This window comes from Budorcas taxicolor, chromosome 2, assembly GCF_023091745.1.
Source record: "Budorcas taxicolor isolate Tak-1 chromosome 2, Takin1.1, whole genome shotgun sequence".
In the NCBI taxonomy this organism is placed as follows: Eukaryota; Metazoa; Chordata; class Mammalia; order Artiodactyla; family Bovidae; genus Budorcas; species Budorcas taxicolor.
The window spans coordinates 39,605,541-39,893,898 of record NC_068911.1 but is presented as its reverse complement, the minus strand read 5'-3'; the positions used below and the strand labels follow the sequence as shown (position 1 = coordinate 39,893,898).

The window sequence follows — 288,358 nt, the reverse complement described above, 5'->3', positions numbered from 1 at the left end:
CCAAATATATCATGTAGAGAATTCATACAACGGTTATGATTATTTTCTTAATGACTATTGTTTAAAACAAGAGTCAGCAAACTATGGTCTTGGGCAGGCTGCCTATTTTTGTAAATGAAGTTTTGCTGGAACACAGCCCATTCAATTACACATCGTCTAAGAAATAGTTTGTGACAGAGACTGTATGGCCGGCAAAGCCAAAGAAACTTACTAGCTTTCAGAAAGTTTTCTGATCCTTGGTTTAAAATGGTACAAATCACCTCTGGTGTTCTCTCTGGCAGAGGTTCTGACTGTTACCTGTCTGGGTGCTCCATGTGCTATCCTGGAGTACAGCAGAAGTGTGTACACCTCCCTCGGTGTTTTCAGGGGGAGCTGGTTCAGTCTCTGGCCTCTTGGGTGCCCTGTGCTTTTGAGTCCGTGGGACCTGGCTGCCAGGGCAAGTTTTCCTCTCAGTGGGGCCTTGCGGGGTTTTGCTCTTAGAAGCAGTTGGTTTGGTCCTTTTTGGTTTGCTTCTTATCTGGGTGCCGTTGGAGGCCTTTTGTGTCTTCTTTTCCTTTGACACTTCCTTGGGGCCATTCTTTTTCACCCTTTGGAAAAAGCTGGCACAGAGTTCCTGAAAGTCATCATCTGACTCATCCATCATCTGACGGGTTTGAAGGTTTTCAGGCTCGTCTTCGGAGAAGTGAGGGTCGATATGCGGGCCTGTGCACAGGTGAGAAAGTGAACCCGAGTGTGAGCCTAGCCAGGCCTCATTCACACTGGAAGCTTCATTATGGTTCGTCGCTGCTTCTCACTGTAATACCTGGAGAGTTTGCACAGTTGAGCAGGATGTATTGTTCCCTCTCTCCATAATGATTTCAAATGTCTTTCTTGGACTTCCCGGTGGTCCAGTAGATAAGAATCCACCTGCCAACGCAGGGGACATGGGTTTGATTTCCAGTCTGGGAAGATCCCACGTGCCGCAGAGCAACTCGGCCCATGGGCCACAGCTACTGAGCCCACGTGCGGCAACTACTGAAGCCTGTGAGCCTAGAGCCTGGGTTCTGGAATAACAGAAGCCACCACAATGAGATGCCCATGCACCGCAATGAAGAGTAGCTCTGGCTCACGGCAACTAGAGAAAGTCCAAGAATGGTGAGGACCCAGCACAACCAAGAAAGATAAATAAATAAATTTTAAAAAATGTCTTTCTTCAAACTGAACCTTTGTTCAGCACACTGAAAGCTTACCTTTATTAAAGTTCACATCTGAAAGGGTCTGTTGTCCAGTAGACACCTCCCAGAGAGAATACACATGGCCCTGGTGCTCAGGTGATTCTCCAGGATCTCCATGGTGATAAAGCACATTTGGTCCATTTAAGTTTTCACCTGAGAAAAACCAAAAGCATTTAAGTGTAATTAGATAGATATTGTCATTTTATGCCATTTCTCCCAGGAAGGTACAAGAGCATGTGGAGTATGGGAAAAGTCTTTAGGGTAACAAATACTCAAATACTGTCAAATACTGTCAAATACTCAGCTATAGCCTGGTTAACACAAACTAATCATCCTACAGGCTACCACAAAGCAACAGGGGAGAGGGACCTAAAGACGTGTCAAAGCGTGTTCTTCCATGGGCAGAAAAATGTGTGCATCTTGGAAGAGTAACCAGAGTCTAGGGAATGAATCCCATGAAGAGCGGTCACCACAGAATCAAGATGGTCCCTGAATCCAGAAAAACTATCTCTGGTCCAAGGCCTTCAGCTCTCAGAGGCTCTATCAGCAAGCAATATAATAACAGACAGAAGGAGGGAATGTGCACTTGAACGCTCAGGAAGAAACCAAAGACAGGAATACAGCAGGCTCATCCTTCATTGACAGAACCAATGTTTCCAAATCAGAAAAAGGTCACTTTTCTCTATTCTCACCCCAGCAACTCTCCTAACTCACGTGACCAGAACGCTGTCCATGTGCAAAGGCTGGGCCTTACCGGCATGATTATTTATATTGGCACAGTTTAGTGGAGTTTTGAAAATCAAAACTGAATAACCCAATGGTAGAGTGTTCATTTCAGATACCATAAGGCAGTTTCCACGGTCCAGGTAATCCACTAATCATCTAGTTTTCCAGAGTGGGGCAGACACACACACCTAAAATCTACTTTGCATGGCTAGCTCATTTTCATCTTCCATCTCCTTAGAGAAGCTTGTTTTCTCAGTCTTTATCTAATTGAACCCTCTCCACTCCCATTTATTTTCTATCATCACACACCGTTTTCACAGTGGCGTTTATCATGTTATAATCACATGTAATAGATTTATTGAATGCTTACTGTGCAGGCAGCCGTCCCAAGTGCTTTACAAGTCTAACTAGTTTAATATTTACAACTCTACTAGGTAGGACCTATTGACACCCCTTCTTTACAGCAAGGAACCAAGCACAAGAAGGAGAAACTGGCTCAAGTTCTCACAGCCTTTCAAGAGGCAGGCTGGGATCAAACCCAGGCAGTGTGGTTCCAGGGCATTAGCTCTTATATTTTTATTCAGTAGCTTGTTTTGTGTCCCCTACTAAGCTCAAAACTTCAGGAGGGCACGCACTCATTTTGTATTCTCTTTGGCTGACAAGGTGCCTGACTGAAGTGCTCGACAGTAATCTGTTGAGTTTGGTACGATCGGGAGCACCAGAGAAAGTTGTGGGAGCAAAGGCTGCACAGAGAAGCAGAGATGCGTGTCTGAGCGCCTGGAACATCAAGCCAAGCAAACTGTTGGACGTGGTAGCTGGAGCAAACTCCAGCCTCCACACCGCCCTGAGTCGCGACATCTCTGCCGGTATTAGTCTAAAACAGTGTATCTGCCATAGGCGCTCTATCGGTATTTGCTAAAGAGTAACAGATCCGAACGAGACGGCAAGTTTCCAGAGGGCCGGGGACTCTGCCTACCCAGCTTGGTACCTACCGCGGCCGTGCTCACTGCAGACGCGGAAAGAATGAATGGGCAGGTGCGGGGCGGACCCCCCGCCTCCCCCAATCCGGTGACACACGGGTTGCCATCTGGGGAGGGGCTGCCAAGGACTTTGGCGGCTACAAAGGCAGATGGCGAATTCCGATCGCCAGTCGGACGCCCGGGCCGTGACCCATGGGTATCCGGATCCCCCCACCCATCTTCCGTTCAGACAGCCCTGGCCCCCTCTACCTAAGCCCGGCTCCTGCCTCTAACCGCGGTTGGCAGCGGGCGAGGAAGGCTCTTTTCTCTCAGGAGACCGAGAAAGGCCTGAGGCGGCCGGACCTCCTCCTCCCCGGTGCAGACTCTCGGCCTCAAAGCCCGACTCCTCCTACCTCTGGCGCGGCCGCAGCACCTTCTCAACGGCGACCCAAGCCCCTGCGCATGCGCGGCGGATAATTGCGGCTGCGCGGGCGCAGGGGGATCCTTGAGACTCGCGTCCCATCCTCCTTTGCGGCCGGCGCGCGCGACTGAGAGCGTTCCTGAAGCGCGCGGGGCAGGACCTGGCGGAGCGCGGCGCCAGAGGACCGCGCGGCTGAGGTTATGTAGGCGGCTCCCGGAGAAGTCTACTAAGTGCTGAGGAAGAGTCGAGGTGAGTTTCGGGCTCCGCCGCAGTTTGAAGTTGAAGTTTGGGTGCACCACGGTTCACACAGGAAATGTATGCCGGTTCATTGGCGGCCCCTGAGCGCATCTGCGTCAGGAGCCGACAGGTAAACGGGGGCGCCAGAGCGGGAGCGGGAGCCGAGCGACCGAGCGCGGGCTTCCTCCCGGAGACGCTTGCGAGCAGGTTGAGGCCTGAGGGGCGGGTTTCCTCGTGCGGGCGGGGAAGGTGAAGCGATGCCCACCCTCTCCAGGCTCCCAGGTGCACGTTGTTAGGATTTGAGGGGCTCACGAAGCCGGAGAGGTTCGCCGCGGACTGAAGTCTGAGAGACCTTATAAGTCGTATTAAGGGTTCGAACTTCAACCTGGGGTCCTTGGGAGCCGACATAGATACTGTTTTTAAAGGAGTTTCTAGTTGCAGTGTGAACCTTGGTCTGGAGAGGCAAGCCTGAAGGCTCATCAGAAGGCTGCGGTGATGCAGGCAAGAAATGAGGGCGTCCTGGATTTAGGAGTTGAAGCTGGGGAAAAGGAGAAATATTGAGGCGTTTGAATTGCCGTGACCAAATTAGTTGTTAATACTTGTGGGTTTCTGGAAAAGAATTTCTAAGTTTCTGGGAACGTGGTTTCAGTTACTGAAGTGACGAATACAGGAGGAGTAGTTTTTGGGAAACTGATACAGTTAGGATTTTTTTTTAAAGTTATAATTTACATAGCATAAAATTCACTCTCACAGTGTTGGTTATTAGTATATTCACAAGGTTGTGGAACCGTCACTTCAGTTCAGTTGCTCAGTCGTGTCCGACTCTTTGTGACCCCATGGACTGCAGCCCTCCAGGCTTCCCTGCCTATCACCAACTCCCAGAGCGTACTCAAACTCATGTCTGTCCAGTCGGTGATGCCATCCAACCGTCTCATGCACTGACATCCCCTTCTCCTCCTGCCTTCAATCTTTCCCAGCATCAGGGTCTTTTCCAGTGAGTCAGTCCTTCACATCAGGTGGCCAAAGGATTGGAGTTTCAGCTTCAGCATCAGTCCTTCCAATGAATATTCAGGACTGATCTCCTTTAGGATGGACTGGTTGGATCTCCTTGCAGTCCAGGGGACTCTCAAGAGTCTTCGCCAACACCACAGTTCAAAAGCATCAATCAATTCTTTGGTGCTCAGCTTTCTTTATAGTCCAACTCTCACATCCATGCATGACTACTGGAAAAACCATATTTTTGACTAGACGGACCTTTGTCGGCAAAGTAATGTCTCCGCTTTTTAATATGCTGTCTAGTTTGCTCATAGCTTTTCTTCAAAGGAGTAAGCCCGTCTTTTAATTTCATGGCTGCAGGCACCATCTGCAGTGATTTTGGAGTCCAAGAAAATAAAGTCTCTCACTGTTTCCGTTGTTTCCCCATCTGTTTGCCATGAAGTGAATGGACCAGATGCCGTGATCTTAGTTTTCTAAATGTTGAGTTTTAAGCCAGCTTTTTCACTCTCCTATTTCACTTTCATCAAGAGGCTCTTTAGTTAGTTGTTCTTCCCTTTCTGCCATAAGGGTGGCCTCATCTGCATATCTGAGGTTATTGATATTTCTCCCAGCAATCTTGATTCCAGCTTGTGCTTCATCTTGCCTGATATTTCACATGATGTATTCTGCATATAAGTTAAATAAGCAGAGTGACAATATACAGCCTTGACGTACTCCCTTCCCCATTTGGAACTAGTCTATTTTTCCATGTCCAGTTCTAACTGTTGATTCTTGACCTGCATACAAATTTTTCAGGAGGCAGGAACCGTCATTACAGTCTAATTCTAGAACATTTTATAACCCCAAATAGAAAGCTGTGTACCCATGAGCCTCATTCCCCTTTATTCTTTCCCTTGGCAACCACCAATCTACTTTCCTTTTCTGCATTTGCCTGTTGTGTATATGTTATGTAAATTGTATCGTATAAGCCTTCTGACTGGGTTTTAAGGAATGTAGTGTTTTTAAGGGTCATCCATGTAGCATGAATCAGTTCATTTCTTTTGAACGCCGGATAGTATTTCCTTGTATGGATATACCACATTGTATTTATCCATTTATCAGTTGTTTCTACATTTTGGCTACTATAACTAATAACTATAGGTTTTGTTTTTTTTTTTTGGTGGTTTAATCCATTTTCATTTACTTTACCGTTTAACTTAAACTAGAATATTTAACTTTTCATACAATCTTAACTTTAAAGATGGTCACTTGCTATTTTACATGCAAAAAATCCAGACTCATCCGGAGCGTACCCATTCTTCACTCTGCACCCAGCACGCAAGCGGGGCTGGGAGGATGGAGGCCAGTGGCCTGCAGTGACCTCAGGTGGCCAAACACCGCCCCCCAACCCCATAGCCTGCTCCAGGCACGGTAACTTTACTCAGCTTTTAGCTTTTTGTTTCATTTTACAACTTTTCCAACACAAATTCTTCTAAAATTTATCTCTGACAGTTGAATACCACTTTAGGACTGTTCTTGTAACTGAGTGAAGTGCAAAGAACTGTTTCACTCCACTCAGAACTTGAGGAGCGGAGACTCCATGTTTTCCTTGTCCGCCTCGGGGCTCAGCAGGATCAGAGGGGAAGCCAAGTCTGTGAGCTGTCCCACCTTGTCCAGGGGCTTGGCCACGGCCTTCCTGTTTGCCTCTGGGGTGTTTGTCAGGAGGTCGACTAGGGGCCCAGTTTCAGACCGCGGGGCCACGGCTGCCTCGGGGCTCCTGTAGAAGTCAGTGAGCGGGCGGCCGTCCAGGGCTGTGGCCACAGCCTCCCCGGTGAGGCTGAGTTGATCCAGTTTGAGGTCCACGAGGAGAGCTTCACTGAGGGCTGTGGCTTCAGGGGGCTGCTCCTCGTCCAGGGACTTCTGTGGTGATACTTTGTGAAAAAGTAGAGTCACTCTTTTCTGGAGAAAAGTCCAGTGCCTGTGGCACAGCAGATGGTGAGCAGCTGCCGTCGAGGGACAAGTCGGGGCGCCTGGACGCAGGCTGGCTGTCACCCTCCCTGGCGGGTGCAGTTCTCACTGTGGATTTTTTCTGGGGCTCAGAAGAGAGTTGCCGAGCAGATGCAGGCAGGGGAGAAGCCAGAAGCCTGGCCAGAGTCGGGGTTGCCAGAGGCTGGAGAGCCGGCGGCCAGCAGGCGTGGGCAGGGCCGACAGGCACCTCGTGCTCATAGGGGTCCTCACGCTGCTGACAAGGCTCTGCGTGGCTTGAGGACCACCTCATGGGAGTGCTATGGGCCACCCTCCCCACCAACGTGCAGTACTGCGGCCACTGTGCCCGACAGGACTTTGGCGTCGTACCAGCTGGGGGCTCACCAGTAGAAAACCTGGGAATTTTAAATTGATTCATAGGGGTAGCCACAGCCTTTGTCTTGGGAGTTTAGGCAGGAATCGCGCCTTCTTGTACTCCCGGTCTTATCCCTTTGAGAAGACTGTGACAAACCACAGTGAGAGCTCAGCCCAGAGCCTCCCTGTTCCGGGGTCTGGGGCTGGGGGAGAGATGCTCTGGGGGCCCCCCTGGGCTGCTCCGCTGTCCACTCCGCAGCCCCTGGCCTCTGGCTTTGCCTGCAGGCCGTGCCCCTGGGGCTCGCCTTCAGGGGCGGCTGTGGCAGGGTGAGCCCCATTCTGCCCGTCTGGCTGGAGCTTGACCGGGCACTGTCCGCAGAGATGCCTGGACGTTCACTTGGTTTAGCTCTGCCAGTCTCAGGAGAAGCACACGCAGCAGAGCTCAGGCCCGAGACAGACCCTGACAAGGACCTTCCTGCCAGGCCGCCAGCACACCCACGTGGTTTTAGCATGGTTTTCTTTGGCCCAGACTTGTTTGGAACAGGGAGCAACCGCTTGCCTGGGACCAAGTGGCTTCCACTGGCTGGCACGCTGGCGACATCCCGGGTGGTGCTGAGCTTGTCCAGGGGCATGCTGCTGTGGGTGTCCTTTTCATTTTGGATTTTCATCCTGGGAGGACTAGCTGGTTTCTGTCTCGCAGGCTTCTCCACGGCCGAGTGAAGGCTCTTTCCTCGAAAGGACAAGGTTCGGGGCGGCAGTAACTTGCTGACGACCTTCTGAGCCCCGGCCTGGTTCGGAGGCTGAGCAGCACTGGGCTCTGCTGGCAGAGAAGGGCACGAGGCGGGTGGCGGCCCCAACGTCTCAGGGCAGCTGGTCTGGGCAGGAGCGGCTGGCGGGGCTGCGCTGGAGGCGGGCTGAGTGCCCCGGAGCGGGGATGCCCTCCAGAGGTCATCCGACAGGCAGTATGTCTCCCGCTTAAGTGACTTGGGGCTTTTCTTCACTTCATTTTCTCTATCAAAGAGGTTTATTTTGAATTTAGACTCCTGTATGAATCCTTCCACTTCCTGGCTCCCAGGGTCTTTAGACTGGGCAGCCTGGGCCGCCTTGGTTCTGCCGTTGCTTTGTATCTGGAAGGCCAGTAAGTGAGCTTCTTTATAAACTTCCACAAACTTTTCCCCTGTGAGCGGACTCCAGGTGGAGTGTCTTTCAGAAGCTGGCAAAGGAGGTTCTTCGGGAAGCTGATTATTTAAATCTAAGCTGGCAGCAATACATCTTTCTTTATGGCCAGTAGGTCCAAAAAAGACTTCATCATCTTCATTGGCACTTGAAGAAGACAACGAAAGGTCGAAGTCAAACTTTTCATCAGCCAACAGAAGAATGTCTTCCTTCTTGGGAGCCTCCATCTCCGCTTCTTGTGAGGGGCAGGCAGGCTGAAGGCGGCCAGGGCTATCAGAGGTCACAGCAAGGAGCAGGAGACAGAAGCGGGGCGGGTGTCGGAGCCCAGGTTCCCCCAGCCCCCCAGGGAAGCCGCCACCATGCAGGCCGCTGCAGCACCGGCCCAGAGCCCCCGCGACACCCCGCTAATAACTAGTTTTATACTATAATGGCCGTGTGAACATTTCATGTATGTATGTGTGTGTTTTCAGAACTCTTGGGTTTGTACCTAAGAGTGTGATTGCTGGGTCATACTACATTTAGTTCTGAGTGTTGAGTTTCAAATGTGAAATGCAAATAGGGCTTTCAAGAACTTTCTCCATATGAAGGAGTTAGGAGGTGCTATTTGCTGTCTGCTTTTGGAAACCTAAGTTAGTTTGTAATATAGGTTCCAATTGAATTAGTAAAGTAGACATCGCAAATGTGGTAGCAGTGGAGTGTCTCATTTGTACTAGAGGGATTTTGATTTGTAAGAGGTGACTGAGTGACAACAAGGAGAAGCCAGGGCCATTGAAAGAAAAATTTATTAATTTCCAGAGATGAGAGGGCATGTCATGCCACATAGGGAAGGTTTTGGTCAGGAGTCAGAAGCAGGAATGAGAGGAAAGCCTAGGTTGGAGCCTTATTCCCTGAAAAAGGCAAGGCAGAGCAGGGTAGAAGGTTTAGGACTGGCTAGTTTGAATAAACCCCGTGGACTTTGGGCTATGGGCTTCACTGATAGCTCAGTTGGTAAAGAATTTGCCTGCAATGCAGGAGACCCTGGTTTGATTCCTGGGTTGGGAAGATACACTGGAGAAGGGATAGGCTACCCACTCCAGTCTTCTGGCTTGGAGAGTGCCATGGACTGTATTGGTCTATAGAGATGGTCTCTAGTTGCTTAGCACCTGGCCTGGGATGACCAAGGCAGGGACAATATTGACTTCATCTTTGAGAGATAAATGAGTTGATGAATTTGCATATGAGAGACTGCTCCCTAGGAAAGTGATTACTATCATTGGGAATTAGCTAGTCTTGGAAAGGATAGTCTCTCCCTCCCCCAGCAAGATTTTTTTTTTTTTCCTAGCAAGATTTTTAAGATGGCAAAACATCATACTATACTGGGGAAAAAAATGATAAATGCATGGGAACATGGCTGGGATGATGTGAAGAAAGGACAGTTGTGAAGGTGGTACCTATTTTTTCATTTAGGATTTAAATCTCTTGGAAGCCTGGGAAAGAAAACCCCCCTGCCTTTCTCTCTCCTGCCGCCTGTTCAAGTCTGGCCATATTATTCTTTTAAACAAAAGAGTTATTAAAGTGTAGTTTAGAGAGGAGAGTGTTCCTTAAACCTTAGCTTTTCAACTTATTTACCTGTGGAATATTTTAAACTGGAATGCTTGGACACCACCCTTAGACCTGCTAAATTAGTCTTGGATAGGTTTCCCAACCTGTCATTTGAAAGTTTCACAGATGATTCTTATGGTTAGCCAATACCTACTGAGCAAATCCTATTGGCTAAACATAAAAGAGATGCCAAAAACTGAGCGAGGAGGTGATTGGAATTTAGGGTTAGACATGATTCCTCCCTTCAAGAAACAAAGTTCTGGGGCAAATTTTTTTTGACCCAAGATGAACCATGGGAGCCCCCTTGACCTGGACCCAATTGTGACTTAGCTCTAGCAGAAGCTCTGAGGTTCACAGTCTCCCACTGAAATGAGGCAGGAGTCCCCGAGTGTGACTAAGCTGAGGGGCAGTGTTCAAAAACAATGTTACTGGGTCCCTGTTCGTTCAGTGGTAATACTTTGTGATTGTTCCCTGCTAGCATTTGTGGCAGAACTTTACTGCCAGGGTCATGAAAGGACATTTAGTATATTAAAAGGTCAGAATTGCCCTTATGTTTGATAAACTTTACAAGGTATATCAGAAAGAGAGCAAGTGCAGAAGTTTGTGGGAAAATGTAGAGCCAGTGAAAGGAGTGGTATTCCAAGGAGAGGCTGCTTTCTAAGCCCATAGGAGTAGATAATTTTGGGATCCAGGGGAAACAGGCAAAGGTTGAATATGCTATGATTATCACTTTCTTACCCTCCTGGAATATGTTCCTTTTTGGAAACTGTGACATCTTCCACTGAGTTAATATTTTAAACAGTTCTGTGGAAGAAGTGAAAGGCTCTTTTCCCAGGTCTGTGGTTTGGCTGTAAATCCCCAAACCTACATAGCTTCCTCTCATTTGTCTTGGCAGGGGTTAGGGAGAGGGCAGAACAAGGGAAGAGTTGTCTGCATTCTCAGTTCTTTGATCATATAAGCTTTTTAAAATTTTATTTATTTGGGGTGCACTGGGTCTTTGCAGCACACAGGCTCTTCATTGCTGTGCACAGGCTGTCTCTAGTTGTGGTGAGCAGGGGATACTCATTTCAGTGGCTTCTTTTGGAACATGGGCTCTAGGGTACATGGGCTCAGTATGTGGCACACTTGGAACATGTGGGATCCTAGTTCCTGGACCAGGTATTGAACCTGTGTCCCTTGCATTGGCAGGCGAATTCCCAACCCCTGGACCACCAGGAAGTCCCCATATAAGGTTTTATTTACTATTGTATAATCCTGTTTGCTGCACTGCCAAAATTGTTGAAATCCAGAGGGGAAATGATTGCTTTACACCTCAAAGTATACAAAAGTCATTCTAGGTTATACTGCATTTCTGTCTACCACTGCTCTTTTTGTGTGATACATGTTTCTATTAATTTTGCTTGATGAATTTAAGGGGAGATTCCATGCAGATGTACAGGCCTCAGCTGCAAAACAACATTTTCCTTAATAAAGTTGATAATTTTGATGTTAAAATTAAGTCAGATCAACTTCCACATAATATTGTTAAGATAACAGTACTCCCCCAAGTAATTTACAAATCAGTGTAATACTTGACAAAAATCCCAATATTCTTTTTTCAGAAACAGAAAAACGGATCTTGAAGTTCATATGAAATTGCAAGAGGTCCTAAATAGCCAAAACAATCTTAAAAAAGAACAAAGTTGGGGGATGATTTCAAAATTTTCAACAGAGCTATGGTAATCAAAACTTTGCTACTGACATAAGAATAGAAATACAGAGCAGTGAAATAGAACTAAATGCCCAGAAATAAACCTATGCATCATGGACATTTGATTTAGACAAGGATTCCAAAACCATTCAGTGGGAAAGAAGAATCTCTTGAATGGATGGTGTTACGACAACAGAATATACACAAATTAACTCAAAACAGATCAAAGACCTAAATCTATGAGTGAAACCATAAAACTCTTAGAAGAAAACAGATAAATTCTCATGACCTTGGATTTGACAGTTGGTTTTTAGATAGAGCACTAAAAATACAAAAAAGCAACAAAAGAAAAAAAATCCATAAATTGGATTTCATGAAAATTTAAAGCTTTTGTGCATCAAAGAACACTGTCAAGAGATGGGAAAGACAACCCACAGAATGGAAGAAAACATTTTAAAATCACGTATCTGATAAGGGTCTAGTATCCATAATACACAAAGAACTCTTACCACTCCACAACAAAAAGGAACAACGTAATTAGAAAATGGGTACAGAACTTGAATAGACATTTCTCTAAAGAAGATATACAAATTACAAATGGCTAACAGCATATACAAAGATGCTTACATCATTAGTCATTCAGTTCAGTCGCTCAGTTGTGTCCTGACTCTTTGCGACCCCATGAATCGCAGCACGCCAGGCCTCCCTGTTCATCACCAACTCCCTGAGTTCACTCAAACTCATGTCCATCGAGTCGGTGATGCCATCTGGCCATCTCATCCTCTGTCGTCCTCTTCTCCTCCTGCCCCCAATCCCTCCCAGCATCAGAGTCTTTTCCAATGAGTCAGCTCTTTGCATGAGGTGGCCAAAGTACTGGAGTTTCAGCTTTAGCATCAGTCCTTCGAAAGAACACCCAGGACTGATCTCCTTTAGAATGGACTGGTTGGATCTCCTTGCAGTCCAAGGGACTCTCAAGAGTCTTCTCCCACACCACACTTCAAAAGCATCAATTCTTCGGCGCTTCAGCTTTCTTCTCACATCCATACATGACCATTGGAAAAACCATAGCCTTGACTAGACGGACCTTTGTTAGCAAAGTAATGTCTCTGCTTTTGAATATGCTATCTAGGTTGGTCATAACTTTCCTTCCAAGGAGTAAGCGTCTTTTAGTTTCATGGCTGCAATCAGATACCACTTCTCACTCACTAGGACAGCCAAGGGGGGGTTCAGGATTTGGAACACTTGTACACCCGTGCTGAATTCATGTTGATGTATTCAATAAAAAATTAAAAAAAAAAAAAAGTCAAGACCTCCAAAACAGAAAATAAATATTGGTGAGGATGTGGAGAAATTGGAACCCTCATTCCTTCCTAGAGGTCCAAAATGGTACAGGTGCTGTGGAAACCAGTTTGGTGGTTCTTTAACAGGATGATCATAGAATTACCATATGACTCAGTTATTCTATTCTTTGGTCTTTGCTCAGAACTGGAAAAAAAAAAAGGTGTTAAATCGAAAATGTGTACTCCTGCTCACAATAGCCAAAAGGTAGAAACAGCTCAAATGCTCATCAGTGGATGCATGGATGGACAAATATGGAATAAACATGTGATACATATAATAGAATACATGTTACAGTGTATATTTGCTTATTTTTGATGGTTATATTAATAGACCTTTTAATTTTAAAAGTTTGCCCAGTTAATGTAATAAGAATCAACTTTCAGTTCTTAGGAGAAAGCACTAATGATTGAAGGCCAGTTCTTCAATTTAAAACATTTATTGTGATGTGTATTTCTAAGAAAATAAGTAGTTTAAAGAATGTTCATGAATAAAAGTGTATCTACCATCCAGCCTAAGAAATAGAGCATTATCTTCAGTGTTTTAAAATTCTAATTTCCATGCTTCTCTCTTTCTAGCTCATCGGACGCCACCCAGCCTTTCGATAGCTTGAATGTGCCAAATTCTGTCCTGTCGGGGGACCTGCAACCCGCCTGCTTTCCTCACCACCGCTTTGTTCTTCTTCCGCAATTTAAGCGTCACCTCTTGAGAGGTTTACCCGCCAAACAGAACCGCCTCTTCTTTCACTAATGCTAGCCTCTGGTTTCCAATGTAGCAGGTAAAACACGTTGACATTACGCGTGGAACTTCGCCCCCCGGGAGGATAACTCGAAGGACTTTCGAATCAGCTGTGCAAGAGAATGTCAGCATTAATGGGCAAGCATGGCAGGAAGCTTCAGACAGTTGCTTTATGGATTCTGATATCAAAGTCCTTGAAGACCAGTTTGATGAAATCATAGTTGATTTAGCCACAAGACATAAGCAGTATCCCAGAAAGATCCTTGAATATGTCATCAAAATCATAAAGGCACAACAAGAGATTCTGAAGCAGTACCACCCTGTTGTACATCTGTTGGACCTAAAATATGACCCTGATCCAGCCCCTTGGTTGGAAAACTTGAGATGCAGAGGAGAAACAGTAGCTAAGGAAATCAGTGAAGCCATGAAGTCCTTACCTGCATTAATTGAACAAGGAGATGGGTTTTCCCAAGTGTTAAAGATGCAGCCTGTTATCCAGCTCCAGAGAGTCCACCAGGAAGTCTTTTCCAGCTGCTGTAGGAAACCAGATGGTAAAGCCGAGAGCTTTATAGCACAGATAGAAGCCACACCAGCAGAGACTTCTACTAGGACGACTACTGACTTGGTACTGAGAAGAAAGCGAACTAAAGACTGCCCCCAGAGGAAATGGTATCCGTTGCAGCCAAAGAGAATTGATCTTGATACATAAGCCCTTTTTGTTCATTTTAAGAGGTGAAATTAGGCACTGTCAACATTTAGATTACAGCCTAATGCCTGGACAGGACTTTGTTTAAAACAGCAGATAACTAGTGATTCCTTAATACAAGTATAGTAATGCTATGTTGGGGTGTGATGTAATATTTTCATCTGTAGTCCATGAAAAGCATATTGTTTGAATATTGACACAAAGCCTGTCCACAGTCATTAAGAGTACAGAGTTTTATTGTCCTTAAATACCATCAACACTTGGCTGCCTTACAGCTTTTGTGGAATTTCAGAAGTAACATATCCCACTGCATTTCCCAGATATACATCTTTGTTTAAAAAAGAGCTGTAACAGTTTATTTAAGGGCTGAAAGTCATCATTTCTGCACAGTAGCAGATACAGTTGTTTTCTTGGGTACCTCCCCCAAGGCAGTTTGATTTATCAAATTAACATGCAGATGACAAGACTGGCTTTGACTTTGTTACACTAAGTTCCATTAATTTGAATTTGTGGGATTAATTTTAATTTTTTTGGTTTTGTTTTATAAGACGAAGATGATTTGTGTAAGAATTTCTCTTAGAAAAACTTGCCATGTAAAAAAATAATAAAATAAAATTCTGATTTCCATTTGTTGCCTTCATATTTCATCAGGTAGATTGGTAATAAATATGCAGAAAATTCATGAATATGACTTTCCAAAAATTCACATGTCATATTGTCACATGATGTCACATTCATTCAGTCATATATCATTTATCACATCATTAAGTCACATTCTTGTGACTGGGTAACATTTTCATAGATTGAAAGCTCCATGTGATTAATAAAGGAACCTTTAATTTCGAACCTGAACTGGCCCCAAATAAACACTGAATTTACCTGTAGGAAGAAAACATTTATGAGTTACGTCCTAGGCATCTTCTTTGACCTTTTCCAACCATTACGTCATATTCATCTTTTTAAAAAAAATATTTATGTATTTATTTATTTGGCTGCACCAGGTCTTAGTTACAGCATGTTAACTTTTTTGGTTACAACGTGTGGAATCCAGTGCCCTAACCAGGGATTGAACTTGGAACCCCTGCATTGGTAGCATGGAGTCTTAACCACTGGGCCACCAGGGAAGACCCTTATATGACTTCACAGTTTCTCAGTCTACATCTTTCCCCTCAGTTGCTCTGTTTTCCTTATAATGTGTCTGCTGAAGCACATTAGATGGTTGGTTTGTGGAGTTTTCCACAGGTTTGGATTTTGCTTATTAGCATATTTGTAGTATAGTTTGACATGTTGCTCTGTCTTATATAGTTCCTGCAAATTTCCAGCTGGATCCAGAGACTTTATAGTCTTGCCAATAGATTAACTCCTAGTATCATAGCTTATTTATTTATCAGAAGGCTTACAGTGTTGGGTTTTGGTCTCTTTAAATGACAGCAGCCCTCCGTGCTCCGTGCCTAGGCTTCTGCCTCGTGTGACATTGTATAACGCTGATATTTGCTAAGCCAGCTGCACCATAACCACAAGAAGTGGTGATGTTCTGATTATAACTTTGGTTTCCTATATTGTCTGGAATAATTCTGTAAGGACAGCCTTATCTACTAGTATTTGGGTTCTTTGTGCTATAGTTCATATAGGAAAGGCAGGATAAATCTTTGATTATTTTCTTTATCCAGTTTTCAAATTAATGAATTGGTTCTCTGTCATTCTCAGAAGATTACCAGTTAGTTTTCTTTTTAAAATTTTTTTGTTGTTCAGTCACTAAGTTGTGTCTGATTCTTTGCCACCCCATGGACTGTAGCACACCAGGCTTCCCTGTCCTCTGTCTCCTGGAGTTTGCTCAGATTCATGTCCATTGAGTCGGTGATGCTATCTAACCATCTCATCCTCTGTCACCCCCTTCACCTTTTGCTTTTAACCTTTCCCTTTCAACCTTTTCCAACATCAGGGTCTTTTCCAGTGAATCATCTCATCCATCAGGTAGCCAATGTATTGGAGCTTCAGCATCAGTCCTTCCAATAAGTATTCAGGGTTGATTTCCTTTAGGATTGACTGGTTTGATCTTGCAGTCCAAGGGTCCCTGAAGAGTCTTCTCCAGCATCACAATTTGAAAGCATCAATTCTTCAGCACTCAGGCTTCTTTATGGTGCAATTCTCACATATGTACATGACTACTGGAAACACCATAGCTTCTAATATACAGACTTTATACAGAAAGGGATGTCTCTGCTTTTTAATACACGGTTTAGGTTTGCCATAGCTTTCCTTCCAGGGGGCAAGCATGTTTTAATTCCATGGCTCTAGTCACCATCTGCAGTGATTTTTGGAGCCCAAGAAAATAAAATCTGTCACTGCTTCCACTTTTTCTCCTTCTATTTGCTGTGTAATGATGGGACCAGATGCCATGATCTTAGTTTTTTAAATGTTGAGTTTTAAGCCAGCTTTTTCATTCTCCTCTTCCACCCTTATTAATAGGCTCTTTAGTTCCTCTTCATTTTTTTTAGAGTGGTATCATCTGCATATCTGAGGTTGTTATTTCTCTCAGCAATCTTGATTCCAGCTTGTGATTCATCCAACTTGTGATTCATGTTTTTAAAATACCATTATCAGTTTATAGATTAGTTATTTGGTGGACTTCATTCACTTCACTGAAGTAGCTATCCTTATTGAAACTCAAATTATTTCTTCTTTGGCCAGTGAAAGCCTCTCTAACTTGACTCCTGGATCCTTTTGACACAGTCCTCATAGTCATTGATCGCTTCCTGTATCTGTTGTAGAGGAGGGAGATTTTACCCTTATCCTCTTAGGGTTTTTTTTGGCAGGGCCTGTGAATTAAATTGACATGAGACAGATGAACAGGAGGAAAGTCTGCACAATTTATTTAATATAAACTTTATGTGACCCTGGAGCCCTCCTAAGGAGTGACGACCCAAAGAAATTATTAAATTTAGCTTGCTTTTATATTAAGTTGAACAAAGGGAGGTGATTTAGGAAGATGACTACAGTTTATGGGGAGGCTAAAAGAGAGTTATTTTTAAAGAGGCCTGTCTGTGTAGAATTCTGTCTCAACTTCTTGTCCTTGAGAATAAGAATGTTACTTTTCCTTCTGGTATAGGGAGGCCATCTCTCATACGGGAATTTCATCTCCTGCTTTTAAGAAAAAGAAGGAAGGTCAGGGTGTTTTTCTTCTATTTAATGTTTTCAAATGCCTTTAACTCAAAATATCCAGTATGCCAATGTGGCTTCTTTTTGGGTGGCACATTCTGAATTCCTCCACATATATTTAGATGTTTAGACTCATGTTACACATTTCTTGCTTCCAGACTTGGAATCAACTAATTCTCTAAGAAACCTTGGTTTCATTTAGTAGGAAATGGTATTTCAAGACCTCAATCTTGGTGTAAGGAATGCTGTTTGCTACTGGGCTGGGCGTTGTTTCCTGACCTTTTTAGTGATTAGAGAGGAGAAGTATATTTAAGATAAAATACCTTGTGAGTTCTTCATGCTGTTTCTAAGTTCAGGACTACAAGGTTTTTACTTAACAACTTCTGATATATGTATCTCCATGTCAGGAATCCTGATTTTCAAGGACATGGGGTGGATAGGAATAAGACATTTTGGAATTACTCATTAGTTTTATCCCACATTACACGTACAGCATCTATTTATAAAATGCTACCACAACTGGTTATGATTACTGAAAACATTACAGAAATTTTTTGCATGTGCTATTTCCAGTCTCCTCTTGCTTTTTTTTCTTACAAAGTATTCTATCTACATTGTCAGATTATGTAGCCATTATATAATATTATCTTTCTTCTAACCCTCATTTAGTCTTAGATCTACAAGGAACATATTTGACTCATCAGTTCCTTATGTTGATGTGTTCTACTCACTCTTGCTTGTTCTCTAGTATAGTCTTTGTTTAGCACTCAAGAGGACAATATTCCCTAAGTTTTGGCATATTGGGAACAGTTGGTGCTGTGAATACTTGAAGGTCACTTTTGCTAGATAGAAAATACTTAGATCACAGTTTTTTCCTTGAGATCTTAAATCTGTGACTCCATTTTCTTGCATAAAATGTTAACAAATTCTGATGAAAATTATTTGAAATGTGTGCAGGTAATCTCTTTTTGAGTCATGCGCTCATTGTTGTCTCCAGCGTTTACTCTGCTCCGGCCTCAGCTTCCTCCCCAGCGACTGTTGTCTGTGTGTGGTTTTTTCTTTGCCTGCCTTCAACATTTGTCACTTTCTCTTAAATAATTTTTATCTTTCTTCGTTTATTTTTGTTTTTCATTAAAGTCTTCCTTTTTTTAAACCTGTTATTCCTCATGTGAGTGAAAGTCGCTCAGTTGTGTCCAGCTCTTTGCAACACCATGAACTACACAGGCCAGAATACTGGAGTGGGTAGCCTTTCCCTTCTCCAGGGGTTTTTCCCAACCCAGGGATCGAACCCAGGTCTCCCACATTGCAGGCGGGTTCTTTACCAGCTGAGCCACGAGGGTTTCCATTGTGGGAAAACTCTTGGCTGTTCCTCATGAGTTAGTGTTCATTGTGTTTGCTTTCTTGTTCTTCTACTTTAATGTTTATTTCTGAAATGAATTTTTCCTTTTGTTTCTAATTCTTAAATTGTCTCTTCATTTCTGAATTTTTGAAAACCTGAGTTATGATGTTCGTTCATGGCTTGTATAATATTCTTAGTGATTTTAAGGTTATTTTGAAATAGTATATTACAGTTCTGATCCGTTTTTTGGAGTGTGTCCTCCTCCTGACATGCTTTTTTGTTTGCAGGGATGTTATTTTGCTCTTCAATTTCTTTTTCCTTATAGTAATATTATATGGTGTTTCACATCATTATACTTCATTTTTGGGTGTATTCATTTTTCCTGAACTGTTAGAAGGAAGCTTGATTCAGATAGCTTTCCTTTCTTTTCAGAGCTCTCTCTTCTGTTGTGTTCAGGCATTGTTAAAAAGAAAAATAGTGACTTTCTGAGATTTCAGTTTTGTTTCCCTCGCCCACTTTTATCTGGACCCTCTCTTTTTTTTCATCTTTATTGTCTGCTTCCTGCCCTGTTTTTATTCCATTGCCAGTAGTTTCTTCTCAGTGTGGGGCCCTTCTTGGACAGAAGCCCTTGGTGGACCAATTTGGAGAAGTCATAGATGCTAGACCCTTCTAGGCCATTCCACTGGCCCCTTGCACATATACTGCAGATGAGAGTAGGCAAAATCATTCCCAGTTTCAGTGGCTTTTCTCAAAATGGCTCAGTATACTTTTCAGTGAACACTTGTTGATTATTTGGGTTTTTCATCATCTCAGATTTATTGTGACACGCTGTTATTTATCTCTGCCTTCTCTAACATGGGCACTTAACACACGTGGGGTATGGCTATATATCTATCTGTAGTGGACACTGTATTGTGGGTATACAAAATAAATCTACCTGTGTTTTGGGGCCTCAGGTTCTTGCAGATACTTTTTCATCTGTTTTTGTTATAAATGTTTCATAAGCATTTGTTTTTCAAATCTGTGTTATGTAGTGATTTGGGAAGAACCAGAATGTATGAAAGGAATTACCTGGTAGCTCAGAAGGTAAAGAATCTGCCTGCAGTGTGGGAGACCCTGGTTCGATCCCTTGGTTGGGAAGACCGCTGTAGAAGGAAATGGCAGCCCACTCCAATATTCTTGCCTGGCAAAATCCCATGGACAGAAGAGCCTAGCGGGCTACAGTCCATGGGGTTCTAAAGAGTTGGACGTGACTGAGCGACTAACACTCAGAAGGTATGCGACCACTACAGTCATCTTCAGAGCCCAAATATTGATCTTTCAATGAACTGTTGTTTGAAGTTGCATATATAATTCTTAAAGGAATGTTTTGCATCTATGTTCATTGAGTTTGGCTTGTAGGGTTTTTTATGTGCTATTTATTATTAATGTTTATTTAAGGGTTATAATAAGTGCTCCCAGAGAACTTCCATGGATTTGGAGGGCCATTGTCCCATGGCCTGTTCAGCTCCATCTGTATTAAAGTAGTCAAGAGGCCCATCCATGCTGGTCCTGATGTTGAATTTATCCCAAATTATTTGTTGGATTGGCCAGACCCACTTTGCTATAGTCTTGTATCTTTCCAGGCTGATGCCCATCCTTTGCTTTCCTTCTGCAGGAGAACTCCCTCTAATCTGCTAATTCTACTTACTAAATTATGTTCCTCTGAATCCCATTTCTCATTAAAATTGAATTAATTTCATCTCATAATGCCTGGACTGGCAACTCTTTCCCCTGAGGCCCATTTCTGTCTTATGGGCCTTGTTTTTCCACCAGCCATGTTCCTGCCATTGTTTGCAATGGTCTAAACACAGTTAGGATACCCAAACTGCTCTACCAGCTAATCCTACAAAATTTTGGTTTCTTTAAAGGGATAGGTTGTAAAGTCGGTGACATTTGATTGCTATTTTTTCTAACCCTAGGACGGCTCCTCCCCGCTTGTGCTGTCCCCTCATTGTCTCTTGTAAACTGGCCAGCATATGGTTTTTGTTGTTCAGTCGTGTCTGACTCTTTGCAACCCCAAGAACTGCAGCATGCCAGGCTTCCCTGTCCTTCACTGTCTCCCAAAGTTTGCTCATACTCATGTCCACTGAGTTGATGATGCCATCCAACCAGCTCGTCCTCTATTGTCCTCTTCTCCTTCTGCCCTCAATCTTTCCTAGCATCAGGATCTTTTCCAATGAGGGGGCTCTTTGCATCAGGTGGCTAAAGTATTGGAACTTCAGCTTCAGCATCAGTCCTTCTGATGAATATTCAGGGTTGATTTCCTTTAGGATTGATTGGTTTGATCTCCTTGCAGTCCAAGGGACTCTGAAGAATATTCTCCAGCACCACAACTGGAAAGCATCAATTCTTCAGCGCTCAGCCTTCTTTATGGTCCAGCTCTCACATTCATACATGACTACTGGAAAACCCATTAGCTTTGACTTAAATGGACTTCTGTTGGCCAAGTAATATTTCTGCTTTTTAATATGCTGTCTAGGTTTGTCATGGCTTTCCTTCCAGGGAGCAAGTGTCTTTTAATTTCATGGCTGCAGTCACCCCACCGTGATTTTGGATTCCAAGAAAATAAAACCTATCACTGGTTCCATTGTTCCCCATCTATTTGCCATGAAGTGATGGGAATGGATGCCCTGATCTTACTCTTTTGAGTATTGAAGTCTAAGCCAGCTTTTTCACTCTCCACTTTCACTTTCATCAAGAGGCTTTTTAGTTCTTCTTCACTCTCTGTCATAAGGGTGGTGTCATCTGCATATCTGAGGTTATTGGTATTTCTCCCAGCAATCTTGATTCCAGCTTGTGCTTCATCCAGCCTGGCATTTCACACGGTGTACTCTGCATGTAAATTAAATAAGCAGGGTGACAATATACAGCCTTGATGTACTCCTTTCCCAGTTTGGAACCAGTCTGTTATTCTATGTCCAGTTTTAACTGTTGCTTCTTGACCTGCATTCAGATTTCTCAGGAGGCAGGTCAGGTGGTCTGGTATTCCTATCTCTCTAAGAATTTTCCAGTTTGTTGTGATCCACCTAGTCAAAGGCCTTGGCTAGTCAATAAAGCAGAAGTAGATGTTTTTTTGGAACTCTCTTGCTTTTTCGATTATCCATCGATGTTAGCAATTTGATCTCTGGTTCCTCTGCCTTTTCTAAATCCAGCTTGTACATCTGGAAGTTCTCTCTTGGTTCACGTACTGTTTGAAGCCTGGCATGAAGGATTTTGAGCGTGACCTTGCTGGCATGTGAGATGAGTGCAGTTGTGTGGTAGTTTGAGCATTCTTTGGTGTTGCCCTTCTTTGGTATCAAAATGAAAACTGACCTTTTCCATTGCTGTTGCCACTGCTGAGTTTTCCAAATTTGCTGGCATGTTGAGCGCAGCACTTTCACAGTATCATCTTTTAGAATTTGAAGTAGCTTAGCTGGAATCCCATCACCTTTGCTAGCTTTGTTTGTAGTAATGCTTCCTAAGGCTCACTTGACTTCACACTCTAGGATATCTGGCTCTAGGTGAGTGACCAATGCTGTCTTGCTTATCCGGATCATTAAGACCTTTTTTTGTACAATTTTTTGTATTCTTGCCACCTCTTCTTAGTATATTCTGCTTCTGTTAGGTCTTTACTGTTTCTGTCCTTTATTAAGCCCATCTTTGTATGAAATGTTCCCTTGGTGTCTCTAATTTTCTTGAAGAGATCTCTAGTCTTTCCCATTCTGTTGTTTTCCTCTATTATTATTATTTTTTTGTATTGTTTACTTAAGGCTTTCTTCTCTCTCCTTGCTATTCTTTGGAACTCTGCATTCAGATGGGTATATCTTTCCTTTTCTCCTTTGCTTTTTGTTTTTCTTCTTTTCTCAGCTATTTGTAAGGCCTCCTCAGACAACCATTTTGCCTTTCTTTCTCTTGGGGACTGTTTGATCACGGCCTCCTGTACAGTGTCACTAACCTCTGTCCATAGTTCCTTAGGCACTCTGTCAGATCTAACCCCTTGAATCTATTTGTCACTTTACCATATAATCATAAATTTGATTTAGGTCATACCTGAATGACCTAGTGGTTTTTAGTACTTACTTTAAGTCTGAATTTTGCAGTAAGGACTTCATGATCTGAGCCACTGTCAGCTCCAGGTCTTATTTTTGCTGACTGTATAGAGCTTCTCCATCTTTGGCTGCCAAGATTATAATCAGTCTGATTTAGGTACTGACTATCTGGTGTGTAGTGTCATCGTCTGTGGTTTAGCCTCTATCTTTGTCCCTTGCCTTTCACCACACCCTCTACTTTCTTGAGAGCACCTTTGAGCTTGAACTGTCTGTTGCAAATGAAATCAGTTCCTTTGGAGGAAATTAGGAGTCAGTGCTTTCTGGCCTATTTCTACCCCAGGCAAAAATGTCTAAGCTGGGGCTGTAGAGCTGTGGGTAGAACAGTGGTAAGCTGGGAGAGGGAAGGCAGCGGCCTGGGGTCCACTCAGCTCGCCCCTGAGTTAGGGGCCGGGCAGAATACGGGAGTCCCGCCCTCCCTTGATCACACTCAGATGGGGTGTGTGTGTGTGTGTGTGTCCCGCCCTCCCTTGATCACACTCAGATGGGGTGTGTGTGTGTGTGTGTGTCCCGCCCTCCCTTGATCACACTCAGATGGGGGGTGTGTGTGTGTGTGTGTCCTGCCCTCCCTTGATCACACTCAGATGTGTGTGTGTGTTAGTTGCTCAGTCGTGTCTGACTCTTTGCGACCCCATGGACTGTAGACTGCCAGGCTCCTCTGTCCATGGAATTTTCCAGGCAAGGGTACTGGAGTGGGTTGTCATTTCCTTCTCCAGGGGGTCTTCCTGACCCAGGGATCGAACCTGGGTCTCCTACATTGCGAGCAAATGCTGTACCATCTGAGCTACCAGGGAAACAGGCAGCTGGGCTTTTCAGATTGCCTTTGTTCACTTAGTAATGTGCATTTAAGGTTCTTGTATTCCTGTGTCTGTCTCTCAGACTTGGGGACAGTGATTTGCCCTGTGTCTTCCTCTTTATGGATCCAAGAAAAGTTGTTGATTTTCAGTCAGTTCAGCTTTTTACTACTTGTCAGGACAGAGTGGTGACATCCAACCTCCTTACGTGCGGAACTAGAAACCAGAAGTCCTGTTGCTGGTAGATAAGAAAGTAGTTGACCCTTGTCAGTTAATCTTATATTTCCAACCTTGTCACAGTAATTTATTAGTTTGAGGAGGTTTTTTTTAATTGTTGTTAATTCTTTGGTATTTTCTACATAGATAATTCATGTCATGTTATTTTATTTCTTCCTTTTTGATTTGTGTAACTTTTATCTCCTTTTCTTGTTGTATTACCTAGGACTTCCAGTATGATGATGCATGGGAGTGGTGAAAATAGACATTCTTACCTTCTTCCTGATCTTAGTGAGAAAGCATTTAATTTCTCCCATTAAGTATACTGTTAGCTGTATGGTTTTTCATTGTGATAAAATTTATGTAATATAAAATTTACAATTTTAACCATTTTTAAGTGTACAGTTCAGTGACATTAAATGGTTTCACGTTGTTGTACAACCATCACCACTACCCACACAGTATCCATTTTCAGAACTTTCATATCATTCTGTTCTTCTGGGTACCTTGGAGTGAAGTTGCTGGATCATAGTAATTCTGTATAATATTTTTGAAGAATCTCAATACTGTCTTCTGCTCTGGCTGTACCATTTTGCATCCCTATCAGTGGTGCATAAGGATTCCAGTTTCTCCACATCCTTATAAAACTTATAATTTTTAAATATAGTAGCCAGTCTAATGGGAAGATAGTGATAGTTCGTCACAGTTTTGATTTGTAGTTCTCTCATCATTTTCCATGTGTTTATTGATCATTTGCTTATCTTTGGAGAAATGTCTATTCAAGTCCTTTGCCCGTTACAAAAAGTTTTTTTCTTTTCCCATTTAAAAAATTTGGTTGTTTGATTTTTGTTGTTGAGTTGTAGGAGTTCTCTATATATTCTGAATACCAGACTCTAATGGGATAAATGATTTCCAGGTGTTTTCTCCCCTTTTGTGGTTGTCTTTTCACTTTTGTGATAGGTCCTTTGCACAAAAGTTTCTAATTTTAATGAAATCCAATTTAGCTGTATTTTGTTTTGTGGGTGATTTTGGTGTCATATCCAAGAAATCCCTGCCAGTCCCAACGTTGTGCACTTTGTGCGTCTGTCTTTATGCTAGTATCACGCTGTTTTGATTACTGTAGCTTTGGACAAAGTTTTGAAGTCAGGGAGTGTGAGACCTCCAACTTTGTCCTTTTTCAAGGTGGTTTTGAATACTTCGGCGGGTGGGAGGGGGAGTTCCTTTGATATTCCATATAGAAAATGATAAGATAGGTTTTTCTATTTCTGTGAAAAAGAAGTCACTGAGATTTTGATAGGGATTGCATAAAACAGGTAGATCACTTTGGGTAGCGCAGGCCTGGTGTGCTGCGATTCATGGTGTCACAAGGAGTTGGGCACGACTGAGCGACTGAACTGAGCTGAACATCTGATTAAAGCTTCCAGCCCGTGAGGTACGGCGTCTTTCTGTGTCTTCGTGTGTTCTTTTTCAATTCCTTTCAGCAATGATGCTTACTTTTCAGTGTGTTAAGTCTTTCACTTTCTTGGTTAAGTTTATTCCCAAGTATTTTAAATCTTTTGATGCTATTTTAGTGGAATTGTTTTCCTAATTTCCTTTCAGGATTGTTCATTGTTCAGTTCAGTCGCTCAGTCGTGTCCGACTCTTTGCGACCCCATGAATCGCAGCACGCCAGGCCTCCCTGTCCATCACCAACTCCCGGAGTTCACTCAGACTCACGTCCATTGAGTCAGTGATGCCATCCAGCCATCTCATCCTCTATCGTCCCCTTTTCCTGCCCCCAATCCCTCCCAGCATCAGTCTTTTCCAGTGAGTCAACTCTTCACATGAGGTGGCCAAAGTACTTGAGTTTCAGCTTTAGCATCATTCCCTCCAAAGAAATCCCAGGGCTGATCTCCCTCAGAGTGGACTGGTTGGATCTCCTTGCAGTCCAAGGGACTCTCAAGAGTCTTCTCCAACACCACAGTTCAAAAGCATCAATTCTTCAGCACTCAGCTTTCTTCACAGTCCAACTCTCACATCCGTACATGACCACAGGAAAAACCATAGCCTCGATTAGACGGACCTTAGTTGGCAAAGTAATGTCTCTGCTTTTAAATATGCCATCTAGGTTGGTCATTTTAATTTCATGGCTGCAGTCACCACCTGCAGTGATTTTGGAGCCCAAAAAAATGAAGTCTGACACGGTTTCCACTGTTTCCCCATCTATTTCCCATGAAGTGATGGGACCAGATGCCATGATCTTTGTTTTCTGAATGTTGAGCTTTAAGCCAACTTTTTCGCTCTCCACTTTCACTTTCATCAAGGAACTTTTTAGTTCCTCTTCACTTTCTGCCATAAGGGTGGTGTCATCTGCATATCTGAGGTTATTGATATTTCTCCCGGCAATCTTGATTCCAGCTTGTGCTTCTTCCAGCCCAGCGTTTCTCATGATGTACTCTGCATATAAGTTAAATAAGCGGGGTGACAATATACAGCCTTGACATACTCCTTTTCCTATTTGGAACCAGTCTGTTGTTCCATGTCCAGTTCTAACTGTTGCTTCCTGACCTGCATATAGGTTTCTCAAGAGGCAGGTGGTCTGATATTCCCATCTCTTTCAGAATTCTCCACAGTTTGTTGTGATCCACACAGTCAAAGGCTTTGGCATAGTCAATAAAGCAGAAATAGATGTTTTTCTGGAACTCTCTTGCTTTTTCGATGATCCAGCGGATGTTGGCAATTTGATCTCTGGTTCCTCTGCCTTTTCATTGTTAGTGTGTAGAAAACAACTGGACTCTCCTTTTCTTTGTTTACTGATGCTGTACTCTTTTATTATTTCCTTTCTCCTGCTAGCTTTGGTTTAGTTGCTCTTATTTCCTTAAGGTATAAGTTAGACTACTGCTTTGAAACTTTTCTTCTTTTTTAATGGAAACATATATAGCTCTGAAGTTCCCTCTTAGCCCTGCTCTTGCTGCATCCCAAAGTTCTGGTGTGTGTGTTTTCATTGGTCTCAGTGTGCTTTCTAATTTTTCTTGTGATTTCCTTTTTGACCTATTGGTTGTATGAGAGCATGTTGTTTAACTTCCACATATTTGTGGATTTTCCAGTTTTTTTTATCCATTCACCCTTCAGTGGACGCCTAGGTTGCTTCCACGTCCTGACTGCTGTGAACACTGGGGTACCTGTCTTTTTGAATTGTGTTTTGTCAGTGTGTATGCCCAGTAGTAGGATTGCTGGGTCATAGGATAGTTTCAGTTTTTTAAGTAATCTTCCTGCTGTTCTCCATAGTGGCTGTATCAATTTACATTCCCACCAACCACACCCTCTCTGTCATTTACTGTTTGAAGACTTTTTTGATAATGACCTTTTTGACTGGTGTGAGATGATACCTCTTTGTAGTTTTGATTTGCATTTCTTTAATAATGCCTGACTGATGTTGAGCATCTTTTCGTGTGTCGATTGGCCTTTAGTTGATTTTTTGTAGTGATACATTTTTGTGTACATTTTTGTAGTGAGCATATGGGAAAGGAGTACATCCAGGCTGTATATTGTCACCCTGCTCATTTAACTTATATGCAGTGTTCATCATGTGAAATACCAGGCTGGATGAAGCAGAAGCTTCATTTCTGGGAGAAATATCAGTAACCTCAGATAGGCAGATAACACCACCCTTATGGCAGAAAATGAAGAAGAACTAAAGAGCCTCCTTGTCCTTTTTCTGGGATTCCAACTCATGTATATTGGATTGCTTGTCAGTGTCTGATGCCTTTTTTTCCTCTATGGCCTTTATTTGAACAGTTTTCAGTTGCTGTTTTTGAGTTGTATGATCTTTTTCAGTGTTGATCTGATGTTCATCCCAGATTGTGTGTTTTGCATTTCAGATACTATTATCATCTCTAAAAGTTCCATCTAGGCCTTTCTATAGTTTCTGTTTCTCATTTATGGTCACATCCCCTCTGCTTTCCTGAGCATACGGAGCGTGTCCTTGTCTGATAATGCCTTTGTATCTGTCACTTCCAGGTCAGCTGCTGTTGATTGCTTTTTCCTATGGTCATGAGTCATGTTTTCTTCTTTTTCACACGCCTGGTCTCACCGCCCTTCATTGCCTGCTTGTGTTAGTAGAGCGTTACTACCCTCCTTGCCAGCTAGCCTGATGCCAGCCTTTGTCATTGGAGGGGCTGAAGGAGAAAGGGCCTGTGTCCTGGTGCCTTGCGCTTTGCTCATTCCTGTTCTGTGACATCGGCTGAGCCCTAGAGAGCTTCTGTGGCACCTTCTCAGGCAGTGTCCTAGCGACCAACTCAGCAGCACTTGCCTGAGTGCCAGTGATGAGGCTCTTCATATATTTGAAAGGGAACAGGCACTGCCAGGCATGTTCCGCGGGTACCCGAGTTGGTCTCCTGGCAGCTTTCTGGTGAGTTCATCAGCCCTTCCACCCTGGGGCTGTGCAGAACTCTCTGCAGACAGTTTCCAGGCTGATTGTGTTGGCAGCGTCTCAGATGGTTCTCAGCCTGGTGAACTTCACCATCCCGTAAACTGCTGTCTCAGCTCTGAATCCTCTCTGCACCCTAGAGTATTTTATACCTTTTGGTTCATTTTAGTCAGTTCCTATAAATAGTTAATAGCTCTTTATGCTAAACTCTCCTTGTTTAAAATACCTTGTGGTTTCTGTCCCCTGACCAATAGGCCTGCCCATTTCCTTATTGGATACTGGACATTATGTATTTATGTTGTTTTGTCGAATTCCTTCAAATAGTATTTATCTTGGTCTGGCACACAGTTAAGTTCCTTGTCATCAGTTGATCCTTTAGAGAACTGCTCCTGAGCTGTGTTAGGGTGACCCAGAGCTGCCTTTGGTGTACAGATAATTTAGCCTCATTACTAAGGGTGAAGCCCTTCTGGGGATGCCAGGCAGTACTGTGTGAATGAGGGAGCCGTTCCCTGGTGGCTTGTGGGGGCACAGTTTATTCCTGTTTCTGTGTGAGCTCCGGAGGTGGTTCTGTCCGCTCCTTTCCAGGGATTCTTGTTCCAGCCTCCTCAGTTTTTCTCACACAGGTGCAAACTTGTCTTTAGGTGAAGACTTGAGGGGGTGCCCTGTAGAGCCTGGAGCTCTGTTTTCTTTACAGTCCCTGCTCCCCACTATTCTGTTCCACACATTCTAGCCACTTGGGCCTCCCTGACCTCCCCGTGTCTCCTCCACGCACAGGACAGCTGGGTCTGTTTCCCTTCCCTGCACTGTAGCCTGGAACCCACGTCGGCTGTGGCTGGTCACGGAGCCCCGAGCTCCCTGGAGGTCCAGTGGGGAAGACGTGACACCGTCACTGCCATGGGCCTGGGCTCACTCCCTGCTCAAGGAGCTGAGATCCCTCGAGCTGCATGGGTGCCCCGCGCGGGCCCTCCCACCCCGCACCACTGGGCCCGGGGTCTTGGTCTCCCTCCCCTCTCAGATCCTTGTCTCGCGCTCATGCATTGGCTGAAGACACATCACACTGCCTCTTGCCTGGTCTCCTGATTGTTTAGGGGCCCCTCTTACTCTGTCTTGAAAAAGTGAGTAAAGCACACACATGAAACAGCCTGTCAGGAGCTTGATGAAACTTCAGGACAGCTGAGTGTCCTATCGCTCAGCTGACATTATTAACGCTCCCCTTTTCCTTCTTTTTAAACTAGTCACGTGTGAATGGGACCAGCGAGATGGCACAGGCCGTGAGGGAGTGACATGGTGGCAGCTTGGTTTGTTCCTGCAGCAGATTTGCATTTTAGAAGCTTCCTGTGCCGTGTCATTTGTGGGCTGAGGCTCCTGCGAAGATCAGTGTCTCCTCATAGGAGCCCAAGTGAGGAAACAACCGGTTATCAAGGCATTTGCACAGGCTGCCTCTGCGGCCTGCTACGACTTCAGCAGTCTTTGGGCACTGGGGACCCAGACCGACAAGGCCACCCACCTCAGGCCACTCTGGCTTTGGCCGGAATGAGCCGGACTGGACTCATTCCTGGTCTCCTGAGGTCATCGCTGCTCCTGCCTGAGACCCTGTCCCTTGACCCACGACTGTGCTTTTATGCAGGCCCTGGGGGAAAGCGTCTGGAAAGCCAGCCTCACAGGTAAGTGGACGTGTTTTCTATGCTGGTATAGACATGGGGTGAGATCAGTGCCACTGCCCAGAGCCCTGCAGTTCCCGAGGAGGCGGACATCTCTGCCAGGCTGAGGAGCCTGGCCCAGTGCAGAAGCTTCCTTTACTCAGTCGTCTGGGAGGACCACGTTGCGTTCCTCTTGGGTGAGATGCTCACACTTAAATGGGCTGAAGAGGCTGCAGCAGCTACAGCCCTGGTTCTGTCCAGCAGGCCGCTGACTGGCCTTCATCTCGTCCCTCAGCCAGGCCGTGCCCAGGTGCTGCTGCGTCGGCCCCAGGGGACGAGGCCGAGTGTACAGCGGTTGTTGGCGGTGACCGTGGGCAGGAGAGAGTGAGCAGGGAGACAGTGATGGGACGAAGCCTGCTGCTGAGTGGGGTGCCGCAGTGGGTGGCGTCTGGGCCGAGGCTCGAGTCAAGGGAGGGGCGAGCCCTGCGGCCTGAGGGAAGGAGCAGTGCAAGAGGCCCTGACGCAGGAGCCGCGGGACACCTGTGTGGAGACTGTCAGTGTGAAACATTCTAGTGTCTGTAGAGAAGCCCCAGGCTTGTCCCGGGAGAAGCACAGCAGGTACTTGGAGTTTTCAGAAAATAGCATCGCCACCTGCCCCCGAGTCGCCAGAGAGGAAAGAGGCTTGGAGCTGGCCGCCTGCAGGCCCCAAGGCCCCTTCTCTAGGAGCGAGGTGGTGAACCTCAGCTCAGGACAGGTGCTGCCGTTCTCTGAGGGGTGCAGGACAGCCTGTAGAGCACGCCCTGCGCCATCTTCACCTTTAAGACTGGGGTGATGAGAACAAATACTCTAGGTTTCAAACAGGATACAGAGATCTTCAGTCCCAAAGACGTGGTTGGGCAGAGAGGATGGTCTGTTTCCTTCTGATCTTCTCTCATTGGCTTGCATTCTCTTGCTTTTTACCTCAGAGATGTCCACGCACAGCCTGCTAGTCAGACCAGCTTGCCTAGGTACCCACCAGAGCCTCCAGCTCTCTACTTCAGTGATGCATTCCAGGTAACAAACAGACTGCTTCTGGCTATGGAATTGCTCACAGCAGACCGGTCCTGCCGAGGACTCAAGGCACCTGCTCAAAGGACTGGAGCGCCACCCTGGGACCCGCAACACAGAGGGGAGCTTGAAGAGGTGAGTCTGCCTCCTACACCAGCCTCTCTGTTGGGGGCTGGGCAGGGGCAGCTGCCCAGAGGCAGAGAACCCAGCGAAGCCCCAGGTAATCTTGTGGGGTTGGGGAGACTGGGCTCTGGGGGCTTGGGGGCTGTGGAGGCAGTGGGATCTGAGGGCAGAGATCCCTGAGAGGGGGCAGGCCAGAGAGGCACAAGGTGCATGTGGAGCAGAGCTGGGTCTTTGGCAGCTTCATGGTGCCAGGAAGAGTTGAGAGCCTGCCAGGAGGAACAGCCCTAAAAATGCCAGTCTCTCTGCTCAGACTTTGAGTGGCCGGCCCTCTCCGCTGCCCCCTGGAGGGAGACACTGTCCCGGCCTCCCCGGTCTGTCATGTCACACACAGCGCCTGGCTCTGCGTCTAGTCGCTACATACCCTGATTAATGGGACAGAAAGGAAAGAGTGAGAGACCCATGGAAGATTAAGATGCTGGAGTTGGCAGACATAGAGTTTAAGATAACTGATTAACACTGAAGCAGGTAAAATGGAGAGTTTCACAGAGAATTAGAATTCATAAAAGATTGAAAATTCTAAAAGAGAAGAGTACAGTAGCAAATTTAAAATTCAATTAGGTGGATTTAAAAGTAGATGAGAGAGAGCTGAAGAAAGGACCAGTGAACTGGAAGATAAATCAGTAGAAAATCTCTCTGTAGACCCTGCCATGACTGGCCGCTACTACCCACACTGTCCTGGACTCTGAACCCTTCTGGAGACCCGTTGGATGAGGGAGAGCCTGCTGAGGAGGCGTTCTGTGCTTGGGAGAGACTGAGGGGGCTTGGACATTCAGGGGACGCTCTTCACTCCGCCTTGTTGGAAATGGTACCAGCTCACTGGGCGTCTAGTCAGTGGAGCCCTGTGACTCTCGTTAAATCTCTCAGGGCCTCAGGCGTTGGAACCTGAACCTGTTTGTTCATGGGCTCAGTCTAAAGGTATGCCAGTCTTCACAGCACACACCCTGGAAAATGCCTCTGGTGGGATGAGGAGCCAGGGGAGGCTTGTCTGTGACATGCAGAAGGTGCGCACGTTGGCCCCCAGGCCGGTGGGCCATGGAGCCCAGGTGTGGCCTGTGGCAGTGGCACAGTGGGCACTGGCGTAGCTGGGTGAGGGGGCGGGGTCGGGGCTGTGCTGAGCGTGACTCTGAAACTGTTGTGGGTGATAGCAATTCATGCACATGCTGTTCTGAGAAACTTTCCGTCCTGGGTTAATGGTTTCCTTATAATGAACAGAAATAAATTCACGAGGGATGGTGAGCTAAGGTGGGGTCATGGGCCAAGGCCAGCGGCTGAGCTGAGTGAGGAGTGCTGAGCTACACCGTCTGTTGGGCCCCGATTAGAGCAGTGTCCCAGCAGAGACACTGACTGTCTCGGGTAAAAGTCGGAAGCCCCTTCATCCTCAGAGCGCTGTCTTGGAGCCGGTGAGCACCCCTCTTGAGAGGAGAGAAGGGATCAACGTCAGACCTGGCTGAGGGCGGGCACAACAGCCACTGGCTCCTGGGAGCTTCTGATGAGTTCAGGCCGAGCATCCAGAAGCCGCCTGGACGCCCTGCAGTGTCCCCTGTGCTTCAGGACAGGAGGCCTTGCCAGGTTCTCTCGGGGGGGTCTGTGAGGATGGGACGTTCTCTCATGTGGGAGGTGGGGGGCAGGCGAGCACAGGGCCTCTGCCCTTAAGGCATCTTTCGGGGATGAGACAGACGAGGTCCCTGCTCCTGTGCAGCTTATGTTCTATTAATAGTAGAGGCTGGCCTTCAGTGAGTATAAGCAGGTAAGAGCAAACACACTAAAACTAAGAAAACCAGTGATAAGGGTCACAGAAAAGGTGACACTGGGACCATGCTGGTGGCAGGGTCAGGTCGGGGGAGGGCGACCTTCCTGAGGTGGCACCGTGAGCAGAACCTGGGCAGCCCTGGGGGCAGAGTGGGGCCCTGAGCTTGCATCACCCAGCCCCTGGTAGGTGCCTGCTTTCCCCTAAAGGACAGGAGGAACCCATGACAGAGTCTAAGCAGGGGAATAGGGTGATCTGATTCACAAGATGTGGGGGTGCTGTGTGGAGACTGGACTGTGGGGAGTTTCTGGGAGCGAGGAGACCAGTGGGCGGGTTTGCTTGTGTTCGGGGAAGGGCAGGCACAGGCGCTGCACAACCAGAGTGGGTGGAGCTGAGGGAAAGCAGGGACCCAGGTGAGCCTGAGGCGTCTGGTGTCTGGGCAGGCGAGGGCCATCGTGGGAGGGGGCACCCCCATTGTGTGTGTTAGAGGGTCCCAGACTCTGAGAGTACCCCTAGTAACGGTCAGTAAATATTTTAAGGGACCCTCAGGCCAAAGAAGTAACAGTTTCATTTTTAAATAGTTAAGTCCAAACAGTTTAAGTACAGTATTTATATCTTAACAACTTATAATAGGTATTTGGAAAATAATATAAACATAAATTTTTTTCATTGCATTTTTAAGTAACCGTAATTACTTAGGAGTGGAACGTTTGCCTGTCAGGCTCTTCTTGAATTTTGGAATCAAACTGGACATGGTTACCCTTGTTGCCTTTTCCGTATTGACTTACACAGTAATTGCCTTTTCAGTAACTGCCAGAAACCTAGCTTTGCAGACATGAAACCACACAAAGCAATGTCTCAAGATGTCATATTGAAACGCTGGAGTGTTGGGAGATGGTTAGTGTCACCGTTTTCCCCCAAAGTAAAATGCATCCTGCAGGTTCACTGCGGGCGCCTCCGTGCCCTGCTGCTCCGTGCGCTTCTTGCCCCTGGGCCTGTGGACCTTCGTCTCCTGGGCCACATGCTGGTGTGCAGGTCACGCCCCTCCACCCCCAAGTTCTTGGGGGTGCTCACTGGGTGTTTTTTTTTTTGTCTGGATGTCTTAGCATGCAAGGATGAGACCAGGACCCTCTACGTGGGGAGCGTGGAGTCTTAGCCACTACACCACCAGGGAAGTGGTGGTCTAGGATAGGATGAAGTTTTAAGATGTGAGATGATGTTTTTGTTCTATCTATTGATCCTTAAGACAAACTTAAGAGGAAAGCAGTGATGGATTTATCCCCATTTTATTTAGAGTTGAAGATATTGAAGTTCAAAGTGGTTGAAGGTGCAGTGGCTGAGCCTGGACTGGGCCCCACACCCCTGACTCTTGGCTGGGCTCTTCCCGGGCTGAGCTGCCTGCCTCTCTCGTGGGCCTGAGGGCCACTGGTGTGGCAGCGGAGTTGGGCACTTGGTGCAAGTGAGGCCATAGTTGGGACCTTTTTTCTGGCAGGTTGGTGAGGGAGGGCAGCTCCTTGGCACATAAGGGGCAGTGTTTGGTTGATGAGGTGCCTGTGTCCTTGAAAACTGGGGGGTCCAGGTACCCTCTGTGTGAGCCATGGCTGTGCCACCTACTGGTTTATTCCCATGCTCCCCTCAAAGATCTGCACCTGTGTGTCCAGGGAAGAAATCATGGAAGGAAGGCACCTGTTCTGGATGCATTGATGGTCTTGGTTAGTGGTTAGAATCTTGATTTTGATCCTCTTGCAGTCTTGGAGATTTTAAACAGGAGAGTCAGCAATCCAACCTTTGCATAAGGCTACAGGGGGGCTCCTGGCAGCCTGAGGGCAAGGCCATGTGACCTGCACTGTAGATGCCGATTCAAGCTGACTAGCACTCCTGCTGATGGCCAGAGCTGTCCATCAGCATGTTCTCATTACTTCAGGGGGTTCTGGTCTTGGTTTACTTTCTGAGTTGTTTTTAATCCCCTGTGTCCTCCTCCTTCATGACACTTCTGTGATTTTGACCTTGGTCCTTGAAGACCGCTCTTCTCAGGCTACTCCTGCTCCCTGAACCCCAGGCCCCTGTAGGACTGCACACACACACACCTCACACGCCCGCCACAGCAAGGCCCTTCCATTCCAGGGAGGGACCCAGGCTTCCTACTTGCAGAGCTGTTGCTGGAGACCACAGCCTCTCCTTAATGGGGCAGAGCCCCCATTGATGGGGTGATGGGCTGAATATGCCACCCTCCCTCCAATACACCCATGTCCTAATCCCTGGAAACCTCACACAGCAAAAAAGGATCTCATGATACGGAGATGGTCCCAGATTACCTGGGAGGACCCTACACTCACTCAACTACTTCTCTGAGGGGGAAGAATTGACACAGAAGGCAGTGAACTGATGCGGCCACAGCCAAGGACACCAGGAGCCCCCAGAAGCTGAAGAGGGCGGAAGGGCCTCCCAGAACCTCCAGAGGGTGTGCAGCCTGTGACACTTTGATTTTAGCTCAGGGCAGTGATTTGGATCTCTGACCTCTGAAATTATTAGACAGTAAGTTTCTTACAGTTTTAAGCCATCAAGTTTGTAGTGACTTGTTGCAACGGCCACAGGAAGTGAATACAAATGGGAAGGCAAAGGATTCCAAGAAATGACTGGACCCAAGGCCTGACCCTGATCTGCTGCCTGACTGTGTTCTTGTGACCTGCTCCTGTCACCTGCGCCTGGACACACAGGCTCTCCGTTGCTAGCAGTTAAGGTGGGCTCTGCAGCCCCTGCCCCTTCCTGGTGCCCACCGCCCTGAAGCCCCCACAGGGAAAGCTGGAGTTGGGGAGAGGGGTTTCTGGAACAGAGCCGCTGCCATGGGCTCCGTTTACAACAGGCACAGTTGAGCTTTGTGCTGGCACCAAGGTCACCTCAGATCCTGCAGCTGGAGTGTTCCTGGGGCCCTGCCCTCGAGGGCACCTGCTCCCCATCCCTGGGAGAGCAACATGTGCAAAAGCCAGAGAGCCTTTGGCTGTGTTGAATGACTTTTTAAAATCAAGTGCAAATATCATCAGGTGCTTTTTACAGAAGCAAGGACCTGTGCCTCTCAAAATAAACCAATGCCAGTCACCCATCTGCTGAGAAAGGCACACAGGCAGGGGTATTGTTCCGTGTCCTCCCGGTGATGCCCTGGGAAAGGGCACAGCTGCCTGAACCTTTAAAACCCCAGGTGGGATGAACATTCCTGTGCAGAGCTGCAGCAGCTCCCGCTTGTGTTTCTTAACACTTCGTATTATTTAAGCAGCCAAAGGAGAAAATTGGTACTGAAGAATACCAATTCTTGGCAGAATTCTTTGTGAAAGGTTTCAGGTGAGTGTGCCCGGTGCCCCAAAGGCTGGGTGACTTGTGGTCCATAGGTGGAGGACGCCTGACCGTGAGAACCCTAGCCAGTCCCGTGGAGGGGGTGTCTGCCCTTTATGGGCAGAGCTGGCACTACACTGCCAGGGGCTTCCTGGGCTGGCACCCTCGTGGAGCTCATCTGCAGGCTGGTGAGGAATGAGATCTAGGGCCCATTACGGGGTCCTCAGCACCTGGCTCTCGCCCTGGTCTTTTTCTGTCCAGCTGGGCTCAGGGAGGAAAGGGTGCCCATTGTGCCGCCCCAGCCCACACGTGGCTCTCCCTCCTGCTCCAGGATGAGGGGCACCAGGCTGACAGGGCTGCTGCTCGCCCTCGCTGGCTTGCTGCAGCTGGGCCTGTCCTTGAAGATAGCCGCCTTCAACATCCGCACCTTTGGGGAGACCAAGATGTCCAATGCTACGCTCTCCAGCTATATTGTGCGGGTAAGTCCAGATCTGTCCCCAGGGCCCTCAGGGTGGGGAAGCTGGAGGTGGGCCGTCTAACAGGCCCTTGGAATCCTGGGCCAGTGGTCAGTCCTGAGGGTGACTGGCAGTGGTGGTGATGGGGGCATCAAGGTCTCAGCCCACCTGTCGGGGGACAAGCCCTTGTTACTGCTATGGTGTTCCTGGCTGGTGTTAGGGCCCCAGGCCAGGCTGTGACAGGGAGTGTCCGGGGCGAGGGCAGCAGCTCAGCCCTGGGACCCACAGCAGGCAGGCTCGGTCACATCGGTGTCCGCCTGCCTGCCCAGCAACACCGTGGCCTTGTCCCCAGATCCTGCGTCGTTACGACATTGCCCTCATCCAGGAGGTCAGAGACAGCCACCTGGTGGCCGTGGGGAAGCTCCTGGACGATCTCAACCAGTGGGTGAAGTGGAGTCCCAGGAGGCCCGGGGGGAGCCCAGCCACAGGGACACAGGTGTGGGGTAGGTCCCTGGGACTCGCCCCACCACAAACTCCTGACTGGGACGTTTGTCTCCTCAATCCAGGGATGACCCAAACTCCTACCACTACGTGGTCAGTGAGCCGCTGGGCCGCAACAGCTACAAGGAGCGCTACCTCTTTGTGTTCAGGTAACGCTGCAGGCCTCTGCCTCACAGGCACACAGGAGGCTGCAGTGTCACCTAGAGCCCGTGGGCCCCTCCCCTCGGGTTTGGGGGCAGGAACTGGGGCCCCCAGAGCAGGGGTCTGAGCTGGGCTGTGCCCCTCGAGGCCTGAGCCCATGCAGAGGCAGGAGGCCTTGGTGGGAGCTCTGTGCCAGTGGGTCTGCGTGCTGCCTGAGCCCAGGCTGACCACCCTCCGGCCTGGCCTTCTGCAGACCCAACAAGGTGTCCGTGCTGGACACCTACCAGTACGACGACGGCTGCGAGTCCTGCGGGAACGACAGCTTCAGCCGGGAGCCTGCTGTGGTCAAGTTCTCATCCCCCTCCACCAGTGAGTGCGCCCGCCCCGGACGCGCTGGCCTTGCGCTGCACCCCACAGCCCCTTTGGTCTTGCACTGAAGTTGCTTAGGAAGACGTCCACACTCGGGGGGTGTCTCAGTTGTCCTCCACCCCAGCCAACACCCGCTCTGCTGTCTCCACAGAGGTCAAGGAATTTGCCATTGTTCCCCTGCACTCGGCCCCATCAGATGCAGTGGCTGAGATTAATTCTCTCTATGATGTCTATCTGGATGTCCAGCAGAAGTGGGACTTGAATGTGAGCCCCCCCCCCCGCTCCCTGCCTTGGGCTCTGGGGGCCTCCATCATGCATCATGCCCTGGGCCAACCTGTGGCTGTCTCCTGGCAGGACGTCATGTTGATGGGTGATTTCAACGCTGACTGCAGCTACGTGACCTCCTCGCAGTGGTCATCCATCCGCCTGCGCACAAGCTCTACCTTCCAGTGGCTGATTCCTGACAGTGCCGACACCACGGCTACGTCCACAAACTGCGCCTATGACAGGTGAGCGGGGTGCCTCTGTGACTAGCTTCAGAAGTGCTTCCCAAGACCAGACGCTCACCCTCCTGACTTAGGAAAGGCATTTCTTAGTTTTGGGTTGGAGCACATTTAGGGAGAATACGACACTGGCAGATAATGGAGGTTGGTCAGTGGTGTGCAGTTTGGGGCAACATTGAGCTGGGGCCCGACCAACTCCACAGTGGCATTTGAGCGTGGTTGAGGTTGTGTGACATTCAGCAGACCCAGATGAGCTGGGGGGACAGGCCAGGACCCAAGGTGCAAGTGCAGAGTGTGTCACACCCTGGGCTCAAGGGGACTTTCTCTCATGTCTGCTGCTGTAGGATCGTAGTCGCAGGGTCTCTGCTCCAGAGTTCTGTGGTTCCTGGCTCAGCCGCTCCCTTTGACTTCCAAGCTGCATACGGACTGAGCAACGAGATGGTAAGTATCTGTCCTGGACACACTGCTTTTTTTTGTTGACTTGAGAAAACCAATGGCCCCGGGCCAGTCTTGACCCCACCTCAGGCGCACGACTGTAGATGACTAGGTGTCTGGGGTCCCTGCGCTCACTGCCGTCTTCCCACAGGCCCTGGCCATCAGTGACCATTACCCGGTGGAGGTGGCGCTGACATAAGTCCATTCTGGGGTCCACAACCTCTGCCCCACGCCAGGAGCTGAAGATGACAACTGACTCGTCACAGTTAAGAGCGGAGGGTGGAGCTTAAGGAACCCAGTGCCGTCCCTCCCCCTGTGCCCCCAACCACCCTGCAGCAGCTGGAATTTGAGGAGAGGGATGGAAGATAGGCTTTTCCTCACCTGACTCACTTCCATTGTTAAGTGTGGCAGCTGTGTCACCAGAGTGCCCCACATTCTCAGTCTGGAAAGAAAGTCTAAAACTAAGAAATGCCTTTTAATTTAAATAAAGCTCAAAAGGAGGTGTTGTCATTTGCGCACCCAGTCGTTCCCGTGTGTGTCCCTACTCCCTAGTGACTGGCTGCAGGCCGCCTTGCCCCACGGTTGTATCTGTCCCTTCGTCCGCGGCCATCAGTGTCGCTCCAGGGCCTTGACAAGCAGCTGGTTCAGGCGTCCAACCATGGGTCGAGGGTCGTCAACGAGTCCCGCTGTGATCATGGCATTCTCGTAGATCTGAAAGGCAGGGCAGACCTTGTCAGTGGGAGGGGGAGCAAGGCCTGGGTCCAACCCAGGGACCTCAAATGCAAAGAGAAGAAGGGAAGAGAGTTGTTCTATTTAAAACAGGGTTTTAGAGGAAACCTCAAAGCCTCAGCCTGCTCTTCGCCCGCTCCAGCAGCCTCACCTGATCCACCAGCAGCTGGGCCAGGTCAGGCTCACTGTCTCTCAGCTGACTGAGCTTCTTGATCAGAACATGCCTGCAACACAGAAACCACACGTTAGCCAGAGCTGGGGTGCACACCAAGCACAAGGGCTTGTGACCTGGAGTGACTCTTCTGAAATGCTGGGGTTACTAGAACACTGCATCAACAATAACGGTAATAAAGAATAGTTCAGTATCAAAAAACACAAAAACTTCTATAATTGATTATAGATTATACCCAGAAAACCTGGCAAAAGTTTTGCTATTAATATAAAAACTATATATACTCCTGAGGTAAAGAAAGTGGACAATGGTCAAATGGTCAAATCCATACAGCAATTTTATTAGTACCTGATAAGACAGGATAACTGGGCAGCACTCAGGAAGCAAGTTTCTTCCTGTGTGGTTCCTTGAACCAAGAACCAAAATAATCTCCAGACCAATCAAGGATTAAATGTAAAAACTAAAAGCAAAGTATAATACTAGAAAACAGGAAAGGAGTGTTTCATAATCTTCAAAGGGGAAAGCCTTTTCAGACTAAATACAAACAAAGAAGTCAGAAAGAAAAGACTCTTGGCTACATAAAAATTGAAATTTTTTCTGCAGAAAATACAATAGGAAACATCAAAATTATAAGGTATAATTTTCATTTTTTGAATGGCAGAAATGGTGTGTTTGATAAAACTGAAGGCACTGGGGGAAGATACCGAGGACGGCAGTATCTGTGGTGCCCCGTCTGAGATGCTGCGGTTCCCTCCCTCCCAGCGCTGTTCACAGCAGCAACATCTGCAAGGTGAGGACCCCACACTGGAGGTGTCCCACCACGAACTCCATATGGTTGAGAATTCTAAAGACTCAAGGAACATATAAACAAATTTTAGAGCAAATGCGTTAAAGTCTTCTGGCAATAGAAAATGAGCCCTCTGCACAGCTATCTTATAAAACCACATTTGTGCCAGAACTAGTTAAAGCCAGTGGGTGTCCAATCAGTGCCCATCTCTGCTGGACTCAGCGCTGGGAGCCACACACCCATTACGCAGGCCTGTATCGCTTATGCCTACCTGTCAACGGGGGTGGCTGTGGAGAGGCCCTTGACACTTAGCGTGGCCAGCCATTAGCCAATTCAGATCTTCCACTTAGTAATCGTGTGGCTAGTAATTTGGCTCAGAAGCTGGAAAAGGCACCTTCCCCTACTCCCTAATAGTTTTAAGGAAATTAATGCTTAAAAAGGAGGAAAAATATGCTAAGGTGGTAAATTAAAAAATCAGACACATACTATATTAAAAAACAAAGCTCCCATAGTTTAAAGTCCAAAAGAAATACACCAAATAGGGCAGTGACTGTGGTGGTGGGAAACCATGGACTTTTTCTAACATTTTTGGTAACTTAAGTGCTTCATTTAAAAGATTACTGCTGCGTACAAAGTTAGTTTCCAAATAAAAAATGCCTCCATATACAACAGCACCAGTTAGAAAATGAAATTTCAAAATACCAGAAAAAAAGACATCAAATAACTATAAAAAATGTACAAGAATGCTAAAGAAAAAAATACTCTTCTGAGAAGGCAGCACAGATCAGCAGGAGTGGAGATATTAAGCAGTTAACAGTCCTGGCAACAGATGTTTCCATGAACCTGAAGTGTATCCCTGCCCACCCCCCACATGGATCCCAGACAGGCTCCACGAACACGAAAGGCATACAGGGGAAGAAACATGTCTGAAATAGAGATTTCCTAAGACCCCAGAAAGCATCAGACATGCATACATGTGATTATATTAAAATTAATTACATAAAGAATTTCTCTTCAGAAGATACCTTCAGACAAGTGAAAAGTGAAGATATTTGCAGCTGATGAAATATACAAAGGCGGCACTGTTGAGAGAAAGTCAAGCCCAAGGCTCACTCGCAGGACCAGGTTCTGACACTTTGCCCTCTGGAAGCCCTGGGCTTGGTCCAGCCCAGCTTAGGACACAGCCCTTCCGCGCCCCAGGTGGAGGACAGGCGTTCAGAGCAACCTGCTCCCAACAGCCTCTAAACAGAAACTACCCCAGTGTTTGTCAGAACAGTTACTGTGTCGAGCAGACTTGTACCTGGAATGCGATTCAGCTGTCAACACAAACCACAGTCACCCCCCCACCACGGGGTGGGCTCACGGGCTGACTGACCTTCACACGCCGCTCAGAAACGGAGAACTGAGCTCGTGTGTAACGATGCACAAGTACCCGAAGTCAGGACTGCAGCTCCCCCTGGCCGGGGGGGGGGCGGGGGGGGTGCGGAACAATTCTAGTGGGAGGAAAACAGGAGCTTCTGGGCGCAGGCAAGGTCTAGTTTTCTTAAACATGATTGTTTACAAATATTAACCAAACTATTCATTAGCTCATGTACTTCTCTATGTGTTATAAGTGAAAGAACACGGATTCATACAACTCAAAGAATACCCGGTGGGTCAGAAAGGAGCACACATGCTCCCTGGGCATAGCGGGACACAGGCCCCAGCGGCCTCACCTGGGGTTGATCTCCAGTGTGGGCTGCAGCAGCTGTGCGCGCTCCTCCTGGGTCTTGGCCAGCTGGCGCATGCGCAGGAAGTGCCGGGCGGCTCCCATCTCCAGCACTGTGATCATAGCAGGGTGGGTATCCAGCCGGACAGTCACCTGCAGGCACAGCCAGAGGTGAGGGGAGCCCTGGCAGGGTCTTGACAGACATGAGGCTTCCTCAGGTGACAAGCCAGGACAGTCGCGTGCCTTCCTCCCTGTCTCCCCATCACCCCCTAAGGAGAGGAGGCCTGACTGCACGCTGCTTGGGAACTTTCCTTATTTACGCTCCAAAGCTGCCAAATTCTAACCTATCAACTAGCCTCCAAGGTCCATCCTGCCTGGTGTTACCTGTATATCTCTGCTTCACAGGGGCTGCTGCCAAGTCCTACAGCGACCCTGTGTCTCCAGACCTCGCCTCTCTCTCTTAATTCTGTCCTTCCAAGAGACAGTGCTCTCACCGGCCTTGCCCTGTGGCTCCCTCTGGCCTTTATTTCATCAAATACACCTTCTTCCCGGCAGCCCTGCAGGCTACAGGCCTCCTGACTTATACCAGAGACTCCTGGGCCTGCTGGGCTCACAGCCTGCTGACCTAGGGAAGCACCGTGCCTGTTCCTTCATAGGAAACGGACAAGAATTCTGCCTCCCTCACGGGCCACCTTCAGTGAGCCGCTGCTGCAGAGCACGGGCACGACACGTGCACTGTGTCAAGAAGCCTTGCTCCCTGCCCAGTGGCCCAGAGGCCCCCTGCCGCCTCCCACAGGGCCCTGGTCTGCCCTCCACTCTCGGTCATCCGGACTCCTGCCCTGTTTTGCGGCCGCACTGGACACGTCCCTAAGCCAGGGATGCCTGTTCTCTGGTAACTCTCCCGCAGCCTTGTGCTGGGCTGGTGGGTCCCTAGCTCAGTAGAGCCCACCCAGACCCCCACTAAGAGCCCAGGCAGGATGGCATGCTCTCCTAGCCTCAGCCACTACAGCCCCTTTAGGCCTGCACCAGGCAGACCAACTGGGAGCCCTCTTCTCTGCCCACCAGGCTCTCAGCTGCTCACTTTCCACTCCTGGTTCCATCTGCTCTACCAAGCAGAGGCAAAGCCGAGCGTGCTCATCCTGCGTCAGCAGCACCCCTGGGCACTCGTGACTACATGTGAGACAGAGGGCACACGAGTGCAGGGGTGGCAGTGACATGCCTGGTCTCCACCTCACACCATGGCTCCAACCACTGCTGGGAGAGCGCCCGCCAGGCCAGCAGCCCAGAGACGGCAGGCTGGCCAGCTGCGTGGTCATGGAGGGTCACGGCGGCTGGCTGGTGGCCCATTGGAGAGCCTCACCTTCACGTCGGTGACGCGGGACCCCAGCGCGTTTCTCATCCAGGCCATCAGGTCCTCTGTCTCCTTCTCTGACAGGCGGTCTCCTGCTACAGGCAAGCACAGGGTGAGCTCGGGCTGTCTGCGTAACCCTCTGCCCGTGGGCTCCCTCCACTCTGCCAGCCACCGACCGGCACAACCACAGAGCTACCAAAACAGTCTGCATCTGAAAGCAAGCAGATGAGGGACCTCACTGGTGGTCCAGTGGCTAAGACTCCATGCTCCCAATGCAGGCGGCCCGGGCTCAATCTCTGGTCAGGGAACCAGATCCCACATGCTGCAACTACAAGTTCCCTGCATGCTGCCACGAAGACTGAAGGTCCTGAGTGCCACGACTAAGCCCCGGGGCAGCCAAATAAATATTAAAAAATAATAACAGCTGATAGATTCATACCTCAGAAAGGATGCTTTTCGGGTGCCTGAGGCCCATATGCATATATTTTATCAGGGCCTTAAAACTTCTGATTCTCTTAGCTTCATCAGTCTTATGAAGACACATTGAAAAGAAAACCCCCCACACCCACTACTGCAGCAGAAGAGGCCGTGAGGCCAACAGCCAGCTCCCCGGGCCGCTCGGCCTCACGCTCCCCGAGGCCACCAGCCACACCTGAGCCCAGAGGGCAGGGAAGCGAGCTGACCTGGGGCGCCATCCTCAAACTTCTCCTCCTTGTAGTGGTCTACGACAATGTCCGTTTCCACAGAGATCAGCTTCTTCTTGTCAAACTCACGCAGGTGGAGCAAGGTCAGCTCATCAAACTGCTCATAGCAGAAGAGAACCTGTCTGGGCCGAGATGGCGTCATCAGGTGGGCAAGCCTCCACCCGCGACGGAGCAGGGCTCCTGGATAAAGTGAGTGGTTTAAAGACAGCCCTCAGCAAGCAGGAACGCGGAGGATGTTCATAGAGAGACCCTCGTGTCACTTCCTAGAGAGGGGATCAGACGGCGGCCCGGGCCTGCCTCTGCCCGTGGACGGCTCACCGCGTGGCTCTCCTGGTCCCTGGCCCAGCCCAGCCCGTCAGTTCCCAGTGAGCACGCCCCTCCTTCAGGGCTCAGGGCCCCCGCCCTCTGACCTGGCTGGAGGGGAGGGCAGGTGCAGGGGTGGGGCCCGGCTCACCCACCTCCGTGTTCTTCTGCTTCATGGCCTCGTAGTAGGGCGAGTGCTCCGCCAGGTGCCGGTTGGGGGCGCACAGGTAGTAGATGTTGCGGGTACCGGCCTGCATGCGGCTGGCGTAGTCCGGGAGGCTGGTCAGCTGCCCAGCAGGCAGTGCTGACGACTCGTACCGCAGCAGCTTCGCGATGTCCTCCTGCACATGCCAGAGGCCGGGTCATTGGAGTTCCGGGTCCTGGCTCTGGAAGCCGCCAGACCGAGGGGCACAGACCTCAGGGGCCTCCAGTAAGAGGACGGCTCTGGCTGGCCTGGTGACCCACCGTGTCTGCAGCTGAGGCAGCTGCTGCAGGAGCCCGGCCTGGGGTGGCACACTGGGCTGACCCGGGGTCTGGGGGACCTGGGGACTCCAGTGCAGGGCCCTGGCCACCCCCTACCAGCCATTCCAGCTGGCCCAGGGCCTCGCTGAGCGGGCCTTTCTGGGTGAGCCGCGTGCACGGTCGCAGGAGTGGCTGAGCCCTGTCTGTGACAGAGCTACTCTTAGACCCAGCAGCCTCCCTCTGTCCCGAATCACAGACCCTCTCTCGCGGAGCAGGGCACATGGGTGTGAAGTCCATGCTTCCCAGCCCTCCTCACAGCAGTGTGCAAACTGAAGTGGGTGTGTGACTCGGAGAACAGACCCTGGAAGGAGGGGTGTGTCTGTCTCTGCTTGGGTGAGACGTGTATGTGACCGCGGGTGGAGTCATCGATGAGGACGGAGAAGCAGCGACAGGCTAGGGCCTGGTCGTGTCCTGATGATAAACCCTGCTGTGTCTACACTACCGCCTCATCTGACAAACCACGGTGCCCAAAGGGCACAGTCCAGACGAGGGTGACATGCAAGGGGAGCGGACAGGGATAGGGGAGCCCACCCCGCAAGCCAGACTCTAAGTGCGGAGGCTCAGTTCATGCTCTGGTGCTCGTTACAGATCCTAACAAACACGAGACACCAATAAAGGGCTTAGACAAGCCTCTGGCCCCACCTGGGTGCCACTCCCACAGACACAGAGGGCACACGTGGAGCCCAAGCAGGTGGTGCCTGAGCTGTTGGACAACTGGGGTGCTGGGGGGGTGCGCAGGTTGGCAGCCTGGGCACTCAGCCCCTGTCCCACCCTCACTGGCCTGCAGAAGCACCCGAGACCCCAGGCAGTCAGTCACCCTCCTTCTTTTGTATTACAACTTAAAAGTGGCCCCAAAATGTTTATGGAACAATTTTACTGTTTTTAAGTAATTATGTAGTTAACTGACCCCTGGCCCATGTTGAAGGACTTTTGCCCCATCACATGAGCTGCCCTCCCCACCCGTGAACCAGGCACCTGGCCTGTCCCTGCTTCTGTGACCTCAAGTCCCCCGGGCCCTTGTGAGAGGAGACGGTGCACACCTCCACCGCTCTGGCCATAGGCAGGGGCCCTGGCGGAGCTGGGCCTGCCGGGACCACCTGTGGGGTCCAGAGGCCTGACCCCTGGGAGGGCGGCTGGCCATCCTCACGTCCCAGCAGGTGTCTGCTCTTCAGTGGTGTCCTCCATGGTCCGAGGCCACCTAGAGGAAGGCCCGAGACCCAGACCCTACCTTGACCTCCTGCTCAGCTGTGGTCACAATTCCCTCTCTCACAAACAAGCCGTAATCTTCAAAAAACTTGGCATATTTCTCAGCATCTTTTTTACTCTGGTCAATGAAGAATTTTATCAGCCTCTGCTGCAGAACGCCCTGGAGTTTTCTACAGAACAGAAAAGCACTTATTACAAGAAAGCAACTTTCACGGAATACCATCAAACAGAAGGACTTTAGCCACCTAATAATCAGAAGAGTGAAGACATCCCAGCAAGGAAGGGTGACCTGTGGTCAACTCCAGTTAAGGGGACAGGCGCCCTCTAGAGGCAGGAACCCCTAGGGCTTCCCTTGTGGCTCAGCTGGCAAAGATTTATGGACCAGGATTTTCACCATAGCACATAAAACACAATTATGAACAAGCGTGTGTTCAACAGGAAAGAACAAGTTGAAATGAATGATGAAAAACTACACGCCATTAAAAATTACACCCTCAACATGATTCTTAATGACATGAAAAAGTGCCTGAGTTGAAAGAAAAACCAGAAAGATCCTAGTATGGATAAATTACAGAGTACACATATGTACTAAGTATGCAAAAAACTACTTGTTGTACGTTATATTTTTCATAATTATGATCCATGCGTGTATATTTTAATTTTGGTTTATACTGGATAGAGGCTTCCCTGGTGGCTCAGATGGTAAAGAATCTGCCTGCAGTGCAAAGACCTGGGTTTGATCCCTGGGTCGGGAAGATCCCACGGAGAAGGGAACAGCTACCCACTCCAGTATTCTTGCCCAGAGAATCCCACGGACTGAGGAGCCTGGCGGGCTGCAGTCCTTGGGGTTGCAAAGAGTCAGACACGACTGAACACTGACACTTTCACTTTTCATCCTGGACACACTATACGTGCCTACAGTTTTACAAAATTGGTAATTTTTGCATCTGGATATTTACCAGAACATTACATAATGGCATAAAATTTTGAACAACTTTTTAAGTCGGATTAGGGGGTGTTTTTACTTCCTTAATATTCTGCCTCGGGACTTCCTCAGTGGTGCAGTGGCTGGGGACCCACTGTGCAGTGCAGGGACACAGGCTCAGCCCCTGGTCAGGGAGCTGGGCCCCTACATGGCACGGAGCAGCGGAGCCTGAGCCACAACTTGCGCGCCCACGCGCTGCAACAGAAGACCCTGTGCGCCGCGGCCACGACCGAGAGAGCACGTGGTTAATCAGTATTCTGCGCGCCCTTTAAAAAGGTAAAATTACCATCTGCTTTTCAGGGTAGGGAAACAGTAACATTTAACGTTCATTTCAGCTTTTCCTCTTTTTCCTCTCATCCTGAATAACTCAGTCCATCAGCCACAAGGGAGAATGGGACAGGGCAGCGCCTGCGTCTGTCAGGGGAGCCACAGCAGCTTGGATGGGACGAAGAGGTGTCCGTGCAGGGCAAGGGTTGGGGAAGCCTGGCGTGCAGTGTCAGAGCCCAAGGACCCCAAAAGAGGGCACAGGCTGGGGACAGCGGGTGGCATCAGGGCCTGAGCCAGTGAGGGAGCTGCGGAGCTGGGGAGGGCAGGCTTTTTTAAGGGGAGGACCAGAGAGGTAACACTCTGGGGATAATCGGGCAGATTCCACACCGCTGGGAGCAGATGGGAAGGTGGAAGACAAAGCACAATGGGGGCAAAGGAGTCAGCCCGGGCGAGCTCCCGCTAAGCCTGGGGCAGTTCGGGCATCAATGACAGTAGCAGACCACAACTCCTGAGGAAAACAGAAATCCAATCACGCAAATAATTTGTAAAAATATTAAGAAAAGTATAAGAAATGAACCCACAGCTACAAAATACCAGTCCCACATATCACTACTAATTATAGAGGAAAAAAGAGGAATTTCACCTGCGAGGGCTGGCAGACACCCCCTTAGTCAAATGTCAGCGCCAGTGAGGGGACAGCTCCCGTCTCGCCGCCTGACAGGATGCACACGGTGCTCCCTCTGCACCCGAGCACGTGGGGCATCAAGACCCATGCCGGGGCCACCTGGGAGATCCCGGGGACCTCAGACACACACAGGTCTCGAGAGTCAGGGAATGACTGGAACTCAGCCAGCCTCTAGGCCAGAGAAACGCCACAGCTAAAGGTGTGCGTGACCCTGGACAGGACCCTCTCGCTGCAGAGGACACAACGGGTGTGCAGCGTGGGCTGTCTGTGGAGACATGGCAGGTCCACCCTGCCGTGTGTCCTCTAGAAGCGCACCTGAGACACGGGGCCAGTGGGCACGCGGCGGACAGCTGACTCTCCCAGGGCTTAGGGAAAATGGATTCTGTGTCATGCGTCTTGTAAAAAATTTCACTTAAGGCTGACTCTGCTGGTAAAGATGACAACCCAGCCCTGGAAGACTGTAAGCAGTGACCAAATGGCTGGACACGCCCACGCCTGCAGCCTTGGTCCCGCCAGCGTCTGGGTCAGCCCAGCTCCGGCTGTGCACGTGGCTGCCGTCAGAAGACATGGGCTCAAATCCAGGCTCACTCCCTGGTGGCAGTGACCTCCCTGTGACTCGGTTTCCACAACTGTGACATGGAGACCTAGTGGGTCGCACCCCTGAGGAGACAGGGGCTGCACCCAGGAGGGGCTCAGGACGGTCTGGGGGAGAATAAACACTCAGCAGACCGAAGCTGTGGCTGCCGTCAGGATGGGAGATGAGAAGGATGGCCACCCCTGCCCACGTGGATTTCAACAGCAACGTCTCCAGGCGGGTCCCAGGCCCAGCCCTTGCTTCCTTTCCACCATCAGTGACCTCCTGGACTGAGGTCAGACGTCCTGGCTCTGGGCCTGTCCTCCGCCTCGTCCATCCAGGACAGCCTCTGGAGCCTCCCAGCTGCGGCCACCCCGGGGCCGGGGCTCGGCTGAGGGAGGGACACGTCGTAGCCGCGCTTCCGCACGTCGGTCCCCAAACCCGTCACGAAAACCGAAGGGAACCACGAGGCAGAGCACAGGCGACCTGCACGTGCCCCTGCCACAGCTCCGCGGGCACCTGTGCTCCAGGCTGGGCAGCTTCGAGGCAGCACACCTCTGGTGGCAGAGGCAGGCCTGCCCAGGCGGCGCCACGTCTGCTAACTCACCTGATGAGCGCGCTCTCCTGCAGCAGCTCCCGGCTGAGGTTCAGGGGGATGTCCTCGCTGTCCACCACACCTGGACACAGGTGGCCATGCGTGGGTGAGAGCAGCGGATACTCGGGGGCATCCCTGCCCAACCCCTCGTCCCAGAATTCACCCACACTGTGTCCAGGTCATGACCTGGGTCATGGGGTTGGAAGAAAAGCAGGCAAGGCCAGCAAGCCTTTGCCGGGACAGTTTCTACAATTTCAGCATCCACTGAACTCTCTGAAAGCCACCTCCTAGATTTTTTGCTCAAAATCATAAAACTGTCATGGATCAATCAACCGAACCCAGTGTCCGGAGGCGGGGAGCTCAAGAAGAGGCCCCGGGCTATGAGAATGCGGCTCCCCCACTGACCCCCACCCCCCGCCCCCGAGCTCAGCACAGGTGAGCCTTCCCAGGAGGAGCTGTTCCCAGGGCTGCAGGGCCTCAGCCACACACTGTGCACAGATATGAACCTCGGACGAAGCGCAGCCACGTGGGCAGGATATTTGTGGCCTTAGTCTGGATGAGGACCTTGCGGCTGTACAGCGACACGCTGGAGCCCAGCTCCCGGCTCACGTCAAACATGGATGGTTTCTGGAGGCAAAGCAAGGACAGTGTCAGGAGGAGCAGGCCCCGCAGAGGTGGAGCGCCACAGTCAGGGGCCCTTCCTGAGGCTGCCTGGCCCGGGAGATTTGGAGCGTACATGTGGTGCCCAGAGAGGCTGGCCCTGACACCAAGGCTCTGGACCAGGCGGGGCCTCTCTGGACAGCTGCTGCCCCCCCATAAACACGATGACTGGTCTCATCCTCTGAACAGAGCCAAACCTGCTGTGGCCAGGGGTCGGCAAACTAGAGCCCACAGGCCAGATCAACCGTTCACGCAGCTTAGAACAGTTCTTCCTTCCATTTTTTAATGGTAGGAAAAAAGCAAAAAAGAGCACCTTATGACATGTGAAAAGTAAGAGAAATTCAAGTTTCCATGTCTGCAGCTTCTGGAACCCAGCCCCACGTGCCTGTCTCAGTGTGGCCCATGGGCCCTCGCACTGAATCGGCAGTGAAGCGCGTGCCAGAGGGTCACCGTCTGCCGAGCCTACTCCCGACCAGGACTGCAGTCTGCACACAGCCCTGCGGGGACCTGCTTAAGGGGGTGCCCAGGGCTCTGCTTTCCTGACAGGTCCCGGGGACGCGCGTGCACACTCAGCAGAAAGAAACGGGCTCCAGGCTCTCAAAGCCAGAAAGGCTGGGTTCGAGCTGAGGGCTGGGCCAGGGCAGGTGGGGGTGCGCACCGCGTCCGGCACATAGAAGATGCTGCGGATGCTGAGCGGCGCGTCCGTTCTGTAGTGCAGGGTGTAGCGCGGCCTGTCGTGGGCCTGCGCGACGTAGCGGTAGAACTCCTCGTGCTGCCCCTCGCCCACGTCCTTGGGGTCCATCATCCAGATGGCCTGGAAATGGAGGAACAGGGATGTTGTTTCAGACACACCTTCCCAACAACGTGTGGGCGGAGCTTGCGGTGCCCAGTGCTGGACAGACACATGGACACACACACGGCTCTGGAACCAGTGCCCCGTGCCCAGCAGTATCAGGAAGAGCGAGCAGGAGGCAAAACCTGGACGAGGCTGCACATGACCAGCACCAACCGCCGGGGGGTGAGAGGCTCAGGGAAGGCGATTGAGCCGGAAAGGGAGAGAGCGCCAAGGCACTCCCACCAGCTCGAGCCCTGAAAACACAGTAAGACACCAGATGCAGAAGGCCACGTGATGTCTGATTCCATTTCTATGAAACGTCCAGAATAAGCAACCAGGAAGTGGACTGTGGTTACTGGGGGCTCAGGGAAGGGGCTGGTGATGGTGGGGGTCTCTTTCTGGGGTGGGTGGGCAGGGGTGACCTTTTCTAGAACTGACGGGGTAGAACTGACGGTGCTGAGGGCAGAGTGACTGAACACAGCCAGAAGCGCGGGGCATGCGCCGTGAAGGTGACTCCTGGCGCACATGGACCTGCACCCACAGGTCTCACTGCCCTTCCTGCCCAGAACATCCCACGCTGGGGCTCGGACAGCCACTGCAGGCCCATCTGCCTGGCCGACCCGACAGACAGCGGCTCAGCTCCATGGCGGCCGAGCGCGCAGGCAGCTGGCCTCACCTGCAGGGTGTTCATGCGCCTTCCATTCAGGTACAAAGGGAAGCTGACGAAGTTGCTGTACTTTGTCACCACATCTGGAAGACACAGAAACAATGAATACCGGAAGCTTCTAGACACAAAAGCTCCGGGAGGCCTCATCCCTGCCCTCCCCCACGGGGAGCAGAACTTGCTCCAGAACCGGGTCAGGGGGCCTAGGCCACCGTGAGACACCCACACCTCTTGGCAGCCTAATCAGGGTTTCACGGGGTAACGTGACCACTGGAAGGCACTGGGCACGTTCAGTAGCATTAGTGAGACCCAGACAGCGGGGCGTACCCGGCACTGCGCCCACTCTGGTTGTCCAGAGCCTGGACTCAGGCCAGGCAGGTGGCCAGCGACACCACACTGCACTGGGACGAAGATGTGACCCTGAGCCCCCACCAAGCTTGTCCCGGAGGCCCAGGCTCATGCTCACCTCGAACCCGGGCCTCGCTGGCGAACTCTCTGCTGTCAGCCTTGAGGTAGATGATGATTTTCGTCCCAGTTCTAACTCCTGAGGCTTCGGCAACTTCAAACACCCCAGAGCTAAGAGGGAGAGGGGAAGTGAGTCCATCCATCAGCGCTGACAAGGCCCATGTGGCCCCAGGACTCGAATAGACAGGGAGCCAGAGCCTCGCTGCTTCCGAACCCAGCTGCAACCCCTTCCCCCGGGGACAGTGGTGCTGGGGTTGGGGTGCGGGGTCCCTGCTCATGAGCACAACCTCTGGGCCTCAAGTTCCCTGAGATGGCCGGCAAGCGCCACACCCCGGGAGACCTCCTCCTGTGAGACCTCCACGTTCCGGAGCCCCGGCTGGGTGCTGCCTCTGGAGAGCAGGGGCACGTGGGGGCTGGAGTGGAGGGGGCACCCTGTCATCTCACATCCCAGGTGACTTGGCCCCACTTTCATGGAACAAAACAGAAATCTCTGTTCTGATGAGGGACACGGGCTGTGCCCCGGCAGGGCGGGAATGCAGGTTCAGAAATGAAGTCTGGGTGTTTAGGAAACACACAGTTGACCTCAGCCATGGCAGGTGCCAGCCTCTGTGAAAAGTTGAGATGTTCCTGGACATCCACCCATGAGGCAAGCCCAGAATGTGGTGAGCCAGCAGGAGGTAGGGTGGCCAGGGGCCAGACCCTGACACTCCCGAGGAATCAAGGACATGTCCTCAGAAGAGGCACGTGCCCTGGAGCAGCGCAGGACCCAGCAGCAAAAGCAGTCAAGACCCTGAGCGGAGGCTCAGGCCTCCCATAGAAGCCCAAGAAGCTGCTGGGGCTTCCAGACCAGGCCTTGGAGTCCCACTCTGCGTGGCGGGTGACAGTTGCCTTGGTGGCCCCAGGGCCTGGGGGACACTCGATGGGTGACATGGGACCCACTCACTCACTCACCCATCTGAAAGCCACCGGTACCCAAGGCTGCCTGCATCCACCGAGCGAGAATAGACCTCGACTCTGTCGGCCACCATGAAGGCCGAGTAGAAGCCCACACCGAACTGGCCGATGATCTTGCTGCCAGCCTCTGCCTGGTTCTGCAGTGCATCCAGAAAGGCCTGCAGGGTGAGGCTGGTCAGAGGGGCGTGTCAGGCGGGGATGGACTGGCTTTGAACCTGGGGTCAGCCAGTCTCTAGCTGTGGGAAAAGTACCCACTCCAGCCGGTCCATCCAACAAATAACAAACTACCTCTGAGGGCCCCATGATGATGCAGGGAAATCCTGGACAGAGGGACCCCAATGGCACAAACGCGCTGGTGGACAGTCCTCTCAAGCTGGCATCTAGCGCATCTGGGACCAGCCCTGGTCAGAGCTGCCCTTAGGATGCTTGACCTGAGGGGAGTGGCGGTAGCACCCCAGGGAAGGCGGGGGCCTCACCTTCGACCCGGACCTGGCGATGGTTCCCAAGTTGGACACCAGCTCCTCCTGGCTCATCCCGACACCAGTGTCCTAGGAGACAGACAGGCTGAACACCAGGGCGCGTGTGCGGAGCGCCAGGTACAAGCACCCAAGTCGGACCTGCTCACGGCCCGTGACATCACAACAGGGTTGTCAGGAAAGGCGGATTCCAGTCACACCAGCCAGGCCTTGCTGGGGAAACCTCACCAGAGGACAGACTAACTTGGATACAGGGACAAAACCAAGTTCAGGAAGAGCTTCACAGCGCCACACGATTTGTGACAAAGGTTCCAAGACAAACCACTGTGGACGGGAAGAACAAACGGTGCCGAGACAAGCAGCAGCCACGGGCGGAGCAGCGCCCAGCCCGTCTCCCTCACGCAGACACCACGTGATCAGAGGGCTGCGTGTAAGAGCCGAGGCCGTGAAACCGCGAAAAGAGAAGACAAAAAAAAAAAGAGACAAGACAGGAGGAAGCCTTTCTATCCCTGCAGAACAGGCAGTGACTCCTTTAATAGGCCACTAAAAGCATGAAACATAAAAGTGATAAACTGCATTTCATTAAGAACTTACGCTTTTCAAAAGCCACTACCTAAGAAAATTAAAAGGCAAGTCAGGGACTAGGGGAAAATATTTGCAAAGTATATCTGATATAGGACTCGAATCTAGAATATACAAAGAACTTACAATGCAAAAAAATGACAAACCACCTGAGTAAAAATGAGCAAAAATCTGAAAGGCATTTCACAAAGAAGATACATGAATGGCAAACACTTATAACCATTAGGGAAGTGAAGTAAAGTGAAGTAGCTCAGTAGTGTCTGACTCTGTGCGACCCCATGGACTATAGCCTGCCAGGCTCCTCGTCCATGGGATTCTCCAGGTAAGAATACTGGAGTGGGTTGCCATTTCCTTCTCCAAGGGATCTTCTTGACCCAGGGATCGAACCTGGGTCTCCCGCATTGCAGGCAGACGCTTTAACCTCTGAGCCACCAGGGTCCCCAACCATTAGTGAAATGAAAACTAAACCTACACTCAGACACTGCTCACTCACTAAATGGCTGACGTTAAAGACCAACCATGACGAGTGTATCAAGGACGTGCTGCCAGGAGGAACGCAGAATGGGACACCAGCTTCCGGCAATGCTTGGCAGTTTCTTCTAAAGTTAGATAGACACTTTCCTTACAACCCAGCAGTCCTATTCCAAGGTATTTACCCAAAAGAAATGAAAACGTGTGTCCATACAAAGACTGAAATATTCATGGCAGCTCGATCCCTATCATCTCCAGTGCTCGCTGGAGAAGCTGGTGAAGAGACTGGTGAAGCTGTGATGCCTTCATACAGCAGAACACTTCTCAGTAACAGAAAGGAACAAACTACTGATTTGCCTGACTGCGCGAACTCTCAAAACCACCGTGACAAGTGACACTCAAAACTCAAGAGACCACCTCCTGTGCAACTATGTTTGTGTGAAATCGTAGAAAACAGAAACCGCAGCAACAGAAAGCAGGTCAGCGGCTGATGAGGGCTAGGAAGGGTGGGGAATGCTGGGTGATGACCCCAGTGATATGGTGGGCCCACTACTGTGTGTGTTAGTCCAAACTCCCTGAACACGTGAACCTGAGCGACCTGATCATACGTAAGCATACTTTTAAAACAGCAGCAGCGGCCGGCAAGAAAGGCACACACGCACAGAGCAGAGAGGAGCAGACCAAAGATCACAAACCAGCGGTCGTTCTGAGTAGCAGAGCCAGGCCTGCTGGGAAGAGGCCCACAGGGACGGACGCCCCCCAGAGACGCGGGCAGCAGGGCCTAGAGCAGCTACCTCGGGAACATGGCCCTCAGGTCCACCGCCTGATGAACCCCACCTCTGCCTTTCTAACTTTCTGACCCTAAACTGTAATAGCCACCAAAAGTATTGCTGTGTCTACAGTAAGACTGTTAATCCAAACAGCTGTAATGAAAATACAGCACTAGAGAATATACAATAACACGCCGTAAAAGCACGGTCAGAAATGTGAAGCCGAGCACCGCTGACCCCTGAACAGCAGCAGCTGGTTGAGTCTGGGGATGCAACTCCACTCTGCACTGTGGGTACAGAGGACACAGAGCAAGACCCGCAGACGTGGAGGAACTGGGTACTCATAGGACAGACTGTACGTTCTGTGTGGATCTCAGACTGTGAGGAGGGCCTGCCCCCCCAACCCAAGTGCTGTTCAAGGGTCACCTTACATAAAAAATACTACGTGGTTTAAAATCCGTTAAGGGAATTCCCTGGTGGTCCAGTGATTAGGACTCCATGCTCCCAATGCTGAGAGCCTGGGTTCAATCCCTTGTTGGGGAAGTAAGATCCCACAAGCCACGCAGAGTGGTCAAAAAAACTTTTTTAACCTGTTTGGATATGTAGACAAACCCTATTAGACATATACTGAAATGTTAACAGTACTTATCTTTGAACGATGGGGCTCCTCTTCAAAGAGGGAACCCTCTTACACTGTTGATGGGAATATAAATTGGTGCAGCCACTATGAAAAACAGTATGAAGGTTCCTCAAAAAAAAAAAATAGAGTTGCCACATGATCTAGCAATCCCACTCCTGGGCATATCTCCACATACAACTCCAACTCAAGAAGATACCTGCACCCCCATGCTCACAGCAGCACTGTTCCCATAGTCAAGACCTGGAAATAAGCTAAATGTCCATCGACTGATGGATGGAAAAGATGTGGCGTGTGTGCCCCTCCCCCCCACACACACGATGGAGTGTTACTCAGCCATGAAGAAGAATGAAACCATGCCATTTGTAGCAACATGGATGGACTGAGAGATTAGAGAAAGACAATTATCACACAGTATCACTTAGATATGACTCTAAAATAAGACACAAATCTATCTATGAAACAGTAACAGAATCACAGACATAGGGAACAGGGTTGCAGCTGCCACGGGACAGGGCAGGTGCAGAAGGGAAGGACTGGGAGTTTGGGGTGCGCAGATGCAAATGGGAATATATAGGAGGGCCTACTGTATACAGCACAGGGAACTATATTCAGTTCAAGGTGGTCAGCAGGCCACTGGGAGCCTAGAGGCGTGACAGACAGGCAGCCCGTCTCCCAGCCCATCGGGGGAGGCACCTGGATTGTGATGGTGCCTCTGTCCGTGTCAGTCTGCAGGTGAATCTCCATGTCTGGCAGCGCTTGGCCTTCAGACACCAGCTTATGACGCAGCTTTTCCAAGGCATCACTTGCGTTGGAGATGAGCTCACGAATGAACACCTATAGAAATGGAGATGAGACGCTGTGCTGCAGGACCTATCTGTCAGCAGCCTCTGCAGCAGTGTTACCAGCTGGGGGGGAAGCATTTAACCGGATAAAGACTTCCCGCTGTACTCAAAGCCAGTTTCTCCACAGCCGCCCACAGGATGACTGGAGGTGGATCATGTTCCCCTGACCCAGCTTTCTGTCACCTCTGACTCTACTGCCCCTTCCTCAGCATCATCTTGGAGCTAGGAGTCTGTTACTGCCAACTGCAAGGGACTCGTGAGACGACTTCTCAACTCTTGCCCAGGGATGTCAAAATATCCTCAAAACATACTTTCTCTTCTCCATGAAGGGCTCACCAGCTTCACTTAATCTAGTGGGTTGCCACAAACCAGACCTCCCATGTTCAGGAGAAAAGGGGGCCTCAGGCCCCACGACCGACCTGGGTGTGCACAGCCCTTCTCCTCTGATAAAGCTCCACTTACAGTCAGATGCAGCACATGGGAGGGCTGACCTGGCCCCGAGAGAGAAGCAGCTGGGTGTTACGGGCCCACCTGGGGATGGAGTTTAGCAGGACGAGACCTGGAAATACTTCCTGGAAGTCTTTTCATTTTGGAAAGCTGTGCTTTGCTGCTGCTGCTGCTAAGTCGCTTCAGTAGTGTCCGACTCTGTGCGACCCCATAGACGGCAGCCCACCAGGCTCCTCCGTCCCTGGGATTCTCCAGGCAAGAACACTGGAGTGGGTTGCCATTTCCTTCTCCAATGCATGAAAGTGAAAAGTGAAAGTGAAGTCACTCAGTTGTGTCTGACTCTTTGCGACCCCACAGACTGTAGCCTACCAGGCTCTTCTGTCCATGGGATTTTCCAGGCAAGAGTACTGGAGTGGGCTGCCATTGCCTTCTCCAAGCTGTGCTTTACCCCTCTCAAATTCTCTGCATTTTAGCAACAACGAGCATGGAACCACAGCCTATCAGCCTGGAGCAGCTTTGTCTCCTCACAAAGGCCCCAGGCGCTCCTTGCTGCTCTGCTCTACACAGGGGGGGTCTTCTTCCTTCAGCCCCACAGACCATGGCTGGTGAGGCCAGGTGACGAGGGAGGTGAATCTGGGGTCCAGAGCCCGTGGGCAACACCCCAGAAATGGACCTCAGCAGGGAAGGCCCCACACCAACACCTGAGACTTTAAAATTAACAGCAAAATGCATTACTTCCCAGGTTCAGTGTGGCTCAAAGAATTACCTGGATATATCTGTCCATAAACCCCAATGGATTTTGGTAAGAATACTCTCATTGGTAGCCAAGATCAGTACTTGTCCAAATTTAATGCCTTCTCACTGCTAACCCACTAGCTGGCATTTCCCCAGGACAGCACAGAAACAGTCTTGCCAACAGAACCAGCCAGCGCTGGGAGTGATTAGCAGGCACGCACCTCTTTTTCTGAGTACAGGGAACGGGCAACAATGTCTAGGAGCTTCTTCGTCTCAGCCTGGAACTCGTGTTTGGTAGCAGAACCTAGTAACGAACCACAGACGCAACCAGGAAAGTTTAACGTCTTTTTTCACAGAAGAACATGCTTTGCAACATTCAAAAAAATCTTTAAGATAAGGAGTTTTAAACATTTTTCAAAACAGTGAACAACAACAAAAAAACCCCAACCATCTGGGGCTCAGACAGAAGAGCAGATCAGGGGTTCCCTTTCCCCAAGAAGCGCGGACAAGCCCGCACCCACCCTCCTCGCCGGAGCCTGCAGGCCTCAGGTCCCGCTGCTTGGAGAAGATGTCGACCTGCCTCCACAACCAGACCCCGGATTCGATTCTTGAATGCAGTGGTTTCCAGATTAATCATTTAGAAAGCAAAGGAGAAAACCTCACTTCTCTTAACCCAAGCATTAAATACTCTGTTGCTGTCTCATCTGAAAGCCAGAAACGGATTCGCGGCAGGACCGGCTCCAGAGCCTGCCCTCCACACGTCCAGGGAACGCAGGGCCGTGCTGAGCTTCCGTCCGCTTGGTGATTAGCAGATGTGCAGGCGCCTGCGCCAACTCCCGGTGACCACCAGAGGGCGCCAAACGTGCCAGGATGGAAGTCAGAAGCTCCGGGGAAGCCGGAAATGCAGGAGGCATTGTTTTGGGACCCCTCCCTCCAACCAAGCCCTTCCTTCGTCTGAAGCGAGTGCGTGGCTCCCTCAAGCACGGCTTCTGCCTCAGTACCCCCGCGGGAGGCAGCGTTCTCCGGGGCCCCTGACCGAACGCCCCAACCCTGCACCAGCCTCACCCTGCACGGTCTCCGAGCTGCTGATGACCGAGTGCAGGGGCCCCGCCTCCGCCTGGTCCTCAGCAGCCTGGGAGCTGAAAGGCCGTCCCACGTGGAAGCTCGAGGCCAGGCTTCGCCGGGGACCCCAGGACTGAGCTGGGGGCCTCCAGGGACACAGAACTGGTTTTCCTGAAAAGACAAACATGAGGAAGAAAGAATTAACAGGACATCAGGACAGAATACCCTGATTTGTTCACACCAAAGCCGGCTCCAGAGACCAGTGTCACCCTGGAGAAATCGGAAGTGACAAGCTCCGCGCATCTAGCCGGTGCATCTAGCCGGTAGTCGGCAGGTAGTTTTGCTAACACCGCCCCACACATGGCAAATACCAAGAACGCAGAGAACTCGGGGCAGAACGGCAGGAACAGGCAGGTACCTTCTGACGCCACTTCCCACATGCGCCCCGATTTGGTGCACAAACCCACCAAACTCAACGTGCCTCCATGCTTGCAGCCCCTCCCAGAGCCAGAAATAACGACAGGCCAGCCTTCCTTACTGTGTAACTAACATGGAAAAAGGAGAAAAAATACTCCCTAAGAGGGAGACAAATTTTTCGATGTGCATGTTCCAAAACTGTCCCGTCATCTTCCAAAAAATCTTCATTGAGTCCTTTCTTCTCCTGTCCACAAGAGTCTTTTAAATTAGTGCATTTAAAGTCTGCAAACCAGGGCATGATCTCCTCTGCCTCATAACTAGGAGTGGGATTCAGTGTCTCTCCAGTTACTCTTCAGTAACTCCCTTCAGCACAGTGGACCGAGGAACCACTGGGTGGGGAGAAGGAAAACCCACCCCCATGACACTGCACCCCAGCCCGGCGTGGCTGCCGGACGCCACAGAAAGACACACGGCCCCTCCACCCAACGGGCAGAATTCAGCCAGTCCTCACCAGCACCCTGAAGACACTGGCCGGGGGCCGGCGCTGTGTAGAGGGGCTCACTGCCCAGCACTCTGACGGCTCCTAACACAGGACACTCCGTGTCAAAGTCTAGGCCACAACAAGCTGCAGCTGCCTGTTACACGCTACGCACGTGTGGCGCTCAGGAAGGAATGAGTTAGAAGTAACTCGTGGCTTTCAAAATCAATGTTATCAGCTTCCACATTCCTACAAGGTGTAAATATCTGCCTTCTGTTTAAGGTTATTTTTGGATTTATAGATAACACACACTTTAGCCTTTATCTATATGAGGAATACCTTTAAAACCAGCCTAACTTAGAAAACATTCAGTTTCCAGATAGTTTGAATATTGAATTCTCTGGCCTAGCTGCACTGTTCACTTAATCCATACAGCTAATACCCCTAAAAAACTGGGGTATTTCTTCTGGAATTAAGTGGCATTTGGTTATAGCATTCAAGTCTGCACCAGCCCAGGCAGGGCTGCTGGGGTCCCCGTGGTCCCAGATGGCGCTGACGCAGGACGTACGACACCAGCAGACTGTGTGACCCATACCGCCTCCCCTCCCGGGACAGCGCTCCTGTCTCCCCACAAAAGCTGGGGACCCTCTGCTTTAAACTGAGGGGACTTCAGGCTGAAATCAGTGAGGGATGCGAGACCTGGCTGGGCCTCAGGATGCAGTGTGGACTCAGCTCTCCGTGGAGCATCGCCCTCCACGTACGAGCACTTGGACCACTGAAACTGGGAGTGACGGGGAGGCCCCCAGAGGAAGACGGGAGGCAGCCCCGGAAGCACAGACTGGCAGTGTTCCTGATGCTTCCACGTAAGCCCGAGGACACTGAAAGTATTTTAGAGATTCTTACATCAAACAACCGCTCCCTGTTCAGGGGCCTCAGGAAAGGACAGAGAGAGAGAGAGTGAGAGAGCCTGTGTGTCTGTCTGTGTGTAAAGGACAGTGTGTGTGTCTGTCCGTGTGTGTCTGTGTCTGTCTGTGTGTGTATGTGTCTCTGTGTGTGTGTAAAGGACAGTGTGTGTATGTCTGTGTCTGTGTGTCTGTGTGTGTAAAGGACAGTGTGTGTGTGTGTGTGTCTGTGTGTTTCTGTGTGTGTGTAAAGGACAGTGTGTGTCTGTGTAAAGGGCTGTGTGTGTGCGTGCACACGTGTGGTGTCCCAGGCCGCCTCCTTCCAGCAGTGGCTCGCGGGTGCGCTGACCCTGGCCCGAGCCTCCCCAACTCCTCCGCCGCCCTTGCCCTGGCATACCCAGGGTCCTTGGCCTTCCAGGTGGCCCCCTGCCTACACACTGCTCCATGCAACCTGTCCCATCTCTTAAATTCAACACCTTCATCTTCTGACACCAACTCCATCTCGGTATTTCGGATTTCAGGGGACTCATTCCTGAACACAACCCCACCAACTCCAAGGGCCTCAGGCTGGCCTTCCAGGACCCCACCAAACAGCACCCAAGACCTCCAGGGCGCACCCCTTCGTCCCGGCCCACAGGCCTGCAGCCACCCACCCTGGGGAAGGAGCCCTGGCCACAGCCCTGCCCCGCTTCCTGTCCTACCCCCTGCTCAAAGGACTCTCGGTCCTTTTCTCATCATCTGCCTCTTGGTCCTGTCAGGAAAGAACAGGTCACATTCCCTCACGCCCAGTTGTAAGCCATCTTCACCCCCAAAGAAAACCAGAAATCACACGAAGCTGAACAATTCAGTGGATAACGGCGCCTCTCCTTTTCAGACCCCCAGGAACTACCTGTTTTAAACCTGCTCCCAGACTGGGGAAGGGGCTGTTGGATTATGACCGGCACATTTTATTTCCAGTCTTCTGTGCATAAATATTTTTATCAAGAACACATCTTAGGGCTTCCCTGGTGGCTCAGTGGTAAAGAATCCACCTGCTAATGCAGGAGACATGGGTTTGAGCCCTGGTCCAGGAAGATCCCACATACCGAGGGGCAACTAAGCATGTGTCCAACTACTCAGCCCGTGCTCTAGAGCCCAGGAGTTGCAACTGAGCCACATGCTACAAGTACTGAAGTCCACGCACCCTGGAGCCCGAGCTCTGAAATGAGAAGCCACTGCAATGAGAAGCCCGCACGTCACAACTAGAGTAGCCTCCGCACTCCACAACTAGAGAAAAAGCCACGCAGCAACAAAGACCCAGCACAGCCAAAACTAAATAAGCAAATGACATTTTAAAGAAAGAACACATCTTAGGAACTGCTCTGTTTTAGTACATATAAAGCTGCTTATTCTTTTTAATGAACAAATAATAATCCACTGTACTGAATGAATATTTAACTAGTGTTCAACTGATGGATGTTTAAACTGTTTCCTGTCTTGTGCTGTTGAAAACAATGCTCCAGGTGATCGAGAGTTATCTACTGCACATTTACCCTTCATGGAAGAAAGAGACACAGGGAAATATCCACGTTTCTACTCGTTTGTGCAAAAGCAACAGGAAGGATAAACCAGAAGCTAATGAGATTGTGTATTCAATTCCTAAGGCTGTCATAACAAGGGACAGGGTGGCTTACAACCACAGAAACTTCATCTCTCCTGGTTCCAGAGGCCAGAAGTGCAAAACCAAGGTGCCGGCAGAGCCGAGTCCTCCCGGGGCCCCGAAGGGCAGTCTGTCCACACCTCCCCCGGGCTCGTGGCTGCCTCGCCCCCATCTCTGCCTCTGTCCTCACACAGCCTCTCTTTCCTGAGGGTCTCCTCTGTGTCCAAATTTCTCTCCTGAGTCGCCGGTTATACTGGGTTTGGGGCTCACTCTAACCCAATATGAACTCATCTTATTATATCGACAAAGACCCTCTTTCCAAATAAGGTCACGCTCACAGATGAGGGCGTGCACACATCTCTGGGGCACACGATTTAAACCACAAGAAACTGGGTACCCGGGCTGTTTGCCTCCTGGGGCTGCTGTGGCAGAGCACCCCGACGAGGCCACGGAAACAACAGAAGTCTACCTCCTCCCGGCTCTGAAGGCTGAAGGAATAAAGCCCAAGCGCTGGCGGGGCTGCAGGGGGACCCGCTCTACCCGCTTCCCCACCTCGGGGGCCTCAGGGCACCTCAGCTGGGAGACGGCGGTGTCCTCCTCGGCTCGTGTCTGCCCCTGGGTTGGAATTCCCTTTTATAAGGACACATCATAGCGGATCACGGCCCATCCTAGCGATCTTTAACTGGATCTTCGGCAAAGATGCCATTTTCAAACAGGATCGTGTTCACAGGTCCTGGGGTCAGAATTTCATCATCTTTGGGGGACTTGCGATTTGACCCATAACAGATGTGTGGGACTAGAATGGAGAAAGGAAGGGTGGGGATGAGGGAGCAGAGCTGAGGGGAAATGACATTTCTGAGCATCCTCTTCCCTCCTGACTCTTAGAACCACGGTCGTGTTTCACAAACCCAAAGAGTAAATAGTTAAGAGCAACCAGAGTGTGTGGAGAACATAAAATGAAACGCAAACAGGAGCAAGCATGCACAGCTGTCCGATGACTGACACAGCCGCCCTGAGAGAGCCCACCTAAGTCACGTGGCAGGGGGTTAAGGGCACAGAACCCCCACCCCGTGAAGGTGAAAACCCAAGTATGGCCCTCCAGTTGGCCCTCCAACACAACCACATCCACACTCGTGGATTCCACCCAGCTGCGGACTGCGCAGTACTGCAGTACCTACTCACGGGTAAACACAAGGGGACCCTCTCAGTTCAAAGGGGGCTCTTCAAGGGTTAAGTGTACACTGGAAAGCTAGGCTCACAAAGGACAGCATACAATCACTGCAGCAGCAGCAGACCAAGCGCGGGAGCACAAGTCAAGGGCGGGGAAGCCAGGGTGAGCCTGTCATGCTGCAAGTGGAGGCACCAGTGTAGCGTAGATATAAACGTCACGGTGCATACAAGTGTGTGATGACACACACACGTGCGCCTGCTGACTCTGTCCAGGGACAGGCCCAGCGGCAGCGGCACCGCGCAGCAGAGCGAGCGAGCGGCCAGCCTGGCCTGCTCCCAGGAGATGCTGCAGCCTGGGCAAACAGGCGGGCGGCCGCCCTCCCGGGCACTCAGACCTCTAGTGTGCAATGCCTTTCGCCCACAGAAGAAACCGAGGCCACTGGAGAACACACTGGATGAGCCTGGAATGCCTGGGGCGCCAAGAGGCGGTGACGGGACACGCCAGGAGGGCACAGGCTCCCAGTGCTGAAATGCAGGACAACCTGGGCAACACAGCAGTGACGGTGGACTGGCAGCAGGCGAACAGAAGAGACGCGAGTCCGCACTCACAGAAATAGTCAGTAAGCGGAGGAGAGGCCCTCTTCCTGACAGCAGCAGAAGTAAGAGGAATCATGGGAGCAGGCCACCGCCACCCGGCAGGTGACAGTCCAGATGGCCGAGGGGCGGCCACCAAGCAGAAACCTGCAGGATCGCAGCATGCCTGCCCGCCCCGGCTTCGAAGACAGAAATGGCACTTCATGGTGCAGTAAGTGGCAGATCAGCTTTAACCGAGTGGCCACAGTCGTCGTCACCATCAGGAATGAGACGTGTCCACACAGCAACTCCTGGTGGCGTGAGAGGGCACAGGCTGTTGTCTGTTGTGTTCTCACCAAAACCACACCTCAAGCCAATCAAGAAACCACCAAACACCGATAGAAGGAAACCCTCTAAAGTAACGGGCCAGGACTCTTCCAAAGTGTCGCGATCCTGAAGGAACAACACAGGCTGAAGAGACACAAGTACAAAGTATGGAGGGTCCTGGGCCAGCAAAGGACATGGATGGGAAACCAGCGAAAGCCCAGTGAGACTGGTGTATGGCTGAGTAGCACTGTGTCATGTTATTTCAGTTTCCAATAATTACACCACAGCCATCAAAGATACTAGTATTAGGGGAAACTAGGGGAAGACTGAGTACTATTTCTATAACATCTCCGTAAAGTACAAAATATTTCAAAATGCTACTGCCAAGATGGCGTTGTTATGAAACTTTTGGATCTTTGCTTATTAGTCAGGTAAAAATTTTAATGTAGTTTTTCTATTTCTCTCCTGTTACATTTCTCTTATGAGTAAGACTGAACATCTACTCATATTTTAAAATATTTTCTATTTCCTTTTTCATTAATGGACTGTTGATACGCTCTGATCATTTTCTACTACATTGTTCCTTATTGATTTGTAAAAACTTTTTATATATTAAGGGAATTAGTCTTTTTGTTTGAAAAGGACTTCCTTGCCCAGCAACCCCACTGCTGGGCATACACACTGAGGAAACCGAATTGAAAGAGACACGTGTACCCCAATGTTCATCGCAGAACTGTTTATAATAGCCAGGACATGGAAGCAGCCTAGATGTCCATCAGCAGATGAATGGATAAGAAAGCTGTGGTACATATACACAATGGAGTATTACTCAGCCATTAAAAAGAATACATGTGAATCAGTTCTAATGAGGTGGATGAAACTGGAGCCTATTATACAGACTGAAGTAAGCCAGAAAGAAAAACACCAATACAGGATACTAACGCATATATATGGAATTTAGAAGGATGGTAACGATATCCCTGTATGCGAGACAGCAAAAGAAACACAGATGTATAGAACAGTCTTTTGGACTCTGTGGGAGAGGGAGAGGGTGGGATGATTTGGGAGAATGGCATTGAAACATGTATAATATCATGTAAGAAACAAATCGCCAGTCTAGGTTGGATACAGGATGCTTGGGGCTGGTGCACTGGGATGACCTAGAGAGATGGTAGGGGAGGGAGGAGGGAGGGGGGTTCAGGATTGGGAACACGGGTACACCCGTGGCGGATTCATGTTGATGTATGGCAAAACCAATACAGTATTGTAAAGTATAAAAAAAAAAAAAGGAAAGGACTTCCTTATTTCAAGATTACATTTCCCATGTCTTATTTTTCCTATTCCTTTTGTTTTCCACTTAATATTCAGAATATTTTTGAGTATTTAATATGTTGTTTATGACTGGAATAATATAAATCCTCAGAGTTGAGAAAAGAGAAAAAAGAAAAAAAAGCAACCCATATATTCAACCAGGATTCTAAGACTTTCCCTTAGATCCCAAGATTACAGTGCTGTCAAGAGCAGGTCTGATTTCAGGTTAACTGAACTTTCTTCAGGCTTCTCTAGTGGTCACGCATGGGTGTGAGGGCTGGACTGTGAAGAAAGCTGAGCGCAGAAGAATTGATGCTTTTGAGCTGTGGTGTTGGAGAAGACTCTTGAGAGTCCCTTGAAGTGCTAGGAGATCCAGCCAGTCCATCCTAAAGGAGATCAGTCCTGAATATTCATTGGAAGGACGGATGCTGAAGCTGAAACTCCAATACTATGGCCACATGATGTGAAGAACTGACTCACTGGAAAAGGCCCCGATGCTGGGAAAGATTGAGGGCAGGAAGAGAAGGGGACAACAGAGGATGAGATGGTTGGATGGCATCACCAACTCGATCGGCACGAGTCTGAGTAAACTCCGAGAGTTGGAGATGGACAGGGAGCTGCAGTCCATGGGGTCACAAAGAGTCAGACATGACTGAGCGACAGAACTGACTGAACTGAACTTTCTACAATGATTTTAAGAATAAACCAACAGTGCAATAAGCCTGCCTGAACCAGATACAAACACACTCTGTCCTCACGCTCCCCCTACACCCTAAGGGAAAAAGCACAAACCTCAGTGTCAGGCTACAACATCTGAATCTGTTTGGTGGTTTGGGATCATCGAATGGGAAGCACAGACGGTGTGACTCTGACACACATCCGCCAGTGCTCACACTGCCTCCTCTACCTGCCATTTCTTTCCATCTAAACTGCTTCAGGACCCAGTGTGAGGGCCCCCACTTTCATCAGGCCTCCCTCCCAGTACACAGTAATCTCTCTCTACTATAAATCAGAGCACTTATTTTCCATGCCACTAATTTAAAACTTGTTACAAGCCAGTTTGTGTAAGTTCTTCTATCAACTTTTTCGTAATATATAACATCTCACCGAATTAGGGCAGGAACAAGCTTATATTGCTTAGTGTCAAACTCTCTGAAGGCAAGAACATCCATATTTCTCTATAGGCCAAAGCATCCAGATGCAGACGAATTTTTTTTTTTAAGTCTTGAAACTTTTTATCAACAAAAACATGACTACAGTCAAGCAGAAGCACATTCAATCAGCCAACAGATGGCGGTAGTGATCCTGCAAGGCCATTCCGACTAGTAAGCAGCAACTGAAAATGCACCTGCCAGTAGGGGTTCATGAAGCAAGGCACGTGAGTCAAAACACACCGGGTATATTCTTTTGCTTTGTTTTCTTTAAAAAAAAAAATCTATCTTTCTTATACATCAGCCATAGTTTCACTATGGTTTTGCTTCATAATGGCCTCTAAGTTACATACTGTAGATACACGCACACTATTTTAAGCTGTGAGAAATGGACTGATTGTTTTTCTGGAATTACATATCCCCAAATCTCCCACTTTCTCAAGTGTGATGTGGCTAAGACAATTTCACTTTTGTCTTTACTGCGTGGAGTGCCACTTCCTGTATGGCTGACGTGTATCCTATCAACCACGAACTTAGGAACAAGAAGACTACAGAAGGCCCCGGAGAGTCAACAAAGCAGGGAGATTCTGGAGAGTCAAAGGTAAGAGCACAGAATAGGCGCAGGTTCAACAAAGGGTGGCGGACACTCTAAGAGAGAACACACACGATGTGTACTTTTCTGGCCGAAAGAGCCAGAGGAGAGATTCGGAAAACCACAGAATATGGACAGTGAAGGGGGGGAGAGCCCAGAAAGAGGGAGCCTCCAATTTGGGGAATAATAATTCCAAGTCTCTGGCTGACCTCTGGTCCAAACCGCAAGCAGTCCAGTTAAGGAAAAATGGGTCAAACACTGCCTAAGAGAAAATGTTAGCAGCTGGGGCCAACCAGATTAATATCCACCTTTAAAACAATAACTACCCTTCAGAGGAACACAACAGAATCCAGAAACTCCACAAGGCGACATTCACGATGTCCGGGATGCAATGAAAAGTCACTCAGCAAACAGAGCCAGGAAATGGAACCGCTGCTCAAGGGAAGTGTCAGTCAATGGAGACTGGTGGACGCGGGTTTGAAAACAGCCATCATAATGATACTACATATCATAAGCTAAAATATGCTCAAAATAAAAGATGAGAAATTTCAGAGACATAAACTATAAAAGAAAAACCAAGCGGAAATCCTGCATATAGAAAATATCATATCTGAAAATTAAAAATTAACTAGGAGGCTTAACAACCAAATGGAAACAACAAAGGAAAGTCTATGAATTTGAAAATAAATTTACAGAAATTATTCAAGGTGAAATAGATTACAAATAAATGAACAGGGTCTCAGACATATGTGACAGAAACAGAAAGGAGTTTAACATTTGGAATCCCAGGAGAGGAGAAAGAGAATAGGGCAGGAAAAATATCTGATGAAATAATAACTGGAAAATTTCCCCAAACTTGGTCAAAGACAAATTTACAGAATCAAAAATTCAATGAACCACTAGCAAGATAATATCAAAGAAAAACACTTAGGCACACTGTAATCAGACTGTTGAAAACAAAATAAATAGAGAAAATCTTGGCAGCAACTAGAAAAAAACAAGACATTATTTGGGGAAACAATAATTTGAATGACAGCTAACTTTTCAACAGAAATGATGGAGGCTGAAAGACAATGGTACAGCATCTTGTCATAAATAGCAGACCTGAACTAAAAGAAATGCTACAGTTCTTCAGGCTGAATGTAAATGCTATGGGATGGAAACCTGGATCTTCAAAGAGAATGCAGAACATCAGAAATAGTAGCCTAGGTAAACACTAAAGAAGTTTTCTCTAGTTTCTTTAAAATACATACAAAAATTAAAACATTGTTTTACCAATGTTTAAAGCCAAAATTAAAATAAATTGAAAGTATGTAATATATACAAAAATTAAAACACTGTTTTACTGAAGTTTAAACCAAAAATTAAAATACTGTCTTGTGGGGTTTATAACATATGTACTGCATGTAACAAATGTAACATAGCACCCATATAGTTGCAAGGTTTTTACAGTCTATATGGTGTATTACAAGAGAAGGCAACGGCACCCCACTCCAGTACTCTTGCCTGGAAAATTCCATGGACGGAGGAGCCTGGTAGGCTGCAGTCTACAGGGTCGCAAAGAGTCAGACACCACTGAGCGACTTCACTTTCACTTTCACTATGGTGTATTACAATACTAATTCTAAATAGACTATGAGAAGTTATGGGTGAACATTACACTCTCCAGAGCAACCAAAAAAAATGATACAAAGAGGTATAGCTAAAAAAGCATTAGTAAACCAAGATGGAATTCTAAAAAATATTTACTTGATCCAAAAGACTACAGGAAAGGTAGAAGAGAGGGACAAATAACAGCAATAGAGACAAGCCTGAATGTTATCAATAAATACATTTTAAGTCAATGGACTAAACACTCCAATTACAGGGCAAAGACTGTCAGAATTGATAGAGCAAGACCCAATTATACACTGTCCACAAAATAACCGGCTACAACACAGGAGACACGGGTTCGATTCCTGGGTTGGGAAGATGCCCTGGAGAAGGAAATGGCACCCCACTCCAGGATTCTTGCCTGGGAAATCTCATGGACAGAGGAGCCTGGTGAGCTACCGTCCACTGGGTCACAGAGTTGGGTAAGACTTAGTGATTAAACCACCACCACAAAACAATCACTTAAAATATAAAACAGGGATTTCCCTGGTGGCCCAGGGGTTAAGACTACAGGCTTCCACTGCAGAGTGTGTGGGTGTCATCCTTGGTTGGGATCCCACATGCTGTATGGTGGGATTTTCCTTTTGGAAAGGAAATAAATGAAAAAAAAAAAATTCAGGTAAAAATACGGATAAAAAAGGTGGGCGTGGCCACATTAGATCAGACAAAGTAGACTGCAAAATAAAAAGTATTACCAGGGAAAAAGAAGACTGTATCAGAATAATAAAAGTTGCAGTTCACAGCAAGCTCCTCTATGACCCATCCACCAGTAATTACCAAATGGGATCTAATTAAACTTAAAAGCTTTTGCACAATGAAGGAAACTATAAGCAAGGTGAAAAGACAGCCTTCAGAATGGGACAAAACAATAGCAAACGAAACAACAGACAAAGAATTAATCCCCCAAATACACAAGCAGCTGAACTGTGGTGTGGAGAAGACTCTTAAGTGTCCCTTGGACAGCAAGGAGATTCAACCAGTCCATCCTAAAGGAGATCACCCCTGAATACTCATTGGAAGGACTGATGCTGAAACTGAAACTCCAATACTTCGGCCACCTGATGCGAAGACCTGACTCATTGGAAAAGACCCTGATGCTGGGAAAGATTGAAGGCAGGAAAAGAAAGGGACGACAGAGGATGAGACGGTGGGATGGCAGCACCGACTCGACGGACATGAGTTTGACATAAGCTCCAGGAGCTGGTGATGGACAGGGAAGCCTGGCGTGCTGCAAAGGGGGCTGCATGAGAGTCGGACGTGACTGAGCAACTGAACTGATACTGATACTGATACACGCAGCTCAATACCAGAAAAACAAAACCCAATCAAAAAGTGGGCAAAAGAATAGATATTTCTCCAAAGAAGAGATACAGATGGCTAACAAACACATGAAAAGATGCTCAACATCACTCATTATTAGAGAAATGCAAATCAAAACCACAATGAGGTATCATCTCACACAGGTCAGAATCGCGGCCATCAAAAAGTCTACAAACAATAAATGCTGGAGAGGGTGTGAAGAATGGGAACCCTCTTATACTACTGGTGGGAATGCAAACTAGTACAGTCACTACAGAGAACAGTGTAGAGATTCCTTAAAAAAACTGGGAACAGAACTGCCATACGACCCAGCAATTCCACTGCTGGGCAGTGAGGATTTCACACTGAGGAAAACAGAACTGAAAGAGACACATACTCCCATGTTCACTGCAGCACTATTTACAACAGCTAGGACATGGAAGCAGCCTAGATGTCCATCAGCAGATGAATGGATAAGGAAGTTGTGATACATATACACACTGGAATATTACTCATCTATAAAAAGGAACACATTTGAGTCCGTTATAATGAGGTGGGTGAAACTGGAGCCTATTATACAGAGTGAAGTCAGAAAGAGAAACACAAATACTGTATTTTAACAAATATACATGAAATTTAGAAAGATGGTAATGATGATCCTACATGCAGTGCAGCAAAAGAGACACAGATGTAAAAAACAGACTTTTGGACTCTGTGGGAGAAGGCGAGGATGGGATGATTTGAAAGAACAGCACTGAAACATGTATATTACCACGTAAAATAGATGCCCAGCGCAAGCTCGATGCATGAAGCAGGGCACCCAAAGCCGGTGCTCTGGGACAACCCAGCAGGATGGGGTGAGGAGGGAGCGGGGAGGGGTGTTCAGGATGGGGGGACACATGTACACCCGTGGCTGATTCGTGTTGATGTATGGCAAAAACCATCACAATATTGTAAAGTAATTATCTTCCAACTAAATAAATTTTAAAGAGATGTAGTTCATCAGGAAAACTTAATCATGAACATATTTGCCTAATAACACCTTCAAAATAAATGAAATCAAAACTGAAAGAATCAAAAGAAAAAGCACAATTGCACAATCATAGCTGGAGATTTTGACACCTGGCTCAATACATGGCAGAACTAGAGCGAAAAAACAAATCAAGACACAGATCATCCGAGTTACAGTAGGAAACACTTGCCTGATGGGTATTCATCCAGTACTATATACCTAGCAACTGCAAAGTACAGTTATTGAAAACATTCTTTTCCTGTACACATGGTATATTCACTGAGATGGACCATAAAGTGGGCCAGAGTCTCAATAAATTTTAGAAGGAACGAAATCATACAGAGTAAGCTCTCTAAATACAACAGAATTAATTTAGAATCAATAATAATAAAATACTGGGCTTCCCTGCTGGCTCAGGGGTAAAGAATCTGCCTGCCAATGCAGGAGACATGGGTTCAACCCCTGATCTGGGAGGATCCCACACTGCCACGGAGCAGCTAAGGCTGTGCCCCACAACTGCTGAGCCTGTGCTCCAGAGCCGGAGAACAGCCACGACTGCACCCACGTGCTGCAGCTGCTGAAGCCTGCGCACCCCAGAGCCCACGCTCCGAAACACGAGCAGCCCACGCACCACAACTAGAAGAGCCCTTGCTCCCTGCAACCAGAGGAAAGCCTGAGCGGCAACAAAGACCGAGCACAGCCAAAAATGAATAAATAAAAGTGTGTGTGTGTGTGTATATATCGGAGAAGGCGATGGCACCCCACTCCAGCACTCTTGCCTGGAAAATCCCATGGGTGGAGGAGCCTGGTGGGCTGCAGTCCATGGCGTCGCGAAGAGTCAGACACGACTGAGTGACTTCACTTTCACTTTTCACTTCACGCACTGGAGAAGGAAATGGCAACCCACTCGTGTTCTTGCCTGGAGAATCCCAGGGACGGGGGAGCCTGGTGCACTGCCGTCTATGGGGTCGCACAGAGTTGGACGTGACTGAAGCAACTTAGTAGCAGCAGCATATATATATATATATATATATATATATATATATATATAAAATAAAATATCTAGGAAACCTCAATTATCTGAAAATTAACACATTCTAAATGATCCATGGGTCAAAGAAGAAATTACAAGGGAAATTAGGTAACATTTAATAGTTAATGATAATGAAAATACAATATATTAAAAGTTGTGGGATACACCTAGAGAAGCATGTAGCAGGAAACTTATAGTTTTAAATGCTTACGTTAGAAAAGAGGCTTAAAACCAACGGCCTGAGAGATCACCTTCAAGTACAACAACAAAGAAGAAGTACAAAATTAAACCCAAACACAGGAGGAAGGAGGAAATGACAAAGAGCAGAAATCAATAAAATAGAAAATGGACAAGTAATGGAGAAAATGAACAAAGCCAAAGTTGATTCTTGACAAAGATCAACAGAAGATAAGCTCCTAGCTAGACTGATGAAGAAAGAAGAGAATACCCATCATAAATACCATAAAGGGTATTGTCACAAATTCTACAGAAGCCCTGAATTTCTACTGAATTCTATCAGTTACGAGGAAGAAATAACACCAATCTTACACAAAGTTTCAGAAAATAGAACAAGAAATTGCTTCTCTTTAATTTTTGAGGATATCAAAGCCTGACAAAGACATCACATAGACACACACACCATAATAATAATACACCAATATCCCTCATGGACACAGACATGGAGGTCCTTAATAAAATATAAGCAAGGAAAACCCATTAAAATATAAAAATGATACTACATCATGACCAAGTAGGTTTACCTCAAAGATGCAAGGCTGGTTTGATACTGCAGGTTCAGTTCTAGACCACAACAATAAAGCAACTACCGAGATAAAGTCACTCAAATTTGGGGGTCTCCTAGTGCATACAAAAGCTATGTTCACACTATACTATGGTCTATTAAGTGTGCAACAGCATTACGTCTAAAAACACAGGGTATGGACCTTAATTGAAAAATGCTTTATTGCTAAAAAATGCTACCCATCAAAAAAAAAAAAAAACAAAAAGAAGAAAAAAATGCTACCCATCATCTGAGACTCCAGCAAGTCCCAATCTCTCTGCTGGTGGAGGTCTTGCTCTGATGTCGGTGGGTGCTGACTGATGAGGGTGGTGGTGGAGTGCCTGTGGCAATTTCTCAATCTCTCCCTTTCACAAAGGTTTCTCTGTAGTATGTGATGCTATTTGATAGCATTTTACCACACTTTTTACAGGTTGTGGTTTGTGGTACCCCAAAACAATCACAAGAGCAAAAACATCAAAAATCACAGATCACTGTAACAAATATAAAAATAATGAAAAGGTTTGAAATATTGGGAGACACAGACATGAAGTGAGCAGATGCTATCAAAAAAGCAGTGCTAACAGACTAGTTCCACACAGGGTTGCCACAAATCTTCAATTTGTAAAAAATGCAATTATCTGTGAAATGCAATGAAGCAAAGCACTATAAAGTGAAGTAGGCCTGTAAACAGTCAATCAATATAATTAACTCTACTACACCAAAAAATAATGCAGCAAAAGAAACGGTAGTAACGGGCTCGGAATAAAGGAGCGACTGGGAGCACAGCTGCAAGGACGGCGTCTGCAGAGGCAGCCAACCTCCGTCCTCAGAGAGGGTCACCACTGTAGCATGCAGGCCCAGACTCTCTGAACTTTTAATTTTTCAAAAGAAATCAGAAACTCAAATATTCATGTCAAATCTGACTTTAAACGCTTGCATTTACTTTTTTAAAAGGTTTGAACCAAACATAACTGTTTTATAACCAGAATTAGCCTGTGATAGCTAGTTTGCAACTCTTTGCTAATCTGGAAAATGAAATCCATGAGCAAGTTTACCAAAAGAGAGAAATATAAAAGCTGCAAATAAGAGGCTTCTGGGATTTCCCTGGTGGTCCAGTAGCTAAGACTCTGCACTCCCAGCGCAGGGGCCTGGGTCAGGGAACTATATCCTACATGCTGCAACTAAAGGCCCCCACGTGCCACAAGGAAGAGCAAAGCTCCCATGTGCTACAACTAAGCACTGGCACAGCCAAATAAAAGAAATAAAAATAAATATTAAAAAAAGAAGGTGCTGATGGGAAAAAGGTGCTGACAGACTTGCTCATCCATTTCCATTTGGTAGAAATTAGGGAACAACTCTCATAGAAAAAGCAGATATCTTTAAAGGGCCAGACAGTAAATATTTTAGGAGTTGTGAGCCCTGTTGCTCAACTCTGCTGCTGCAGCAGGAGAGTGGTCACAGGTAACACATGAAAGCATGGCATATCCATGCTCTGATATAACTTTATTTACAAAAATAGTAAGTCTAGTTTGACCCATGTACCTTCATTCACAGAACACTGAGATAATTCATAAAGGAAAAGACTGGTATTTAACAAAGTTAAAATTAAGAACTTGTGTTCATCAAAACAAACAAAAACTCCATCTCCCTCTGAAAAACAAACATCGGGCCGAGAGTGAAGTGGTGAGCTACAAACTAGGAGAACACATGTGCAACAACTGACAAAGGGTATTACTGATAAAAGGTTAGCACCCATAAGAAATACATATGTGAAAGTGTTAGTTGCTTAGTCATGTCTGACTCTCTGTGACCCCGTGGACTGGACAGCCTGCCAGGCTCCTCTGTCCATGGGGATTCTCCAGGCAAGAATACTGGAGTGGGTAGCCCTTCCCTTCTCCAGGGGACCTTCCTAACCCAGGGACTGAACCTGGGTCTTTCGCACTGCAGGTAGATTCTTTACAATCAAGAAGAAAAAGACAGAAGCAAAAAAAAAAAAACATGAAATAAAAACAGCATTTCACAGAAAAGGAAATATGGCTAATAAACCATAGAAAAAACTTTATTAGCAATCCATTAAAAGGCAGTTAAAAATCACAACTGAAATATCATTTCATAACCATCAAACTGACAAACATTTAAAACATCTGGAAATGCCAAGCTCTGGTGAGGATATAGCACAGTGGGGAGTCTCACAGAGCTGATGGAACGTAAACCCAGATCCACTCTGAAGAAGTCAAGTGCGGATTAAAAACACACACCCTAAATGCAGCAACTCCACATGAGTCACGCACCCTATGGAAATGCACCCGTGCGCCCGCGGGCAGGATGCCTGCACAAGGACACACCCAGAAGCCCTGGGCGAGCAGCAGCCCCATGCCTGTGCCAAGGATGGAGGAACCAGAGGCAGCACGTTCGCGTGAGGGAATCTTACAGAACGTGCCATGGGCGCATCTTACAGCCAACACCTGGAGCACACCAAACGGTCCAACAGTACACACGCTTCTGGCAGGAATCACACCTAAAGAAGTGAAGGTACAGTAACACAACCGAGGAAGCAGGCGATGCACATTACCCCGGATAAAACTACGAAAACAACGCTGACCCAAGAAAGTCACAGCAGAATATACACAGGATGATTTCAACAAACTGTGTGTGTACGTATGTGCATCTATCCATATACACACATGCAGAAGTAAGAAGAAAAGCAAGGGAATAAGATCCAGAATGTTCAAGTCAGCGGTCACCTCTGGGGGGAGAGAGAAAGGGACGTATCGGGAGGGCGCACAGTGCCCTAGAGGGAAGGTGGCATCTGTTCCTGAGGTGGGCAACGGGGATTCCTTTATGCTGCTTTTAGAAACATGCATTCCTTTTTAGATGGCATGCCTTTCACCAAAAGAAGGAAGGACAGGAGGGAGGTGGAAGGGAGGTTGGCAGGAAGGAAAGAGGAGAGGGAGGGAGAGGGTAAGGAATGAGGGAGGGAAGCAGACAGACTTTGGGGTGGGGAGCTAACCACCAGCTTCCACCCCGCTGGGTCACTTTGGACTTGCAAACAGATGCACACAAGCCCCTGGAAACCAGCCTAAGCAGAGCAGCCCCCCGCGGCTCGGCCTGTGGGATGTAATGGGGCCGGGGCCAGCTCTCCCTGAAGGCTGGGAGGGCAGGATAAGCCTTCAGTGTAGCCCGGCCTGCAGGTGGGAAGTGGAGAAGCTGCAGGAAAGGGAATCTGGCAGGCCTTGAACAACCTAATCAATACTTCCTGAGTGAAGGCCCCCGCTTTGGCATTTTGCTCTACTTCAAACCACGGTTAAGCTTCACCAGCTCAGATGACAGTAAGTCCGCAGAGCTATTACTTTTTCAGACTGTACTTCTGGTGACCCTGTGGAGACAGCACTCAGGGTGTGGGAAACGGTCTGAGGTCAGTGGAAGGTGATCTGGCCACGTCGGCCAAGAGTTCAGTTCTATTCAGTTCAGTTGCTCAGTCGTATCTGACTCTTTGCGACCCCATGAATTGCAGCACGCCAGGCCTCTTTGTCCATCACCAAGTCCTGGAGTTCACTCACATTTGCGTCCATCGAGTCAGTGATGCCATCCAGCCATCTCATCCTCTGTCGTCCCCTTTTCCTCCTGCCCCCAATCCCTCCCAGCATCAGTCTTTTCCAATGAGTCAACTCTTCGCATGAGGTGGCCAAAGTACTGGAGTTTCACCTTCAGCACCATTCCTTCCAAAGTAATCCCAGGGCTGATCTCCTTCAGAATGGACTGGTTGGATCTCCTTGCAGTCCAAGGGACTCTCTCAAGAGTCTTCTCCAACACCACAGTTCAAAAGCATCAATTCTTCGGCGCTCAGCTTTCTTCACAGTCCAACTCTCACATCAAGTCAAGAGTACAAACCTCTAATCTGGAGAGTCCATTTGGGGACTTTATTCTGTGGATACAGCTGAACCTGAATACAAAGAGAGATGAAAGGCCATATACTACAGCAAATTCCTGGGAACCACCTAAATGTCCATCAACGGAGGGCTCATACGTGATGGTGCCTCCCGACACGGGCCCACTACTATAATGTGGCTATTAAAAAAAAAGACTGAGCAAACTGTGTACTGATACAGAATGCTCTCCAGTATCTATGAAGTGAATAGCAGAACATGGAGAAGTGCATATCCTGACAGAAGAAAAACGTGTATCTGCACGTGTGCTGTGTGCGCTAAGTCACTTTAGTCGTGCCTGACTCTTTGCAACCCTATGGACTGTGGCCCACCAGGCTCCTCTGTCCACAGGCAAGAACACAGCAGTGGGTTGCCATGCCCTCCCAAGCAATCTGCCTGACCCAGGGGTCCAACTGCATCTCTTACGTCCCCTGAACTGGCAGGGGCTTCTTTACCACTAGTGCCACCTGGGAAGCCTACTCTATGCATCTGACACTGGCAGGGTAGACGAAGGATACACAAACAACGAACGATTGTGATGACCTATGAAGAGGGAAATGAAGGAAAGGGGGACAAAACTGAGAGCAAGACTTCTCAAGCAGTATCTTTCTAATCAAATATTTAATTACTCAAAATAGCAAACTAAAAAAATACAGCTGTCACAAAAGGGGTAGCCCCCTCCCACCAAGTGTCAATGTCGGGGTCATGAGAAGGCCCCTAAACGACATACCAGATGAGACTCTGGGGTAGGGGTCCCCCCAGGAGTCAGGGGCCAATGACCAGGCAGAGTGTCATCAGTAAAGGATTAGCAAATACATTATAATATATATATAATGGATACTCTGAAACACAGAACAATGAGGCAACGTGGGTCGAAATACTAAGAAAACACCTGGTCCAGAACAGTGGGCTACATTTGTTACCATGGTGATTAAATACACGTATGTGTGTATGTTTCTTCTCATACGCCAAGCGTGTCTCTGTGAGGACACCCAAGAAATGGGCTGAGGGGGCTGCTCTCAGGAGGGGAATTGGTGGCTGAGGGTAGCAGCTGAAGAGATATGCTTTTCACTGCACACTCCTCTGTATCTTTTGAATTGTGCTATGTGTATCAATAACCTATTTACAAAATAACTTATTTACAACATTCTTTATAAAAAGTACTCAATCACAAAAAACATTAAAAAGAAGTTACTAGAGACATAAAACACATTTATAAAGGGATATAAAAAGTTTGGGGAAATGCCCTTAAATAGTAAAAGTAAGTATTTAAAGGTGCCAGTTCTCTAAATTAGTCTATTTTTAAAAACATGATCCCACTGAAAAATCAAACAGGATTTTTTTCACTATTTAAGCAAATTCTAAAATTCATATGGAAAAATAAAAGTGCACATACAGCCAAGACATTTTTGAAAAACATGAGGAAATATTATAAAATGTTAAAACACATTAAAGCTACCGTATTAATTTCTCCCCTCACTTATTATATCAGAATAAATTCTAGATGAACTATAAAAGGGAAAATAAAAGCTAAAAGTACTAGAAGTAATTAGAAGAAATATTTAAAATAGCTTTGGGCTTCCCGGGAGGCTCAGCGGTAAAGAATCTGCCTGCCAATGCAGAAGACGGGCCAGTCCCTGGGTTGGGAAGATCCTCTGGAGAAGCAAATGGCAACCCCTCCAGTATTCTTGCCTGGAAACTTCCATGGACAGAGGAGCCTGGCAGGATATAGTCCATTCAGTCACAAAGAGTCAGACGCAACTGAGCATGCGTGCAAGCAAAATAACTGCGACCCCATGGACTGTAGCCTACCAGGCTCCTCCCTCCATCGGATCCTCCAGGCAAGAGTACTGGAGTGGGTTGCCATTTCCTTCTCCAGGGGATCTTCCCGACCCAGGGATCAAACCCGGGTCTCCTACATTCCAGGCAGATGCTTTAACCTCTGAGGCACCAGGGAAGCCCTATTGAGATACTCACCCACTTAAAGTGCACAATTCAATGACTTTTAGTATACTTACAAAACCATCATCACCATAACTATCACCCCAGAGAGAAACTCCACACCTATCGGCAGTCACTCCCCGTTCTCCATGCCCCCAGCTCCTGGCAACCACCTTCCACCTCTATGGATCTGCCTACTGCGGACAGTTCACATAAATGGAATCATACCATACATGGTCTTTTGTCTGTGGCTTCTGTCACTGAACGTGATTATCTTCCAGGTTCAACCATGCTGGAGGGCACAGCACAGGTCGCTCATTTTTATGGCTGAACAGTATCAATTATACGGATAGGCTACATGATGTTTACCTCATCAGCTGATGAGCAATTGCGCCATTTCTGCTTTTTGACTATTATAAACAATGTTGCCATAAATACTGGTGTACAAGTTTCAATTTTTAAATTCTCCTGGGTATAAACCCAGGAGTGGACTTGCCAGTCAAAGGGTAGCCCATGTTTAATCATTTGAGGGACGGAAAGATGGTTGGTTTTCCAAAGTGCTGCACATTTTATATTCCTGCCAGCAGTGGGCAAAGTTTCCAATTTCCGCACATCGTTGTCAGTGCTTGTTTCTGCTGTGCTTTTTATCACAGCCACCACGGTGAGTGTGATGCGCCACCTCCCTGCGCAGGGACTTGCCTTTCCCTGCCAAATGACTAATGATGCTGACCATTTGAGAGTTTTCCTTAATGACCTGAGAGTAAGGAAATTTGTCTAAATAAGACACACAGCACAAGAAAAAGACACATAGCCCACACATTTATGGACAACATGAAAATTAAGGTCAACAGAGTAGACCTTAAAAGGGGGTAAAAAAAATTTTGACTGTGTGAGGTGATGGATGTGAACTAATTATGGTGATTATTTTGTACATACAAATAGCAAATCAGTATGTTGTACAACTAAAACTAACATAACAATTATATGATTATATGTCAATCATATCAACAGAAAAAAATACAAAATTTTAATGAATAAACAAAATCAATTAGCAATAACCACACTTTAAAAAAATTTAAGTCAGTGGGCAAACACACTGGAGACAAAAAAGTCTGAAACACATGGCAGAGGGCTGGTTTCCTTAATAAACAAGAGCACTAACAGACCCACAAGGAGGCCAAGCGAAAGAGAAGAACGGCGACTCACGAAAGAGAAACATCAATAGCTCTGAATCATAGAAAAGGACGCATTACCACACTCGTAACTAAAAAACTGCCTTTTCAAACAAGATAGAAGACTTCCCTGGTGGTCCAGTGGTTAAGAATCCACCTGCCAATGCAAGGGACGCGGGTTTGATCCCGGGAGGGACACGCCACAGGGCAACTAAGCTGGCACGCTGCAACTACGGAAGCCCGCGCGCCTTAGAGCCCGTGATCCGCAAGAGAGGCCAACGCAGTGAGAGGCCTGCACACAACTCAGTAGTAACCTGCGCGCCGCAGCCCAGAAAAGCCTGAACGCAGCAATGAAGACGCAGCACAGCCAAAACTAAACAAGTTTTAAAAAAATAAGTAAAACCAGTAACATTTTCACTGTCAGACTGACAAACATTTATAAAGTACTGCTGTGCTAGCACCGGTGAAGGGCAAAAAACTGTTGGCAGTGCTGCCAGTGACTTAAAAAAAAGGAATGAAGCTAGCAAACCACCTAAAGGTCCATCAGGAGAGGGTTACGTGAAGACAAAGAAATGCAAAAAAGGCAAAATGGCTGTCTGAGGAGGCCTTACAAATAGCTGTGAAAAGAAGAGAAGTGAAAGGCAAAGGAGCAAAGGAAAGATATACATACCCATTTGAATGCAGAGTTCCAAAGAGAGATAAGAAAGCCTTCCTCAGTGATTAATGCAAAGAAATAGAGGAAAACAGTAGAATGGGAAAGACTAGAGACTCTCTTCAAGAAAATTAGAGATACCAAGGGAATATTTCATGCAAAGATGGGCACAATAAAGGACAGAAAGGGTATGGACTTAACAGAAGCAGAAGATATTAAGGAGAGGTGGCAAGAAGGTGTATAGAAGAACTGCACAAAAAAGATCTTCATGACCCAGATAAGCACAATGGTGTGATCACTTACCTAGAGCCAGACATTCTGGAATGCGAAGTCAAGTGGGCCTCAGGAAGCATCACTACCTAGGAAACTAGTTGGAGGTGATGAAATTCCAGTTGAGCTCTTTCAAATCCTGAAAGATGATGCTGTGAAAGTGCTGCACTCAATATGCCAGCAAATTGGAAAACTCAGCAGTGGCCACAGGACTGGAAAAGGTCAGTTTTCATCCCAATCTCAAAGAAAGGCAATGCCAAAGAATGCTCAAACTACTGCACAATTACACTCATCTCACACGCTAGCAAAGTAACACTCAAAATTCTCCAAGCCAGGCTTCAACAATATGTGAACCTTGAACTTCCAGATGTTCAAGCTGGATTCAGAAAAGGCAGAGGAACCAGAGATCAAATTGCCAACATCTGTTGGATCATCGAAAAAGCAAAAGAATTCCAGAAAAACATCTTCTTCTGCTTTATTGACTATGCCAAAGCCTTTGACTATATCACAACAAACTGTGGAAAATTCTTAAAGAGACAGGAATACCAGACCACCTGACCTGCGTCCTGAGAAATCTGCATGCAGGTCAAGAAGCAACAGTTAGAACTGGACATGGAACAACAGACTGGTTCCAATCAGGAAAGGACTATATCAACACTGTATATTGTCACCCTGCTTATTTAACTTAAATGCAGAGTAATCATGAGAAACGCTGGGCTGGAAGAAGCACAAGCTGGAATCAAGATTTCTGGGAGAAATATCAATAACCTCAGATATGCAGATGACACCACCCTTATGGCAGAAAGTGAAGAACTAAAGAGCCTCTTGATGAAAGTGAAAGAGGAGAGTGAAAAAGTTGGCTTAAAACTCAACATTTAGAAAACTAAGATTAAGATAATGGCATCCGGTCCCATCACTTCATGGCAAATAGATGGGGAAGCAATAGAAACAGCGAGAGACTTCATTTTTGGGGGCTCCGAAATCACTGCAGATGGTGACTGCAGCCATGAAATTAAAAGACGCTTGCTCCTTGGAAGAAAAGTTATGACCCACCTAGACAGCATATTAAAAAGCAGAGACATTACTTAGCCAACAAAGGCCTGTCTAGTCAAAGCTATGGTTTTTCCAGTAGTCACGCATAGATGTGAGAGTTGGACTGTGAAGAAAGCTGAGTGCCTAAGAATTGATGCTTTTGCACTGTGGTGTTGGAGAAGACTCTTGAGTCCCTTGAACTGCAAGGAAATCCAACCAGTCAATCGTAAAGAAAATCAGCCCTGAATATTCACTGGAAGGACTGATGCTGAAGCTGAAACTTTAATATTTTGGTCACCTGATGTGAGGAGCTGACTCATTGGAAAAGACCCTGATGCTGGGAAAGACTGAAGGCGGGAGGAGAAGGAGATGACAGAGGATGAGACGGTTGGATGGCGTCACCGACTCAATGGACATGAGTTTGAGGAAACTCCGGGAGTTGCTGATGGACAGGGAGGCCTGGCGTGCTGCAGTCCATGGGGTCGCAAAGAGTCAGACACGACTGAGCGACTGAATGGAACGGACTGAAGTGAAGGAAAGGGCGCCACATGATGGCCCCAGGGCTCTGGGCATCAAGACCCAGCAAGCACAAAGTGGGAGGGGCTGAGTGCACAGGGTCCTGCCTGGGGCAGCCCCTCTTCCCTCCTGAGGGAAGCGGGGTGTGGACACCCCTTTGCCACAGAGACTTTTTTCCGAACCACTGGGCAGTGAGCTGAGAGTCCAGATGGAAGATTTTTCATTGTTCCAGGCTGTTACAGAAAACATCACTACCTTCTCACTAATAAAAACAGAAAGCAGTTTTCTCAGGAAACTGCTATGACGTTAGCTTGAACTCTTAATTCCATACCTCCCCTTACCAACTGCCTGCATCTCCCCTGTACAGTTGAGGAAAACAGCGAGACGCTAACCCCCTCGCTAAGAGTGCCCTGCCCCCCGGTTCGCCAGCCCAGTCCTGTCTCAGGGCCCTGGCCTCGACTACTCCCTCTGCTTGGAATGTCCTTCCCAAGACACCATCACCTCCTCCCAGGCTTTGCTTAAATGCCACCCTGCTCGTGAGGCCCCCCTCAACCGCCCCTTCTACTGGGATCCCCTTCCCACTCCGGTCTCTTCACGGGGCTTGTCGCATGGCATCCCCACAGCACGCTCCCATCCGTGCTGGCCGCACTCCACGGCAGCACTGCAGAGGCCAAGACTCCTGCCCATCTCGTCTCCTGGGTGCCCAGAGCACTCGGGCAGCCCCAGGCCCACTGCAGGCACTGTGCGGGTGTGTTCAGAACTGTTGCTGCCACACTGCCGGCACACACTGCAGTGGCCGTGACGGTCTGAGGTCACAGCCCTTGGATAAATACGAGGTCATTTCCTCAGAAGGTACAGCCACAGGACACAGTGTTTCTCAGAATGCAGGTCAAGACTATTGGTTATGAAGCCAATTCAGTGAGCTAGGTCAGAATTTTTGTTTGTTTAATGAAACAGAAAGTAAAAGAATGCATAGGGCTTCCCTGGTGGCTCAGTGGTAAAGAATCTGCCTGCCAATGAATGAGACACAGGTTCGATCCCTGATATGGGGAGATCCCCCTGCCTCAGAGCAAGGAAGCCCGTGAGCCACAACTACCGAAGCCCGCTTGCCCTAGAGCCTGCGCTCCGCAACAAGAGAAGCCACCGCAGTGAGCCATCTGTGCACCCCAGCTAGACAGCAGCCCCGCCCGCTGCAGCTAGAAAGAAGCCCACAGAGCAATGGAGACCCACCACAGCCAATAAATAAATAAAACTCTAATAAAAAAATTTTTAAAAGAACACATAGCATAATACAGTTAAGTATTTACAAAACTCTTTCAGCTAAGGATGTACATGTATTTGTACAGTATACGCATACTTGTACAGTAGGTCATGATATGAATGCATTTCTTACTGGGAAAACGTGACAAAAATGTTTGAAATCCACTCATCTAATATCAACGTGACATTTCTAAGTTAAAGCTTCATATTCTATAAAAAGAAAAATTAATAAATTTACTTGTAAAGTTTAAACTTCTGCAAACTAAAGGTACTTCCAGATCAATGAAAAGAAGAATTAACCCTCTCCCAAAAGGGAAAATACAATACTGGAAAAACGAAGTTCTTTGGAATGTAGCCTCAGGCTTTTTTTCCATAACACCGCCAACTATTTTACCATAGTTTTAAGCTCTATGTTTGTAACCATGAAATTCTCTGCTTTTCAGTATGTTGGTTTGGATGGTTCCATTATCTCTCAAATCTCACCAGATAACTCAGGTTAGCTATTCACAACTGAATTTTGTTTCTTAAGTTCTGTAACCACTTGAGGTAAGCCCTGTTTAAAGTGTATCAATATTCTAGACAGAAATCTCTTCACTTTCTATGTATGTATCAAATAAAGATTTCTTGCCTTTAAAATTTTCTAGTTCTTATCTCTAGCACTCCTGAACATTTTCACTACTTCTTACTGTTTCATGACCTGTTCTAATCATTCACTACTAAGCAATACTGACACTATCAAGAAACATCGACTCCTGAATACAAAGAAACATAACAAAACCAAAAGGGAAGGGCATTTCTGAACAGCCAAAATACAACACATAAAATCCACATGCTGAGCTTCAGTTAAACAAGAATATCCTGTTCCTGCCTAGAATTCTCCTCTCCTTTAAAAAAAAAATTGCTAACAAATTTTTGATCTAGCTTTCCAACCCTCACCTGAAAATGGAGAGTAGCAGGGAACACAGCTCCAGAGGCCTGGCAAGTTCAAATGAGTAACAGAAACACTCAGGACGCAGTTTCAGTATGGGATGTTTTAGACAGAGGAGATGTCACAGCCCAGTGGTCCTGCAGGGGTCTGTGTGTTACAACAGAGGACCCTAAATTAACATTCACAACGACCCTGAAAATATCAAAGATTCTGTTAGGCTGCATCTGTAATTAAGTCTTTTAGAAAGACTTCTCATCACAAAGGTTGAAATGAAATGTTTTACTACTCTACAAGTAAGTTTCATGGAAAATCCCCCCAGGACTCCACTCCCTGCAAATGCTGGGATGTCGGTGTGTGCAAACTTCAGAAGGACCATGGGACATGCTTTGCTCACTCCACCTTCCCAGCACACGTCTGCTACTTCCCTACCCCGGCTCTTTAGGAAGACCCGCACCAACTATTTTGTCCTCAACAGTATTGCTGTATGTGTGTGCGCGCGTGCATGTAGGCACGCACAACTCTTTTTGACCCCATGGACTGTAGCCTGCTCGCCAGGTTCCTCTTGTCCATGGGATTCTCCATGACAAGAATACTGGAGTGGGTTGCTATTTTCTACTCCAGGGGATCTTCTTGACCCAGGGATCGAACCCAGGTCTGCTTCTCCTACATTGGAAGGTGACTTCTTTACCACTGCGCCACCTTCTTTACCGCAGCCTGTTCCTTTCAAATCTGGTATTCATTCTGACTCTCTCAAATTAATTCCTAATATCCTAATCACGTTTCTTGATTGTACAGCTGTTAAATAACAGCCATTCTTTCAAAATTAGTTACACCCACGACTCAGGTACTCCTAAATTCAATTTACCTCATCTCTGAGCAACAAAAATCAAGTGGAAATAATGCGCCCAAGTAGACACTGGCTCTCCAAGCTACAACTTTCATCACCTTTAATTTCTAGTGGCTTTAGCAGATATAACCAGCAATAGCAGAAACATCCAGAAATCTACTTTTACTAAATGCTACAGAACTACAGGTAAATCTCTGTGACGACTAAGCGAACAGCAGCTTCCTAGCAAAACGCTACTGTTCTGTATCAAGACTGATTGATTAGAGGGTGTTTGAGAAAAATTCTAGGGGACTTCCCAGGAGGTCCAGCGGCTAAGACTTCACACTCCAACGCAGGGAGTTGGGGACTTCCCCAGGTTGGGGAATGTCACATGCTGCAATTAAGTCCACATGCCACAATGAAGACCCAGTGCAGTCAAAAGAAATAGTTAAATTTTTCAAAAAGAAAGAAAAAAAATCTAGCTGCTGCACTGAAGGTACCAAGAACGCAGGAGAGGAAAACCCTCTGGCTTTGAACTTGAGCATCTCACTTGAGAGTGAAGTGGACACATTTTCACTGATCCTGAGCTGGTATTCTGGTTTTAGAGGAGCACCATTGGTCTCTGAAACAGTCCCTCCTCTGTCCTGTTACAACCTGGTATTTTGACAGTGGGGCATGAGAACTGTTCATTTTTCCTTCAGTGTTTTACTCACCACCCCAACTTCCCACCTCCTGCAGCCTGAAGCTGCATGCCCAGGAGGAGCAAGAAGCTTGGGGATCTTCCTTCTTAGTTCTGATCAATTCCTCCGCCAGAAACTAACTAGGTCTTTGCTCATCTATTACATTTGGGTTGGTCTGCTCTTTTGCAGACTGCAGACCACTCAGGCCCCTCATCCTAACCAAGTCCCCCTTGGATAAAGACCACCTGGCGCCTCTGGATAGTGGGCCACAGATCCCTCCTCTGTCTACAGGCTTCTCTGGTGCTGGCTCTAAGCCCCAGCACCTTATACAGATGGTACTGCCATTCAGAGTTTAAGCAGTTAACCATCAACACCTTTATCATCATGTTAAATTAGCCACACACACAGCTGCTTTACTGAGAGAGGGAAATTTGACTGGCAAGTGACTCCCTACATCCTGAAAACAGCCTGGAACTCCAGAAGTCTGCCTGAACTCTTGTGAAGAAAAATGCCAATGCCAGCCAAGGCTCCAGATGGTAGAGAATAGAAAAGTCAACTTAAGCACCAACCGTTCTTACTGTGGCTGCCTCACAGTCTTGTTTTTGCAATGCGAACCAAAAGAGTAAGAATGATACAGAACTTCCTGGTGGTCCAGTGGTTAAGAATCCACCTGCCAATGCAGGGGACACGGGTTCGATTCCTGTCCAGGAAGATCCCACATGCCACGGAGCAACTAAACCCCTGCACCACAACTCCTGAACCTGCACACTTAAAACCTCCACAAGAGAAGCCACCACAGTGAGAAGTCCTTGCTCACCGCAACTCCAGAAAGCCTGCCCACAGCAATAAGGACTCAGCGCAACCTAAGTAAATAAATAATAAATTTAAAAAAGAGAATGGTACAAAGAATGAATTATAAACACACATGATCAGAACATCTTAGAACATAAGGAGTAAAAAGAAAAGAAAATCCCTTTCTTTCTCTCCCAAGGGGAGCAGGGTGGAGAGACAAGTCAGCTACCAGAAAATTCAAGAATCAAACTGACAAGACTGCTCCCCTTTAATGAAGATGCTAGAAGACAATAGACAACTATCAGTCTTTGAAGGAAATTATTTTGACCTGGAATGCAATACCCATCCAAACTATAAGCATGAGGGCAAAATAAAAATAACTTTAGACATGGTCGGGCTTAAAAAAATATACAACCCATTGTCTTTTTCTGCAAAACTAACACAAGGGTATACTCTGGTAAAACAGGAAATAAATTCCAAAGGAAGGAAGATGTTGGATATAAGTAATGGTCATAAAAACTACAGCTGTCTTATCTGTTAATGTATGATTGTTTAAAAAAAAGAGACTGCAACATTTTAAACTCAGGTAACAGAAAAAGCTGTAAAACAGATGAAAACACTCTGTTACCCATGCAAATATGTTAAACAATATATAATACAAGTTTGGAAAAGGGCTAATACCCAGTGTTGGAGAAGATGCCTTGCTATAGGTGGTTTCGTTCCCAGCTAATGGGAATATAAATTGCTTAAGCCTTTTTGGACAGTAATTTGGCAATATCAGGTAACATTTTAAATATGCACACGCTGTGAACCATCAATTCTAAAATTCTAAATAAATGCCATGCATGGTAACTCGCCCATTCTAAACAGCACTGTAACGACCAGAGCAAAAACAAACAAACAAACAAAAAACAAAAAAACACCAAAACAACCCAAAACCCGCCAATCAAACCAAACCCTCAGAAATCATCCTTATAACGTCCGCCAACAGCACAATGTTAAATAAACGATGATACGTCGTCCGTAACACAGAATACTACGCGGCCTTGTAAAGTCGTAAACTGATACATACAAACAGAAAACATACGTAAGCCATCCTGGAGCTTAAAAAAAAAAAATCTGTAGCACAAAGCATAAACGGTTTAGGCCATTTTACGTAAAAATCGTTAGATGTGTGTATTTATATGTGTGTAACTGAGTGTGCAGAACCAGGAAGGTACGCCAAGACGTTCACCCGCCGTGACTTTCGAGTGGGGAGTGAGAGAAGGGACTGCAGTCATGGGTTTTTTTCCAACATTGATTTGAGCACCTCCCAATTTCAAGCCCTGGGTTACGGAGGTTAACAACCCAGAGTCCGGGGCTGCGCGAGGGCCCGGGGCCGGTTTTCTGGTTCGCCGCCGCGCGCCGGGCCGAGCGGGCCCTCAGGTGTGTCGATGGGACAAGGGGCCATTCCACTGGGGGGAGGGGAGGAACCGAGCGCAGCCAAGGGGCTGAGGTAATCCCCGGGTGAAGCCCGCTGCCAGCGCACACGCGCCCTTTGGTTTCAACTCCCCGAAACTGCCGGCGGCCCCTCCGCCTCAACCCGGCCTGACCAGCTCGCTGGGGAGCAGCCTCTACTGCAGGCAGTCACGCGGGCCCGGGCTCAACTCCGTCACCTCCGGAGAAACCCGCAGCTCGGACCGAGTTAGGTGCCCCCAGGACGCACCGAGCGCTCAGCGTTCGCCGCGTGCTGGGAGCATAATCCTCACAGAACCTCCCGCGCCGCGCGAGGGAGAGCCGCCACCGCGCGTCCCACACAGAATAGGGGCTGTGGGGACCCGGAGGCTCCGCGAGTCCCCGCCCCCGCTCACCTCCCACCCGCCCTTCTCCGGTCGCCCTCACCTCCGCAGGCAGCCGCCAGCGCCGGCGCCTGCAGGCGGCGGCCCCACAGCAGCAGCGTCCGCAGCTCGCGAGCCATGTCGTTCCTCCGGCGTCCCGGGCAGCCACGCGCGCCGGGGGCAGGGGAGAGGCGGGGCTTTCTCCGGGCGCGGCGCGGTGACGTCACGGCGCGCGCCCGGCTGCCCGTCCCTCGCCCGCGCCGGCGGGTGGGCGGGGCCCTCTGTGGCTCGGGCGCGGCCGGCCCGCGCGGGGACAGTCGGGCCTGGGGGCGGGACCCCCACGACCTTGTGTCACGTTGTCAAGGGCGACGGCCGTGCGCGCGGGTCCGCCCGCGCACTAGCCCGCCAACCGGGCCTCCGTATGTGCGTCCCAGAAACCCGGTGCAGATATTCGCACCCACAGCGAACACCGTGAAAAGGCAGCTCCGGGCGGAGCAGTTAACATCTTCAGGGTCTTTGTCCCCGGCCTCTGGTCCAGACCGCTGGAAGTCAGTCTCTTCCACCCAAATCAGGCCAGATAGCCAAAAAGAGTGAAAAAGGAGAATTTCAGGCTTGGCTTGCTTACACCAAAACTCTGGAGCCAAGGCCCACCAGCAAAACTGGGCTTATGCATTCCTTCCAATTCTCTTGCCCTCCTGGAGGTGAATTTGGTTGCGGATTCGGACCGTCAGCGTCACAGAGCTCCAAGCTATGTAAAACTCAGATTGTCTGGTAACGCCTGAAGTGGGGCTCAGGCGGCCCCCTGATGACTGAGGTACACTGAAGACTGGCTGCCACAAATGAGTGGTAAATAACTGCACAGAAACGAGTTGAGATTGTGACAGGATCTGCAAAGGACAGGAGCTGGGAGAGTGTCTTCCAGTGGGGCCTGGACGTAGCTGAGGCCGCGCGGGAGGGGATGTGACAGGGAATACTCACACGAGGAAGGTGTCAAGCATGATTGCCAAGTTCCAGGCTTAAGCAGCTGAGAAGGGGAACTTTGAAGAGGTTGGCCCATCTGGATGGAAGAGCCGGAGGTTGCTCACCTGGAGACCCCAGCAGCCTCCTCACTGACACCATACCCCGCCCCCCACCACCCCGCCTCCGCCCCATTCTCTGCACAGCCACAGATGGTAGACTCCTCAATCAGGGCACTCCAAGGATTTCCCTGCACATAATCAATTCCAAACTCCTCCCTCGGCCTCAGTCCTGCATAACCTGACCCCTGCCTGATCCCTCCCTCACTACACTCCAGACACAGAGCTAGTCCCAGACATAGGGTTCCCAGGAAGTCACTGAACTGAGGGATCTCAGCCTCACATTTCATGTGTTGTTCACTCTACTCAGGAAACCGTCTCTGGTAAGTGCTGACACATTGGTCGATGGGGCAATAGATCTAGCCTGGGGAGCCCTCTTATTACAAAAAGAGGAAGTGGTATTTAGCAAAGGGAGGAGGGAAACCTAGGCTTCAGTTGGGGGGGGCGGGTGGGCCGGCCTCTGCCAAGACATGGGGGACCCAGGGCAAAGTTATTGGGTTCCAGACACACCTACCAGGGCCCTCTGTCCTTTCTTGGCCTGTGACCTTCAGAGATATACCCTCAGTCACAGATTTTGTGATACTGAGTCCCCTGGTAACCCAGGGACCTGTGGCTTTTTAAGTGCCCAGGGATCCAAGCCAGTCTTGAGGAGGTCATGATCAGATTTCAGGCCCTACGCGAATAAGAAAAATGGAAGAAGGAAAAGAATGAGTAGAAGCAGAAGTACTTGAGTTGAATTGATGGAGACTGGTGGGGAGTCGCTTGGGGAGAGCAGAGAGAGAAATGGAGGGAGTGGTAGGCAGAGGGAGACCCCTCGATCTCTCTCCGTCATTGTGGCCACTGTGAGGCTGCTCATTCCTTTCCCAGAAGTCACTGCCTTCCCCTAGAGGTAAGCTGAGGGCCATGAAAAATGCCCACTGCATTTTTATTCAACACAATAGCCAAGTGAGAGCAACCCAAGTGTCCATTGATGGATGAATGGGTAAACAAAACATGCTCTATACGTACAGTGGAATATTATTTAGACAAGAAGGAAATTCTGACATACACTCCCATCCACCAGTAAGAATCAAGATGCTAGAAGATCCCGGATAATCTATCTGCACGCACGTTAAACTTGAGAAGGAAGCACTGTCTCTCGGGACACACGGCAATAGAGGATCGTGTGCTTCTTCAACAGCGGAACAGCCTGCGATCCTCGACCTGACGGAGACCAACTGGACCCGTCTTTGAGCCTTGCCTCACTTGTCGCTGGTCAGAAGCCAATCAATAAACATTTCCTGAGTGGACAGACCAGTGCTTCTCTGAACATCAGCTGGAGGCAGCAGGCGTGCTCATTCCTGGGGGAAAGGGGCTGCGGCTCGATGCCACCCACTGCCCGCTTCCCACATGAGGACCCCCTCCTCCTCGCCCAGGAAACCACAGCTCAGAACTCAAGTATCTGGAGGGCGGGGAACAGTGAGAAGCGGCCCCGCAGGAACCCGAGAGTCCCCAGTGCTCTCGAGGGTGGAGACCTCACTCTCACGGTGATCCCATTTCTGGCGGCTGAGCTCCTGTCAGCTCTGAGTGCCTCTTGAGTGGCCCCGCGGGGCCCCTGCTCTTTTCTCTACATCTCTTGGCTTTGGGAGCACAGCTGCAGTGCTGGCATCTGGTCCCCAGGACTCTCCTCCGTGCAGTGGCATGAGGCAGCCCTCTTCTGTGGTCTTACCCCTAGGCTTCTGTGGCCCCAACCCTGTGCCCAGGTGTGAGGGGAGCCTGAGTGGGCTCAAAGGACCCCACAGGCCCCTTGCCATCCTTTCCGGGAGTATCCTCTCTGGACAGTTTTCTGAATGACCTGTGGGATGCAGGGCCCTCAACTCACTTGCAACATTCCCTAAATATCACCACCTTCCTCGAGGACGCTTTATTGGATCCATATCATCGATCTACTTATATATCACCACTATAAAAAGTTTACAAGCCATGGGGACCCATAATCAGACATTAAATCCCTTTCCACACCTAAGCGCTCTCTAGGCCTCAGGTGGGAGGTAGGTTGGGGGTCATCTACACCGGGAACTGGAAGCTGTGGCACTACCATTGACTAACACTGTCATCATTTCTTCTCTGGTGCCAAAGTAGCCACATGGTCCTTTGTGAGGACCTGTGACCACCTACCACTGTCAGTGATGTTCAAGAGGCTACGCTGTACCACAGTGCCCGTTTTGCCAGGGTACCCGAGTGGGCTCACACCGAACTTGTGGAATAGGAGGGGGGGGGGGGCGGTCATGGGACGATTCTCAAGGCTGGAGGAAAAGCTCCTTTCCAGCACAAGGCGTGAGTCTGACTGGGGCTCATGTCCACCCTGGGTGCTCATGAATTCAGGCCAGATGCTGCCTCTGTTCTCCCACCTTACAGAGGGGTGGACACACATCTAAATAGCACTTGTTACCTAGTGTTGCTACCTTTCACGAGGCTGGGAAGGCAGAAGGGCTTGCTCACCGCCAAGGGAACTCCCACCCCAAGGTCTCTTCCGGATCCCCTGACACCTGCACCGCTTCCTCAGGGTGTTCTGTCAGTGCCCTTTGAATCCTTCAGTTTAGTGAAGTAATTTCAGTCACAATCTAGTCACTGGATCCAAGTCCATCCTCCATATAGAGGCGAGCACTCCCTGGTCACCACTGCACCACCAGCTCCTTGTCCAAGTTTCTCAGCCTTGTCTGTGTCAGCCTGGGTGCTACACTCACGTTAGTATCTAACGACTGACCAGTTCCCATGCTCTTGACTGAGTAACAGTGTGGCTTTGTGATCCCAAGCGGACACTGACCCCAGCCCCACCCGCTCATGCATATACACACAGCGTCTACTTCCCAACACTGGCCTTGGGTCAAGGGCTTCCTGGCTGCCTCCTTCACTCAGTTTTGCTTTTTCAGGGTAGCTTTCTTTGGCCCATGCTGCACAGCTTGCAGTTTCTTAGTTCCCTAACCAGGGATCAAACGTGTGCCCCCTGCAGTGGACATGGGGAGCCCTAACCACTGACCAGGTAATTGCCAAAAGTAGCTTATTTTCTCATGTAGTTCTAAAAGCATATTTTGGCTCAAATAAAATTTTTGGTTCCACTTAATGGCAATCAAAAGAAAGTTATATGTCTTCAGCCCGAGATATTAGAAGGCTCTTCACCTTGTTACCCAGACATTGCAGCCAACTCCTGTTTTTAACATGCTCAATTCTCAAAAACATATAAACACATGACTAGACAAAATCAACTGAACCCCTATATCTTATGAGTGGCTGCTAAGCTAATTCTCAGGGTCATTAGCCAACTGGAACCATCTTTGAATCCAAGCAGTTTTACCAGCTTTTATTATAAACACCAACACATTTCAAGTTTCCTCTTTTTGATCACAAATATAGGGCTTTCATCTTCTTTTAAGTAGATAGCACGTGAGATACCGTGTCAGGGCTTTCCGGCTCACACAGAAACTTCCTTGCGCCAAATGCCGGGTTAGCATCCGGACCACACCCTCGGCCGCATCCTTTGGCAACAAGATTGCATGGGACTTCCAAGAGGATGAGGTTGGTACAGAGCTTGGGACTCCAGGATGACCTAAGAGACTCCCCACTGGCCAGGTTAAAGGGCTGTGCAGCTGGAGTGTGGGCCTGAAGCTGCTTCTCCAGGGCCCAGAAGGCCCACACTTCTTGTGTGAACACAGACAGCCCAGGGTACTCTCATAGCTGCAGAAGGCAACCAGGGAGAGGGGCTGGAGCAGGGATGGCACGTGGCCTTGGGTCTGGCCTTGTTTCTCTCTGGCGATGGGTGGGGCTGGATGGTGGCGAAGATGGTAGTCTGAAATCTTACCTGACTAGATCTACAATATTAGAACAAGATTCAAAGCTCTGTGTCACAACTCATTTCTTAACAGAGTTTCCTCAAATTTACACTCTCAACTCACATTATTTTGGAAATATTTCTATGAATTCAAGGCCAAAAGGAGAGCTATTTGGGCCATGATTTCCAAGTTGAACATCAGGACCCTAGACCTAGACCCCCGCGGTTGGAGGCTGAGGGAATGGGAGGCAGGACTCTACTGGCCTGTGCCCTGGGAGAGACTATGCAGACCAGGGAAGGAACTTCAGCTCTCCTGCTGGTGGTCTTCTTCTGAGATGTCATTTCTACAGCGCTCAGGACCTTGCATGTCAGCCCCTCAGTAAGGACCCCTGGAACTGGAGCAGAGATAGGGGAAGGACCGGGTGGTGGCCAAGTGCAAGCGTCACTCGAAGCTGGAGGCCTCTTCTCATCACGGTGGGGCTGGCAGTCAGTGCTCTGCATCGTGCCCCCGGCGGCCCCCAGAGCAGCCCCTCAGGTGGGCAGGGGCAGGTGCGTCTGCCCAGCCCAGCCCAGCCCAGGGGTCTGTGATGGCGTCCTCCCTTGCTGAGCCAGGGTGAGGGGCGGGCCGCGGACTCCCTCCAGTCCCCAGGACACCCTCTGCAGGAGCTCTGGGACTGGCAGGCAGGAACTGGGGTGCGGTGGGGGTCAGGGTGGCTGGGACGGGGAGTGGAAGGGAGACAAAGTGCTGCTTCAGGCCCACTGGCGCCCCCGGCTCTGGCTGGAGCTCTTCTGCTGGCAGCCAAGCAGGACCTGCGCGGCCCCGGCCGAGCCCGGCTGCCGCCCAACAGCTGGCAGGACCACAGCCCCCGCCTCTCCTCCGTGAGCAAACAGAACCATGTCTTACAAAGAACAGACTCCAAAAATATATATAAATAAATAAAAACCTTAAACATTCTTACAGGAATCTTAAAGAACAGAATACATGTTAAAAACTTCAGTAATTTATATCAATTTTAAGCGGTAGTTTATATACAATGGGGGGAAAAAAAACACATGCATAGTCCAAATACAATGTTGAAAACAGCATTTTCATAACAAAAGACCCCGAACACGAAGTGTTAATACCATGTACATGAATTCAAGGACCACCCTTCTTTTTGTCTGTTGCACACAGTTTATTTAACAATATGATATAAGAAATGAGTTGGTGCTTTACCATTCTATACAGTGATTGGATCTTCTTGAATTTTCTTATTTATAGTAATTATAGCGCTTGCATGATTTACACGAGAATTGCTTTTCCTCATTTCAAGTTTCACATAGAAGAAAGAAAAGAATGCTTCTTCTCTATTAACATTAGCATGGTCTAAGAGAGTGATCATCCCTATTTTTTGTCTAAAACCAGTTTTATCAGAGAAACAAAGCAACAATTTCTACATCTGCAAGACAAGAGTTTGGCTTAAGCCAGTATGTATAGATAGACGTGTGTGTGGGTGTGTACGTGTGTGCACGCAGGAGCCAATCCCTAGCGTCCAGGGTAATACTTGGAGACGCCCACAGAGTTCACTATAGAAAAAAATCTTCCCGCAACGTCTGAAAGTTACCGGGATACATTATAAGCTTGCATTATTTCAGGAATCAGTTTCTGAATATTATTTTTTTCTTCTCACTTTTAAACATAAATGTTTAAAGTCTTGAAAATACAAATAAAAAATATGAATATAATGAACTTGTTTTTCCCATTAAAAAAAGGCATGAGTCACCAGCAATGACGACAAAAGAATCCAAACAAAACCCCCCTCCCCCCAAAACAAAAAACAAAAACAAAAAAACAAAAACAAAGAGAGAAGAGAGAGAGAGACCAGATATTTAAATCAACTGGTTTTTAACAAAAAAATATATTCTTTGTATTGTTTCTTTAAACAGCAATCTACCCTTCCATGGCTTGGAAGTAGCAGTTCCATCTAGGAATAAAAAGAGCCCAGATGCCTGGATTTCAGTACAAAAGGTCCAAGAACATGAAAGGGGGGAAAAAAAAGTGATGCTCTCACAATGCTACAAACCCTCCACAAACTTTTCTAGGGTGTCTCCCGTGGTGTCGCCGACCAGGGACAGCTCACTGGACAACGCACTCCGGTTAGGGGTGTTCAGCTGCGGGAGCATTGCACTCTGTTCGGGGTTCCCCAAGTGTCCCTGATCTATGGAGCTGGCCATGGTGACTGCGAGTCCTGGGTGGGGGGAACCAGTCTGGGGCGAGACGTGGTGCGGTGAAGGCTGGGGCTGTATCCGTGGCGACGGGCTGGAATGTGGAGGCTGGGACTGGGGCCGTGGAGACTGGACAGGGGCCGGAGACCGCACCTGGCTACTAAGGGACGTGGCCATTTGCTGGCCGGGGAGGTGCGAGGCCTGAGGCTGTCCTGAGAGCATGTGCTGCTGGGGGCTCATGGGGTTCGGCTGGCCCGGGGACCCCATCTGCTGCTTCATCTGCTGTTGCTGCAAAATCCGCTGCTGCAGGGCCTGCTGGATGTTGGGGGTGCTGTCTGCGCCCAGCCCAGGCTGCCCCATCTGGCCGAGCTGCCCCATCGGAGCCGCCATCGGGCCCATGGCGCTGCCCTGCATGGGGAGGTGCTGCTGCACCCGCTGCTGCGGCATGGCGGGGGGGTAGCCCGCGGGGCCCGGGGGCTGTGGGAACTGGCCGTGCCCTGCCATGCCCCCAGCCATGCCAGCGCCGCCCTGCTGCTGCTGCTGCTGCTGCTGCTGCTGTTGCTGCTGCTGCTGCAGGAGCTGCCTCCTCAGCATCTCTCTGTACTGCGGGTTCATACTTGCCATGCTGGGGTTGTGGCCTGCGTTCATGATGTTCAGGGCCTGGCCCTGGGGGTTCAGGCCGCCCATGGCCTGCTGCTGCGGAGGCACACCAGGCCGTGGCCCGCTGGCTTGCATGGCGTTCAGGTTCTGCAGGCCGGGCTGCTGGTGCAGGCCAGGCTGGGCCTGGAGGCCGGGCTGTGGCTGCAGGCCGGGCTGGCTGGCCACGTACTTGGCTGTGCGCTGTTTGATGAAAGCTGCCATCAGCTGAGGGTTGGACTTGAGGATGTTGAGCACCTGCTGCTGCTGCTGCGGGGAGCTGGGCGACTTCAGGGTCCGCAGCAGGTCCTGGAGGGCGCCGGGTGAGATGCTCCGGGGCGGCTGCACGCCGGACATCCGGGGCCCGGCCACGGCCGGCTGGGCCTGCATGGACATCACGGGCCGGGGCATGCCCGGCATCGGCTGCTGCTGGGGGATGGGCGCCTGCTGCCACTGCCCGGCCGGCAGGGTGGGCACGACGGGCCCGCTGACCTGGCTGGGCCGGGGCACGTTCAGGCCCACGGGGGCCATCTGGCTAACAGGGGTCACCATGCCCGTGCGCCCCGGGGGCATGCCGTTGTTGATGTTCACCCGGTACAGGTGCTGCTGCTGCTGGGCCTCCCGCTCGATCTGCCGGGCAGCCTCCACCGCCGCGGGTGGGGGCTGGGCGGGGGGCGGCGGGGCTGGCACCTGGTTGGTGGGCTTCCCGGTGGACACCGTCGTGGGTGGCTGAGTCCGGGTCACGCTGGGAAAGCCGGCTGGTGACATGCTCACAGGCGAGGGCTGGGGCTGGGCGGGGGGCTGCGGCGTCTGGGGCGTGCTGGGCTGCTGCGTGGGGGTCCCGGGCGGCGCTGAGGTAGGGGAAGGCAGGCTCTGCTGAGGCACGTTGCGGGTGTTCATGGTGGCCATCCGCCGGCGCATGAGCTGGGCCTGCTGCAGGCGGTGCTGGATCTGCTGCTGGCGGAGCTTGTGTTTGATGTTGAGGCAGAAGGGCACGGGGCACTTGTTTTCTTGGCAGTGTTTGGCGTGGTAGCAGCAGAGGGCGATGAGCTGCTTGCACACCGGGCAGCCGCCGTTGGTCTTGCGCTTGCAGCCCTTGGTGTGCTGCACCACCCGCTTCATCTTCTGGCAGGACGGCAGTGAGCAGTTGGCGTTGCGGCACTGGCAGGCGTGCACCAGCGACTGGATGCAGCGCTGGATGCTCAGGCGCCGCGACTCCTGGGGGCTCTTGGACTGCGGCTCGCCTTGGCTGCCGCCCTCGTCGTCCAGGCCCAGCCCCCACTTCACCATCTTGTGGGTGTGGCTCTTCGTGTTGTAGCAGTTGATGCAGAGGTCGTAGTCCTGTGGGCAAGGACAGGGGACGAGTCAGCACGCAGCTGCAACCAGCAGCCCCTGCACCCAGTCCCTCAATGAGAGGCTCAAAGATGCCGAACACGTCTGCTCCCCAGAGCCCCCCTCCCGGGAACACCTGCACCCCAGAAAGCTCTGGGGGCCACTGCCCTGGCCACTCTCTCTTCTGGCGGTCCCTGTGCCCCTCCTGAGCTGCTGGCCCACACAGTGGCAGACTCCCTGAGTGTCCCTGAAGTGTCCCCAGAGCTCTGCAGGGCAGCTCAGGGGCACTGGGGCTGAGGCCTCCACAAGGGTAAGGCTCCCAGCATCCTCGGCCTCCTGGCATGGGCAGAGCTGGGGTCACCGCAAGTGTAACCAGGACCCGCTGTGCTCTCCCGTCTGGGTCCCCACCCTGCGCCAAGAGGCCTGCTTATGTCCGAGACACTGGGCTGGTGCTAATGAAATGGAGAATAAAACAACATGGTGTCCTGTGAGCATCTCCTCACCCTGGAAAGGTCGGCACAAACACAGTCTCTGAGGGAAGCTCACTGACTGACCCCCACTCCAGGATATGTGGCCTGGACTAGGTCCCAGGCTGAACCCTGAGGAGACCGTGGCACGGGCACACGGCAGGAACCCCTCCACATCCAGGCCCCTTGTGTAAACCCAAAACAATCTCAAAACCAACAATGGACTGGTGCACAGATAAGCCTTCCTCATCTGGTCCTTCTCTCCCTGGAAGAAGTCGACTACGAGTCCCAGGCAGCACATGCGCAGCCTGGGAGCACTCACCTCACACACGGTGCAGTGCCAGCGTGTCTCCACGTGGTGCTTGCACTCGTTGCAGGTGTAGACGAAGCGGTCCTGACCCTGGGTGTGCAGCTCCACCAGCATGCACAGTGTGGACCACTTGGAGCGCCGCAAGGAGGAGAACTCCCAGTGCTTGTCCCGGGCCAGTGTGAGGAAGGCATCCCGCCCATCCATGAGGTCACAGCTGAGCAGGGGGTCGGGGTCAACGATGGGGGGCAGCGTGTTGATGACGGGCCCAGCGTGGAGGTGGATCACAAAGAAGACCTGGGGGTGCAGGGAAGAGCCATGTCAGCCCCGTGAAGGGAAGGACCGAGCCCGCCTCCTGCCGTCGCCGGGGCTGAGCGCAGCTGTGAGCAGCACCTGGTGTTGCCTGGCGGGGGCTCCCCGCTCGGTGCCCAGCCACCCCTCCCTGCTGGTCCCCACCTCTTTGTGCTTCTCCATGGTGGCGTAGAGTTTCTGGGACAGGTCGTTGGACACATTGGGCATGCTGGGCTTCTTCTTGTTGGCGCGGCTGATGCTGCTTTTATTCTTGTTGGTTTTCTTGTTATTCTTTTTCTTGGCGTTCTTGCTGTCGCCCTGGCTGCCCTGCAACAAGACACATGGCTGTCGGCCCCACCCTGCCCCTTGCTCCATGCTCGGTAGGCACCAGGCTGCCAGCTCCTGGCTGCGGGGGCTCCAGGGAGCCGGGCTGAGGCAGGTGACCGCCAAGCGGACTGCAACCTGCCTGCTCACAGGCCACGAACACTGCTGCCTTCAGAGTAAGTGCTGAGAGGAAGGTGACGTGGGTGGATGTGGACCCAGTGGGCATGGTGGTGACCAGCGCAGCCTCCCAGCACCTCCAGACCTAAATCACCCGATCTTCCAGGCCCACGGGTTCTGCCTCCAGGGAGGCCCGGCAAAATTTTGGCAGGCCGAGGACGATGAGCACAGCTCCTTGGGGCCCACCTGTGATATGAGAGCTCATCACATCCTCACCCAGGCATTCTCCATTCTGGAAGGGGCTGGGGTGGCTGTGTTCCAAAGAGGATACGCCCTAAAGCACACAAGGCGGCCAGAAGCAGCCGCAGACACGAACCCCCAGCCCAGGGCTCCAGATGCAGCTCGTCAGGCTGCCCTAGACCCCAGGGCCCCAGAGCCGCGCAGTCAGCAACCAGCAGCCTCTCAAGATGAGGGGGTCCACAGCCAGTTCATGGTCATCCCCCAAGAGTGCTCCATGTCTACCTCCCCTCAGAGAGGCCGTAACACTGACTCAGCTCTGAGGCCCAGACCTAGCAGGTGGCCTTCAAACAGAACTGTCCTCACGCGCCCTAAATTTAGGGTTGTTAGTCTTCTACGTTTCTCACTGCTGACGGCTTCACGTCCAACTAAACCACCATCAGCTCTTACTTGAGCATCTGAAACACGGCACATGTGCTCCCAGCTTGGACTCTGACACCTTCCTTTCCCTGCTGGAGGCCCTTCCCCTGGATCTCCTGGGCTCCTCTCCCCAGTCTCTGCTCACGTACCACCTTCCCAGACGAAGCCCCCTGAAAGCCCCCATCCACCTTCCCTTTGTCTCCTCCACCACCTCAGGGTGCACCACGAATGCGCCTGTTCTCCTGCTTCTCACTAGTTCCCATTGTAGCCCTCAGGATGGTGCCTGTACACGGTGGGTGCTTAGAGTGACCCAAGTGAGGGCACAAATGCCCAAGTGCCCAGTGGAGAGCAAGGGGCGGTTTATAACAGAGCAAGTGAATAAGGCCTGCAAATAAGAGTCTCCTCCTCAAGTCAGTGTTAAAGTGAACGGACTGCTTCCTGACCACAACTCCCGTCTACACCTCTGCCCGTCTCTCCCGGGCTCCCTGCGGGATGCCCTCCTCTCATCATTCCATTTTTCAGACTTGGCCGTCCTGCCCAGAGAAGCCAGAGCGAGGGCCCCTGTCCACCCAGGAGGTCATGCATCTCTGCGGAGCTGGGCACCACGGCTGGACTGCGGCCCAGGGCCAGGCAGGCCCTGCGGTGGGTGATCACGCAGTGAGGCTGTGCAGAAACACCACCGCAGATGAGGCAGGCCCCCTCCTGAGGACCCGGCCGCCGAAGCGCAGCCCCAGCACGTGGCCCAGCATTACCTCCGTGGTCTCACTGGCTGCGGTGCTCTCCTCCTTCTTTCTTTCCTCCTCCTCCTGCTCCAGCTCCTTAATGCTCTCCTCCAGCACGTTAGGCCAGAAGTCCCCCTCAAAGTAGGGCAGCTCCTTGGCGCTGGTGAGCCTGTCTTCAGTTGCTTGTTTCAAAATGTCCTAGAGAATGACCGAGTGCAGCAGTGAGACAAGGGGGCCTGGGCAACATTCTGGGGAGGAAGGGGCTCTGGGCCACAATGCAGGGGAAGGACCGCATGGCCTCAGAGGCCGTGTCGCCTCTGTTCTCAAGCTGCCGTCTGTGAGTCTCCACAGACGGCAGAGAAGCTGCCTCTAAGTTTATGCTTGAAAAAATTTTTTAATTTTTGCTTTACATTTCTCCTAAAGTGGCTATTAACTCTAACCCATGTGAGCACAGAGAAAGACATGTGAAGATGCCCTGCCCCCTCCCCAGGCACGCGCACCTTGTAGTCATGGATGATGCGCTCGGCGAAGGCCTTGTCCAGCATCTTCTTATACCACTCCTGCAGGCGCTTCGGCTTGGGGATTTTTTGATCAGGGGGGTGGCAGTGGAAGATGTAGTCATCTCCTTCACTCGGGGGACAGGCCCAGATGTGCCCTGTCACATACCTGCAGGACACACACAACTCAGATGGAAGCAGGGAGTAAAACATCCCTGCCTTCCAGGAGTAACGGCAAGGCACAGGCACCAAAGCAGGGACAGAAGTAATTACCCAGGAAAACAACACAAAGGAGATCAGCTGGGGACAGGGGTCCAACAGGGAAGAACAGCAAATGGGCACAGGGGCCTTATGGGAGTGGGAGCGGGGCGTGAGAGCATTCTGAAACCGTTGCGGTGATGGCTCTATCACTTGCTGAGGTTACTAGAAATCACTGAAGTGTACAAGTGAAACAGGTGAATTGTATGATATGTAAAATATGCCTCAACGAAGTGTTAAAAACAGACTAGAATGCGAGAACACAGAAGGTAGGGAAAGCCCCAGCCCCACATGGCCCAAGACAACGTCAGGAAGGGTTGTCTCTGAATCTAAGGACACCAAGATAAAAACACAGAAAACCTTAAAAAACAAAAACTTTTGTTATTTCACAAAATAAATGCCACAGTGAAAATTAAAAACAGAGTTTTATTAGTTCTGAATTCAACTCACCCCAATTTCTTCACATACTCTAAATATCCGATAAGGATCTCATGGTAAACGGCTGTTCGGAGGCATCGGGGTCGGAAGAAATGAATACTGTCCAGATAAGATATATACACACGCCTGGGGGGAGCGGGCAGGGAGAAATTAATCGGAAGTTCAGGTTATCTCCCAAAGGTGAAACCAAACACCAGCATCCAAAGAAAGCTCTAGAAATAAACTGCTCTGATAGCATCTACACTGGCCACAAACAAGACACGAGAAAATCACCACCACCAACCTCTGCTACCAAATGATAGAATGGAATCCCATCTCACCCCTGAACTAGGCAGCAACATCATCTCTCACCGTGAGGACGACAGGGTGAGACCGGGACCACTAGCAAAAGCCACTTCTGATTCCCATGCACCCAGACTCCTGACTGAACAGGAAGTAACTCTTGGCAGAGGTGAGATGTTTTCACAGGTCCATCAATGAGCACTCAGGCCCGGCAGCAGTCCCCACCCCTTCTCCATACATTTACCTGCCCCAGGTAGGACAGGGGCCACAGCAAGATCAGGGTCAGAACCCATGTACTCAACACAGAACAGTCATCAAAACCCTTCTCTTCTCACTGGCTTAGGGGAAAACCAAACTAACTTGTTTGGTTGCTGAAGCGGTTCTCCAGGATGTTGAGAGTCCTGGTCACTGACATAGCACAGGGCACACACACATCAGAAAGGGGCTGAGGGTTACCTTGTGTTTGGCGGGGGGCAGTCAGAGCCGTACTCCTGGACATGCATCCCAAAGAAGCACACGTCCACCCCGTCAATCTCCTCAAAGGCAAAGAGTGCTTTGGTTCTGTACGGGAAAGACTCCGACATCTCCCCAGAATCCACAAACCTGGAACAAAGAACCTTCTGTTTGCATGCATCACCGTTTACACAGACAAGACTTGCTGTTCTGACCCGTGTGGTGCAGGCGAAGTGCAGGTGGGGTCGCCCCTTTGGACCACTGGCCCAGGCAGTTCAGAGCTGCACCCCCATTCTCTGTGACAGCCTCACTCGGACAGGAATTTCACCTTCCCTGAAGACTGTGGGACGCTGAGAGAAGGGTGGCTACATGCTAATTGATGAAAAGCTCTCAAATTATGCTTGCCAGACTCTAAAGCCTTGCCAGAAAGCAGGGCTCTGGTTAACCAGGCAGGGTGCCCACTGGGACAATGTCTGCATACGAACCGTGACTTCATCCCTGGCTTGACCTCCACCGTCTTGTCTGAGCTGGCCACCACACGGACAAACACCTCCCCGGCTTCGGGGTGATTCTGTCGCCGCAAAAACTTGTTGACTCGGTCTTCCAGGTGGTTTCCCAACCGTGTGGTTTGTAGTCCTGCAAAATCCAGAAGAGGCAGATGAGAGGGCTCAGGAAGGGCCGAGGCTACAGAATTCACGTTTTCTTTCCAGGGTAGTCTGATATTTTAAGGACTGACATTCTCCAAATACAGAAGGGATCTCATGAGATCCTATGAGGTGAGCATTTGGTGAACCCTGGAGTCTCAGACACTCCACACACTGGAAACTGCTATCAAATGCCCCAAATTTCCATCTTTTTCCAAGTCTAAGAGGCAGAAGAGCCACAAAGGTGGACCCAAATCTGAAAGAAGATGGGCTCCAGAGTTAAGCAGGGGAGCAGGCATGAGGAGGCTACATAGGGTCCACCTGCCACCTGCCCCACGTGCCCAGGTCCTGGTGACACCGGGCTCTGCCCTGGCTGTGCCCATATGGCTGCTCAGGGTCTCAGCTGTGCCCTGAGGCTGGTTCCCACTCTGGAAGAACTCTTAACAGAAAAGAGAAGCCGGAGGCTGCTCTCCTTGGAAGGCAGGCTGGCACGAATGCCCCTTCCTGCCCAGCTCCGAGGGGTGTCCCGCTGCTGAATCTAAGATGACCGAGCCAGTCCAGTCCTGCGAGGGCTCCGAAGCTGGGCAGCAGGAGCTGCTGCCCCAGGATGCAGACTGGCCCTTTCCTGGTGGCCTCCATCCCCCATTCCTCCTGCACCCTCCCTCTCCCAGGAGTGGCCCCTGTGATAGGAGCTACACAGCACGTAACTACACACACAGTTCACGGCAGAAAAAAGCTGTGCATGTGCAGAAAGAAACTGGAGGTCAACAGTGACTGTGTATAAGATGGCTTGAATTTATATTTATAATTACATGGCTTGATTCCTTACTGAGGTTAAGAAATATCTGCAAAATTTAGACTTTCTAAGTTCAGTCTCTCTGCAATAAACACACCAATGGCGGAGTTTTTGGGTATATAAGTTGTACCTCAATGAAAGTGATTTAAAGAAAAAAAATTTAACAATGGCAATGAAATAAAAACCCCATTAAAAGTATAAACTTCTGCACCCCCACTCCCGTGACTGCCCATGGCTTCTCAGCCATCCTGAGAAACACGGAATTAGGTGCAAAGGGCTTACAACCACCTCGTCTATTTTTGTGAAGACCCTGAAGAAAACCCTCTCATTCTCACCCCCAAGTGCTCCCATGCACGTGGCTGCTGAGCAGGTTTTGTTCCCTCAGGAGGTGGCTTCCAGTCTAGGAAGGGAGGGCAGCTGAGACGGCCACCCAGTCCTGCCACAGGCCCACCCCCTTCCCTCATGAGATCGCGGCTGCATGCACCATGACTCCCTGACAATGCACAGCAGTAAATCCCCAAACATTCCTGTGGGAGACGTGGGTCAAAGTGGAACTGCTGGGTCTGAAAACGGACATTTTAAACCGTACCCCATCACGCACATGCCTGTCAGCAGCACATGATGGAGGCCTCATATTTCCCTTTATGTGATCAAACACTTCGGCCAATGCTTTCTGACCTCTGGGTTGCATCTTTCTTAGGAAGGATTTCCATAACCAAACACAGTAAGAACACTCTGACGCTGACCTCCAAAGCACTTGAAGTTGTTACTTTTTGCGCTTTTAACCAGCCGAGTGGAGGAAGGTGGGGGAGGTGGTTTTGGTCAGTTGTTAGCATCATATGAGCTGACCAGCAGCTGGAAGGTATTTTCAATGCAGTCGTCCCACCGCATCCATGGGGTACTGACAGGTTCCGGGATTCCCACAGACACCAAAACCCAAAGGCACTCAAGTTCCTTACATAAAATGGGGCAGGACAGACGGCCCCTGCGCCCCTGTACCAAGTCAGTGCAGATACCCAGGAGGCAACTTCTCTCTTGTGACTGACAGATGCTTGCAAAGATGATGCTAATTCATGCTCAAATCAAAAACCAAGGGGAGACGCTGCACTTTTAAGGTCCTTTTCTGTAAGTCAATGTTCTACACCAATGTTTTAAAGGTCCACATACTCTCTGCCATTCTCTGGGCTCTAGGGTGGGGGTGGGGGCTGGGCCAGCTCTCAGGTTCCCCTGTCCCGCCTCACCCCTCCACCTCTCTATCTTCAGGCTGCAACTGCTCTTCTGTTGAGAACTAGCTCTCCTAGCAATTTCTGTTTTGGTCAGTGAGGCTCTGGCCCAGGAAAGTGATTCTAAGTTGCTGACTACTTTAGTGACATCACTCGGAATGAATCCTTTAAAGCACGAGTCCTCATCTGCACCCCCTGCCCAGGACATCTGGTAACATACGGAGACATTTCTGATGGCCACTGTTCATGGGGTGGGGAGGGGAAGCAGTGGCATTTAGTGGGCAGCTGCTGCTAAATCCACCTGCAATGCAGGAGACCCGGGTTCGATTCCTGGTTCAGGAAGATCCTCTGGAGAAGGGAATGGCTACCCACTCTGTTGTTCTTACCTGGAGAATCCCATGGACACGGGACCCTGGTAGGCTACGACTCATGGGGTTGCAAAGAGTCGGAGACGACTGAGGGACTAAGCACGTTGCTACTAAAATTCTACAAACGCTAGCCCCCATAACAAAGATTTTTCTGGCCCAAATGTCAGTACAGAAACCCCAATCTAAAGAAAGCTATTACAACAGCTGGTGATTTCATCAATGTTTCAAAAGGCTTGACGAGAGTTTAAGTGACCGGATAAGTGGACTTTGGGAATGACACAGTCTGAACTTGAGTCAACACCGATCTGGAGAGCTTCTGAGGGGCTTCCTTCTTGCCTGCCACCCCTCTTTCCCACCCGCTGACCCCTGCAACATCCCATCTCTCTTCTACTCTCGTCAGCCTGGCTCTGGCCGAGGACCCCAAGCAGTGTGCTAGCCGCCAGTCCTGCTGGAGAGAAGTGAGAGCAGCCAGGAGTCTGGGGGCAGGTTGAGCTCTGAAGGCACTGCTGCAGGGGCTTTTCTTTTTTCCCTTTTAAAATTAATTAATTACTTTTTTCAGTTTCACTGGGTCTTCATTGCTGCACGCAGGCGTTCTCTAGCTGTGCCACATGGTGGTTACTCGAGTTGCGGCGTGAGAGCTTCTCATTGTGGTGGCTTCTCTCGTCGCAGAGCACGGGCTCTAGGGTGTGCCGGCTTCAGCAGCTGCAGCGTGCGGGCTCAGTAACTGGCTCCCAGGCTCCAGAGTGCAAGCTCAGTAGTGCCACCTGGGCTTAGGTGCCCCAAGGTGTGTGGGATTTTCCCAGACCAGGGATTGAACCCATGTCCCCTGCATTGGCAGGTGGATTCTTATCCACTGGGCCACCAGGGAAGTCCTTCAGGACTTTTCTTATGCAGGTTTGCTGCTGACTCAGCAGAAGGATGGCTGGGAAAGTCAAGCTACAGAAGGTGGCCCCAGCACTCGAGAGCTGAGCTAACGAAGATGACACGCCATACACTTAGGAACAGTTTACTCCTATAGCGACAGGGCGCTCCACGCAGACACCAATGTGGCAGTGGCACACCCACGCAGCCCTTGGGCAGCCCAGCTCCGGCCAGCCCTGTGATGCTGGCTGACTCCCAAGGGCCCCAGAGGGTCACCCTTCACAACAGTGGGGCCCACGCCCACTGGTGGGCATATAGACACCTGCGCATGTACCCAGGGCTGAGTGTGCCCGTCACCAAAGGAGGTGTGTCCGTGCATTACTTCTAAGTTTCCTGAGAAGGATCTGATGACATTTTCTCAGAATTCACGAAGTTTACTATATAACTAAGTTTCTAAACTTCCATCTAAAACACAGTCTGATCATAAAACTGACTTTCACATAAAGATTAAGCTAAATGACTCTCTTCAAAGGTAAGATAAGAAAAATACAAGTATTAGAAAACAAAGCCACAGAAAAAGACCCGGGACAAGCAAGCCCTGAAGCCGTGTGTTAGAGGAACCAAAGGAAGATTGGGAAGATATAGTACATGTTTCTAAAATGTACAGACCAGAAACAGAAACCCTTCCACGACTTACTCTTAGCACTGAATTTGTTTTCTTTTCGAGTTCTGCCCGTTTTCTTCAAGCAGTTGTCACATACAAAGCTGCAAAAAAATAATGGGTGTGATCCGATTACATAAAATAGTATATGTTGCCAAACTAGTGAAATGCAGCATTAAAATACTTTGCTGGCAATTTACATCACATCATTACAATTCCTAAAGCAGGCAAACACTTAAGACTTAAATTTAGAACCAACAGCCATCCCTCTAATTGCCGGATCCTTGCTGGTGACGTCGAGAGGCACAGCAGCCGCCAGTGCCCTCCCCTCCACTCTGTGCAGAGTGCTCTCCCTTTCCTGGAGTCTCAGGAAATCACCAGGAAGTTACTCACCCTGAAGGCCAGATGATGTCGTAGTGGAGAACACAAATCTGATGCATCTTCCGGCCACACTCCTTGCAGTCAACAAAACTAGAAGACAAAGAAGTGCCCTGTCACACACGGAACCGCACAATGGAGCCTGAGTGCTGTGCTCACACCTTGTCGCCATGAGGACTTCAAGACTCCTCGGCATTCACGTGTCTCTTGGCTGACTCGGCCATATTTGAAACACGCATCAGTAGGATGTGTTCTACAGGAAAAGCTGACTTTTTCCCCTTCTTTGTACCAATGCCTCATTCCTCTCTTCCCCTCATCTCTTTTGTAACCAGAAATGAAAACTTACTTCTAAAAACTGCTATGACAAAGGCCTATCTTACAGGTCACATTTTCAAGACCAGTGCTTGCTCCAGACGACTACAAATGCCTAAACGGACTTCAACAGCATAAAACAATGCTGTCAGTGTTACAAGCTCTTGTTCTTCGCCTCGCACAGGAAATGTCTGCTCTGAATCAGTCACCAGGGTGGGAAATGATGGCCTTTGTTCAAGGAAACACTGCAGAGGTCGGGATTCACCTCATTGCCTACCCTCCTCACCCGGACCCTATCTCCTCACCTAGGAATCTTCATCGCCAAACAAGCTTAAAGGTAAAAGCCTGTTTTTTCGGCCATGCCCTTAGGGCCACGACGACTCACACCCTGTGGAGGCTGAAGGGGCCAGTGAGCACCGCACTCCTGTAGGCCGTCTGGGGCCCCAGCTCCCCCTCCCAGACTAGGTACTGGGCCCGGAGACCTGAGGCATGCTCTCACACCACCGCTCGCGGCCCGGCCCGGGCCCACCCTTTGCCCCTGCTGAGAACGAGCCTTCGACCACAGATCAAACCTAACCCAGCTTCTCTGTCCCTGCTCTGCTGAAGGAAAGGTGGACACCCAGAGGCAAAGTGGGCAGCACGGCAGCGGCCTCATCCGCTGTCCCCGAGCGCTCTTCCCAGGCCGCCCTCCCCCCCATGTGGTCCTTTAAAACCTCTGCAACCACACCGAAAGTCAGGCGCCAGGGAACCCAGCACCCCTGCCTCCTTGTGCCGGGGGCGCCACTCGCGCTCCCTGCACTGCTGCTGGTGCCCCAGGCCCCTTCCCTGCTCTGTGTCTGCAACGATCTGCCCACCCCCACCCATGCCCCCTCCAGGTGAGTGCCAGCTTCTCCAGGATGCCACTCTGCCTGGACCAGGGCCCCTCCCTCTGGACCACCTTAGTGCCTCCTGCTCCCTGTGCTACCATCCGTCTGTCTGTCCTACTAGAAGACACATGGCTGCAGCCAGGCCCCCTTTATTCATCTGTGTCTTCCTCACTGTCTGGTACCTACTACTCAACATAAAGTATTCTGCAATTGGAAAGTTAATATAGAAACGAACACAACATTGGAAATCAACTATACTCCAATATAAAGTAAACATTTTTCACAAAGAGACGGGAAGCCAGCTCTTCATGCACCAGGCGCTCTGCGAACTGTTCATTGTGCCCTCCCTCACTGCTCCCTGCTCAACCCCCACCAGCATGGCTGGCAGGAGAGACTGAGGCAGCTCTGACACACAGTGATGTCTGTGTTCTCGCTGGAAGCTGAGCCTAGGTAGGGCAAGACCTGCTTCTCAGCTCTGGATGCACCACGGCCACGATTATCAAATGCCTAGCAGGGCTGCAGCCTCTGCTCACCAAGTGGCCCTGGATGGGCACTCACCATGGGGACAGAACAAAACGGGTGTCTCCACACACTGGGATGCCCTCAGGACTTGGCTTTGGGGACCCGGGAGGTGCCACAGCACAGGAGCTCTGAGGCCTCTTTAAGGGGTTATTATAAAGCAAACTTTACAAACTGAGTGTTCTCACTGATCACTGAAGACAATGACCTTTGAAAACATACCATACCAAAGATGGTGGCAAGCACAAGCGGGTTGGCCAAAAAGTTGTTTTGGATTTTTCTGTAACATCATATGGAAAAACTGAACAAACTTTTTGGCCAATCCAACACAACACCGGGCTTCCCATTATTTATTTTTTACAATTGGTTTCTAAGAGTTTCTCTAAAAATTCCCTTTAAGTGATACTAGGACCCCTTCACCAAATATTATCTTTAGTCTCTAAAGATTCACACTAAATGGCTTCTTAAAGACAATGATGACCAAGTTATTACAGAGGTTCTAACAGAACCAAAACATCCACCTACTCGTCTCACTGGTAAAATTCAGCAGCTGGACAGCATGCTACAGACACACATCTTTTGCATGAGTTAAAAAAGAACCCGCATTTGGAGTAAATCCACACAGAAAGTTCCACCCAGGGCAATATGTTTATTTCAGTGTCTTCCATAGCAACCCAATCACATGGAGGAACTTTCCTGATCTGAAAGTTAAAACCTAAAAGTCAGAAAGAAATAGCTGTATACTCACGGTTCAGGATCTAAGGTATCATTTTTCTTCTTTTCAAACTGATCCTTTGAAATTGTCCTTATTTGGGGGGGAAAGAGGAAAAATGTTAATTAACTAAATTTTATCTGTTGTGTATAAACTATAGGGTCTCTGGAATATTGTCCTATAACTAGTTCTTCACATAAAAAGCAAATGATGGTCAGCAGAACTCTCAAGCAGATGCAATGATGGCATGAACATATAAAATTTAATTCCACAGAAAGCACCACCATTTTTTTTTCTTCCTTCAAATATTTCCTCAAAATGCTCATCAACACTTATTACAAGATTTAAGTAAGGTCAGTCAAAATATGGTGGGAAAATTATGTTCAGACTCAAACCTGCTAATTCCCAGTCAAATGTATATGGTGGATGGCTACTGAATCTGACCAAGACTGGTGTAACCAATTCTTCCAATTACAATGTTCCTTCAGCATGTACTTGGGGGATGTTTTACTTATTCTTCAAGGGCTGAGTGTTTCATTTCTATTGTCCTTTTGTTGTGATCAGTGTATATTGAATTACTTGATTCGCAGAATTATACAATCCAATTATTAATCACACAATTGGACCGAAGAATTAGATGACAGGGGGTAGAAAGAGAAACTGAGTAAGTGGAATTTCTGACATTTTGGTTTATATATCTTACGGGTGCCTATGGTCTGTTCTGCACTTGGATAAAGTAAACTTGAGCTGCAGAGTAAATGTCACTGGAACAGTGCTGGAAACCCCGTCACTGGGAAGCCTCTGGCCTGTGAGGGCAGCTGCGCCAGCAGACTTCTCTGGGTGGCAGGGCTTAGGGCAGAGTCAGGAGGAGAGAGAGAGGCACAGTGCTGGCAGTCCTGGGTGGCTATGGTGGCTGGCAGGTCTGGATGGCCCCTTGACCATCCAACTTGAGGATCTGGTTCTGCTTTTTTTCTCACTACATTCTGGACATCTTTCTAATCCATCAGAGGATAAGCATCAGGCAGGAAATGGTGAACTCAGGGAGGGAATAAATGAACTAACTCACACCTGTCTGTGCTGGAGCTGTGAGCAGGTGTCCAGCCTCCAGCGAGGAAGGACATACATGTACTCGCTGGGGTCTCCCCACCTGGCTTCTGTTACCTCTGCAACTTCAAGGACAGAGGCTTCAGGGGAAGATCAACTAAATGCTGGAGACGGGGTGTGCACACAAGACTAACTTTTGCTACTGCCAGTTCTGTGACTAGGATTATCTGGTTTCTTAGATATAAAGGAAATTTTACAATCCCCCCAAATGGAAGTTGACAGCCACTGGGAAAAAGCAAGTGCTTTGGAAGAAGAGATATAGAGCAAGGTTACAAGAGGCCCCGGGACTCAACGGGGGCTACAGCATCAAGGTCCTGGCACTGCGATTCAGCCACACTGTAAAGTATGAATGTGGGTACAGTTACTATGAAAAATACACAACAGAAAAGTCACAGCGGCAGTGGTGCTTCCCTTTTAGTCGTGGACAAGAGGAAAACAACAATCCAGGGTCACCCCCAAGAGAAATGACAGGACGGTACTTACGTCTGGGGTTGTGAAGGGTCGTCACCCAGGGTAACATTCTCCCCCTGGATCTCTGTGAAACACTTCTCACAGAAGTGATACCTGTCAGCAAGAAGGCCATACTTGGGTGAACTGGTCCATCATAACACACAGCCACCCAAGCAACGAAGCCACCAATCAGAGCAGGGCAGATCACCACGACGAAGGGGGGGCGTTGTTGGTTGATTGATGGGTCAGTGAGGACAATGAAAGGAACAGGGGCAGGTGGGGAAGGGCAGGATTAGAGAACAGGGGAGGGAACAAATAGCACAGACATAAAGGTAAGACGCAAACACCAAGACAACACAGAGCAGAAAGCCAAGGCAAAGCATTGATTAGCATTCGGTCTCATTGCATACATCCCAGGCCATCATCACTAACAACGGGCTCATTCAGCTCCAAAATGCAAATATTTTCAAGGAATTGGTAATACTAGAATTGCAAGGAGCCTACATTTAGGAGTTTGGATTTTGTTCTTACTTAGAGAAAACCAAATGTAACTCCAGGGTTTGAGATGGAAAAAATTTACCTTGAACAAAACAGTCTGACAAAAGTCCTTAAAAGAGCAATTTAAACTGAAATAGTTTTATTTTTCAAAATGGGAAATTTATGCTTGACAGCAATTCATAGATTTTATTTCCGATATTAAGCCAGATCTTTAAAGGTATGAAAATGCTGAGCACCCAGAACTGGTTTTAAGTTTCTCCTGTTATTTTTCTCATGTTACTCACTTAGTTAATTGAGTTACAATAGAAATGAAACCAAATCCATACTCTAGACAAACACTTAACAGAAATGCAATCGGGGTCAAAGACTTTCCAGCCATTTATCAGTAAGAATATACAGAGAACAAACTATGATATATTGTATAAGCAATACAATATATGTAAATCCATGAACAATCTTAAAATTCAATTCTATGCTTTGACTTTAAACTTTTTGGTACTGGAACCAATCATTCATCAATCTGAGATACTCAATGATTGCTCTGACTTGGGAACAATCCAAGTTAAGCAAATTTAAAGTTAATCTTTAAAGCACAATCTGCATTTGAGAAATTATCCATCACCTCGATTTCTTATAACATAGAGCCTGGGCTCAAGGTACCAAATTAGATTAGTTTAAATAAAAACTATTAAATGTTTGGAAAGGGCACAAATGAGAAATCAACAAAAATGCATGTGATGCTGCAAAAAACAAGATGGGCACAGAGGAATACCGCAGAAGTAAACAAGCCGAATGAGGTGAACTGCACAAGCAAAAAGGATGAATATATGGTAGCAACGGCAGCACAATAAGATGTGGTTTTAGTGCTCAAAAGTACATCTACAAGATGCCAAGAGGATTAGTGCTAAAGACACTGTGACGAGACTGGAGCGCCACACGGAACCACACAGGCAGGAGGAGATGTAGCAGCTTGCAGCCACACACACAGCCACACATGCGCACACGCACACACACGTGTAGCTACAAATGACTGAGGTTCAGGCCACTGCCTGGCCAGTTTGTCTCCATTACCACTAAAACAGATCCCCACAAGTTCTAATCCTAACCTTAATTAAACACATTGAGTGAGCATTGTTGTCTGCCATATTTCACTGACTAAACACATACAGTGAATTAAAAGTATAAAACTTTAGCATGCACGCATTTCAAGACTATCCAATTTTTCAGACTGCTGATGAACATGACAGATTCACTGTGTGTAGCAACTGGGAGTTTCCTGCTAGGACCAGTTTATTCAGAACTAGTTCAATTAACAAAGTCTGCCAAGATTAAAAACTGACCAGGAATAAATAGACTAACACTGCTGTTTTCAAAAACTATGTATCTCATATCTCTTTCCCTGAATGAACTATAGTAATATTCTGGCTATTCACTACTTTGTAAATATTTTTACAGAGCCTTGAAATCATGTAATAAAAGGAATTTTCATGTGTAGGAGGGCATGATCGTAACTGGCAAGAAAGAATTAAAGTATAGATACTGTAAACCAATTAAGCAGCAATCAGAACAATATGCAACAATGTTATCTCTTCAAAGCCAAACTGCAACCCTTTTAAAATGAATGAGTGTTCCAATTCATTATGAGCAAACATCCGGCCATTGTGGGCTAGCTTGAAGAGGACTATTGAACACATTTTGAAATGAAATTGCCACAATAATTACACGTGAGTCTAAATGGTTTTAAAATCCTGGACAACTCACTGCTTTTATTCAAGCAGGACATGACACCTAGCAACATCTACAGAACAGGAATCATAAACCCATAATTTCCACTGGAGGAAACTGGCCCAGAACAGAGCACGGGTGGCTGAATGGCAGCCCCCGGGTGGCTGCAGAAACCTACGCTGTCTGTGTATAACTAACTCCCTTCCCTAAGAACCTCAGGGTCAGAAACTGGAAGGGACAGAGTGCCTGTCCAAGAGCCAGGGTGGAGATGCTGGAGAATCAAACTTCCTCAGGGTGGACGGGGCGAGGACGGGGGAAGGGCCTGGGCCTCCCTGGAGCACCCTTCTGAGATGACGACAGCCCACAGAGGGGGCACAGACACCCATCTGGTCCAGCAGGTAGGAGCCACTTCGGGAATCAGCAGGTGGCAGATGTTAATGCCAGCCTGCCCCATCTTTATTCACCCTGGAAATACATAATGGTTCTTTCCAGCCGTAAGAGCCTAGATGACCTTCTGCCTGACATGAAGGAAGCAGTTTGATGAATATGGAACTGTAAAGGAGAAATGCCTCACAGGATCTGATGACGATGTACATCTGGGTACCTAAAGTTGGCAAGTGTCACTGCACAGTTCATCGGTAAGGGTAACTGAATGTATGGAGTAAATTTTCAAATGCAGATTGTTTTAAGTACCATATAAGTATACACAAATAACTGGGATAATAGATATCTATTCTCCTCTATCAGTAATAACTAGAAAAATCTATAGAACGGTTTTCCCAACATGACTTACTTGAAAAATTTCGAAGTATGGCAACAAGTGAAAATGTAACCATACACTAGCTTATAAATTAGTTTCACTTGTTTAAACGGTTCATAGAATTTCCTATTCTAAGTGCCCAACAGTTTAGAACTATAAACGCCAAAACAATTATTCAAAAGAACACCACAGCGTTCTCTTAAACAGTCAAGGCTAAGAATAAAAACGGAAGCAGTTGAAATGTCCATCGCAGAACTAGACCACTGCTTTCAGACTCACAACACGGTGTTGCTTCCATTTCCGTATTCCAGGAAGCACACCTTGTGAGATTCAGCTGAGGAGTGGTATGCTCACACTCTTAAAATGTCTTTTATGTAAAAAAGAACTCCTTTATTTATGTTTCTACTCTTAAGGAAAAGACATCACTTTTGTTCAGTAAAATTAAATCCTACACAGAAATCTAACTGGACATTTCAAAACTTTCAAAAGAATCCTTCCATCAACACCGCCCTCTGAGGGGGCAGTAGTGGACGCTGATGCTATCTGCCCTATTGAACTACAACTGCTCTCCACTTAAATATGGCCAAAGTCTGTGCAACTCAGCAAAGGTGGGGGCCAAAGGACCCAGGAACAGTGAAGCCCACAAGGAAAAGGCCCCAAACTGGAGAGATGGTGGTAAGTACTCTGCTGTCTGCTTTTCCTTCTGGACTTAATTAGTGGGGGCATTTTTCAGAGTTCATTTTAACCTATTTGCTTAAAATTTCATGACTTTGCTTTGTCTGGCACCTATCAGTTCCCAAAGTGAGTTCCTACTCATTGTCTCATTGGAGACTGACAGCTAAGGGTGTCAAATGGGGGTGTTACTGTGCCCACACCATCAACAAGCAGGTTCTGGGCTATGCCAAAGGTCTTTGGGCTAAAACTGTAAAAGGAGGGGCCAGAACTCCCAAAACAACACTTGACACTGGTGAGAGACTCCACTACGAAGGCTATGATATCATTTCAAACTTTTAGTATTAAAATGCTTCCAGGGATAGAAGAGCATGCTAAAGGAGAAATTAAATTCCAAATGTTGAAATATTTTCATCAGGACAGCTGTGTCCAGCAGCACTTCTGCTAGAGATGCCTGTTGGGGACTCACATCTTTTCCTGGAACCAGCATCTCACTGGGATAAGTGAGCCAGACTAGGCTTAGAAATCTTGTCTTAAGATATTTTTAGGTCAACAGTTTTTTTTTTTCCCCAACAGCATTTTGATGGGAGCTGTTAATGAACTTAAATATGGTGAGATTTTTTAAATTTTAACCTTTTTTTTTTCCAGCTGTGCCATGCGGCTTGTAGGACCTTAGTTTCCTGACCAAGGATTGAACCTAGGCCACCACAGTGAAAGCCCTGAATCCTAACCACTGGACTGCCAGGGAATTCCCTACATATTTTTTTAAAGAATAATTTTAAAAAATGTAATTGGAAGAAAAATAACTTCCAAATCATTCAGGCCTCTGCACGTACCCTTGAGTAAATAAAAAGCCTTGTACTTATCTTCTCTGAAGTGTTAGAACATATGCAATTACTACAAGCAAGTAAGATAAAAATAATCAAACATCAGACCCAAAAGCTGACATTTAATACCTGAACCTAAAGACAAAGAACAGGCACGAAGCTTCATCTTGGTCACATAAAGAATTCAGTTGTCAGTTCATGAAATGGAGGCAAGGTAACTGAATATGACCAAGAAATACCACCCGTTTCAAGGCAGGATGCCCTCATGCTATGGATACTTAGAGCCATGGATACCTCGGAGCTTAATTTTCAAGACAAGTCCCCAAACCAGGAAGCCATATTTAGGTAAGGGGATCAACAACAAAAATTATTTTCATTCTCCTTCTACTTAAGACAAGAGATCTACTCTTTGGCCATCTCCACATTTCAAGAGAAGAACCAAGATTTCTCAAGCATCCCTGTCACTCACTAAGCCCTGAAAAGGCCACCTCCTGACAGGGAGTCATTCATAAACTCAATTCTTTAATGAATCAGCATAAACACAAGTCTTTCCATCAGCCTGTGCAGGTCAATTTACCTAGGCAAATATTTACAGTCAGACTGATAAAATACAAGGCTTCAACTTTATTAGTATCTTGAAAAAGGCCCATCAACCTTTATTAGAGTTAACTTCAACTCCAATTCTTTCTCATATGGTGACATTATGGCTTAACGAATGTTCCTAATCCAAAGAGTGCAGCAAGCAGCTTTGAGTTGAAATTCTATACTATACAAGCATGCTTTTAAGTTAAGAGACCCTGGGCCTAACTGAGTGACTGGGAACAGAGAAGCAATGTAACTTCGGCCTATTCCACTGAAACTTCAAGAAATAAATAATGTAAGCAAGCTGCAATCAGATGAGCGTGCCTTGCCCTAAGACCTTCTTTTTGTCCCGTAATTCAGAAAACTGCTCAGTGCTTACCTATTCTGATAGCTGTAGTAGGCAGCATCTCGAGGAATTGTACACAGCTGCTTCCCATAGCAGCACAGAGTCTGTGGGGAAAACTCATACTGCAAAAACAAAGGAGAAAATATTAAAAATAAATGCATTTACTGTCATGTAATGCTCTGTCTGATATGGAGAACTAGATTTAGCTAGTAAATTAGTTGTTAGTACACTGAGTAGTCTTTTAATGATTCTTGTTAATTTTGAAGATATTTTTGGATAAAATGGGACAGAATTAGTGTCTAAGGGACATTTATTACAGATAGATGAATGGACACCAGGGCAGCCAGGAATGCTTGACCCATAAACACTTCTAGCTTCAGACAACCAACTGTTTTACAATAGACTGGACTCCATCTGGGTCCTTCTCAATATACAGGTGTGGCCCAAGTATCGAGTCCATCATATCCTCATAACATCCTCTTTGGCTGAATTCAAAAATGTTCCAACTGTACCTTGCGTCCACAGCAATATCCAAGGGACTGCATGACGGGATCTATCTCCTGCTCAAAGACCTCTGCGAGTTTGCTGCAGAACTTGTAGACCCGGGATGTCTTCCGATTGTAGAGCCAGGCATTGTTGAACATGAGCCAGACGTCGTCTACATACTGCCAGGGCTCCTGGTACTGCCCTGTATCCAACTTCCGCTTGATGGTGGAAAGGTCCATGGGATTCTTCACAATGTCAAAGTAATCCTGAAAGACAAAAGGGTCTCAGTCTAGCTGATCCCAAACCCCAAATGTAAGCCTTATCTGGCAGCTTTACCTTAAAACAGCAGGAAGTACCAGTGTAACCTAACGAGTGACCAAAAAGAGAGCAACTCCTGACCTTCCTCTGGTTTTACTCTATGATGGTAGTTACTATTTCTAAGTGTGATCATATTACTTCAAAAGCAAATTTAAAGAAAAAAAGATTAAATGAATAATTTAATAAAAGATGTCCTTTAGTGTCAGATTTTAAAAATAAGATTTTGATCGACTGAATTAAAACGGTGAGCATATTTATCAGACAGTATGTTTTTCTAGAGATTTACTTTTGGTCCTAGCAAGCAAAATGAAACTTAAGACAAACACAAAAACAGTAATAAGGCTAAATAGAACCTATTTGTTCACCATGGCCTTTGCAAGAGCACCCAGGGATACCAAAGTGAGAGGCCCATGTGGTTTATAAGGGACTTTCACCGCCAATTCTTTAAACCCACTCTTGTGGACAAAGTCTTAGCCACAAGTAAAGCAAAGGCAACAGAGGCTGCATGCCCCAGGATGGGCTTCCACATCTCCCCACATCCCCCCATGACCCTGGGGCTTAATGGAATGGGGCGGGGGAACACACACATTTCAGTTAGTAAGACAAAAGTATATTACTATTTTGACAAAGAACTAATTTCTTTACATTCAGGGGAAAAAAATCTTACTCTACTCAATTTAGAGAGATTAAGCAAGTGTCGTGGATGCTCCTGAAGCACACTGGGAAAGCCACAGTGTTTTCACGACATCCACTTACTGGAATTCCCAGGAGCTGGGGATCCACAGGCTGCCGAAAAGGTAAGGACTCTGGATCCTGTCGGTACAGAGCTTCCAGGGTAGGCATCAGAGCCTGGCGCAACTCCTCCGGCTTGAAGACTGCAGTTAGAAAACACAGGAAACGACACTGTTGACAAGGCATCCAGACTCCTCCTGCAGAGCTTTTCAATGGAAGCTGGGCTGCTTCTGAGAAGGCCCAAGTCACCTTCCTCCTGGCCGTGAGCACTTTCTCAAGCTACCATGCAAGGGTTCTGAGAACATAGTCACACTAGGGTTTTTAAAACTGCATCCACATCATGAGGCAGAACTACCACACTGAGAAGTCTGCTTGCTCAACAAAAGATTTCCAATGCCAAATTCTGTTGGAACAGAAAAACACTGAAGCTAACTTCCAAATCTGCCTCACCGATCAAATGTGTGGAAACAGAGCTGTTTTCATCAGAATGGGCCTTTTCTCCTCAGAAGAAACTTCTCTGTCCTGGGCGGAAGTAAACTCAGACCACCTGAGACAGATGGTTTTGTTACAACCTCACCAACAAATGTACAACATAAGGAAGCTACAAAAATATGCATTCTCCCCAAAAGTTCTCTATTGCCGCCTTGCACATGTAGCAATCAATAACCACGTTTCCAAGCTCCAGGCCCACTCACTTCCTACTACATTTCGTGGTGTCACCGACATAAGCATAAACACTGGCTGCCATTCATTCACACAAGCCCCTCGTGAACTCCAAGGGTGCGGGAACCGTGAAGGCAGTGAGTGTCTTAAGACCCTCGCTAGCACACACTCCAGTGCACAGCCCAATCATCAGAGAGAGGCAAATACTGCGACGGGTTCTGATGGCTCAGGTCCTAAGTGATAGGAGGTTTCCACTTTATAGTTTTTTGGATTTTGAAAGTATTTTCTAGAACGGATGCATGGTAAGTTTTAAATTTATAAATCAGACTAAAATACCATAAAAATTGTATTGAGTACAACGAGAGAAACAGGCACTGGCTGGGAAGTTTCTAGAGGTCTTACTGCCACCAAAGCAGGGACTGCCCAGGTGTCCTGATTGGCCCCCTGCGCTGCAGATTGCCTGGCGGTCAGTGAGCACCGGGGTCACCCAGTAGAGACATTCCCCTGCAGGCGCAAAGCCATGTCCAGAGCAGGTGTGCCCCGTGGAGCTGTGAAACACAGGCAAACCCTGCCCTCAGCTAACCCTTTTTCTTCCAGTCTGCTTTTACAGAGCTTGGTTTTCTTTGAATAACTCTTTATAAGAAAACAATTCTTTAGTTAATCAATAGCTTCTTCATTCTTCTAAGTCAGGGGTTAGCAAACCATGACCCACAGGCTAAATCTGGCCAGCTGCCTGCCTTTGTATGGGCCTGGGAACTGAGAATAGTTTTTAAGTTTTTTAATGGTTAGGGAAAAAAAGAATAATATTTCATGATACGTGAATTACACAAAATCACTGTTTAGTCTTCCAAAAGAAAGCTTTATCGGAACACAGCCATGCTCATCTGTGTATGTGTGTCTGTGGCTGCCTTCCCCGCACAAGGCAGGCACCGGCAGCTGCCACAAAAACCCAATGACGTACACAGTCCAAAACATGCCCTCCCTGGCAGCCCGGACAGTTTGCCGACGCACTGCCCCAGACCTGCTGGGCTTCCGGAGTTGATCTCTTACGGCGCTTACACGTGTCTCACTCTGGACGACTGCTCATTCATTCACTGAACATTTAAAACCTATGGCAAGGAAAAGTCATTTCTAACTCCTGTCTTTAACCACTACATTGATGTGACAAGACTCCAAATGAGTGGAGGTAGCAGTCAGGAGCTGTACTTGAAACAAGTTCCTGCCACCGACCAGTGCGGTGTCCCATGAGCAAGTCACTCCACTTCTCTGGCTTGAAACCTTCTCCAGACAACCAGAGGGGCCACATCAGCAGTGTCCACAGCATGGCCCACGGATGACTTGGGGATCCCCATGCTATCTATGGGGACCGCACCAGCCTGTGCGGCTACCTGAATGGAAATGAATTAATGTTAAATAAAGTAAAAAACCCACTTTCTCAGGCACACCTGTCACACTTCAAGTGCTGAGGAGCCACACACAGCTGGTTCCACCTCAGAGGCAGAGGTGGTTACAGAGAGGGGAGACATATGGAACTTCCATCATTGCAGAAAGTTCTAGCACTGTCTGAGGGGTTTTCTAGAGTGTGTGAAATCCAATTCATGATATTTCCTGGTAACACTAGGTCATCATTCGCTTTTTGCACTGTGTGTTGACATACGCACAGAAAGGGCAAGAGCAACAGGGAACACCGTGGACACCAGCGCGGCAACATGACCAGGCTGCAGCTCCAAACTTGACTCAGTGGCCACACGCTCTTCAGGGCTGTCTTGCATACACAGGTTAAATGCCATCTGCACTTAACAAATGTCCTTGATGAAGGAGCAAAAAGCCTTACTTTCATTAAGTCTCAGCCCTTGGCTACATATTCTTTTATTCTGCGTGACAAACTCTTTTATTCTGCGTGACAAACCGGGAAGCTGCCAGAAAGCATTTCTGCTGCAGGCAGTCGTTGTCTTCAGAGAAAGCACTCGTCTAAGTGCTAAGAGCTGAAGTAACTGCAATTTCTCACAGACACACAAAACTAGAGAGAATGGCTGACAGACAAGCTATGGTTACTCAGATCTGGATACATGACAGACATTTTCTCAAAAATGAACAAAGTACACCGTTACTTCCAGGACAACTGATGCTATTTGCTACCAATGATAAAATTTGGACTTTCATCAAAAAATTAGAATTTTTGAAAAACTTGTATCTGCTACACAAGCTTGACAGCTTGTCAAAGTTTACAAGACTTTTTAAAGTGAGTCACAGTGATATTAATAAATGTGATTTTTAAAAAATATCACATAATAAAGTATGCCAACATTTGGAAGATGAGCCAAATTCCCAAATGACCAAAGGATCATGCTTAAAAAAAAAAAGTCATACAATGGCAAAAGAGCCAGTCTGAGTACAAGACAGAAAAATTGTAGAGTACGAGAAATTCCGGGCTATGGATTCAGACTTCACACTGCAAGCAGCCTTTAAGAAGCTTCTACTTGTTGAATTTTGGTGTAGTATCAAGAAAGAATTATCTACAAGTACCTGAAAAGGCTATTAAATATTAAAATACTCTTGTCTATCAGCTACTTATCTGAGTGGGGCTGGATTTTCTCCATGTCCTTCAAACAACAGAATACAACAGTGAAGGGACAGGTAGATATGAGAGTCCAGCTGTGTTCACTTAATTCTCCGAGAAACAAAATTGTGAAAAACAATGTCACCATTCCAATTATTTTTGTTGTGGAAGTTATTTTTCACAGAAGTGTGTTACTTATGGGTGCCATGAAACAGATTCACTTTTAAATAAATGTTTAAAAAGACATCCAGCAGAGTAGAAGTGATAGATGATCCATACAAACAATAACTTCTCTGCGATGGTCAACTTTTAGGAGTGTAAAGAGGTCTGAGACCACAAGCCCAAGGCGTACTGTCCTCTTGTGATCCCCAGGGTCCCAGGACAGCAGGACTGTACAGCATCAGCCTCTGAGTTTTTCTGCCATCATTCCTAAACGCATCACCTGCACCCCTGAACCACTGAGCCTCATCTCACATTTCTGTCACCTGACAATTTTCTGACACTGTTTCCTCCTCCCTACTTTGGACACATCTCAGATGGATTCTATCTGACCTCCACCGTGAGCCTGGCTCAGCCTGCTTACTCAGAACTCCAGCATTTTCCCTTCTCTGCCGCCCTCCTCCCGCTGCACTGGTCACTGGTTCTATGCTCCCAGCCCGACTCTGGATTCAGTTCCATCTGCACCAGCAGAAACCTACAAACTTAATGGCCCATGTGCTGCCATGGTAGTAACTCTCCAACATCAAGCTCCTGGTCACCTTATCACTGGAGCCCATCAGTGGGTGTCCATGGCATGCCAAGTAAAGCCAGCACCACCTTGGAGAGGCTGGGTGTGGGCTGCCCCTCAGAGCCCTAGCACAGACCCTGTGGGCTGGTGCCCTCGAGTCCAGCTGTCACCATTTCTAAAACTGGGGGAATGGCCAGTAAGACGGGCAACAGGAAGGGATGGAATTCTTTTTTTGCTTTAGCTTTGCATCCACATAATGCACTCCTAACATGATGGAAAAGCAGCGCCACGTAAGAACCCGAGAACACGACCTACTTTTCTTGCGAGGCTGCGAAGGGGACGTGGACTGAGAGGCTGTGCCATTGGTGCTGCCCTCTTCTTCCTCTTTAGCTTCGACCTTCACTTCAGTTTTCTTTTCATCCACTTCCATTGGTTCTGACTTCTGCTCTGTTGGGTCTGTTTCTTCTTTAACTTGAGAAGATCCTTGTAAGTCGTCCTCCATCATCTTGGGAAAAACAGAGTCACAGACACAGATACATGACTATGAGACTTTTGTTATCACCCAGCCTTATCGGAAGGCCCTTAAAGTCTCTACAGGCTTGTTAAAACCTCCCCGAGTCAGAGCTACATCGATCACTCTCTCTCTCCCACAAGGAGAGGTCGAATGCCTGGGAGTCACTTTAATACAGTGCCAGTGCATTACAGGCTTAAAAACACACACTGCATATGCCACTACCTCTTCAGTAGTTTTACGTGTATTTCTAGTTTGGAACAAGAATTCCCTCGAAAACTGCGGGAAGGATGGAAAGTCCAACTGCTCAGAGGCCTGGCATATGAAGCCCACGAGAACAGCAGGAAGCGTGGAGGGAGGCAGTGGGGAGCAGGGGGGCACTCCGCAAACTGGAGCGGCCGTGACCCGCCTGAGCGACACGCTGGAGCTCCCACTGAGACTGCTCTGCTGCCACACAGTGCTGGCAAAGCTCCTCATTTTTCAAGAAAAGCCAGAAGTCTAGAGTATTATTTGTAATTTCCCATTTTAAAAATACTGTGTGGGCCAAACAAAATACATTTATAGGCTGAGTTCAGCCCACGGTCTGCCAGTTTTCAACTTCTGCCACAGGTTAATTAGTAAAAGAACACACCCCGTGAGCAGCCTGCCTCTGGAGAATTATAAATGAATGAGGAACAGCAATGAAAGAGTTGTTGGATGATTTAAACATTTAAAATATAAGCCAGTGCTCTTCACTTCTGGCAAAATAAAAATAAACCCATACCTAATGTCTAAAAATAAACAACCAATCTGTTTCTAATCTCTTCCGCATGTGAACCATAACTGAGTGGGGTAGTGAATGAAACACGACACGTGTTGGCGCCTCCGTGTGCAGCACATCCACCCATGTCCAGGAAAGGCACCTACCGCAGCCCCAGGCTCTCCCTTGGGCTCCCCAGCATCGGGCTCTGTGTCCTCAGTCTTGATCTCGGCCTTCATCTCCAGCAGTGGCACCTCGGGGCCTGGCTGCTGGGAGTTGGTTTCGGCGCTGGCCACTGAGGATGGAGTGGGGACCCTGTTATCAATGCTGGCTGCTGTCTGGGAAAGCTGTGGGGAAACCAAAATCACTTATCTTTGTAAACAACACAGATGATCTTAAACCCTGTTGCTCACCCAACACAGATCCATGTTAATCTTTCTCAATACTAACCTAATAGGCACCCCTATTTGAGAGAACTGAAGAATGCAAGAGTTAAAGGAAGAGTTCCAGAGAAGTCATCAGGCAGAGACACAACTGACTTCTTGCCAACAATGCAGAGATGTGAGAGCAGAAGCTTTCTACACTATGACAGAAAATTATCTTCTGGGAATTTTCTACATAAGTCAGAGAACCTATTTTAAATTCAGTTCTTTCCAACAATGATACTAATGGTTTTGTTAAAAGGATGAATAATAAATATGTGTATATACACTGTCAGAAGGGGAATAAGGTACCTATATGGACTTCCCTGGTGGCTCAGACGGTAAAGCGTCTATCTACAATGTGGGAGTGAAGTGAAGTGAAAGTTGCTCAGTCGTGTCCGACTCTGAGACCCCATGGACTATACAATTCATGGAATTCTGCAGGCCAGAATACTGGAGTGGGTAGCCTTTCTGTCTCCAGGGGATCTTCCCAACCCAGGGATCAAACCCAGGTCTCCCGCATTGCAGGCGGATTCTTTACCAGCTGAGCCACAAGGGAAGCTCCAGGTTTAGTCCCTGGGCTGGGAAGATCTCCTGGAGAAGGAAATAGCAACCCACTCCAGTGTTCTTGCCTGGAAAATCCCATGGACGGAGGCGCCTGGTAGGCTACAGTCCATGCAGTCGCAAAGAGTCGGACATGACTAAGCGACGCGACTTCACTTGGAACAAGAGTGTATAACTAGCCTGTTAACTGCAGGAACAGTGGTAGAGGAGTAAACAAACATTAAGAGATGAAATCTCCAAAAAAACTCTCAAGTTTTCAAAGATTTACCTGATAAGAGTTTTAAGTAAACAAACAAAACATAACATTATAAAGGGATCTTATTCAGAGATAATATAAAATAAACAAGAAGAACACTCCCTATGGAAAAATAAAAAGTGTCATCTTGGGACTCATCTTGGGATTAATTTTGACATTTTATAAATAAATACCCTCAGTCCCCACAAATAAAGTTAATGCATTTCAGGGGGAAGGAAGTTTTTAAGTTAGGCTGGTAAGAAAACAGATACCATGGCTCGGTGAGGAACAGTAGCCTCGGGCCCCTGGGGTGGGTGGGGATGGCCCCACGTGGGGGGGCCCGGCCGGCTGCCACAGCAGAGCACAGGACTGGGACACAGGATGTGCTGTGACCCTGCCACTGCCACCTCCCCGGAGGAGTGGGGAGATCTGAGCCACAGAAGTGCTAACCTGGCTGTGCCATTTTGTCATGAAAAAGAGCGAGCTTCCAGCTGGAAAACAAGGCTGACGGATAAGGTCAAAGTACGTACAATTAAAAACCTGACTTGTTTACCAAACCCTCAAGACAACTAAATCTCAGGGATCACCACCTGTGACAGGTGATGTTGCTATGGATAGTTCAAATATTCTACAGAGGACCCATGTACGAGCTCTTTCAGTTGCTGATTTCTATAAGCTGGTTTAACTGGGAAGATAATCACAAGTCATGTCCTGCCAAACTTGGCCTCCAGAGCCCATTCTGGAATGAACATACAGCCTGTTACAGCTCCATCAGGTTGCAGACACACACGTTGTGCAGCTGCACCAAGACCTGTGGTGTTTCACAACCAATTGTTCAGGGGCAAGTTCTCATCTGCAACTCTGTGGGCAGACGGCCGCAGGCCGAGGGGCTCACCGGGGTGCCGGGGGGCTGCGTGTGCACGGGTGTCGGCTGCTGCTGCGATGACTGCGGGGTGGCCACCGACGGAGGCTGCACTGGGGTCTGAGGCTGCGGGGTCACCTGGGCCTGGGCGGCTGCCTGGACCGTAGGAGTACTCTGCGTCTGGCTGGCGCTGGGCACGGAGCCGGGAGTCGGGGTGGGAGTCTGCCCGGAAGACGACGCGGGAGTTGATGGCTGGGTAGGTGCTGCTGGCTGGGGGGGTGTCACCCCAGGAGCTGTTGGGTGCTGCAGAGACGGCATGCCAGCGGCCGTGGAGGCGGGAGGCGGGGTCTGATGCAGCGGCGGCTGTGTCACTGGTGGGCAAGGCAGCTGGCTGGCCTGGGGCCCAAGCATGTTCAGGGGGTTGGGAAGAGCAGCCCCCGGCACCTGTCCCTGACAGGCAGAAGGAAAAGAGAGAGTTAAAACTGTTCTCCCCTCCGTCTGACAATGTGGCAGCAGACATAAAGAATTAAATATATGAGAACCTGACACGGTTTCCGGATGAGGTCTGCTGACTACATGGAAACGTTCCGCTTGTAACATGTCATTGACCTGCACACTTATAGTAACCTGCTTTTGTAGTAATCAGACTTTGATTTACGTAAGTGTAGAAATCTCTGGCTTAAACAAACACACATACACTCCAGTTACTAGCTCATGTTCCATAATATCCACCAACAGCTAAGACCACTGGAAAAGGTATTTGTCTTTTATAAAAAAATGAGTTACTCAAACACTGAAATGTTTAAGTATGGTAGTTCTCAACTAGGGACATGCTTCAGAATTACCTGTGGGCCAACTAAAAAGCTACTCTGAATCTAGAGCAGGGATCTGCCAACCACACAGGGCCCAGGGCCAAACCCAGCTAGCTGCTGGTATCTGTCAATAAAGCTTTATTGGCCAGCAGCCTCTCCATTCACTCACATGTGAATGCACATGTCTATGACTGCCTCTGTGTCACAACAGTGGAGCAGAGCAGTTTCCCCACGGTCCACCAAGCTGAAAATATCTACAGGACGAACCTGTCGACCTCTTTGCTAGAGAAATAAAATTTATGCAAATTAAGAATTAATTAATAGGCATCAGGCTTCCCTGGTGGCCCAGTGGTTAAGAATCCAACTGCCAGTGCAGAGGGCACAGGTTCTATCCCTGGTCGGGGAAGATTCCACATGTCGTGGGGCAACTAGGGCTGCGCACCACAACTACTGAAACCCTCAAGCCTAGAGGCCATGCTCCACAAGAGAAGCCGCCCCGGTGAGAAGCCTGGGCACTGCGCCGACAGTAACTTCCACTCACTGCAACTGGAGAAAGCCCGCACGCAGCAAGGAAGACTCAGCAAGCCAAACATAAATAATAACAAATAAAATTTTAAAAAACAATTAATTAATAAGTATTTACCTAGTGAATCTAGTGTAGTCACTGCCTCTTATTCAATGTTATTCATGTTAAGTTAAATAATGAATCTGACCTCTCAGGAGAACAGTTGGTCTGTTTTAAATATGTGGACATTTGTACACAGCAGCAATCTGATGCACTCCAACAGTTAATAGAAGTCGGGGAAAGGCAGTAAGGTGAGTGGAAAACAGTCCCCACCAGCGTTATATTGAATGAGTGAAAACACACTCAACAAGAAGGGAACTACTCAAATGGCCCAGTTAGCTGGACTTCGCCTGGGCAGTTTAGACCAACAGATGCTGAATCATTAAGCGTGAACTCAAGGGATTTTTCCTCCCTCCCTCTTCAAAAACCAGCGTCTCTCAGGATCACATGTGAAGCTTAGAATTTAAAATATACAAACAAAAATTAAGAAAATGACAACTAAAACGATGGACAGTACCTGTGGAACGCCAGCCTGCGCCGCCGGCTGCCCCATGCCCACGCTGCTCACACTCAGCGCCCCGCTGGACGACGGGAACTGGCTCTGCGGGAGGAACTGGCTCTGCGCAGGCGCCTGGGCCATCATGCTGTTGGCGTGCGCGCCCATCATGTTCGGAGGCTGAGGCATTCGGGACGGAGAAATGGCCATCTACAAGACAGCGTGAGCCACTGCGTTTAGAGGGCTGCAGGGCCCGTGTCTCCAGGGTGAATCGAAAGAGAGGGGAATCCTCAACTCCCCCCGTCACAGGAGGGGACCCCCCCATGCACTAAGACCTCCCGGCTCCCAGGCATTCTGCACACTTTTCCACGCAGGTCTCTAATGAGCCAGCTCCACACAGTCCTCTGAACAGAAATCAACAGCATGCCATAGTGTAAAGTTCACATACGCCTTCTAGGAGTTCTCGGACTAGTTTAGAAAGCAGCCTCAGGAGAGGACGCTCTGAGAGCCAGCGGATGCTGACACCTTTCCTCTCATTCTGTCACACATCCCCAGAACTCCCATCTTCTCACAAAGTCACAGGTGCCAAGGAATCTCTCATTTCAGTAAAAATAAGTGACAGTCAAATAATCCTTGAAGTAATAAGGACCAGAGGGCGAGATGGAGTTGCCAAAGCACAACACAATCCAAAGGAACAAGCGCCACAGGATTCCCAACCTCCAAGCTCCCGCGGGAGAACTGTCCTGTTGCAGCAAGCCCGTCTCAGCACAGCTGAGCGGAGGACAAGCACTTACCCCTGGAACAGAGCCCATGCTGTTCATCGGGACAGAGTGGTTCATGGGGGATGCCGCACGCGGTCCCATGGGCGCTTGTGGCAACTGTACGTTCCCCAAGGATATTGGGTTAAATGAATTCATCCCTGTAAACGTACCCACAACAGTTCATTAGGAAAAGCACCCACAGGAAAACAGAATGACGATCTGCTAGAGAAACTTGAAGCCAAATAAGATGGAACACACACACTACATACACAACTGAAAGGAGACCAGTCAATCAGAAAAGATGGCTGAGCAACAGACTGCTCAGATCCAGGAACAACGGCCCCACCGTGGGGTGGTGAGGCGGTGGGTGGGGAGCAGGCAGGGCAGCGTGAGGAGAGGAAGGTGGCGCGTCAGGGAAGCTGCGAGCAGCTGAAGCCCAGGCAGCACTCGGCGCCAGAGCATCCCAGGGTCCGAGTGACGGGGCAGACGGGTGGGCGGGGCGGTGGGAAGGAGCACCCACCACGCATGGAGGAGGTCTGCTGAGGCCAGGGCACCCCTCTGAGCCAGCCCCTCAGAGCCTTCTGGACCACCTGACTCCTGGCAGGAAGCCCGCTCCCATCACCCCAGGCCCTCCAGCTCTTTGGCTGGGCTTACATTTATTGTTAGAATCTGGGATAAGACTCAAAACTTGGCTTTAATTTTGCAAGGACATTAAGCCTTTAGAAAGTGCCCAAGGGCTGGCGGTTCTCAGCTTCAGCCTCCTCTCTGCCGACTGGAAAGGTCTCACTTTCATGGCTGCCTTGGCCTTCCCAGGGGTGCCACACCGCGAACTGCAACTCTCCCCAGCCGCTACCCGACTCTGGGCCACGGAGCCTCTCTGCCTGTAATTTCCCACAATTCTCTGCGAACTCTGAGCTCAATGTAAATGCTGCTTCAGTAAGTCTCAGGACTTAGCCCAGTCCTGTGGCCGTGAACAGAATCCTGAGGCACTGCCTTAACTGTGGAGCAGGAGAGGGCATCAAAGAGCACCGGTCCCCTCAGCACCAGTGAGAAATGTCCCCCTGAGTAACCAGGACTTTCCAGGAAGCCCACAGAACAAAGGGCCCTGCTCTTCTGGAGGGTTTTATTGACAAGAGATTTTACTGAGCAAGCGAAAAAGATGCATGAAGCAGCGGCACCGTAACAAGTTCCTCTCCACAGACCTGGACGTGCCACTGACAGGGGCATGCAAGCGCTTCCTTCAAAGGCTCCTCCGTCCACACTCTGCTCAACAGCCCCCTTCTCAGACCCCGAAGCAGCAGACTCATCCACCCTGTCCCTGATACAGCACCCTGTCCCTCCGAAGGCTCAACTTCTCTGCCTTCTTGATTTCTTTCACTCTTCACATGTGGTTCATCTGAACAAGTCCCTGAAAACTTTCCTTCCCAGGATCATCAGCAGCTCTACCAGGTCTGGTGTGGTGTGAAGGACGATCACCACAGCTGTTAGAATGACCACTCTCTCCCTGAACTACTCCACACACAGCAGCAAGGCCCTGCTTTGGAATCTGCTGGATAATGTCACCATCTCATTTCACAATCAGCAGAAACATCCTACTGTTCAGGTCTCAACCTGCCAAGAGCTGTAAAAGCTCTGAAATGACCCTCACTCCCAAACTCAAATGACTGCTTCAACCACGACCACAGACTCTCAACTTGAGAAAGAACCTCTGGAAGCTGCTCAGACTAGTTGCCAGGAGCACAGGCCCTCCTCGGCGAGCCTGGTAGGCATGGCGCCTGTGCTCACTAGCCCAGAGCAGCCTCACCCGTCCCTCCCACCCCCCTAATCAGGGTGCTCCGGCTTTAGGATAGGCCTGACACCCTACTTACAAATGCTCAGAAATGCTTCTTTCCCCCTCCTACAATGGTTTTTTTTTTGAGACTCTCCCAAGAGAAATGTTTCCTCTTGTCCATTAAAAAAAAAAGTGAACTCCTACTTCTGATCTCCTTGGAGAGCTTTGCTGTGATCTCCAAACTTCCAAATGCAACAGATGTTCACACTACCTGTGGACATGCACCATGCTCATCACTGGGGTAGTGGGGTGGGGGAAGCAATTAGAAAAGAAAAACTGAAGGAAAAATGGAGAGAAAGAAATACACAGGGAAGAGGACAAACCAATAAACTTTGTGTGGCAGAATGTTAAGCTAAAATATGATTTACAACAACAGTTAAATACCTTGAGAAACCTGCATACGATTCACTGGCAGAGGCATGGGCCCATCTACAATGGCAGAAAAAAAAAGGAGGTTACTTAAAATAATCCTTTAGATTTAAAGAGAAGAGCAGATCCAAAAGTGCTGTGCACTCTGATGCCAGCACACCCTTTAAAGGGCCTTTCTGTGAGACTCAACGTCCTAACATAGGCCACCACAGCACACAGCCACTACCACATGCTTTCAAAGCAACAGGTTTCCTGGGAATGTAATTCTGTGTGCTGAGAAACACACACCAAATGCAGAAAGACACAGAGGGAACAGACCAGGGGCTGGACATGCAGTCTTACTTGGAGGTCTCACAGGCTGCGCCTGGGGTATTCCAGGGGGCTGTGTCCCGGGGGCTGGTAAGGCTGGCTGGTTACCCAAGATGCCTTGTTTGTGCAAACGCGATCTCCGCTTTTCTTCTAGCTCTTTTTGAATCTTGTAGATTTTCTCTGCTAGTAAGTGATAGTATTCATCCTAAAAAGCAGCAACATTCAATACTAGTTATTTGCAAACAAACAACGGATCTGGTTTTGTAGGGTCTAACAAACTAATGAACTTTTTTAAATTAAAATTATTTACACTGGGTAAAGTATTCAGCACTTCTAACTCATAAACCAAAGCCCAGGGATGCTATGTGACTTAACAGTCAGGGGGTACTAAGTCCTCAGGACAGTTCATTCCACAGCTGAACCTCTTCTTGCACACTCACTGACACAGGTGACAACACAGTATGACAACACTCCACTATAAAGTATACCCACAGATTAGAAAAACTTCATATATCTCATTTACCCCTGTAGCGGGAACACTAAGATTTTGCAGTTACAAACCAAGAGAGGTATGCAGGGAGGACCTCAAGTCTTAACTGGGACATCTCCCTGGTCAGTGTCCTCAGGCAAGGAGACCAGCAGGCTGACGGAAGCCCCCCTCCTCCCCACGTCCAGACCTGCAGTCACAGGTCGCCCGGGGGCCACGCGGCTGGAACGCGAACGCTGACCCACCCTGCTGTTGGCAGACTCGTACATGTCCCCTTCCACTTTCTTAGCGTAGGCCACCAGGTTCTCCATGCGGCGATCCTTCAGGGCTGCAGGGTCAGGTGTCGGGAAGATGGCTTGGACACTGAAAGGACAGCACGTACTCTCAACCTACTTTTAGTACAATGTCAACATCCTGCCATTTCAGACGTGACCCGGGAAGAGAAGAAACCGCGGTCTACCTCTGGGCACAGTACATTGCTGAGAGACCCCCAATCTCTTGCCTAGTTCATGCGCAGTCACTCTCTGGAGACAATGCTGATCTGCCAATTTATCCACAAATCAAACACAACAATATTTTGCTATTAACAATAAGTGCTTGACCAATTGAAGAATAATATGATTTTGAATTCCTAATCTTTAAACTACTAAGTACAAAAACTTTTGATTAAAATAATGAAGGAGAAAAAACAGAAAACTCCATCGGAATCGAGTTGATTAACGTCACCTTCATTTAACTTAAATTGCTGGAGAAATCAACTATTAATTTCCCGTGTTAATTGTATGATGGTATTGTGAAGCCATCCGTATTTACTAGGCCCAAATTCCTGCAATTCTCAGGGCTCCCCACAACTATAGCCTTGAGCCATAAAATAAGACAAGCTTCTGAGTGAGTCCCAGCTCCCCGTGCACTGAGAGTTTAGAAAACAGGCCTGCCCCTGTGACATGGGTCAAAGTTCATATTCCTTTCCAGGATCCACTGGGCACTCAGAATCTGGGATCCTCCAGCCTCCCTAAACAAGCACGTGACCCCCTTCAGTTGCAAGGGTATGATCACCTGGGACACAAAAGAACACCTGGGAGTTAAATCAGATACCCAGGAAACTGCAAAACTATCACACTGCCATCAGTCACAAAGTGCTTCTATCACATGTGAGTAACAGGCGAGAGGGCCACGTACAGTTTATGCACTAGATGGCTCCGCAGGTCCTGAGTGACGTGTTCATGCCAGCTTTTCCTAACTCCAGTGCTGGAAGGAGGTGCTGCTGCAGGTATAGTGCTAAGGGTGCCAATGTTCCCAGAGTTTGAGCCATCATTCATCAGGGGGCTGAGGGGAGAGGAAGAACAGGTCATCCAACTGGAAAAGTGACTCACATGCCATTCATCCAACTAAGGGTCTTCAACCATATGTGACTTTAAACTCTGTTATCTGTTAGAAAGAAAGAAAGAGGGAGGGAGGGAGGGGAGAGGGAGAGAGAAGGGAGGGAGGGAAACAGCCCTACACTTTAGAAAGAACCAAGAGTTCTATGTGGTTCCCAGCCCACTTTAACATGTGACTGTCACTCAGACAGGAGCCAAATGAAACAAGGGTCTTACTTTGTAGCCCCAAGGGAAGTTGGAAGAGCTGATTCTGAAATCAAGTTTGGTGGCTGCTGATCTGTTGTTATTCCTCCTGCTGGAATGTTCATTGGGTTATTTCCTGAAAGACAAAAAGAAAAGGAATCAACCAGCTCCTAAATTATACACCTCAAAGTCCTAATAACAGATAAGTCACATATAAAGAAATGATTCTTATGAAAATTATTATGACTCATAATAATAAATGCTATGGCAGGAACTCTGGGAGTTATATTTTCAATAATGGTGGTCAAATTGTATAAATTCAATTGCTTCCCATCGCACTTGAAAACCAAAGAAGAGCATTTCTATGGAGGCTGGCTGGCAGCATGAATGCTTGGCGGCTGTGGAAAAAAATCAGAAATGATCCATCTGCAGCTTCAGTTTTGATTCTGGCTTCATTCCCGTCACATACACTTCTTCATCTTTTTGTTTTGCATATCAGAAGATAAAAATCATAGAAATTAACTTCATGTGAAGAAGACAAAAGGTCAATTTGTCTACAGTATTCGTTCTAAAGTAAGAGAAAGGTGGGATGCAGGTTAATAGTCTTGTCCCAGATTATACCACCAACAGAAGTGGTGTCAGACTGGAAGGGACATTTCAAGACTCCAACCCAGTCTTCTAGCCAGCAGGAGTCAGAGATGCATTAGGGCAACTATTTCCCAACACGCAACAGATGAAGTATCTTTAAAGTGAAAATACTTTATTAGGAAAAGAACCAAACCACCACAACAACCCTGTTCTGAGATCCCTGTTAGCCTGTCCGGATTCAGACTGGTCGGCTCTAGTCACACGTAGTCCACAACCAAGAAATGCTAGGAGCTGCAGAGTCAAGGCAAGTGGTACTGCCCTAATTCCAACCTGTGAGATTTTACATTCTGAGCCATGTGAAATGCCCTTTATGAAAACTATACAGACACAAGTGATAAAAATGTTGGTTCATTTGCAAATGTGATTCATCTTACAAGCCTGTAACATCTTCAGTGTACCTGACGCCTTTTCCTGGAATTTTTTTATTTTAATCATTTAAAAGACACCATTCACCATAATATATATATTTGAATTTTATTATATATATATATATATATATATATTTAAATTTAAAATTTGAATTTAAAGTAAAAACAGTAGCTGAAAACAGCCCTGGGCTCCAGAAGGCTCGTCATTCCCGACACTGCATTTGCACAAGGAAGTTCTCGAGAGTCCTTTCACCTACCCAGGGGGTTGAGACTCCTCATCTGCTGGTGAGTTTGAGGCTGTGCTGGTTGCTGGCCAGGAACCTGAGGCTGCAGCTGCGTCTGGGGCTGGTTCAGGTAGGGGAGTCCAAGAGCAGCATACGCTCGTTGCATGGAGCTGGGGTCTATCGGATTTGGGTTACTTAAAGAAGTGGCATTCTGTTGGCCGGTGCCAACAGAACCAATGGTATTTTGAATTCCACTAGCTGGAGACCCCAGGATGGCTATAAGAACAAACAGACAAACACAAGAGATAAGTAAAAGGGAAAAGTCTACAAGTGAGTTAAAAACGACTGAAAAGCAAGTAAAATTTTATCAGAAGACCACCTATGTATATCATGAAGCACTGGAACCCCGCTACCAAGAAAGGAACTGTGCAGACAGAAGGAGCCCGTTCTATTAATTTCATCTGCACAGCGGCACCTGAAGAACAAAAATCTGAAGAGAATTCAAGCTTCTATGTTAGAAAACAATGGACCAGAAAATCAGCGATCACACAATCAAGGTCAGCATGTATTAAATGCAGAGCCTCATAAGAAATCTGTTCTGGGGAAACAGCAAACATGGGAAAACATACATTCTTTGGGGGTCATCAGCCTCCACTGAGGCAAGCTAAGAAGCCCCTCCTGCTGCTGCTCCTCCGGGTCCCTCACTGCTCAGTGCACAGGCACAGAGGAGGAAGAGGAGGAGAAGCGGAGGAGACACCTAGTTGGTCAGTTCTGTTACTTATTAACCTAATTAATATCTTAATTACTAAAGGTATCAAGTAACAGTAACTTAATTACAATCTCTGACACAATCTTCCAAAAAACAAAACTGCATTTCCTTGAACCCGTGACGTACAGTGACCAGGCAACACCACGCCTTTCTCTGCTCCGAGTTTCCTACGTGGGAGGGCACGATGCTAAGCTCTCTGCTATGTGAAGCTGTTCAAGAAATACCGTGCCTGACTGAGGAAAATCTGTAGCAACATAAAGAGCTCCATTCCCAAGGGCTTCAAAGTTAACAGAGAAGACCCAAATACCCATCTGTCTGTCTGTCTGTCCATCGTCCAAATGTCCTAATCGATTCAACATATGGCAGAAGTTCTGCATCATACCATTGATTCTTATTTTTAACAGTTCCTTTCTTTCCAACTTCCCCAAACTTCAGAGTCATGTCATAAACAGCAGGTTATAAAACTGATACTATAACATAAGATCTTTGAGACATAAAACACTATCACAAAATTTTTCTTTAAAATTCAGACCATTACTGTAATAATAATATCCTCACATCACCATCAGCACAATTATAACATAAACAACTCAAACACTTATCTGAGTAACTTAATGAAACCAAAATGTGTTTTAAAAAAAAGCCCTTGATAATTACATATTCCATACTATTTAACTTTTCTAATAAGAATATTCAGATCTCAAACTCATTAACGCTCATTAGGCACAATTATACACACCAAGCACCTCATTATTATAAATGAAAAGCAATTTCCAAGGTACATTTTATGACAAGTATGTAGCTCTTAAATAAGTCATGTATAATACTTTTAAAGGTATTTTTCCTAATAGTTAATACTCCACGAAACTTTAAACACATGCCATTGTACTACTGAAACTGACATGCTGACTCGTCTAAAAGAAGTACAGTGGAAAAAGGAAAGTGACAATGCTAAGATGACTTGTTTTTCTATTACTCTGCGGTGTAAGGAGGAACAGACCTAGGCCTACATTGACTTGCATACTGATCAACTGCGGAGAGAGAGGAATTTAAAGAAACAAGGTGTACAAGGCTTTGGGTTTTGGGTGAAGACGCAATAGCAGTGCCTCAACAATGATTTCTTTCTACTAAAATCCACTCATGTCCACACTTCCCCAAATGCCATCCTTTTACCCCAAATTCCCCATCCCAGGAGGAGGGCCACTCCCAAGCTCAAGGCCACTTATGGACTACTTAGGGACTTCCTCCTCTCATGGAAGCTGCTGACTTGGTCAATGTAATTTTTGTGTGTGTTAAAAGCATTTACGTCTTAAAGTACACATTACTGTGTTTTTTTTTTACTTTAAAAGAAATCATATCTATCTGAAGACAAGCATTTGGTACTTGACATTTCTAACTAATTTAGAGACAAGGAAAACAAAATACAAACAAATAAAAAGGTCTCTGACAAACAGGCATGGCCCAATCTGAGTCCAAATGCAGCTATGAGATAACATCTATGCTTCAGGGACAAGGAACGCAGGCATTTCCGACGGGGCAGATGGCTGGAAGGGGAGTTACCTGGTGAAAGCCACCACAAACTCTAAGTCCTACAAGCTCAAGATGCTTCTGCTTTCCGTAAACACCCTGCTGGCGTCCCGGCAGCAGCTGGCCTTCCCTGAACCCCCAAGCTCGCCCCGTGGCCTCCGGGCCTCTGCTCCTCTCTGGACACCTGTGACTCCTGCACTTGCTCCCTCCCTCACTTCCAAGCACAGACTCCACGACAGACAGACAACAGGACAGAAGTGAGCAGTCTGCGCTCATGGAGCTCAGGGTCTGCTGGGAGAGCAACATCCCTATCCAATAATGAAAGGCTGCAGCCCTGGGTCCTGTATCAGAGACAGCGGTCTCTGATCAAGACGATCAAGACCATCTCCTCTTCCCTGCACGTTCCCTGCAGCGGGACCTGCGTGTGCCTCACAGAACTCTCCTCCCACCAGGGCGCTTGCCTCAAGCTGCAGTCACGGAGCAGGCGCCCTCCCAGCACCGCAGCACTGAGCAAAAACGTGAGGAGTGCTAAGACAGCAACGCTCCACGTATCTGGTGTCATTGAGAATACAGCCTGCTGCATGAATCAATTTTACACATTATTGATACTTACCTCTTTGTTTATTTTGGCCGTGCTGCGTGGCTTAAGGGATCTTAGTCCCAGGCCCTTGCAGTGAAAGTGCCAAGTCCTAAGCGCTGGATCGCAGGGAACTCCCAATATTTACCTCTAGATACCAACACTTCTTGTTCTTTTTACCATTTTTACATCTTGTTTCCTTTCTCAGAGCTTAAGGCTACGTTTCACACACAATCAATGCTCGTAATATCCCACCACAGTGTCTTACTGCATCTCAGTACAGCGTGGCCCCTCTCCCCGAGCATCAGTCAGCACTCTCCAGAGTGCTCCCGCTCCCCTTCTGCCGCAGCTATTAAGGACAGAAAAGGGCCAGGTTTCACAGCTGGTTCTGTCCAGGACTCACGCCCCCGTGGGCACAGAGACTGGCCCATGGGCAGGCTCCACACACACTAGCCACTGCTGCTGTGCAACACGCGGCTCACCACAAGTTCCAGCCCCCAACTAGTCTCAATAAAACTGCGCTCAATTTGGAAAGCCAACAAAAACGGACACGCTGAATTCCAAAACTTTGTCAGGTTGATAGGGGACACCATGAGGCAGGCAAAGCAGCCACTACTTGGTCATCACCTGGATTTCCACCAAGAGAGTCAAGCTCAAGTCTGCTCAGGACTGTGGACGTCTCTGCAGAGCTGCTCCCACAGCACAGGGTGTCCCAGGCCCGTGTACCGGGGCAGAGGGACACCCGAGCCGAGGGCCAGGCCCCCATCACAGCCACCACCAAGCAAGAACGCGCACCCTGCAGCAGGTGTCCTCAGAAGCCAAACAGCTCAGAACTGGCAACCTGGCGCCGCCCGGAAGAGCGAGGACAAAGCGCCTCCAGTGAAGGCTATCACCAGGGGCTGTCTGGTACTTGAGCCACAGGCGGCCTCACCACCCCCACCCCCCGCCCCCGCTGCGGGCTGTCACAGAGACACTGGTGGTCTCTGGAAAGCCTGGAGGTGAAGCAGGTGCCTAGCCTGTGAGTGCCTGTGGAGCACCAAGTAGGCATCTGGGGGGCATGTTTTAAGCAGGACTCAACACCGTGAAGGCAGGCAACTCAAACAATCAGAGGGGCCTCAAGCTGGATCACTGGAGAAGGCAATGGCAACCCACTCCAGTACTCCTGTCTGGAAAATCCCAGGGACGGAGGAGCCTGGTAGGCTGCAGCCCACGGGGTCACTACGAGTCGGACACAATCAAGCAACTTCACTTTCATGCACTGGAGAAGCAACTAGCAGCCCACTCCAGTGTTCTTGCCTGGAGAATCCCAGGGATGGGGGAGCCTGGTGGGCTGCCGTCTATGGGGTCGCACAGAGTCGGACACAACTGAAGTGACTTAGCAGCAGCAGCAGCAAAGCTGGATCACAGAGCAGGGCCAAGTAGTGAGTGGCAAGCCAGCAGAGGTATTCAAGCCAGGGGTCTGGGGAGGCTGACTGAGACGCCCGCGGAGGCCCAGACAGCCACAGGCAGTGGGCAGGCTGGGGTGGCCCTGGGCTGATCCTGCAGCACCCATTCTGTCAGTCCTCTTGCTCTGAGCTGGGAAACCTGTGGCTGCCCAGAGCAGGGCACGCACTATCTCAAGAGCTCCAGGACTGACGCTCCGCCCTACGAGGCGTCCAGAGCGGCAAACATGCGGAATTTGTTAAGATGCAGTCTAATAACACAATAAGCCTGGGGGAAGGTCCAAGTCTCTGCGTTTCTAACAAGCAACAAGGGGGTGCGCCTGCAGTTGGGCTGAGGACCATATGCGGAGCAGCAAAACCCCCTGAGGAGGCAACATGAACTCAGACAGGGAATCCGGTCTGTGCCGCCACAGCCACCTTGCACAGGTCTGGGAGTCAGGTGCCAAGACTGACGCTAGATACACACCCTGCAACTTCCTCATTAGTCAATAAAACCTGACGATCTCTATAAGGGCTGGAAATGCAGGATCAGTGACTGCAGAATCTCTGGACAATAACTCGTGGGAAAAATTACACGTAATCTCCTCCACACAGGCCACAGCAGTCTGGGTTTCCTTTCAGTGGCCCCTGGGTAGGCTCCACAGGTGGCCTGGGCAGGCTATCTCAGTAGAGACATCAACGGGAGGAGTTAGAGAAGCAGGGTGTGTGCAGCAGGCATGGTGAGCATCTGTGGGAAAACCTGCCTGGACAGCACAGCCTCGGTGGACACAGGTGGGTCTCAGATGACCCCTGGGGGTCCTGACCACCCACTTACAAACCTCACTTGCATAGGAATCTCTGAGTGCAATCAGAGGTGTCCCCTTGCAGGCATGTCAGCCTTGCTGTCTAGACAGTTCTTCCCTTGTCACTTAACTGAAGCTGGGCTTTGCCCAGCCCCACCTCCTACGCACATTGACCCTCCCGCCTAGGACTGGCGACACCACTGACTCTACCTCACTCCTCTGACTGACACCACTGTCGCTTCAGTTTTCATTTCTGGCTGCACCCCGCAGCATGAGGGATCTTACTGTGCCCTCATGAACCACGTGCCTCATGAACCTCATGTGCCCTTTGAACCATGGATCAAACCTGTACCCCTTACAGTGGAAGTGCAGGGTCCTCACCGCTGGACCAGCAAGAAGTCCCAGACTGATGCCACTGTCATCATTTTCAACGTACAGCTGACCCTTAAACAAGACAGGTTTCAACAGCATGGGTCCGTGTACACAGACATTTTCCAACAGTAAATACAACAGCCACACATTGTCCACATTGCTCGAAGCTGCGGACGTGGAGGAACCAAGCTGCCAGTGTGCTGAGAGGGCTGTGGCCCTCTGACTGTGCGGAAGGACTGGAGCCCTCATCCTGAGCTGTGTAAGGGGCAACTGGACAGAGTCCATCAGCTGCTGGAGGGGCAGAGCCATGCTTCCCCACTGTTGCTACAGCCCATTTCACACACGATGGGCACAGTTTGCTTCAAGAGAGGAGGAACAGCAACAAACGTTTACAGAGAAGACACTGCTCCAACTTTCTCACTCATCCTATCAAACTCCTTGTCCTCGCAAAACCATAGTGCTGGAACCAAGGAATACACTCAGAGCAGAAGCCTAACTTGAGAAGCATTAGAAACAAAAACATATACAAACACACAAAATACACACTAAAATACCCCACTTTCATTTCTTTCATGAAAATTTGCTACAACCTTGCACGAGTTCGTCTATACACGCCCCATGACTATATTGTGAAATCACCCTGACAACACCTTATGTTATGACTGGGAGAAACACTGTGGTTTACCACTTCTGAGGGCTCACTCTGGATCAATCATTACAACAAGCAGGCAGTTATAAAGATGCTAGAAAAAAACCCCACACTCATTTCTTTTTTTTTTTTAAATAAAAACCACACAAAGTGTTTCTTAAAAAGAGAAATCTCAAAAGTTTACAACTGTCATGGCAATACATATTAAAAACCAAAGGATCTCAGAAAATTACAGTCCCAAATTAAAGGTTAAGAACACTATCCTAATTCATTATTCATGGAATGAATACTGTACAACCACAAACTCAACAATAAACATTTTGACACTGAAAAGCACTACAACTGAAACACATCCTAAAACATAAGAAACTGTAACCATCACAACATGTTAGTAAAAAATAAAACATTTTACACTAACTTGGAAGAAACTCAGACTGTAGTCCACTAGAACTGTTGTCTCAAATATCTGGTTCTAGAAGACACAGATTCCTAGATCCTCACTTTATGTAAGAAATGTCCTAGAAAATTGTGTATTAATTCATTTTTTGCTTAAAAAAAGTATAATTTAACTGACTTAGGAAAGTGACTTTTAAAGGAAACTTAGTATGACTGCTTCCACTGGGGAGCAAGGGAGGGAGGATCGCCCGTGGCCCTGGCCCGCTTTCCTGGGCCATGGACACCCGTGTGTGTGGGGTGCTGGGGGCGCTCGGGAGGGAGTGGGGCCTAGCGGGCTCAAGCACCTTTCCCAGTGCTATTTGGAAACAAGCAGAAAGAAAAGCAGCACACGTGTTCTGAGGCAGCAACAGGTCTGCCCAAGAAGAACGAGAGCAATGGACAGGTAACCACAAGCAGGGCGGGTGGGGTGAGATGATCCAGATGCGGCCGCGAAGACGCAGATGGTGCTGGAGTTCCGAGGGCAGCTCCAGCCCACGAGCACACGAGAGTCAAGGGCACGGCCTACCTGTCCACACCAAGAGACACACCCTGAGAGCACAGTTGGACCTCGAAAACGACCAGAAGGGACTTAACATCAGGGAGAGACACTCATCCTTTCCCTGCTCCGATGCCCATGGGTGCCCCTGGGAGCCACACAAGGCCTCCTATGGAGGCACTGCCTAACCACCCGCTAAGGGCACACAGACCAATGGAAAGATGGCGAAGCGAGGGCAGCAATCGGGGCGTGGCAGTCCTGGTGCAGAGGCCCTCCATCTGTGCTGAATGAACTGTCAGTTACACAGCTAGGTCTGGGAACCGCATTGCCTCCACAAAACCTGCACGTGGAATTTCACACCAACACAGCCTGACTGACTCTTCTAGAACAAAGCGTACTCAAAACTACTTTAGGGTGATTTCAGAAAGTGTCCAGTCTATTCCACCCCTCAACCCAAAGTCACTGCCATTACAGTGACAAATCCTGACTATCTGTCAAGAAGCTCAGAGAGCCATCCCGTCAGCTCTTGCCTCTCTGATCCAGGTGACATCCCTCTTCTGCACTCGCTGCTCTGCTGTGGCCGAGTCCAGGGGGGGTGGGGCGGGGGATTCCAGCACTGGGGGCGGGGCGGGGACTCCAAAGTGACCGCACCCCGCGCAGGTGGGGCGCCTGAGTGCCGGCTGCGCTGAGCTTCCCCCTCGGCTTCCGCCCTGGCGCCCCAGCTCCCACTACGCAGTGTGGCGACTAGCTTCTGCCCTGCTTCCTGCCTATTCCTCTGTTCTCCGTGTCTTATCGCCAAGCTTCTCTACCCCCAGTGCTCACTTACTTTGTTGGTTTCGCTTGTCACTGGCATTTTTCAAAGGGAGGCAAACAGGACAGTCATGTCGTGTGCAGTTCTTCCAATGAGAGATGATTTGTCGTGAAGATGCACAATGGGCAACTATGACCAGAAAAACAACGAGATGTTATTTTTCTATCCAAATTGTCGCGCTTTCAATTACACCTACATTATAAGGCCAGCTTCCATAAAAAATGATCACAAGTGTAACTGCAGCACGGTGCAGGCAGTCCTCAACTTACAAACAGGCTGCTTTCCAGGTAGTTTGTAAGTCGACTACTGAGAATTCCAAACAAAAACTTTCCAGAGAAGCAATGTTATGAATGATGGTGAACAAGGTTCAGCCCACAAATGAAAAACAAAACAAAACTACTTGGCCTGAAATACCACACAAGTGGAATGAACGGCAGAACAAATAATAATTCTGTAATGTCACTATTTACAATAAAGAGTTTACATTATGTTTAATAATACTCAAGGATGAAACCGTCTAAACACTAGAGTTGAAGAAACATAGCGAAGCAAATGAGAGGTCTGTGGAGACCCTGTGGGGGCCCGGGCACTTCTCAGAGCACTGGAGACGGCAGCTGCGGCCGGTCCCTCTGTCTCTATCTTCGCTTCCACTTCTTCCTAAAGGTCCAGCACGACCCTCCTCTGCTTCTCCATCAGGACAGGGTTACACCCGGGACTCACGAGTGTCACAAGGGGAAGCAGGGAGATCAGGGAGACTCTCCCCAAGGTTAGGAGCACAAGTGAGAAGAGACAGAAAGAGGATAAAGATTAAAGGGAAGCAGAACCATTAGTGAAGGGAGGCTTCTTCAGGAGAACTGGGGTGTCTGTGTGAAGACCAGAGAGGGGACACGTGTGTGCACGGTTCTCCCCTCTGGAGAGGAAGGAAGGAGGTGGCAGGGGTGGGCAGTACACACAGGTCCCCAGGACAACCGGGCCAGGAGCCCGATGAGCCAAGACAGAAGGGCGGAGGGGCGAAGTAGCGGCCCTGGCGGCTGGGCGCACAAAACGACTGCAAGACAGATGCTCTAGGCTTGGGGAAAGGCAGGCACAGGCAGATGTGCACACTACACTGTGAAAAAGAGAGCTTGATCTAGACATGTGTGGCGAAGGAGTGCTCAAGAGGGGACACAGGTCTTCCGTGACAGAGGAATGCAGCAAAGAACGAATGCAGGGCACAGCCCCACCAGCGAAAGTTCATGGAACGTTGTAGAACCACACCGCCTTTCTCCTGGGCAGGTGAGCGTCTAGAGGCATTTGACTGGTCAGCACACGGGGACGTGGGAGGTGGGAACCTTATCAACAGGAGAGGTGTCAGAGAATACCAGACAAGTCCACCCTTGGCTCTGCCACCAGGACCTGAGCAAACGGCACTTACCTTGACAAGCCTTCCCAGCCTGACAATGCGTCATGTGATTCAAGACGTTTTTCATGGTTCGACAATGTGGGAGTGAGCAGGCCCGGACCTCTCCGTTGGCTTGTTCTCGCCTCTGACATTTATGAGCGTGAAGCAGTAGGACCAGCTGCTGCTGTATCAGTTTGCGTTTTTCAGGATCGGCAGTGGGGCCCGTTGCAATTGCCTGTGTGGGTACAATTCCCACTGATGTTTGCATCTGAGACTAAAATAAAACAAATTAACACAAACATTTTAATAAGCTTTCAGAGTTCCAATTCATGTTCATTAACTATTTTTTCAAACTAAGGGTAAAGCTGAGTGATAGTTTAGGCCACAGTGAGAATGCAGCTGGTGAGGTTCTTTTAATTCACTGGCAATTTATCACGCTACAATACATACAAGTACAGGAAAAGCTGTTATATTAGGTTGAACCATATGAAACTATTGTTTCTCTAAGCCAAATGACCAAACGTTGGCAATTCCATAGGATTCAACCTAATAAAAAGATCGCCAAGGCCTGACCAATTCCAACCCACTGAGAAGATCTGACGGAGCAGAGAAATCAAAGCCACCCTGCAGATTTCTAGTCTTCTGACCGGAAGGACAATACCTGCAGCATTCATTACTTCTAAAAGATTAAGACAGCATTTATCTTGAATACAACCATCCTGTACAATCACTAATGCTTTGCATTCCATTAAAATTTTTACTCAGACATCAGACAATATTTTTTCTAGGTATTTGATGATCTGCTAAAGATATAGAAATAGAGCTTAGTTACTTTCATCCTTTCAAAACAGCAGGCCAGATCAGCCATACCTCTTAACTGCAACGAACACGGGAAAGGGGACCTGTAGAACTTCTTACTTTTTACCAACTACCAATATTTTTCAGAAATTTACTAAAGAAATTTTGAAATAAGAGAAATGTAATGTTCCTAACATGCAACAATATAATCCATATTTCAGGGATTTTCTGATCTATTGCTCTGATTAAGTCACACTTCTGACTTCATTTTACAACACCTAGTGCCTCCCACGAAGTACAATACAGCTCTGATTTTTCAAATGAAGAATCAAAACTATATACGTTTGCAACTAGGAGAACACCAAGTAAAAACATATTTCTTTATGAACCAAAGTTCACTGTAAAAAGAGTGTTTTGTGTTTTGGCTTTACCTTGATGAGAACTCATAAAATAACTATGTAGAAAAGCTACCTGGCTTCACTCAAGAGCACAACTCCTAGAACCCTAATCAAGAACGAAAACAAAAGCAAAATTCAAGCCAAGAGGCTGAGTGTACTGAGTGGAGAAGCACTTAACGCCTGAGGGAAAACAGCCTCTTTCCCTTATGTCTATTTCCGCGATTATAAAAATGTGGAAAGCAAAAGAACTAAGGAAATACTTAACACCTGCAATCCTGAGAGCCAGGAGTCCACTGCGGAAGTGCAGACAGGTTTTTCTCCTCCCAGTCATTTTTGTATGTATGAACCATGACCAATAGTTTTATTTATATAAATTTGGCTTGGTATTTATTCTGGAGAAGGGAATGGCAAGCCACTTCAGTATTCTTGCCTTGAGAACCCTATGAACAGTATGAAAAGGCAAAATGATAGGATACCAAAAGAGGAACTTCCCAGGTCATTAGGTGCCCAATATGCTACTGGAGATCAGTGGAGAAATAACTCCAGAAAGAATGAAGAGATGGAGCCAAAGCAAAAACAATACCCAGTTGTGGATGTGACTGGTGATAGAAGCAAGGTCCGATGCTGTAAAGAGCAATATTGCATAGGAACCTGGAATGTCAGGTCCATGAATCAAGGCAAATTGGAAGTGGTCAAACAAGAGATGGCAAGGGTGAACGTCAACATTCTAGAAATCAGCGAACTAAAATGGACTGGAATGGGTGAATTTAACTCAGATGACCATTATATCTACTACTGCGGGCAGGAATCCCTCAGAAGAAATGGAGTAGCCATCATGGTCAACAGAAGAGTCCGAAATGCAGTACTTGGATGCAATCTCAAAAATGACAGAATGATCTCTGTTCGTCTCCAAGGCAAACCATTCAATATCACAGTTATCTAAGTCTATGCCCCAACCAGTAACGCTGAAGAAGCTGAAGTTGAACGGTTTTATGAAGACCTACAAGACCTTTTAGAACTAACACCCCAAAAAGATGTCCTTTTCATTATAGGGTACTGGAATGCAAAAATAGGAAGTCAAGAAACACCTGGAGTAACAGGAAAATTTGGCCTTGGAATCCAGAATGAAGCAGGGCAAAGACTAATAGAGTTTTGCCAAGAAAACACACTGGTCATAGCAAGACAAGAGAAAGCTCTTCCAACAACACAAGAGAAAACTCTACACATGGACATCATCAGATGGTCAACACCGAAATCAGATTGATTATATTCTTTGCAGCCAAAGATGGAGAAGCTCTATACAGTCAACAAGACCAGGAGCTGACTGTGTGTGGCTCAGATCATGAATTCCTTATTGCCAAATTCAGACTTAAATTGAAGAAAGTAGGGAAAACCGCTAGACCATTCAGGTATGACCTAAATCAAATCCCTTATGATTATACAGTGGAAGTGAGAAATAGATTTAAGGGACTAGATCTGATAGATAGAGTGCCTGATGAACTATGGAATGAGGTTCATGACACTGTACAGGAGACAGGGATGAAGACCATCCCCATGGAAAAGAAATGCAAAAAAGCAAAATGGCTGTCTGGGGAGGCCTTTCAAACAGCTGTGAAAAGGAGGCGAAAAGCAAAGGAGAAAAGAAAAGATATAAGCATCTGAATGCAGAGTTCCAAAGAATAGCAAGAAGAGATGAGAAAGCCGTCTTCAGCGATCAATGCAAAGAAATAGAGGAAAACAACAGAATGGGAAGGACTAGAGATCTGTTCAAGAAAATTAGAGATACCAAGGGAACATTTCATGCAAAGATGGGCTCGATAAAGGACAGAAATGGTATAGATTTAACAGAAGCAGAAGATATTAAGAAGAGGTGGCAAGAATACACGGAAGAACTGTGCAAAAAAGATCTTCATGACCCAGATAATCATGGTGATGTGATCACTAATCTAGAGCCAGACATCTTGGAAAGTGAAGTCAAGTGGGCCTTAGAAAGCATCACTATGAACAAAGCTAGTGGAGGTGATGGAATTCCAGTGGAGCTGTTTCAAATCCTGAAAGATGATGCTGTGAAAGTGCTGCACTCAATATGCCAGCAAATTTGGAAAACTCAGCAGTGGCCACAGGACTGGAAAAGGTCAGTTTTCATTCCAATTCCAAAGAAAGGCAATGCCAAAGAATGCTCAAATTGCCGCACAATTGCACTCATCTTACATGCTAGTAAAGTAATGCTCAAAATTCTCCAAGCCAGGCTTCAGCAATAAGTGAACCATGAACTCCCTGATGTTCAAGCTGGTTTTAGAAAAGGCAGAGGAACCAGAGATCAAATTGCTAACATCCGCTGGATCATGGAAAAAGCAAGAGAGTTCCAGAAAAACATCTATTTCTGCTTTATTGACTATGCCAAAGCCTTTGACTGTGTGGATCACAATAAACTGTGGAAAATTCTGAAAGAGATGGGAATACCAGACCACCTGACCTGCCTCTTGAGAAATCTGTATGCAGGTCAGGAAGCAACAGTTAGAACTGGACATGGAAAAACAGAATGGTTCCAAATAGGAAAAGGAGTACGTCAAGGCTGTATATTGTCACCCTGCTTATTTAACTCCCATGCAGAGTACATCATGAGAAACGCTGGACTGGAAGAAACACAAGCTAGAATCAAGATTGCCGGGAGAAATATCAATAACCTCAGATATGCAGATGACACCACCCTTATGGCAGAAAGTGAAGAGGAGCTAAAAAGCCTCTTGACGAAAGTGAAAGAGGAGAGTGAAAAAGTTGGCTTAAAGCTCAACATTCAAAAAACAAAGATCATGGCATCTGGTTCCATCACTTCATAGGAAATAGATGGGGAAGCAGTGGAAACAGTGTCAGACTTTATTTTGGGGGGCTCCAAAATCACTGCAGATGGTGATTGCAGCCATGAAATTAAAAGACGCTTACTCCTTGGAAGAAAAGTTATGACCAACCTAGATAGCATATTCAAAAGCAGAGACATTACTTTGCCGGCTAAGGTCCATCTAGTCAAGGCTATGGTTTTTCCTGTGGTCATGTATGGATGTGAGAGTTGGACTGTGAAGAAGGCTGAGCGCCGAAGAATTGATGCTTTTGAACTGTGGTGTTGGAGAAGACTCTTGAGAGTCCCTTGGGCTGCAAGGAGAGCCAACCAGTCCATCCTGAAGGAGATCAGCCCTGGGATTTCTCTGGAAGGAATGATGCTAAAGCTGAAACTCCAGTATTTTGGCCACCTCATGCGAAGAGTTGACTCATTGGAAAAGACTCTGATGCTGGGAGGGATTGGGGGCAGGAGAAGAGGACAACAGAGGATGAGATGGCTGGATGGCATCACGGACTCGATGGACATGAGTCTGAGTGAACTCTAGGAGATCGTGATGAACAGGGAGGCCTGGCGTGCTGCGATTCATGGGGTCGCAAACAGTCGGACACAACTGAGCAACTGAACTGAACTGAACTGAACTGGTATTTATTCTAGGTTCTGCCCCGTACCAGCAAGTTGTAGCATGATGTGTAGTGAACATGTGGCTGTACATTCATTTATCCAAACTCCAATGACTGGGCATACACTGTAGCCACTCCTCTTTTTTCTGACACTTTAAAATAAGGCTCCAATTAACAAACAGCCTGTGACTATGCCCTCTGCAGCATTCAGTACCTACGTTAAATGATTCTGCATCGATTAGCTCATTTCCATGGACTACAAAGTCTAAGCAAAAATCAACAGGAACAGAAGAATATGGGAAATGTAAGATGATACCTGGTTAGGTCTCTTTTGCATTTACAAAAAAATTTCAAACATGTGGAAAAGTAGAAAGGAAAAGATACCATTATCACATATAACCAAATGAGGGATTCTTTAATATCTTCTAACATGTAGTCCATACACAAGTTTCTCAACTTGTCTCCAAACAGTCTTTTAGAGTTGGTGCGCACAGATCAGGGCCCATTTCAGGCCCACACCCTCCACCTGGTTACCGTCTTTAAGGTTCTTCGTCTCCTGCTACCCTCCCCTGCCTTTACTTTCTCACAACACTGATGTCTAGAAGAATCAAGCCAGTTGTCCTCCTGTCATTTCTTAAAATACAGAAATACTACATACAAAATAAACAAACGTAAAAAGAGGTATCATATAAAAACCTGGTTAAAAAAAGTCTCAATCTTAGGATTAAATTATAAAAGACTTTTAAAGTCATTAAAAATTAACACATTGTTTCTCATCTGCGATGTTCTCAATCACACATTTTGAACTGTATTTGACGGTATGTTGAAACCTCAACATGTAGAAATACAGCATGTTCAAGTCTTGGTCTATTCTCCATCTACATGCAGCTATTTAGTAAGTCTACACACTGTTTACACATCTCAAAAACAAACTGGAGGATGAAGCTGAGTCACCAGCAACATGAAGCAGACAAGTCTCGTGTCCCTGGGTTAGCCTTCCCCATTTAACTCCACGGGCTTGCATGAGGCTAGTCCAGGTTGCAAAGTGCTTACAAACGTGGGGCAAATTTAATTTCCTTCTCTCTGAGGCTGGTACTCAATAAGAAGGAAGAGCTGTATGAACTTCTGCAAAAATCTGTCAGAAGCAGCCTTCGGATTCTACCAACTTCCCAGCTCAGTCCCCACTGTCCAGGCGGGAGAAGAGAATTAAAAGAAAAATGCTTAGACAAGAACCTCCATTTAAACATACAGAACAAAATTTGCAAATTCCCCCAAAAGTACTTTATAATTTTAGGCAACTTTATTTTTTGCAATAACCAAGAATATTTTGGAAAACGGTAAAAATGAAGGAGGACTCTATCTTGCCATAGATTCTTAGGTATATAACCAAAAGCAGAAACCATGGTAATGAAAAAAATAAACTAGACCGCATTAAAATTAAAAGCTGTTAAGCTTCAAAAGACACCATCAAGAAAGTGAAAGACAACCCAAAGAATGGGAAAAAACATCTGCAAATCACAGATGTGATAAGGGACTTATATCTAAAACACTCAAAGTACTCTTAAAACTCGATGATTTAAAAAAAAAAAAAGGAACCTAATTTTTTTAAATGGACAAAGTATACGAAGAGACATTTTCCCAAAGAAGATATACAGAGAAATGCATGAAAAAACTGGTATGTTTACTGAAACTTGAAACCCATGAAAAAGCACTCGATACCATTAACTATCATCAGAACCACAGTGAAGTACTGCTTTACACCTGCCGCATAGCTACAGTTTAAAAACGGACAGTAACAAGTGCTGATGGAGAAGAACCTGCTCTCTCTCTCACACTCTACTGGAGTGTGTGTGAACGGGTGCAGCCACTTGGGAAAACACTCTGGCAGTTCCTCAAAAGGTTAAACCTGGAGTTACCATCTGGACCAGCAATTCTCTGAAGCATATACCCAAGAGAGCTGAAAACGTATGTTCACACAAACACATGGCCACTAATGTTTGCAGCAGCAAGATTCCTAATAGCCAAAAAATGGAACCAACTTAAATGGGCATCCAGTAGAGATTGGAAAAACATGGTATATCAAAAAAAGGATACAACCCAACCACAAAAAAGGAAGTACAGTACATGCTACAACATGAATGAACTTCAAAAACATTGTGCTAAGTGAAAACACCAGTCACAAACAACCACATACTGTATAATTCCATTTCGATGAAATGTGCAGAACAGGAAGATCCACAGGGGCAGAAAAGAGATCAGTGGCTGCATCCGGCTGAAGATCTCGGGGAAATGGGAGGAACTTGCTAACAGTACAGACTTTCTTTTTGAAACAAGAAAATGTCCTAAATTTGAACATGGTTGGTGATGGCGGCACAAAACACTAAATGCCACTGAACTGTGTGCTTTAAAGAAGGGAACTGCACGGGAGAGCAATCGTATATCAATAGAGCTGTTTTAAAATGACTTCTATCTCACGAATTATCAAAGAAACGAAATTAGAACGAAGAAGCATCTTTCACTTATCAATATGACCACGATAAAAAAATGAAAAATGTCCATTCCTTTTGATCCAGTGGTTCTACATCTTACAATTTATTATTAGGGAAGTAGCCGGACTAGTGTGCTAAAATCTGTGTATAAAGACAGACAGTTTGATTAAATTACCGAATACTGGAAATTTCCCTAAATGTCTAGAAAAGACAGACCAATTAAGAAAAATTATGGCTACAGACCTCATGAAATCAGATGCAGGCATGAAAAGTAAGGGGGACCTGAGGACAGCCTAGTCAAAGCCACATGGAATACAAAGGCCTGGAGCCAACCCCCAACCAAATCCTTGACCCACCAAGCATTGTGAGAGAGAATCACTGTTATCTGGGGCAACTAGGCCCATGCCCCACAACTACTGAGCCCACTTGCCCGAGAGCCCGTGATCTGCAACAAGGGAAGCCGCTGCACTTAGAAGCCCACACGCCACGACCAGAGAGCAGCACCTGCCTGCTGCAACCAGAGAAAGCCCACACAGCAACGGAGACCCAGCTGCCTGCTGCAACCAGAGAAAGCCCGCACAGCAACGGAGACCCAGCTGCCTGCTGCAACCAGAGAAAGCCTGCACAGCAACGGAGACCCACCTGCCTGCTGCAACCAGAGAAAGCCCACACAGCAACGGAGACCCAGCACGGCCACAACACGCACACAGACCCCAGAAATAACGCAGACCCTCACGCTGCCAGTGAAGTTAAATGGAACATATCAGGCTACAGAAAAAAGCTATTAAAATAGTACTGTAAAGTCATTCAGCTTTTCCTTATCAACTTCATGCATTGTTTGAATGTTTTACAAGAAATGTCTACTATTTTTATAACAAACAAGAAAAAAAATCCCACTTTGGGAGGAAAATCAGAAGAATCAGTAGAAAACAATGAACAATTAAATATTTTAAAAAAACTGTAAAAGTCCTACAAAGTGGTACAGGCCTTCATAAAAATATATAAAGCAGTGGTTCCTAACTAGTCCCCAGTATAACCTCTTCAAATACAGATTCCCCACTCATGCCTCCCAGAGACTACGGTTCACAAGATGGGGGTTGGAGGGGCGGTGGGGGCAGAGGCATTTGTATTCAAGTTCCACAGAGGAGGCTTCCTTACAACAGCTTTATACTTCTTAAAGGTTTTCCAAAATGAACACGGATGCACTTTACAGTTACAATAAAAAGAAACATTTAGGAGAGACACTCACAGGTGATTCTCATGCAGCGGCAGTCATGAGTACCGTGAGTGCACCTGGGCCAGACCGCCGTAACAGCGACCAACAAACTAGGCAGACCACGCGACACACACGAGCCAAAGCAGACAGTGCCGGTGTCAGTCCTCAGTCTCCACTTCTCAAGGACTCGGTGCTGGGTGCCCAACAAGCAGCAGCTCACTTAATGCCCACCCCCGGCCCAGGGAGGCCTAACGCAGGCCCGTGCAGCGCATGGGCGGTGGTGGACCGGGGGGAGTTCCCACCTCCTTACTCTTCTGCGCTCGCCTTGTCAGACGGCTGCCCACCTTGCCTCATAACGCATTTGAAGAGAATGTAGAAGAAAACCTGAGGGAGGTGGGAGGGGGCTTTGGGTGGGGGACACACACACCTGCAGCTGATTCATGTCAGTGTATGGCAAAAACCACCACAATCCTGTGAAGTAATTAGCCCCCAATTAAAATAAATAAGTTTTTTAAAAAAGAAAAACTGGCCAAGGACAGGAACTAAACAACTAAACAACTTGAGAAACAAACACATACTAAACACACGTACTTTCCTTCTTACTAGTAATCAAGAAATGGACACACAATAACTGGACACTATCTCCTCCTGTCAAAGGACCGAATGATAACCCCCAGCCTTGGGAGCATCATGGGATACTAGTGACCTGCTTCCTGGCTTTTGTTGGAAGGCAATACAACAGTATCCATCACAAGCTTTACAATTCATGCAATACATTTTGGTAACTCCCATCAGCTCACATGCAGTTCCTAACGGTGGAAGGGGAAGGTTACCGGGGAACAGGAGTCACAGTGTTGCCATCACGACCCCCTGCCTGTCAACATTCTGAACCATGAGTAAGAGCAGGTGAACATAAAGTGTACAACCCAAGGGCTGTGGAGAGCACAGCCCACTCACCCCATCTCATTGCTAGATCTTTTGTTCTTTGCATGTATCTTGCTGGCATCATAACTCAACCGTTATTTAAACCCCTGTCCATTAAACGGCCTTGAAAGGCAAACATTTTACGTTTATTCTGGTGTATTTCTTAATTGTAAAGGAGCTTGCTGTATTTTACTAGATCTGTCATTGCTACATAGGTCTGAGTAATCAGCACCAACCTCATTTTTTTTAAATGCCCTTTATCCTAAGAACAGGATCACAGATGTGCACAAGGAGTATGTGTAAAGTTTATCCTGGATTCCTTCTAGAAAAAGAAGTTATTTTTCATGATGTATCCAAGAATAGATTACAATGTCTGCAAAGGACTCTGCAAACAGTAAGAAGCAGAAAGTGACAAGTCAGAACGGTGAACGAAAGTGCTTCCTCTGACCACATGACCACCGCCCCCCATGTGCAGGGCTGGGTTCCCACAGACAACCGTTCAGATCAGCCTGGCCCAGACCTTCCACGTAACGAATGCAGTCCAGACCCCTACTTCTCTGACATCCTCCCCTGACCCATCTGGAAACTTTACTTCTCCCCAGTCTCCACTTAAAAGTCAGGAAATGACACCACAGCGAACCCCAGGTGGGACAGAGGGTTGTTCTGCAATATCTGCTTGTTCTGATTCCCCCAGAAGGACCCTAGAACAGCTGGTTACACAAAGCTTTGCAGTCATAAAATAGAGAAAGTGCTCATTAAATGTACTCAGCTATCAAACCAGGAAGAAGCGATAATCACCTGAGATGATAAAGATCAACTGGTAAGAAACAGAACAGTTATTTAGATAGAATAATGTTTCTGTGTCTTCTTTTTGTTTGGTGTCTGCTGATTTTTTAAAAATAAGATTACCTAGCAATTTAAGATTTAAATTCAATAAAGAAACAACTAAAAATGATCAAGGTGGACCAGAATGATTTCTAAGCAATCTTCCAAATCAGAAACACTGATTTCACAGTGGAAAAAACGGCTCACTCAAGAAAGAAAACTCATGGGCGAGAGAGCACACGACAGGCAACTGGACAGACCTACTCTCTGCCCTGCCCCAGCGTCACTCCTGTCCACCTGGAGAGTCGATCTGTCTCGGGGGCTGCGTGGTCAAGTACACCTGTGCAAAGAAACCTCGAGGGTAAAAGCTGCTGGATCTACTCCAACAGCCAAGGGGACAGGCCAACCAGATCCACACGTCTCAACTGACTTACGAGGTCTTACGGGCATCAGGCCCCGTTACTGTACAACCAGTCCACGAGAATTACCCATCTACTAACAACTGGCTTCCCAGGTGGCTCAAGGGGTAAAGAATCTGCCTGCCAGTGCAGGTAGACACAAGGGATGGGGGTTCGATCCCTGGGCTGGGAAGAGCCCCTGGAGGAGGGCACAGAAGCCCAGTCCAGTTCTTGCCTGGAGAACCCCGTGGACAGAGGAGCCTGGGGGCTACAGCCCATAAGGCTGCAAAGAAGCAGACATGGCTGAATCGACTCAGCACGCACAACTTTCAAGGAATCATCTTCTTGACCACCCATCTATATGAACATATTCTTCAAGAACATTTATTACAGTAAGTTTTTGATAACTTGGCAAATTAATCATTTGACAGACAAATTAGCTTTTGGTGGCTTAAGCCTAAGCACCATTTCAGATAATTGTGGAAAAGGTGCAAAGAAGTTTGGGAAGTTGGGGCCACACCAAGACAGCTGTGACTCTTCCGACAGACACTGCGCTCACATCTTTGGTAGCTGCGACTATCTCCTTCCAGACCCATTAAATGTGCTGCCTACTGAGTTCTACCTCTTAAAAAAATATTAAATTAAAAAAAATTTTATATATAGGTATAATCATTTAAGGTATCTACTGAGTTCTTCCTAAAACAGTCACTTCATTTTCCAGAACGCCTGGTACAGTCCCTGTATTTGCTGCTACCGGGCAGGCAGAAATTCTGACACTAGTGTGTGTACTGGGCACAACTTGTTTAGACACGAAGAACCTGCCTACTAAGTCTCTACTTTACATGAAGTCAAAGACCTGAATGTCTCTGGAGATAATTTATGCTGTTTTACCTAGAAAGCTTCATTGAAGAAAAGGCTATGCTAATTAGGCTCTAGAAAAGACATGGTTAATGGAAACTAGTCTTGGGAAGAAGTTAAATGATTTTTTTTAGCTCCACCGGGTCTTTGTGGCTGCGTGCAGGCTTCCTCTGGTGTGGAGAGCTGGGGCTACTCTCTAGCTGCAGTGTGGGAGCTTCTCACTGCAGCAGCTTCTCCTGTTGCGGCTCTAAGCGCACAGGCTCGGCAGCTGTGGCACAGGGGTGTAGGGGCTCCGCGGCATGTGGTCTCTTCCCAAACCAGGGATCAAACCTGTGTCCCCTGCAGTGGCAGGCAGGTTCCGACCACTGGACCACCAGGGAAACCCAGTTAAATGATCCTGATTGAGTACTTCCAATACCAGTACAACCAATACAGCTGGTCTCTACTATCAAAGAATACCATAAATTATTTCTCAATTTACAGCTTTTTTTACATTTGCAACACATCATATTTTGGACTTAAGACTATGTTTCCCAGGCTAATATTTATTGCCAAAACAAAAGAGGATGAGTTTAAATAGTAGAAAGGATTTATATAGGTGCTGGTAAGAATTTTAGATTAAAAATTATTCTCCAAAGGCCCATAAACTCATCTTCTCATCTTCAAGTTACAGGTGGAGGCGATGAGAATAAGAAAGGTAAATGCCTAAAATTACAAGAACACTTGGAGGACTAATAGTGAGAGGCAAGCACTTACTTCCCAACACTGTCCCTTGTATTCCAGTTCAATTACTGAGGCATAATTCATGGCCACAGAGTGATTTTCAACAGAAACTGCTCTCACAGTGGAGAGCTGACGAGACTACTCACTTGTCATTCCAGTGAAGGAGGAGAGTGCTGGAAGCTCTCTCCCTAGGCCTAGGGTGGAGGGAAACACCAGAGTGCCAGTGATTTTAGACCCATGCGTGTGAAGGACAAGGAACTACAGACAATGCTTTACACACACGCGCATTTAAAGGGCAGCTAAAACTAGGATGAGCCAAAGACGACAACAGGGAGAGACACTTGGGTTCATGAAGTTCAATCAGTTCAAGTCTTGATTCCTCAGTGATTGGAAACTGGATATGGAAGATGGAAAATGATGAGAAAATAAGACAAAAAGGGGGAGGGGAAGAGTGAAGGTTTCCGAAGTGCTGAAGTGGACACAAAGACTAACAAAGCAGGCCACTCCCCAGTGGGCATCTGGGCATCAGGTCCCTGACACTGCAGGGGACAGAGTCTCTGGAAGCCTAATCTACACCAGAGTCACTGGAGGAGCGTAGTCCCACCACAAGAGAAAAACCAAGTCCATCTACTTGGCAATTATCCTGAACCGTCTTAGAGGGAAGTAGGTGGCACACACTGGAAAACTGAGAAAGACAAAAGCGAAAAGTCTCACAAATAACAGTGAGAGACAAAAAGATTCCTCCCCGTCCTCTAAGAGATTCCGAACTAGGAGGACATAGGGCAGCCCAGCGGCCAGTCACTCTGATGCAGTGGGTCCACTGACTCACTGTGAAGCAGACAACCAACTCCAAGACACATAGCTTGTCCCGGAAGGGCCAGAGCTGATGGCGCATCACCACGAGCTGCCAGCGGCGCTGCCCCCAGCTCACTCCAGCCGGACCCTCCTCCGCACGGAGCGGCCTGCTCAGTCACCCTCCCCCATTTCAGAGACCTGAACCAGCAGCTGCCTGGGGGGCCTGTCCAGAGCCTTCAGGTTCCAATTCTCTGACACAAGAACTAACACCACTCCCATGAGCTACTTTATTTTTCCTTTTGTGAGCAATTTTAAAAACTTACTGACCAGAGATGTATTAATTCGTTTTTTGTTATCTGAACTTTATTGACCAGAAACATTTCAACATTCGCTTACGTAACAAATTGCTGACCACAGGTGTGAGTTTCTGTAAAAATCCCCCAAGCAATAATGTGTTAAATGAGCAGCACTCCTGATTATTTTCCTTCACTACAACTCTGTCTTTAAAATCAATTAATTTATTTGGTTGTGCCAGGTCTTAGTTGTGTGACACGAAGTCTTCAGTCTTTGTTGCCACATGTGGGATCTAGTTCCCTGATGGGGACTGAACCCGGGGCCCCTGCAGCAGGAACAGAGTCAGCCACTGGGCGACCAGGGAAGTCCCTCCTCCACCGCAAGTTCGGAATGGCAAATCCTCCATAATATAGTTCTTAGTTTTTCTCAAAACTACAACAAAAAACCCCAACACACATGAACTTCCTGTTAGAAATAACCCTGTGGGAGACCACAGTGGGGCGCCCAGAGCAGACTCTAGAGAGAAACTGACGGTGGGGGCCCTCTGGTCACCAAACCTTCTCAGGTGAGATAAACCCAGGGGTGCCCCACCTGAAACGGGGCCCCTTCAAAACAACCCCACACCCCACAGGTCAGCAAACAGCAGAATGGACAATCCGGTTCCAGCTGATACCCGAATTCCGCCCCCTTCCTGCTAATGCTCCCATGCTCTGTTATGACCTTTTCAGGTGAAAATGGCAAGAAGGGCAATGTCACTGAGGGGTCAGGTGGCCCCCGCTTCCAGAGGACTGCCCTGGGACAACTCCGCTCAGCCCAGACAAACCTCTCCTTTGAGACGGCCCATGTGGACCTTCAAGCCAGGCTACAGAAAGACAATCCAACCTATGCCCCCACCAAAATCACTCTTCTTCATCAGTAAAATTGATAGTATTTTGAAATTCTTACATCCATGTGAGCAATCCTAGAAAACTGGATAGTGAACACATATATTTAACAGTTGTAACTCTTTTTAATTCACATTATAAACAATAGCATACATACTGAGTCTTATTAGACCTAAAACTTGACTATTTCTAAAAAACATCCTGATTTCAAAGATGCTACAATGTGGCGGGGTTGGGGGGGTGGGGGAGTGGATCTTAAAATCATGAAATACAGTGTAATAATATGGTAAAAATTCTAACAACTTCAAAAATCTGTAGAAAGTTAAGAAATTACAAATAAAATGGCCGAAAGACAGAGCTGCAATGAAATCCATGTGAAAACTTAGGGAGATGTGGCATTTGCTCTTGAATGCTGTCCTGGGGATATGGATGCCCTCAGCAAGGACCCCATCTGCAAGGGGAGCTCTGTGCCCTTTGGAGCTCCAGGCAGCACATCCCAGAGGGAGACCTCAGAGCCTGGCGAGCCACAGGTTTCCATGACTATGGGCCGCACAGCCGGCACGCTCCCTGACCACCCACACATCTACCTGTACACTCCCCTGGCGATCTTCGGTCCTCACCTCGCTCACCACCCCAACAGTCACCATCCCCTCTCAGTCTCCTCTCCCACCTTTAGGGACATCGCCAGCCCCCCTGGACAGTGGCCACCCTACTTGGATGTTCGTCCACCTGCCTGGCCTCCTCACCTGGACATCTCACAAGCATCTCAAGAGGAACAGGTCTATGGTGGAATTGCGAGTGCCCTCTCCGTCGTCACCCTCTTCCCAGCCTGCTCCTCTGCTAGCCCTGTAAATGGCCCTACCACCCACCAAGTCATCTCTCGTGGTGACCCCACTCCAGTGGAGACTCTTGTCTGCTCCCCTGTCCCTACTGTGACCTGTCTCTTCTAGCCTGGACCACTTCAGCGGCCACTGCCACCCACAGCCTCCCTGAGATCGCTCCGGCTGAGCCCCCAGTACTCACCTCACACCACTTCCCCCTCATCCTTCCTTGGACTTCCGCTGGCTCCCATACAAGCCATGCTCTTCCAGAGCCCTGGGGTCTCCATGGCTTCTGCTCACCCTCCCGAACTTGCCCTTAAACCCCATTCTTGGTGCAGCTCTCTCTCTGATGGTTCCACCTAAGGAGGTCCCCGTGTCAAACTCTACCTCTGTGTGCTACTCAGACCTGCTTGGGCAGTCTGTCTTTGATTATTTGTTTTCAATCACCACCGCTGCCCCCTACCCCCGCAATTCCATGGGGGCGAGCTCTACATCACTCACAGCCACATTCCAGATACACCTGGGCTCAGAAAAGGTGCTCAACAAAAGCAGCAAACTGAAGGACTGTCCGCACCCCTGGCTTTCTCTGCACCCCCAGTGATGGAGAGGAGACAGGCACGAGCCCCTTGGCCAAAGACCGAGTGCCTCAATGGCTCCACAGAGAGCTCAGCCAAGGCACCGGGTGAGCTGGAGTCACAGGCCCGAACTCACCCAGGCGGCACACAGAGCCTCGCTGGGTTTTACAAGGTCACTCCAAAGCATGACAAAAACCACAAGTACATTCAAGGTGCAAATTTTTCTATTTTTTTTTTTTTTAAACTAAAGAGACCTAAGTCTTTGGTAACTGCTTCCTTCCTGCAGACAACAATCTCTGAGCTCCAACAGGCCGGATACAATTTAGAAAGTTCAAGGAAGACCACCAAATATGTTTTGAGGAACGGATGTAAGTGATATAAACACCCCCAAAGAGCTCAGAGCCCCTAAAACATGAGGGCTAGGACCACTGAAAGAGTTCTGGGCCTTGCAGACAACAGGCTACAAGCCCTGAATAAACTCAGTCAAACCCTCAGCCTCCTCATCTGTACAATGGGAGGTGAATGATGTCTTTCAAGAGGCTGTGAAAGAGTAACGTAGAACACATGATGAGAAAGCACTTGGATACCAGGCAAGTGACACGCCCTCGCATCCTGCTCCTCTGACAGTCCCCGCCAGCACCTGTGCGCACCCAACAACGCGAAGGCCGAGGCTTCAGACATACATGCTGGCAAAGCTCTGGCGCCTCATGGGTGAACGTCTGAGGACCTTACTCCAAAGACAACAGCTGCGCGTCACTTCCTGGGTCCACCCAGGTCCCCGTGAGAAAGCAGTGGCTAGGCTGGCACAGACCAAGGCGCTGCCCCAGTTCACCATGCTGTACAGAGGGGCCCAAGGAGCGGGGTGGGGTGGGGGGAAGAGCTGGTCTCATTTGTTCGCTTCACAGACAGAAGGATGAGATTTTATCACTACTGCCTCCCCTAACTGTTCTCCAGGGCAGGGGCTTTCAACTGGGGCTGGCTGGGGGTGGTGGGGGTTAGGCAGGGAAAGGAAGGGAACGGGGGAGGGCTGGGAGCACTGAGTGGTGAAGGCCAGGGATCCTGCTAAGTATCCCACAACATACAGCACGGCCCGCGCAACTGAGAAACCTCTGAAGTGCCAGCAGACAGAAGCCCTTCCACAGCCCAGAGCTCCAGGCCATGCGCAGGTGGAGCGAGAAGCTTCTTTCCCGTCTGGTCTGACCCTGCCCTTGATCAGCGCACCAGTCCCGGGAATTCAGTCCCTGGAGCCGCAGAGCTGGGCAGAGGACCACAGGGAAGGGTTTCTGCCACGAGACTGTGCGTGAAGGACAGAGGGTGAAAAAGTGGGGCTGGAGAAAATTTTCAAGAAGAAAAGGGAGGAAAAAGTTGGGTCACAGTTTCCCAGACGAAAAACACAGGATGTCTGTGAAAAGCTAACGCTTCTACTCCCGAAGCCAAAATGTGCTCCAGGTTCCTGAGCAAACCCAGGGGACAATCAGCAGCACTGAAGTCCACACGACTGTCCCCCAGTGAGGACTGCGGGAGGCAAGGCCAGGGAGAGCGGGGCTGGGGGGTGGGGGGTGGGGGTGGGGGCGTGGAAGAAGCAGTGGGCTTTGCCTTAAGTTCTGGATCTGCCTGGCTGTGAACAGAGTGATCCTGGCCACACACAGTTACTGGAGGGAGAGAAGCAGACCCAGGAGAGTCACAGGGATGCCGACAAGGAGAAGCGGTCGGAACTCGGAGCAGCTTGAGGACAAGCCTCATCACTCTTCCTCTCTCTTGTTTTAAGATGTGAGAATGTGGCAAACAGAGCAAACCTGATGAGGACACCTCGGTATCACTCCACTTCCTGATTTTTATCTAAAAGAGAAAGAGACCTAGCTCTTTCTGCTTCCAACAACCTCCAGACTCCTAAGTACTGTAAGTACTTAGTTCTGGCAAATTGTCCCAAGTTACAGAAGATGCTAACATCCAGGGAAGCAGGTGATAGTGATAGAGGAATTCTCTGGGATATCTTGACAACAAATACTTCAAATTACAGTTTTTAAAAAATCAGAAGACAAAGAACCACCTTTTCTGAATATAACCCCCAGCTTTCTTCTGAGTCAGCCCAGATGGCTCCGCATAGCTGCGTGGCTGGCAGCCCCGGGGCTGGCCCAGGGAAGGGAGAGTGGCTGCTGCAGGCCCTGACCCCGCAGCAAAGGCACATCAGAGGCGCAGCGGCCACGTGTGCACAGTGAGGTCCGACAGAAGAACACACTTCCCGTGAGTGGCTGGACCTCAAGCGATTCCATCTTGCAGCACAAAGGAGCTGTTTCCCACTGATCCCTGGGTTAGTGAGATCGAGAGTTACAAGGACAGTTTCTATTTTATACGCAGGAAATCTCAGGGAGAATGAAGACACGTGAAGCCATCTGTCAAGTCAGACAGCACACACACGTCTCAAGACAAGGCACAGTTCTCTGAGATAAATGTCCTTCATTTGACTGTGACACAAATTGATGGGCTTCTACTGACAGCCTCAACCTCTGACAGACAGGAAGTGTAAAAAAGCCAAAAAAGCCCATGTCCCCCATTCTCTCAGCTCTCCTATTGAATGAGAGGGTGACTCTGGAGGAAAGTCAAAGTGACTCATGAACCCCTCCCTCCTGGTAGGGACCACGGGGGACTAGCTGAATCATCTTTACTAGCCCCTTACGGGCAGCTCATCATAGAAAATTAAACTCACAGAGACAGCACACACACAGGAAATACGTGTGTGTATTTTCCTATCACCCACAACACACTTCTAAGCTTTAGATCTTCACTGTTGCACGATAAGAATCCACACACCGAAGTGCCCACTGGAGATCCACAGTCTGAGACCAAGGGCGACTCACCATGTTTGGCACGTTGGTGACTGAAGCGTTCTTGATGTCTGCGGCAAAGGGAGGCAAGCTGTTGACCATGCTCTGCTTGCTCGGCAGCTGGGGGTTCACTCCAGGGGCTCCCATCTGCTGCCCTCCAGTTTGACTAAAGGGTTGTCCAAATGGACTTGTGTTACCAGTCATTCCCATCTGAAACAGAAAGAGCAACATCAGCCGTCCTGACATGACCACTTATGAAAGGAAGGGTCTCAGAAACGTTCACTGTGACCCACTGAAGCAAAAATCATTACTTCCCTTTTGAACCTTCATTTCAATTATAAATTAAAGGTGCATTCTCAAGGTTCACAGTTAGCATTATGAACAGAGCAACTTGCTCAAACGGCTACAGCCTAAAGACAGAAGACAAGCAAAGCCGCTCCCAGCATCCCGTCTGCTCCCTCCTCCTAAACATCACCCCAGAGCCCATGCTCTTCTACCCTCACCCCTAAGCCTGACTCCCTCTCCGTGCCCCCATGCTGACTGAGGCACTGACAGTCAGAAGATCATGTGGAAACAAAACCTTTTCGAGTCACTGACAAAGGGGAGCTCCTTCAGCTTAATCCTTAATTACTCTGTAAGTAGCTTCTTTCAGCTACCACCTCCCTCAATCAGATTTAAGTTTCCATCAGTTCAAAATGCACAGTAGAAATACTGACAAAGAAACGATATAATGTCTGGGGTTTGCTTTAAAATAACCTTGCGAAGCAAGAGGTAGTGTTCCTAGAGAGTGACTGGACAAATGCTGGTGACTCCTCACCCAGGGACAGGTGCGGGGGGTTGTTATACTAGCCCTTCTAATATTGTACCTATTTGGAGTTTTCCATTATAAAGTCTTATTAGTCAGTAAGCCATGTCCAATTCTTTGCAATCCCAAGGACTGTAGCACGCCAGCCTCCTCTGTCCATGGGGCTTCCCAGGTAAGAATAGTGGAGTGGGTAGCCATTCCCTTCTCCAGGGGATCTTCCCGATCCAGGGATCAAACCTGTGTCTCCTGCACTGGCAGTGAAATAAAATAATCTAAATAGTAGACAAAGCCAAGAGTGGGGAGGATAGATTCCACCTATGCCTCAGGGAGGGGGTCAGCAACCCCCTCGGGGGGTCCCCTGCAGTCAAGAGGCCACAACCAGGACCCCTCAGCTCCAACCTCCACATGTGTGAGTCGCCACGGGGAGGCCCTGCTGCTCAGCTGCCCCCTGGAGAAGCAGCAGCAGAGACGCATTACTGAGAGACGGGCTTTTCTAGCCTGCCCGTCTTTGCTCTCTCACGAAGCTGCAACAGCCCATCTGCTCCCTACTGCCTGTTTTACTTTTCTGGGGTCCTGGTGCATCTGAGGTTTAGCAACGGGGAGGCAGGAGTCCCCCGAAGAGAAGACCACCCCCCCTTCCCTAGGGGAAAGTTTCCATTCAAGAAATCACAGCTCAGTTCTCTCCACCAACCTCACGTGGCGACTGCAGCACCAGCCCGTTCACACAGGCTAACTTAGGTTCCCTCCTTTCCCTCACCTCAGAGATGAGCGTCTCGCACAAGGCAACTGCATTATTTCTTTCGGCTCTAAAATTCTAGGTTGCAAACAAATAGATGCTCAACACAACTGAGGCTTTTCTGCTGAAATATCCACATAAAAACACAAAACCAAATGACTGTAACCAAAAAGATCTTGTCTGGCATTTTCATAGGTACTGGTGGTTTCCACATGTACCCTCACAGCTGATACTCTCATTTTTTGAACATAAACACATCCTAGCTACCATTTTTGCCCTATTTGCTTTGAGTAAACTGAAACGAATTTGAACAACTAAAACTCAAAGTCAACTTGAGTAAACTGAAGTAAAAACAAATGCTCCACAAAGCCCACAAGGAGATTCCACTTTAAATTCACATGACTTAATCAAGGAGAGATTTAACAGACAAACTTTTTTTTTAACATAAAGGACATTTCTAATTTTCAGCTAGGTTCCTGCAGTTGTTATCTAAAACGAAGAAGAACTGAACCAAAACCCTGTATTTTCGGGAAGCGTTACACTAAACTAAGGCTACATAATGATCATTTCTTGTAGAATTTCTGCTTTAAAAAACATTTATTTATTTTGGGTGCACTTAGTCTTTGCTGCTGCTCACGGGTTTTCTCCAGTTGTGGTGCGTGGGGGCTGCCCTCCAGCTGCAGTGAGGGACTTCTCATTGCAGTGGCTTCTCTTGCTGTGGAGCACAGGCTCAGTAGCTGTGGCCCACAGGCTTAGTCGCCCCGAGGCATGGGGGACCTTCCTGGACCAGGGATCGAATCCACGTCCCCTGCACTGGCAGGTGGATTCTTAACCATTAGACTGCCAAAAGGTCTGAATTGCTGTTTTATTGCACTGTTCTCAGAGCCCCAAGAATCTGTGGAAAAAGTAGCTGTAATTTCCATTTCCTAAATTTCATCTGAAATTTCTCTATTTAGGACCAAGTATGTCAAGAGATAGGTATCTATTCGCCCTCCATGAATCTCTGCCCACAGCCAGCCAGCGTTTACTGGGTGCTGCTGTGAGCCGAGCCTGGTTCAGAGTGCAATGCGTGCAATTTCCCTGCATGCATGGAGCTCGCTTCTCGTAACCACCAATCTGATAAACAAGAAAAATCAATGTTCTTTTGAAGTTTCTGCTACTGATGAGCCAGAATGGGCAGAGCTGGGGGGGTGGGGGGGCGAAGTAAAGGCATCTGTCCCTGCACAGATCCAACTGTCCCAGACAGGTCCTTCAGCACAGAGTGCAAAGTGAATGCCAGGAGGCCCACGAGCTGCCAGAGGGGGCCCATGTGGTTCAAAGGTCATCAGGCTTGTCAAAAACATCTAAGGTGCTGCAAACATCTGCACTGTGTTCACACGCACACCTTGCCAGGGTGAACACCTGGTAGATATGTGGTCTGCTCGGTTGGCTACTACTTGCCTGGTGAGTCGCTGAGGCGAAGCACCAGTGCTGTGAACTCTGACAGGCTTCATCAGGAAATTTGTTCTCACTTTTTCTTCTTGGCCATCCCATAGCAAAGGAAACCTCTCAACGTGGGTTCTACCCTCATGGGGCAAGAACCAAGGTGAAGTCAAGGATCAGAGATTTCAGGTAAGGAACGGCCAGCTCACAGAGAAGATGCGTTTTAAAAATAGGGGAAAATCCCACCCTCATGACACCACACTCCAAAGATGAACCAAAGTGAGTCCTGGCTACCCACGGGATCAGGCTCCAAGGTCAACCTCAGCTCCCTGGTCCAGGCCAGACTCTCTTCAACATCAGAGCTAACAGAGGGCAGGCAAGGACAGTCCTTTAACAGTCCCCCCAGCCTTCGGCCAAGCAGGCCTCCTGGTCCTAGCTATCTCCTGGCAGAGCCTGGGAGAACTGGAACGCTGCTCTCCAGTCCTAGCCTGCAGTTCTGAGTAACCCCTTTCATGTCCAGAGATTTCTAGATTTTTGATTTCCTGTCTGTATCTACTCTCCTTTGATCAGATTGAACATTCCCAAGTCTAGTCACCACAGGTTTTTTTAGCACCCACACTCACGATGAAACTGTATAAATCAAGATGTTTGTCTAACTCCAATCAATAAAATCTACATATTTCTTTTAATTTCCCAACAGTTACTTGATAGCAACTTAGTAAACTTTATTTTATTTTCAACTGAAGTTTATCAGATTTTTGGTTAAGGCTGCTCCAAAACCAAGACATAGTCTTCTCAATAAAATTCGAAAAGTAGAACGGCAGAAACAGGCAACCGTTCAGTTAATGGTGCAATTTATATATGAACAAATTAAAGCCTATAACTAAGTATTTATATTCTGCCTCATTCAGCAACAGCCCATACATGTTAAAATATCCTTTCACTCTATTCTTCCAGAGCCCTTTTAAACGTTTAATTCAAGTTGAATCTTAGAAAATAGGGAAAGTTAACTACAGTAAGCACTGGAAAAAGACAATTTCTCCCAGAATGAAATCTAAATTAAATACTGCTTTATAAGTCTACCACGTTTTCCCATGAAAAAGCATTCCTATGATCAAGTTTATCTATCAACCATTTGAGAACCTACTTCCTAGCTGTTTATCACTTCACCAAGAGAATAAAGACACATAAACTACAGCCATATGTACCAGGGAGACAACCCCCAAACCTGCCCCCCCAAAGTAGTGTCAGCACTGGCGCCTGTGCCCGCCCTAGATGGCAGGGCTCTGAAGCACGAGACCAGAGGAGGAAGCCGGTCTTCAGGGCTCAGTTCAGCAAACCTGAACACCGCCTGCACACACAGCATGCAAAACAAAGACAGTGTCGGCAGCCAATTCTGGTGACGGTGCCTGGTCCATCAATCAAAAACAGCTCAAGTTCTGAGTTGCTGGCCCAACAGGTGAGTGACCACTACCCCAGAAGCAGGACAGAGTAGACGTACTCTCTCCATTCTGACAGACGCAGGGTGCAGACACACTGGGAAGATTTATAATAGGACACAGCTCCGTGCAATTACTTGTCATGATAATATTTATGACAATCTAGACTAAATCTGTCTTTGGCACAAAACCAGGATGAAATGTCTTGCCTTCCTGGAATCTATGTCTGCTCTGTGTCCATGGGCCCCAGTACATAGTGGGTACTTGATTAGTATTTGGGGAGAGAACCCAAATAAACGAACATCCAAGAGACCACTACATCCTGCAGCCCGGCCCAGAATAACAGAACCCCCAACATCAACACCAAGGGCGGGGGCGACGGCGGGGAGGTGTGGTCAAAGCACTGTGACCCAGTCACCGCAGCCAGGCACAGATGAGGGTCACCCCTGGGTTCAGGGGGCACTCGAGGAGGCAGAACAGGCTCCTTTCTGTCTTTCAAACAGTTAACATGAGGATCTCAGCTACTGGCTGCAACAGACAGGCTACCAGTCCACTGGCCTGTGCTGAAAGGTTGAGCACAAAGAGAGCACACACTCGAAGCTGGTCTTACAGGATGAACACAGTTTTGTGCCCCGCGACAACACCCCAGCCTGGCTGTGCAACAGCACTCTGCGCTTGCACGCCCTAGGCCAGCAAACCCCTTGCTTTGGTGTAAGGCCTCAGCCAGGCTCCAGCCCAGAGCCTCCCACCAGCGCTCTGCAACCCTGGTCCATCAGCGCCTACAGTCCCCTCTGGCTGCCAACGGCCTCCTCTGCTGACCTCAGTGTGGGAACAAATATTTTCATCCTCTATTTGTGTCAGACTATGACAACTACCAACATTATTGATAAGAACACAAGCTGTGAGCTCCCAGAGCGCAAGGAGATGCTCTCCACACACTACACTAACCCGGAGACGATCTCTGCTGCTGCCCTCACTCCGGGAATCAAGTAAGGTAGTAATTGAACACCAGAGAACTCACTCAGGCGTGAGGGGGGAGGACCCGTGGTCACGCAGGCTCCTCCCCAGCAGAGTCTCCACCACAGCAGCAAGCCAGTGTTCCCACCCCTTTGGAGGGAATGGGAACGGAGAAACTCTTTCCCTGCAGGCAGGGCCACCTCATGGTGCAGCCTCACCTCCCTGCAACTGGCCACCCGAACTCCCCGGGGACGAGAGGGCAGGCCGGGGCCCGCCGGGCAGTTGATGTGGGGAGGGGTGCTAGGGCGGCCGCGCTTGTACACATTTTGTGTGACATACGTTTCTGAAAGAAAAGATCCACCATTAGGTTCTCAAAAGGGGTCCTAAGATCCCCTAAAGTAAAAGGACACCTGCCCTGGGAAAGGCAGCTCCCGGAGTCTCACGGGAGGACAAGCTCCCCCCAGACTTCACACACCCCCGCCGTACACGGCCTTTCCCAGGAACAGACTCCTGTCTAGAGACATCAACCACCCACAGAACCACCACCCTCACAAAGGAACTCTCCCCAGCCTCCGTCTCCAAACGGCCTCCTGCAACACACATGCACAGGAAGGATCAGATCACAACCATTTAGGAGCTAACAGCTTGATGGGGACACACTGGGTGACCAGCTGAGCGCATCAGGAATGATGGTAACAGGGAGGATGTCCAGGAGAGGGGCAGGACAGCCAGAAGCAGGCTTCTCTTCATGGCCCCACCAGCACGTCAGCCGGCAGCCGATACTGAGTCTGATGTGGTTTTGATGAGCCCATTAAACACGTTTTTTCAAAAGCTGAATTCTTCCTCACACCTTGATACACACTGAAAACCACACTACATAGCAGAAAGATCAGAGGAAGTACTGCACGCGCACGTGTGTGTGTGTGTGTGTGTGTGTGTGTAACTGACGCTGATCAGGAAAAAGAAAACAAAATACAGCCTTCAGTGATAACTTTAGGAGGGACAAAAGGACAGGTTAAAACTGTCAGCTGGAAGGCCTCAGAGAGAATCTAGTTAAAACTTAACACTTCGTGGATGAGGAAAGGGTGGCCCAGAGAGCTCAGGAACACAGCAAGTCACTGGAGAACTTGCCAGAGGCTCGTCCACCCCGCCCCGAGGCCCTGCCCCTGGCAGAGACGGGTCACCCCCTGCTCCCACAGAGCCACCCGGACTCACACTGCCAGCCTCGAGCTCTGGGCACCACTAGACAGAGACAGGCTCAGTCCACGAAGACCAGGCGTCAGCAACCATGGCCCCAGGGCCAGAGTAGCTCAAAGCCTATTTTTGAAAAAACAAACAAACGTTTTACTGGAACACAGCCACAAACAAGACTTCACTCTGAGAGGCAGTAAGACACTGTGGTTAAGTCTGTGGACGCTGGGGATATTTACCTGGTCTGAGGGTGGCCCTGCCACTTGCTGGCGTGTGACCTTGGATAATTTACTTAAGCATCTCTGTGCCCGAGTTTTATTGTCTGTAAAATGGAGATAAGAGGAGGTGCTGCCTCCACTTAGAGTCGTGTTAGAATTAAGTGGGCTCACATACATGAAGCACAAGAAGAGTGACTCACATGTACAGCAGGTGCTGTAGCTGTTGGCTGGTGTGTTACAACTGGGCTCCGGGGGGAATTATTTTACACCAGATGCATAATACTAATAAAACCAACGAACATTTTTCAGAGAATGCATGATAGTGAAGAGTGGTTCAAACACGCAGGATCAGAGGGAGAAGCCAGCTGGGACTATTGGCATTTGATGATGAGACATTTTCAGAGAAACATGAAATAAACTTGTGACAAAAACAATCTTGTGCAGTTACTAGTTGTAGAGACGCTTTTAACAGACAACTGTGTTCTAACTGTCCTAGCAAATCACAAAATTTTCAGTTTTCATTCTAGATTGTTTGCCAGCAAAAAATAAGTTAGAATGTTCACTTTGAACTTAAAATAGATTTTAAGCAGAAACAATATACAGTCAAAATACCCTAGACTAATGTTCCTGGGTTGAAGTTTAAATCAAAACATAGAAGAACTGAGTAAGAAAGAACATTCCCACAAAAAAGAGACTGAAGTGGCACCTGCTCACAAGCTGGCCACGACAAAGCGAGGAACGCTCCCTTTGATGTGGCTCCGACCTAACCTGACAGGTTTATTAACCTGAAGTTTTTAGCATCTTTCTTCACACGTTGCTCTACATACACATAAAACCACAAATTCATACAAAGTGTGTAAAAACACAATTTGGTATGCCATGAGCAAAAATATGCCAAAAAATTTAAGAGCCAGAAGTATTCATTCTTTTCCATGACCAAAGAAACAAAACAACAAAAAACAAACCAAACAACCCAGGACTAACCCAGAGTTTGGCCATATCGTTTGTAAAGCCAAATGCATTTTCTCTTGGCAACCTGACAGTGTTGGGAGAGAGCCAAGAAAAACAGTTTCCATGGAAGACACGGCTGTATTCAGTTGTCTGCTATCACCCGCTCGCTCTTGGAATCCCTCCAGTACCTCGACCTGGCAAATAAAGAGTAAGAGAATACGCAACGGGTCACAACACCAAAGCCATCACCTGGCCGTGCAGTCACCTGGAGTGAGAGAACTGGGTGGAAGACCCTGAGCATGGGAGAAATCACCTTGCTGAACTCAACTCTCATGACGCCTCCAGCTTTGAAAGTATTCAGGGAAACACACAGCCCCCCAGGTCTGAAGACTCCCCTTAGACCAATAAACTGCAACTGGAAAACGGGTGGAAAGAAGTACGTACTGACGCTCATGGTACTGCCCTTGGATGGTTTGCAAGCAGAGTGTGACTTAGAAAGAACATGGAAGCTCCTAAAGGGAAGATGACAGGACAGCAGATCACCACCAAGGCCTCAGGTGGCCTCACTTGTGTTTGCCCAATTGTTCCAGAAACTTCTAGCAATAAAAATGCCCTAATAGTGTTGGTATCCCTCAGAGGTCACTACAGGTAGACACCAGCTCTCTAGGGTGCAGTCTGCACTAACTCACAGGCAGAGCACCAGGCCAAGGTCAGAGGGGCCAATCCTGAATCTGCCTCTCATCAGCTGTGTGACTGAGACTCTTGTTCCCTCCAAGTTTCAGTTCTCCTCAGCCACAAGACACGAAGCATTTAGATGGCCACTTGGTGATCTTTAGAGTTCCCTGGGATCCCACAACCAGTGACCTTTCTGGTTTTAAAAGATCAGTGTGGAACCTGGTGGTCCAGTGGTTAACAATTCGCCTGCCAATGGAGGGGACACGGGTTTGATCTCTGACCCAAAAAGATTCCACATGTCACAGAGCGACTAAGCCCGTGAGCCCCAACTACTGAAGCCACCCCAGTGCTCTGCAACAAGCCCCGGCACCGCAGTGAGAAGCCCACGACCGCGCCTGGAGAGGGCCCGCAGGCAGCCAGAGACCCGGTGCACCAGAACAGACAGACAAAAGCAACGCTGAATTGTCTGATATCCACATCCTGGAAGGCCCAGCTATCGACGGGGACAGGAAGCTGGAGATTCGGAGTCTGCGTGGCCAAGTGCGGCCCCTGGCCTGGGAGGATCTCACTGAGGCCGTGGTCCCTGTGGGGTGGCCAGTGGCCTGTCCAGGAGACTGGATTCTGCAGGGCACTCCTGCCACAGACGCCAGGCTTTCCACAGCTTCGCATCCTCCACACCATCTCCCAGACTGTGTTACAGGAAGTACCACCAAGACAAGATGAGGGCGATGAAACTCAAAATTGGTCACTTCTCCTAATTCTTCAAGTCCTAATATTTTCTTAAGGTGGGAAAGCAGCCTCTCTGTGAATCAAAACCAAGCCCAGCCCACAGTGGTTATGGAGAAAGAGGAGGAAAGAGGAAAAGATGATAAAAGAGTAGGAGAGAAAAGGGAAAAACATGAGAACAAAGCACTATATTTTATAAAGAATGAACGTGTATAAAGATGAATTTTAATTTACACTGCAGCTAAGCTACAGCACAACAGAAGAGAATGCCAAGCTTTCAATAAACCTTGCCCCAACCCTCTAAGGGGAGAACTCTTCTATTAGGCCAAGAAGAACCCTCCTCCGTGGATTTACAAACTACCCGAAGAATGAAGAAACACAGCAGACAGGGGAGACAACAGAGGAACAAGGAGAAAGCTCACACAGGTAACAAGGGAATTCAGGGGAAGGAGAGGTAACTTAGATGGGACCAAATATGCAAAGAAAACTGCGGGGGACCAGACCCCATGATTACTTCCAGTAGAATCTGAAAGAGAAAGAAAGCTGACATTTCACAGAATTCTGCTCTTCCTCTCCACCAAGGCAGGAAAACTGAACCAGCTCTGGAAACAGGCAGGCTCTGAGCTTCCCAGCGGGGCAGGAGGAGAGTCCCAGGAGGCAGGGGAGGACACGAGCCCAGTGTTCTCTGGGGCCTCCTCGGCTGCAAGAGGAGGAACGAAGGGGATGAAGTCAAGTCCTGCCCAGCTTATTAAACACCATAAATCTCAAGCCATAAAACACACTCAAAGACATGTTATTGTTTCAGACACATGTGGCTCTACTTCTAACCGAAGTCCGAGCTGTGTCAATTCCTGATGAAAGCACACTGGGTACAGCGGTGTGCCCTTGGTCACGCACTGGCACACACAGCTCTGAGGACACACAGAGGCGCCGCAACGCTCCACATTCTGCACCTCACTCCTAGAGAAACTTGTGTGAGAGCTCTCGCAAAGGCAAAGTGCAAAATCAGTGTAAAGCAGTGGCCGTGGCATTTAAGGTAAAAGAGTTCTTTTACTATAAAACTCACCCTTTACTGACAAGGGGAAAATGGCCCTTGTACATTAGGTTCAAAAAAAAAAAAGGATAAAAACATATAATCCCCATAACACATGCACACAGATACATGCAGAGCATGAAAGAGAACACCAAAATATTTAATAAAGAGTTTAGAGGTGGTTTTTATTTTTTAAACATTTTCTGTATTACTGAAATTCTCTCCACAAAGCATTATTTTATCTAAGGAGGAAAAGTTGTGTTTAAGTCATTCTCTACGCAAACAGTCTGACTGCTCACAATAATATGACCCACTGATGGGCTGCACAGCTGTATTTAAAATATTAATTTTAACCTGTCACCAGACACTGAATAAAACTAAGTAGATCAAACTGATTACGACTGCCAGAGATTACTCCTGGGTGGGAATTTAAATTAAATCCACCACAGTTGTAACATGGCTGTAGGTTGTCACACTTTGCTCTAATGTATTATACATGTGACCATAAAAAAGCCTGAATGAGGCTCAGCCACTCAGACATCTACACTCCCATTGGCAAGAAAGGCTGGGAGGAGGGAAAAGAGAAGCAAATGCAGCTGACAGCCAATCAGGATGCAACACACTGTGCGCTGCTCCAGTTGCTAATGTTTATCAGCTTGGAAACTGCGTGAGTGACTCTTGATTCAACAAAGGCACAAAGAACTCCTGTTCTCTGCACTCTGGTCCAGGCAGCAAGGAACACCATTTCCTCTGACTCCACCTGGCACCTGAGCTCTGGAGAGCAGCAGGCAAGAGAATGGATCACGAGGGACTCAGCAGAACGTGTCTGGCTCCCAGATTTCGACAGTGAGATGCACTGACAGCGGAGAGTACCTGTTTAGGGAGCAGACCTTCTCAGCAAGGAGCTGGTCCAGCATCTATCACACCTGCCCACTCTCACTGATGCCCATCTGCCTCTGAGCTCAAAGCTCCTGGAATGATGCTCTGACCTTCGGCACAGTGGAAGTGAAAGGTGGTGGTGATACACATGCTCATCACTTATGAGAATGACATCTATCAGCACCTTCTACAAGGGGACAGTGCAGGCTGGTGGCGGTGCAGAGCATGCGGGGCCACGTCCTCTCAAGCCCAAGACAAGAGACACAAGCTACAAGGAAACACGTGTGCGCTGCCAGCAGGTGGCATCCACTCCAACTGCTAAATGGAGTCTGGGGAGGGAGGGGGCGGGCAGACAAACAGCTCAGGTGGCCCAACTTAGATGGGCCCCGAGAAGCGGGCTGAACAGTAACCACTAATGTTCATCAGTGATGGCTGCGGTTCAGGATCAGCACCACAAACGAGAACACGGTAAGACATCCCCCAGTATCCACCACAGAGGACTTACTCTCGCAGTTTCAAAGTCTCTCCACTCAAACACCCACAACGATCGGACTAGATGATCAGCCATCTGGCTGGGAGCTGACTGACAAATCTAGGTATTAATTAAAAGGAACATCAAGACTGGGAAGAACAGAAGTAAGCTGGTTATTAATGCTGATAATTACTTATAAGAGGTAAGCTCTGTCTCTCAAGAGCAGCCCTGCAACATGATAGACTGGAATGGAAACTGCTGTGACGTCTCCAGTCAGATCCAGACAGACTGACCCGAGAGTCACCGCCACGCAGCTTCCAGCCACTCCCACCCCACACCTTTCCTTCAATGAACCCACGTGCAGCAGTAGCTTGCCGAGGTGCAGCCACACCCTGACAACTGCCAAGCTGGCCAGCACCTCCCATTCTATAGTCAATCTTCAAGCAAAATGTGCCAAGTTCTCTGGGGAGAAAACAAGACTCCAAACCTCCCCCGGTCTGGCCCTTATCACCACACCCAGCGCTTCCCCGTGGCCCTATCGGCATGGCCGCCCACCACTGAGACCATGGTCCCTGTACACCAGGCACACAGGGCTGCCCAGACTTCCTGTTTCCGACTCAAATGGAATAGTGCAGAGGAAAATGCGCTGAAAACCACAAAGCACTGTGCAATTTTGAGGTGGCTTTAATATCTCTTTCCAAAAACAGAGCACAGAAAATCTCTAACCTCAGACAGGATTCTCTAAAGTGAATAGATTTTCTACAATACTGACAACAGGCGGGCTTGCACCATAACTGTTAACGATTTAAAGTCAGTGATTCCAATATCATGTCTGAAGTTGGCATTTCTCAGTATCATCTATCTCTTACTCTAGGACTTTAGATGGCTTGTCTCCCAGTTCATTGTTCAAAAACTTGGCAGAAAAACATGAATGAAATGGCTTGTTACTGAGGGTATGAAGTTTCCACCAAGTAAATAACAAAACAACCACTGCAATACGCCATTCACCAAAAGCTACAAACCCAAGCGCCACATTCCTCCACTAAAATACATAATACTGGGTACAGGTGTACTAACTCAGAACTATGACTTTGGAATTATAATCCACTGATAATTACCTACACCTCCTGAACAGAAAATGTCATCAACAATCAACCGATAGCTCTGACCTGGTGTGTTCGGAGCACTCTGGACACTCGTTCTTTAAAACAGTCAAGAAGGGTGCTCATTCATCAGCACAAAACCAAAGGGAGGAAAAGGAATGTTTGCACGCACAGAGTTCACTTTACCAAGTGTCATAAACATGAGCAAAGAAAAATAAAAAATGCTTGGGGGAAAACTCCATTTGTGAGTAATCTTCATTTTAAAAATTACTAAAACAAATATTTCTTGTATCTCAGATTCAACTCTACCCACTGCTTCAAGTTCCTGTAAAAGGCTAAGTTTTCAAAGTGTTACACACCTGCACAAAGTTCAAAAACCTGCACAAACAATACAGAAAAACTATAATACAAAAAATTTAAGGAAGAATTGTAAAAGTCGCATGGACAGATGTTTAAAATAAATGAATGAAATCTATATTATCAATTTTAATAATATCAAGTTTTTGAAAAATGAGATGAATATGTATAGTATGCCATGTATAACATACATAAGACATGTAGATTTTTAATGTTAGATTTTATTTTATTTATTTAAAAAAAAAACCTATGAAGAAGAGACAAACCTCCCATGCAGGAGCATTCCAAATAAGTTACACAGACAGATGCGCCACCCCCCATAAAAGAGGTAGAGGCCAACCCCACTCCTTAAGTGTGAGCTGGGCACGGTGATTTCTTTCCAAGAGGACTGGCTACACGCGAGGGGGGATGGCCCAGCACAACGGAGCCACGACCCAGTCCAGGCGAGCCACACAGCCCTGTGGTCAGCCATGGCGACAGTATGCACCTTTGCCATGAAGTGATGAGAATGGCACTTTATGATCTTCCTTCCCCAACACCGTGAGTCTAAAACCCCAACTATATCACAATGGGAAATTCTAAATACATCGGACCAGTCCTCCTCAAAACTGTCAAAATAATCAAAAACAAGGAAGGACGGAGAAAATGTCCTAGCCAAGAGGAGCCTAAGGAGACGTAACTAATGTGGTGTCGGATCCTTAAGAAAGAAGGACATTGGGGAAAATTAAGGAAATCTGTATGGATTTTGTTATCAATATTGGCTCATTAGTTGTAACAAATACACAAATGTTATAACAGGAGAAAATGAAATGGGGAGAGGAAGAGGTATGTGAATCCGTAAAACCATCTTCCAGTTCTTCTACAAATCTAAAACTGTTTTTAAAAAATGTCTACTTTAAAAATGAAAAGGGAATTCTCTGGTGGTTCACTGCCATGGGCGCAGGTCTGGTCCCTGGTTGGGGAACTAAGATCCTGCAAGCCTCGTGGTATAGCCAACATAAAAATAAATTTTTTAGAAAGTGAAATAAAAAAAAAAGACTGTGAAGAAAAAATCTGATAAATATAAACATGCTAATTCTAACAGAAACATATTGATTCTATCATTCTTTGGTGTGTTCTGAAAATTTAAAAACCCAGAAAATTAAAAAAAAAACCTTTCTTTGCCATAGTAGCAGTATTATTTAAAACATTTTTTTTTAAGGCAAGATGACTTCAAAATATCACATTAAAAGTGATTATAACCATGCTGGCCTCCCACATGGGAGGTAAAAAATTTTCACTAGCAAGAAAAATCAACTTTGTTATGGGTCTTGCCAATCTTGCTTGGCTGAATTACTATTTCAGATTAAGAGCTACAGCCCAATCAGACCACAGGGAAGGCTCACAGTACAGTACACATGGGTGTGTTTCTAAAAGGATGTAAAATTTAGCAAATCCTTTTGTACAACAAAAAGTACTCCTGGGAAATCAGACTCACTCTCCAAGTTATCTATTCTATAAATCTTATAGATGGGGGTCAAATCTGATTCATATACAGAAAATTGGGTATTATGCACTTTCTCACCTTATTTTGAATCCTAGTATATCACAGAAAAAATGGTGAAGAAAAAATGCAGACTTTGGAGTCAGACATGGATGGGTTGTAAGTCAAAGTCTGCCACTTTCTAACATGTGTCATCTTGAATAATTTCCTGGGAGACAGAAAAGTGGCTCAGAATATTTTATTCCATGTGCAAAATGGATATGGCATGTACCTCACAGGATTATTAAACATGAGAAGAATCAAGATTACGCTTCAAAGACACCTAGAACAGAGTCCAGTATAACCGGCGCCCCAGAAACGTCATTCCTTGCCTGCTCTTCTCTGACTATAGTCCAAAAAAGAGTAAACACAGTAACTGTTATCCTTCTTCATAAAAGGATCATACTGCAATTTTATGTTATAGTCATTATATACTTCTGAAAATGCCAGAAGTATTACACAGTAATCAACATAAAAACCCTAAATGTTTTAACTTGGTGACAGATGGACAGCAAATTACTGTCTACAGTAAATGCAACTCTTTCCAAAATATTGCAGAAACATTTTGGAGAAGTCGATCCTTGAAGTCATGCTTTGGACCCATTTACACAAAGAATGTTAAGTTTAGTACTTCCTAACTTTATGCACTAAACAAGGAAAGAAATGAAAGATAACTTCTGAAATGTGCTGCATTTGGTCACCAATGGGCACCCATTACACACCCTATTTGTGCTTATACCATCAAGACGGAGAGATCTCCCAGTGCCTAGATGGCACAGCCACACCACCTGACCCTCCCAAAGCTGGTAAGAAAAGCAGACTCACAGTACCCCACTCCCAAGACCTCCCAAAGCAGAATGTGCACCTTAATAAGATCCCCAGGTGATCTGCAAATCCTTATAAAGTTTAGGAAGCCCTGCCCAAAGATATGTTCAAGTCTGAGATATGTTAATGGCTGGGCTTTAGAATCAAATCATTCCTAAATTATTTGCACTGAAGGAAAAGCACCCAAGAGGAATACGAAGGGCAGAGTCAAATGTCTCCCAGAACAAACCCAACACTCTCTAAAGAAAGACAACAAAACTCTTACTCAACAACATATCCACCATGTCTACTACATAATCAAAAATAACTAAACATGCAAAGAGGCAGGAAAATATGACCCATCACCGGGAATTATATATTTTTAAAAAACGAACAAAAAGACTGCAAACACAGAGATAACAAAGATGTTGGAATTAGCCTTCAAAAGGAGAGCAGGAAAGGAACAAAGAGAGAGGGGAAAAAAAGAACTAAATGCAGAAGGGACAAAGAGAAAACAAATGGCAAGATATCAACCTAAGTCTAACTATATCAACATCTCATGTAAATAAACTAAACCTTCCACTTAAAGACAAAGACTGTCAGAATAAATTAAAAACAAGTTCTGACTACATGTTCTTTACACAAGACACACTTCAAAGACATGGACAAAAGGGTAAAGAAGGCATCCTTTGCAGATGTTAGTAAGAATGAGAGTAGCTGTGTTAATGAGACAAAATAGAAATAAAGAGAAACATTGAGAATGATACAAAACTCAACTCATCAGGAAGCCATAATAATCCAAAATGTATATTAACTTAAATCAGTAAAGATGTAGCTGATTTGAACACAAGAAACTTACTCTAACTGACATTTACAAATGCTACACCCTACAACTGCATATTCTTTTCAAGCATATGCAGAACATTCATCAAGACAGACCATATGCTGGGCCACAGAACAAGCCTCAGGAGATTTCAAAGGACAAAAATCATATACAGCACCTTCTCTGACCATAATGGAATAAGAAATCAGTAACAAAATAGTATCTGCAAAAATCTCAAATATTTGAAAATTAAGCAACACACTTCTACGTAAAAAATATGAGTTGAAAGAAATCACAAGTAAAATATTAACATATTTAAACTAAATGATAAAACTCTATCAAAATTGATGAAATGCAGTGTAAAGCAAATTTAGAATGAAATTTATTGCTCAAATGTTAATATTGAAAGGTCTAAAATCAAGGATCTAAGCACCTACCCCAAGAAGTTATAAAGAGCAAAAAAAGTCCAAAGCAGAAGAAAGAAAATAAAGAGAATCAATGACATAGAAAACAATATTGACAAGTCAAAAGTTGGGTGTCTGAGAATATCAATCAAGTTGACAAATTCCTCTCCAGACTCATCAGGGGAAAATGAGAGAAGCATAAAACTACAAATATCAGACTGAAAGAGGAGACACTGGACATTATTACAGATTCTACAGCCATTAAAAGGAAATTAGGGGAATATTATAAATACTTCGGAGAAGGCAATGACACCCCACTCCAGTACTCTTGCCTGGAAAATCCCATGGATGGAGGAGCCTGGTAGGCTGCAGCCTATGGGGTCGTGACTGAGCGACTTCCCTTTCACTTTCCACTTTCATGCATGGAGAAGGAAATGGCAACCCACTCCAGTGTTCTTGCCTAGAGAATCCCAGGGACGGGGGAGCCTGGTGGGCTGCCGTCTATGGGATCATACGGAGTCGGACACGACTGAAGTGACTTAGCAGCATGAATACTTCACTGCTAAATAAATTTAAGACCTGAGATGAAATGGATAAATTCCTTGAAAAAAAAAAAAAACACAAGAAGAAATGAAAAATTAGAATAATCTATACCTATTAAATTAATCAAATCATAATTTGAAATCTTCTCACAAGGAAAACTCCAGACCCAGATGGTCTCACTGGTGAATTTTATTAAATATTTAAAGAAACAATACTAACCTCTCATAGAAAAGTAAGGAAGAGAGAACAAAAGAGCATCGCCTTGATACCAAAGCAAATCAGGAGATACTCTAAGAAAATTACAGACCCATATCCCTCATGAACATAGAAGCATAAATCCTAAGACAATATTTTAATAAGATCGAGCAGTACATAAAATGGGTAACATATCACAATCGAGGGAGGTTATCCCAGGAATGTAAGGTTGGTTCAACATTCAGAAAGATGCACTTTACCACATTAACAGAATAAAGAAAAGCCCCCGATCCTCTCAACAGATGCAGGAAAATATTTGATGAAATTCAACAATCATCTGCGATAAAAAGGCTCAGCAACACCTCGACTAAGGGGATCTTTAAAAGCCTACCACTAACACCATACTTAATGGAAGACTGTTTTCCTCCACAGATCAAGAATAAGACAGGGGCTGCATGCTCTCAGCACTTTCATTGAACACTGTACTGAAGGTCTCAGGCAGAGCAGTGAAGCCAAAAAGATAAAAAGCACACCAATTAGAAAGGAAGAAGTAAAACTCTTTATTTTACAAAGACAACGTGACCTAGAAAATTCTAAGGCACCTACCACGTAAGTAGAGCTAACAAGTAAGTCAAGGAAAGTTACAGGATATAATGCTAATAAAGAAAAATCAATTCTATTTCTCTATATTAGCAACAAACGAGTGAAACAATCTAGACAAAATCTAGACATCAAACAAATGAAAATGAGAAATAAAACAATTTGGTTTTAATACTTACTATAAAGCTAAAGAAATAAACAGACCAGGGCTTCCTTGCTAGCTCAGTGCTAAAGAACCCACCTGCCAATGCAGGAATAAGGATTTGATCCCTGACCCAGGAAGATCCCACATGCTATGGAGCAACTAAGCCCACGCGCCGTAACTACTGAGCTCACGTGCTGCAACTACTGAGGCCTACAAGCGCAAGAGCCCGTGCTCCGCAACAGCAGAGGCGGCTGCAGTGAGAGGCCCCCACACTGCAGCTAGAGAGCAGCCCCTCTGTGTCGCAACTAGAGAAAGCATGCAGCCACAAAGACCCAGCGCAGCCATAAGGAGACCAGAAGAGGGGCGGCAGACAGACGTTCTGTAAAAGTCGTTAGTAAATAGTGTAGTCTTAGCAGGTAACCAACGGGTTCCATCCCTCATTCTTCTCTTTAGTTGTTCGTTTTTTAATCAAGGCTTTAGAAATAAAAAAACCATTCTTAGGTTATGGGCCAAATTTGGCCCATGGGCTACAAATTTGCTGACTCCTGGACTAGAGTCCAGAAACAGACCCCTCTTTATCCAGTCAATTCCATCTCTAGTTATTTAACCAAGAGAAATGAAAACTTATATGTCCACACAAAGACTTATACAAAAGCGTTCACAGAAGCTTTATTCTCAACAGCTTCAAACTGGAAACCACCACAATGTCCATGAATAGGAAACTAGATAAGCAGTCATGGTATATTCACACAGTGGAACACTAACAGTAAAAAGAACTATTGAATTCAGGCAACAACATGGATGAATCTCAAGAACACTCTGAGCAAAAAAGAAGCCTCACCAAAAACAAACACCACACTACCAAATTCCATTTATATAAAGTCTGAGAACAGGTAAAACTCATCCATGGTGAAAGAAATGGGTGGCGAGAACAGGAAAAGGGAGGAATACCAAGGGACTTTTTGGCTAATGATTCGCCCTGAATTGGGATAGGGGTATGGATAACATCAGCGTGAGTCCTGACAAATCAAACTGTTAACACTTCAGATCTTGTGCATTTCACTCTACGCAAATTATACTTTTAAAAATAATAAAAGTAAAACAGTAAGTATTTTTAAAATTAATACATGTAGGTCTCTAACCCCAGATCCTAATTGTTGACCTCTAGTTAGAAAGTAGTAAGGTTGATTGGTTTTTCTTACCAGTATGCTCTTCCAAGTAGTCACCCTGGAGACCTATCAAATCAAAGAACTCAATGTTGCTATTCTGCAAAACATTCAGTTTGTGCTACAGAAAATAATGTTATAAAGTTAACTGAAAAAAAGAAAGGTAACTCCAACTTCGATTTTAAAAAGATGTAAGTAATAATGGATAAAAGACTGCTAGGGAAAACATCAAAAAGTTAATACCAATTATGAAGTGGGTGATAGGATTATTGGCAGTGTTTTCTTCTCTAGACCTACAATTTTTGTTCAATCAACTATTTTTTTTTTAATTAAAAAATAATTCTCTGAAAACAGCAGAAAAGCAGTCTCATCACTTCAAATGTTAATTATCTCAAATCCTTTAGGTAAGAAAGCATCTGGCCAGCTAACTAACCCAGTCTTCTCTGCAAGTTTTCAGTAAACCCAGACACCAAGAACTATACATATCCCACCTCATTTAATCAGCATAACAATTCTGAGATAGATATTACTATCCTCTTTTAATCTACACAATTCTCAAAGGCAGATATTACTATTATGCTCATTTAAAAGACAAACAATTAAGACCCAGAGTGATTACATGATTTTCCCATGGCTAATAATTAGTGACGCAGCAAGTCCAGATTCCAACCTCTGCTTGCAAGCACTCAGCTGCACTCCATGTGGGGAGGCAGGCTGGACCACCACTGAAGATGAAGGTGAGACAACAGCAAGGACAGAAGCAGCAGCAGGCCAGGACTCTCTGCAAAGCCATGACCAACATATATACCATCTCATTTAAAAGTTTTTATAAATAAATTCATGCATACGTATCATGGGAAGTTCAGCACATCCTGACTCACATATTCTCCGTGAAAGTCATGATAAGATGACTGAACCAGTAGAAGACTGCTGAAGATTTTTACCAAAACCTGTGCCTACAATAGCTCTATAATCATACCACAGCTCACTGGAGTATTTCTAAGCTTTCAGTCCTTTTGTTCTATAAACTCACCATTTACTTCCACTGTGATCTTTTTAAAAAAGGCAAAATTAGGATTTACTTAACAAAAAAATGTCTTTATTTGCTACCAAGGATCAGATGCTGCTGCTGCTGCTAAGACGCTTCAGTCGTGTCTGACTCTGCGCGACCCCGTGGACAGCAGCCCACCAGGCTCCCCCGTCCCTGGGATTCTCCAGGCAAGAACACTGGAGTGGGTTGCCATTTCCTTCTCCAATGCGTGAAAGTGAAGTTGCTCAGTCGTGTCCGACTCTTAGCAACCCCATGGACTGCAGCCTACCAGGCTCCTGCGTCCATGGGATTTTCCAGGCAAGAGTACTGGAGTGGGGTGCCATTGCCTTCTCCGAGGATCAGATGAGATGATAGTAAAAAGAAATAACATGAAAAAGAGAAAAGCATCAGACAAATGTACAGGATTATTTCTCTTGCTACTAAATGTGAGAAATTTTCAGTCATCATTCCAAATAGAGAAGGTGGGTCACTCATTCCCAATGACCAATTTGGCCCCACTCCTCCCTTAGTGACAACATGCTGCTAATCCATCCCACAGCAGTTCTCGGAGTGCAGTCCCCTACCAGCACCAACTACGGTCACCTGGGAGCTGGCCCCACCCCAAACCTACTGAAGAAGGAACTCTGGGGAGCCCCAGCATGCTGGGTTAGCAAGCCCAAAGTGACTGTACTGGACGCCAAGTGTGAGACCACCGCTTTATCCTATCTAACCAAAATGCTGGCTGACTGACCAGGGGGTCTAGATCTAAATCAAAACCTTCACCTATAGCACAGCTCTAAGGAAAGCCAGGCCCCTGTTTTCTGACTACTTTCTAAAATAAGACTAATATTCCAAGAACTTTATCAAAAACAAGTCCTAATCCAACCCTTTGTGAAGAGGGCTTACCATACAAACTATCTTGGTCCCTTATTTCTTCTACATTACTTATAAGAAAGGACTGAACAGATTTCCGAGGCTGCAAAAGCACTTAACAGCCTTGGAACTGGACAGACTCTGGACCCCTTGCCCAGATACCCCACAATACCTACCTCTTCCTACCCGTGTCTGCTTCCTCAGCCACCTCTCTACACGGCAACAACACCTCCAGGCAAGAGAACTTGCGTATAGCTTCCAATCCCCACTTTAAATATATTTTTTGCTCTCCTCCTAAAAGACAAGTTTTGATTCTCTGCAGAAAAGTAGAGCACGCTACCAAAAAGGTAACACACGAGGTTGCCTATTGTTGAAACGGAGGCACACAGAGAGGAGGGAGCAGACGGGCGCTGAGTAACTCCCCACGATCACCCAGCACAGCCAGGATAGGATCCCACGAAGCCTGGATGATAGTGACAGTGAAAGTCACTCGGCCGTGTCCGACTCTTTGTGACCCTAATGGACTGACTACACAGTCCATGGAATTCTCCAGGCCAGAATACTGGAGTGGGTAGCCTTTCACTTCTCCAGGGGAAGGCTGGAGATCAAACCCAGGGATCGAACCCAGGTCTCCTGCATTGCAGGTAGATTCTTTACCAGCTGAGCCACAAGGGAAGCCCTTTATGATGTTTGTGATTATTTCCACTTTCTCATTCCTAATTTTGTGTGACTCTTAAAGAAAACATTTAAAAAAGAAAACACAAGCCATTTCAACAACATGCCAATAATGTTAACAAAGAATGATGTGATTTAGTTTCTCCTCTCCATTCTGTGTGCCTCTATTTCTAATCTGTAAAATGGGAATAGTACCCACTTTTTATTTTTAATGAAGGGTAGAAGTTAAATGCTTTGAGTTTTTCCTCAGAATAAAAGCAAACTTAAATTTTTCTAAAACAAAAAGATATTGACTTGAGACCAAGAGTCTAATGGAGTACTGTCAAAGCTCTTAAGTCACCCTCTAAGGAAAAAACTTCAGGCCCATATAGCTTTTGTACAGATGAAGCTTCTCAGTTCTTCAAGGAACCGATCATTTAAATTCCAAACTGTTTCAGAGAACAGATATGAACAGCTTCCAAACTCTGAGCAATTTAACGTAACTCTGATACGAAAACCTGACAAAACACACAAAAAACAATCAGGGATCAATCTCACTATTGATTAGTGAGAAGCAAAAATTCTAAATGAATGCTAGCCAATAAAACCCAGCAAAATATTAACTTAATTTCACAATTACAGAGGTGGTTCAACTGGACAGTAAGAAATCTGAGATAATTTGCCACATAAATAAAACAAAGGAGAAAAAAAAATCACATCTAATAATTATACATGTCAAGAGGGACTCTGATAAAATCCAACATCCAACAAATGAGGAATAGATTATGTCCCAATTTAAAAAGGCTGAAAACCAAAGCTCACGCTACACTTCATAATAAAACACCAAATACATCTCTATTTAAATCAGAGACAAGACAGGGATGCCCAAGAGCATAAACACTGGTAGAAATACTGCCAAGGAGAAGACAAAAGTACTAATAATGCCAAAGTTAACTGTCTACCAGGAAAAACCTAAGAGAATCACCTGAAAAAGTATTAGAACAAGAGAATTCCATCAAGTGGCCAGATGACTGAAGTGACATATATATGTTAACATCTTTTCTATATCAAAACAACAGTCAATTAAGTAATGAAATAGAACTCATGTCCAAAAGCAAGGATAAACCCATGAATACATCCAGAAACTAACTTAGAAAAAAAAAAAAAAAGGTGTATTACTTATATAAAGAAAACTATCGTATGCTTCTGAGCAACATGAGACTCATGAAAAGACATGAAAGACAAAGCTTGCGTGAACAGGGTAAGACAACTCAGAAAAAAGACAGATTAGTAATACTAAATAAATGCACTGGGCGAACTAATTTGGAAAAATGTATACAAAGTTAGATTTCTATTAATATAGAAACTCAAGCCAAAATGAATTCTGGGTTAAAGATCCAAAGTATAAGGGGAAAAAATATATAATACTCCATTTTGGAATAGAAACAAATTTCCAAACATGACATAAAACCCAAAAGACATAAAGGAAAACACGGATAAATTTGTTTCTATAAAAACTGAAAACGTCCATTTGGTAAAAACTCAGAACTATGTGGCCATTCTGGCAAGTAAAAAAGGGGGAAACATGTTCCCTCATTAAAAGACTTTCAGTTCAGTTCAGTCGCTCAGTCGTGTCCGACTCTTTGTGACCCCATGAATCGCAGCACGCCAGGCCTCCCTGTCCATCACCATCTCCCGGAGTTCACTCAGACTCATGTCCATCGAGTCCGTGATGCCATCCAGCCATCTCATCCTGGGTCGTCCCCTTCTCCTCCTGCCCCCAATCCCTCCCAGCATCAGAGTCTTTTCCAATGAGTCAACTCTTCGCATGAGGTGGCCAAAGTACTGGAGCTTCAGCTTTAGCATCACTCCTTCCAAAGAAATCCCAGGGTTGATCTCCCTCAGAATGGACTGGTTGGATCTCCTTGCAGTCCAAGGGACTCTCAAGAGTCTTCTCCAACACCACAGTTCAAAAGCATCAATTCTTCTGCACTCAGCTTTCTTCACAGTCCAACTCTCACATCCATACCTGACCACAGGAAAAACCATAGCCTTGACTAGACGGACCTTAGTCGGCAAAGTAATGTCTCTGCTTTTGAATATGCTATCTAGGTTGGTCATAACTTTTCTTCCAAGGAGTAAGCGTCTTTTAATTTCATGGCTGCAGTCACCATCTGCAGTGATTTCGGAGCCCCCAAAAATAAAGTCTGACACTGTTTCTACTGTTTCCCCATCTATTTGCCATGAAGTGATGGGACCAGATGCCATGATCTCGTTTTCTGAACGTTGAGCTTTAAGCCAACTTTTTCACTCTCCTCTTTCACTTTCATCAAGAGGCTTTTTAGCTCCTCTTCACTTTCTGCCATAAGGGTGGTGTCATCTGCATATCTGAGGTTATTGATATTTCTCCCGGCAATCTTGATTCTAGCTTGTGTTTCTTCCAGTCCAGCGTTTCTCATGATGTACTCTGCATAGGAGTTAAATAAGCAGGGTGACAATATACAGCCTTGACGTACTCCTTTTCCTATTTGGAACCAGTCTGTTGTTCCATGTCCAGTTCTAACTGTTGCTTCCTGACCTGCATACAGATTTCTCAAGAGGCAGGTTTAAAGACTTGAGCTTTAAAAAAAAATTATACTTTCAGAAAAAAAAAAAATGAGTCACTTCATATTTTTAGGGCTTCTCTGATAGCTCAGTTGGTAAACAATCTACCTGCAACGCAGGAGACCCCGGTTCAATTCCTGGGTCGGGAAGATCCACTGGAGAATGAATACCCTACCCACTCCAGTATTCTTGGGCTTCCCTGGTGGCTCAGCTGGTAAAGAATCTGCCTGCAATGTAGGAGACCTGGGTTCGATCCCTGGGTTGGGAAGATCCTTTGGAGAGGAGGGAAAGGCTACCCAATCCAGTATTCTGGCCTAGAGAATTCCACGAACTGTATAAGCCATGGGGTCACAAAGAGTTGAACACAACTGAGCGACTTTCACTCACACTATGCTTGATTTTGCTTCTGTCATCTCACTTTATATGCTTTTTGCTTCTAATTTTTTGTCTTTAGACTTTAGCTTTTAATATGCAAAAATATTAAGAGTACAAACCAACCAGAAAAAATGGGAAATAAGACAACAGAAAAACTGACAGAGAATATGAGCAACAGCAAAATAGAAAGGCCCATGAATTTATGACAAGACATTGTGCCTAAGGGAACGGCAAATCAGTTAAAAAAAAAAAAAAAAAAGGTATCAGTGCTGGTGAGAATTTGAGGCACAGGGACTCATCTGCTGTTGGTTAGGGGGTAATCTGCATGTTTTTGGAGAGGATCTGTGCTTAAATATCTATGCTTATTAAAAATGTCAATATCCTTTAATCCGGAAATTTCACCCCCCAAATCTCTCCAGCAGATACATCCAACTATACAAAGATATATACACAAATCAAGACTCAAACGTATAGCATCAAAACATACAGCTATCGGGGCATACAGCCAAATCAGGGCCCCTGCCATATCGCATGAGAAGAACTGAAAGCTCCATCTAACGTGCAACAACTTCCTACCTGCACTGCTGAGGGGCAGAAAGGACGCGTGCACACACACGTATGCGATGGGGGCGCAGGGGAGGGGAGAGGTTATACTATACTATATTTAGAAGTGATACACACACACACACCCCCTCTCTGTGCCTGTATATATACAAACCATCTCTGGCAGGACAGATAAGAAATAGTAGCTGCCTTTGGTGAGAGAATTTGGGAGAACCAAAGGTCAAAAATTAAGGGAGACTAACTTTTCAGTTCTTACCCTTAACGCTGATTTTTTAAAAAATTTGACTTAGTTGTTTAAACCATATGCACGATTACTTTCTAAAAACAAAACTGTTAACAAAGTCTTTGACCCAGTAACTTCACTTTTCAGAATGTCCCTCACAGTGCATGTGGGTATGCCCACACAAGGACAGTCGCTGCAGCGCTGCCTGGACTAATGGGATGTTAGGAAGAATCCAAATGCTCATCAGGGCACACAAACTATGGTGCATCATAAAATACACCACCTTGCTATCAGTAGGAAAACAAGGAAAATCTGTGCCCACTGGCATGGAAAGGCATTTCACGGTCTATTGTTACCTAAAACAGCAAGGTGCTCATCTCATGTGGTCTGGCTCCATTTCGTATATTAAAAAGGACCTGTGTTAATATATCTGTACAGAAGCAGTTACCTGTAAGCAGAAGAGGGGCTGCTCTTTTTACCATTTACATTATTTTATAGGAAATCTGCATATCCTTCACACCAATAATTTTTTTAAACAAAATTACCTTTTAAAAAGTTTCTTTTTCCCTCTGTGCATCTAGAATCTCATCCAGCTTAAAATGAACGCGTCTCTTGCTCTTGTCCACCGCTGCTAGTTCTTCTGTCCCAGCCAAAGGCCACGACAACTTTCAACCACCTCCCACCCCTTCTTCGCCATCGGCCTCTTTGCGATGGGAGATGGCTGTGCCACAACAGTCATGTGGCTTACCATCCTCACACTGAACACTCGCTGCTGTATAGAGACAGATCACGCTGTACAAAGGAATGAAAACGCTGGGCAGATGGAGAACATGGAGCGAGGGAGACATGATCGGCAATGCCCAGACTGCAGGAAACTCCCAGAACAAACAACAAGCACAACAGCCAGATGTGTCAACAAATAAACTGTAAGAATTTTAGAAATTAACAGCTTCTTAAGAGCCACAGCAACTGAGTAAAAGATAGGTTATTCAATTCGGGGGGAGGGGACTCTGTAGTAACAAATCACGACACATGCAACCACAGGAAAACTGAGTATCTAGTAGACACTGATGACCAAGGAAATCACTTATGTACATGTGACAGTGTACTCTACCCAGGTATGCCAAGTCCAACTTTTAGGAATACATGAACACACACACACACAATCAATGGCTCTCCAAATGCGGTCAAGGGACTCAGGTCCTTTCAGGGGTCCAAACTATTTTCATAAAACACTAAGACAATTATTTGCCTTTTTTGCTCTCATCCTCTTACAAGAGGCTCTGTGACATTTGACATCACTACAGTGGTTAATGAACATTTGTCTTTTAAAATTCTCTTTTAGTATCTAATGTGGCAAATGTGGACAGATAATCCACATTTTAAAGAAAACTCCTCGATAAGTTCTAAGATCACTCAGGAGCCCTGTTTATTTTTGTGCGTGACTTAAATTCTCCAAAATACCTTTTCGTAACTGGGCATGTGGAGCAGAATGACCAGTGAATCAGGAAGGAACAAACATCAAACCTACCCATGAAGCCTAAACCCAAAGAAATCTCTTCTCAATTCAACTCTAAAACGTGCATGCACACACAGACCCCTCTTCAAACACTAGGGACAACAAAAATTTGAGTTCACATTTTCCCTTAATAACACTTCAAAAGAGATAAATGAAATTTGAATGTTTAGAATTTCTTCACTTTTACTTCTTCAGTTAAAAAAAATCCTCTTCTTAGCCAAGCCAGTCACACGGTTCACCTAGTGCCGGCATCAACCTCAGGGGGAAACTGCTCGGCCTGGCCTCTCCCTCTCCCTTATCTGGGACTCATCCAATTCAAACAGTTCTGCTGTTCTGGAACCTGCTGCACCAAACACCGCCTAACACAGGGGCACTGGGGGGAGCACCTGGCCTCCTTAGCGCGTCCTGGGGTCGGCATCGGGTGGGTCAGCCGTGCTCTGTCCCTTAAAAGTGAAAGTATCAGTCGCTCAGTCATGTCAGACTCTTTGCGACCCCATGGACTGTAGCCCACCAGGCTCCTCTGTCCACGGGATTCTCCAGACAAGAATACTGCAGTGAGTTGCCATTTCCTCCTCCAGGGGATCTTCCTTACCCAGGGATTGAACCCAGGTCTCCTACATTGCAGGCGGATTCTTTACCGTCTAAGCCACTAACGCAGCCCGCATCCTCTGTCCCTTGTCCGCTCTCATTTTCCCAGTGGTCTCTCTCCACCTTGGCATCTGCCTTCCCTGCTCTCCACGTTCAGTTCCTACACTGCACACCAGCTGCAAGGCCCTTCTCAGGAGCAGAGCTCTACACTCCACAGCCATCACACCCCCCAAGTCAGCAGCTCTGAGTGCCTTACAGGCTCCAGGTGGTGCTAACGCCACTTGCCTGGGAGCCCACCTGGAGAACCCTTGCTCTGAGTTTCCTCTGGGACCCGAAGCCCCATACTGGAACTGGCTCTACCATGCCACCTCTCCCTGTTAAGCCCAGCAGGAGCTAACCAGCTTGGAACCCAGCTTCCTCACTGGTAAAACAGAGGCTGGCAAAAGACACTAGGCCAGCTGGCTGTAACACAGGAAAGGCATGAAGAGGACTGCCCTGGCTGGCGGCAGGAGGCGACGGCAGAGTGCCTCTGCCGGGCCCACTGACGCCACAGAAGGCCAACTCCCTGCGAAGTTGCCTCTCAACCACATGGTCCCATCTCCACATGTTTGTCTTAGAGGCTAAAAACTGGCCCTCGGCCCCAACTCCCCCTCCGTGTTCTCAACCATCTGACGTGCAGGCTAGCCTACCGCTGCCTTCTTCAACAGTTTCCACCTTAAAGACACGGCAGGGATCCATATGCTGGGAAGAAGGACACGGAACACCAAACCCATCCCTTTTGAGAAGGAGGGGCAGGAATGTGCCCCTGGTTAGCAGGACGCCTGCAGAGCACTGACGCTCGCTTACCTTGCTCATGCCTCCGGCCTGTGCGGTGCTCAGCCCCGCGTGACTGGCCATTTGCGGTGAAACTTGGGTCAACGTCTCAGCCAGCACACTGCTCGTGGCCCCCTGCATGGCCGGAGTAGGGTATGGCATCCCAGCTCCCCTTCCTCGGCCAGCAGCCCCGAGAGATCCATTCATGACCTGCGCCTGTCCTTGCTGGGCCTGGTTCATTAAACTGTGGCCAGAGTTACTATTGAGGAGGCCTGGGTGGGTCTGGTTGAAGTTTGCGTTCATGCAGATCCCAGGTCCCGTCTGCGACGTGGCAGGGCTGCTGGTTACCAGCCCCACTTGCTTTTGTGCTTGCGGATTCAGTGCTTGGGAAGCAGGAGGAGTGGGCCCGGACGTGCTGGCTGCCTGCTTGGGCAGGCTGGGGGCCGAAGAATCTCCCTGGTTCAGAGGGCTCTTGCCCATGGCACCCAGACTGGCCATGTTGGCACTGCTGGGCTGCCCCTGGGCCTGGCCGCCGAGGCCTTGTTGCGCGGGGCTGCTGGCACTCACATTGCCTATTCCCGGGTTGATGCTGGAGCTGCTGCCGCCTCGCAGGAGCTCGGACAGTTGTTTGTGTTTGGAAGCAGCATCTGGAACGAGGTTCCCACTGTTTAAAAGGCTTAATTCTCCTCCATTGGGGATCAACTCATCGGGAAGATCATTTTCCAAGTCAAACAATGATCCAAAATCTAGAAATGAAACAGAAACAGAAATGAGAAACTAAGCAACCACAATCTCTCTCCAACTGTCATATGTTACTACCAGCTTAACCTAAAGGGGCACTTAACATGGAACACTCGCATGCCTTACAAGTAATGTCAAAATGATCTGAAAGTTCATTTGGGAAAATAAAACCGAAAAATATTTTTCAAACTCTGAAGAAGGGAAAGTTAAACGGAGATGAGACAAAGGCTATCTAAAACGATAGATTCTATCCTATATTCTACAACAATAAAGAGTGGGGGGTAAGGCAAATACAATTTAAAGGAATACAATGGAAATTTAACGAGTTTGCTTAATTATGTTAAAATGCTTCAAGAATGTATGTGTGTAGAACAGTAACTGGGCATCAGGTTAGACCAACAGCAATTTGAGAAAATTAAAGCCTAGCCTTAAGTGAATATATATAAGAAGTAAGTTATTTAAAAAAAAAAAAAAAAAAAAACTAGCCTTAACCGAAAATGAGATTCCTCAAAGTGCTAAAGCCACAGGAAATAAAGATATACACAGAAATTAAAAAGAATTAAAAGTAAAAGAAAATAGGAGCTTAAAAAGTACTTGAATTATACAGAAAGGGTTAAAGTCAATCTTATATAAAGATGGAAAGCACACCTCCCAAGAATAAATGTGCAACGGATATACAAGCACATAAGTATCACAAAGGAAGATAAAACAGTAAACAGAAGAGGCCATCCTTCAGTAATCAAACATGAAAATTATAGCAACTCCTTTTTTCCAGTCCCTCTCAAAGTAACACTTCTCTTATGTGGCCTATATATGTCATCCCCAGTCCTTCACTAACCACGCACTGTTCAAATAACAACAACCTGGCCATGTGTGCAAGTGCAAAGGACAAGATGTGCAGAAATACAGTCACCGTGGGATTATCTGTAACATCAATATAAACGCAGACTATACTCAGAAGCAGTTTAACCTACTGGTTATCAGAGCTCAAGACCCAGACGGCCAGTATCTGGATGGCGGCTCTGCCTCCTGCTCCCCACTTACCAGCTGTGTGACCTTGGTTAAGTCACGTAGGCTTTCTGTGCCTCAGTTCCTCATCTAGAAAAGGGGAGTGATAATGGCTACTACACCTCTGAAGGTTTGCTGTGAGGGCTATATGAATTAATACATGTAGATCACTTAAACAGTGCCTGTGGGTGCTAAGGGTTCAGAAAGTATTGGCTCTCTGTGTGTGCTTCCTAAGTCGCTTCAGTCATGTCTGACTCTGTGACCCCATGGACTGTAGCCCACCAGGCCCCTCTGTCCATGGGATTCTCCAGGCAAGAATACTGGAGTGGGTTGCCGTGCCCTCCTCCAGGGGATCTTCCTGACCCAGGAATCGAACCCACAGCTCCTGTGGCTCCTGCACTCCAGGCGAATTCTTTACTGCTGAGCCACCAGGGGATCCCTCAGATATTATTATTACTATCATCAAATAATAGAGGTTTAATAAGCTGCTGCACAATAGAAACAGGAGAACATTATACATCCATTAACATATGAAGACTGTACAAATATAGGAAAATGTTTGTGTTATATAAAAACATGCAAATGGAAACTGTATGCAGAATGGCACACAGAGTAAGATTAGAACCAAAGTGCATGCATGTGGGCAGTGGCTGGAAAGTAACCTGCCAAAAATAGGTGCACGGGTAAAATGGGGGGTGACGTGTGCATGCGGCTTCTTATAAAATTTAACAAGCCACTCCCCCTGCCACCAACCACTTTTAGAAAATTGAAAACCTTTTTCTCCAAGGTGCAGACTCTTGTGACTGTCTTCCCCAACCAGCTCCTCAGCTGGCTGCCTGGGATGTTCCTTTCAGGAAGGGCAACGCATTCCAGTCCAAGGAGCAAAAGCCACCAGACCACCTTCCCCGTGGCAAGTGACACAGTCCCAGCTATGGAAACGGAAGGCAAGTGGGCCAAGGCATTCTGGAGATATGCTCAGAAGATGACCTCCCGTTTTTCACTAGATTTCATCCTGGAACTGCAGCAATGCTCTTCAGCCAGGAAAGGAGACAGGGCTCACGCGCTAAGGATGGCTGCAGGGCAAACACAAGCACCCAGGTCCATGAAGCCATCTCTAGGCTAACACAGCGATCCTGGAACCACCCCCCACCCCCCACCATCTTCAGACTTCCTGTAAGGAGAGAAAATACACTCCTATCACTGAAGCCATTCCAGCTACAGTCTAAGGAGACTTGCAGCTAAAGGCATCTTGGTATCTTCATCGTGTCTACGGATGAAGTTCAAACTCCTTCACTCTCCTCAGCACCTGCTGGGGCACCCGACCTCCCAGCCACAATACCACAAGCCAGCACCTGCAACAGCACGCTTTCTCCTCTGCATGCACTTTCTCTCAGTCTAGAAAACCTCACATCCAAGCACTCCTTCACATTAAGCAGTAACTACGGAGACTCCTCCTGCAAAACCAACCAGTCCCTTTTCAACCTCCTGAGTTCACCATACGTGCATGCCTCATAAGCCACCTCGAACACATATTTAGTTTATCCTGCCTGACTGTGAGGGACTAGACACTCCTTGCACATACACTCTGCTTTGCAGAACCTCTAGAGCAGCTGCAGACAGCATGAGCCTCGCCTTTCCTCCCGAGTACTTTACTGCGTGCCCCCAAGAACACCCTTTACACAAGCGCAGGGCAGTTGACAAATTCAGGAAACTTAACATTGATATGGCACTTAATACTGATTGCCCTTATTCAGATCTGGCCAGTTGTTCCCAAAATGTCCTTTATCACATTTCTTTTTCCTGTTGCAAAATCCATTTCAGAAAAAGAAGAAAAAAACACACTGCAAAACAATTTAAAAAAAAACACCACCCATTTCAAGATCCCAACACATTTAGGTTGTCATGTCTCTGTCTTCTCCTTTATTCTGGAAATGACCTCTAGACTTTGTCTTTCATAACTCTGAGATTTTTGAAGAGGGTAGGTTAGTTGTTCTGTAGAGTGCCCCAAGTGTGGGGTTGCTTCCTCAGGCTCAAGGACACTTAATTACGAAGCGACAACAGGATTTCTGGATACAGAAGACAGCAAAGAGAAGCACTGACCACGGCTTCCCACAGGCGACCTCCAAGCTCCTGTGCTTCCACGTGGCTTTGGGGGTTCCATTTCACAGCTTTCATGCTACTGTGTTGTCCTTAACCTGGAGATTCACCAAGGTCTCCAGAAACAAAGACCACGTGAAATATAGTAGAAATAAATGAGAACAACCCTCTAATATAACTAACATTTGTATTTGTTGCCTTCCACATGTATACACATTTCTACTGACCACTATTTTAGAAAAATCGAGTGTGTACATATGTTTAATGCAATGTTTCTTAATCTATGAACAAGAAAATGAAACTCATTTAAACAAAGACAATGGAAGCCACTTATGACAGACATCAGGTTTCCTTCTTACCTGCCAGGAAGGGATGTAGTGTCAAGCACTAGAGACCAGAAGAAGGAAGTGAGCTACAAATACTGTACATTCAAAGTTAGGAATAGCCTGCGGATGCTCCCGACTGATTCTTCCAAGAGTCCCAAAGCACTTTTCTAGGAGAGGGCGAGCAGGCCAGGACAATGGTAGGTAAATTCAGAAGAACAGATAACCACAGCAAGGTCAACAACAGGGTCCCTAGTCCAGCGTAGGAAGTGGGAGTCGGAAATGGGAATGCAGAAAGAACACTCGCAGGCAGAGCACAGGAGTTTAAATCCTGGCTGAGTCAATCAGCCCCGTGTCCCTGGGCAAACAGCTTAATCTCTGCGTCTTAATTCCCTCAACTGTGAAACAGGGACAATGGTATCCCAGGGCTACATGCTGAGAGCTGCAAAGGGGCGCTTTGCCACTGACGCCAGTTATCTCCACTGACACCAGTTATCTTAACACCATCCTGCACAAAAACTTCCTTACCTTTAAAAGTTCACCACATGCTGCCACTCTCAAACTGATGCATTTTCTTTTCTGGTTCTGTCTTGCTCTAGTCCCAGGGCGCCTGCACTTTCTATGGCTGTGGCAGGTGTTATGTCTATGCCTCGTTTCTGGTTTTGGTTTTTATTGGTCTGCCACACTGTGTCCACTCTTTCTCATCCTGTTTCAGCACAAGCACGTCTCACAGCTGTCTGGGTGCAGGAAGGGTTGACTGACTCTGCTGCGTCCTCACCTACCCAGTCCAAACATGTATGAACATGCTAACAGCCACATACATGATGTACAGGCTCTGTAACAGACAGAAGGGGGTGTGCAGTGCTTGTGGAAGGCATATCCACACTCACACCATCACACTTTCCTCACCATTACTCTTCCCTGTTCTCTAGTTCAAAACAAAACATGACACAGGAGAGCGAAGCAGGAGGCTGTTGCAACACAACACAGCTGTGATTTCCACACACCCAGTGTCCCCACATACAGGTTGGGCAAACACCAGTCTGAATCATCGGAAGTTCCAAAAATTCAAGACTGAGCACCACCACTTCCAATCCCAGGAAGCTCATGTCTCTACACCATGTCAGCACAGGATGGGCCCAGGAGAGGGCAAAGCTGAGGCTGCAAGAGATTCGGGGTCAACCTGCTTTCCAGGGTCACCCTCAGCAGAAGATGAGCCCCGTCACACAGCCAACAGCAGACACTGTTTCCGCAGCCACAGCTGGGAGCAGGAATTCTCGCCCCCTCGGGACTTTCCAGCTGCACCAAGGAACTCAAGATAGAACATACACACTTTGGGGAGTCAACCTCCACAAACGACTCTTCATTTGTGGCTGGAAGGCACTTGGAGAAGGAGGGGTGCAGGGCTGAACCTCTTCCCTCCCCATCTCCACCAGGTCCAAGCTCCCCTGTGCCTGTCAGCTAAGCTGACCTGGGAAAAGCAGCTGTGGGCGCTCAGGCTCCACCACACCCGGCGAGGCTGCGGCGCCCGTGACAGCGGCTCAGGAAGGAGAGCTGAGCAGACCCGACACCTCGGGAGCAGGAGGGCTTCACCACGCGGGACCACAAGGGCCCTCTCCCCTCTGGACCAGAGAAGACCTCAGTCTGGGGACGGTCACACCAAACACTGACCACCCCCCATGACGCAAGACCCATTCCGATGCATCACAACCAGAAGGCAGCATTTCACCTTAAGGAATGATCTACTATCAGAGGCACTGGAAAAGGCTTTTCATTTTACAAAATCAAATACCTGGCAGGTGACTGACTCAATCTTTCCAGCTAGCAACATCTGAAAAGTTTTGTTTGAAAGGAACTGTTTCAAATGCATCAGCTAATTAAAGAAACCATCTAGAAGACACTTCTTCCCTCAGGTTTTCTGAATTCTCCTCTTTCTGTCATAATACCTTATTTTCGTTGAATTGCATTCAGAACCCCAGATCCTCCACATCGGCAGAACTGATTTTTCTCTCAAAATGTATACAAACCAGTTTATTACACTCTGTACTGGCCAGAAGTATGAACTCTTCCACAGTCTACAGACATAATGGGTGAATCTTAAAATCGTACTATCACCTTCTTGTTACAACTCATGAGGCTGTGAACGCCACAAACACAGGGATTAGGTCAGCGCCCAGTGCCTACCACCCCATGCTTAGCAGCGGAGCCCGAACAGCTAACTGCAAGCTGAAAGAGAGAGCACAGGCCCGAGAAGAGTGCCTGAGCTACAGGTGATACACAGTATCAATGTTAACAAGTTACTTTGTCTAGCCCAAGAGGGCAAGCAGTAATTTTAACATTTATTACTATTTTCCTAAAATAGAAACAAAAAGAACAAAATTCAACAATGAATTTTCTTGAAATGTTACATTATTTTGCTCATCCTCCTCTTTACACCTTCTTCCTGCTGCCTATCTTCCAGAAAACCAGCCAAGTCTATTTCCCTCTCTGGCTACATCTTGGCATCAATGATCCTCTATCCTACCGGTGATGAAAAGATTAAAAAGCATAATGGAGAAGAGATGGTGGTATTGGAAATAAACTACCCAAGAGTTTAGATGCTGCTTTGTATACGTGCTTCTCTACTTCTGAGCATGAAACTCCCCTCCCAAGGATATTTTCTCTTCCCCATTTACCCCTATTTCTCTCTGCAGCCCTTTTGTCCCATGAAAAAGGTCTGCTTTCTTTAAAATCTTTTCAGAATTCTCTAGATTCTCTTCGGCTTTATTAAATCATCTCTTAAATCTTTCAAAAGCTGAGCATCTTTATTCATCAACCTTGGAAATTTTTACAAAAAGAATTCCTGAGTCAAAACTGGATTAAAATAAAGAGAAAAATCACCTTGATCCAAAAAGAGCAATGCATCCTGAAAAAGCTCACATCTAAAGAGGAGGCATCCACAGAATGTTAGACCTTTTCACAGGGTTTTCAGTCTTAGATGACCTGGAGACCATTCAAGGCCTCGTCAGTGCACTTATTCATATACTGCTAATCAGACACCAACAACAGAGGGGGCACGGTCTGGGGCAGCGAGGGAAGCACCCAGCCAGAGTCTCCTTCAGGTCTGGCCTCCTCCCTCTGTGTGCTTCCTTAGCTCTAAGCTGGAAAGGAAAACTGTACCTGCCTCTAGGATCACTGGAGAAGGAATTAAGTCATACACTGTGTACACAGCACTTAGCCTGACATGCAGTGAGGGCTCAGTAAATATTAGTCACTATTATTACTGTCACTGCCCCATCTTCCACAGTTGCTATGAAGACTGAACGGTGCATGCACACCAAGGACCTGGCACCTACGCCTGGCACAGAGTTCGTGCCACCAACTGACTCTTTTGTATGGTAACGCCCTAATAATCTGACAATTCTACTAGATTTAATGCTCATATTGCTTCAAAAATTCTTAAAGATTATGCAAATAAATAAAGGAACAACTTTCCAACAATGGAGAAATAAATTTTTTTTTAATCTAAAGGAAAAGAGAAAAAAGTACAATTTTATTGGCATTTATGCCATTACAAATAAACTTCAGGCATTTAGTCACATTCTTAAAAGACATCTAATCTAACCCCTGGTTTGTTTTTGTTTTTTTTTTTTTTTTGGTTACAATAACTATTAGGAAATAATTAAAAGCAAATTATTTCTAAAATCATCTATGATTCAGGCTTCAATATTTAATGCAAATACATAAATTAGTAAAAATAAGGTTTTACTTTATTCTGAACAATGATTTTATATTGAACAACAACAACAACAAAAATGCCGTTCCTCAAGATCACTATCTGCCCAAGAGCCAAAGTGGGCTTGGCCAGGTGATCCCCCTCCTCCCAGGCCTTCCTCAGGGGAGCAAGTCCCCGCTCTCAGGCCTTCCTTCCAGGCAGGGATGGCCAAGTTCACCACCGACTTGTATGAAAGGATCATAAGATTATACTGAGTGGAAGCTCTCTGTCACACTGGACCCTAAATCAGGAGAGTCCTGGACTTGCAGCCAGCCTCTGACCTCATTTGATTTCCTCAGAAGCCCCAGGGAAGGGGGAGTGCCATTTCCCAGACAGTTTAGGACAATTTACAGTTTCCTAAATGAGGTCTGTGTCTCCTTCAGCCCTGAGGAGAGGAGAAAAGCCTTCCTGGGACAAAGGTGGGCAAGAAGGTACTGTCAGAAGGTACAGCCACCATCAGACCAACCATCAACCACCAGCAGCCCTGGAATGGGGACCAGACAGCTTGGCCTGTAGAAAGGGGCTCACTATTCTCCAGCATCCCGGCAGAGAAGGGCAGTGCTGGCAACCTACTTAAAAGTCCGAGAGGAGGAGGATGTGGGGCGGAGCGAGGATTCGGGCTCTGCAGGAGCAACCCCTAACCTCAGGGGCTGGGCCACCTCAGACTACCGGCCACGGAGTACGTACAAGCAAGCAGCCAGCCAGAAACGGGTCCCCTGGCCCAAATGCTGGGAGCTGCAGCTGGTAGGCAGCAGTCCCATGTCAGGAGAAAGAAGAACAGCCTTATTCTGAACTTAGAGCTGTCAGTGTACAACATATGGAAGTGTGTGTGGGCTAGGAGAGAAATGAATGCATTTAGTCTCAAAAGTACACCAACATCCAGACAATGGAATATTATTCAGTTCTAAAAAAAAGTGAATTATCAGGCCATGAAAAGACACGGAGGAAGCTGAAAAGCATGTTACTAAATGAAAGAATACTATCTGAAAGACTACATACTACAAGATTTCAACTATATGACATTCTGGAAAAGGCAAAACTATGGAGGCAGTAACAATAATCAGTGATTGCCAGGAGTTTGCTTTTTTGGTGGGGGTAAAATTAGACGGACACAGGGGATCTGCTGTTGTTCAGTCGCTAAGTGACCCCATGGGCTGGAGCCTGCCAGGCTCCTCTTGCATGCGATGTCCCTACCATTCCCTCTCCCTGGGGATCTTCCTGACCCAGGGATCGAACCTGCATCTCCTGCACTATGGGCAGACTCTTTACCACTAAACCGCCAGGGAGGCCCAGGGGATTTTTAGGGCAGTGAAAAACCGCTGCATGGTACTCTAATGATGGATACATGCCATTGCACCTTCGTCCAAACACATAGAATGTACCAAGCCAAGAGTGAACACTAAAGTAAACTACAGACTCGGGATAATTATCATGTATCAACGAGGTTCATCAATCACACCAAGTGTACACTCTGGTGGGGGATGTGGATAATGAGAAGATTATATGTGGGTAGGGGGAGGGAGCATATGTGGGAAATCTCTATACAACCTTCCCCTCAGTTTTGCTCTGAACCTGAAAGTGTGTTAAAAAACTGTCTTAAAGGGGAAAAAAAGGGTATGCCATAAAATTACAGATAAATCACAAACGACTGAGAGGTACAAAATGCTACGGAATCACAAGCTGAAGAATAACTTGAGTATTTATCAACTATATTAATAACATACACAAAATACCCAATGATGTCTACGCTGGGTCTGAGTGTGCTGCTTTTAAAGCTTTAAGGCTCCACCAACATACAAACTCTTGGAGGACAATTGGATGATTCACTCAAAATTACAAACGCACCTTCCTTTCCATCATTAATTCCACTTTGAGGAATCGGTTCTACACAGATACATGCAGCTGAGGAGACCTATTCATTACGGCACTGATGAGACTGGGAACCCGACCATCCACCAGTGGGGAACAGACTGAACCAATCACAGCTCCTCTCACACAACGGGAACCAAGCAACTGCAGAAAGGGAGAGTGGGGAAGCTCTCCATGTGTGGCTGTGTACAGGCAGGCAACCATGTGGACAGGGTGCAGCTTCCAGTAAGAGGACAAAAGCAGGACAGGGGCAAGGGAGCTGCAAACACGCTCTCTGCTTGAAGAAACCACCGAGGGGACCGGGGGAGGCTCTCACTTGACAGAGTTGTGTCGGGTTTTGAAGAGTGTGAGTGAACTAGCCGTTTAATTAAAGAAACTGACGTTTTTAGGCAGCCCCTGGGGTGTCCAGACCCAGGCGATTAGCTTCAGCCCAGGTGATAACACCTGGAATGCTTCCAGATGCTCCTGGTTCCACTTGGAAGTGTTTCCAGTTTGAGGATGAAATCAGAAATGGGTTCAATATTACTTTAAAATATTTTTAGCATTCAAATGAGTTTGAAAGGCAGAAAACTAAAAAGTACTTTAAAGAAGGACTTTTCAAAACTACTATCTTTTCTCTAAAGAAATGTGATAATCTACATATAATGTTTTGTACCGAATGCAGTAGTAAAATATGCGCTGCTCATGTTGGGAAAAGTGACACTATTTCAGTATACTCAAAGAAACACTAGTTGGCTGTCAGGTCTTGCAGCTTCAAGCACATCCGTGAAAATATCTCTAACAAAAGGATTCTGCTGAAGTCAGAGCTTGTGACAAAGGAAGTGATGACTGGACACCACACTAAAACACAATCATATTTCCCATCCCTGGACAACACTTCTAAGTTAGTTTACACTCTGTTCAAATCATTCCTGCTACAGATCTAAAGGTTTTACAAGAGGGATTAACCAGTTACAAGAGGGAATTCCAGTTCTCCCCATTTCACAGATTCTTCTAACCACAGATACTAAAGATGTTTTGCTGTGGGTTTGACTTACTTTTAAACTAGTTTTTCATTTTAAAAACAATATATTTATGCTTTAAAATTAAAAATATATATATTTGGAAGAATATACAGTGAAAGTGGAGGACTCCCACACCTAAGAAAAACAATTTCTAGGGATTTCCTTCTGAAAATATTCTATGCACACGTTAGTATATCTTTCTACCCCTAAAAAGGGTCTAATTATCATTGCTGTTCTCCATCCTATTTAACAATTCTGAAATTTATCTTCCATCTTAAATACCTATCAATTTCCCTCACCAGATGTGTGATGGCAGAGAGCTCAGCTACTCCTCTTCTGAAGGACAACTGTGTCACCGTTAAGATTCCGCAATATCTAGACTGACTAAATTAACAGAAACGTCTGGAGTGAATACGAATATTCTCAGAAGTCCTACCAAGCCAGAGACTGATTTTTACTTTATCTACTTGGTGCAGCAGTAGGTTGTGTTAAGCTATAGGTATGTGTATGTCAACTAGTAAGGTGGTTAATAAAAACCACAGGTTTAAAGAATTTTTTCCAGAAACTGGGGAAAAAACCATAAAACAGAACTTTGGTGTCAATCAGGGTCACGTGATGTCCAACATGATGATAGCAACAAAACCTCCAATACCCTTTGAGACGAGATTAATTTTTAAAACTTCGATTCTTCGTATTTATAAAGTATAGCACAAATACAAAAATCATTCTGTGTTAAGTACAGTGCCAAAACATTTCAACATTTAAAAAAAAAGGGATTTTTAGAATGATGCCTGCTCTTCAATTATTAATACTTCTAACAGCTCTGAGATATTCATCAGTCTGAAATGCACCTAGACTGGATCAACATAGCCATGTGTCACTGTGGGAAAAAGGAGTAAGCAGAGGAAGCTTGTGCTTACATACACAGTGTATCTCCTGCATGACATACAAGAAACACTAGTTGCCTATGGGGAGGGTAACTGGTGATTTGGAAAAAGGAGAGGAAGGCTTTTCACTAAACAGCCTTTTGTACTTTTTGGAACACTATGAATATGTCACCCAGTCAAAAGAATTTAAAAAACACAACAACAAAACACTTTTTAAACAAAAACCTCCTGTGTGTATAAAAATTTCCTAATACCTTGAATAAGAACACTACAGTTGACTCTTGAACAAGGGCTTGAACTGCACGGGCCCACTTAACACACAGATTTTTTCCCAACAGTAAAGACTACATCACTGCACAGTGGTTGGTTGAATCTGAGGATGCAGAATCATGTGTATGGAGGACCCGCGTTAGGGAGACAGTGAAGGAACTGGTATAAAGAGGCAAGTTTTATATGGATTTTTGACTGCAGGGAGGGTTGGCACTCCGACGCCCCGCACTGTTCAAGGGTCAACTGTAGTTCTGATTCTTAGGTTGCTGTTCATAGGGTCTTTTTCCTGCTCCCACAAATACAGTTTGGGGAGTGAGAAGGCAACTGTCAGCTGTCACTGCACATATGATCTTGGATGGAAAATACACCTGGAAAAAGATGATTGAGCCTCCTGGAGAACAAGTCACAGTCACTTCCTCCAATCACCCTGAATGTGATGGGTTTCTAACACTCTGAATTGCTTTTTAAGCCCCAAATGGACAGTCTGGATTCCCTGGGCCAACACTGCAGGCTTCCCACGAGGCGACCTTGCCTTCAGGTGCCCAGCCTGACTCCCCCGATAGTCTGTCCTGCAACAAGCTCCAGTGCCCTTCCTCTAAAGAGTTTCCCTGACCAGCCGGCCAGGAACACCTGGCTCTTTCCCATCACGACACTGCTTTCAGTCTGCGATTAAGACAGGCACTGGTAGGGCTGCTGGACTGCCTGACCACACCACTACCCTCTGAGGTCCAAGAAGACGGGGCAACAATGATATAACCACAGCCAAGCAGTGTCCACACATAATAAGCACACACAGATAATGTGAATTATATAAGCATTTTGATATTTGTTGAATAAAAGAATAAAGAGGGGCACAGTTGAGACTGGAGCCCAGGCCCACCCGGGTCGAACGACACCAGCAGTCTCCCCCTCTCAGAGGCAAGACCACACTGCCTCCAAGTGGCAATTTACTGAATGTAAAACAAAAACAAAACTGGCTCTTGCAAAAACTACTTGCTCAGAAGTGTATACCTCCAGACCACCACACTTGCTATTTATGCTGTCCCCTATGCCTGGAATAGGACCTCTCATGTCTTATTCATCCTCAGGTCTTGGTTAGCTCCTCCAGAAGGCCTACCAGGACCCTTCCGAACAGCCTCTGTCCTATGCCCCAATCGGGGCCTCCTTTCCAAGGCGCTCAGTCGCCGCTGACAGAGCTGCCTTCTGCGAAGGCAGACCCTGGCCCCGCCATGTCCCCTAGATTTCCAGGGCTGACTCACACTAGAATACTTTCTAAATGAGTGAAAAATCTGGAATCTAAACCAAAGTGTATTTTTTTTTAATGTTTTCCATCTTTAAAAGTTGGTCCCTTTAGAGGGACTTGGCCTTCAGGCCTATATCTTAAAGAACACTCTAGGCAAATGAGGTAAGTCAATCTGCCTGCCAATGCAGGAGATGCGGGGTTGATCCCTAGGTCGGGAAGATCCCCCGGAGAAGGAGATGGCAACCCCTCCTGTATTCTTGCCTGGAAAATGCCATGGACAGAGGGGCCCCCGGGCTACAGTCCATGGGGTCGCAAAAGAGTTGGACACAACTTAGCGACTAAACGACAACAAACATGACTTTGGGCTGTGCTGTCTGATGCAGCAGCCAATAGACACACGTGGCTATTAACATCTACATTAATTACAACTGAAGAAAAATAAAGATGTCGTTCCTGAGTCACACTACTAACAGTCTAAGCACTCACTAGCCACAAGAGTCTAGTGGACCCAGTCCTGGGGGTGTGGGTCTAGAAGGTGGCCACTGGCAGTGAAAGTTCAACAGGACTTCCCAGCACGAGAACTCTATAGTGTTTCCAACAAAGGAAATGTCCAAAACCACTCTTACTGTTGAGAAGGAACCAGCTTTTCCTTCAACTTTCAGATTGAAAAAGTCATCACTGTGAGCTAAAACAATGAGTTGATCTTTCAATATGATTTTCTCAGAGATTTTTAAAAGAGAAGTTCAACTCTGGGTGGGTTCTGCTCTTCATACAAAAAACAATCCCAACAGCAGTACAGCCACGACCAAAATGGCACAGACAAGCTACCGATGCTTCATGCCTCTTTTGTTATTTCCAATAAAAATTACAACTAAATAAAATGCAAAAAAGATCCAGTGTAAAGATGAACACCAATTAGGGAGAAAAATTCTTTGTCCACCATGGGGCAATCTTTACTAGCAAAACCCATAAACTGCCATACCTAAAATATGTGGGTGGCTCAGAGTTTGTAAAAACCCGCCTACCAATGCAGAACACTCGGGTTCAATCCCTGGGGTGGGAAGATCCCCTGGAGGAGGAAATAGTAATCCTCTCCAGTATTCTTGCCTGGGAAATCCCATGGACAGAGGAGCCTGGTGGGCTACAGTCCATGGGGTCGCAGAGTCAGACACAACTCGGCAACTAAACAAGAACAACAACAAAAATCTAGAATGGAAAAAACAGTAAACTCCACCGAAGTCACTTCTTATTACAGAATCTGCAGGAACAGAAAACTCCACCAAACAGCAAGCGGCTGAATCCACCCCTTTCAAGATCAGTGGCTGCTGAATCAAAGAGGAAATTAGATTTCACTGATATTTCTTTCAACCAATCAGCCTGACTAAACTGGATAGTGACTCAAAGGACGCTTTCTCCCCTAACTCTGTTCTCTAAAACAGAAAGACCATTTATATAGTTTCTCTGTGCTCACTTTCTTTCCCTGCAAGTCCTAACTTAAGTCAAGTCCCGGTTCTGAAACAATACTAGAAAAACAGTTCCATTTAAACTTCAATTTTCCAATAAAGAACAATTTTAAACTACAAACACAGACTGAGTGAAGTGTGTCACGCTCGCACCCATGTCCTGGGACTTCAATCTCAGCTCTCACTCACTCCTCCGCCAGCAGGGGTGGAGGCCGCGCTGGCCCTCGTGCTCTACGGGAACTGGCAGCGGCGGCATCTTCTGTGTGCTCAGCGAGGACGTCCACGGATCTGGTTCTGGGTCAGACCCCCTCACCTACATCAGCCTGTCCTCACCAGCCCAGGAGGAAAATTAATCTAGTACTTTCCCATACAATGATACAATAGTAAGGGCCACTGCAACTGGCTAAATGACAGGAACCACAGGAACCATGCGTGTATGTGTGTCTGTCTGTCTGTCTCTGTGTGCGCTAACTCAGGGCTGATTCTTTGCAACCCCAAGGACTGGACTGTAGCTGGCCAAGCTCCTGTCTGTCGGATTTTTCCAGGCAAGAATTCTGGAGTGGGTTGCCATTTCCTGCCCCAGAGGATTTTTCTGACCCAGGGATCGAACCCACGTCTGTTGCATCTCCAGCACTGGCAAGGGGATTCTCTACCACTGCACGATCTGGGAAGCCCACAGGAGCCCAATATGCAAAGCTAATCAAACTGAGAAGAAATGCAAAATTTTAGGGGGAAAGACTCCCTTTTAGACATGAGATCCATCCTCCCCAACCAAGTTCTAATGTACAGTCATTGGTCCAAGTCAAAGAGCTTAAGAGCTGGATACTGAGGTCCAGTGTCCACTGAGTGGAAGCCAAGCTCCTTCCTCACTATCACACTGCCTGCCTCCCAGTATAAAAAGCTCTGACATTTCCTTCAACTCTGAGTCATGGTTAGAAGGTTCTACTTTTAATCAAGTGACAAACACTCAAAATATTTTAATCCATAGGAACTGGGTCAAACTCAGTTCAGTTCAGTTCAGTCACTCAGTTGTGTCCAACTCTTTGCGACCCCATGGATTGCAGCAAACCAGGCTTCCCTGTCCATCACCAACTCCCAGAGCTTGTTCAAAGTCATGTCCATTAAGTCGGTGCTGCCACCCAACCATCTCATCCTCTGTCATCCTTCCTACCTTCAATCTTTCCCAGCATCAGGGTCTTTTCCAATGAGTCAGTTCTTTGCATCAGATGGCCAAAGAATTGGAGCTTCAGCTTCAGTCCTTCCAATGAATATTCAGGACTGATTTCCTTTAGGATGGACTGGCTTGATCACCTTGCAGGGGACTCTCAAGAGTATTCTCCGACACCACAGTTCAAAAGCATCAATTCTTCAGTGCTCAGCTTTCTTTATGGTCCAAATCTCACATCCATACATGACTACTGGAAATACTAGAGCTTTGACAATATGGATCTTTGTCAGCAAAGTAATGTCTCTGCTTTTTAATATGATGTCTAGAATGGTCATAGCTTTTCTTTCAAGGAGCAAGCATCTTTTAATTTCATGGCTGCAGTCACCATTTGCAGTGATTTTGGAGCCCAAGAAAATAAAGTCTCTGACTGTTTCCATCATTTCCCCATCTGTTTGCCATGAAGTGATGGGACTGGATGCCATGATCTTAGTTTTTGGAATGGTGAATTTTAAGCCAACCTTTTCACTCTCCTCTTTCACTTTCATTGAGAAGTTCAGTTCCTCTTTGCTTTCTGCCATAAGGGTGGTATCATCTGCATATCTGAGGTTATTGATGTTTCCCCCAGCAATCTTGATTCCAGCTTGTGCTTCATCCAGCCTGGCATTTCACAGTGTACTCTGCATATAAGTTAGATAAGCAGGATGACAATATATAGCCTTGATGTACTCCTTTTCCAATTTGGAACCAGTCCATTGTTCCATGTCTGGTTCTAACTGTTGCTTCTTGACCTACATGCTGGTTTCTCGGGAGACAGGTCAGGTGGTCTGGCATTCCCATCTCTTTAAGAATTTTCCAGTTTGTTGCAATCCACAAAGTCAAAGGCTTTGGCATAGTCAAAGTAGAAGTAGATGTTTTTCTGGAACTCTCTTGGTTTTTCTATGAGCCAAAGGATGTTGGCAATTTGATCTCTGGTTCCTTTGCCTTTTCTAAATCCAGCATGAACATCTGGAAGTTCTCAGTTCACGTACTGTTGAAGCCTAACTTGGAGAATTTTGAGCATTACTTTGCTAGCGTGAGATGAGTTCAATTGTGTGGTAGCTTGAACATTCTTTGGCATTACCTTTCTTTGGGATTGAAATGAAAACTGACCTTTTCCAGTCCTGTGGTCACTGCTGAGTTTTCCAATTTGCTGGCATATTGAGTGCAGCACTTTAACAGCATCATCTTTTAGGATTGAAATAGTTCAGCTGGAATTCCATCACCTCCACTAGCGTTGTTCATAGTGACACTTCAAGTCAAGACTCACTTGACTTCGGACTCCAGGACATCTGGCTCTAGGTGAGTGATCACACCATTGTGGTTATCTGGGTCATTAAGATCTTTTTGTATAGTTCTTCTGTGCATTCTTGCCACCTTTTCTTAATATCTTCTGCTTCTGTTACGTCCATACCATTTCTGTCCTATATTGTACCCATCTTTGCATGAAATGTTCTCTTGGTATCTCAAATTTTCTTGAAGGGATCTCTAGTCTTTCCCATTCTACTGTTTTCCTCTGGCTCAGATCACGAACTCCTTATTGCAAAACTCAGACTTAAGTTGAAGAAAGCAGGGAAAACCAGTAGACCATTCAGGTACGACCTAAATCAAGTCCCTTACAATTATACAGTAGAAGTGACAAATAGATTCAAGGAATTAGATCTGATAAAGTGCATGAAAAACTATGGACAGAGGTTAGTGACATTATACAGGAGGCAGTAATCAAGACCATCCCCAAGAAAAAGAAATGCAAAAAGGCAAAATGGTTGTCTGAAGAGGCCTTACAAATAGCTGAGACAAGAAAAGACGCTAAAGGCAAAGGAGAAAAGGAAAGATATACTCATCCCAAATGCAGAGTTCCAAAGAATAGCAAGGAGACAAGAAAGCCTTCCTCAGCAATCAACGCAAAGAAATAGGGGTCAAACTCATATAGCCCATAACTGTCAAAGCAAACCCCAATTATTTGATATATTTCTATAGTTCCTGAGTGTTATGCAGTTTGTTGATAAATCCACCAAAATCCACATTATTCAAATATGGCCCAAGCCTCACTCTACAGGCTATTATAAAGAATAGTAGCTTATTTTTCTTGTGATTTCACTGGGTATTCTAACTACAAAATTAAAACATGTCCAGGTGGTACAGTTTTGATTTTTAAAAAATTCAAAATATTTGGGGGGCAGCGCAAAAGGAAGCTTTTGAACTATATAAAGATTTTACTTCACAACAGAATTGTACAACCCCGTTAACAGCTACAACTATTAAAAAACATCTACTACATAAACTAAGGCACAGGTGTATTAGAAAGACTGGCAAATTAAGAGACTGTCAAACAGCAGCAGACGGGACATCTAGAAATAGGAAAGTCAGATTTAACCAAGTGAAAATTTGTTCAGCATTAGATTTTACTATTCTTAGAGATAGTTCAACTAAACATTCTTTTGATTAATGGAAATGAAACACGGGGGAAACTGTCACATGGGATGATATCCAAGTTTTTCTAAGGGTAACGTTTTAAAAGACAGGAATTTGACTTTTAGACATAGAGCTCAAAAATAGCCTTAATTCCCAAATTTAGAACAAGAAAACACCCTAAAGGCAGATTTTTCTAAATCAGCAGCAGTCATTCTGTGTATTGTCTAAGAACATGGAAAAAAAAAGCCACTTTTGCTTACTTCCATGCCTTTCCTAAAGAACCACCCCCCACTCCAATCTCTGATTCACAACTCTTCAAGTCAAAGCTTGAGCTGGGCAACCCCTGCACATGGCTCTTCCCCAGCACCCCTGTTGGCAATCACAGCCCCACGGAAAGTCACCAGTGTCCCCAACAGGCACTGGTGTAAGTGCGGACACCCTGCATCGATGCCTTGCTGTGACATGACAATTCCTGAAAGCTAAGCCTAGACTGGACGGGGAAAGTGTGGCACCCCTCAACCCCCTGCTCCCCAGTTTGTGCAGGAGCTGTAGACACCACTCCAGATCCTGAGAGCCCCCCAGGTATGGGACAGTCTTCTGATGAGGGCCGTGCCACTAGGGGAAGGGCTCAGGGGACACTGGGCACACGTGCTGAAAATCAAGAGGGCATAGCCAGGAGCCTGAGGGCATCTGAGAGACCAGCTGGGACAACCTGAAAGGACTTAGGTGCAGGCCATGGGCCAAGATCACACCCACAGAAACGAAATTCTCTGAGTAGCCAGAGCGCTTTTCCCAGCACACAGAAAGTGTAGAAAACCAGCAGACTTCCCAGGGTGCGGGCATCAAAGAAAAGAACACCAAGGGCCTGCCTCTGGTGCCACCCTCACCTGGACACCCAGCCCTGGGCTTCTGCACAAGGGGCACTCAGTAAAAAGCAGGTGAATAAAGGAAGCTTCCTTCAATTGCCCTTTCTGAGTTGTGCATTTGGGCACCTAATTGCATTTCACATTCTTTTATCAAGTTCTGTTTCTTAGTCTTCTCATCGTCAACACAGTTCTAAGCTACTAGAAGGCATCGCCCAGATCCTCTGTACACTTATGGCATAAGGGGCACCTCAGATGGAACTGTGATACACACACTAAATAAACAGATTCACACGCTGGCTGCCTAAACAGTCCATGACATATGCTTCAAAATTAGTAAGAATTTTCAGAACATACCACACTGCTTAAGTTTCTGGCAGTTTTAAAATTTCACGGCCATTGTGTTCCTATTAAAAAATAGTTGAAAATGGAGGCAAAAAAATCAATAGTGCTGATGGAAGAATTTCTGGCTATATGCTTCACTACAACAGACCTGCCCACTGGTGTCCCGTGTGGGCGCGTGCATGGGGCTACTGCTTCCAGAACCACCAGCAAACGTGGCTACAAAGTGCACCCACTTCCCCCGGTCCAGACAGCACTGTCGCCGGGCACCTCTCACACGTCATCTCACCAAGCCCCTGGGGAAGGGGATGCTTGTTCTATTCCACACCTGAGGAAACTGAAGATCCTCAGAGCACCAGTCTTGCATCACCTCGGAGTCACAAACTGCAGCCTCAAGGCCAAACCCCCGGCTGCCGGTTTCTGAAACCAGCATTTTACTAGTTTGCTGGCATATCCGTGGATACCACCCAGAGCCACTTTCATGCTGAAGTGGCAGCACTGAGCGAGCAGCTGTGGCAGAGACCACGTGGCCTGCGGAGCCGAAATTCTGTCCTCTGACCCTCTATAGAAAAGGTCTGTGACCCATGCACTTGGGAATGATGCTGCGGCCCCTCCAAAGCTCAGAGCCCGGAGCACAGGAAGGCTGCGGAGAGTCTGCAGGCAAGAGCCTCAGCCATGCCCAATTTCTCCTGAGCACCAATCTGCTCTTGAGCAACACTTCCTTACGTGTCCCTGGAATATACCGAAGAGCTGGTTTGAATGAGATAACGAAATGCTGTCCTGACTAAGGATACACCAACAACTAACCTGGCTGAAAGCAAGCCTTCCTCATATTGAACAGCTCACAGTAAGGAACATTTCATCTTAACAAGGGAAGGAAGGCATGCTTTGGCAAAATAATTTTTAACTATTTTGTCTTCAAACACATTAAGTGAAAACACAAAGTCGGCACTTACATAGCCCCAAGTAATCACATACTTTGTCACACAACAACAATGGCACAAGTCAGAAGTTGTAAAAACACAGGCTAACAATGCAAGCATTAACTTCTGACTATAGGATTAAGCCTAAGTCCCTTTACAAGTCATTCTCAACCATGTTGGAGAATCACACAATCAAATTCAAGCGTTAAACAGGGATGATTCCCAATCTTTTGCTCTACTGTGACAACTCCCCTGGTGGGATTCATACTTACCCACCCCCCCACCCAAGCAACTTCAAATGTGGCCACTGTCCTCATCCCTCTCAGTTATCCAAGAATCCCTACTTTTCTACCAAGTAAAAGCTAAGCAAAGACATGAAAAGCCCTAGCCCTAGAAGTCTCTACAAAAACTCACAGCTCCTATTTAGATGGCACGTAGTAAAGAGATGAAATAACTTGAGACTGGTTCTCAATTATCCACTGCAATAAACAGGTGAGACCGTGTACACCCTGGATAACATCCTGCAGGGCCAGAACAGAGGGAAGGGGGAGCCCATACCCCTGCAGGGGAGCATACTCTTGCTTGCCCACTCCCAACCCCCGCCCCCGCCCCCCGCCCCCACATCCCCCTAAAGCTGCTGACAAACTTTCCCCACTTGCTGGAGTTATGCTACTGAAACTTGCCAAGTATGTAGTCTCCTGAGTTCATGATTCAAGGAAATTCTGTTTCTGGATGCAGATTCATAAGATGAATATACAGACTTTAAAGATCTAGGTTAGGTTCTGGCTTTCACCCTTTGCATTACTTTCAGTAGATCACCTCTCTCAAGTCTGGTTTCTCACCTGGAATTGGCAGAAACAGTTACTTTCCCTTCCCACCTGACAGGATGCTGTTGAGGATCAAACTGAAGTGATGGGGAGAAAAGAACTCTTGAGATGTAAACCTAAAAGGTCAACATTTTGCTGTAAAAGGCATTTTGGTTGGTAATGGTATTTACACCAAGTATCTTTAAATACAGTTTTCTATTGCATTTAAAGGGATTCACAGTATACAATGTAACACAACTACAACTGGAGTAGGAAATGGCAACCCTCTCCAGTATTCTTGCCTAGAGAATTCCATGGACAGAGGAGCCTGGCAGGCTACCGTACATGGGGTCACAAAGAGTCATACATGATTGAGCAACTAATACACACTAGCAACACATACATAACACGAGATAAAATATACCTATTCAACTTTCAGAAGGCAGTTCTACAAAACTTATAGTAGATTTGTTGAATGTATATTTGGCCTCAATAAAGCTGACCAAAAAAAAAAAACCTCTACTGCTTGCCTAGGTATTTTTCTTCCATACTGTTAAATGATGAATCCCTGCTGCTGCAAGACAGTAATACGCTGTTTTAATTTGGAAATATTAAACACAAAAATTTCCAAAACACACAACAAACTATATACTGGTAACACAAAGTCCCACTGCTTATAAAGGGTGCCAAGTAAATGAAGATGATAATCGTGAAAAAGCATCTACATCCTCAATGTAAAACAAGAAAAGGCTACTTCTGGACCCTGTGCACATCCACACTCCCCCGGCTGGACTGCAAGCGCCCTGCAGGCAGCATCCTAGCTGGTCAGCTCCCCAGCATCAGGTGTACTATGCTCGGGGCCCAGGGCCTACCCATCAAACTCAGCTAACGGACAGGATGGCTCCACAGGCCAGTCCCCAGAGACACACACTGGATCATGACCGTCCGAGTCCCTCCTGCTTCTCAGGCCACCAAGGCCACCTCCTGCTTCGCCTAACCCTTCAGCTCTTCCCATTCGGAGCACCCCTCCCTCAAATTTTATCACATGAGCAGGGAACACACCTTGCTCTGCCTGGCCGAACTTCATCCCAGAAACCACATACACACATCCCCTCACTAAAATGACGCTGAGTCTCTCAGAATGTTATTGCCAGGTCTCTCCCCGCTTTTCCATCTATTCAAATGCTTCCACTCTGTGTGTGTAATGTAATTCCTTTAGTCCTTTATTTGCTTTAATATATGTCCTTAAAATCTCTATTTTAGACTAGCAATTATGGGAGACAAAGTTACACCTTGTTTAACATGTTCAATGGTGATCCCTTCCATGGCCCCCACACTAACGGACCATTTCACAACAATGTGACGGTGACGAATATGCAACCAAGGGCCCAACATAAATATAATGGTGAATTTATTCTCTGGATTATTTAAACAGAGTCATTAAAAACTGACTTTTTGGTTCCACATTCACAAAAGAGCCTCCGCGCCTTACAAGGGTCAAATAAGGGGAAAAAGTGGTCAAGAGTAGAAAATCCTTTTTGATAAAACTCTGTTGTGATTAGCAGCACATTAAGTATCTAACCATCCTGGAACAGAACTGCCCCAAAGGCCAATCCACTGTGCACCATCCTGGAAACAGCTGAAAGTATATAGTGCAACAAGCCTCTCTGCTAAAAGTATCATGTTACTAATTTGTCCCTCTTTATAAAACAAAATCTAAAATAACCTCATTTAACAATAGCAAAGCTACAAAGCCATTCAAAAGTTACCAGTTTCAGAGGACAAGCTTCAAGGCCGAACTTGTCTGGTATGATCTACATTTCGTATGTTCAAAGATTTTTCACTCAAATATGTCAAGATTAATGAAGCAAAGGAGATCTATTCTGCAGTAAAATCATAGTATTTTCATGGAGTGAAATCAGAGCATTTAACTCTTGCCTGTTTCCACATCTCACTTCAGATAAGCCAATTTAAAAAAATTAACATCAAACTCAATTTTTATCGGCTTTTAAATAGAGTATTATTAGTGACTTAAAATCACCCACCAGACTTACTCATTCCTCTCCACTGCTTAACAAATTTATTTCAACCAGACAAGAATCTCATGACTGATATGTTTTTTTGTTTTTGATTGTTTCTGTCACTTCCACATTAAATAATAGTCTAGGCATTGTATTAAAACTGCAGCCACAAAATTCAAGTTTTGTCTCAACAGGAGAAAGAGATATTTAGACCACTAGTAGAAAAACACTAGTGGTCAGTCAAAGAAATATTTGCACAAGCTGAACAGCTGTGTCTACTGCAAATGTGAAGGCACTGCTGCAGCAATATAATTCAATTTGGACCCATTCATTATAAACTGATTTTCAGATGCTGCTACTGCAAGACCGTAGTGGAGAAATGCAAGCAGCGCTGGGAATCAAATCGTGGGCAGCGGAGCACAAGTTTGTGTTTTACTGCAAAGGAGAGCTCTGAAAGAGGAAACACAACTAGTACATAACGCTACCGTGAACCAGCCCAGAAGAACCCAGAATCATTAAACCTACAGAAAACTAAACTACTTCTCTTAGGTAACTGATAGGACTACCGAAGAAAGTCTCCAGACGAGCTGTTTAAACGATTTATTCAATATTCTGATAAAAATAAATTTTAATGGTAATTCCTACATTCCTGAACATAATTTATATATATACATATATATGTACATTGTAAGAACACAAGCTCCCCTGGAGACTGCAGCCCAGATGAATCTGCTGTTTAACTTTCTTCCGAAGTTATACACGTGAAATTAACACTCCACAGCAACTTTTATGACATCTTGCTAAGAAGTTCTGGGTTGCGAAAAATGGAATGGCTTAGGTGACCAGCGACAAGAGTTTTCAAAATAGCACTAAGCATTTTCCCAGGAAGCACATTCCAAGAAACTTATAAGTCGTAACTCACGGGCTGGCTGCTGTTAGGAAAGTCCTCTGGTCGCAGCCTTGTGTATATGTTACCGATTCAGAAAACACTTCTGGATTCCTTTCGGCAGCACTATTTCCTTCTCTCACTAGCCAGCGTACCCTCCGCTGTCATCTCTCCAGCCAGCCACGCTTGTGTGGACGGACACACGGCGGCAGTGGGAGGCAGACGGAATCACCACGCAGAATACACACGCTCCACTTTACTTTTCCTCCCTGGAAGTACCACTCGGTCTCCCGGCGAGGAGGGCTCTCCAGCTCCGGGCGATCCAAGCGCACCGGGCATGTGCCGCCCCACTCGGGCCCCATGACAGTCTTCCGACAAACTTCCCCCTCGGCGGCGGGGGTCCGAGGGAAGGGGCTGCGCGGGCCTTCGCTCCGCGGGCCCCGCACAGCCCGCAGCCGAGTTTGGGTCTCCCGGGGGCACTCACCTCCGGATGGGGCTGACAAGCAACCCCCGGGGCCCCGGCCCCCCGCCCGGCCCCCTTCTCACCTGTGCTGTCATTCGCCGAGAAGCCGGGCGAGCTGAGTTTGGCTCGTTTGGGGTTGGGCGGTCCGTCCAGCAAGTTCTCGGCCATTTTCACCTGCTCGCGAAAACAGCCCCGAGCGCGGGCGGCCGGGTCGGCGAGGGCTCCGGGGCTGGGGTCGGCGCGGGCCCCGGCCGGCTGCGAGGGGAGAGGAGCGAGCGCGAGCCGCGAGCGAGCGCCGAGGGAGAGGGAGGGCGCAGGGCCGGGTGGGGGAGGCGGCGGCCAAATCTCAGCCACAGCAACAGCGCCCCGCAGCGCTCACCGCCCGCCCCCCGGCCGCCGCCGCCGCCGCCGCCGCCGGCCGCGGCCCCCTCATCCCCTGCCCGCCTCCCGAGCGCGACACTCCGCGGCGGGGGCGCCCCGGCGGCCCGGCGGCCCCCCCGGGCCCGGCTGGCAGCGACAGCGCCCGGCCGGGCGGCTCAGGCAGTCCCCGGGAACATGGTGCCGCCGCCGCGCCGCCGCCTCGCTCCCCCCCCCCCCCCCCCCCCGCGCCCCACTTAATTAATTCGCTCGCGGCCCGACTACCGGGGGGCTCCGGGCTCCGCTCCCCGCCCGCGGCCCGCCGCCGCCGCCGTAAGGAAAAACAATGCGCGAAGCGGGGCCGCCGCCGCCGCCGCCGCGGCCCCCCCACCCCCCGTTCCGCCGCCGCCGCCGCCGCCGCCGCTGCCGCCGCCGCCGCCGCCGCCGCCGCGGCTCCGGGAGGCCGAGCCGAGAGGCGAGCGGCGCCGCCGGAGCGGGCGCCGAGGGCCGGGCGGAGCGGGCCGGCCGGGCGGAGCGGGGTGCGCGGGCGGTTGTGGGGCCCGGGACCGGCGGGGCCGAGTAGATCGCGCTCGAAGCCCCGGTCGGGTCCGCGACAAGATGGCGGCTGTTGATTCCTCAATTAAAAAAAAAAGAAAGTTTTTTTTCTTCTCTTTCCAGAGCCTGAACGGGGAGGGGGAGGGGGCGGGGCACGCCGGTGCGTCACCCCCCCGCGGCGTCACTACGCACGGCCCCCGCCCCGCCCCCTCCACCTGCGCCGGCCGCGGCGGAAAGAGCCGAGCGCGCTCGGACGGAAAGGGCCGAAGGCGCGGTTGCCGTGCGTCGTGCCGCCGGGCGGAGGGGCGGCCGGGCTGCCGGGCGGGGGCCGGGCCTGCGGGGCGCCGGGCGCCGGCACCGCCGCCACTTTTGTTCTGACGGCGACTGGGCGGTGAGAGCTCTGGCTGCGGCCTGGCCTCAAGCCGGGCCCCTGGGCGTGGAGTCGGCTCTGACAGGGCCCGCCTGTCCCGCAGGGCGACTCTGCTCGGTCCCGGCTTCTCTCCCCGCCGCCCGGCGACTAGGCCTGGCCAGTTCCCCTCGCCGGATGCCAGCGATGTGTCGTGGCCTCTGCAGGTTACACATTGCCCTCTGGTTCGCCTGCGAGCGGGTGCAGTGGGGAAACTGAGGCAGGAAGTGGCGGGGCCGGAATTCGAACGCCCCCACGAAATGTGAGGGGTGTCGCCAGGCTTCTGAGCCCCTGTTCCGCAGCCCGATGCCCCGGGGGCGCCAGGTGCGACACCCTCAACCTGCCTCGAGGTGGTGAGCGCTGTCCTCCAGCCGGGCGCGCTCAGCCTGTCCCAGGCCCTGAAGGCCCCATTACATCAGGGCTTAGGGCCTCGACGGCCTTGGTGCGCTACCCTCGCCGCCCCCCGACAACCTCCTGGAGCCCTCAGGTGCTCCAGACAGGTGTGGGGTCCCAGGGGGATCGGCCCGCCTGGCCACTCCCCACAGGATGGTTCCACAAAAATCTGAGGTGTTCACACATCTCGGTTCTTTTTATCTGCTTCTCAAAACTTGCCAGCGCTTCATCCGAAGCCCTTATCTGAAAGGTATCACCAGCAACCTGTTCCCTAAGCCAGAATTCTGCGAGTCAGCGCCGACTCCTCCCTCCCTCTCCACCCACCGAGCAACCTGCCTCCCAGGTCCTTTACCTGGGCAAACCGCTCTTCCTCCCACTCCCCGGCTCCAATGGCATCTCCCCACTAAGCGTCCCTTGAAAACTATATTTCTCCTCATTCAGCACCAGAGTTAACTTCTTGGAAAGAGAAAAAAACTCTGCTTCAAAGAAACAGCTTATATAGTGTCTGTGATGGTCTTCAAATGTCAAGACTGAGTGATCTCACTTTCCTGTACCCGCAAAAACTAATACAACATAGTAAAGCAACTATACCTCAACTAAAAAAAAAAAAGACTGAATGATCTTTCTACTTTTTTCTGTTTATGTATATTGTTCAAAATCTTGACTGCCCCCCTTTGCATCCCTCTTCCATTATCCATGCCTCACTCCATCCTTACTTCCCCCACACCCACACAAGCACTAGGAAGTTCTTACCACTCCGACCTCTTCATACTTTTGCAACTGCTGTTCCCTGTGCTGAGAATACATATACCTGGCAAACTAACTAATGCCAAGACCCGGTTCAAATATCACCTGCTCCAGGAAGCCCTCCCAGCCCAGTTTAGAGCTCCCACAGCACTTGTGGGCATACTTCTGTGAAGGTATACCACACACATGCTCATTTTTTATCCTTCCTGTTTTTGTGTATCAAATATCCCTTGAGAATCTCCTGAGGGCATTGCCACTGCACTAACTTCTTGGGCAAAGAATACAGAAAGAAATCCCTATCTATTCAAAGAGGCCAAACAGCAAGTCCTGGAAATCAGAAATAAACATTCAAGAAGACACTGCATAAGAAGGCAGGAGGTGTTTAGAGTCACAGAGTAACACAGGGGACAGCAGCAGCCTGTATCTGAATGTGCCTGTGTGTCCCTCTCACCACAAGTCTGGGAGCCCTGTGAGGACGAAGGCCAGGTCTTCACAGCACAGTGCCCTGCAGGAGGCAGGTTTGTAAAATTTGATGAATGAATGAATGAACAGTGTCAGGCTCCCCTGAGGCCTAGAGGTCTCAAGGACACTGAGAAGGTTGGATTCCAGCCTGAAGCAGCTCCAGGCCATTTCCCCACAGAGGGGACAACATGTCAGGTCACTTAGAGGCCTCAGCCAGGGCCTGCTTGGGTCAGTAGGAATACCTCCAGGCCCTTAGAATTCCTGGGTAAATGGTTTACACAACAGTGGGCACATGAGCTTGTGCCATCCTCACACTCCCAGAGGGGGAAATGGAGGGCACTTGTCCCTAAGACTCAGGTAAGTGACCTGGACGTGTCAGGCCTGAGCCTGAAACACAGGTCTTCAAACCCCATGTTCTGGCCTCCCAGCCCTGAAACATACCTGCTCTACAGCCCTTTTTCTGTCTCACTTGTATCCTTTTGTTCCATTCCTCTGGTATTTCCTGATATCTGCTGTTTCTTTCCTTTCTACGTCTTCTCCCCTTAGTTTGACTCTTGTCAAAGAACACAGCATTCAGACATGGGTGCGGGAACAGCATGGGAGGAAGTATGGCTCCCGCCTGCCCACCTTAGCCCGGGATCAAGGTTGACACAGACAAAAGGGACCCAGCAGTGTTGAGTGTCTTCTGTATCCCAGGCCGCCCTGCCATATGCTCCACTCAGATCAGCACTTCGCACAACCCTGGATGGAAACATCACTGTCCTCTTTTTACAGAGGAGGGAATAAGGCCCAGAGGAGAGCCACTCAGTCACTAAGGGGCTCCATAGAGTTGCAGACATGAGCCTGCCTGCTCTCTCCAGTCTGAGAGGCCATGTCACCAAGGAATCCCCATTTACAGGATGCTTCAGGGCCCAGGAGAGGAGCAAGAGGTAGAAACAGATCAGGAGAGGTTTACCTGGGAAAAGTTCATTCACATTAATCAACTGATGAATGGATAAATGTAATGTGTTATAGCCACACAATGGAGTATTATTCAGCCACACAAGGAATTCAGTATGGACACAGCTACAAGATGGACGGACCTCAAGAAAGCGATGCTCAGTGAAAGAAGACAGTCATCAAAAGACTGTATATTGTATGATTCCACTTATTCAAATGTCCAGAATAGGTAAATCCATAGACACAGAAAGTAGATTAGCTGTTGTGGAGGATTGCTGGGGAGAGGGGGAGACAGTGAATGGTAGCCAAAAATACGGGGTTTGTGTTAGGGTTATGAAAATGCTCCAAAGTTGATGATGATGGTGGTTCACAACTCAGAACTGAAAACCACTGCAATCTCCACTTTGGGTGAATCACAGGGTACATGACCTCTGTCTCAACCAAGCTAGTTAACAGCCTGGTTTGGGAAGAAGGAAGAGAGACAAGGAAAGACAGAGGGAGGCAGGTGGTCCCAGCAGAAGAACAAAAGTCACCGGCCAGTTGGGACAGTGCAAAGGGGATCTGTGTGGTGGCACCAAGGGAAAAGGTCCGGGGGTGGGGCTAGATTTCCCAATTAGGGGCTGCGGGGTGAACTCAGAGGGAAAAAGACAGAGACCCAGATTCACAGGCTGGAGTGGAGAGAGAGGATGTTCATGAAGGAGAACTGAGGAATGTGCGACTCGGGCTCCTGCCTCGGAACCCAGCGGACACTCATGCTCAGTGGGCCCCAAAGAGAGGCGACAAACTTTCTACTCCAGCTCCGCCGCATGTGCCCCGCTTCCCGGGAATGGGTCCTGACTCTCTTCTGGAGGTCTTAGGGTGGCTTCCCACTGTTCCTTTTCCTGAACCTTTAATCCCTGCCTCCCCCAGGGGCTTCTGCTCCTCCATGAATGTACAGTCTTTGCAACCAGCCCTGACTCTGCCCCTTCTCCTCCACTCCCAGTCAAGATGCTGGGCCCAGTTGTCTACACTGACCTGACTCACTTCTCCCATTCACCACTTTAATTTTTATTCAATGAAAATTATCAAAGAAGTTACAAAAAATAATGCATAGATATTCCTGTCTATGTTGTTAAGGTAGGCACTATTAACATTTTACCACATCAGCTTCAGACCTTTATTTTACTTATTTATATAAGGAATCACATGTCAGACACAGAACTAAAGCCCCCATTTCCTCTCTCCCCCAAAGCCACCACTTTCTTGAAGTTGGTGTATATGGTTACCACATGAGATGTGATTTGGGGGGATTTTTGGCCATGCTATGTGAAAAAAAGCAGAGACATTACTTCGCCAACAAAGGTCCGTCTAGTCAAGGCTATTGTTTTTCCAGTGGTCATGTATGGATGTGAGAGCTGGACTGTGAAGAAAGCTGAGCACCGAAGAATTGATGCTTTTGAACTGTGGTGTTGCAGAAGACTCTTGAGAGTCCCTTGGACTGCAAGAAGATCCTTCCAGTCCATTCTAAAGGATATCAGCCCTAGGGTGTTCTTTGGAAGGAATGATGCTAAAGCTGAAACTTCAGTACTTTGGCCACCTCATGCGAAGAGTTGACTCATTGGAAAGACTCTGATGCTGGGAGGGATTGGGGACAAGAGGAGAAGGGGACGACAGAGGATGAAATGGCTGGATGGCATCACCCACTCGATGGACGTGAGTTTGAGTGAACTCCGGGAGATGGTGATGGACACGGAGGCCTGGCATGCTTCGATCCATGGGGTCGCAAAGAGTCAGACACGACTGAGCGACCGAACTGAATTGAACTGAACTGAACTGATGTGGCATATGGGATCCTAGTTCTCCTGTGGGAACCTGTGCCCTCTGCCTTGGGAGCGCAGCGTCTTATCCACTGGACTGATAGGGAAGTTGTCAAGATGTATTTTTACTGAGTATTTTTACTCAGTTGAACCAAGTGAAATTGTCAATACCTGACAGTTTCTGATCCCTTCACTGCCCCCAACAAATTAATATGGTTCATCCAAATATGACTTGTGCATCCAAGTCTTTTAGCCTCTCAAATTGAAATTGTATTCATTAAACAATAACTCCCCATTCCCTGATCTTCCAGCCCCTGGCAACCATCATTCCACTCCAAGGTTCATCTGCATGTTGTAGCAGGTGTCAGGAATTCTTTCCTTTTTGAGGCTGAATAATATTCCATTGTATTTATGTATCAGGCTTCCCTGGAGACTCAGCAGTAAAGACTCCACCTGCAATGCAGGAGACTGTCTGCAGTGCAGGAGACGCGGGTTCGATCCCTGGGTCAGGAAGAACCCCTGGAGATGGAAATGGCAACCCAATCAAGTATTCTCATCTGGGAAGTCCCATGGACAGAGGAGCCTGGTGGGCTACAGTCCACGGGGTGGCAAGAGTCTGACACGACTTAAGGACTAAATGACAACCACCACACCACTTATATATTTAACTCCACACTTTACGTATCCACTCATCCACTGATGGTTGTCTAAGATGCTTCCACATTCTGGCTGTTGTGAATAATGCAAAGTTTACAAATAACTCAAGATCCTGCTCTGTCTTACTCCTCACTCCATTCAGGCTGCTAGAACAAAATACCATAGACTGAATGATTTATGAACAACAGAAATTTTTTTCTCATAGTTCTGGAGGCTGGAAGTCCAAGATCAAGGTGACAGTGGTTTTGGTGTCTGGTGAGAGCCTGCTTCCCGATTCATAGATGGCTGTCTTCTTGCTCTGTTCACACATGGCAGAAGGGGTAAAGGAGTTCTCTGGGGCTTCTAACCCCCTGAGCTGTTCAGAGGTCAACTGAAAGGATTCCCCCACCTCTACTACAGTTTCTAATTTAGAGTAAGGGGAGTTCCGCCAACTCTTCCTTTTCAAACCTGTCTTGCCTATTCTTAGCGCTTTACTGTTCTAGACTTTTGACCTGTAGTATTAGAGAAGACTCTTGAGAGTCCCTTGGACTGCAAGGAGATCCAACCAGTCCATCCTAAGGGAAATCAGTCCTGAATATTCATTGGAAGGACTGATGTTGAAGCTGAAACTCCAATACTTTGGCCACCTGATGAGAAGAACTGACTCATTGGAAAAGAGCCTGATGCTGGGAAAGACTGAGGGCAGGAGGAGAAGGGGGCGACAGAGCATGAGATGGTTGGATGGCATCACCAACTCAATGGACATGAGTTTGAGTAGGCTCTGGGAGTTGGTGATGGACAGGGAAGCCTGGCAACCTGCAGTCCATGGGGTCGAAGAGAGTCGGACACAACTGAGCGACTGAACTTACTCTTCTAGGTGAATTTTAAGCTAAGTTTTTCCAGGACCATTAAAAACATTGGATTTTTTATTGACAGTTAGCAAGCAAATTAGAGGACAGAGGAACATGTCATACAACACTGGGGTATACTGCAAAATCCAGACTCTACAAAGCTCTGCAAGAAACACAACGTGGATTTCTTTTTTTTTACTTATTTATGTGGCTGTGCTGGGTCTTAGTTGCAGCACACTATGTAGTTGCACAACATAGTTCCAACATACGTTGGAAGGTGATAAACACTATGCAGAAAAGTAATAAGGTAGGTTAAGGAGGATCCAGAGTGTCAGTGTGGGGACAAGTGTAAGTTAACATGATGGATGCTAATTATTAGAGAAATGCAAATCAGAACTATAACGAGGTACCATCTCACACCAGTCAGAATGGCCAACATTAAAAAGTCTACAAATAACAAATGCTGGAGAGGATGTGGAGAAAATAGCAATTTCTTATACTATTGATATGAATGTAAATTGGTACAGCCACTATGGAAAACAGTAGAGAGGTTCCTCAAAAAATGAAAAATAGTTTTCATGTGATCGTACAGCCCCACTCTGGGGCACATATCCAGATAAAACTATACTTTGAGAAGATATATATACTGGAAATTCATTGACAATAGCCAAGACATGGAAACAACCTAGATGTCCATCGAGAGATGAATGGATAAAGAAGATGTGGTGCATACACACAATGGCATACCACTCAGCCATAAAAAAGAAGGAAGTAATGTCATTTGCAGCAACATGGATGGACCTAGACATTATCTCCTGAGTGAAGGAAGTCAGAACAAGAAAGGCAAATACCCATGACTGAATGCCCATGCCTTCCAAACTGAACTCCGGAAAGAGGCCAGAAAGGTATCTCAAAATTAACATAGTCCCAAATGTGCCTCCTGACAATACTTATTCCACCCAATGTCTTTTTGGTTGATTGCAACTCAATTTTCCCAGATTCTTAGGCCAAAAAATGTGGAGTAATTCTTGAGTCTTCTTTTTCTCTCACTTTATATGCAACTTAATTTTTAAAAATCCTGTAAGCTCTCCCTCAGAAATATATCCAGAACTTCCCTGGTGGTCCAGTGATTAAGAAGCTGCCTGCCACTGTAGGGGTACATGGGTTTGATCCCTGGTTGGGTAAGATTCCACATGCTGTGGAGCAACTAAGCCCACGCACCACAACTACTGAAGCCCAAGTACTCTACAGTCCATCCTCCACAACAAGAGACGCCACCACAATGAGAAGGCTGTGTGCAACAACTAGAGAGTAGCCCCTGCTTGCTACAACTAGAGAAAGCCCACACACAGCAATGAAAACCCAGAGAAGCCAAAAATAAATAATAAAATGTTTTTAAAAGATGAAAAATTCAATTTAGAAGTGGGCAAAGGATCTAAATTGACAAATTTTTCAGAAAAGAGCATGTATAAATGGCCAATAAGCCAATAAGCACATAAAAAGATGCTGAGCTTCATTAGCCATCAGGGAAAGGCAAATCAAATTACAATGAGATACCACTCCACACCCACTAGGATGGCTGGAATAAGACAAACAGACAATAACAAGTGCTGGTGAGGATGATTAGAAATTGAACCTTCATACACTGTTGAACATGTAAAATTATGCAGCCACTCTGGAACAGTCTGGCAGTTCCTCAAAAGCTTAAACAGAGAGTTCCCCCTTGACCCACTAATTCTACTCCTAGGTATATGTGTATAATCAAGACAAATAAAAATACATATCTATACATGTACATAAATGTTCACAGCAGCATTATAACAGCCAAAAAGTGGAAATGCCCACCAAAAATATGTGGTCTATTCATACAACATAATATTATTCAAGTATAAAAGGAATAAAATACATGCTACAGAGCAGATCAACTTTGAAAACAATGTGCTAAGTGAAAGAAGCTGATCACAGAGCACCATGTATTGTATGATTCGGTTTATACAAAATGTCCAGAATACACAAACCTATAGAGACAGAAAGTGGATCAGTAGCTTTGGAGGCTGGGGAACTGGCGATAATTGGCTTGAAAAAAATAAGTATCGGTTGCTCAGTCATGTCTGACTCTTTGCAACCGCATGGATTGTAACCAGCCAGCCTCCTCTGTCCATGGAATTCTCCAGGTGAGAATACTGGAGTGGGTAGCCATTTCCTTCCCGACCCAGGGATCGAACCCAGGTCTCCCACATTGCAGGTAGATTCTTTACTATCTGAATCACCAGGGAAGCCCCAAGAATACTGGAGTGGGAAACCATTCCCTTCTCCAGGGGATCTTTTGTGAGGGCTGGGGAATTATTGGCTTAGGGATACAGATTTCTTCTGGGATAATGAAAATCTTCTAAAATTAATTGTAATAATAGATGCACAGTTGTGTGAATACACTAAAGGCCATTGAATTGCACATTTTAAATGAGTGAACTGTTGTGTGTGTGTGTGTTTTAAAGGATCTGTCTGTATGTTGCACTGAAAATAGAAATGGGAGTGTCGAAGGGGCAAACTTGGAAGTAAGAATTCCAGGAAGGACACTTCAGCTAGGTGTTAGTGGTCTGTCTAGTACTAACAGTGGATATGGTGAAAGTAATTGGATTCTAGATGTATTCTGAAGGCCAACCAGGCATCCTGGTGAATTAGGAGCAGGGTGAATGAAAAAGACAGGGGTTAAAGATGACTCTCAATTTTATTCTGAGCAACTGGAGGGCCAGAGCTGCTGTTAACTGAGATGGAGAGAGCTGAAAGTGAACCAGTTTGCAGGAGAACATTAGGACTTGGATCTTAGCATACTCATCTAGGTTTCAGTAGATGCTTTCTCAGGTTAAAGTGACTGCTCTCCTCATCTTTGTTTACTGAGGGTTATTCAAACGAGTGATGAATTTTATCAAACAGTTTTTCTGAATTTGAGATGAATACACATTTTCTTCTTTTATCTGTTAATGCTGTGAAACACACAAGCAGATTTTCCAATGTTAAACCTTTATTCTGGGACTGCCCTGGAGGAGGTGACCCAGGTTCAATCCCTGGTCCGGGAAGATCCCATGTATCTCAGAGGAACTAAGCCCATGCCCTGCAACTACTGAGCCCAAGCTCTAGAGCCCTCAAGCCGCAACTACTGAAGCCCGTGCACCCTAGAGCCCATGTTCCACAACAAGAGAAGCCGCTGCGATGAGAAGCCCATGCACCGCACCTACAGAGCAGCTCCTACTGGCCACAACTAGAGAAAGCCTGCACATAGCATCAAAGATCCAGCACAGCCATAAATAAATAAAAGTTTAAAAAACCTCCATTCTATTCCCAAATAAACCTTACATGATCGTAATCTGATTTTGTTTCTCTGTTGTTATCATATTTTTGTTGTTGTTATCATTTTTAATACATTATTGGACTTGGTTTGTTAATATTTATTTAGGATTTTGCATTGAATCTTATAAATCAGATTGGTTAGTAATTTCTTCTATTCAAATTGTTCTTGTCTCATAGAATTATTTGAACTGCTCTCCTTCATTTTTTCTTCTTGGAATAGTTTGCTTCATAGTTTGTATGAGAATAGTTTGTATAAGATAGGATACATTCATTCCTTGAGTGTTCAGTAGAATTCACCTATATGACAAACTTTATGTGTGTTTGTTGTTTTTGATTTTTTATGGATAGAATTTTAACTATTGAATCAAATATTAAGGTTATAAGTTAATACACATATAAACTTATTTTTCAAAATTGTCCGTTTTACCTGTTTTTTAGCATATGGGTATGAAGTTATTCAGAAAGCTCTCTTTTTTAAGAAAAAATCTAATATTATGTTTATTTGTATTTTCTCTATTTTTTGTGTATTAATCAGTCTCACAAGAGTTTTGTCAACTTAATTTTTTTATAAAACCAATTTTTGTTTGGTGTTTTATCTACTTTCTTGGTTCTTTGCTTTCTATTTTATTAATTCCTGCTCCATATTAAAAACTATATTAATGTAAATGGCCTAAACACCCCCAATTAACAGGGAAAAAATCTATATTGGGTGAAAAGACAAGATAAGACTATGTGCTACTACAAATTTTAAATTTTCTTTCAAATTTCTAATTATATTTTAGTTATAAAGACAAAGATAATTAAAAATAACAGGATGGGAAAATAGCATGTAAACACTAATCAAAAGAAAAGCTAAAGTAAATATCTTATAATAACCATTATAATCCATTATAATCTTATAATGGAAAGAATATGAAAAAGGATATATATACATATATATAACAATCATTTTGCTATACAGCAGAAACTAACACAACATTACAAATCAACTATACTTCGATAAATACATTTTCAAAAAAGAAAACCTAGAGTGACTATATTAATATCAGACAGAGTAGGTTTCAGAACCAGGAATACTACCAGGGATAAAGAAGAACATTTTACAGTGATAATATCAATTAATTAAAAGCATATAATAAAACTAAAAGGATATGCATCTTATAGAATAGCTTCAAAACATATGAATTCAAAAAACTGATAGACCTGGAAAAATAGATAGAAAAATCCAGTTAGACTTGGAGATTTCAACATACTTTTGCCAGTAATTGACAGAGCAAGCAGAGGCTCAGTGTAGATATAGACTTAAATACCATGGCCAACAAACTTGACTAAATTAACACTTACAGAACATGTACCTAACAACTGTAGAACACGTGCTGTTTTAAAACACCCATGAAACATTCACCCAGATAGTCCATTTGTTGTTGTAAGCTGTGTCTCACTCTTGTGACCTCAAGGACTGTAGCCCGCCAGGTTCCTCTGTCTGAGGGATTTTCCTGGCAAGAATCCTGAAGTGGGTTGCCATTTCCTCCTTCAGGGGATCTTACCAACCCAGGGACTGAACCCAAGTCTCCTGCATTGGCAGGCAGGTTCTTTACCACTGAGCTACCAGGGAAACCCTTCTAGCCCAAACTGGATGAGTCATGGTGGAAAGCTTTGACAAAACATGGCCCACTGGAGAAGGGAAGGAGAACCACTTCAGTATTCTTGCCTTGAGAACCCCATGAATAGTGTCAAAAGCACAGGGTAGGCATGCAGTAAATACATGTGGGATGAACGAAAGGCTGTATAACAGAGACTGGAAGCAGGACGGGGGTTCTCCAAGGAAAGCAGAGATGTCAAGGGGAAAGGGTTCCCAGAAAAACAAGGGGCATGGAGAAGGGCACTATACTGTGTTAGCCCCTCGGTGTCCCGCTTTCCAGGCAGACTCACCAGCTGCCTTGCCCAGAGTGGCAGCATGCCGTTGATCAGCAGGCACTGAAGATCTGGACCCAAGCTCTCTTTCGATGGCCTCTTCAGCACCTCTTCGGGTTCACACTCTTCGTCTGCCTCATTCCCCATCTGCTCTCCAGGGCTCAGGAAGCACATCTCAGGCCTGGGTATTCGTCTCCTGCCTGGGCCGGCTGTTCCCCTTCCTATCCTTTGTGTTCTACTGCTGCTGCTCCTGGGGGTTGATCTCCAGCAAGTGCTGCTTCAAGCAGCTGGTGATCTCGCAGCCCACGTGCTGGACGAAGATGCAGTTGTCTCCGGACACTGTGATCAGAACTTCATGCTGGTGACGATTTCTGAATGGCCGAACATCTTGGCAATGTACTCATCCATTCTGGGTCATAAAACTAGTTTGAAGAAGAATAAGAGAATTTCAATCGTATACAGTGTTTCCTGACCATCACTGAAATTAGAAATAAATATTGAATAAGAAAAAGATATCTGGAAAATAACCAAATGTTTGTAAATTAAGTAACACGATCTTAAATAACCTATTGCTTCAAAGAAGAAATAACAGGGACATTGGCAATACTTTGCAGTGAGTGAAAATAAAGTCATAACATATCAAAATGTGTGGAATGTACTTACGATAGTGCTTAGAAAAACTTTCAGCATTAAGTGCTTACATTAGAAAAGAGAAAAAAGCTTCCAAATCAATGAAGTAAGTTTACAAGCTTAGAAACTGGAAACAAAAGAGAAAATTAAGACCAAAATAAGCAGAAAGAAGAAAATAAAATAAAGAGTGGAAATCAATGAAAGAAAATAGAAATGCAACTGAGAAAATCAATAACACCAAAAGCTGGTTCTTTGAAAATATCAATAAAATTGATAAACTTCTAGAAAAAATTAAAATGTCCAATATCAGGAATTAAAGAGGAGAAACCAAACATAGCCTGGTGGGAGGAATAATAAAAGAATATTATGAAAAACTTTACAGCAACAAGACCAGAAACTTAGAAGGAATGGACACAAACTACCAAAGGTCACTCAAGGTGAAATGGATTTAATTTCTGAAATTTAATTTAATTTAATGTCAATGAATTAGATTTGTAGTTTAAGACCTTCCAACAAAAAACATTTCAGGTCCTGGTAGCTTTACTCATGAATTTGACCAAACATTTAAAGGAAAAAATGAATTGTCCCCAAGGTTTTCCAGAAAACAGAAGAGGAAGTCATTTCATTTCATGAGGTCTTCATTCCTCTACACCAATATCAGGCAAGATTACCAAAAAAGTTTGCAGATCAATATTAGTAATGAACATAGACACAAAAAGCAAATTTAATACATCATGACAAGTGGGGAATGCCAGGTTTAACATGTGAAAATCAGTCATGGCAATTAACATATTAGCTGACTATGGTGGGCCTAGAAAGAGTCCCTAAAGGGTGTCATGTCAAATTCCTAGGATCTGTAAAGGTGATGTTATTTAGAAGAAGGGTCTTTGCAGATGTGATTAAGTTAAGGAACCTGAAATGAGGAGATAACTCTGGATTATTTGGGTAGTCCCTAAATCCAGTGACCAGTCTCCTTATAAGACAAAGGCAGAAGAGAGCTTCCCTGGTGGTCTGTGTTAGTCACTCGGTCGTGTCTGACTCTTCGTGGCCCCATGGATTGTAGCCCACCAGGCTCCTCTGTCTATGGAATTCTCCAGGCAAGAATACTGGAGTGGGTTGCCATTTCCTCCTTCAGGGGATCTTCCCAACCCAGGGACTGAACCCACATCTACTGTGTCTTCTGCACTGGCAGGCAGATTCTTCACCATCTGAACCATAAGAAACTTCCCTGGTGGTCTAGTGGTTGAGAATTTGCCTGCCAATGAAGGGGTCATGGATTTGATCCCTGGTCCAGCAAATTCCCATATGCTGTGGAACAACTAAGCTCCGTGTGCCACAACTACTGAGCCAGTACTCTAGAGCCCAGGAGCCACAATTACTGAGCCCCCTTGCCTCCAAGTACTGAAGCCCATGCACCCACAACCTGTGTTGTGCAACAAGAGAAGCCACTGCAATGAGAAGCCTGCCCACTGTACTGAAGAGCAGCCCCTGCTCACTGCAACTAGAATAAGTTCGAGCACAACAATGAAGACCCAGAATTGCCAAAAATAAGTAAATAAATAAATGAATCTTAAAAAGAGACAGAGAGAAAGGCAGAGGGATATTTGAGACACATAAGAGGAGACAAAGACATAAGGGAATTGATTGACATGGCTACAAGCCAAGGGACACCAGGGCCACCAGAAGCTGGAAGAACCAAAGAACAGAAGCTTCCCGAGACCATTTGGAGGGAGTGTAGCCTTGCTGACATTTTGATTCCAGACTTGTGGTCTTCGGAGCTGTTGAGAGAACAAATTTCTGTTGTTTTAAGCCCCCAAGCCTGCAGTAATTTGTTATGGCAGTTTCAGGACACTCATACACTGACTACAAAAGAAAAACCTCCTGGCCATCTCTTTTGATGCAAAAAAAAATTTTTTTTTTTTTACAAAATTCAATACCTAGTCATCATCTTTTTCTAAAACAAAAGAAAAAGAACTCTCAGCAAACTAGAACACTGAAGTAGAAGTAGAACTTCCACGGGTTTCCCTGATGGCTCAGTGGTAAAGAATCTGCCTGCCATTCAGGAGACATGGGTTCGATCCCTGATCTGGGAAGATCCCACATGCTGCAGAGCAACTAAGCCCACAAGCCACAACTATTGAGCCTGTGCTCTAGAGACCAGGATATGCAACCACTGAGCCCATGCACTGCAATTACTGAAGCCCTCATGCCCTAGAAATCGTGCTCCGCAACCAGAGAAACCACTGCAATGAGAAGCCCGCACACCACAACTAGAGAGTAGCCCCTGCTCACTGCAATGAGAGAAAAGCCTTCGCAGCAACGAAGACCCAGCACAGCCAAAAGTAAATAAATAAAATTATATATATAAAAAGAATAACTGAACTAGCAAATCAGTAGAAAAGCACTCCTTCAAAACAAGAAGGGATTACATACATTCATTAAAAAAAAAAACCTTTAAAAAAAGAAGTGGAACTTCCTCGATCCCATAAAAGACAACTACAGAAAACCTACAGCTAATATCATGTTCAGTGGTGAAAGATTGAGTTATCTCCTTCTTAGATTAGAAACAAGGCAAAGATGTCCATATTCACCCATCTTATATAAGAGTTAATGGAGGTCCTACCCAGCACAATAAAACATGGACGGGAAATGAAATGCAAACTTCACTTCTTAAAGAAAGATGTAAAACTATTCAGAGATGACATAATTGCTTCTACACAGAATCCTAAGGAATCTAGAAGAAATAATAGAACTAATGTGTGAGTCTATTAAGGTTAGAGGATATAAGGTCAATATATGAAACTCAATAGCAAAAAAATACCAAAAAACTCAATAGCATTAACAAAAAATTGGAAATTGATATTAATGAATGATAACGTTTATGTTTTAAGTTAAACTACAGTAGTTAAAGCACTTATGAATAATTTGGACTTCAACTTTTTTTTATTGGCTGAGCTGGGTCTTCATTGGAGGGAGCGGGCTTAGCTGCTGCGGCATGTGGAATCTCAGCTCCCCAACCAGGGATCAAATTGGAGTCCCCTGCCCTTGAAGGAGGACTCTTAACCACTGGACCATCAGGGAAGTCCAGCAATAATATTTAAAATAGCATTAAAATATGAAATATTCAGGAATAAATTTAACAAAAACAATGTGCAAGGCCCATACCTTATAAACCATACCACACTTCTGAAAAAATTAAAAACCTAAATAAATGAGGAGAGATATTGCTACGATCTGACTGTTATCCCTCTAAAATTTATATGTTGAAATCCTAATGTGATAGTATTAGGAGATGGGGTCTTTGGAGGTGAATAGGTCATGAGGGTGGAGACCTCATAAATGGGATTAGTGTCCTTATAAAAGACACCCCAGAGAGTTCCCTCACCCCTTTCCTGTATGTGAGGATACAATGAGAAGCCTGCAACTGAAAGAGGGCCCTTGCTCAACCATGCTGGCACCGTGATCTCAGACTTCGAGCCTCTAAAACTGTGAGAAATAAATTTCTGCTGTTTATAAGCCACTCAATCTGTGATTTTTTTTTTGTTATAGCAAACTTAATAGAATAAGACCCGTACCATGTTCAAGAGCCAGAATACTCAATATTGCTAATATGTCAATTTTCCCCCAATTGATCTATGGATTCAATGCAACCCCAGCAAGATTTTTAAAAGGGAACTTACAAGCTGTGTAAAAAATGTTTATAGAGGGCTTCCCTGGTGGCTCAGTGGTAAAGAATCCACCTCCCAATGCAGAAGACACAGGTTCAACCCCTGGTCCAGGAAGATCCCACATGTGCAAAGCAACTAAGCCCATGTGCCACAACTACTGAGCCTGTGCTGTAGAGCCTGAGAGTCGCAACTACTGAGCCACACGCCACAGCTGTGAAGCCCACGTGCCCCAGAGCCCGTGCTCTGCAACAAGAGAAGCCACCACCGTGAAAAGCCTGCACACTGCAACTAGTGTAGCTCCCGCTTGCCACACGAAAGAAAAGTCCGTGTAGCAACAAAAGACCAGCACAGCCAAAAATAAATAAATAAAAATTCAAAAATGTATATGGAAAACTAAGGGCAACTGCTCCTGCTGCTAAGTCGCTTCAGTTGTGTCCGACTCTGTGCGACCCCATAGATGGCAGCCCACCAGGCTCCCCCGTCCCTGGGATTCTCCAGGCAAGAATACTGGAGTGGGTTGCCATTTCCTTCTCCAATGCATGAAGGTGAAAAGAGAAAGTGAAGTCGCTTGGTCGTGTCTGACTCTTAGTGACCCCATGGACTGCAGCCTACCAGGCTCCTCTACCCACGGGATTTGCCAGGCAAGAGTACTGGAGTGGGGTGCCATTGCCTTCAGTAGCACGAAAATGTCGCTCTGGCCACTGCTGTGTAGAAGGGATGGGAGTGACAAGAGGAGAAGTAGGAAGGCCAGTTAGGAGACACTTGCTGAGAACCCAGGCTAGAGACTGTGGCAACAGTGGAAATGAAGATGGAGAAAACAGGCAGTGTTGAGAGAGGTTTAGGAGATAAATACCAAGAAATTTTGGAGATTAAGCACGAAGGTAAGGGGACCAAGAACAGTTCCCAGGACTTCCCCGGTGGTCCAGTGGTGAAGAATCCACCTGCCAATGCAGGGGACACAGATTCGACCCCTGGTGGGGGAAGATTCCACATGCCGTGGGTCACCTAAGCCTGTGCACCACAACTACTGAAACCCACTCACCACAACGAAGAGTAGCCCTGGCTCACTGCAATTACAGAAAGCCTGCACACAACGAAGACCCAGTGCAGCCAAAAAAATATTAATTAATTAAAAAAAAAAAGAATGGTTTCCAGATCTCTCATTTGGGAAAATGAGTGGATAGTGAAGGCATTCATTGTGAAAGGGAACCCAAGAAAACTAGTTTTTAAGACATGAAATAATGATGTCCTCTAAGAGCATGATAGGTTAAAGGATCCGCTGACATAAATAAAAGGACGCATTCATTAAGAGACACTCGACCAGAGGTTCACATTCAGGAGTTATCAGCACAGAGACAGCCACTGAAGACAGAAGTGGATACAACACCCAGGAGGTAGAGAGAACAGGAACAGGGGATCCAAGGTCAACCTACGGAAGTGCTCTAAGCATGTGGAGAATGAGCTTAATGGGGAGAAAGTATTAGGAGAAACTAGTTTCGGAGTCACTGCTTTAGTCTTCTTGAAACGGTAGCTTAAGACTCAGGCAAAGGGAGTGGAGACACTTGGACTGATTCCAGTGATATTTAGGACTTCTACTCAGGTATGGGCAAGGAGCCCCTATTGGATCAACCCTTCTGCAGAACACTACTGCAAATTCTGGACCAAACACTGAAAAAAGCACCTACTTAAAGGCTCTGGAAGGAAACCAAAAGCAATACTGGAGGGGCATCAACACTTGAAAGAATGGAACTGCATTAGCTACTTCTCATTTTTTATGGTTTCTAGCCTGAGGGAAGGCTGCAGTAACCACCATTCCAGATGGCTAAAATTCCAATAGAAAACTCATAGCTTTACTGGGCTGAAGAAACAGAAGACGATTTGTGACAAGCGTAGCTGCTAGAAAGGAAGGAGAGAAAACCTGGAAAGAACAGAAACAGAGATGGAGTGCTCCAAATTCTGTGTATAAACTGCTCAAACCTTTGCCTGACTCATAAACAATGCATGCATTGGCACCAAGTGAAGGCTAAAAGAACTGACCTGAGGTTTCAGCTGCTGCCCACTATGGGGAAGACAGAATTTGCAAACAGAATCCAGCCAAGTTAAATGTTGGCTTAATAAAAACACTGTTCAGAGGAAGATAATGGGATTCAGAGTCTCTGCAATATATCATTCACAGCTCAACATTATTAGACGTACAAAAACATAGGAAAATGTGACCCACTTTCAAGAGAAAAGATAATCAATGGAGGCTGACCCCAAGACATTAGAATTAACAGACAAGGATGCTACAACAATTATTATAACTTGCATTGGACATTTAGGGCTGCTGCAACAAATACCACAGATTAGATGGTTTACCTAATGAAATTCACTTTCTCACAATTCCAGATTCTGGAAGTCCAAGATCAAGGTGCCATGGGGTTGGTTTCTCTGGCTTGCGGATAGTTGCTTCATCTTTGCTATGGCCGCATAAGTCCTTTCCCCTGTCCATGCATGTACCTGATTTCTCTTTCTTTTCTCATAAGGACTCCAATCCTATGGGCTTAGCAGCTAACCATTATGACTTCATTCAAACTTGTTGTTGTTCAGTCGCTAATTCGTGTCCAACTCTTTGCGACCCCATGAACTGCAGCACACCAGGCCTCCCTGTCCTTCATCATCTCCCGAAGCTTGCTCAAACTCCTGTCCATCGAGTCGGTGATGCCATCCAACCATCTTGTCATCTGTCATCCTCTTCTCCCACCTTCAATCTTTCCCAGCATCTGAGTCTTTTCTAATGAGTCAGTTAATTCTTCACATCAGGTGGCCAAAGTATTGGAGTTTCAGCTTCAGCATCAGTCCTTCTAACGAATACTCAGGACTGATTTCCTTTAGGGTTGACCGGTTTGGCCCCTTTGCAGTCCAGGGGACTCTCAAGAGTCTTCTCCAACACCACAGCTCAAAAGCACCAATTCTTCTGCATTCAGCGTTCTTTATGGACCAACTCTCACATCCATACATGACTACTGGAAAAACCATAGCTTTGACTAGATGGACCTTTGTCAGCAAAGTAATGTCTCTGCTTTTTAATATGCTGTCTAGGTTGGTCATGGCTTTTCTTCCAAGGAGCAAGCATCTTTCAACTTCGTGGCTGAAGTCACCATCTGCAGTGATTTTGGAGCCCAAGAAAATAAAGTCTCTTGCTGTTTCCATTGTTTCCCCATCTATTTGCCATGAAGTAATGGGACTGGATGCCAAGACCGTAGTTTTTTGAATGTTGAGTTTTAAGCCAGCTTTTTCACTCTCCTCTTTCACATTCATCAAGAGGCTCTTTAGCTCCTCTTCACTTTCTGCCATAAGGGTGGTGTCATCTGCATATCTGAGGTTATTGATGTTTCTTCTGGCCATCTTGATTCCAGCTTGTGCTTCACCCAGCCTGGCATTTCTCATGAGGTACTCCACATATAAGTTAAATAAGTAGGATGACAATATACAGCCTTGACAAACTCCTTCCCCAATTTGGAACCAGTCCATTGTTCCATGTCTGGTCCTAATTGTTGCTTCTTGACCTGCATACAGGTTTCTCAGAAGGCAGGTAAGGTGGTCTGATATTCCCATCTCTTGAAGAATTTTCCACAGTTTGTTGTGATCTGCACAGTCAAAGGCTTTAGCATAGTCAATGAAGCAGAAGTAGACGTTCTTCTGTAATTTTCTTGCTTTTTCTATGGCCCAGTGGATGGTGGCAATTTGATCTCTGGTTCCTCTGCCTTTTCTAAATCCAGCTCAAACATCTGGAAGTTCTCAGTTCACATACTGTTCTGGAGAATTTTGAGCATTACTTTGCTAGCATGTGAGATGAGTGCATTTAACCTTAATTACCTCTTTAAAGGTTCTGTCTCTAAACACAGTCAGAGCTGGGAGTTAGAGCTATAATACGTGAATTAGGGGCACAATTCAGTCCATAAAATAATTGTTCTCAAGGACAAACTGCATATAAAGATAGATAGATAGATAAACACACATTGAGAATACAGTATGTCTCAGGACAGAGGACAGGTACAGAAACTAATAAAAAGAACCAAATGGAAATTCTAGAAAAACATAATTTAACTAAAAATTAATTTGACGGACTTGAGAGCAGATGAAACACTGTAGAAGAAAAGATGAGTGAACCAGAAGACAGGGTAATAAACCTACCCAAACTGAAGCTTAGAGAGAAAAAACAAGCATGAAAAAAATGACTCCAGTAACTTGTGGGACAAGATCACACGATCTAACATGAGTAACTGGAGTTTTAGGAGAGGAAAGAGAATGGACAGAAAAATTTTTTGAAGAAATAATGAATGGAATTTTCCTATATTTGGTGACATACTCACAGGTTGAAAAAATCAGGAGAACCTACGCTAGATAAGTACAAAGAAAACTACATTCAGGCACTTCACAGTCAAACTGTTAACAATCAAAGATAAAGAGAGAGTCTGGAAAGCAGACAAAGAAAAAGTGACACAATAGATATAGCGCAACAAGGATCTGGAAGACACTGACTTCAGAGGCAACAGAAGCCATAGACGAGCCGTGAACGGATGATACTGACTTCTTATCAGAAACAGTGGAGGCCAGAGGACAACAGAATGCCATCTTTAGATCAAGAGGGAAGAAAGGAATCTATCAACCCCCAATTCTGTACTCAGTGAAAATTCAGTGAAAATCTTCAGAGCATATATTGCCGGCAAAACTTTGCTATGGAATTGCTAAAGGAAAGTCTTCTAAGGAGTAACTGTATCTCCTGGAAAACTGAATTTTCAGAAAGAAATGAATGATATTGATAATGGTATACACATGTGGGGAAATAGAAAAGAATATTTTCCCTCTTAATTCTGTTAAAACACATGTAACTATTTGAAGCAAAGTTTAAAGGGTTGTATTGATTGTGAGGTTTACAATGGGTGCAGATATAGCAAACATGAAAACTAAAGCATACAGGATGGGGGTAGGGAATGAAAAATGGACCTGTACAGTCACAAGGCTTCTACATTTGCGGAGCAGCAGATGGCATTCACTCTTACGTACACAGGGAAAACTTAAGGAGGCACAGTGCAATCCCCAGAGAATTTACTAAAGAAATACCACCCAGAGGTGTCATTAAGACATTCAGTTACTACAAAAAGAGGCAGGAAAGGAGAAATACTGGAGCAAAAAGAGAAAGGGCAAACTAAAACAAATGGTAAAATGTTATGCCTAAATCTAACCATTGAAATAATTACATCATATGTCAATGAACTAATAAACACTAATTAAAAGGCAAAAGTGGTCAGAGATTATCATACTAAGTGAAGTCAGTCATACAGAGGGAGGTAAATATCATATGACATCATTTATTTGTGGGAACTAAAAAATGATACAAATGAACTTATTTACAAAACAGAAACAGATTCACAGATTTATAAAACAAACTTACGGTTATCAAAGGGGATGGACAGGGAGGGATAAATCAGGAGGTTGGGATTAACATATACACCCTCATGGCTCAGATGGCAAAGAATCCGCCTGCAATGCAGGAGACCTGGGTTCGATCCTTGGGTTGGGAAGAACTCCTGGAGGAGGGCACGGCAACCCACTCCAGTATCCTTGCCTGGAGAATTCCATGGCCAGAGGAGCCTGGCGGGCTACAGTCCATAGAGTCGCACAGAGTCGGACACAACTAAAGCAACTAAGCTGCAGCAGTATCTGTTTGAGTACGTACTTTCAATTCAAATTCAATATATAAAATAGATAATCAACAAGGACCTACTGTGTAGCAGGGAACTCTACTCAATACTCTGTAATAACCTACATGGGAAAAGAATCTGAAAAAGAATGGGTATATGTATTGTTGTTGCTGTTGTTGTTTAGTCGCCAAGTTGTGTCCTATTCTTTTGCAACCTCATGGACTGTAGCTTACCAACTCCTCTGTCCAATATGTATGTGTGTGCATGCTCAGTTCAGTTCAGTCGCTCAGTCGAGTCTGACTCTCATGTGACACCCTTTGCAGCACGCCAGGCTTCCCGTCCATCACCAACTCCCAGAGCTTGCTCAAACTCATGTCCATCACATCAGTGATGCCATCCAACAATCTCATCCTCTGTTGTCCCCTGCTCCTCCTGCCTTCAATCTTTCCCAGCATCAGGGTCTTTTCCAATGAGTCAGTTCTTCACATCAGGTGGCCAAAGTATTGGAGTTTCAGCATCAGTCCTTTCAATGAATATTCAGGACTGATCTCCTTTAGGATGGACTGGTTGGATCTCCTTGCAGTCCAAGGGACTCTCAAGAGTCTTCTCCAACACCACAGTTCAAATGCATCAATTCTTCGACACTCAGCTTTCTTTATAATCCGCCTCTCACATCCATACATGACCACTGGAAAAACCACAGCCTTGACAAGACGGACCTTTGTTGACAAAGTAATGTCTCTGCTTTTTAATATGCTGTCTAGGTTGGTCATAACCTTCCTTCCAAGGAGTAAGCATCTTTTAATTTCATGGCTGCAGTCACCATCTTCAGTGATTTTGGAGCCCCCCAAAATAAAGTCTGACACTGTTTCCCCAACTATTTGCCATGAAGTGATGGAACCAGATGCCATGATTTTAGTTTTCTGAATGTTGAGCTTTAAGTCAACTTTTTCACTCTCCTCTTTCACTTTCATCAAGAGGCTTTTTAGTTCTTCTTCACTTTCTGCCATAAAGGTGGTGTCATCTGCATATCTGAGGTTATTGATATTTCTCCTGGCAATCTTGATTCCAGCTTATGCTTCATCCAGCCCAGTGTTTCTCATGATGTACTCTGCATATAAGTTAAATAAGCGGGGTGACAATATACAGCCTTGACATACTCCTTTTCCTATTTGGAATCAGTCTGTTGTTCCATGTCCAGTTCCTTCCTGACCTGCACACAGATTTCTCAAGAGGCAGGTCAGGTGGTTTGGTATTCCCATCTCTTTCAGAATTTTCCACAGTTTATTGTGATCCACACAGTCAAAGGCTTTGGCATAGTCAATAAAGCAGAAATAGACGTTTTTCTGGAACTCTCTTGCTTTTTCGATGATCCAGCAGATGTTGGCAATTTGATCTCTGGTTCCTCTGCCTTTTCTAAATCTGGAAGTTCACGGTTCACATAATCCCATACCTACAAAAGGTATAATGAATTCCTACTCACCTATTACCTAGTTTAACACTTATTCACAATGTCATCCTATATTGGTTTCTCCTCCCCACTCCAAAGTATTTTAAAATAAATTTAGTTTTTCAAAATTTTAAGTGGCTATATTTTACCCAATAAAGGAATTTGTAAAAAAGCAAAAACACATAAATTCAATAAAACTTTTAGAAGAAAAACAGGAGAAAATCTTTGCTATCTTGGATTAGTCAGAGTTCTTACATATGACAACAATAGTGCAATATATAAAAGAAAAAAATGATTAATTGGACTTCATTAAAATGCAAATCTTTTGTTCTTCAAAAGACACCATAAAGAAAATAGAAAAGCAAGTAATGTACTGGAAGAAAATATTTCCAAAATACATTTCTGTTAAAGCTGCTTCTTGGTCACTTCATAGGCATAACATTGTGAAAAAGTTGCAGTGTGCTCTGTCCCAGGACAGATCTAGAGAAGATGCCTGCGTGGCTCCTGGCAATGGACTTGGAGCACTACGGGCGTTTCCAGAGTGCGCGTTTCCAGGTATGCACCCAGGCTGCTATCAGGTCATGGACTCTGAGTTGCCAGTAGACGCTTCATCCTATGGGAGAAAGCATGACTGGAGGGCTCTCTGAAGTGTAGGGTCAGGACAGGGAATTCTCGTGTCCACACTTTCCATTCTGGAGGATGAAAAGAGATCCACATCAAGGCACACTGCTGCGCCTATAAACTTGGAGAGATTGACAGACACACAGAAAGAAGAGGTTTCATTCCAAGAGCCGACTATCAGAATGATGGTGGACTTCTCAATAGCAACCCCAGAAGCCAGAAGACAAGGAAACAATACTTTCAAAATTCTGGGGGGAAATGGTATCTAACCTGGAACTCTATATCCAGCCAAATTTCAAGAGCATGAGTATAAAGCCAACCTCAGACATACAAATTCGCCTATTCAGTAGTCCTCCCGTGTCTGCAATTTTGCCTTCCGAGGTTTCAGTTATCCTCAGTCAAATATGAACTAAGAATATTAAATAGAAAAATTCCAGAAATAAACAATACACAACTTTTCAATTGTGTGCCATTCTGTGCAGTACGATGAAATCTCACTCTGCCCCACCCCACTCTACCTGGGATGTGAATCATCCCTTGGTCCAGTGGATCCTGCCCACTAGTCACTTGGTAGCAACTCAGGTATCAGACCCATGATTGCCCTCTCGCAGCACTTGTGTTCAAATGACCCTTATTTTCCTTACCAGTGATCCCAAACTATAAGAAGAGTGATGCTGGCAAGTCAGATGCACCAAAGAGAAACCTAAAAGTGCTTCCTTTAAGGGAAAAGGTGAAAGTTCTGGACTTAATAATGAAAGAAATAAACTGCAAGCTGAGACTGCTAAGATCTATGGTAAGAATGAATCTTCTGTCCCTGAAACTGTGAACAAAAAAGAAACAATTCATGCCAGTTTTGCTTCCGCTCCTTAAACTGCAGAAGTTACAGTCACAGTGCAGGTAAGTGCTTAGTTAGAAAAGGCAATAAATGTGCACAAAAAGATGTTTTGAGACCATATTCTCATAACTTTTATTACAGTGTATTGTTATAATTTCTATATTTTATTTTTAGTTATTGTTGTTAATCTCTTACAGTGCCTAATTTCTAAATCAAACTTCATCACCTGTGTATATGTATAGGAAGAACACAGTGTATATAGGGTTCAGTGCTTTGCAGGGTTTCAGGCATCCACTGGGAGTTTTGGGTAAGGGGCTCAGGTACACGTAACGGGCTTCACAGGTGGCTCATATAGAATCTGCCTGCCAATGCAAGAGAAGCAGGAGATGCAGGTTCAACCCCAGGGTTGGGAAGATCTCCTGGAGTAGGAAACGGCAACCTGGTCTAGTATTCTTGCCTGGAAAATTCCATCAACAGAAGAACCCGGCTGGCTACAGTCCATGGGGTCGCAAGGAAATCAGACACAACTGAGCAACTGAGCATGCACGCTTCCTGCCACTCCCACAGGCTGGTGTAAGGGAAGCCAGGTGGTGTGGATTAGTTGCTCAGTCGTGTCTGACTCTTGAGACCCCATGGACTGTAGCCTGCCAGGCTCCTCTTCCATGGGATTTTCCAGGCATTATACTGGAGTGGGTTGCCATTTGCTTCTCTAGGGGATTTTCCTGACTTAGGGATCAAACCCACGTCTCCTGTATTGGCAGGCAGATTCTTTACTACTGAGCCACCTGGGAAGCATCAGTTGACACCAGAGACCTGGTCAAGTTAGTCTCCGGCCAAGAAAGGCAGCTTAGGAATTTCACTTTCTGAGTGAAAGCCCTCCTTACTAGGCACTGTTTCCAGAAGCTGGGCCAACACTGTCATCTTGGGCACCACCCACAGCGGGGTTTCTGCTGTGGGGACAGTGGAAACCATCTTCAAGGTAGAAGGCACTGCTGCCTACTTGCAGGCTGTGCACCAGTTCTGTCTTTACAAAAGAAAAGATGCACCTTGCACAGACCAATGCTGAGGTGGGACCATGAACCAGAACCTGAGTCACCTAATCCCCCATGCCTGAGTTAAAACTAAAGGGAAAAAAAGACTAAACGCCAAATAAATTTGTGTATCACCTGCCTAGTTTTAGAAACTCAAATTTTAAAAAAATCATGAGAAAAAACGCAATGCCCAAAGAGACCATTGTCTATTAAGGATGAAAACCTACTGAAGAACATTGTCAGCTTTAATGAAGGGCCAAGGGAGTCACCTGGGCACCTACGATGACTCGTGTGTGTACAGGGCCTATGGTGGGCTGGGTATGGATGCCAGGGTGGGGCTGGACTCTGCTCAGCCACCCCTGGGACTCCAGCAGGTCCCAAGAGCCAAAAGCAGAGCCCAAGGGGACAGGGCTTTCTCTCGTCCAATGCTGAGAGCAGATAGGCAGACGACACACAACAGAGGCCGAGTGAAGAGGCACACGTGTGGCATGACAAGCTTCTCCTGACACACGCTTGGTGCCGTGCATTATTTTCTGTCGCCACTGTGGTGACCATCTGTAATCAGCACTACTGCTGCCGAGCCACGGTCAGCCGTGGGGATGGCTAGGAGTTCGTGTAGGGGCCCCTCTTGAGCCCCCAGTGGCTGTGACCCAGTGTGATTCAGGCCTCAGCCTCTCCAGTGCCCGCAGGGGATGCACGTGAACCAGGTGGTGCTGACATGCTGACAGTCAGGGCTGTCCCCCTGGGGCTGGGACAGGCACAAGTGGACGCTGAGTTCTGGGATGCATTGCTTAAAGTGGTCAGGGCCCCAGGGGCCCTTCCATGATGTGCCTCACCCCCCAATCCACTTTGGGGCTGAAGGATTTAGTTCCCCCACTGTGAGAAACGCTCTGGGAATTGCCCTTGATTGGGGAGACTTGTCTCATCAGGGTGCCGTCCCCTTCCTGGGAGTCTGCACCCGAGGTGGTGGATGCAGGGCTCAGCGCCCACTCCCATCCCATGGTGAAGGGCCATCTGCCGCTGCAGCCCAGAGGCCTCCTGCCACTCCTGCTTCCTCACTCCCTACAGGAGCCCCTAGTAAACCTCCCGTGCACTCTCCTCCATCCCCGGGTCTGCTTCCAGGGGGCCCAGCCCCCACCACGGCACCTGGATTGGTGTCCCAGGGCTGCTGCGGGTCTCACAACACATTAAGTGTGCTCCCTCACAGTCTGGAGGCCGGGAGTCTGAAGTCGAGGGGCCGCAGGGATGTGCTCCCTCCAGGGGCTCAAGGGGAGGGTCCTCTCTGTCTCCTCCAGCTTCTGGTGGCTCCAGGTGCTCCTTGGCTTCTGGCCACATCGCCCCAACCCCTGCCTTCATCTTCGCATCGTCACACGGCCATCTCCTCTGGGTGTCTCAGGTCTTCCTCTCCTGTCTTCTTCTTTTTTTAATACTTGTTTGTTTGGCTGCATTGGGTCTGAACTGTGGCCCATGGGATCTTCACGGGGGTATGCGGGATCTTCTGCTGCAGTGCAGGTTCTCTAGTTGCCCTGCAGCTTAGGGGATCTTAGTTCCCCGATCAGGGATCAAACCTGTGTCCCTTGCACTGGGAGGCGGATTCTCAACCACTGGACCACCAGGGAAGTCCCCCTCTCCTTTCTCATAATGGTATTTGTCACTAGAGTCAGGGCCCACCCAGATAATCCAGCGTGAGCTCACTTCAAGATCTTTACAGCGACACCTGCAGAGATCTTTATTCCAAATCAGCTCACAGTCTGAGATGCCAGGTGGGCATACCTTTGGGGGCTCCAGTTAAGCCCCTGGGGCAGCCAGGCTTCCATTTCTTTGGCAACAGGAAGAAAAAATTGTGAACTCCCAGGAGGGCAGGGGTCTCTGCTACCAAGGGCTCCAGGGGCCCCTCAGAAGTGAGACAGCACAAACAGCCCCATCCACCACTATCCTGTAACGATAGCCATGAGGGCAACACAGAGCATGAGGGAACGCAGACCCCACCCGCACGCCAGCACCTCCACAGCTGCAGCCACTGGGAGAGCATCTCCCCACACCCGTAGCATGCCAGCACAGGCGATGCAGGGATATCGTGGTAGGAGGAGAGAGAAGAGGCGTGACAGTCTGGACAGCTTTGGAAACAGCTTATTGAGGAAAAAGAATAACCATCTTCTGGGCACACTTTCCCAGTTAAAGTCTAAAATACTTCAGTGGGACCAAGCCAGTCTCAGGGACCCTCCCCAGTAAAATGGCCCTGAGTTTCCAGCTGAGAGACTGTGCCAGGCGACACCAGACTCCACTGGTAATTCCAACCACTTCTCACAAAGCGGGGAACGTGCTGTTTAAAGGAATATCCCTTGTGACGTTCCTCCTTGCTTATTTGTAGTCTGTTTTCTTGGAAAGTGGCCTCGTTTGGGCCAGTATTTGGATTCTAGCCACTCTGCTCTGCCCCAAGGACCCCAGGCTCCTCAGAAGTCAACATGGAGCTGGGATGAGAGGCGCTCCAGCAGCCTATTGACCCCCCTCCTTCAGGGAAGCCAGACGACGCGGCAGGACTCAGGCCACTGGAGGTGAGATGCAGGGATCTCGAAAGGCAGGAACTGAGGAGGACAAATGTCCCGGGAGGACACAGGGTGACTGTTGAGAGTGAGATGTGATCTGGCATGCTGGATGAGCGGTGGCTCCCCAGAAAACCTTTGAGCTCAGAGATGCCGAGGATATGAAGTCAACTGTGTGGAGCTCTTTCCTTCCGCCCACCCTGCTCCCCTCTGTGATGTCTGCGAGTATTCGGGGGCAAGGGGAGGGAAAGTATCACAGGACGAGTCTGAGCCGCATTCTGGGACTTGTGGCTCCTCTGTGGTCGCATGAGGCCACTCTCGCCACATCCTCAAGGTTGTCTTGAGGTCCAGAGAAGGTGATGAAGGGACTCCAGCAGGGCTGGTCAGCTCATCCTTGGGGTACTAGCAGGTGACTGGGGTAAGCTGGGTTCTCAGAGCCTCTGCCGTGCACTGTAGAGGAGCATCACTAAGCAGCGTGTATCGTGATCATGGGGAGCAATGGACTCAGCGCCTGGCACCCCACGTAGCTGCGAGCAAACTCCTTCCCTCCTGAGGGCCAGTGGCGCCGGGCAGCCCAGAGGACACCACAGAAGCAGGGATGGAGGGTGGACTGTCTTCACGTTGCTGGGCGGGTGGCCATAGTTAGCTTAGTTTAACTGAGTTACACCTTAGTTGGCTGTAAGGTGCCCAGGTGGGGCCGGGGACCTGTGAGAGGTGCCTTGATCATCACCTCATAGCATGTTATGGTTTTTAACTCACTTTGAGGCACACAGGTGTTTAACAACTTGCCTAAGGCCAGTCCCAGCTAAAGCTGCCAAGTGATGCCTACTTGGGGCTCTAAACAAGGGTTACAGTCACGTTTGGTCCACATGACTCATGACGCACAGAAGCTCTTAAAATGCTGCATACGTGGTTTGGCCTTCATGCATCCACGCACAGACGCCGGGCCTGCTCTGTGTCCTGGAGACGATGAGTGAGGGCTTTGTGGCAGAAAGCCGGCGAGCATGGATTCTGATGCTAACTCCATTAGTGCCATGACGAGCCTTGGCGCCCCAAACACAGGCTGGAGGGTGCTTTGTCGCAGGGCGGGGACCAGATGGGAGCAGACCTGCGTCCTTCTGTCTCACTGGGGTGGGGGTGGGGCCTGACTTCGGGCAGGTGGAGCCAGGGCCAGGATCCAGAACTCCCAGGTCCTTGGTCACTCTCTCCTGCAACCTGGTGGCCTCCACTCTCCCCAGTGACCCTCTGTTCCTCTTGCCACTTCTCTCTACCACCCCCTCCCCCCCCCCCCCCCCCCACACACACACGTAGCCATGAACTTCAACAGATGCCTCTGTTCTCACTTAACTGCTCCGGACACTACCAAATAGCCACAGGTACACCAGGACACACATGCTCTCCTGAAGGTCAGGGAGGGCTTGACCTACTTAGACAGTGAGGTGCTCTCTGGAGGGTACACATGCTTCCAGGGCAAATACACAAATTGGCCATCAGGATGGAGGTGAGGTCTGAGGCAGGTCAGCCCGCTTTCTCCTGACCCTCATTGGTTCCTGATTTTCCCCCAGTAAAAGCCCCAACTCCCTCCCTCCCTCTGTGTCCAGACCACCCAGAGCGCAACCCGAAGGTCAGTTAGAGTATGAGTAGATACTGATGGGCTCACAGCATCCCCTGATGGGAGGGCAGCCAGCCCCATAAACACATTCCCATGGCCAGCACGGTGATGTCCAGTGTATGGAGTGGGGCCACCACTCTGAACGGTGATGAATTCAGACAGCTGATGCCCACTGAGCACTGACTATGTACCAAGACCAAGTGTAGCACTTCCCACACCTTATTGGGTTTAATTCTCTCAACAGCCCTGGGGAGCAGACACTGTTCCCCTTGTTCCCATTTTACAAATGGATCACTTGGAAGCCTGTTTGAGGGCAGGCCCAGCTGACCCAGAAGTCAGAGCATCTGATCCCATTGCTGCAGAGCCAGCTCCTCCGGGACGTGGGCTCCCCAGGGCGTGAATCTGCTCTTAATTGCAGAGATGGGAGTGACCAAACAAGTTCTATCACATACCATCCCTGAAATGCCCTGGAAGACTCCACAAGCACCTCCTGCTGCAGGAAGAGGAAGACACAGCAGCCTCTGGCCCCACTGTCCCATCCCAGCCCCACTCTGCTGAGCACCCTGGGGGATCGGCCCCTCCAGGCCATGAGCAGCCCTGACCCTGACCGTGCACAGTGGGGCAGCATCTGGACTCAGGCTTAGGTCTAAAGCCTGGACACAAACTCCCTGCCCCAGTAGGGAAATCTTAGCTTGGGGCCTAGGCTGGGCCCATGACTGGACTTAGACATTTTTGGAAACATTAAGTTTGAGCTGATGGGTCTGGCTCCACCAGAAGCTAGCTGCCGAGGCCAAGAAATGTCTGGAAAAGTCACCCTCAGCATCATGGTGCCAGAGGAAAGGCTCAGGCTCTAGAGATATGAGTTCTAATCACATGCCTCCTGTTCCCTATAGTGTGATGCAGGGGAAGTTCATTCAAGATTCCCAGCCTGGGAATATAAGTTGGTGCAGCCACTATGGAAAACAGCATGGAGGTTCCTCAGAAAACCGAAAGTAGAATTACTGTATGACCCAGCAGCCCCGCTCCTGGGCATACACCAGGACAAAACTATCACTCAGGGAGATGCATGCTCCCCAACGTTCACAGCAGCACTACTCACAATAGCCAAGATGTGGACACAACCTAAATGTCCACTGATACATGAATGGATGAACAAGACGTGGTGCATATACACAACGGAATACCACTCAGCCATAAAAAAGAATGAAGTAATACCACTTGCTGTAACACGGATGCAACATGAGATTATCATACTAAGTGAAGGAAGTCAGAAGGAGAAAGACAAATACCATACGATATCACTTACATGTGGAATTTAGAATATGGCACAAATGAACCTGTCTACAAAACAGAGAAAAACTCACAGGCATAGAGAACAGACTTGTAGCTGCCAAGGGGGTGGGGAGTGAGCGAGGGAAGGATGGAGAGTCTGGGATGAGCAGATGAAAAACTGTTATATATAGGATGGATAAGGTCTTACTGTATCACATGGGGAACCGTATTCAATATCCTGTAATAAATCATAATGGAAAAGAATATTAAAAAAGAATGTCTATATGTGTATAACTGCATCATTCTGCCATACAGCAGAGATTGGCACAACACTGTAAATCAATTATACTTCAACTTTTAAAAATTAAAAAAAAAGATTCCCAACCTGGGATGGGAGTGAAGACGTCTCCTGTGGTGGTTTTAAAGTATGTCTGCAAATCCCTTGACAGTCTTCCCTTCAAGAAGTGGAGCCTGGTTCCCCTCTCCTTGAGTGTGGGCTGGACTTGAATGACTCGATTCCAACTAATGAAGTGAAGCAGCAGTGCTGGCTTCTGACCTTGGAGACTGGGTCGCAAAAGGCACCTTGGCTTCCTGCCTGTCACCTCTCTTGCTCTCATCTCTCCCTCCAGAGGAAGCCAAGTGCCACGTCACGAAGGGTGGCACACTGGTGAAGGACCAAGGTGCCCAACCAATAGCCACATGAGGGTGCCATATTGGAAGAGGATCCTCCAGTCCCAGTTTGGCCTTCAGGTGGTGGCAGACAGAGCCAACACCTCAGTACCAACTTCTCAAAAGACCCTGAGCCAGAACCACCTAGTGAAGCTGCTCCGGAATTCCTGACTTGTGGAAATGGTGAGATAATCAGTGTCTGTTGCTTTCAATCAGTAAGCAGAGACATCACTTTGCTGACAAACATCCATATTGTCATAGTATGGTTTTTCCAGTAGTCATGTATGGATGTAAGAGTTGGACCATAAAGAAGGCTGAGCACCGAAGAATTGATGCTTTTGAATTGTGGAGTTGGAGAAGACTCTTGGGAGACCCTTGGACAGCAAGGAGATCAAACCGGTCAATCCTAAAGGGAATCAACCCTGAATATTCATTGGAAGGACTGATGCTGAAGTGGGGCTTCCCTTGTAGCTCAGTTGGTAAAGAATCTGCCTGCAATGCAGGAGACCTGGGTTCAATTCCTGGGTCAGGAAGATCCCATGGAGAAGGAAATGGCAACCCACTCCAGTATTCCTGCCTGGAGAATCCCATGGACAAAGGAGCCTGGCATGCTATAGTCCATGGGGTTGGAAGAGTCAGACACAACTTATCATCTAAACCACCACTTGATGCTGAAGCTGAAGCTCCAATACTTTGGCCACCTGATGGGAATGAGTTGGCTCTTTGCATCAGGTGGCCAAAGTATTGGAGCTTCAGCTATAGCATCACTCCTTCCAATGAATATTCAGGGTTGATTTCCTTTAGGATTGACTAGTTTGATCGCCTTGCTGTCCAACGGACTCTCAAGAGCCTTCTCTAAGCCCACAATTCAAAAGACTCATTGGAAAAGACCTGGATGCTGGGAAAGATTGAGGGCAGAAGCAGAAGGTGAGAGAGAGAATAAGATGGTTGGATAGCATCACTGACTCAATGGACATGAATTTGAGCAAACTCCAGGAAATAGTGGAGGAAGAGGAAGCCTGACATGCTGCAGTCCATGGGGTCACAAAGAGTCGGACATGACTTAGGGACTGAACAACAACAACAACAGGACATTGGAGGCATTTTGTTACATGACAAGTGATTACAGATACATACACTCACCTCAAGTATCTGTCAGGATTCGCTGGGATAACACACACAGAGGGCTAGATGCCTGATGAATGCAGGGTCTGATTAGCTCCTTTCCACTCTTAGGTCTCAGCAGTCCCCTCCCCGAGGGACTAAGGTTTGGACTGTGAGTTATGCCCACTCAGGGGCCAGCCCTACAGCAGGTTCCTGGCTTCTTTCCCTTTCCCCTCAGCAGGACTCTTGTCTGTGGACAGTCACCCTGGGGAGGGACTGCTGTCTCTTTTATATACAAAGGATCAAAGGAATTGGTTGGCACTCAGTTCAATCCAAATCCTGTGCCAAGGAACTTCTCTGGTTGTCCAGTGGCTGAGCCTCTGTGCTCCCAATGCAGTTCAATCCCTGATCAAGGAACAAGATCTCACATACCACAACTAAAGATCACACATATCACAACTAAGACAAGGCACAGCCAAATAAATATTAAATATATAAATATTTTTAAAACTCAACATGAAGATGTTTAGAAAAACAAACAAACAAGCCCCAAAATTCTGTGTCAATGCTGTGTACCAGCCTTGCCTCCCAGGTTCACCTTCCACACAGTAGCACATGTGGGATGTCCAAGTTGTAAATCAGTTCACACCTCTTTTTACTTAAAACCCTCCAGCAGCTTCCCTTTACTCTTGGAGTAAAAACTTCAACTTGTACCATGGCTACAAGACTCCTGTGATAGGTCCCACCCCGACTATTATGCTCTAGGTTCCCATCTTCCAAATGCCACTCAAACTTGTCAAACCTCTGCACGCAGAACATTCTTCCCCAAGACCTTCACAAGGCTGCCCCTCCCCATTATTTTGAGCTCCACTCAGTGCCACCTCCTTAGAGTCCCAGCCCGGGTCACATCCACTGCGTTATCTTATTTCATCCTTTTTATAACCAGCTAAAATGACCACTTGTCTTGTTTATTGCCTAAAGCCCCATATTGCTGGAGAGCAGAGCTTTGCTGTGATTATTCTAGGGGCTGGAATATTTGATGGCTTCTTGAATATCAATCAAATTCCCTTTTGAATGCTCTGCAGGCATCTTTATGAAGAACACTCTGAAAAACCTTCTATAAAGGGAATGAATTGCCTCCAGACTTTGTAACAGTGGCTCATACCTGCACCATAATCATTGTAATCCAGGAAGGCTCTTGTTAGGGATTTTGAAATGCCTGTGTTGAGAGAGGCAGTAAATCTTTCTCTGATTTGGTTCCAGGTAATATACAGGGAATGAAACACCCTGATTTTTTTCCCCTTCGCTGGGTTTTCACATGAGTCTGCCCGGCCAACTGTCTCTTTGCAAGGAGCAGAGGTCCAAGAATCACATGGTTTTCTGATGCAAACCCCTTCCCCATCCCCCAGGAGGTCAGGGACTGAGGAAGGAGCTATATGAAGAAGCCAGAATGTTCTGAGGTTCTGGAGGTTGGAAGAAAGGAGGGCATCCAGCATGGGGCTGAATGGGGCAGGGCTCAGGGAGAAAGACTGGACTGATCACAGGGCCACCGTCCAGCAGCTTAGACGGCCATGGCCTCCAGGGCCAACCAACAGAGAACCCTGCTTGTTCCTGCTTCCAGGATCTGGGGAGCTGCACGGCTCATGGAAGAGCCTGGCACTAACTGGTCTCCTTGCTTCTCTTGGTACCAAGCACAAACAAATCATCTTCTATTAATACAAATGAGATCCCATCATTCCTCTGCTTGAAGGAATCACCCCCCTTATTCTCAAGGCACAGACCCACCTCCATGCTGAATCTCCACCACCAGCTCCAGCCCCCACTGCTGACCACAGTCATGCTGTTCCCAACCCTGGCCATGGCTGTTCCCTGAGTCTCAAGTCTGTTCCTGTCTCATCATCTTCTGAAAGAGACCATGCAGTCCTCCCACCCAGTCCAATCCCTGTCCCCACCACCATCTCCCAGTCCTGTCCCATGGGGACAGGGGCGTACAGCACTGCCATGCCTTCAGCTTTGACATGGGGGCCCAATTTCTGCGGTCTCTGGGGCTACTGCCTGTCCTCCCCACCCCTGCACCTGGAGGGGAGCAGCCCTGGTGCTCAGCAGATGCTCAGACCACACTGAGTGAGAAAAGAAACAGGAAGCTCTAGGGACTTCCCAGGTGGTCCAGGGGCTAAGACTGCAAGCTCCCATGCAGGGGGCATGTTTGATCCCTGGTCAGGGAGCTAGATCTCACAGGTTGCAACTAAGAGCCCATATGCTGCAACCAAGTAGATCCTGCATGCTACAACTAAGATTCAGTGCAGCCAAATAAATAATAAAATAAATAAATAGGAAGCTGTAAGGACCAGGTTGTCATCTGGAAATGAATGAAGAGCTGGGTGAAGGCAGTCTGGGCGAGTCTCGGGCTGTGTCTTCCCGTGGGCGGATGTGCGTGGAGAGATGCAGATGAAACAAGGTGTGTCCAGGTGTGTCCTGTTGGCCAGTACCTGGGGAAGCCACATCCCCATCCGCCCTTCATCCAGACAGTGGGGGTGGGGAAGGACTTGCTGGATCTGAAAGGAGAGAAGAAGACCAGCAGGGTCTGGTGGTCATGGTACTCAGGGGTCCCCAGCTTAGCCAGTGGGTGGAGAAGAGTTGGGGAGGATGGAGAGGATGGAGGGGTCAAGAGGAAATGCTGTGACCAAAAAGGTGTCCTGGGAAAGTGGCCGAATACAGCTGCTTGGACCTGAGGCTTTCTGGTAGCATTTCATGTGGCTGAACACGGGGCACCCTGTGTGTCCCCACTTCTAGGTGTGAAGCCAGGGTGGAAGCAGCTTCAGCTGAGAGGCATGAGGTCATGGCAGCTGCAGGGGGAGTACAGGACACTCAGGGCCACCCGTTCTGGTACCCCAGGGGGCAAGCAGGACCTGGGCAGGTAAGCCATAGGCAGGAACAACCAGGAGGGGCCTGGCTGTGGTGGGGGAACAGGATACTGGAGACTCCCTCTGGACCAGGCACTCTCTTTACTGCCTGGAGTTAGGGAGGTACAGGGGTTTCCTAGGGAGGGGAAGGGCTGGCCGAGAAGCCATGGGAATGTTCAGATTTTAATGCCTGAACCAGCCCCGCCAGTGCACGCCAGCCCAGGTCAGACCCCACCTCAGCAGATCAGGCCCAGATCCTAAGTGATTACGTGTCTTCTCCATGTCCAGCCACCCTGACCTTCCATCAGTCCCTGGAAGGCTCTGCTCCCTGGGGCTCTGATCTGTATTCTCCATTCTCCCTAGAAGTTTCATGACCCCTGAAACCTCCTTATCTTTTTGTTCAGCCATCTTGTCCTCATGGGCCTTCCCTGGCCATGAGACCAGTCCAAGTCCCTTGGCACCCACCATCTCACCCTTCCTAGGGCCTGACTTTGCTGACACACGTCTCTGTTCCTAATTCCACAGGTATGAGAGTTTCCCGTGGACTCAGTCCAAAGGCTTAGGATCAGAACTACTGTTGTTTACCACTCTATATTGACATCTCATTAAATATGCACTGAACAAATGAGCAAATGAATGAGTGGACCCAAAATGCCTGCCCTCTTGTGGATCCCATCACTCCCTTCCTTGGTTTTGAATTCAGGCAGTGGGTACCACTTGTGCGCTCAGGAAAACACGGCTTCTCTGAGGATGCTTAGGGGTCTCCTCCCACTGCAGCAAAGAGAGCCCACAGGGCTGGCTGCAGGGGATACAAGATCCTGCCAGAGAATATGAGAAGCAAAGCTGCACCCCCAGGCACTTTGAAGTGCAGACTGAGTGCAGTGGAAAGGTGTCCAGGCTGTGCACTGCCGCACTGACAGGACCTGTGTAGCATGGCTCACCTTTGAGCACCTGTCTCTCTCATAGCATGTGGTGAGATCCTGAGATCCAGGTCTTTGTAACGCAGTTGGCATTGCCACAGACCAAACAACTACTATATGATTTATCTCTCCATTCTGTTGACTATTCCACCAGGATTTTTTCCTCCCTCTAGAAATACTTATTCTTTCCCAGTGGGTTACAAATGTGGTAAAAGAAAAGGACTGATAAACAGGAATTTAATTAAAGGCCTGCACTCCATCATAGAGCAGTGACATTTTATCCCCTCCTTAGCACCAACCAGGGGTATAGAGCTTCTCTATTTTTATAGTTAATTTTATCAGTTATGTATTGCGTTGTGTTGGATCTTAGCTGCATGTGTTGCTGCTCATGGACTATCTCACTGTGGCATGTGGGCTCTGTAGTTGTGGCAAGCAGGCTTGGTTGCTCTGTGGCATGTGGGATCTTAGTTCCCTGACTAGGGATCAAACCCATATCCCCTGCATTAGGAGGAAGATTCTTAACCACTGGACCATCAGGGAAGTCTCTGGAGGGCTTCTCTTACTCAGCTCTTCAGTTGCCTAAACTGGGAAGGTTTGGGCCAGATATTTCCCAGAATGCCCTTTCCTGGGAGCTGAACACAAGTCTGGAGCGGGTGAAGGCACACGAGCTAGCATTTCCTCCCCTAAATTGTCGCAATGGGCGATCCTCAGCTGCCACCAACAGCACTGGGCAGAGCCAACGGGTCCACACGCTGCCAATCACTGCACAGGAAATAAGCTTGCTGCCCGACCTGGAGCACACGACCGGGAGAGGTGCCAGAACCCACAGAGCGTGAGGACTGCGGGGAAGGCGGCTTGCAGAACTAGGGAAACCTGTTCTGTGCTGCACGGGGCCTTGCTCAGAGGAAGAGGAGACTCCTGTGGAGGGATGAGGTGGTCTTTGCTCACCTGGTCCACAACTATCCAGCAAGGAGATGGGTAAAAGGAAATGTAAACTGGGTGAGAGAATCGTGCTTCATGGGGAAAGCTAGGGAGAGATGAGGTGAGCAACTCTTAAGTGTTAAAGCACCACCTGTGAAAACTGCCCCTTAATGGGAAAGCTGAGAGGGAGAGAAAATTCTGACAAGGATGGAATTAAGCATTTGCCAGTCTTTCTGCAGAATGAGCTCAGTGGGTTCCCCCTCGTCTGGGTGGACGAAGGTGATGGAGGGAAGCTGAAAGCAGAGCCAGAAAGAAAAAAAAAAAGGTCGCTTGTCATCAGGGAATACAAGTTGGAGCCACACTGAGACATACCTCACACCCACTAGGGTGGCCATGAAGAAAAACACAGGTAATAACAAATGCAGCTGAGGATGTGGAAATATTGGAGCCGTCACACACTCCTGGTGGGAATGCAAAATGATGCAGCTGCTCCAGGAAACAGTCGGGCAGTTCCTCAAAAGGTTAAACCCAGAATCACCATACGACCCAGCAATTCCACTCCCAGGCATTGTCCCAAGAAAATTAAAAACCTTTGTCCACACAACAACTTGTACTTGAAGGTTCACAGCCGCATTATTCACAACAGCTCAAAGTGGAAACAACTTTGATGTGATGAATATGTCCATAGGCTGGTGAATGGATAAATGAAATGTGGTCTAATCACACAGTGGAATATAATTTACCCATAAAAAGAGGAATGAAACACTGGCATGGATTATAACATGGAAGAACCTTGAAAACATGATGCTTAGTGAAAGAAGCCAGACACAAAGGACCACATGTTGTAAGACTCCATAGATATGAAATGTCCAGACCAGGTAAACCCATGGAGGTGGGAAGCATATTAGTGGATGCCTAGAGCTGGGGCTGGGGAAAAGGAGGATTAGGGGTATGGAGTGTCTTCTGGGGGTGATGAAAATGTCCTAAAGATAACTGTGTTGATGGAGGCACAACTCTGAATAAACTAAAAGCAACTGAGCTGCACACATAAATGGGTGAACAGAACAGCATGTGAATGGTGTCTCAGTAAAGCTGCTGAGAGGAAAAGGCTTTTGATGGGCCAGAGCCTCTCGTCAGTACGGGGCAGGGTGGGGTGGGAGGGAATCTCCTGTAATCCCTCCAGCCTCCACGGGGTCTGTGAAATGACTGACCTAAGCCAGGCTGGGTGAACAATGAAGGATTTTCTTACTGTAAGCAGTCATGAGCTAAAGGTACAGGTTCCACCCTGAGGCCCAAGGATGTGAAGATTACAAAAAACCGCACCTGAGTGTTCAGAACTCGCAAGAATCCACACGTAGCAAGAGTGGTGCCTGCAGTAACGTAAGGGCGCAGCTCGTCCTGAGAGGCTCTGTCCAGCGGGCTGCGTCCTCCCTCCAGCCCTCGAGGCCCCGTGTCCCCTGTGTGTTCGCTGCAGCATCGTTGCCTGTCCTGCTCTCTGGCTCATGGATAAGCTGACTAAGGGCATCTTCTCCGGGAGGTTCTATGCTCCTCTAAACAGATATCTCTCATTTATTTATCGTTCAGTACTTGGTGTCTGTAAAAAATAGTAACAGGACTTCCCTGGTGGTCCAGTGCCTGCCAATGCAGGGAATATGGATTTGATCCTTAGTCTGGGAAGGTTCCACATGCCTTGGGGCAACTAAGCCCACGAGCCACAACTACTGAGCCCACAGGCCCTAGAACCTGTGCTCTGCAACAAGAGAAGCCACTGCAATAAGAAGCCTGCGCACCCAAACTAGAGAGTAGCGCTTGCTTGCCGTGAGCAGGCGAAGACCCAGCACAGCCAATAATAAACAAAATGAGAAAGAAAAAAAAAATCTTTTAATAAAATGGGTAGAAGACATTTCTTCAAAGAAAACAAGCAGACGGCCAATAAGCACATGAAAAGATGCTCATCATCATCACTAACTTTGGTTGTCGTTGTTCAGTCGCTAAGTTGTGTCTGACTGTTTGTGACTCCATGAGCTGCAGCAGGCCAGGCTCCTCAATTCTCCACCAATTACTAGAGAAATAAAAACTACAATGAGGTACCACCTCACACTGGTCAGAACGGTCATCATCAAAAAGTCTACAAATAATAAGTGCTGGAGAGGGTGTGTATAAAAGAGAGCCCTCCTACACTGCTGGTAGGAATATACATTGGTACAGCCACTAGGAAGACAATAGGGAGGCTCCTCAAAAAACTAAAAATAGAATTTCCATATGATCCAGCAATCCCACTCATAGGCATATATTCAGACACCCAATGTTCATCAGTTCAGTTCAGTCGCTCAGTCGTGTCCGACTCTTTGCAACCCCATCAATCGCAGCACGCCAGGCCTCCCTGTCCATCACCAACTCCTGGAGTTCACTCAGACTCACGTCCATTGAGTCCGTGATGCTATCCAGACATCTCATCCTCTGTCGTCCCCTTCTCCTCCTGCCCCCAATCCCTCCCAGCATCAGAGTCTTTTCCAATGAGTCAACTCTTCGCATGAGGTGGCCAAAGTACTGGAGTTTCAGCTTTAGCATCATTCCTTCCAAAGAAATCCCAGGGCTGATCTCCTTCAGAATGGACTGGTTGGATCTCCTTGCAGTCCAAGGGACTCTCAAGAGTCTTCTCCAACACCACAGTTCAAAAGCATCAATTCTTCGGCGCTCAGCCTTCTTCACAGTCCAACTCTCACATCCATACATGACCACAGGAAAAACCATAGCCTTGACTAGACGGACCTTAGTCGGCAAAGTAATGTCTCTGCTTTTGAATATACTATCTAGGTTGGTCATAACTTTCCTTCCAAGGAGTAAGCGTCTTTTAATTTCATGGCTGCAATCACCATCTGCAGTGATTTTGGAGCCCCCCAAAATAAAGTCTGACACTGTTTGCACTGTTTCCCCATCTATTTCCCATGAAGTGATGGGACTGGATGCCATGATCCTTGTTTTCTGAATGTTGAGCTTTAAGCCAACTTTTTCACTCTCCTCTTTCACTTTCATCAAGAGGCAGTTTCTCTTCACTCTCTGCCATTAGGGTGGTGTCATCTGCATATCTGAGGTTATTGATATTTCTCCCGGCAATCTTGATTACAGCTTGTGTTTCTTCCAGTCCAGCATTTCTCATGATGTACTCTGCATAGAAGTTAAATAAGCAGGGTGACAATATACAGCCTTGACGTACTCCTTTTCCTATTTGGAACCATTCTGTTGTTCTATGTCCAGTTCTAACTGTTGCTTCCTGACCTGCATACAGATTTCTCAAGAGGCAGGTCAGGTGGTCTGGTATTTCCATCTCTCTCAGAATTTTCCACTGTTTATTGTGGTCCACACAGTCAAAGGCTTTGGCATAGTCAATAAAGCAGAAATAGATGTTTTTCTGGAACTCTCTTGCTTTTTCGATGATCCAGTGGATGTTGGCAATTTGATCTCTGGTTCCTCTGCCTTTTCTAAAACCGGCTTGAACATCAGGAGGTTCACAGTTCACATATTGCTGAAGCCTGGCTTGGAGAATTTTGAGCATTACTTTACTAGCGTGTGAGATGAGTGCAATTGTGCAGTAGTTCGCGCATTCTTTGGCATTGCCTTTCTTTGGAATTGGAATGAAAACTGACCTTTTCCAGTCCTGTGGCCACTGCTGAGTTTTCCAAATTTGTTGGCATATTGAGTGCAGCACTTTCACAGCATTATCTTTCAGGATTTGAAATAGCTTTACTGGAATTCCATCAAAAAGTCTACAAATGTTCATAGCAGCACTATTTACAGTAGATAAGACATGGAAGCAACCTTTTGATATTGACAGATGAACGGAAAAAGAAGATATGGCATATATATATATGTAATATTCTGTTACATACAACTCAGCCTTAAAAAAGAATGAAATAATGTCATTTGCAGCAACATGGATAGACCCAGAAGGTAATATGCTTAATGAAGTAATTCAGACAGAGAGAGACAAATATCATATGATATCTCTTTTGATGTGGGATCTTAAAAAACAATACAAATGAACTTATTTACAAAACAGAAACAGACTCACAGACCCAGAAAACAAATTTATGGTTACCAAAGGGGAAAGCGGAAGATTTGGATAAATGATGAGTCTGAGATTAGCAGTTTATACTCTACTATGTATAAAATAAATAACAAAGGCCTACTGTTTAGCACAGGGAACTATATTCAATATCTTGTAATAACCAGTAATGGAAAAAAATCTAAAAAAGAAGATATACACTTAATTACTTTGCTGTACATCTGAAACTAAAACAACATTTTAAATCAATTATACTTCAATAAAAAGTTGTTGGTTTTGAAAAAATAAAGCATCTAATATGGGAGAAGTGTAAATGTTCTTTATAAACGCCTTGGTTTTTCTAGAAGAGAAGAGGTAATAATTCCTATCAGGTGATAAGTCAAGGTTGCCATATTGTAATTCCTAAAATAGTCACTAAAAAGAATGATAAAATCCTGAATAAATATCAAGCCAACAGAGGAACAAAATGATAACGTAAAAACTCAACCCAGTGCCTTCTCTGAAGAGGGTCAACTACTCCAGCTAAAAGGCAAAGATTATCACACTGGATAAAAACAAAATCTTATATATGCTAAGTACAAGAGACATATCTAAAACAGAAGAATCAAGAAAGACTGCAAAGAAATGATGAAAAAATCATATACAACTGAAATACTATTAGTATAGTATGGGTCACAATCCTAATGTCAAACAAATATACTTTAAGGTAAAAGCATCACTAGAATTAAAGAGCATCACTCTGTAATAATACTGATGGCTCTGCAGGTAAAGAATCCGCTTGCAGTGCAGGAGATGTGGGTTCAATCCCTGGGTCAGGAAGATGCCCTAGAGAAGGAAATGGCAACCCACTCCAGTATTCTTACTGGGAAAATCCCATGGACAGAGGAGCCTGGCAGGCAATGGTTCATGGTGTTGCAAAGAGTCAAACACAACTGAAGCGACTGAGCATGCATGCAGTCTATAATATAAAAGAGTATCTCAAGGAGTTTCCTGGTGGCTTAGTGATTAGGATTTAGAGCTTTCACTGCAGAGACCTGGGCTTGATCCCTGGTAGGGAAACCATCCTGCACACGACAATATGCAGCCAAAATATATATTTTAAAAAGATTATCCTAAATTTGTACGAAACTGGGTCATATATGGATGTGAGAGTTGGACTATAAAGAAAGCGGAGCACCAAAGAATTGATGCTTTTGAACTGTGGTGCTGGAGAAGACTCTTGAGAGTCTTGGACTGCAAGGAGATCCAACCAGTCCATCCTATAGGAGATCAGTCTTGGGTAGTCATTGGAAGGACTGATTTTGAAGCTGAAACTCCAATACTTTGGCCACCTGATGTGAAGAGCTGACCCACTGGAAAAGACCCTGATGCAGGGAAAGATTGAGGACAGGAGGAGAAGGGGACGACAGAGGATGAAATGGTTGGATGGCATCACCAACTCAATGGACATGGGTTTGGGTGGACTCCGGGAGTTGGTGATGGACAGGGAGGCCTGGTGTGCTACGGTTCATGGGGTCGCAAAGAGTCGGACACGACTGAGCGACTGAACTGAACTGAATAACAGGAAACATAGAGTAAATGTAGACAGAATTATATGGAGGAACTGATTAAGTCCATAGTCATAGTGAGATACTATAACATACGTTTTTCAGTAATTAATGGAGCAAGCAGACATGAAATAAATAACACTACAGAAGATCTGAAACAACGTCATCAACAAATCTGACTTTATGGATATATGTGCACCCAACAACCAGAGAATATATTAGCCTCAAGAAAAATGGATTTTTTAAAATCCGTTTAAAAATTTGACTGTAATGCTCAACCAAAATGCACATTCCAACAAATTTCAAAGGGCTGAACTAAAGAAGATAATGTTCTCTAACCACATTGCAAATAGGTTAAGAATCAACAGCAAAAATATAATTGTAAAATCCCTGTATCTTTGAAAGCTACACTTCTGAGTAATATGCTTCCAAAATACACTTTTAAATAATGCATAGTCTCTGAAAAAATAAAAATAGAAATTAGAAATTATTTTAACTAAATTTTATATAATTAAAAAATACAACACAACAACATTTGTGGAATAAAAATAAAGCAATGCTTGGAGGGAAATTTATAGCCTTAATTGCATATTTTAGGGAAGAAAAAGACTGAAGTATAATGAACTAAGCATTGATTTTGAGAGGTTAGAGAAAGAATGGCAAAATAAATCAACAAAAGTAGATGAAAGGAAATAATTTAACAATATAAGTAACTATAAAAGAAAACCCACAGCAAACAGCAAAGAAAAGCAACAAAGTCAAACTGAAAAGACTAAAAATATCAATAAACCCCCACTGAAAATGAAAAAAGAAAAAAGAAGGCACACAGAGAAGTATCAAAAATGAAAGAGACTTTGTTGCAAAAGTAAGAGGATAATATGAACAACTCTGCCAAAGACTTGAAAATTTCGGTGAAATGGACATATTTATAGAAAAAGAGCAGAGTTTCCCTGGTGGCTCAAGCAGTAAAGAATCTCCCTGCAATGCAGGATACGAGGCTTTGATTCTTGGGTCAGGAAGATCCCTTGGAGAAGAAAACAGCTCCCCACTCCAGTATTCTTGCCTAGGAAATCCCATGGACAGAGGAGCCTGCTGGGCTCCAGTCCATGGGGTTACAAAGAGTCAGACACGACTGGGCAATTAACACACCCATACACATACACACACAGAAAAATACAACCTAACTGACAAAAAGAAACAGAAAATCTTAGTCTTATAATGATTAAAAAATTAAAGCTGTAATTTTATTTTTTTTAAAGCTGTAATTGTAAAATATTTGATGATGAAACTTCAAGACTCAAATGTCTTCACTGGGGAATTCTACCAAACACTGAATAAAGAAAAGACGCTTACTTATGTAGCTCTTCCAGAAAGCAAGAAAGGATTCAACAGCTAACTCTCGGATGCTGGTATAAATTTTAGATTAATGCCCAACAAGAACAGTACAGTAGGCCCCCCTTATCTGCAGGAATATGTTCCAAGTCCCCCAGTGGATGCCTGAAACCACAGACAGTACCAAACTCTATATATGCTCTGTTTTTCCCATCTATATACATCTATGATGAATTCTGATTTAGAAATTAGGTACAGTAAGAGACTACCAACAACAATAATAAAATTGAACAATATACTGTAATAAAATTATATTAATGTGCAGTCTCTCAAAACATCTTATTGCACAAATTTAATGCCTTTTCCATCTTACTAAGAACTTACCCTACACTGTGGCTATAATTTTGCAGCTTGAAAAGTGAAAGCAAACCTAGCACGAATTTCCTTTCCCTCCTTCACAACTTCATGGATAGAAGATTCAGTCATATCATAGATCTTAACCTCAGTCTACAATTGTTTTCTTCCTTGTTAAGTCAAGAACTTTCATCTTTTCCCTGGAAGGAAGCACTGTTTTACTTCTCTTTGGCATGTCCGAATTGCCAGCATCACTTGTCTTATACTTTGGGGCCATTATTAAGTAAAATAAGGGTCACTTGTATATAAGTCCCACGAGTCGGTGATAATGAGTCTAATAACTGAGTTGCTACTAAGTGACTAGTGGGCAGGATCTGCTGGACAAAGGGATGATTCACATTCCAGGTGGTAGAAAACAGGACTGGATGGGATCTCATCACACTACTCAGAATGGCCTGCAATGTAAAATTTATGAATTGTTTATTTCTGGAGGTTTTTTTTTTCCTTTTTGGCCTCATCCCTTGGCATGTGGGATCTTAGTTTCCCAACCAGGGGTTGAACTTGTACCCCTTGAATTGAAAGCACAGAGTCTTAACCACTGGGCCACCCTGGAATTTTCCATCTAATGTTTTTGGACTATGGTTGATCCTGGGTCACTGAAACAATGGAAAGTGAAACTGTAGATACAGGCAGACTACATCACCAAAAAGAGAAGGTACAGGTCAATTTCACTCATGAGTATGGGTGCTAAAATCCTAGATAAAATAAAATAAGTCAAATCAAAGAATATGTAGAAGCATAATACATCATGATCAAATTGGGTTTATCCTAGGAATGGATGTTGATTTAACATTAGGAAATCAATTAATAGAATTTACCACAATAACAGATTAAAAGAGAAAATTCATCAACTAAAGTCTTACAGGAAAAGTGACAAAGCTCGACATCTTTATAAAACAAAAGCACACAGAAAAGAATGAAACTTCCTGAATCTAATGAGGGACATCAATTTAAAAACCTATCTTGGGGAACTTCCCTGGTGGTTCAGGGATTAAGAATCCTCCTGCCCACATGGGGGATACAGGTTGAATTCCTGGTCCAGGAAGATCCCAAGTGCCATGGAGCACCTAAACCCGTGCACCACTACCACAACTGAGCCTGGGCTCCACAGCAAGAGAAGCCACCACAAAGAGAAGCCCGTGCACTGCAAGAAACATCCAGGGCAGCCAAAAAACAAATAAATACACAAACTAATAAAATTCCTTTAGAAAAGAAAAAGCACCTATCTTGCAACTTCCCTGATGGTCCAGTGACTGAGACTCCATGCTCCCAACGCAGGGGGCTTGGACTTGACCCCTAACAGACTGGTTCAAAATTGGGAAAGGAGTACATCAAGGCTCTATATTGTCACTCTGCTTATTTAAGTTATATATAAAGTTCACCATGCAAAATGCTGGGCTGGATGAAGCACAAGGTGGAATCAAGATTGCCAGGAGAAATATCAGACATGCAGACGACATCACCCTTATGACAGAAAGTGAAGAAGGGGGCAACAGAGGATGAGATGGTTGGATGGCATCATCGACTCAATGGACTGAGTTTGAGCAAACTCCAGGGAGATAGTGAAGGACAGAGAAGCCTGGTATGCTGCAGTCCATGGGGTCACAAAGACTCGGACACAGCTAAGTGACTGAGCAACAACAGGGAACTAGATTTCACATGTTGCAACTAAAAAAAAAAAGACCCATATGCTGAAACTAAAGATCATCCATGTGGCAACAAAGGCATTGCATGCTGCACCTAAGACCTGGCACAGCACAATAAATAAACAAATAAAATATTTTTTTAAAGTATGGATTAAAAAAGCCCGATCTTACTTGGTAAATACCATATTTGGTAAAAAGTTGAAATTGTGAGATTTCAACTTATACTTGAGATTGTATATAAGAAAGCTCACAACCATCATTTCTATTCAGCATTTTGCTGGAGGCTTTGGCCAGTACAACAGGCAAGAAAAAGAGATAAATGTTATAAGGGTTGGACAGAAGGGGAAAAAAAATCTAAGACAGTAATTATTCTCAGCTAATGATTCTATATGAAGAAAATCCAAATGACTCGACTGATAAATATTAGAATTAATAAAATATTTTAGTAAGGTAACTAGATATAGAGTCAGTGTACAAAAACAAGAGTGTCCCAGTAATAAACACAAAATAAATTTAAAAGACACCATCTGCAATACTTTAAAAATACACATGTCTAAAAATAAAACTAAAAAAGTATGCAAAGACCTCCAAATAGGGAGGAATAAATTAGGAGGTTGGGATTGACACATACACACTACTATATATAAACTAGATAATCAACAAGGACCTACTGTATAGCCCAGGGAACTATAGTCAGTATTTTGTAATAATCCATAAGAAAAAAGAATCTGAAGAATATACATATATGTACACGTTTATATAGGGGCTTCCCTGGTGGCTCATTGATAAAGAACCTGTTTGCAATGCAGGAGAGCTGGGTTCAATTCCTGGGTTAGGAAGATCCCCTGGAGAAGGGAATGGCTACCTACTGCAGTATTCTTGCCTGGAGAATCCTATGGACAGAGGAACCTGGCGGGCTAGGTCCACTGAGTCACAAAGAGTCAGACAGGACTGAACACACACGTAAACACGCATGTATATAACTGAATCACTGTGCTGTACACCCAAAACTAACACGACTTAAATCAACTACTTTAAAATGTCACTAAATGTGCAGTTTTAGATACAGTTAAAAAAAAAACACAATCGAGTTAGATACCAATATTTGTCTTCTTAACTCCCAAAACTTTAAAAGAAGATCTCTAAATATAAAACTAAAAAAAATTACTTCAAATTTTAAAAGACCTAAACAAATACATTTATGGATAAGAAGACAATAATGTTAATATCAATTCTCAAACTGATCTGTAGATCCAAAGAAATCCTAATCAAAATCTCAAAGGATTTTTTTTAAAAATAGAATTGGACAAACTGACTTCAAAAAATGGAAACAATTAAAAAATAGGGAGGGATAAATAAAAAATCAAAAAATTTGGATTTTTGGTAATCCAAAAATTTATCTGGAGGGACTTCTCTGGTGATCCAGGGGTTAAGACTCTGTCTTTACAAGGCAGGGGGCATGGGTTGGATCCCTGGTTGGGAAACTAAAATCCCACATGCTCAGGGCACAGCCAAAAAAAAAAATTTTTTTTAATCTACCAACAGTAAAATGGGTGAATAAGTTGTGAAATATCCAAAGGATGGGATGAAAGTGAACTAACAATGTACAACAACATGACTGACTGAAGAAGAAACCACACACACACACACATACACACACACACACACACACAGAGTCATAAGATTTAGGAATGCACGTTTTGGTGGGAAATTATAAGTAAACACAGAGAAGAGATTAAGCAAAAATCAAGATGGGAATGGAGATTTGTGACAGAAAGGGCCTACAGTGGGTTCTGGAGTGCCGCCAGTGTTCTACTTGACGTGGATAGTGGTTGTACAAGTATTTGCCTTATGATTAGCCATTGGGTAGTACATTTTTTTGTGTGTGCACTTTTCCGTGCAGGTGTCATTTTTTACAAAGATTTTTCAAAGATACAGAATATCTGCTATCCCCATTTCAGGGTGTCTTAAGTCTCCATCAGGGAGGCAAAATGAAAACAAATGTAAAATCAGCAGTTGTTCAATTAACTGCAACACGAGAAAGGCTATAAGATAGCGGCCTGGACTAAGTCTACGATTGCCTAAGGCTAAGAATTTACCATTGTTTATTTAGTGCTAACAATGGCAGAGGGACTCTGACTGGCACAGGATCACCAGCTAGGAATGGAAAGACTCCATATTCCACCCCAGCCTGGATAAAACAAACCTAGCATTGCCCAGCTCCCTGCGCTTGGCCTCTGGGTGTGCTAAGAACCCTTTGCATGACTAACTTGGTTTCTTGAATATTGAGAGACCAAGTCAGGGAGTAAGTTCCTTGAATAAAAGGCATAAATATTCAGATTTCAGGAACAGTATACTACTATCATAAATTCATAAAAAGACACTGATCTAATCATTTAGTCTCCATGGGCTTGCACAGTATGATGCAATTAATTTCCTAGGAAATTAACACCATTGGGTGATCTGGTAAAGCTGAATTCTTGAACCTGTATAGGAGAAGCTCAGATCTTGGCAACAGCTTTACCCCTCAAATGTACGTACTAAATGACCCAGGTGGAACTCTTAGCCAGCATATCTCATCTCACTGACACTAGCTGCTTGTTACCCAGGGCATTTCTGGGACTAGAGCCCTACCTGGAGAGAACCTTAGACTTGGAAATACCCTCTGTGAGGAGGACTTCCCCAACCCTTACATTTTACTTAAGGAGGAAGTAGGTCTCTGTAAAAGTTTTTTAAAAAACTACGGACCAATATCACTCATGAGTGCAAACAGAAAAATCCTCAACAGAATGATAGCAAATAAAATCTAGCAATATAGTCAAAAGATCAGAACCATATGAGGTTTACCCCAGGAATATAAGATTAGGTTAACATTTGAAAATCAATCAATGTAACCCACTACAATAGAATAAAAGAGAAAAACCATATGATCATCTCAGTAAGTTCAGAGAAAGCACTTGACAAAATTCATCATTCATTCACGAGAAAAACTCTCAGCAAACTAAAAATAAAAGAGCACCTATGAAAAACCTACAATGGACATCAAATTTACTAATGAAAGACTGAGTCCTTTCCTCCTATAATTGGGAGAAGAAAGAAGACATTTGCTTTCACTACATCTGGTAGCCATTGTACTGCAGGTCCTAGCCCCTACAGTAAGGCATGAAAAAGAAATAAAATGAATTCAGATAATTGTTGTTGTTGTTCAGTCACTAAGTCGTGTCCGACTCTTTGCTACCCCCATGGACTGCAGTATACCAGGCTTCCCTGCTCTTAACTATCTCCTGAAGTTGCTCAAGCTCACGTCCATTGAGTCAGTGATGCCATCCAACTATCTCATCCTCTGTCGCCACCTTCTCCTCCTGCCCTCAATCTTTTCCATCATCAGGGTCTTTTCCAATGAGTTGGCTCTTCACATCAGGTGGCCAAAGTATTAGAGCTTCAGCATCAGTCCTTCTAATGAATATTCAGGGTTGATTGCCTTTAGGATTGACTGGTTAGATCTCCTTGCTGTCCAAGGGACTCTCTGTCCAAGAGTCTTCTCCAGCACCACAATTCAAAAGCATCACTTCTTGGCACTCAGCCTTCTTTATGGTCCAACTCTTGCATCAGTACATGACTATCGGAAAAACCATAGTTTTAACTCTATGGACCTCTGTTGGCAAAGTGATATCTTTGCTTTTTAGGTTTGTGATTAAAACAACAACAACAACAACAACAAAACCCTCTGCTGTCTATGTTTGTCATAGCTTTTCTTCCAAGGAGCAAGCATCTTTTAATTTCAAGGCTGCAGTCACCATTCATTGTAATACATTAGCTAAATGATACACCCACAAGTGCCATGACAGTTCTGAGGCCAATCATAAAATTTCCAGGCTCAACTCCTGGAAATCTCCTCTGCTTTCCTAAAATAGTTGGAATAATCCTTCTACTCATGAGCCTATGAAATTACCCAGCTCATTAAAAACTAACCACCCCATATTTTGAAGCCTCTTACCTTCTGAGATGGCCCACAATTAGTCTGTGGAGTGTGCTTCTCCCAAGGCCATTCTTGCCTTTGGAGACAGACTGCATTCTGTCTATGGAACACATATCTCTCTAAATAAGTCAGCTTCTTGTGCTGTGTGTTAAGTCGCTTCAGTTGTGTCTGACTCTTTGCGATTCTATGGACTGTAGCCCTCCAGGCTCCGCTATCCATGGGGTGCTTCAGGCAAGGATACTGGAGTGGGTTGCCATGCCCTCCTCCCAGGGATCTTCCTGACCCAGGGATTGAACCCACCTCTCTTACATCTCCTGCATTGGCAGACGGGTTCTTTACCACTAGCGCCACCTAGGAATCCCACTTCTTACCTTTCCCTGTCTTTCATTGAATTCTTTCTGAGACATAAAGAACTTCATTAAAGCCCAGGTCTGGGCGGCTTCACAGGTGAATTCTACCAAAAATTTAGAGAAGAGCAACACCTATCCTACTCAAACTCTTCCAGAAAATTGCAGAGGAAGGTAAACTTCCAAAATCATTCTATGAGGCCACCATCACCCTAATACCAAAACCTGACAAAGATCCCACAAAAAAAGAAAACTACAGACCAATATCACTGATGAATATAGATACAAAAATCCTTAACAAAATTCTAGCAATCAGAATCAAACAACACATTAAAAAGATCATACACCATGACCAAGTGGGCTTTATCCCAGGGATGCAAGGATTCTTCAATATCCGCAAATCAATCAATGTAATACACCACATTAACAAATTGAAAAATAAAAGCCGTATGATTATCTCAATAGATGCAGAGAAAGCCTTTGACAAAATTCAACATCCATTTATGATAAAAACACTCCAGAAAGCAGGAATAGAAGGAACATACCTCAACATAATAGAAGCTATATATGACAAACCCACAGCAAACATTATCCTCAATGGTGAAAAATTGAAAGCATTTCCCCTAAAGTCAGGAACAAGACAAGGGTGCCCACTCTCACCACTACTATTCAACATAGTTTTGGAAGTTTTGGCCACAGCAATCAGAGCAGAAAAAGAAATAAAAGGAATCCAAATTGGAAAAGAAGAAGTAAAACTCTCACTGTTTGAAGATGACATGATCCTCTATATAGAAAACCCTAAAGACTCCATCAGAAAATTACTAGAGCTATTCAATGAATATAGCAAAGTTGCAGGATATAAAATCAACACACAGAATTCCCTTGCATTCCTATACACTAATAATGAGAAAATAGAAAGAGAAATTAAGGAAACAATTCCATTCACCCTTGCAACAAAAAGAATAAAATACTTAGGAATATATCTACCTAAATAAACTAAAAACCTATATATAGAAAACTATAAAACACTGGTGAAAGAAATCAAAGAGGACACTAATAGACGGAGAAATATACCATGTTCATGGATCAGAAGAATGAATATAGTGAAAATGAGTACACTACCCAAAGCAATCTATAGATTCAATGCAATCCCTATCAAGCTATCAACAGTATTTTTCACAGAGCTAGAACAAATAATTTCACAATTTGTATGGAAACACAAAAAACCTCGAATAGCCAAAGCAATCTTGAGAAAGAAGAATGGAACTGGAGGAATCAACCTGCCTGATTTCAGGCTCTACTACAAAGCCACAGTCATCAAGACAGTATGGTACTGGCACAAAGACAGAAATATAGATCAATGGAACAAAATAGAAAGCCCAAAGATAATCCCATGCACCTATGGACACTTTATCTTTGACAAAGGAGGCAAGAATATACAATGGAGAAAAGACAATCTCTTTAACAAGTGGTGCTGGGAAAACTGGTCAACCACTTGTAAAAGAATGAAACTAGAACACTTTCTAACACCATACACAAAAATAAACTCAAAATGGATTAAAGATCTAAACATAAGACCAGAAACTATAAAACTCCTAGAGGAGAACATAGGCAAAACACTCTCCGACATAAATCACAGCAGGATCCTCCATGACCCACCTCCCAGGATACTGGAAATAAAAGCAAAAATAAACAAATGGGACCTAATTAAAATTAAAAGCTTCTGCACAACAAAAGAAACTATAAGCTAGGTGAAAAGACAGTCTTCAGAATGGGAGAAAATAATAGCAAATGAAGCAACTGACAAACAACTGATCTCAAAAATATATAAGCAACTCCTGCAGCTCAATTCCAGAAAAATAAAAGACCCAATCTAAAAATGGGCCAAAGAACTAAACAGACATTTCTCCAAAGAAGACATACAGATGACTAACAAACCCATGAAAAGATGCTCAACATCACTCATTATCAGAGAAATGCACATCAAAACCACAATGAGGTACCATTTCACGCTAGTCAGAATGGCTGTGATCCAAAAGCCTACAAGCAATGAATGCTGGAGATGCTGTGGAGAAAAGGGAACCCTCTTACACTGTTGGTGGGAATGCAAACTAGTACAGCCACTATGGAGAACAGTGTGGAGATTCCTTAAAAAACTGGAAATAGAACTGCCATATGGCCCAGTAATCCCACTGCTGGGCATACACACCGAGGAAACCAGAAGTGAAAGAGACATGTACCCCAATGTTCATTGCAGAACTGTTTCTAATACCCAGGACATGGAAGCAACCTAGATGTCCATCAGCAGATGAATGGATAACAAAGCTGGGGTACATATACACAATGGAGTATTACTCAGCCATTAAAAAGAATACATTTGAATCAGTTCTAATGAGATGGATCAAACTGGAGCCTATTATACAGGGTGAAGTAAGCCAGAAAGAAAAACACCAATACAGTATACTAATGCATATATATGGAATTTAGAAAGATGGTAACAATAACGCTGTATGCGAGACAGCAAAAGAGACTCAGATGTATAGGACAGTCTTTTGGACTCTGTGGGAGAGGGAGAGGGTGGGAGGATTTGGGAGAATAGCATTGAAACATGTATAATATCATATAAGAAATAAATCACCAGTCCAGGTTCGATGCAGGATACAGGATGCTTGGGGCTGGTGCATTGGGATGACCCAGAGGGATGGTATCGGGAGGGAGGTGGGAGAGGGGTTCAGGATTGGGAACATGTGTACACCTGTGGTGGATTCATGTTGATGTATGGCAAAACCAATACAATATTGTAAAGTAAAATAAATAAATAAATAAATAAATAAATAAATAATTTGAGGCATAGTTAACTTAAAAAAAAAAAAAAGAACTTCATTGAGAACTTCATCAAGTCCTGAGACCAGATGCGTGAATTCAATGAAAAGACAGTGAGTTTTCTTCAATTAAAAATAAATAAATTTAATTATAAAAAAGACAGTGAGTTCAAATCCCAATATGAGTTGTGCAGTTTCACCACTTCTATATGCCAAAGGACTCCCTTTTTAAATTAAATGTATTTATTTTGAAAAAATTTAAACCTATGGAAAAGTTTTAAGTATATTACAATGAATTCTCTTATACTTATTTTCATCTATAGACTCTTCCCCTTTGTGTTGAAATTTCCAGTTACTCTTTCATTGAGATGAGATGTAGTGTAGGTTTCTTCTGGAATCTTAACATTCCTTTTCCCCATAAAAGGAAAGAAAGAGGAAAAACATAAGTTAATAGATGCGGGTTTCTTTAGAAGTGATGGAAATGTTTTGGAATTAGCGGCAATGGTTGCATAGCACAGTGAATATATTAAAAATAATGAATTTTGTTATATGAAGTATACCTTGATTAAAAAAATACTCTAAAAATGTGCAAAAGACTTGGGACACTTCACAAAAGAAGAAACCAAATAAAAATCTGCATATGGAAAGATCCCTAGGTCAAGAAGAGAAGAAGAAGGAAATGCAACCCATTCCAGTATTCTTGCCTGGAGAATCCATGGACAGAGGAGCCTGGCAGGCTACAGCCAATAGGGTCGCAAAGAGTCCAGACTGAGCAACTGAGCACTCACACAATTGTAAAAAGATGCTTAAGATCATTAATGTATAGGGCCAGAGAAATGCAAATTAAAACTACTATGAGTAGTAGCACACACCCACTAGAATGACTAAAAAATTTTCTTTGGTCTATCTCTCTCTTTTTATTGGGTAAAATGTATATAACACAAAATTTATCATTTTCAAGTGACCAGTCCAGTGGTATTAGGAACATTCACATGGTTGTGCCATCATCACCACCTTCCATGCCTCTTTTCATATTGTAAAACTGAAACTGTCTCCATTCAACACTCACTCCCCTCCCCTCCCCCAGCCCGGTCCCCTACCATCCCCCTCTATGAATCAGTCTGCTCTAGGGACCTCATTTGAATGGATCATACATGACCTGTCCTTCTGTGACTGGCATGTCCATCCATGTCCATCCACGCTGTCGCCTGTGTCAGGACGGCCTTCCTTGTCAAGGCTGGGTCACTGTCATCATATGAACTTAGCATGTTTGCTCATCCCTTCACCCACTGGTGGCTCAGATGGTAAAGAATCCGCCTGCAATGTAGGAGACCTGGGTTCAATTCCTGGGTTTGGAAGATCCCCTGGAGGAGGGAATGGAAACCCATTCTAGTATTCTTGCCTGGAAAATCCCATGGACAGAGGAGCCTGGCTGGCTACAGTCAATGGGATCACACATGGCTGAGCAACTGACTAACTCACCCATCAACACCCCTTTGTCTGCTTCCAAGTCTCAGCTCATATGAACTGTGCTGTTAGGAACATGAGGGTGTGAATACCTCTTGGAGACCCTGCTTTCAATTTCTTCAGGATATTCATCCAAATGTGGGATTGCTTGGGGGACGGGGCAGTTCCACCTACTGTTTTCCACAGGCGATGCACCATTTTACCTTCCTACATGGCAACCCACTCCAGTATTCTTGTCTGGAGAATCCCAGGGATGGGGGAGCCTGGTGGGCTGCCGTCTATGGGGTCGCACAGAGTCGGACACGACTGAAGCGACTTAGCAGCAGCAGTAGCAGCAGCAACCAACAGTGCACAAGGCTTGGTTTTAACTTCTGATTTAAAACCTTTTGCTCAGGGTGATCCACTGGTTAAGAATCCGCCTGCCAATTAGGGGACGACGGTTCGATCCCTCTTCTGGGAACTAAGAGCCCAAATGCTGTGGGGAAACTGAGCCCTATGCAGCAACTAAAACCGGACGCAGCCAAAAAGAAGTAAATATTTTAAAATTCTTAAAAACAACAGCAACAACAAACCTTTGCTCAGAAGGGCTCTTCCTCAACAGTCTCCCCACTGCTCAGAGGAAAGCAAAGTTGTCTCGCCAACCACCCTGACCTACCCGGAGCGCAGGACCGCACGTCGGGACGTCACCTCTTCGGTCACTCAGTCTCCTCAGGACAGAAGACACGGGACAGACCCGGAGGAAGGCCTCGGAGGAGCGGGACCGTCCCCGCCTGGGCCTGCCTACAGCGGAGGGAGGCACGGCACTTCAAGGGCAGCGGGAGGACCAGCGGTGGGCTGGGGGGCGCCTTCCTGCTGGAGCGACGAGACGCCCCTCTCTCCACACGCAGCGTTGGTCCGCGGGATCCCAGGGTCTCGCGATATCTCTTTTGCTGTTTGGGTCCACCTGTCTCTGCTCTGCTCGCGGGAGAGCTGCTCAACTTGCACTCTGCCCTTGTGCAGAGCCTTCTGCGTCTGCATCTAAGCTCGGCGTTCTGGAACGTTCTTTCACCAGAGCCTCCTGTCCCTGCTTCATAGGTTCAGGGCTGTGCTGTTGATGCTTCCTGCTCACTGTCATTTTGCCAGATCTGGACACTACACCTCCGTCCTCCAGAGAGACTAAGGGTTGGGTCTGTACCTAGGCTTTCCCTGCGGCAGGCCTGACTCCTGGTCCTGGGCTCCTCCCTGTCCTCCTCACCACTCTCCTCGTCCTCCTCCTGGGCTTTCTCTTGGTTCTCCTCCCAGGCCTTCTCCCAGGTCTCTGGCCATTCCTGGCCTCGCTGGGCTTCAGAGGGAGGCAGGGGCAAGTTGTGGAGTAACCGGAATTCTCCAGCCCTACTGTAGGAGTGTAAAGAGGTACAACCACTTTTGAAACCCGACTTCTTTTACTATCAGACATATACTTATCCATGATCAGCAATTCCACTACTAGATATTTACCCAAGAGAAAATGTTCATAGCAGCATTACTCATAATGGCAAAAAAGTGGAAGCAATCAGATTTCACAACCAGATTTCAAAAGTGGAAGCAAACACATCAGTCCATCAACTAATGAAGGAAGAAACATATTAGGACAGATCCACACAACAGAATTCTACTCAGTAATAACAAGGAAACAATAGCTGATACAAAAAAAACATGGTTGGATCTCAGAGACACTATGTTGAACCAAAGAAAACAGTACACACAGAATAACATTTGCCAAAACTCATTGGACTGTAGACTTTAAATATATGCATTTTAATAGGGAAACTGGATTAAACAAATTAAAAGGAGCATGCGTATCTGGAAATAAATGACCTACGTTTGAGTCTTTCATCCTGGTTCCACATTTAAAAGGTTGTGTGACCTTGGACAATTTATGCAGCCTTAATAAGCCTCAGTTTCCTCATCTGGAGAATGAGGCTACAGCTCAGATGTGGGAGGGGGAATACTCCTTGTCCTATCCAGGTGTTGTATGTTCTTAAGAATGGCTCTGTGCTTATCACGTGCCAGGGGGGACGCTGAACAGTTCGAACAAAAGGGCAACAGTTTGGACAGGAAGAAATGTGCACACCAGGCTCCTGGACTCCATCCTTTCACCCTTGAATTCCTTGGGGTTGGGGAGAGGGGTGTGTTTGTTTGCTTGGACTGCCATAACAAATTGCCCCAGATTGTGTTCCTTAAACAACAGAAATTAATCTTCTCACTGTTTTGGAGGTTGGAAGTCCAAGGTGAAGGTCCCCTTGGCTTTCTCACTCTGTGCTCACATGGTCTGTCCTCTGTGACTCCTTCTCTTCTTATAAGGACCCCAGATGGACTGGACTGGGGCCAACTATAACTGCTCTCCTTTCGAATGAACATCTCTTTTAAGATCCCATCTCTAAATGCAGTCACAGTCTGAGGGACTAGGGATTAGGGCTTCAACATATGGATTTGAGGAGACACAATACAGCCCATAAAGGGGGTTGAATTCAGATTTGGTCCCTCTTGGATAGGCATGTCTAAGGACAGGGCCTTTACCCTTGACTACTTGAAGGTCAGTTCAGAATAATTGGTAGAAACAGCATATCAGTTTACTTGTTTTGTCATTTCATAGGTGCATAACAGTGATCATGTATGGATATGAGAGTTGGATGGTGAAGAAAGGTGAGCACCAAAGAATTGATGCTTTTGAACTGTGGTGTTGGAGAAGACTCTTGAGAGTCCCTTGGACTGCAAGGAGATCCAACCAGTCCATCCTAAAGGAGATCAGACCTGGGTGTTCTTTGGAAGGACTGATGCTGAAGCTGAAACTCCAGTATTTTGGCCACCTGATGCGAAGAGCTGACTCATTGGAAAAGACCCTGATGCTGGGAGGGATTGGGGGCAGGAGAAGGGGACAACAGAGGATGAGATAGCTGGATGGCATCACCGACTCGATGGACATGAGTTTGGGTAAACTCCAGGAGTTGGTGATGGACAGGGAGGCCTGGTGTGCTGCGATCCATGGGGTCACAAAGAGTCAGACACGACTGAGCGATGGAACTGAACTGAACTGAACCTGGGATGCAGCACTTACACTGCCCCTCACCTACAAGGGAGCATAGTCTTACGCCATAGGATTGCTGGGACTAGCACATGGATCAACACTATTAATAATATTTATATCAAAGTATAAGGCTGTGTTCTTAGTTGTACAATAAAATCACCCCAGGGACTTCTCTGGCAGTCCAGTGGTTAAGACGCTGGGCTTCCACTGCAGGGGGAATATGTTCCATTCCTGGTCAGGGAACTAAGATCCCGCATTAACTGTCCACTGGCAAAAAAAAAAAAAAAAAAAAAAAAATCACCCCAGCAAAGGTGGAAAATCTTGATGCCCAGGCCCCCCATACCACCCTCTCTCCCCCTTCAATTGGTCTCGGGTGGGGCCCAGATACTTGCCCTTTAAGAAGTCCCACGCCCAGTGATTCCAGCGAACTACCAAGGTTAAGGGGCCACAGAAGCGTTTTGATGGTTTCTACGGGTAGATTAGGGGCTGGGAGTACACTGTGCACTTGGACTCGGACTTTTAATACTAGAACCCCTCTGGATGGTCTCAGGGCTCCTCCCTTCTGCTTCTCTAGAAGAAACAGATCCTTGAGGACGGAGGCTGGGTTACAACCTCGTCCCAGCCCTGCTCCCAGTCCAGCTCCTTTCTTGCCCTAGGCACTGCGCATCAGAAACCTCTGCAGGACGCGGGGCAGAAGCATCGCGAGCGCAGGGCGCACTCGCGCTGTTCCTCCTGCTTACGTTTATCCAGGGACCTGGGACTCAGGTGTTCCGGATCGGGGCCGGTGGGACGCGCGGGGAGGGCCGGCTCCGGGCACTGTCAGCGCTAGGTGGCGCCCGCCGGCGGGCTCGGTCCGGCTCCTGGGAATCCTTGGGGCCCCGGGGAATCCTGGCGGAGTGGCGGGGGGGAGGGGGAGAGGGCGGTTCCTCGCTTCTTTAGCAGGACTGTCGGAAGGATCACGTGCAAGAACTTCTCAAGACCCAGCCCTTGCCAGGCCCCTGAAGAAGGTGGACGGCATGTTAAGCTCATTTCCTCCTGCCTCCTCTTACTGCGGGGATGGAGAGGAGGTGCGGGGGGACAGGAGGCTGTTTTTTTTCGGGTGGATTGTTCCTCTCTGTTAGCAAATCTGGACGATTCTTCGAAGTTTTCCTGCTCAACACGTGCCACAGAGGACTGCAGATTGGCAAGAAAATCACGTTTTTAAAACACAGGAAATTTATCCGAACCAAAGTCAAGTTTTCCCTTTCCACTAAAATGTAAGGAGAGGAGCGTCGCAATGAGGACCCTGAGACACTGTAAAGTCCCTACCTAAAAAGGATCTAGTTTTGTTCAGGGTTATTTTCATGCAGAATGCTTTAGGTATAACAACTTTAGAACCAGGGAACCATCAATGTGGTTGCTGTTAACAGGGGGCCCTCCCTAATGCAGAACATCCCAGAAAATTCAGAAGGTGTCATCTTGCAGTTCTGAATACTTAAAATATTTCCTTTTGAGAAACTTGAGTTAGCTTTTGTAAAATGGTCTTTCTCTATGTTACCAGTTCTTTCTTTTTCTCCCTCCCCATTATATTTTAGCAGTTTCTTCAACTAACACTTGTTTGCCAATCTCTGAGTCAGACCTTGGAAAATACACAATCACAAAACAATGAATAGTAGGAAACTCACCTACTCCATCATCACAATCCAATTCTAGAACATTTCTATCCCCTAAGTTTTGCTAGTGATTAATTGCAGTCTATCCTCATTTTCATCCCGAGTCCTCGGGCAGACCCTGACCTTCCTTCTATCTCTATTGACATTTCATGTTGATGGCTGTACTGTATGTGTGGTCTTTTGTGTCTGGTTTCTCTCACCGAGCGTGGTGTTTTCAAAGTTTATCTGTGTTGTAGAGTGTGTCAGTGCTTCATTCTTCTTCACAGATGAATAGCAGCCCATTGTATGGATGGGTCCCATTCTGCTTATTAGCTGATGACACATTTAGGTCATTTGTATTTGGGGGCTTTTATAACACATCTATGTGCAGTCACATTCAGACCTTTGTGTGGACAGATGTTTTCATGTCTCTTTGGAAGGCAGCTACGCTCACCACTATACCACCAGTGCTGCACTTCATGTCTCTTCGGTAAGTATCTAGAAATGGAAATTACTGGATATTATGGTATATTTATGCTTAACATCTTTAAACACTGTCAATTTTTCTTTTCCTAAAGTGTCTGTACCATTTTAAATTCCCATCAGCAATATAATTTCAGTCCTCCACATGCTTGCCAACATTGACTTCTTTTTGATGATACCCTTCCTAGTGGGTGTGAAATAGTACCTAATTGTAGTTTGGGTTTTTTTTTAAAGTCTATTTTATTTCTTTTCGGCCATGCCATGGGTTTGCGGGATCTTAATTCCCTGACCAGGGATTGAACCTGGGTCCTTGGCAATGAAAGCACAGAATCCTAACCACTGGACTGCTCAGGAATTCCTACCTAAGTGTAGTTTTAACTTACATTTTCCCAATGAATGATAATGTTGAGCATCTTTTCAAGTGCTTATTGGCCATTTGAATATTTTTGTTGAAATGTCTGTTCAAATCTTTTGTCCACTTTAAAAAGTAAATTTTTAGTTTTATTATAGTGTTAGATTTACAGAAAAGCTGGTGAGAGTACAGACTGTTCATATACTTCACTTCCAGTTTCCTCTGTCACAATCATCTGAGGTGATTGTGGTACCTTTGTCACCATTAACTGAAGTTCACACTTCGTTGTGATTTCCTTAGTTTTTACCTGAACCCCCTTTTCTCTTCCAGGGCTCCATCCTGGACACCTCGTTACATTTAGTTGCCATGTCTCCTCGGGCTCCTCGTGGCTGTAACAGTTTCCCAGGCTTTCTTTTTAAACCATGATTTTTTGATAACGTTAGCAGTTTTGAGGAGGACTGGTCAGATAGTTCATGAAATGTCCCTAACTGGGATCTGTCTGATGTTCTTCTTATGATTAGCATGGGGTTATGGGTTCTGGAGCTGAAGACCTTGGAGGTAAAGGGCCTGTTGCATCTGCTCCGGCTGCTGGAACAAGTACTGCAGACCGGGAGACTTAAACAGTAGTTTACTCTCTCACAGTCTGTAGGCTGACAGTCCAAGCTCCAGGTGTGCCCAGGGCTGACTCCTCCCAAGGCCTCTCTCCTTGGTTTGCGCGCAGCCACCTTCGCCCTCTGTCCTCACTTGTTCCTCTCAGTCCTAATCTCCTCTTATAAGGACGCCAGTCATGTTGGATGAGGGCCCATCCCAATGACCCCATTTAGCCTTGTTGGTTGTTTAGTCGCTAAGTCATCTCTGACTCTTTGCAACCCCATAGACTGACTCTTTGCAACCCCATAGACTGTAGCCTGCCAGGCTTCTCTGTCCATGGGGTTTCCTGGGCAAGAATCCTGGAGTGGATTGCCATTTCCTTCTCTAAAGGATCTTCCCGACCCAGGGATCAAACCCAGGTCAAATCCTGCCTGCTTGGTTGGCGGATTCTTTACCATTGAGCCACCTGGAAGCCTTAATCATCTCCTAAAAGATCCTCTCTCCAAATACATTCACATTCAGAGGTACCGGGAGTTAGGACTTCAACATATGAATTTTTAGGGGACACAGCTGAGCCCATAAGCATGCCGGTCTTGTCATATTGATGGCCCATGCTGTCAACATGGCTTATGGCTGTCGACTTACCACCTGGATCACCTGGCTGAGGTATGTTGGTCAGGTTTCTTGGCTGTATGGTTATTCCTTTCTTTCCATTTTCCATACTGTGCTCTTTGCAGCAAAACTGTGAGGCACAGCCCACACTTAAGAAGTGGGTTTATATTCCATAAAATTCCTAGAAGAAATACAGGGGTAAAGCTTCATGACTTTTGTTTCAGCAGTAGAATCTCAGGACACCAAAAGCACAAGCAACAAAAGAAAAAACAGACATATCGGACATTGAAATGAAAACCTTGTATCAGTGGACATTACCAAGAAAGTGAAGAGACAACCTACAGAATAGGAGAAAATACTTGCAAATTCTGTGTCTGACAAGGCCTAGTATCCAGACTATACAAAGAACATAACAACAAAAAGACAGAACTCTAGCTTTTACAAATAAGTGCTGTAATGAAGAACCATACACACAAGGTGTTTTGCATGTTTGAGCAGACCTGCAGAATAAATTCTCAGGAGGGTGTGTGATTTTCTGATTTTGCTTGCTGTTGCCAAATTGCCATGCACTGAGGGTGAACTGTGGTTTTGGAGAAGGCTCTTGAGAGTCCCTTGGACAGCAAGGAGATCAAACCAGTCAATCCTAAAGGAAATCAATCCTGAATATTCATTGGAAAGACTGATGCTGAAGTTGAAACTCCAATACTTTGGCAACCTGATGCAAAGAGCTGACTCATTGGAAAAGACCCTGATGCTGGGAAAGACTGAGGGCAGGAGGAGAAGGGGGTGACAGAGGATGAGATGATTGGATGGTATCACTGACTCTATGGTCATGAATTTGAGCAAGCTCTGGGAATTGGTGATGGGCAGGGAAGCCTGGTGTGCTGCAGTCCATGGGGTCACAAAGAGTTGGACACGACTGAGTGACTGAACTGAACTGAGGGTGTACCAGTCAGATCCCCAGCAGAATTTATTTCCAAACCTGCTCTGAAATATGCCAACACTGACAAGAATCCCAAATAAGTGTTATTCATCAGAGCTCCAAACGGAAAATAGTCCAGTGACCCTCAGCAGGAAAATGGAGAAATAAATCACAGTCTCATCAAACAATGGAACAGTATAAAGCAACGAAAAAGGACAGAGTTCTGCTACCCACAAGGCGGAGGAATCTTGCAGGCATGTCAGTGCCCAAAGGAAACCAGATACAAAGCAGTGCTTCCTGTGGGACTCCAGTGAGATGAATCACCTGCTAAGTGGAAAGGAAGAAGCCATCTACAATGACAGAGATCAAAACAGGGATTCCCTTGGATGAGGGATAGTTGATGACACAACACAAAATCATCCCTTACGCTGCTCAGAATGCCCTGTACTTTGATCCGTATGATAGTTAGGTGGGTGTATACCTACGTATGAAACTCACTGAGCTGTGTGTGCTTCACAGATGCTATATCTCAATAAAAAGAAAAAGATTTTTTATAAAAAGTGCCAACACTGATGTGCAAACAGCAGGGCCAGGGCCACAGGGAGGGTCCCTGGAGTAGAGGGTTGCACAGAGGCCCTGTGTCTCTTTTGTCCCGTCTTGATCGGCTGCTGGCGCCAGGGGTCAGGAGGAGAGGCTCGCAGCCTTTCCGCTGCCCGGGACTCTCCCGCAGCTCAGAGGTGCAGGGGTGCTGCTGTCTCACTGCCCAGCCCCACCTCCCCCTGCCCGGATGGCTCTGCACCAGCTGTGGAGCAGCTGCCTGGTTATATATAGCCTTGGGCTCCGCATGAAAGGAGCCTCATTCAGCAGCTCCTTCCTCCTGCCTTCAACTCTGCTCCTGAGCTGCCTTCCCTGCACCGCAAGCTTTAATGTTTCTGGAATGCTCCAGGTCCCACTGCTGGGCTACACGTGGCTGTGGGAGGTGGGGGCGGGATCTTCCCTGCAGAGCCAATTCCTGGGGCTCTTCTCTCCTGACATGACCTCAGCTCTCTCAGACTCAGGCCAGGCCCTGGGGTCTTGGGCCCTCAGCTGCCAGGCTGTCTTCTGGGTGAAGGAACACTCAGGAGTCTGAGGAGCGTTCAGTCGCTTCCTGGGAACCTTGATGGTGGTCCTGGCCCTGCCCCTTCAGGATCTCCTGAGCCTCTGGCTAAAGAGGCTGCCAGCCTGTCCCCCTCACTTCTCCTGGGCCTGGTGCAGGCCCCTGGCCCTGGAGCTCCCAGGTCCAGGAGAGCTTAGTGAGGGGCTAGACCCTCCTGCCTCACCCACCCTTCTTCCAGTGGGCCTTCTGGAGCCTTGAGTCTTTCCTCCAACCTCTCTTAGGCCCAAGTCAGTCTTGTTCCTCTAAGCCAGGGTGCTCCCTCCACCACCTCACATCCGAAGTGGGGGCACCTTACCAGCTGCACAAGGAAGGAACCAACCCCAGTGCCTTCTGGGGTTCAGCTCAAAACATGAGAGGACCACCCCTGCCCCCCAGGACCACCCCCGACACACACAACAAGGTGTGAAACTCCAGCTCTTCTGTGCCACCAGAGGCAGGACACTTACTGAAGGAGATGTGTTCTGAAAATGGGATCCAGAAATGGATTTAAAAAGCAAATCTACTTCAAAAGCAATGAAAGTATTTGCTTTCTCTCACGCTCTCTCTCCCTTTCTTTTTCTTCCCCCACCCCCACTTCCCTCTCTCTTTCCTTCCCTTCTTCCTTCCTTCTTTCTCTCTGAACTTCCTTCCTCCCCACTTCCCTTCCTTCCTTCCTTCCTTCCTAAACTGGAGGATCCCCTAACTGGGGGGCCGATCAGGGAAGCCAGATGTACCTGGATGTTCCTGGGCTCAAGCTGAGTGAGTGGAGGCCCCCAGGAGGTGGGATCACCCAGCTCTGTGGACTGAGCGGCCCCGACTGGGAAGGGACGGTTTGTTCTGGAGCTGAGGAAGCTCCTTTCTCCACTGGGGGTTTTCTGTGGCCTGTGTGCCGCTGACCGGTCAGGATCCCCCTTGGGCCCGGCCTGTGCGGAACATGTAGGGGCCAAGGAGTTATTGGCAGAAACACAAGAGCAAAATTAGCTTTCGTCCTCTGAGTCTGTGGCCCTCGGCCAGCATCTCCTTCCAATGCGAACCTTCTCATTTTCATTCGGGAAGTTTTTTGTCAGGTTTATTGCAAATGAAAGGGAGAGCAGACAGAAACAAAGTGACATTTGCTGAGCTGGCTGGATTGTTTCTAAATCTATTGTCAAGAGCACACGAGTGTGTGTGTGTGTGTGTGTGTGTGTGTGTGCACGCGCGCGTGCACATGCCTTTCCAGGGCACTTGCCTGGTGGGTGTTTGAACTCAAGTTGCAGACAGGCCTTATTTTACAACCAGCCTGGGGTCCCCGTGCTTGTGCCTGTCCCTGCATGCATGATACGTGGGCATGAGGCCGATGGATGGCGAGTGCCATTGTCAGCCACCGCTGGAAACATATGCAGGATAGATGGGCACTAAATCCACTGGATAATGGAGAATTCTAATCACTTTCATTGGCATCAAAATTTTATGTTCTGTAAACTTATGAAAGCCATGAAATTAAACTGACTGCTTCACAACAGACCAGAGTGAGTAATCTGACTGAAAAAAAAGAAAAAGCCCTCCAGAAAAATTAATTGATAAACCAAAACGCAAACTAATGCCCTTTTAAAAATGGAGACTGGGATCATTCAGTCTTAACATTTATTGCCAGATCCCTTTGGCTGTGAGAGTTCGTTATACAAGGTCCTTTCCTGTTTTCCAGAGGAACATGTGGCCTAGGTGTGCGGGCTGCGTCTCTCCGGTTGGTGATGGACAAGGAAGGCCCCATCTCCGAGCGCGCAGGGAAGGTCTAGGGGCCACCAGGTGACAATCCTAGCATCAGGAGAGCCACTGGGCCACCAACGGAATGCTACTTAAAGGAATGCTTTCTGACTTCCACAAGAGCTTGATAAATGGAGGGGAGAGGTGAACAGTGTTTCCTTCGTGGACAAAACCCCTCTGCCAGCAGGGCATTTGCTAATACAAAACATCTAAACACCCTTCTCCTCTCCTCCCGTGCACATCGCTTGCTGGCTAGGAGGGTAAGGCTTTTCTCCTAATAGATGGTTGGTTTGAATTTAAAAGCGAAAGAAGAGTTCATTCGGTCTTCCCCCAGGAGGTGCGCAGCTTCTCTGTGTATCATGTTTGCTAACCAGGTTCACATACCTGTTCACCCAACGCCAGCTAAACAAAGTCAAGCTCAGAGTGAAGAGTGACATACTCCATGGCTGGTGCACCCTGACCCCATCACACGGGGAAAGCACATTTTATGAGTCTTCGGCTGGTGGGCTGTTCTCAGAATACTCTTACAACCCAGGGAATTGGCTGTTGTGCGTCTAAGCAGAAAGATTGGGAAACTGGGCCAGTGAACCAACGCTTACTTTGGATCTGTACTACTGATCAAAAAAAAAAAAAAATTGCTGGAAAAAATGAGCCCCTTTCTTCTATTTTGGCTCAAAGCAGTCCAAAGAAAATAATTTTTGTCTCCCTCCTGTCCATGAGCTCAGCTCAGGGTTGAACAAACTTCAGCAAAATCACAGCGAAAGCTCATTCCTCACGCCCCCCAACTCCTCTCATCCTTGTTTCTTACCACGGAGGCTTCTCCGGCCCTTTTTCAGCAGGAGAGACCCCCGGGCAGGGTGGGGGGGGGTACTTCTTTGTCCTCTGTCTCTACTTGTCTGTCTGTACATGTCCTGCTGGAGGGAAGGGGCTCCTGAACCTTCTGATACTGACAGTGGCCCTTGAGGCCCTGGACACTTGTAGCCACTCTGCATTCTGGATACTTGTTTTCAAGCAAAAGGGAGCTGACGGTGGCCTGGTGGAAGCAGGCTGGATCCAGACTGCAGCCCCTTCTCCCTGAAATTCCTGAGTCTGGATTCAATTGGAACAACCAGATTTTGACCCCTTGGGCTGCACGGTAAAGCCACACACTGTGAGCTCTGTGAATGGCATTGCATTTAAAAGAGGTCTCAGGAGGGTGGCGGGGGGGGGAATCCAAGAAGCAGGGGATATATGTATACATGGGGCTTCCTGGGTGGTGCTAGTGGTAAAGAACCCATCGGCCGATGCAGGAGATGTAAGAGACATGGGTTCAAACCCTGGATCAGGAAGATTCTCTGGAGAAAGAAGTGGCAACCCATTCCAATATTCTTGCCTGGGAAATCCCATGGACAGAAGAACCTGGCAGGCTACAGTCCAGGGGTCACAAAGAATCGGACACGACTAAAGCAACTGAGTACACACAGCTGATTCACTTTGTTGTACTGCAGAAACTAACAACACAACACTGTAAAGCGATTATACTCCAATAAAAAAAAAACAATAAAATAAATCTCAGAAGTCTCACAGATAAATTCATTTTCTGGTTGATAATTTAAGGTAAGCACATTTTCCACTTGGAAACTGTGCCATGCCAAGAATAAACAAACAACAGAATTTGAGTTAATTATACTGTATTTTGAATTATTCTTCCAGCTTTTCTGAATGTATCGCATAATTTTTTTCTGATACAGTAAAACATTTGAATATACAATAGATTACAAGGTCTGTCATGACGAATTAAAGATAATGTGCTTTTTAATCTGTTTACAGATACAGCTTTATAGTTCACAGATACAATTCTTCCTGTTTTTTGGTTGTTGACAGAACACAAGCAGTTTCTTACATTATTTTTAAAATTTACAATTAGGCTCCTTCCCTTTATCTGGAAGGAAATGGAGTTCCCCTCTCAGCAGTGTTTTCATCTTGCGGAAAAGAGACGATGGGAAAGTGCAGATGAGAAGGTCAGAGGGGCAAAGAGGAAGAACCACGAGCAGGTTCAATAAAACGTGACGACTGAAAAAGTAAACTATCCATGCTCTGGAATGGAAGGACAATTTACTGCCTTCCATGAGTGCTGTTCTCCACAAACACGTGCAGTGTGCAAGAATGCCCATTCTAGGATGGAGTGTGCAACCACCCAAGGCCAAAACGCTGCTGGAACAAAACCACTGTTGCCCCTTCATGGTGATACAACGATGTAAACAAGGAAAACACGCCCCGGCGACCCGTCAGGACAAAGCTGTCAGGATGGGGTGACACTGCCCTGTCGCGTTGCAGAACTGGTTTTGGTAGGAGGATGAGTGCATAGATCGGGATGGTGGATGTTGATTTAGTAACTGGATCACCCCGGGGACAAGCTCCATGCTAAAACAATGTCTGTTACAAATCATGAAATCGACACAGGGTTTCCTAGAGGATGTTAAGGCTTTGGGTTTTTCACTGGTGCTTGTTTGTGTGTTATTGGTGCTTCGGCTGAATGCAGTGGCATGAAGCAGGTGTGCCCAGAGGCCTCTCCTGGCACAACCCACCCGATGGCTTATGATGTGGGGCAGTGGTGGCACCCGAGGGGCTGGGCCCCTGCTGTGTTAGGTCACAGAACGCTGGAGTCCCCACTTCGCCGACATACACTTCCCAGCTGGTCCTCTTCTCTGTCCCTGACCACCCCCAGGTCCAAGGACAGCTTTGGGGACTCCAGGACCGTGTGTGGCATTGGTGGGAGTCTATTTGGCTTCCACGAGGGCCTGAGAGTCTGGCTTGCTGCTGCCTGGGCCAGCCCAGGACTGGAGGGATGAAGAATCTCTTTGTGAGCCTGGATCAGGCCCCAAGCCCCAGCTTGCTGCTCGGGCAGCTTCTTGAGGCTAAAACTGGAAGGGACTGGCAGATGGTCTTCTGAAGGGTGCTGGGTGCCACAGGCCTGCCCCAGACCTGGCAGCAGCTTGTGCTGAGGGGTTTGCAGCATCTCAAGCTGGGCCAGATCATGGGGCTTCCTTCCTGTACTGCAGAGGGATGAGAGAGGAAAGCCAGTCTCCTCCTGGTGGCCAGACTGTCTCAGGCACGTGAAATGGTCACACTGGTACTACAGAGCTCCTGCCAGAGGTCACCGATGAGGCTGTTGCTATGGGAACAGATGCAGGAGGTCTTATGTTTGCGATGGTGACAGAAACCACCGGTCAGAAGGAACACAGACGAACTTTTTCAGAGTCTCGGTAACTACTGAATGGCGAGTTCACAAGAACACAGCAGGTTTCTCTCAAAGCACGCGGGTCTGAGTCTATTGTAATTCTGCCAACATAACGGACAGTGGCAGGAGATGAGGAAATTTGGAAATGAGCTGCTGAAGGGACTGAAGCGGCACACTGTATTGGCTATGTAAGAAAAGTCACTTGAAGAATGTAGATCACTGTCCACGTGATTCATGCAATAAATTCATTTTGTCTCATTTGAAATATTTTTTTTTGCAAAAGGATGCTTTTATCCTATCTGGATAAGTGCTTCAAATCTCTTTTCTCTTCCAAGTAATTTTACCTTATCTTCTTAGATTTAGGTTTTAGTTGAATCAATTTCCGAAAACTCGTGTAAGTCACATTCTTCAATATTAAAAAATAAACAACCAACTGAATCCAAAAGCTCTCTAGGTATTATGGTAGATTAGGGTCTTTAGGAGTCTCTGGAAGTCCTTGACTGAAATTTTGGGAAAGCGCAACTCGCATGCAATTAATAATAGAAACAGGAGACCAACGACAACATTCAGCCATGCTTTTCTGCGCTAAGTGAACACTCGAAGTGTATCTGTGATGCCACCAGAAGTCTTTACTCTTGAGGAAAAAGAGGTATCATTCCGGCAAATTAAACTTACCAAAGACAAGTTCCACCAACTCATCATTTTGCCGAGATTTGCTTCCAAAAGGCAACTATCTGTTTCCTCTGTCCTTTGTAAAGAGTCAACAAAGTTGGTTTTGGATTGGAAATTGTGAATTATTTTAAAATATTTCAAGTTAAATGGCTAAATAATGTTTTTTTCTTTTCCCTCTAATATTTCCCTGAAATACTGCTGAAGATGTACATACAGATATATAAAGGCATTTCAAAAACAACATACCATCACATATAATAATAAATTTATTGTGTAACCAACAGTTTTGGGGGGAAAAAAACCCAGATCTTGTGTTAAAGGGACGTGATCTAGTTCTGTTACGTTAGCAGGACACACATGACACCAATATAATCTGTGTTTCACACGGACCTTTCGGAAGGCACCCACGTGTTGCAAACTTTGCCTCCATTCCCTGATGGTTTTGGTTACCAGATGGACACAAGCCCATACAGACACTTGAGTAAGTTGAAAACTTCTCCATTCTAAGCAGACACTAGACAATAATACCTTAAACATTCTACACATAATTCAAGTAGCCAGTCTTACAAAAAGAAGGGGAGAGGGAGAGAAGGGGAAACGGATTTACCTTGCTAGTCACTTGCTGACCTACTTCCTCATCTCACTATTTAAACGCACAGTGTTTCACCCCACCACCTGGATTCTTTGTTCTTTTCTTGCAAAGAAAGGGGCTGTTAAGCCATGAGATGTCTGTGTTGACAGGGTGATCTGTCTCTGGCTGTGAAGCTGGGAGTCACTGGCAAGGACTGGCTGAGGATGGCCATCCACTCAGAGACTGTGGTCCTGAGCTTTCAAACTTGTTGGACAGAAGAAAACTCCTCCACCTTCAGTGAGGTATGGTGAGGACAGAAGGGGTTCCAGGTGCTTTGAGTGCCTTGGCAGAAAACTGTCATAGAATGAGAGGCTGCCCTATCTGTAGAGGCACATTTACATATGTGAGAACTTAATTTTGTGGCTGAAGAGTTACTCTCTTTAAATCAATAAACATCTGCTCGAAGTGTTGCCGTCGGTTTGTCTGTACTCCTGAGGTTTGGGAGTGAGGCGGCATAGCAGTGAAACCTACTTGGGAGGTCAAAGGTGATGGTAGGCAAGGGGTGGGGGCCGCGGGTAGAGGGGAGGGAGGCACAAGTGTCCCTGGAGAGGAGTGGCCTCCATGAGACTGAGACTGGAGCTGGGGACTGGAGGCTGTGAAGCAGGGAGGGTTGGAGATGGAAGCCTTGGGCGCCAGGGTGTCTGTGCCCAGGGGACTCCCAGCGGAGCGTGCTCAGCCACGTCACTCCCCTTCGGCTTCCTTCCCGGAATCACATGGACAAGTCCAAACGGTTCCTGCTTTCTGCGATCACTCCTCTTGCCCTATCAACCTACAGGGCAAGAATTTTGCTTGCTGAGAAGATGGAGGAGGTCAGAGGAAGACGGAGGAGGAGCAGCTCTAAGAATGCTGCAGCCTGCTGGAGGCCCCTCGGAAGGAGGTGCGAAGGGCAGAGGCTGTGGTCCTCTGACCCCCAGCAATTCCCCAGGAGGCGGCGGGGGCATGCTTCACTGAGGGTGTGGCTCCTAAAAGGCTGCCCCAACCCTGGTCCATCCAGGCCAGTGCCTCACCGTGCCCAGCTCTGAGATCCCAGGCGCCTTCTGGAAAGAACTGTTTTAAACATAAAATATACGACCAATGTGGAGCGCCCCCTCCCTCATGGAGGGGCTAACCCAGTACTGGGGCAGCTGTTTTCTCTGAGTGGTACCTCATCTGTTGCCCTTTCTTCACAGAGAGACTGAATACTCTGTGAGACTGTGAACACGAAAATCATCAGTAACAGACGACACTAAAGAGCCACCATTTAAAAATGTCAACAAGGACAGGGGTGTCTCAGAATTCTTTTCCGTTTCCTTGTGGGGAGCCATCAGGAAAAGCAGTGACTGATCCCAGGGGCTCCTCAAACAGCCTCAAGTGGCATGGTGCAACCACCACGTGAGTGAGGTTTGTCATGTCTCAGGTACTCAGCGCATACTGTCTGAATGTTACTTATCTGCTGGAAAGACTCTGACAAGCTTCGTCTTTATACTGAAAAGTTCTTTGAGTGGCTCTTCAGAGGTACTCAGGTAATTCAGACATTAGAGTCTAAAATATAATTAGACTGGAAATGCGTATGTCAACAAGCAGCATTCACCTGTTTATTCACATTTCCAATGGAGAGTCCAGAAATGCGTGGAAACTTCACCCACAGGTGCTTGTAATTAAAAATCACCATCCATCCTGTTATTGTAGATCACAGCTATTTTGGTTTGGATCGAGGAACATGAAGTGAGTTTATTTTTATGTGCATTTTTTTTTTCTGGAGGAGTCACAGCTTTCATCAAATTATCAAAGCCTCTGTAAGCCCCCCCAAAAGGTTAGGAATTGCTGCTGTGATGACTGAGATTTCGGGAAGTGCTCAGATTGCTCAACGTCTGACTGCATAACTCCTTCCTCCTTCCGACTTCCAGGCCCAGCAAGGATGTGAGAATTCCCCATGCTTGGGTTACGCTGATGTAAAGTTAACAACTCCTTGAAGTCATGTTATTTAAAAAATAATTTTTACAAAGGAAGAGTATAAAAATAAGACACTTGGGGAGATTTTGAGTTTACGCCTATGTGGTGGGCAAGTGTGTACTTTTTCTTAATCACTTCCTCTCACTATCTGCTGCCCCAGTCTGCTTCCTCTCCCTGGCACTTGGGATCCAACCCAGGTGGTCACCATGACAGATTTCCACCAGAGAAAAGCCGCCACATGGAGAGATTTCAGCTGAAAGAGAGAACTTGTCTCCAGTCCCAGCATAAGGTCCACATGACAACCACAGTAAACCACACCACCAGACGAGCTGGTGTGACCCAAAGCCCCCAGTTACCCAGAGACACGTATCAGGCAGGACATTTCAAGAGCTCAGAGATCACTTCCCTAGAGACCAGAGAAAAGGCCAGCCCTCAACTTAGGTAAGGTCAGTTCTTCACACTTTTTTCAGAACTGTCTCTAAAATGCAAGCTAAAGTATTTTTTTAAAAAAAGGGATAGAATAGATGAAAAGGAAAGTGAAAGCGAAACCACAAATGGTAAGACCTGGGGCTTGCTGTGAGAATTAGAGGTTGCCTTTCGAGACTGTTAGAGAAACCTCGGAAAGTCCCTGGGATGTCTTTTCTAAGAGAGAAACGCAACAAAGACTGCTGTTCCCTCACCTCCTGGAAAGTTCCTGAAGATGCCTGCAGTACAGACTCAGAGGAA

The 288,358-nt window shown here is 46.8% G+C and overlaps 6 protein-coding genes across 14 annotated transcripts in view; 2 read left to right on the top strand and 4 right to left on the bottom strand.

Moving 5' to 3' along the window:
- The window catches only part of SLX4 (SLX4 structure-specific endonuclease subunit), a 19,126-nt gene extending 15,785 nt beyond the window's left edge, over positions 1-3,341 (bottom strand). For 3 of the 7 annotated variants that reach the window (XM_052659242.1, XM_052659273.1, XM_052659280.1), the window contains exons 1-3: positions 3,313-3,341; positions 1,230-1,367; positions 298-802 (exon numbers count right to left, since the gene is read on the bottom strand). In XM_052659242.1, coding sequence (XP_052515202.1) covers positions 298-643 — 346 coding nt within the window. In that variant the 5' untranslated portion in view covers positions 644-802; positions 1,230-1,367; positions 3,313-3,341. The other 4 variants (XM_052659266.1, XM_052659250.1, XM_052659259.1 and 1 more) reach the window with 4 other exon arrangements.
- Positions 3,342-6,107: 2,766 nt separating this feature from the next.
- LOC128043250 (G2 and S phase-expressed protein 1-like) lies at positions 6,108-8,275 on the bottom strand. The gene is given in 5 exon segments (XM_052635556.1): positions 6,108-6,447; positions 6,449-6,704; positions 6,707-6,794; positions 6,796-6,960; positions 6,962-8,275. Coding segments are annotated over 5 exon segments (2,163 nt in total).
- Positions 8,276-12,702: 4,427 nt separating this feature from the next.
- Positions 12,703-14,566, top strand: LOC128060080 (kinetochore-associated protein NSL1 homolog). The gene is made up of 2 exons (XM_052652325.1): positions 12,703-12,711; positions 13,433-14,566. The coding sequence occupies exons 1-2, from the start codon at positions 12,703-12,705 to the stop codon at positions 14,102-14,104; spliced, it is 681 nt and encodes a 226-aa protein (XP_052508285.1). The 3' UTR covers positions 14,105-14,566.
- A 21,854-nt stretch (positions 14,567-36,420) lies between these two features.
- Positions 36,421-38,691, top strand: DNASE1 (deoxyribonuclease 1). Its single transcript, XM_052663619.1, has 8 exons — positions 36,421-36,567; positions 36,896-36,984; positions 37,110-37,193; positions 37,439-37,554; positions 37,706-37,818; positions 37,909-38,063; positions 38,402-38,498; positions 38,644-38,691. Exons 1-8 carry the CDS (start codon positions 36,421-36,423, stop codon positions 38,689-38,691), a joined length of 849 nt encoding a protein of 282 aa, XP_052519579.1.
- A 263-nt stretch (positions 38,692-38,954) lies between these two features.
- Positions 38,955-89,031, bottom strand: TRAP1 (TNF receptor associated protein 1). 2 transcript variants are annotated; one of them, XM_052659651.1, is made up of 18 exons: positions 88,898-89,031; positions 58,687-58,854; positions 57,843-57,925; positions 56,291-56,431; positions 53,135-53,206; positions 52,656-52,816; positions 51,706-51,815; positions 51,252-51,325; positions 50,399-50,554; positions 49,587-49,707; positions 49,093-49,162; positions 45,997-46,144; positions 44,402-44,587; positions 43,923-44,061; positions 43,249-43,334; positions 41,896-42,041; positions 39,373-39,445; positions 38,955-39,203 (listed from the first exon to the last, which is right to left on the bottom strand). In XM_052659651.1, the coding sequence occupies exons 1-18, from the start codon at positions 88,971-88,973 to the stop codon at positions 39,102-39,104; spliced, it is 2,112 nt and encodes a 703-aa protein (XP_052515611.1). In that variant the 5' UTR covers positions 88,974-89,031; the 3' UTR covers positions 38,955-39,101. The 2 variants fall into 2 exon arrangements, with proteins under 2 accessions (XP_052515611.1, XP_052515618.1); XM_052659658.1 differs by having other exon boundaries at positions 43,249-43,331.
- Positions 89,032-93,361: 4,330 nt separating this feature from the next.
- CREBBP (CREB binding protein) lies at positions 93,362-215,109 on the bottom strand. Of its 2 annotated transcripts, none has more exons than XM_052636013.1 (31): positions 214,856-215,109; positions 190,224-190,936; positions 161,815-161,991; positions 143,533-143,773; positions 142,134-142,247; positions 134,292-134,534; positions 133,052-133,154; positions 132,636-132,782; positions 131,702-131,819; positions 131,003-131,174; positions 130,676-130,720; positions 128,494-128,618; positions 127,721-127,909; positions 125,860-126,276; positions 123,911-124,090; positions 122,809-122,998; positions 118,568-118,686; positions 117,520-117,759; positions 117,041-117,129; positions 111,631-111,711; positions 110,080-110,136; positions 107,650-107,727; positions 107,293-107,360; positions 103,189-103,339; positions 102,707-102,853; positions 101,981-102,094; positions 101,276-101,441; positions 100,806-100,973; positions 99,121-99,282; positions 98,680-98,961; positions 93,362-97,899 (listed from the first exon to the last, which is right to left on the bottom strand). In XM_052636013.1, the coding sequence occupies exons 1-31, from the start codon at positions 214,938-214,940 to the stop codon at positions 95,773-95,775; spliced, it is 7,308 nt and encodes a 2,435-aa protein (XP_052491973.1). In that variant the 5' UTR covers positions 214,941-215,109; the 3' UTR covers positions 93,362-95,772. The 2 variants fall into 2 exon arrangements, with proteins under 2 accessions (XP_052491973.1, XP_052491972.1); XM_052636012.1 differs by having other exon boundaries at positions 125,860-126,270; positions 214,856-215,049.
- Between the last annotated feature and the right edge of the window lie 73,249 nt (positions 215,110-288,358).

What these genes read in the sequence shown, in the direction of transcription:
- DNASE1 (XM_052663619.1), top strand. Translation starts at nt 36,421, where the DNA reads ATGAGGGGCACCAGGCTGACAGGGCTGCTGCTCGCCCTCGCTGGCTTG. An exon ending in CGCTACCTCTTTGTGTTCAG is followed by an intron (nt 37,194 to 37,438) that starts GTAACGCTGCAG and finishes GGCCTTCTGCAG; the next exon opens with ACCCAACAAGGTGTCCGTGC. An exon ending in ACGGACTGAGCAACGAGATG is followed by an intron (nt 38,499 to 38,643) that starts GTAAGTATCTGT and finishes GTCTTCCCACAG; the next exon opens with GCCCTGGCCATCAGTGACCA.
- TRAP1 (XM_052659651.1), bottom strand. Translation starts at nt 88,973, where the DNA reads ATGGCTCGCGAGCTGCGGACGCTGCTGCTGTGGGGCCGCCGCCTGCAG. An exon ending in GCTGGCGGCTGCCTGCGGAG is followed by an intron (nt 58,855 to 88,897) that starts GTGAGGGCGACC and finishes TTGTCTTTTCAG; the next exon opens with GAAAACCAGTTCTGTGTCCC. An exon ending in CAGCTCGGAGACCGTGCAGG is followed by an intron (nt 57,926 to 58,686) that starts GTGAGGCTGGTG and finishes GTTCGTTACTAG; the next exon opens with GTTCTGCTACCAAACACGAG.
- CREBBP (XM_052636013.1), bottom strand. Translation starts at nt 214,940, where the DNA reads ATGGCCGAGAACTTGCTGGACGGACCGCCCAACCCCAAACGAGCCAAA. An exon ending in CCCAGCTCCTGGGAATTCCA is followed by an intron (nt 117,760 to 118,567) that starts GTAAGTGGATGT and finishes TTTGTCTTTCAG; the next exon opens with GATTACTTTGACATTGTGAA. An exon ending in TGCCCCCCGCCAAACACAAG is followed by an intron (nt 102,095 to 102,706) that starts GTAACCCTCAGC and finishes CGCTCCCCCCAG; the next exon opens with GCGTGTGTATATATCTTATC.